The sequence below is a fragment of the Oncorhynchus mykiss genome, chromosome 8 (assembly GCF_057628025.1).
Source record: "Oncorhynchus mykiss isolate SJ-2025 chromosome 8, ASM5762802v1, whole genome shotgun sequence".
NCBI classification, from domain to species: Eukaryota; Metazoa; Chordata; class Actinopteri; order Salmoniformes; family Salmonidae; genus Oncorhynchus; species Oncorhynchus mykiss.
The window spans coordinates 27,010,200-27,278,680 of NC_143029.1; the positions used below are offsets into that span (position 1 = coordinate 27,010,200).

Genomic DNA, 268,481 nt, shown 5'->3' on the forward strand with positions numbered 1-268,481 from the left:
GCGCCCAGCCCGCCACAGGAGTCGCTGGTGCGCGATGAGACAAGGAGATCCCTACCGACCAATCCCTTCCTAACCCAGACGACGCTAGGCCAATTGTGCGTCGCCCAACGGACCTCCCGGTCGCGGCCGGTTACGACAGAGCCTGGGCGCGAACCCAGGGACTCTGATGGCACAGCTGGCGCTGCAGTACAGCGCCCTTAACCACTGCGCCACCCGGGAGGCCGAGCATTGGACATTAGACCGGTGGAAATCTGTCCTTTGGTCTGATGGGTGCAAATTTTGGATTTTTGGTTCCAACCGCCGTGTCTTTGTGAGATGCAGAGTAGGTGAGCGGATGATCGCCGCATGTGTGGTTCCCACCGTGAAGCATAGAGGCGACACCGTCTGTGATTCCAGCATGGCTACCACAGCATTCTGCTGCAATACATCATCCCATTTGGTTTGCGCTTAGTGGGACTACAGTATCATTTGTTTTTCAATGACCCTACACACCTCAAGGCTGTGTAAGGGCTATTTTACTTCTTATTTTATTTTTTACTTTAGTTTATTTAGTAAATATTTTCTTAACTCTATTTCTTGAACTGCATTGTTGGTTAAGGGCTTGTAAAGTAAGCATTTCACGGTAAGGTGTATTCGGCGCATGTGACAAGTACAATTTTATTTTATCCCTGAAGTAAAGCATTGTGGTGGCAGAATCATGCTATGGGGATGCTTTTCAGCGGCAGGGACTGGGAGACTGTTAAGGATAGAGGGAACAATGAATGGAGCCAAATACAGGCAAATCCGTGATGACAACTTGCTTGAGAGTGCAAACGTCCTTAGACTGGGGCAAAGATTTACGTTCCAACAGGACAATGACCACAAGCATACAGCCAAAGCAGAACAAGAATATGAAAGTCATTGAGTGGCCCAGCCAAAGTCCATGCTTGAATCCCATTGCAAATCTGTGGAAAGGGGGGCCTCCAGAGCGACGCAGCGGTCTAAGGGACTGCATCGCAATGCTAAAGGCGTTACTACAGACTCGGGTTCATTTCCGGGCTGTGCCACAACCAGCCGTGGCCGGGAGTCCCTTGGGATGGTGCACAATTGGCCCGGGAATGAATCAAGGCTCAGAGATGATGCTGCCACCACCATGCTTCACCGTAGGGATGGTGCCAGGTTTCCTCCAGATGTGACGCTTGGCATTCAGCCCAAAGAGTTCAATCTTGATTTCATCAGACCAGAGAATCTTGTTTCTCATGGTCTGAGAGTCTTAAGGCGCCTTTTGGAAAACTCCAAGCAGGCATGTGCCTATTACTGAGGAGTGGCTTCCATCAGGCCACTCTACCATGTTTGTCCTTCTGGAATTTTCTCCTATCTCCACAGAGGAACTCTGGAGCTCTGTCAGAGTGACCATTGGGTTCTTGGTCACCTCCCTGACCAAGGCCCTTCTCTGCCGATTGCTCAGTTTGGCAGGGCGGCCAGCTCTAGGAAGAGTCTTGGTGGTTCCAAACTTCTTCCATTTAAGAATGATGGAGGCCACTGCGTCTCTTGGGGACCTTCAATGCTGCAGATATTTTTTGGTACCCTTCCCCAGATCTGTGCCTCAACACAGTTCTGTCTCGGAGCACTACGGACAATTCCTTCAACCTCATGGCTTAGTTTTTGCTCTGACATACAGTGTCAACTGTGGGACCTTATATAGACAGGTGTGTGCCTTTCCAAGTCATGTCCAATCAATTGAATTTACCACAGGTGGACTCCAATCAAGTTGTAGAAATATCTCGAGGATGATCAATGGAAACAGGATGCACCTGAGGTCAATTTTGAGTCTCATAGCAAAGGGTCTGAATACTTACGTAAATAAGGTATTTTATTTTCAATAAATGTGTAAAAATGTCTAAAAACCTGGTTTCACTTCGTCATTATGGGGTATTGTGTGTAGATAGATTGGGGGGGGGGAAACGATTTAATCAATTTTAGAATAAGGCTGTAATGTAATAAAATGCAAAAAAAAAGTCAAGGGGTCTGAATACTTTCCAAATGCACTGTATATAGTGTATGTATGCCTCTCCCTCTTTCCTGGTCCATGGCATAATGAAGGACAGAGACAGGCAGGCTGAGGGCACACCGTGTTCCCTGCTGGGTATTTGTGAGGAGGAGCAGGTGGGGCATAGAGAGGACACATGACCAACCCAGAGGGGAACAGAACAGTAAAGGCCTACGAGCACAGACAGCTGAACGGTAGCCATGGTTCCATTGACGTCACCACAGGTCGTGAGCACCCTAGTTATCACAAAGTAACCCCGGGGCACAGATTACACCCCATCATTAAAGCGTTTTACATAACCCTGCCAAAGAGTTAGTGCAAGAGTGTGCACACATGTATGCACATGAATCACTCACACACACACACACACACACACAGCATCAATCTATACTCCTCACATACTGTAGGCCATAGCCAAGCACTTGACATGCTAATGTCTTTGTACACTAGAGGTTGGCATTAAAGTTCCTATACATTGTGTGTGTATGTATATATATACAACACATTTGCCACTGCAGGGGTGTGGTCAAGTGGGGATATAGAAGGTGGGATAAATGTTGTTATTCATTTTTAATTGGTTGACGCATCTGTGTTAAACCAGCACGTGAAAATTTGAGACCTCCCCCAACTTTTCTAAAGGACATTGCAGCACAAACCTAGATCCTCCCAAGAGGCATTACTAAACCATTGAGTTGGCTGTGGTTTTGACACCTCATAGATAGGCCCCAGGGGAACTGAGGTGACAATGAAGGTGCTGGTAGTGTCTGAGATCCACCAGTGTAACTCGCGCTCCAGCTCTATCCTCTCTTCCCTCGCTGCCCTTCCTCCCTCTTTCTGTCCCCTCTCCCATACTCTCTCTGTCTTTCTTCCTCCCACCATCCCTACCTCTCTTTCCTCACTCATACTGTAGGACCTCTGCAGGAGGCCTGTGGTGACAACAGCATGTGTCAGTCCTCTACTGTGACAGCCTAGAAATATATATTTAACTGCCAGTTAAACGTGTGTGTGTGTGTGTGTGTGTGTGTGTGTGTGTGTGTGTGTGTGTGTGTAAGTGTGTGTGTGTGTGTGTGTGTGTGTGTGTGTGTGTGTGTGTGTGTGTGTGTGTGTGTGTGTGTGTGTGTGTGTGTGTGTGTGTGTGTGTGTGTGTGTGTGTGTGTGTGTGTGTGTGTTCACATGTGAATGGGAGAGTTGTAGCATGTTTAAAACATCAGTAATGTCAGCACTGCTGAAAAAACAGCATAGACCAGCATTAGTCTCGGATATCTCCGCCCTTGGAGCATCGTAACCCTGAAGCATTCAAAGATTTCGGAAGTAAGCCATCTGGCTCGAGAGACTGCTGGTCACCAGCATATACTGATATGCTGGTGACTAGTGCTGGTTTTTCTGGTGACCAGCCTTCGCTGTGTTTTGAACACTGGTGACCAGCCTTTACTGTGTTTTGGTGAACTGCACATCACTACATGCTGGGTCAGTCAGTTCTGAGAGGCGCCTGTGTGCGACGGGTTGGTGCGCACTATGTTCATCCAAATAAATGACAACTTGATTATTTATTGGGAAATGATCATATTGAACTGTTCAAACTAGTTTAGAAAACTATGTGTTAGTTGTAATGGCCGTACAGGTTTGTTACAATACATTAATATAGGGCCTCACTTTGAGGGCTTAGATTTTCCCTAATTCACTGGCCACATCAGGCCTGCATTATTCTGGCTTGCAAGTGATGTTTAATTTCATTTGGAATCCAGCCAGGGTGAGTATATCTAACAATTTGAACATTTATTCACCCACAATATGCATCCCGAATCAAATCAAACTTTACTTGTCACATGCGGCGAATACAACAAGTAGACCTTACCGTGAAATACTTACTTACAAGCCATTAACCAATAGTGCAGTTCAAGAAGAGTTAAGAAAAGATTTACCAAATAAACTAAAGTAAAAAATAATAAAAAGTAACACAATAACATAACAATAATGAGGCTATATACAGGGGGTACCGGTACCGAGTCAGTGTGTGGGGGTACAGGTTAGGGGGGGGGGGGGGGGGGGGCATAGTCCGGTGGCCATTTGATTCATTGTTCAGCAGTCTTATAGCTTGGTGGTAGAAGCTGTTAAGGAGCTTTTTGGTCCTAGATTTGGCACTCCGGTACAGCTTGCCGTGTGGTAGCAGAGAAAACAGTCTATGAGTTGGGTGACTGGAGTCTCAGACAACTTTATGGGCTTTCCTCTGACACCGCCTCCTGGATTGCAGGAAGCTAGGCCCCAGTGATGTACTGGGCCGTACGCACTATCCTCTGTCTCCTGAGGGGGTAAAGGTTTTGTCGTGCCCTCTTCACGACTGTCTTGGTGTGTTTGGACCGTGATAGATTGTTGGTGATGTGGACACCAAGGAACTTGAAACTCTCGACCCGTTCCACTACAGCCCAGTTGATGTTAATGGTGGCCTGTTCGACCCGCCTTTTCCTGTAGTCCATGATCAGCTCCTTAGTCTTGCTCACATTGAGGGAGAGGTTGTTGTCCTGGCACCACACTGCCAGTTCTCTGACCTCCTCCCTCCCTGTGTCATCGTTGCCGGTGATCAGGCCTACCACTGTTGTGTCGTCAGCAAACTTAATGATGTTGTTGGAGTCGTGTTTGGCCACGTCGTCATGGGTGAACAGGGAGTACAGGAGGGAACTAAGTACACACCCCTGAGGGGTCCCAGTGTTGAGGATCAGCGTGGCAGATGTGTTGTTGCCTACCCTTACCACCTGGGGGCAGCCTGTAAGGAAGTCCAGGATCCAGTTGCAGAGGGAGGTGTTTAGTCCCAGGGTCCTTAGTGTAACGGATGTGAAACGGCTAGCTAGTTAGCAGTGGTGCGCGCTAAATAGCGTTTCAATTGGTGACGTCACTTGCTCTGAGACCTTGAAGTAGTGGTTCCTTGAAGTAGTGGCCGCGGCTTTTGTGGAGCGATGGGTAACGATGCTTTGTGGATGACTGTTGTTCAGGTGTGCAGAGGGTCCCTGGTTCGTGAGGGGACGGTCTAAAGTTATACTGTTACATTAGCTTAGTGATGAGCTTCGTGGGCACTATGGTGTTGAACTCTGAGCTGTAGTTAATTAACAGCATGCTCACATAGGTGTTCCTTTTGTCCAGCTGGGAAAGGGCAGTGTGGAGAGCGATTGAGATTGCGTCATCTGTGGATCTGTTGGGGCGGTATGCGAATTAGAGTGGGTCTAGGGTTTCCAGGATGATGGTGTTGATGTGAGCCATGACCAGCTTTTCAAAGCACTACATGGTTACCGACGTAAGTGCTACGGGGCGGTAATCATTTAGGTAGATTACCTTTGCTTCCTTGGGCACAGGAACTATGGTGGTCTGCTTGAAACATGTAGGTATTACAGAATAAGTTAGCAAGAGGTTGAAAATGTCAGTGAAGAAACTTGCCAGTTGGTCTGCGCATGCTTTGAGTACACGTCCTGGTAATTAATCTGGTCCCGCGGCTTTGTGAATGTTGACCTGTCTGAAGGTCTTGCTCACATCGGCTACTGAGAGCGTTATCACACAGTCATCCAGAACATTTGGTGATCTCGTGCATGCTTCAGGCTTAGAAAGATGAATATACAAGACTACCTAAACCATCTAAACTGGGACAAACATTTCAGTAACGGGTGCAATAAACAGATTGGATTAGTTTAGAAAAATGTATGTTGTTTATCTTTGTGAAGCATAAAATTTGATTTAATCTATCAATTAATCAATCAATGTCCATGCAAAACATACAGCTGAAGTCAGAAGTTTACATACACCTTAGCCAAGTACATTTAAACTCAGTTTTAACTCAAATTCCTGACATTTAATCCAAGTAACAATTCCCTGTCTTAGATCAGTTAGGATCACCACTTTATTTTAAGCATGTGAAATGTCAGAATAATAGTAGAGAAAATGATTGATTTCAGCTTGTATTTCTTTCATCACATTCCCAGTGGGTCAGAAGTGTACATGCACTCAATTAGTATTTGGTAGCATTGCCTTTACATTGTTTAACTTGGGTCAAATGTTTTGTGTAGCCTTCCACAAGCTTCCCACAATAAGTTGGGTGACTTTTGGCCCATTCCTCCTGACAGAGCTGGGGTAACGGAGTCAGGTTTGTAGGCCTCCTTGCTCACACACACTTTTTCAGTTCTGCCCACACATTTTCTATGGGATTGAGGTCAGGGCTTTGTGATGGCCACTCCAACACCTTGACTTTGTTGTCCTTAAGCATTTGCCACAACTTTGGAAGTATGCTTGGGGTCATTGTCCATTTGGAAGACCCATTTGCAACCAAGCTTTAACTTCCTGACTAATGTCTTGAGATGTTGCTTCAATATATCCACATAATTTTCCTACCTCATGATGCCATCTATTTTGTGAAGTGCACCAGTCCCTCCTGTAGCAAAGCACCCCCACAACATGATGCTGCCACCCCCATGCTTCACGGTTGGGATGGTGTTCTTCGGCTTGCAAGCCACCCCCTTTTTCCTCCTAACATCACAATGGTCCTTATGGCCAAATAGTTATATTTTTGTTTCATCAGACCAGAGGACATTTCCCCAAAAAGTACGATCTTTGTCCCCATGTGCAGTTGCAAAGCATAGTCTGGCTTTTTTATGGCGGATTTGGAGCAGTGTTCCTTGCTGAGTGGCCTTTCAGGTTATGTCGATAAAGGACTCGTTTTACTGTGGATATAGATACTTTTGTACCTGTTTCCTCCAGCATCTTCACAAGGTCCTTTGCTGTTGTTCTGGGATTAATTTGCATTTTTCACTCCAAAGTACATTCATTTCTAGGAGACAGAATGCATCTCCTTCCTGAGTGGTATGACGGCTGCATGGTCCCACAGTGTTTCCACTTTTGTACTATTGTTTGTACAGATTAACGTGGTACCTTCAGGTGTTCTGGAAATTTCTCCCAAGGATGAACCAGACTTGTGGAGGTCTACAATTGTTTTTCTGAGGTCTTGGCTGATTTCTTTTGATTTCCCATGGTGTCATGCAAAGAGGCACTGAGCTTGAAGGAAGGCCTTGAAATACATCCACAGGTACACCTCCAATTGACTCAAATGATGTAAATTTCAGAAGCTTCTAAAGCATGACATCATTTTCTGGAAATTTCCAAGCTGTTATGGCACCATAACTTAGTGTGTGTAAACCTCTGACCCACTGGAATTGTGATACAGTGGATTATAAGTAAAATACTCTGTCTGTTAACATTTGTTGGAAAAAATTACTTGTGTCATGCACAAAGTAGATGTCCTAACCGACTTGCCAAAACTATAGTTTGTTAACAAGAAAATTGTGGAGTGATTGAAAAACTAGTTTTAATGACTCCAACCTAAGTGTATGTAAACTTCCGACTTCAACTGTACCTTCATAGAAAGTTACCCAAGTAATAGTGAAAGTCAGCCAGTAAAATACTACTACTTGAGTAAAAGTCTAAAAGTATTTGGTTTGAAATATACTTAATTATCAAAAATAAAAGTAAAAGTGAAAGTCATTTAAAATTCCTTATATTAACCAAAGCAGACTGCACCATTTTCTTGTTTTTTTTTAATCAGATTTGAATCTGTTATTTTTTCCTGCAGTCTGAACAGCCAAAAAGCATATGGAATTAGATATTTCACGCCCCATTTAAACCACATTTGAAGGTGGTTTGAAGTTAGATACAATACACTACACTACAATATTAATAATATGAGTTATGGGGGATTGTTTTCAGACAAGTTGAGTCCGGTTGGCCTCCTGACCTGGAGGATTCTGAGGAGAGCTGCACAACCTGGTCTCAGTGCATTTCGTATTATTATTAATGTAAATGTGAGACACTCCATTTAGTATGATATGTTAAGTTTTGTGTAATATGTATTAATTTGTGGATGTCCATCATCCATTTCAGATGATATATTATGAATTACAAGCTAATAATACAGTGCCTTGCGAAAGTATTCGGCCCCCTTGAACTTTGCGACCTTTTGCCACATTTCAGGCTTCAAACATAAAGATATAAAACTGTATTTTTTTGTGAAGAATCAACAACAAGTGGGACACAATCATGAAGTGGAACGACATTTATTGGATATTTCAAACTTTTTTAACAAATCAAAAACTGAAAAATTGGGCGTGCAAAATTATTCAGCCCCCTTAAGTTAATACTTTGTAGCGCCACCTTTTGCTGCGATTACAGCTGTAAGTCGCTTGGGGTATGTATCTATCAGTTTTGCACATCGAGAGACTGAATTTTTTTCCCATTCCTCCTTGCAAAACAGCTCCAGCTCAGTGAGGTTGGATGGAGAGCATTTGTGAACAGCAGTTTTCAGTTCTTTCCACAGATTCTCGATTGGATTCAGGTCTGGACTTTGACTTGGCTATTCTAACACCTGGATATGTTTATTTTTGAACCATTCCATTGTAGATTTTGCTTTATGTTTTGGATCATTGTCTTGTTGGAAGACAAATCTCCGTCCCAGTCTCAGGTCTTTTGCAGACTCCATCATTCTTCCAGAATGGTCCTGTATTTGGCTCCATCCATCTTCCCATCAATTTTAACCATCTTCCCTGTCCCTGCTGAAGAAAAGCAGGCCCAAATCATGATGCTGCCACCACCATGTTTGACAGTGGGTATGGTGTGTTCAGGGTGATGAGCTGTGTTGCTTTTACGCCAAACATAACATTTTGCATTGTTGCCAAAAAGTTCAATTTTGGTTTCATCTGACCAGAGCACCTTCTTCCACATGTTTGGTGTGTCTCCCAGGTGGCTTGTGGCAAACTTTAAACAACACTTTTTATGGATATCTTTAAGAAATGGCTTTCTTCTTGCCACTCTTCCATAAAGGCCAGATTTGTGCAATATACGACTGATTGTGGTCCTATGGACAGAGTCTCCCACCTCAGCTGTAGATCTCTGCAGTTCATCCAGAGTGATCATGGGCCTCTTGGCTGCATCTCTGATCAGTCTTCTCCTTGTATGAGCTGAAGTTTAGAGGGATGGCCAGGTCTTGGTAGATTTGCAGTGGTCTGATACTCCTTCCATTTCAATATTATCGCTTGCACAGTGCTCCTTGGGATGTTTAAAGCTTGGGAAATCTTTTTGTATCCAAATCCGGCTTTAAACTTCTTCACAACAGTATCTCGGACCTGCCTGGTGTGTTCCTTGTTCTTCATGATGCTCTCTGCGCTTTTGACGGACCTCTGAGACTATCACAGTGCAGGTGCATTTATACGGAGACTTGATTACACACAGGTGGATTGTATTTATCATCATTAGTCATTTAGGTCAACATTGGATCATTCAGAGATCCTCACTGAACTTCTGGAGAGAGTTTGCTGCACTGAAAGTAAAGGGGCTGAATAATTTTGCACGCCCAATTTTTCAGTTTTTGATTTGTTAAAAAAGTTTGAAATATCCAATAAATGTCGTTCCACTTCATGATTGTGTCCCACTTGTTGTTGATTCTTCACAAAAAAATACAGTTGTATATCTTTAAATCAAATCAAATCAAATCAAATTGTATTTGTCCCATACACATGGTTAGCAGATGTTAATGCGAGTGTAGCGAAATGCTTGTGCTTCTAGTTCCGACAATGCAGTAATAACCAACAAGTAATCTAACTAACAATTCCAAAACTACTGTCTTGTACACAGTGTAAGGGGATAAAGAATATGTACATAAGGATATATGAATGAGTGATGGTACAGAGCAGCATAGGCAAGATACAGTAGATGGTATCGAGTACAGTATATACATATGAGATGAGTATGCAAACAAAGTGGCATAGTTAAAGTGGCTAGTGATGCATGTATTACATAAGGATACAGTCGATGATATAGAGTACAGAATATACGTATGCATATGAGATGAATAATGTAGGGTAAGTAACATTATATAAGGTAGCATTGTTTAAAGTGGCTAGTGATATATTTACATCATTTCCCATCAATTCCCATTATTAAAGTGGCTGGAGTTGAGTCAGTGTCAGTGTGTTGGCAGCAGCCACTCAATGTTAGTGGTGGCTGTTTAACAGTCTGATGGCCTTGAGATAGAAGCTGTTTATCAGTCTCTCGGTCCCAGCTTTGATGCACCTGTACTGACCTCGCCTTCTGGATGATAGCGGGGTGAACAGGCAGTGGCTCGGGTGGTTGATGTCCTTGATGATATTTATGGCCTTCCTGTGACATCGGGTGGTGTAGGTGTCCTGGAGGGCAGGTAGTTTGCCCCCGGTGATGCGTTGTGCAGACCTCACTACCCTCTGGAGAGCCTTACGGTTGAGGGCGGAGCAGTTGCCGTACCAGGCGGTGATACAGCCCGCCAGGATGCTCTCGATTGTGCATCTGTAGAAGTTTGTGAGTGCTTTTGGTGACAAGCCAAATTTCTTCAGCCTCCTGAGGTTGAAGAGGCGCTGCTGCGCCTTCTTCACAATGCTGTCTGTGTGAGTGGACCAATTCAGTTTGTCTGTGATGTGTATGCCGAGGAACTTAAAACTTGCTACCCTCTCCACTACTGTTCCATCGATGTGGATAGGGGGGTGTTCCCTCTGCTGTTTCCTGAAGTCCACAATCATCTCCTTAGTTTTGTTGACGTTGAGTGTGAGGTTATTTTCCCGACACCACACTCCGAGGGCCCTCACCTCCTCCCTGTAGGCCGTCTCGTCGTTGTTGGTAATCAAGCCTACCACTGTTGTGTCGTCCGCAAACTTGATGATTGAGTTGGAGGCGTGCGTGGCCACGCAGTCGTGGGTGAACAGGGAGTACAGGAGAGGGCTCAGAACGCACCCTTGTGGGGCCCCAGTGTTGAGGATCAGTGGGGATGAGATGTTGTTGCCTACCCTCACCACCTGGGGGCGGCCCGTCAGGAAGTCCAGTACCCAGTTGCACAGGGCGGGGTCGAGACCCAGGGTCTCGAGCTTGATGACGAGCTTGGAGGGTACTATGGTGTTGAATGCCGAGCTGTAGTCAATGAACAGCATTCTCACATAGGTATTCCTCTTGTCCAGATGGGTTAGGGCAGTGTGCAGTGTGGTTGAGATTGCATCGTCTGTGGACCTATTTGGGCGGTAAGCAAATTGGAGTGGGTCTAGGGTGTCAGGTAGGGTGGAGGGGATATGGTCCTTGACTAGTCTCTCAAAGCACTTCATGATGACGGAAGTGAGTGCTACGGGGCGGTAGTCGTTTAGCTCAGTTACCTTAGCTTTCTTGGGAACAATGGTGGCCCTCTTGAAGCATGTGGGAACAGCAGACTGGTATAGGGATTGATTGAATATGTCCGTAAACACACCGGCCAGCTGGTCTGCGCATGCTCTGAGGGCGCGGCTGGGGATGCCGTCTGGGCCTGCAGCCTTGCGAGGGTTAACACGTTTAAATGTCTTACTCACCTCGGCTGCAGTGAAGGAGAGACCGCATGTTTTCGTTGCAGGCCGTGTCAGTGGCACTGTATTGTCCTCAAAGCGGGCAAAAAAGTTATTTAGTCTGCCTGGGAGCAGGACATCCTGGTCCGTGACTGGGCTGGATTTCTTCTTGTAGTCCGTGATTGACTGTAGACCCTGCCACATGCCTCTTGTGTCTGAGCCGTTGAATTGAGATTCTACTTTGTCTCTGTACTGACGCTTAGCTTGTTTGATAGCCTTGCGGAGGGAATAGCTGCACTGTTTGTATTCGGTCATGTTACCAGACACCTTGCCCTGATTAAAAGCAGTGGTTCGCGCTTTCAGTTTCACGCGAATGCTGCCATCAATCCACGGTTTCTGGTTAGGGAATGTTTTAATCGTTGCTATGGGAACGACATCTTCAACGCACGTTCTAATGAACTCGCACACCGAATCAGCGTATTCGTCAATGTTGTTGTCTGACGCAATACGAAACATGTCCCAGTCCACGTGATGGAAGCAGTCTTGGAGTGTGGAGTCAGCTTGGTCGGACCAGCGTTGGACAGACCTCAGCATGGGAGCCTCTTGTTTTAGTTTCTGTCTGTAGGCAGGGATCAACAAAATGGAGTCGTGGTCAGCTTTTCCGAAAGGGGGGCAGGGCAGGGCCTTATATGCGTCGCGGAAGTTAGAGTAACAATGATCCAAGGTCTTTCCACCCCTGGTTGCGCAATCGATATGCTGATAAAATTTAGGGAGTCTTGTTTTCAGATTAGCCTTGTTAAAATCCCCAGCTACAATGAATGCAGCCTCCAGATAAATGGTTTCCAGTTTGCAAAGAGTCAAATAAAGTTAATTCAGAGCCATCGATGTGTCTGCTTGGGGGGTGATATATACGGCTGTGATTATAATCGAAGAGAATTCTCTTGGTAGATAATGCGGTCTACATTTGATTGTGAGGAATTCTAAATCAGGTGAACAGAAGGATTTGAGTTCCTGTATGTTTCTTTCATCACACCATGTCACGTTAGCCATAAGGCATACGCCCCCGCCCCTCTTCTTACCAGAAAGATGTTTGTTTCTGTCTGCGCGATGCGTGGAGAAACCCGTTGGCTGCACCGCCTCGGATAGCGTCTCTCCAGTGAGCCACGTTTCCGTGAAGCAAAGAACGTTACAGTCTCTGATGTCCCTCTGGAATGCTACTCTTGCTCGGATTTCATCAACCTTGTTGTCAAGAGACTGGACATTGGCAAGAAGAATGCTAGGGAGTGGTGCACGGTGTGCCCTCTCCGGAGTCTGACCAGAAGACCGCCTCGTTTCCCTCTTTTTCGGAGTAGTTTTTTGGGGTCGCTGCATGGGATCCGCTCCGTTGTCCTGTTTATAAGGCAGAACACAGGATCCGCGTCGCGAAAAACATATTCTTGGTCGTACTGATGGTGAGTTGACGCTGATCTTATATTCAGTAGTTCTTCTCGACTGTATGTAATGAAACCTAAGATGACCTGGGGTACTAATGTAAGAAATAACACGTAAAAAAACAAAAAACTGCATAGTTTCCTAGGAACGCGAAGCGAGGCGGCCATCTCTGTCGGCGCCGGAAGTATGTTTTTTATGTTTGAAGCCTGAAATGTGGCAAAAGGTCGCAAAGTTCAAGGGGGCCGAATACTTTCGCAAGGCACTGTATATTAAGATTTTGCAAAAAGTATTATGACCCCTTGACTTTTTCCACATTTTGTTACGTCACAGCCTTATTATAAAATCTATTAAATAAAGCAATTTTGTAAGGGCGTTCGTCTGTAGGAGGAGGAGAAGCGGACCAAAGCGCAGCGTGGTGGTTGTTCATATTTTAATAAATCACTACACATGAACAAACTAACGAAAACAAGAAATGTGAGAACGCAAAACAGTCCTATCCTGTGACGACAAACACAGTGACAGGAACAATCACCCACAAACACACAGTGAAACCCAGGCTACCTAAGTATGATTCTCAATCAGAGACAACTAATGACACCTGCCTCTGATTGAGAACCATACTAGGCCGAAAACATAGAAATGCCCCAAAACATAGAAAAACAAACATAGACTGCCCACCCAACTCACGCCCTGACCATACTAAATAAATACAAAACAACAGAAATAGAGGTCAGAACGTGACAAATTTACTCAGAAATCTACACACAATACCCCATAATGACAAATTGAAAACAGGTTTGTCTAAATTTTTGCACATTTATTAAAAACAAAAAACCGAAATACCTTATTTACTATGTTACATCTAGTCTATGAGACCAGGCTGAGCTGCAGGGTGTAAATCTGACCCTGTCAGTCTGCATTCATTTACCCTGTCAAGCTGAAGGGACACTGGCCCCGTCCAAGCTTTACCACGTAGGGAGATGACACCCCTACAACCAGCAGGAGGCCTAACAACGGATACACTTTTTCTCCCTCACACTTTCTCTCTCTCCTCTCTTCTATCATTCTCTTTTCCTTCATATCTGAATCGCTCCATCTATTTCTGTCATACTCAATTGCACACTCAATCGCACACTCAAATCTATAAATCCAATCTTCCTTTTCCTTCAGTCTATGCTTACATGTTACCACTGCTGCAGTGCCTCGGTTTATGTAACATGCATGGTGGAGATAAACTAGAAATAATGATATAAGGTATGATTCCTAGAAATAGTAAATAGCTTTACAAGAAGGCTCAATTGTAAAATAACTGTACCATACGACAACGCAGTACTTAATTTAAGCCGTATCCTGCACTCGATCCGGCACCTCTCAGTTTTGGACTGTTTTGTTCTGGGACCTATTTTCCAGGATCCGGTACCTCTCAGTTTTTGGACTGTTTTGTTCTGGGACCTATTTTCCAGGATCTAGTGGCATAAAACAACATTTTCACTGTTTACAATGTAAATTCGTAATTCGAAATTGTTAGATATTACTTGTTAGATATTACTGCACTGTCGGAGCTAGAAACACAAGCATTTCGCTGCACCCGCAATAACATCTGCTAAACACATGTATGTGACCAATAACATTTGATTTGATTTGAGTTTCCGCCTCTATAATTCTCCTGCCCCCTAAAAAAACGTAGCCTAATGTGAAAACATAGATTTTCAGTCGCTCCTGATATTCTAAGAATTGATTTGGGTTGGGCCAGCCCGGGTTTATCATTTGCGCAACATTGTAGCCTAAAGAACAACTTGTGGCAGTTGCTGTGGTGCTAGAGAGAAGTGTGACTGTATCTCTCACAGAACCAGAATGAGATTCACTTCTATGATCTATTTCCCTCTCTCTGCTCTGCTAGACATGAGCCTGCAAGTACAATCTCGCCAGGGTTGTACTTCTTCATTTATTTCCTTATAGAAGCATAGCCATGGGAAGCGTGCTGGTGGTGCTGCAGCACTCCCCTTCATGAAAAACGATTGCAGTCAGAGGGCAGTATAACTGCAGTATAACTGTAGTGTGCTGCAAATACTGCGTCCAAAATAACACTGTATTTTTGTGCAGTAATTTTGCAGTGTAACTGCAGGTAGAGAGAGTGCAGTATAACTGCAGTTCAAAATATGATAGTTGACTGCAGTCACTGCACTTTAACTGCAGTTTCAAAACTGCAATATTTTGTTGTAATGGCCCTGATAAATAAAACATTTCAGCAGGCGAGAAAGTACCCCCCCGCCCTGCTAATTTCCTTAAATTTGTGGCTAGAGTCAATTACTTGCTGTGGCGCACACTACTGATCAACATGAGTTACCAAAATTATTTTGAAGTGTGCCGGGCCTTGTAGTCCCAAGATAGAAGGGGGGGCATGCCTTGACGAGACCTCCCCTTCTAATTTTCTTAATTTTGTGGCTACTTTCTGTGGCACACATCAGAGTCAAATACTTTCTATAGAACAAACTTCACGTCAGGATAGGCAACCGAAATTAATAATTACTATATGTGTGTTATTTAACATAGGGAAGGGAGTAAAATGTAGGCAAACAATAAACATTCAAAACAACTACTAGTCGAATAAGACATGGGAGTAGAGGTCGACCGATTATGATTTTTCAATGCCGATACCGATACCAATTATTGGAGGACCAAAAAAGGCAGATGCCGATTAATCGGCCAATTTTTTAAAATGTTTTTGTAATAATGACAATTACAACAATACTGAATGAACACTTATTTTAACTTAATATACTGTGATACATCAATAAAATCAATTTAGCCTCAAATAAATAATGAAACATATTCAATTTGGTTTAAATAATGCAAAAACAAAGTGATGGAGAAGAAAGTAATAGTGCAATATGTGCCATGTAAGAAAGCTAACGTTTAAGTTCCTTGCTCAGAACATGAGAATATATGAAAGCTGGTGGTTCCTTTTAACATGAATATTCAATATTCCCAGGTAAGAAGTTTTAGGTTGTAGTTATTATAGGAAGTATAGGACGATTTCTCTCTATACCATTTGTATTTCACATATCTTTGACTATTGGATGTTGTTCTTATTGGCACTTTAGTATTGCCACTGTAACAGTATAGCTTCCGTCCCTCTCCTCGCCCCTACCTGGGCTCGAACAAGGAACACATCGACAACAGCCACCCTCGAAGCATCGTTACCCATCGCTCCACAAAAGCCGCGGCCCTTGCAGAGCAAGGAGAACAACTACTTCAAGGTCTCAGAGCGAGTGACGTTTGAAACGCTATTAGCGCGCACACCCCTAACTAGCTAGCCATTTCACGTCGGTTACACCAGCCTAATCTTCGGGAGTTGATAGGCTTGAAGTCATAAACAGCTCAATGCTTGAAGTATTGTGAAGAGCTGCAGGCAAACGCACGAAAGTGCTGTTTGAATGAATGCTTACGAGCCTGCTGCTGCCTACCACCGCTCAGTCAGACTGCTCTATCAAATCATAGACTTAATTATAACATAATAACACACAGAAATACGAGCCTTAGGTCATTAATATGGTTGAATCCGGAAACTATCATCTCGAAAAGAAAACATTTATTCTTTCAGTGAAATACGTAATACGTATTTTATCTAACGGGTGGCATCCATAAGTCTAAATAATCCTGTTACATTGCACAACCTTCAATGTTATGTCATAATTATGTAAAATTCTGGCAAATTAGTTCGCAATGAGCCAGGCTGCCCAAACTGTTGCATATACCCTGACTCTGCGTGCCATGAACGCAAGAGAAGTGACACAAATTCACCTGGTTAAAATTGCCTGCTAACCTGGATTTCTTTTAGCTAAATATGCAGGTTTAAAAATACATACTTCTGTGTATTGATTTTAAAAAAGGCATTGATGTTTATGGTTAGGTACAGTCGTGCAACAATTGTGTTTTTTTCACAAATGCGCTTTTGTTAAATCATCCCCCGTTTAACGAAGTTGGCTGCCTTTGTTAGGAAGAAATAGTCTTCACACAGTTCGCAATGAGCCAGGCGGCCCAAACTGCTGCATATACCCTGACTCTGTTGCAAGAGAAGTGACACATTTTCCTGAGTTAAAAGAAATTAATGTTAGCAGGCAATATTAACTAAATATACAGGTTTAAAAATATATACTTGTGTATTGATTTTAAGAAAGGCATTGATGTTTATGGTTAGGTGCCACCGCATCGATGATATGCAACACAGGACACGCTAGATAAAATAGTAATATCATCAACCATGTGTAGTTAACTAGTGATTATGATTGATTAATTGATTGATTGTTTTTTATATGATAAGTTTAATGCTAGCTAGCAACTTACCTTGGCTTCTTACTGTATTCGCGTAACAGGCAGGCTCCTCGTGGAGTGCAATGTAAAGCAGGTGGTTAGAGCATTGGACTAGTTAACCGTAAAATGGCAAGATTGAATCCCTGAGCTGACAAGGTAAAAATCTGTCGTTCTGCCCCTGAACAAGGCAGTTAACCCACCGTTCCTAGGCCGTCATTGAAAATAAGAATGTGTTCTTAACTGACTTGCCTAGTTAAATAAAGATTAAATAAAAGGTGTAAAAAAATCAAAATAGCAAAATCGGTGTCCAAAATGACCGATTTCTGATTGTTATGAAAACTTGAAATCGGCCCTAATTAATCGGCCATTCAGATTAATCAGTCGACCTCTACATGGGAGAGACGACGAATATTGGCAAAGAGATTTATTTGTAGACTAATACACTTGAAACAAATAGCCAAACTGAAAACTGCAGACATTACTAGTGCCTTCCCCGCGATCAAACCAACATAAACAATTGAATGAAATGCAGCCTAACGTGTTCAGAAATCACAACTAGCTAGAATCACAACTAGCAAGTCGCAGCAATTAAGAATTCAGTGGGTGCACGTTCAAGCGAAGGGGGGGGTTGCCAGGGGGGGAGCTTTTTGGCACAACACCGGTACCTCAGAGCTCCCCAGGTCACCCCCCTCTCGCTCTCACTTTTTATTCTGGCACCTCCCGATTTACAAATGAAGCACTGAGGACAAGACATTTATGAGCATAGGATGGTGATCATAGCTGCGGAGTGACATAGTGTATGATAGTTATTCATGTCTGGAGTGGCACCGTTTGTACAGTGTGATGCCTATGGAGAGGTATTAATGGTGTGAAGCCGAGGATGGTTACAGTAGAATGAGGTCATGCTGGCTCCAGTTGGGGCGAGACTACAGACACCTCTGTGAATCTGACTGCATCCATGTCTGTCCTACCACTGGAAATAGGCTACCAACAACCACACACACACATGCACGTACACACAAGTGCACACACACATGTACTAATGGATGCACACACACATACACAAACGTACAAAACCAGACTCTTACCTAATGGAAATGTGTTTTTAATAGATGGAGTAGATAAATCGACTAGAATAGAATGGATTAGTTCAAACATGTATTAATGTATCAACACGTCATAACTCACATCATAAGCAGCATACAGCCCCTAGGCATTAAACAAGAAATAACAACCCCATCCCGAGCAAAAACAAGGTCACAAATAATAATTGACAGGCAAACAATTGTGCCCTCTGAACTCCTGGGTGGGAGACAGACAGACGGGAGGGATCCAACTATTCATGGAGGATTGAGTGTTGTATCCTGGTTTATTTAGTGCAGAGAGAGGGGGGATATTACAGGGTGTAGACTAGACAGGTCATTGGAGAGTTATGTGTACATACATAACTGTTGTCTCGCCTCTGTCTGTGTATATATATATTCTACCGTTCAAAAGTTTGGGGTCACTTAGAAATGACCTTTGAAAGAAAATTTCCTTTTTTGTCCATTAAAATAACAATCAAATTGATCAGAAACACAGTGTTGTCACGACCTCCGCCGAAATCAGTCCCTCTCCTTGTTCGGGTATTGTTTGCCGGGTTCATTATTAACCCATTATTTACGAGTTACCGGTATTTCACGCACCTTTAGTATTTGTTTTAAACTGGTGCTGTTCATGGAATAAATGAGCTTGTACACATCTCTGCTCACCTGCGCCTGATTCCATGCACCAGTTACCCACAGCCTGACAAGTGTAGACATTGTTAATGTTGTAAATGACTATTGTAGCTGGAAATGGTCGATTTGTTTATGGAATATCTACATAGGCGTACAGAGGCCCATTATCAGCAACCATCACTCCTGTGTTCCAATGGCACGTTATGTTAGCTAATGTAGTGGTCTGGGTGTAGCTGGTGCAGAGGAGTCAGGCGCAGGACAGCAGAGATGAGTAACACGAGTAATGTTACTCAAATATTCCAATAGCATGTCGTAATACCGAGCCCACAATAAAGGACCGAACATACATAAAACAATCACGCACAAAAACCATGGGGAAAACAGAGGGTTAAATAATGAACACGTAATTGGAGAATTGAAACCATGTGTGTAAAACAAAGGACGCTGCCCGAACAAGGAGAGGGACCGACTTCGGCGGAAGTCGTGACAGCTAATCCAAGTTTATCATTTTAAAAGGCTAATTAATCATTAGAGAACCCTTTTGCAATTATGTTAGCACAGCTGAAAACTGTTGTTCTGATTAAATAAAGAAGCAATAAAACTGGCCTTCTATAGACTAGTTGAGTATCTGGAGCATCAGCATTTGTATGTTCGATTACAGGCTCAAAATGGCCAGAAACAAAGTACTTTCATCTGAATCTCATCAGCCTATTCTTGTTCTGAGAAATGAAGGCTGCGAGAAATTGTCAAGAAACTGAAAATCTTGTACAACGCTGTGTAAAGAAGGCCAGTTTTATTAGCTTCTATAATCAGCACAACAGTTTTTAGCTGTGCTAACATAATTGCAAAAGGGTTTTCTAATGATCAATTAGCCTTTTAAAATAATAAACTTGGATTAGCTAACACAACGTGCCATTGGAACACAGGAGTGATGGTTGCTGATAATGGGTTTCCAGCTACAACAGTCATTTACAACATTAACAATGTCTACATTGTATTTCTGATCAATTTGATGTTGTTTGAATGGACAAAAAATGTGCTTTTCTTTCAAAATCAAAGATATTTCTAAGTGACCCCAAACATTTGAACGGTAGTGTGTGTATTTATATATACACTGCTCAAAAAAATAAAATAAACACATCCTAGATCTGAATGAATGAAATATTCTTATTAAATACTTTTTTCTTTACATAGTTGAATGTGCTGACAACAAAATCACACAAAAATTATCAATGGAAATCAAATTTATCAACCCATGGAGGTCTGGATTTGGAGTCACACTCAAAATTAAAGTGGAAAACCACACTACAGGCTGATCCAACTTTGATGTCATGTCCTTAAAACAAGTCAAAATTAGGCTCAGTAGTGTGTGTGGCCTCCACGTGCCTGTATGACCTCCCTACAACGCCTGGGCATGCTCCTGATGAGGTGGCGGATGGTCTCCTGAGGGATCTCCTCCCAGAGCTTGACTAAAGCATCCGCCAACTCCTGGACAGTCTGTGGTGCAACGTGGCGTTGGTGGATGGAGCGAGACATGATGTCCCAGATGTGCTCAATTGGATTCAGGTCTGGGGAATGGGCGGGCCAGTCCATAGCAGCAATGCCTTCCTCTTGCAGGAACTGCTGACACACTCCAGCCACATGAGGTGGCTAGCATTGTCTTGCATTAGGAGGAACCCACGGCCAACCGCACCAGCATATGGTCTCACAAGGGGTCTGAGGTTCTCATCTCGGTACCTAATGGCAGTCAGGCTACCTCTGGCGAGCACATGGAGGGCTGTGCGGCCCCCCAAAGAAATGCCACCCCACACCATAACTGACCCTCCGCCAAACCGGTCATGCTGAAGGATGTTGCAGGCAGCAGAACGTTCTCCACGGCGTCTCCAGACTGTCACATCTGTCACATGTGCTCAGTGTGAACCTGCTTTCATCTGTGAAGAGCACAGGGCGCCAGTGGCGAATTTGCCAATCTTGGTGTTCTCTGGCAAATGAAAAACGTCCTGCACGGTGTTGGGCTGTAAGCACAACCCCCACCTGTGGACGTCGGGCCCTCATACCACCCTCATGGAGTCTGTTTCTGACCGTTTGAGCAGACACATGCACATTTGTGGCCTGCTGGAGGTCATTTTGCAGTGCTCTGGCAGTGCTCCTCCTGCTACTCCTTGCACAAAGGCGGAGGTAGCGGTCCTGCTGCTGGGTTGTTGCCCTCCTACGGCCTCCTCCACGTCTCCTGATGTACTGGCCTGTCTCCTGGTAGCGCCTCCATGCTCTGGACACTACGCTGACAGACACAGCAAACCTTCTTGCCACAGCTCGCATTGATGTTCCATCCTGGATGAGCTGCACTACCTGAGCCACTTGTGTGGGTTGTAGACTCCGTCTCATGCTACCACTAGAGTGAAAGCACCGCCAGCATTCAAAAGTGACCAAAACATCAGCCAGGAAGCATAGGAACTGAGAAGTGGTCTGTGGTCCCCACCTGCAGAACCACTCCTTCATTGGGGGTGTCTTGCTAATTGCCTATAATTTCCACCTGTTGTCTATTCCATTTGCACAACAGCATGTGAAATGTATTGTCAATCAGTGTTGCTTCCTAAGTGGACAGTTTGATTTCACAGAAGTGTCATTGACTTGGAGTTACATTGTGTTGTTTAAGTGTTCCCTTTATTTTTTTGAGCAGTGTATATTTATTTTTCCCCCTTTATTTAACTAGGCAAGTCAGTTAAGAACAAATTCTTATTTTCAATTACGGCCTAGGAACAGTGGGTTAACTGCCTGTTCAGGGGCAGAACAACATATTTTTACCGTGTCAGCTCGGGGATTCGTTCTTGCAACCTCTCTAACCACTAGGCTACTTGCCACCCCAATATATACAGACAGAGGGGAGACAACAGTTATGTATGTACACATAACTCTCCAATGACCTGTCTAGTCTACACCCTGTAATATCCCCCCTCTCTCTGCACTAAATAAACCAGGATACAACACTCAATCCTCCATGAATAGTTGGATCCCTCCCGTCTGTCTGTCTCCCACCCAGGAGTTCAGAGGGCACAATTGTTTGCCTGTCAATTATTATTTGTGACCTTGTTTTTGCTCAGGATGGGGTTGTTATTTCTTGTTTAATGCCTAGGGGCTGTATGCTGCTTATGATGTGAGTTATGACGTGTTGATACATTAATACATGTTTGAACTAATCCATTCTATTCTAGTCGATTTATCTACTCCGTCTATTAAAAACACATTTCCATTAGGTAAGAGTCTGGTTTTGTACGTTTGTGTACGTGTGTGTGCATCCATTAGTACGTGTGTGTGCACGTGTGTGTATGTGCATGTGTGTGTGTGGTTGTTGGTAGCCTATTTCCAGTGGTAGGACAGACATGGATGCAGTCAGATTCACAGAGGTGTCTGTAGTCTCGCCCCAACTGGAGCCAGCATGACCTCATTCTACTGTAACCATCATCGGCTTCACACCATTAATACCTCTCCATAGGCATCACACTGTAAAAACGGTGCCACTCCAGACATGAATAACTATCATACACTATGTCACTCCACAGCTATGATCACCATCCTATGCTCATAAATGTCTTGTCCTCAGTGCTTCATTTGTAAATTGTGAGGTGTCAGGATAAAAGGTGAGCGCGAGAGGGGGGTGACCTGGGGAGCTCTGAGGTTCCGGGAAATCATCTTGCATGCATATAATCGCATTTGCATGGTGGTCTAGACTAGAGCAGTAGAAAGAGGCGCTTTGCTAAATGTATTTTGTAAACTAGGGTCCGGGAAAAATTGGGCCTTTTATAAAGCATTTCATGCAATTCTATGTCATTTTTACATGTTTCAGGGCTATGTCTGGTCTTGTGTACATACAACCCCAAAATGAACTCTCTCACCCAGGACTCTTTCATCATCCCTCTCTCCTTCCATCCTCCCTCCCTCCCTCTTTTTCCATCCCTTCCTCTCCCCCACCCATTGATCTCTCTTGCTTTCTTATTATATCATGCTCTTGCTCTACCTCGACTCTCCACCCCTCCCTCTCCTCTCCCTGTCTCTCATCACTCTCTTTCTCACTCTCTCATCTTACTGTCTCCTTCTCTCACCCCCTTCCCCTCCAGCCACCTCCCTCTCTTCTCCCTGTCTCTCATCTTACTGTCTCCTTCTCTCACCCCCTTCCCCTCCAGCCACCTCCCTCTCTTCTCCCTGTCTCTCATCTTACTGTCTCCTTCTCTCACCCCCTTCCCCTCCAGCCACCTCCCTCTCTTCTCCCTGTCTCTCATCTTACTGTCTCCTTCTCTCACCCCCTTCCCCTCCAGCCACCTCCCTCTTTCTGTCTCTCCATCATCGCTCTCTCTTCACCTCTTTTTCTCTCCCTATGTATCTTTCACATTGCCACAACACGACCGCAGGGTGTGGCATTTCCATATGTATCCCCCAGTTACCATAATAACATCCCTGATATTCCATTTACACTTCCGTCTGTATTTATTTCAACAGTGAAGCTAAAATGTGTAAATGTGTCTCTGTACTCCAGCATTTTGGATTTGAGATCAAATGTTTAATACAGAATATCACCTTTTAGGGTATTTTTTATACACATCTGTTTTACCATTTAGAAATTAAATCACTTTCGGATTATGTTTTGCACAATAGGGACTGAATGGGGAAAAATGTACTGTCACTTTTATTGTAAATAAGAATAGAAGATGTTTCTGAACATTCATGTGGATGCTACTATGATTATGGATAATCATGAATGAATCGTGAATAAGAGTGAGAAAGTTACAGAAGAACAAAGATTATACTCCCCCAAAAATATTACCTTCCACCATTACCAAAAACAGGGGAGGTGAACATTTTTGGGGGGAGAGGGGTATGATCCTATTGGGCAAAATATAATCTGAAGCAAAACCAAAACAAACTGCAAATGCATCCAATAAGTTTGCAGGGTCACATGCTTGATGTAGTCATCGTGTGAAGGGAACATGGGACCAAATACTCAACTTTCTACTACACCATAAGTGAAGTTGTCCAAATACTGAAAAAAAACATACTCAAATCGGGGGACTAGATACATAAAGTGCTTTCATTTCTAAATGGTAAAAAGATACAGTTGAAGTCGGAAATGTACATACACCTTAGCCAAATACATTTAAACTCAGTTTTCACAATTCCTGACATTTAATCCTAGTAAACATTCCCTGTCTTAGGTCGGTTAGGATCACCACTTTATTTTAAGAATGTGAAATGTCAGAATAATAGTAGAGAGAATGATTTATTTCAGCTTGTATTTCTTTCTTCAAATTCCCAGTGGGTCAGAAGTGTACATACACTCAATTAGTATTTGGTAGCATTGCCTTCACATTGTTTAACTTGGGTCAATTTCTTTTGTGTAGCCTTCCACAGGATTCCCACAATAAGTTGGGTGACTTTTGTCCCATTCCTCCTGACAGAGCTGGTGTAACTGAGTCAGGTTTGCTCGCACACACTTTCAGTTCTGCCCACACATTTTCTATGGGATTGAGGCCAGGGCTTTGTGATGGCCACTCCAATACTTTGACTTTGTTGTCCTTAAGCCATTTTGACACAACTTTGGAAGTATGCTAGGGGTCATTGTCCATTCGGAAGACCAATTTGCGACAAGCTTAACTTCCTGACTAATGTCTTGAGATGTTGCTTCAATATATCCACAAAATTTTCCTACCTCATGATGCCATCTATTTTGTGAAGTGCACCAGTCCCTCCTGCAGCAGAGCACCCCCACAACATGATGCTGCCACCCCCACAACATGATGCTGCCACCCCCGTGCTTCACGGTTGGGATGGTGTTCTTTGGCTTGCAAGCCTCCCCCTTTTTTCCTCCAAGCATAACGACGGTCCTTATGGCCAAATAGTTATATTTTTGTTTCATCAGACCAGAGGACATTTCTCCAAAAAGTACGATTTTGTCCCCATATGCAGTTGCAAACCGTAGTCTGGCTTTTTTATGGCAGTTTTGGAGCAGTGGCTTCTTCCTTGCTGAGCGGCCTTTCAGGTTATGTCGATATAGGACTCGTTTTACTGTGGATATAGATACATTTGTACCTGTTTCCTCCAGCATCTTCACAAGGTCCTTTACTGTTGTTCTGGGATTAATTAGCACTTTTCGCACCAAAGTACGTTCATCTCTAGGAGACAGAACGTGTCTCCTTCCTGAGCGGTATGATGGCTGCGTGGTCCCATGGTGTTTATACTTGCGTACTATTATTGGTACAGATGAACGTGGTACCTTCAGTCGTTTGGAAATTGCTCCCAAGGATGAACCAGACTTGTGGAGATCTACAATTGTTTTTCTGAGGTTTTGGCTGATTTCTTTTGATTTCCCATGATGTCAAGTTTGAAGGTAGGCCTTGAAATACATCCACAGGTACACCTCCAATTGACTCAAATGATGTCAATTAGCCTATCAGAAGCTTCTAACGCCATGACATCATTTTCTGGAATTTTCCAAGCTGTTTAAAGGCACAGTCAACTTAGTGTATGTAAACTTCTGACCCACTGGAATTGTGATACAGTGAATTATAAGTGAAATAATCTGTCTGTAAACAATTGTTGGAAAACTTACTTGTGTCATGCACAAAGTAGATGTCCTAACGACTTGCCAAAACTATAGTTTGTTAAGAAGGCATTTGTGGAGTGGTTGAAAATTAGTTTTAATGACTCCATCCTAAGTGTATGTAAACTTTTGACTTCAACTGTATGTATGAAAATGCACTCAAATAAAAGGTGACATTCTGTACTGTTGCCTCATGATACGTTTGATCTCTCATCTAAATAAGTATCATTCATGACATATCCCACACCATGGAATGTAACGGTTTTCTTGATGAGAAGGAGAGTCGGACCAAAATGCGACGTGTCTATTGCAATCCATGTTTAATGAAGTAACACACTAAACACAAACACTACCAAAACAATAAACTTAACAAAAACCGAAACAGCCTATACTTGTGTAACCTAACACAGAACAATGACACTAAGGACAATCACCCACAACAAACTCAAAGAATATGGCTGCCTAAATATGGTTCCCAATCAGAGACAACGATAAACACCTGCCTCTGATTGAGAACCACTTCAGACAGCCATAGACTTAGCTAGAACACCCCACTAGCTACAATCCCCATACATACACACCACATACAAAAACCCATGCCACACCCTGGCCTGACCAAATAAATCAAGATAAACACAAAATACTTTGACCAGGGTGTGACATGGAATTACAGTCTGTGTGCTTCAGAACCAAGCTCCTGTATCTTATGACCAATGCATGTTGTGTGGGACTGTGCTATCACATCTTTGAGAAACATTCACACAGAATTGTACCAACTCAAAGAGAACACATTACATAACCCATTTCTATTTGCATTGGGCCAACATACCGTGGCTGGAAATGCATTCCTTAACATTTAGAAATCCACATAAGTATAAACAGAATGTCTTAGAACACATACAGTACGTCATGGTGTTCAATGTATGCAGGTATACTGGTGAATTATTGCCTAATGGCATATACCTGCTCTTTCCATGACATAGACTGATCAGGGGAATCCAGGTGAAAGCTGTGATCCCTTATTGATGTCACTTGTTGAATACACTTCAATCAGTGTAGATGGAAGGGAGGAGACAGGTTAAATAAGGATTTTTATGCTTTGAGACAATTGAGAAATTGATTGTGTATGTGTGCCATTCCGAGGGGGAATGGGCAAGACAACATATTTAAGTGCCTTTAAACGGATCATGGTAGTAGGTGCCCGGCACACCGGTTTGGGTGTATTAAGAACTGCAACACTGCTGTTTTTTTGTTTTTTTTCACGCTCAACAGTGTATCAAGAATGGTCCACCACCCAATGGACATCCAGCCAACTTTACACAGCTGTGGAGTCAACATGGGCCAGCATTCCTGTGGAATGCTTTAAACACCTTGTAGAGTCCATGCCCCAACGAATGTTCCTAATGTTTTGTACACTCAGTGTAATTCCTGTTGCTGGAGGCGCCTCTCATTAAGCTTCCGGTAGACCGAGAGACACCACTGAGTCACGAGCAGCGATAGGACCAAACAGACTGTAGCCACGGAAAGGCCCACCGACATCACCACAGACAGGGGCATCTGGTTGATGTCTTTGAGCAGGGCAAAGCTGCTGAGATGACTGCAGGAACACACTGTGTGGGTGGAGTTAGAAACCACTGAGGCACAGCCTCGCCACTTTTTCTTCTTAGGAATATGTGTGACATCTATCACGTTTGAATTGAGTATGCACATAACTACTGACAGATTTAAGAAGTTTTACATTGCAATCTCTGCTTGCTCATTTCTCCTTCGACCAATAAACACAGGCGTGCTAGTGCCAGTAAACCGGGCTTCAGGTGTGTGACGGTAAGAATGACCGGTTGGCGCAGCCTTGTTGTGTTGGGGTTGCTAACGGATACAGTAACCACTCTGGAGCCAAGTTTTTAATTGTTTTTATATCCATTGGCCAAAGTCTTTGTAACTGAGTAGAGTAACAAAGGCATTGCCTGGGCAGGTGTCTCCGTTGCGGTTTCCTAGGTGGTGTCGAGTTGGGTGTTCTGATTGGTCAGGCTGACCAGCCCACTGGGTGGAGTCCGGTCCCCCCTGACAACAAGCTCCACCTCTGTGTGGTTGGTCCTGATCCTGGTTGTGGTGTTTCTCACCTGAGGACTTACTTCTAAAATCACTTCTCCAGTCAACCGCTCCCCTTTTGCTCCAGACTTATTCAGCAACAGCATGTTCTGTCTCAACAGAGACAAAAGACTGCCAAAGCCTGGCAGAGCCTGTCCAGGTGCAGCCTGCTGTGGTCGATACAGCTCACAATTCAGCTCTGTACACCGAGCATGTTTGTTGTCATAATTACTGAACCCAGGGGGGCACTGGCGCTGGTAGGTGCTCTCCAGATTCTGACAGGTTCCCCTCTTTCTGCAGAACAACTTGTCTGTCTTACACTCGTCCAGTTCCACATATCGTTCTGATGCACTCTTCTTTGCTATGAACCCAGGTTGACACTCACAGCAGTAGCCACCATTGGTGTTGAGGCAAGCCAAATAGGCCCTACAGATGGTCAGCTTGCCACACACTCATCGATATCCACACACCGAGTGTGGTCCTTGCCGTAGTAAATTGATCCACTGGGACATTGACACAATTCGCAGCTGAACAGATGTCCTGCAAACTGTCCTGCTGCTAAATCATTCTGTATGGCCAGGAGCAGAAGGAATAGAGTAACTCCCATGCTTCAATCCAGACCCAGACAAGTAGTGAGTCTCTGTCAGCTTCCTACTTTATGAAAAGAGAAGTCATTGAGTTTGTCCCATGCCTCCAACTAGCCAAAGGTTAACCATCTTTGTCCACCGCTTTTTCTCAACAACTTCCGCTTAATTTCCTAATTTGTCATCTTTCATCTGAATGAGGAAGTCTCTTGGTACAGCATCTCCCCCTCACTTCCACCTACTGAGCTGACGTTGATCTTACAGTCACTATCTATACTTAGGAATATGTGTGACATGCATCACGTTTGAATTCAGTGTGCGTATAGCTACTGACAGATTAAATAAGCTTTACATTGCAATCTCTGCTTGCTCATTTCCATGCTCCACATCTGATGTATAGAACCTGTGCATATTTGTGATCTTGTTGTAATTTCAAATACCTTCCATTCTGTAGTTGAAACTCTCTTGGCTTGTTTTGCACTAGAAATGTGTTTCAATGGCTGCAAATAGGCAAGAAAGACACATTTTGAAAAAAGAAAATGATATTGGTGGTTTGGTGCATTTGGTTTCAAGATGGGGATCTACAGTATAATTGTGACCGCTTACAACGACCTTGTGCCATCTTGTGTTGTTGCCATAGGTCTCCCTTCATGTAGTAGGGTGATATCTCTCTAGTCGTGATGTGATTTGTTTCCATTGTCTGCCTGCTGATGTATCTGTGTTGTTGCTAGTGTAACTGTCTTCAGTCTGTGTTGTCTTACTTTTAGTTTTTAAAAACTAATAGTCCGTCGTCTTACTTTTAGTTTTTAATCCCCGCCCCCTGGCCCACAGGAGGCCTTTTGCCTCATGCCAGGTAGTCATTGTAAATAAGAATTTGTTGTTTAATTGACCTGCCTGGTCAAATAAAGGTACACGAGACCTTGTGGGTCTAGCCACGATGCTGAGTCACAATGCTGATCCACGATGCAAACTGAACATACAGTATCACCTAAAGCCATAACGCATAAGTACTAGCTATCCCTTTCGAATAAATTGTTATATTACGGTTAAGTTAACCACAACATCGAACTCATGACTTCAATTAAGGTCAAATAATAGACAAACACTTTATTGTTTTGATAAAACATCACAGTTAAACAAGACCACACATGGAAGTTAAATCATGTTCATTAAAAGTCAAAGATACTTTTAAAAACATGGCAATAAACAACTGACAGAAGAGTATCAAAATAATAGGTTCAAAGTTCAAACAACTCAAAACACTCATGATCAGGTGTGTGCGCAATGCATCTTCCATCCAGTTTTCATAGTATCTTCAGCATCTTTTCTCAACATCTTCATTGGTTTCATCTTTCATGAGGAAGTCCTTCGTAAAAAAATCTCCAATCACTTCTTCCTACTTCTACCTGTCTTTGTAGGTCCCCGTTTCTAGTTAGGAATATGTGTGACATGCATCACGTTTGAATTGAGCGTGCGCATAGCTACTGACAGATTTAAGAAGCTTTCATTCTCAATCTCTGCTTGCTCATTTCCATGCTTCACCTCTGTTGTATAGAACCTCTGTGCATATTTGTGATCTTGTTGTAATTTAAAATACCTTCCATTCAGTAGTTACAAGTGTTTTCACTTGAAATTAGTTTCAACGGCTGCAAACAGGCGAGAAAGACACAGTATGTCTTCCTATTGGTGGCTTGGTGAGTTCTGTGTCAAGATGGGGATCTATGGGGTGGGTTTGCAGAACTGTTGTGGCCAAGCTTACAGCGACCTCTTGTGGGTCGTAATAAAATACCAAACAAAAGGTGCTATTTAAGGTACTTAATTGTTACCCAGAACTAATTTGATATCGAGATCAAATCAGCTGCATTGGACATTTACGAAACATTTTTATATTCTTCTGGACTATGACTTCAATACACACACTGACTCACGTACGCTCAATGGATATGTTAGAACAATCATTACAGTAAACAGCCATGTACCGACAAAACAAGATTTTTGCCTCCTGTTAGAGATGGGATGCTACATTTAAAAGGTTAAGTCATCTCCAAACCTCAAACCTCATTTCACAATTTCTCTGTAGATAGCCTATTAAGGCTGACCATGCCTTTTGGTACTAACACAGGCTCAAATGGTTAGTGGCAGAGAGTGGAACAGTATGGGCTATTTTATTATGTGTGCTATTTTGCATAATCTTACTGGCTGACGTATTATAAATTATGGATTAGTCTATGTTGCTGTATATGTAATGCAAATGGCTGATCTGGTGTCTTCCACTGGGTTATTCAATACCACCATGGGCATGGAGTGAATTTGTTTTTTGCTGAGCCGGTTGAGTGCAGAGACAGTGGTCCAGTTGTGGTCACACCTCAGTGACAGTGCATTGACCGTCAGGGCTGCGTGAGCGCACACTGAGGCCTCCGCTGGAGGACCCACCTCCAGGTGGCAGTCTGTCAGGCTGGACCTCTCTGAGCCGGCGCTGTAGGAGTCTATGTCTGGGCCTCCGTCGAGACCCAACTTCCCGTCCCCCCCTCTCCCTATCCCACCCCCGCCCTACTTCATCACCACCACCATCCTCATCCTCACTGCTACCAGATGCTGACTCGTACACCTGGCTTATTCTTGAAGCTACCTCTTCATTCTCCTCTTCCTCCTCCTCTGGTTGGCTGATGAGGAGCTGGGACAGAGAGTCTTCAAGGGAGATGGAGGCTGAGGTGGCAGGGTGGGCACCCAGGACTGTGGGGGGTCTGACTGGAGGAGCCGGGATGACAACCCCTAAGCCCCCCGCCTGCGACCGTCCAGTCACATCCTCCCCATCAGCAGAGCTTGGCCGTTCCACTGTTGCCGCTGTGACCGGAACAGCTGCCACGGCAACAACTGGCGGGGTGGGGTCAGGGTCCAGTCTGAGTCCGGCCACGCCCTTTTTGGGAATGTCTACCACATCACGCTTCATGCGTCGGCGGCGACCATGCTCGTTGCGGCGATACTGCACCATGTTCTCCAGGTCAGCCACGTACAGGAAGCCAGCAATCAGCATCTCAGCGCTCTTCCTGCCCTTGGCGAAAGCGTCCTCCAGCTCACGGCTGGTCCTCTCGTCATACTGCCACCAGCCGTTCCTCCCCTCGTAGTACCATGCATGGTCTCCGCCAGCGCTCCCTGGCCCGGTTCCTCCTCGTCCTCCTGCGGCTGCTGCCTTCAGCTCCTCTGGGGACAGCAGAGTTGGATGCTCCAGGAAGTCCTCAGGTACTTCCTGTCGGCAAAGAGCGCAGCGCTTGCTGTGCCAGGAGGCTCCTTTGACGCACAGGAAACAGAAAACGTGGCGGCAGGGCAGGCGAACTGGGTGGACACAGGTCTGGAGGCAGATGGCACATTCCGGCACGGAGTTGGCCGAGGGGGTAGGTGAGCTGGGGGAGTCACCAGTGAAGGCGTCCCCTCCGTCTTCTACCTTTGAGGAGGACACAGAGTCCACTGAGTGGTCCACCTCACCACAGCTCGCCATGCTGAGGGGAGACACAGCAAGTTAGGCAAATTCTGAGACAGACGAACAAACCTGCAGTCTAATTTTACTCTATTATCAAAATCTGGATATTCAAGATTGAAGCTTCATAGGATTAGCAATAATCTTCTCACCCTGGAGACTCAAATCACAAAGCTGTCATGAGATATTAAATTAGCAATAGGCCTAAATATCTCAATTTGAATTTCAGACGATCTTATTTCTAAAATTGCTATGATGGAAAATAAATTATCGCCTTACTGTTTCAAGTGCAGTTACTGGGATGTCATCAGGATCAAATCTGTATTCTCTCAAAGTTCCTCTCTATGGAAAAATATTGTTGAAAAGATGATATTGTCTCTGCACTCTTTCCCAGAGAGATTGTAACACTGGTAATTCGCCTCTCACTGTTTGTTTTGCTCAACAAAAACAAAGCCTGCCAAAGTTAGCTAGCTAGCCAACAAGACTAACTATACAGCATTTCACTATAACGTTATTAGCCATCTTGCTAATCTAAAGAGAACATATATGCATTATAGAATTAATAGGAAAACTGTCCATACAAAATATATGTTGTTACTAAACCGACAGTATTACTAAATCATAGTATGATTTTGTCGTCATGAAACTAGTTAGCTATTTCTTGTAACGTTAACGTTAGCTTGCTAGCTTCGGAGGCCCAGTTGTCAAAGGTGACAGAATGGGGGGATTTCATCCATACTCACCTGTCAAAAATACTGTTTGCACTTCGCTCAGTGACGTAGCTATTTAGACAGTTCGCAAAATAGATGCTACCAAAACAAAGCAAAATAGAAGCCTTCCTCCTCTTTCAGAGAAGAAAAGGCGAAGCGAGAGGTTTTACTCTGAACAAAATCTGTCAAGAAAATAAAGCCATGAAGTGAGACATTTTTGTGTAGACGCCAATGAGCGGGTGCCGAATTTGGTCAACAAAAACGTCATTGTTAATTTGCTTCGTGAGGCTTATTTGATTGAATATAAGTTTCGTAATGGTTATGTTGTTATGAAAGCACTGATATAAGTAGACGCATGTGACATTTTGCCAACTTAAAAAAACACGACTTTACATCCGAGTTGTGCCTATTGCCATAGAGATGGATAGAGGACATGGACATAACACGTTTTAGCAAGGACATTGAGATTGCGGGCTTCCACCATTTTAAAGTAGTCAACTGGGTGGGGGTTCTTATGAGTTGGGAGCAAGCAGCCAATGAAGAGGACAATTGACTACTTTAAAATGGGCATGGCTTCACTGCCCATGCTGTCACAGACGCGAAGGTACAGATACAAAAATTAGTCCTGTATCTATCTCTATGGCCTGTTGTTCACACTCATTGGCTAGAATGGTCCCACCTGATGTCACCTCCCACCTGTCTTCCATCTTTGAGGACATATATTTCCATTGTTAGAGCGGTCACTCGAATATCTTGTCACTATAATAGACAATATTTGCCCATAGGTATTATATACAGCATAGAGCTCGCCAGTTTGTAATGCTAAAACCGGAAATGAGTTACCGCTAGTTCGTTCAGAATGGGGAAAAAATAGGGTTTTGGGATAAACGCCGAATATAAGGTCTGAGATAAACACAGGCTTATACGTTTTGTTATATGAGAGAATAGAAATCAGTTAACATTACCTTTATGATTTATGAAGACTTTGTTTTTGAATTTACATAAATGCTTCAACATTCACAAAAAGTGACGTTATCTGATGAAGATGATCTAATAGAACAACATTTATCAAATCTCCTGTATACCACAGACCTTATTTTTAGTCTTTATCCATAATCCCTACAAAAACACCATTAATTTCTGCATAGACTTTGTCCAATGAACCATGGTAGAGTTAGTGCCCACAAAAATACGCCATTACTATTTATCGCGACTGGCGAAGGGAGGTCATATCCACTTTAGAAATCTTTGGAAAAGGCTTGCCACATAAAAACAAAGTTAGTTGGTTCATTTTTTAATTCAGTCATTTGTGAAAACAATATAATTGACATTAACATCTTCTACACAAACAAACCAATGTGGGACCATACAAAAGATTTGAATCATCAAACGGCATCATTAGGTTCAATTTGACTTTATATATAAAGAAATGCTACACTTGTAGAACAAGTAGGCTAGCCACTGTCATGATGATGATAGAAACAAAAAAATAATCTGAAAAGACAGTTTGCTTTCTGAACACTGCTTAATTCAGTCCATAACAATTTAGTGACTGTTTCCTGAAATGGATGGTTGAGGTAACATGTTGAAATAAACCCACAATGTTGGATGCCCATTATTATACAGCATATGATAGAGGAATAAACTGCTGCACACCGTCTTGACTACAGGCAAGACAGAGTTTGAGTTCTGGCCCCATCATTAAGGTCTCTCTCTCAACCCAGTCAATCCAGTCCTCCATCTGTCCATCCAAATGCTATATCGATCCAACCATCCATTAGGCCCGCAGTCAGTGTTCCAATTAATCCCAAAGGTGTTCGATGGGGTTGAGGTCAGGGCTGTACGCAGGCCAGTCAGCAGGAGTTTCAGAGGATTGACGTTGGAGTGGATTTATTTGTTAGAGACGAGACCCAAAGACGCTGGCAGACAGGGGAGCTGGACCAGTCTAAGATCAAATTGAGTAGGTGCTCCCATACACCTACATATTTCTACATTACAGAAGAGATTAGTATTTTTTCCCCAGTGAAATTACAAAAATGTTAGCATGTTGTTTCCTCAAGAAAAAAATACCACTGATATTTAGATAAAATCACAGATCTCCCTCTTCTAGCTGTACAAGTAAGCTTTCTTTCAGTGTAGGAAAAATGGTTAGTTTTTGCCTTTCCAGTTCCCACTGAACGTCATGTTTTGCCCTACATCTGCACCTGGATCCTGAACAGTGACAGCTGCTCTGCTATAACTGTCTGTCAGAGGCAGCACCTGGGACTGTCAGAGGGTCAAAGGGTTGACGGGTGGGGTTACACACCCAGAAACCCCATGCTAACTGTGAATAGAAACAAGGAAAGGCTAAGCTCGCTGTAACACCAAATCAGATTCACCAAATCTGGAAACAATCGCTAGAGAAAGGCAGGGAAGTATAACAACCCAGCTGGAGGTGGGGGAAAGCAAGAGGATAAGGAGGGAGACAATGGGGGATGAGAGAGTGGTGGAGAGATAGACACTGGTTCAAATGGTTGATTTTCATGCCAAGCCACCAAAATATGATTGAGCATGAGGCTGAGCCATACAGTAAAAAATATACTATGCATCAGTCCATTAGTAGAATTACAGTACATTGTGTCTTGTGTGAATGTTATTCTCATCATAACCTGATTATTATCACAATGAAGAAAGAACTTAAGATCCCTACAGCAGACCTCCTACAGGGCGCTATAAGAAAAAAAACAGTTGATTGGAGTGCTAAGAACGCACTCACGTGAAAACACATGCCACACAGTTCAAGTGCCATGGCTTCAGAAACCCCTCTGTAGTAAAATATGAGTGGGATAACATCTTGACATGCGGATAATATATGTAGGGTGAATAGGTAAGGAATTTGGGAGGAGTTTGGGGGCAGGCCAATGCATGGTCTTTGAAGCATTCAGCCTGCAGCTCTGACCACCGTGACCAACTGTTGATGACAGAGAATATAGGCCTGAGGATGAGGCTTTCATAAATGCTAGCTGGCTATTGCCCGCGTGACAAGGAAACCGATAGAAGGCACTGGGTGCCGAAACGTTGGTTTAACCATTCAATTGTTGGGAGCATACTGCACAGTGTGCAACTTTCTTCTTTTAATGTTTTTTTTTTTTTTTACAAAGGAAAACATTATTGGCATCGAACACCAACTGTACTGGCCAGAGTACTAAAGTGCATCGTACACCGAGTATACCAAACATTAGGAACACCGTCCTAATATTCAGGGGCACGGACTACATAAAGGTGTCGAAAGCGTTTCACAGGGATGTTGGCCCATGTTGACTCCAATGCTTCCCACAGGTGTGTCAAGTTAGCTGGATGATGGTAGCCTTGGCGCCAGTCTCTGTATTTTGTGTCACTTCTCTCAAAATAAGTGCATTTCTCTGACAGGGAACTAGGCTAGTATAACAGAAAAAAAACATTCTAGTCAGCTTGATGGAACATGACAGGGACAACAAGGCCTACACCAGAGATAGATCTACAGAACACAACATTTAATTGGACAGCATATAAAAATGTTCTAAAAATCTCTGTGCATTGTGGAAATACAAAATGACAGACAAAACAGATCAAATGAATACAGACAAGAACTAGAGACCACAGAAAAGATTAAAAATATAGGTTCAATATATAATTCAGGCCAATCTGACAATTAATAAAATCAGTTGTTGAATCATGTTCATGTAGAACGGCCTCTCCTCTTCACCCTCGGGCTCGTTTCAGCAGTTTCTAAGGAAAGACAAAAAAATCATCATTGACATTTGGAAAGTAGCATGATAAAGTCAGGAATCATAAGACAATCCTCTGACAAATGAACTGAAGGAATAGGACATCTCAATGTAGGATATCCATTAATCCACATGACTCGACTACAGCTGTATAACATTTAGCCACCTTGAGAGACATTTGCTGACTTGTACCTGTCCGGGGACACTTTTCCCACGTCGGAGAGCATATCCTTGGATTGTTCCGAGGAAATCGTTATTTGCGTTGCCAAGCAGTACCCAGAAAATAATTGCATCCCATTGTTAGACGCCCCGCCCAAATCAAAACCAAACGTGGATTCCATGTTGTGTCTTGCTTAGCTTGCCCACGTGTATTCTTTCCACACATAAAATGTATGCTTGCTTGACTACATCACTTTTGCTAAATGGCATATTATTATGATGATGATATTTTTAGCACGCACACCTGTCTGTTTCACACATGTTTGTCTAGCTAATAAGCCTCGTAATTGGGCAGCATGTTTGGTTTGGATTTGGAGGGGGGCGGTAGCATCTAACAATTGGATTGAATTCTTTCCTTGGTACTGCAAACAACGATTTCCTATAAGAACCGTCCACAGATATTTGTATTTGTCTATGTTGCTAAACAGGCACAGGTAGGCAAATATCTCACACGCCACTTCAAAAGTTTAAATAACTGTATATGACGAAGGGTCTGTAGGGCTAACTCACTACCACAAAATCTTTGACGTCAATACAGCAACCACAGACATTTGCCCCCCTCTCTATAAAGTATATTTTTTAAAGGTAACAATTCAATAGCCTCCTCTACATTGTTATGTACTGATCTGAAAACCCATCACATTAGCGGGAACTTGCTTTCACCTGTCCAGGCTATTTCAGATCAGTGCTGATGAAGGAGAGAAAGACCCTTTAGCCCATTGATATGCACCCTGTGTTCTGCACCCAATGTTGCTGGGAATCCCCATACCTTGGATACTGCTTTGACGTGGTGTGCTTTGATAGTAGCCGATTTCTCCTCAAAAGCTTTCGTCCTCGCCTCTTCTGCGAGGCTATGCAGAAATAGCAGCACGTTCAGCTCAACCTAAAATGGACATTCAAATTCAGGCACTGAAACACATGAAAATTAGAGAACTATCCTACTTGCTAGGATAAGTTACAAAGCTACTATAACGATAGCTGTATTGCATGTTTACCTGTGCTTGAAAGCTGTTCGTGTTAAAACAGTGTTGTAACGTTTAGCCTAGCTAGCATGTTAGCTAGCTACGAGAGCATTTTTAACAAACATACCATTACATCTGCCGCTGTGCCTATACGAATGTTGGCTTTCTTCCTCATTAGAGACTTTAATGTAGCCTTGGGCACCTTTTTCAACATATTGCCAAACTTGTAGTTATTAACATTAGCTAGTTATCCTCAGCACGGTGACCGTTGTTTAGGTTTTTCAATCTCCCGCGTTGCTCACTACCGGCGCATAATGTGACGTCAGGATTTTAAATAATGTTCAATGATTTGCTTTATAATAACACATATTCATATTGGTTCTTTCAATTGAAAATATAAAATTAATATTTATTTAGTTGAGGTGATGGCCATCTAATGCTGCATTCATAGCCAAGTGGGAAGGTGGTAATTACCAGTTATGAAGTCATAAATACCATTTGGATGCATTCAAGTGCTTTGAACTAGCTGAGAAACGCCGATTCGATCATGGCCAACAAGCTGGGTCAACCATAAACTAAAAGTACATCTATCATGCTTGATTCTAATGTTCAAAAAACATATTAATAGAGTGCTTTTTATAAATAATGTTTTGTTGTTTTTACGCACTGACTTTTGATGGGAAAATGCACATGTTGTTTTTATTCACGTGAACATTTCTCGCCAATTGGATGGAAACCTAGCTATAGACACCACAGGAGGTTGGTGGCACCTTCATTGGGGAGGACGGGCTCATGGTAATGGCTGAAGCGAAATAGGTGGAGTGGTATCAAATACATCAAACACATGGTTTGAGCCATCCTCCCCTCAGCAGCCTCCACTGATAAACACCCTAGAGACTCTGGCAAGTGTGCTAGTACAGTGTCACTTTGATTATGCCTGCATATCATGGTTCACCAGCAGCTTTAAACATCTAAATAAGCTTCAGACCAGCCAAAACAAGACATGTACTTAAACTCCCCCTGATACTCATCTGGAGGTCAAGCATTTTAAGCAGCTAGGTTGCCTATCGGTGGAAAAATAGTACTATTAATTCAACTTGATCCACAGAATTATCACGGACTCAGCCCCCAGGTACTTATCCAACCATTTTTTTATTTATTAGAGATGTCCACCAGCATAATACCGGAGCTGTGTAGCAACCATTTGATGAAAAAGTTTAATGACATTCTGAGATTGTCAAGCCAAGCCTTCGATACTGGGTAGGCCTATAAGGTAGGGAGGGATGTCATTTCTGTTTGTCAAGTTTTTTTGGGGCGTTGAAAATGCAAACCATGATATTAAAGCGCCCAAAGTCGGTCTGCTTTGTTTATTGGTTGTGTGGTGCATTGGCACTGAAACCTGTTGGTGAAAAAGTGTTGCAAAATGTACAAAACATTAAGAACACCTGCTCTTTCCATGACATAGACTGACCAGGTGAATCCAGGTTAAAGCTATGAACCCTTATTGATGTCAGTTGTTAAATCCACTTCAAATCAGTGTAGATGAAGGAGGAGGGGGGAGACAGGATAAAGAAGGATTTTTAAGCCTTGAGACATGGATTCTGTATGTCAAATCAAATTTATTTAAATCAAATGTATTTACAGTGCCTTGCGAAAGTATTCGGCCCCCTTGAACTTTGCGACCTTTTGCCACATTTCAGGCTTCAAACATAAAGATATAAAACTGTATTTTTTTGTGAAGAATCAACAACAAGTGGGACACAATCATGAAGTGGAACGACATTTATTGGATATTTCAAACTTTTTTAACAAATCAAAAACTGAAAAATTGGGCGTGCAAAATTATTCAGCCCCTTTACTTTCAGTGCAGCAAACTCTCTCCAGAAGTTCAGTGAGGATCTCTGAATGATCCAATGTTGACCTAAATGACTAATGATGATAAATACAATCCACCTGTGTGTAATCAAGTCTCTGTATAAATGCACCTGCACTGTGATAGTCTCAGAGGTCCGTTAAAAGCGCAGAGAGCATCATGAAGAACAAGGAACACACCAGGCAGGTCCGAGATACTGTTGTGAAGAAGTTTAAAGCCGGATTTGGATACAAAAAGATTTCCCAAGCTTTAAACATCCCAAGGAGCACTGTGCAAGCGATAATATTGAAATGGAAGGAGTATCAGACCACTGCAAATCTACCAAGACCTGTCCGTCCCTCTAAACTTTCAGCTCATACAAGGAGAAGACTGATCAGAGATGCAGCCAAGAGGCCCATGATCACTCTGGATGAACTGCAGAGATCTACAGCTGAGGTGGGAGACTCTGTCCATAGGACAACAATCAGTCGTATATTGCACAAATCTGGCCTTTATGGAAGAGTGGCAAGAAGAAAGCCATTTCTTAAAGATATCCATAAAAAATGTTGTTTAAAGTTTGCCACAAGCCACCTGGGAGACACACCAAACATGTGGAAGAAGGTGCTCTGGTCAGATGAAACCAAAATTGAACTTTTTGGCAACAATGCAAAACGTTATGTTTGGCGTAAAAGCAACACAGCTGAACACACCATCCCCACTGTCAAACATGGTGGTGGCAGCATCATGGTTTGGGCCTGCTTTTCTTCAGCAGGGACAGGGAAGATGGTTAAAATTGATGGGAAGATGGATGGAGCCAAATACAGGAACATTCTGGAAGAAAACCTGATGGAGTCTGCAAAAGACCTGAGACTGGGACAGAGATTTGTCTTCCAACAAGACAATGATCCAAAACATAAAGCAAAATCTACAATGGAATGGTTCAAAAATAAACATATCCAGGTGTTAGAATGGCCAAGTCAAAGTCCAGACCTGAATCCAATCGAGAATCTGTGGAAAGAACTGAAAACTGCTGTTCACAAATGCTCTCCATACAACCTCACTGAGCTCGAGCTGTTTTGCAAGGAGGAATGGGAAAACATTTCAGTCTCTCGATGTGCAAAACTGATAGAGACATACCCCAAGCGACTTACAGCTTTAATCGCAGCAAAAGGTGGCGCTACAAAGTATTAACTTAAGGGGGCTGAATAATTTTGCACGCCCAATTTTTCAGTTTTTGATTTGTTAAAAACATTTGAAATATCCAATTGTGTCCCACTTGTTGTTGATTCTTCACAAAAAAATACAGTTTTATATCTTTATGTTTGAAGCCTGAAATGTGGCAAAAGGTCGCAAAGTTCAAGGGGGCCGAATACTTTCGCAAGGCACTGTATATAGCCCTTTGTACATCAGCTGATATCTCAAAGTGCTGTACAAAAACCCAGCCTAAAACCCCAAACAGCAAGCAATGCAGGTGTTGAGGCACGTTGGCTAGGAAAAACTCCCTAGAAAGGCCAAAACCTAGCAAGAAACCTAGAGAGGAACCAGGCTATGAGGGGTGGCCAGTCCTCTTCTGGCTGGGCCGGGTGGAGATTATAACAGAACATGGCCAAGATGTTCAAATGTTCATAAATGACCAGCATGGTCAAATAATAGGTTTGGGACAGGTAGCACGTCCGGTGAACAGGTCAGGATTCCATAGCCGCAGGCAGAACAGTTGAAACTGGAGCAGCAGCACGGCCAGGTGGACTGGGGACAGCAAGGAGTCATCATGCCAGGTAGTCCTGAGGCATGGTCCTAGGGCTCAGGTCCTCCGAGAGAGAGAGAAAGAGAGAATTAGAGAGAGCATACTTAAATTCACACAGGACACCGGATAAGACAGGATAAGTACTCCAGATATAACAAACTGACCCTAGCCCCCGACACATAAACTACTGCAGCATAAATCCTGGAGGCTGAGACAGGAGGGGTCAGGAGACACTGTGGCCCCATCCGATGATACCCCCGGACAGGGCCAAACAGGAAGGATATAACCCCACCCACTTTGCCAAAGCACAGCCCCCACACCACTAGAGGGATATCTCCAACCACCAACTTACCATCCTGAGACAAGGCCGAGTATAGCCCACAAAGATCTCCCCCACGGCACAACCCTCTACCGTGCCATCCCTAGGAGGGGTGAGTCACTTAAGTGGGTTTTTTAATGTTATTATTTTACCTTTATTTAACTAGGCAAGTCAGTTAAGAACAAATTCTTATTTCAATGATGGCCTAGGAACAGTGGGTTAACTGCCTTGTTCAGGGGCAGAACGACAGATTTGTACCTTCTCAGTTCGGTGATTCAAACTTGCAACCTTTCGGTTACTAGCCCAACGCTCTAACCACTAGGCTACCCTGCTGCTACCCTGCCGCCCCTGCCGGTTGAGTCACAAATGGGATCTTCCTGTCTGGGTTGGCACCCCCCTCCTAGGGATGGCACGGAAGAGCACCAGTAAGCCAGTGACTCAGCCCCTGTAATAGGGTTTGAGGCAGAGAATCCCAGTGGAGAGAGGGGAACCAGCCAGGCAGAGACAGCAAGGGTGATTCGTTGCTCCAGTGCCTTTCCATTCACCTTCACACTCCTGGGCCAGACTACACTCAATCGTAGGACCTACTGAAGAGATGAGTCTTCAATAAAAGCTTAAAGGTTGAGACCGAGTCTGTGTCTCTCACATGGATAGGCAGAACATTCCATAAAAATTGAGCTCTATAGGAGAAAGCCCTGCCTCCAGCTGTTTGCTTAGAAATTCTAGGGACAATTAGGAGGCCTGCGTCTTGTGACCGTAGCGTACGTGTAGGTATGTACGGCAGGACCAAATCAGAGGGATAGGTAGGAGAAAGCCCATGTAATGCTTTGTAGGTTAGCAGTAAAACCTTGAAATCAGCCTTTGCTTTGACAGGAAGCCAGTGTAGGGAGGCTAGCACTGGAGTAACATGATAATATTTTTTGGTTCTAGTCAGGATTCTAGCAGCCATATTTAACACTAACTGAAGTTTATTTAGTGCTTTATCCGGGTAGCCGGAAAGTAGAGCATTGCAGTAGTCTAACCTAGAAGTAACAAAAGCATGGATGAATTTTTCTGCATCATTTTTGGACAGAAAGTTTCTGATTTTTGCAATGTTACGTAGATGGAAAAAAGCTGTCCTTGAAACAGTCTTGATATGTTCGTCAAAAGAGAGATCAGGGTCCAGAGTAACGCCGAGGTCCTTCACAGTTTTATTTGAGATGAATGTACAACCATTAAGATTAATTGTCAGATTCAACAGAAGATCTATTTGTTTATTGGGACCTAGAACAAGCATCTCTGTTTAGTCCGAGTTTAAAAGTAGAAAGTTTGCAGCCACCCACTTCCTTATGTCTGAAACACAGGCTTCTAGCGAGGGCAATTTTGGGACTTCACCATGTTTCATTGAAATGTACAGCTGTGTGTCATCTGCATAGCATTGAACGTTAACAGTATGTTTTCGAATGACATCCACAAGAGGTTAAATATATAGTGAAAACAATAGTGGTCCTAAAACAGAACCTTGAGGAACACCGACATTTACAGTTGATTTGTCAGAGGACAAACCATTCACAGAGACAAACTGATATCTTTCCGACAGATAAGATCTAAACCAGGCCAGATCTTGTCCGTGTAGACCAATTTGGGTTTCCAATCTCTCCAAAATAATGTGGTGATCGATGGTATCAAAAGCAGCATTAAGGTCTAGGAGCACGAGGACAGATGCAGAGCCTCGGTCTGATGGCATTAAAAGGTAATTTACCACCTTCAAAAGTGCAGTCTTAGTGCTATGATGGGTCTAAAACCAGACTGAAGCATTTCATATAAATTGTTTGTCTTCAGGAAGGCAGTGAGTTGCTGCGCAACAGCCTTTTCTAAAAATGTTGAGAGGAATGGAAGATTCGATATAGGCCGATAGTTTTTTATATTTTCTGGGTCAAGGTTTGGCTTTTTCAAGAGAGGCTTAATTCCTGCCACTTGTAGTGAGTTTGGTACACATCCGGTGGATAGAGAGCCGTTTATTATGTTCAACATAGGAGGGCAAAGCACAGGAAGCAGCTCTTTCAGCAGTTTAGTTGGAATAGGGTCCAGTAAGCAGCTTGAAGTTTTAGAGGCCATGATTATTTTCATCAATGTGCCAAGAGATATAGTACCAAAACACTTGAGTGTCTCTCTTGATCCTAGGTCGTTGTGCAGTTGTGCAGACTCAGGACAACTGAGCTTTGAAGGAATACGCAGATTTAAAGAGGAGTCCGTAATTTGCTTTCTAATAATCATTATCTTTTCCTCAAAGAAGTTCATGAATTTATTACTGCTGAAGTGAAAGCCATCCTCACTTGGGGAATGCGGATTTTTAGTTAGCTTTGCGACAGTTTCAAAAATACATTTTGTATTGTTCTTATTTTCCCTCAATTAAGTTGGAAAAATAGGATGATCGAGTAGCAGTAAGGGCTCTTCGATACTGCACGGTACTGTCTTTCCAAGCTAGTCGGAAGACTTCCAGTTTGGTGTGGCGCCATTTCCGTTCCAATTTTCTTTAAGCTTGCTTCAGAGCTCGGGTATTTTCTGGATACCAGGGAGGTAATTTCTTATGAGAACTGTTTTTAGTTTTTAGGGGTGCAACTGCATCTAGGGTATTGCGCAAGGTTAAATTGAGTTCCTCAGTAGGTGGTTAACAGATTTTTGTCCTCTGACGTCCTTGGGTAGGCAGAGGGAGTCTGTAAGGGCATCAAGGAATCTTTGTGTTGTCTGTGAAATTAAAGCATGACTTTTGATGCTCCTTGGTTGGGGTGTGAGCAGATTATTTGTTGGAATTGCAAACGTAATAAAATGGTGGTCCGATAGTCCAGGATTATGAGGAAAAACATTAAGATCCACAACATTTATTCCATGGGACAAAACTAGGTCCAGAGTATGACTGTGACAGTGAGTAGGTCCAGAGACATGTTGGACAAAACCCACTGAGTCGATGATGGTCTGTGGACTTTTCCATGTGAATATTAAAGTCACCAAAAATGTGAATATTATCTGCTATGACTACAAGGTCCGATAGGAATTCAGGGAACTCTTTGAGGAACGCTGTATATAGCCCAGGAGGCCTGTAAACAGTAGCTATAAAAAGTGATTGAGTAGGCTGCATAGATTTCATGACTAGGAGCTCAAAAGACGAAAACGTCATTTTTTTAAACATTCACAACAGATTTCACAAAACATTAAGTGTGTGCCCTCAAGTTAACACATATCTACAACACAAAATCCATGTTAGCGTGTGTTTGTATGCATGTGTCTGTGCCTATGTTTGTGTTGCTTCATTGTCCCACTGTTCCATAAGGTGTATTTTTATCTGTTTTTTTAATCTTAATTTTACTGCTTGCATGAGTTACTTGATGTGGAATAGAGTTCCATGTGGTCATGGCTCTATGTAGTACTGTGCACCTCCCATACTCTGTTCTGGACTTGGTGACTGAAGAGACCTCTGGTGGCATGTCTTGTGGGGTATGCATGGGTGTCTAAGCTGTGTGCTAGTAGTTCAAACAGACAGCTCGGGGCATTCAACATGTCAATACCTCTCACAAATAAAAGTATTTATGAAGTCAATCTCTCCTCCACTTTGAGCCAGGAGAGATTCAAATCAAATTGTATTGGTCACATGGCCGAATACAACAAGCCCTTAACCAGCAATGAATTTCAAGAAATAGAGTTAAGAAAATGTTTAGTAAATAATTATACAGGGGGTACCCATACCGTGTCATTGTGCGGGGTTACAGGTTATTTGAGGTAATTTGTAAAGTGACTATTCAGAGGTAATAAACAGCGAGTAGTAACAGTGCAAAACAAAGAGGGGGACGGGGGGAGGCATTTGATTAATTGTTCAGCAGTCTTATGGTTTGGGGTAGAAGCTTTTAAGGAGCCTTTTGGTCGTAGACTTGGCGATCCAGTACCGCTTGCCAGATTGACATGCATATATTGTTAGCTCTCTGTGTACATCTAAGTCCCTCTTTGTGGCACCTGACCACACAACTGAACAGTAGTCCAGGTGCAACAGAACTAGGGCCTGTAAGACCTGCCTTGTTGATAGTGCTGTTAAGAAAGCAGAGCAGTGCTTTATTATGGACAGACTTCTCCCCATCTTAGCTACTGTTGTATCAATATGTTTTGACCATGTTAGTTTACAATCCAGGGTAACTCCAAGCAGTTTAGTCACCTCAACGTGCTCAATTTCCACATTTCTCATTGCAAGATTTAGTTGAGGTTTAGGGTTTAGTGAATGATTTGTCCCAAATACAATGATTTAAGTTTTTGAAATATTTAGGACAAATGTATTCCTTTCCACCCATTCTGAAACTAACTGTAGCGCTTAAGTGTTGCAGTCATTTCAGTCGTTGTAGTAGCTGACGTGTATTGGGTTGAGTCATCCGCATGCATAGACACTCTGGCTTTACTCAAAGCCTGTGGCATGTCGTTGGTAAAGATTGAAAATATTAAGGGACCTAGACAGCTGCCCTGGGGAATTCCTGATTATGTTGGAGAGGCTTCCATTAAAGAACACCCTCTGTGTTTTGTTACTTTTTACCCCTATTGGTAGTTACAGTCTTGTCCCATAGCTGCAACTCCCATACGGACTCGGGAGAGGCGAAGGTCGAGAGCCATGCATCCTCCGAAACATGACTCTGCCAAGCCACATTGCTTCTTGACACACTTCTCGCTTAACCCAGAAGCCAGCCGCACCACTGTGTCGGGGGAAACACCATACAACTCTCGACCGTATCAGCGTGCATGCACCCGGCCCGCTACAGGAGTCGCTAGAGTGCGATGGGACAAGAACATCCCAGTCGGCCAAACTCTTCCCTAAACTGGACAACGCTGGGCCAATTGTGCACCGCATCATGGGTCTCCCGGTCACGCCCAGCTGCAATTCAGCCCGGGTCTGTAACGATGCCTCAAGCACTGCAATGCAGCCTTAGACTGCTGCGCCACTCGGGAGGCCAGACAGGTAACTCTCAATCCACAATATAGCAGGGGGTGTAAAGTCATAACATATACGTTTTCCAGCAGCAGACTATAATTGATTATGTCAAAAGTCGCACTGAAACAGCCCCCACAGTATTTTTGTTATCAATTTCTCTCAGCCAATCATCAGTCATTTGTGTAAGTGCTGTGCAATTTGATTGTCCTTCCCTATAAGCTTGCTGAAAGTCTGTTTACTGTAAAATAGCATACTATCTGGTCAAACACTATTTGTCCCAAAAGTTTATTAAGGTTTGGTAACAGGCTGATTGGTTGGCTATTTGAGCCAGTAAAGGGGGCTTTACTATTATTAGGTAGGGGAATGACTTTAAAAATAGTATGATATGTTACGTTTGGTATGGTTTCATAAGACAGATAGAAAGTAGGGTGACCGGTCGGGCATATAACGTGAACATCTAGCAACCCAAATGTTGCGAGTTTGAATCTCATCACAGACAACTTTATCATTTTAGCTAATTTTCAAATTTTGAACTACTTACAACTACCTAGCATGTTAGTGAACCAGCCCCCGAACCCTAACTTTAACCATTTTAGCTAACCCATCCCTTAACCTTTAAAAAAAACTCCTAAACCTAACCTAACCTAACCCCTAGCCTAGCTAATGTTAACCGGTTAGCTAAAGTTAGCTACCTAGCCAGAATTCATAACATATCATACGTTTTGCAAGTCGTAACATATAGTACGTTTTGCGAATTCGTAACATATTGTACATTATGAAAATTCGTAACATATAATACTAATTGTATTTCGTGACATATCATACGAAATGGGGGATGCACATCCACAAATTAATACTACGAAACCTTTCATACTATTATATTATATGGAGAGTCTCAGATGTATGTACAGAATAATACACAAGGCTCTGAGACCAGGGGGGGGGGTTTGCCAACCAGTTCAATGTATTCCAAAACACTGGTGGTAACCAAAGATACCAATAACTTAGTTAGAAAACAATGTCCCCCATTGCAACCTGGTCTAAGAGCACTTTGTATTATTCTGTACGTAAAGCTGAGGTACTATTTAGTATGATATGTTACATTTCATATGGTATGTATTAATTTGTGCATGTCCATCACCCATTTCGTATATGTTACAAATGACAATTTATGTTATATGTTTTACAAATAAGCAAAACATACAGTGTGTTACAGATTTTCAAAATGAATGATATGTTACAAATTCTAGCTCGGTGGCCAACGTTAGCTAGACTAGGAGTTTAAGTTTAGGAGTAAGGTTAAAGGGTTAAGTTCAGGGTTAGGTGAAGGGTTAGCTAAAAGGGTTAAGGTTAGGGTTAGCTAACATGCTAAGCAGTTTCTGGTAGCTAAAAAGTAGTATGTAGATGAAAAGTTGCTAAAATGCTAAAGTTGTCCATGATGAAATTCAAACTTACAACCTTTTGAGTTGCTAGACATTGGTGTTATACTCCCACCCATCCAACCACCCTTATTTAATATTTGCCTTGAGTAACCATCTGTCTTATGTAACCATATCAAATATACAGTGGTCAGAAAAAGTTTGTGAACCCTTTGGAATTACCTGGATTTCTGCATAAATTAGTCATCAAATTTGATTTGATATTCATCTAAGTCACAACAACAGACAAACATAGTGTGCTTAAACTAATAACACACAAATTATTGTATTTTTCTTGTCTATATTGAATACATCATTTAAACATTCACAGTGTAGGTTGGAAAAAGTATGTGAGCCCCTAGGCTAAGGACTTCTCCAAAAGCTAATTGAAATCAGGAGTCAGCTAACCTGGAGTCCAATCAATGAAACAAGATTGGAGATGTTGGTTAGAGCTGCCTTGCTGGTTAAAAAAAACACTCACAACATTTGAGTTTGCCATTCACAAGAAGTATTGCCTAATGTGAACCATGCCAAGCTGGAAAGGGTTACACAAGTATCTCTAAAAGCCTTGACGTTCATCAGTCCATGGTAAGACAAATTGTCTATAAATGGAGAAAGTTCAGCAATGTTGCTACTCTCCCTAGGAGTGGCGGTCCTGCAAAGATGACTGCAAGAGTAGAGCGCAGAATGCTCAATGAGGTTAAGAAGAATCCTAGAGTTTCAGCTAAAGACTTACAGAAATCTCTGAAACATGCTAACATCTCTGTTGAGGAGTCTACGATACGTAAAACACTAAACAAGAATGGTGTTCATGGGAGGACACCACGGAAGAAGCCACTGCTGTCCAAAAAAAACATTTCTGCACGTCTGAAGTTTGCAAAAGTGCACCTGGATGTTCCACAGCGCTACTGGCAAAATATTCTGTGGACAGATTAAACTACATTTGAGTTGTTTGGAAGGAACACACAACACTGTGTGGAGAAAAAAAAGGCACAGCACACCAACATCAAAACCTCATATGGTGGAGGGAGCATCATCATTTGGGGCTGCTTAGCTGCCTCAGGGCCTAGACAGCTTGCTCTCATCGACAGAAAAATTAATTTACAAGTTTATCAAGACATTTTGCAGGAGAATGTTAGGCTATCTGTCCGCCAATTGAAACTAAACAGAAGTTGGGTGATGCAACAGGACAACGACCAAAAACAGAAGTAAATCAACAACAGAATGGCTTCAACAGAAGAAAATACCCCTTCTGGAGTGGGCCAGACAGAGTCCTGATCTCAAACCGATTGAGATGCTGTGGCATGACCTCAAGAGAGCAGTTCACACCAGACATCCCAATAATATTGCTGAACTGAAACAGTTTTGTAAAGAGGAATGGTCCAAAATTCCTCCTGACCGTTGTGCAGGTCTGATCTGCAACTACAGAAAACGTTTAGTTGAGGTTATTGCTGCCAAAGGAGGGTCAACCAGTTATTAAATCCAAGGGTTCACATACTTTTCCAACCCCGCACTGTGAATGTTTACACGGTGTGTTCAATAAAGACATGAAAATGTATAATTGTTTGTGTGTTATTAGTTTAAACAGACTGTTTGTCTATTTTTGTGACCTAGATGAAGATCAGATGAAATTTGATGACCAATTTATCCAGAAATCCAGGCCTTTCCAAAGGGTTCACATACTTTTTTTTGCCACTGTACATATCATAATACATGGAGTCTCGGCTTTACATACAGAATAATATGAAATGCTCTGAGACCAGATTACTCTCTGGTATGTTCTATTGAGAACAGTTTGGGACTCGTTGATTCCTTCTCAAATATATTTTACTTAAGTCAGACGAAATTAACTGGAATACACTGGTCTCAAATATAACTACGTTACACAGAACCACGGCGGACCCATTTTAAAATTAGGCTTTTCTCCATATTGAAACGTGTCCAAGTGAAATATGCCTATCTCTGCCCACTCGAGCGTGGTTTACGAAGTGTTCTTAGAAATAAATCATCTTATCTTCACATTCCAACGGATCGAGTTCTCACCACGCCGTCCTGGAGAGTCCTCCTTCCTGCTGTGCTGACTTAGTAGCTCTATGTTTGTCTGCTTTGTATAGCTCCCGTATCTTATGATAGGGCAATACTGCATAAACTGTCTATAAGAACTATAGTGTAGTAGTTAATGAAAAGTTGTGGCAAGTCGAGTCCCAGACAACCCCTGGGCATAAAGGTGTCTTTTGTCATAACAGTTTTCCCATCTGGTGTAAGGAAATAACTCAGCTCAACAGACATCAAATCAAATGTTATTTGTCACATGCACCGATTACAACAGCTGTAGATCTTAGGGGGGATGCTTACTTAACCAACAATGCAGTTAAGAAAAAAACAAGTATTAAGAAAGTATTTACTAAATATACTGAAGTAAACAAAGAACATGTAAAAATACCAAATAATTAAATAGCCACAATAAAATAACAGTAACGAGGCTATATACAGGAGGTACCGGTACAGAGTCATTGTGCGGGGGCAAAGGTTTGGCAAGGTAATTGAGGTAATATGTACATGTAGAAGTCAAATGACTATGCATAGATAATAAAAAGAGTAGCAACAGTGTAAAAATGGGGGTGGGTGGGGTCAATGCAAATAGTCCAGGTAGCCATTTGGTTAGCAGTTCAAGAGTCTTATGGCTTGAAGTTGTTAAGAAGTCTTTTGGACCTAGACTTGGCACTCCGGTACCACTTGCCGTGTAGTAGCAGAGAGAACAGTCCATGAATAGGGTGGCTGGCGTCTTTGGCAATTTTTAGAGCCTTCCTCTGACACTGCCTGGTATTGAGGTCCTGGATGGCAGGAAGCTTGGCCCAGTTATGTACTGTTCCGTACGCACTACCCTCGATAGTGCTTTGCGGTTGGTGGCAGCAGTTGCCATATCAGGCGGTGATGCTCTCGATGGTGCAGCAGCAGAACTTTTTGAGGATCTGAGGACCCTGTCAAATCTTGGAGGGAACTGGAGGGAGTAGGTGTTGTCGTGCCCTCTTCAAGACAGTCTTGGTGTGTTTGGATGATAGTTCGTTGGTGATGTGGACACCAAGAAACTTGAAGCGCTCAACCAGCTCCACTACAGCCTCGATGAGAATGGAGGTGTGCTCGGCCCTTCTTTTCTTGTAGCCCACGATCATCTCCTTTGTCTTGATCACGTTGAGATGGTTATCCTGGCACCACTGCCAGGTCTCTGACCTCCTCCCTATAGGCTGTCTCATCTGCAAACTTAATGCTGTGCTTGGCCATGCAGTCATGGGTGAACAGGGAATATAGGAGGACTGAGCACGCACCCCTGAGGGGCCCCCGTGTTGAGGATCAGCATGGCAGATGTGTTGTTGCCTACCTTTACCACCTGGGGGCAGCTCATCAGGAAGTCCAGGATCCAGAGGGAGGTGTTAAGTCCCAGGGTCCTTAGCTAAGTGATGAGCTTTGAGGGCACTATGGTGTTGAACACTGAGCTGTAGTCAATGAATAGCATTCTCAAGCACCTACACCTGCTAGATGTTGAGCAATTTTATAAATCCTAAACTACTTTGAAACATTGTCAGCTTTACCTATAGTAAATGTGCCTATGTAGCCTACCTAAAAGGAAATAAGCAAACCTTGGAAAAAAAGAGGATATGGGGGGGAAAAGTCTCAGGCTGGAATCGTATTATGTTATGTTTATTATTTCATTTTAAACATAACAATACAATAAATATCCTCAGTGATACTCACCTATAATATGACAGTTTTGGATTCACAGGAAATAACACTTTGGGAACATTCACAGTGAGAACAACACTCAACATCTATTACACAGAAAGAAACAAAGCCACACCTATAAGGATTTGTGAATAGTAGGATGCAGAAAGGGGAATGTCATATTTAAGCAGTATTGTCTGTATTACAGTATTTTCTGTATATCATGCAGTAGGTTTAGTCAGCTCATGGTAACTTACTTGAGACAGAAACAAAACACTCCATTTATCAACATTGGTCTGGAAAACAGTGGTATAAGATCTCAACAGAACACGTTAAGAAAAAAAACTAAAATGGTATATCCCTTTCTTTCCCGGAATTTCAGTACTCACCGGTCCTTCCCTTATGTAGTGGCAGAAAATGACAATCGTGACAGGTTTATACACAAACAAATGATTGATGTTAATGCCACAGACCAGACCAATCAACTTGGGAGTTATTGAACCGTCTTACTTCCCTTGGCTCATGTGTTCTAATGAACAGTTGAGTAGACTAAACTCACTCTGCAGTAACTCACTCTACTTACAGAAACACACCGTAAAACAAAGAGAAGGTACAGTTGGTCAAAGATGTGACAGACTAATACTGCCTTGAGATTCTTCAATCTATTTAGTGCTTGGATGTATCAACCTTGTGGCCGATTACAGGACTTACCTAAAAACAACAGAAAACAAACCAACACATTCACCAAAAAAAAATACAATTCTGTAACAAAATGATACTATTTCAAAAATCATACATTCTTTGTACGAATAAATCATAAGAAAAATTATAAAATGTGACGAGAAACAAACAAAACAGATACAAAAGTAAAATAAAACGACATTTGGTCATTGCAAAACCCCCTTTATGTTCCCTTCTTAGTTGACAGTTGTTTTGGAAAGAGACATGGAATGCTCTGAAATGCAATGTAACATTCTCATTAAGTCTATTTAGGACTGGAGACATGAAAACAAGAACCTTCAGTCATGGTAAGCCTCTTCTTTGTAAACAATTACTCCTATATTTAAAGTGGTTTTGGGGCAGATGTGTTTTGGAAGAGAAATTAGTCACAAAATGCCTACCTAAAACATCTAACCTTTCACCTTTCCTCTTTTCACATGTTTTTTCCCCTGACATGTTATGGACTTGTCAACAAGAATATTCCGATTTTCTGCGTTTGTAGAGAATTGATGGTTGTGTTTACTCACCTGTAACCAGATACCTTGTTCCTTTTTGATGTGCATTGCACCCACTAGCCACATCCCTAATACAACAATCTCACATCTCATTGCCTATGTTTTGATATTGTGTTTGAAATTAACTCATGACTGATTCCATTAGCTAGGACAATTGCCTCTTCGATCCTCCAGGAACATGTCGCTCTTCTCCAAGTGGGTAGAAGTTTTGAGTTCTGTAGGCAGGCTGCATGCTGGGATAGCTGTGGGTGGCATGGGAGGTATAAGGCAGCCAATAGAGTAATAGGGAAATTCACCAGCCACAGCTTCTCACACCTCTGCCACCCTCAGGACAAACCACATCAAATCAGATGTCATAAACCATGTCAAATTATCAGCTTCCCATTCTGGTAGAGTAAGGGGTGGGCGTTGAAGCCAGATCCTGGTCTCCCCCCTGGAGGGTTTTGGAGGGGACTGGATGAGGTGGAGGGAGGCTACTCGAAGGCCCAGACCTCCACACTGTGGATGATGAAGTCCTTCTGAGTAGAGAGGGGCTGGTTGTGGAAAGTGGCACAGCTGGAGGTGGTGCCATGATACAGGTCAGCATCCAGCCACAGCCCTATCTGACCTCTAGATGGAGGGAAGGAGAAAGAGACAGGAAAAAGTCAGACAAACTCATAACTACAAGTTGACTTCAACAGAAAGAGAGAGCAGGTCACACAAAGATAGTCTCACATTGCTCAACCACATACAGTACCTTCAGAACATATTCACACCCCTTGACTTTTTCCAGCTGTTGTTACAGCCAGAATATTAATAAAAATATTAAATTGAGATTGTGTGTGTGTGTACTGCAGTGACACAATACCCCATACTTTCAAAGTTATGTTATGTTTTTGAAATTTGACAAATTAATTAAATGAAAAGCTGAAATGTCTTGAGTCAACCCCATTATTATGGCAAGCCTAAATAAGTTCAGGAGTAAAAATGTGCTTAACAAGTCATGGACTCCCTCTGTGTTTAACATGGTTTTTGAAGGACTACCTCATCTCTGTAGCCATATGCAGTTAATTGTAAGGTCCCTCAGTAGAACATGAATTTCACAGATTCAACCACAAGGTCTAGGGAGGTTTTTCAACGCCTCGCAATGAAGGGCACCCATTGTTAGATAAGGGAAAAACTAAATAAATAAAGCAGACATTGAATATCCGTTTGAGCATGGTGAAGTTATTAATTACAATTTGGATAGTGTATCAATACACCAAGTCACTTCAAGGATACAAACGTCCTTCCTAACTCAGTTTCTGTAGAGGAAGGAAACCACTCAGCGATTTCGCCATGAGGACAATGGTGACTTTAAAACAGTAACAGGGTTTAATGGCTGTGATAAGAGAAAACTGAGGATGGATCAACAACATTGTACTTACTCCACAAAGCTAACCTACATGACAGAGTGAAAAGAAGGAAGCATGTACAGAATAAAAAATATTCCAAAAGGTGCATCCTGTTTGCAATAAGGCCCTAAAGTAAAACTGAAAAAAAAAAAAGTGGCAAAGAAATTCACTTTATGTCCTGAATGCAAGGTCTTGTGATATGTTTGGGGCAAATCCAACACCGAGTACCACAATTCATATTTTCAGGAATGGTGGTGGCTACATCATGTTATGGGTATGTGTGTCATCGGCAAGGACCGGGGAGTTTTTTAGTATAAAAAGAAACAGAATAGCGCTACGCACAGGAAAAACCTAGAGGAAAACGTGGTTCAATCTGCTTTCCAACAGACACGGAGACAAATTCACCTTTCCGCAGGACAATAAACTAAAACACAAGGCCAAATAAAGACCGGAGTTGCTTACCAATGTTCCTGAGTGGCCCAGTTAGTTTTGACTTAAACTCTATGGAAAGACTTCAATTGCTGACTAAGAATGATCAACAACCAACTTGACACATCTTGAAGATTTTTTATGAAAGAATGTGCAAATATTGTACAATCCAGGTGTGCAAAGCTCCTAGAGACTTACCCAAAAAGACTCTCAGCTGTAATCACTGCCAAGCGTGACTCTAACGTATTGACTCAGGGGTATAAATACTTATGTAGATTTTATATTTCACTTTCAATACATTTGCTAACATGTCTAAAAACATGATTTCACTTTGTCACTATGGAGTATTATGTGTAGATGGGTGAGAAGAAAATTATGTTAGAATCATTTTGAATACAGGCTGTAACACAAAATGTGTAATAAGTCAAAAGGTATGAATACTTTCTGAAGGGACTGTATATTCAAATACACTCACCCTCCTCCTCCCATCTGAAGAGAATCTGTGTTGCCTTTCACAAAGTAGGAGTTCTCCCCAGTCCAGCGGTAAACCTGAGAAAAGGAAAAGCAACCCACATCAAGTCAGGCAGCAAGGCAATGACAGAGGTCATATGAATTCTAAAACATACACTAACGTTCAAAAGTTTGGGGGTCACTTAAAAATGTCCTCGTTTTTGAAAGCACATTTTTTTGTCCATTAAAATAACATCAAATTGATCAGAAGTACAGTGCAGACATTGTTAATGTTGTAAATGACTATTGTAGCTGGAAACGACTGATTTCTAATGGAACATCTACATAGGCGTACAGAGGCCCATTATCAGCAACCATCTCTTGCATTTCAAAGGCACCTTGTGTTGGATAATCCAAGTTTATCATTTTAAAAGGCTAATTGATCATTAAAAAACCCTTTTGCAATTATGTTAGCACAGCTGAAAACGGTTGTTCTCATTAAAGAAGCAATAAAACTGGCCTTCTTCAGACTAGTTGAGTATCTGGAGCATCAGCATTTGTGGGTTCGATTATAGGCTCAAAATGTCCAGAAACAAATAACTTTCTTCTGAAACTAGTCAGTCTATTCTTGTTCTGAGAAATGATGGCTATTGTATGCGAGAAATTGCCAAGAAACTGAAGATCTCATACAACGCTGTGTACTACTCCCTTCACAGAACAGCACAAACGGTCTCTAACCAGAATAAAAAGAGTGGGAGGCCCCGGTGCACAACTGAGCAATAGGACAAGTACATTAGAGTGTCTAGTTTGAGAAACAGACACCTCACAAGTCCTCAACGGGCAGCTTCATTAACTAGTACCCGCAAAACACCAGTCTCAACATCAACAGTGAAGAGGCGACTCTGGGACGCTGGCCTTCTAGGCAGAGTTGCAAAGAAAAAGCCATATCTCAGACTGGCCAATAAAAATACAAAATTAAAATGGGCAAAAGAACACAGACACTGGACAGAGGAAGATTGGAAAAAAGTGTTATGGACAGACAAATCTAAGTTTGAGGTGTTCGGATCACATTCGCGAGACAGAAAAACTGAGAAGATGCTGGAGGAGTGCTTGACGCCATCTGTCAAGCATGGTGTAGGCAATGTGATGGTCTGGGCCTGCTTTGGCGGTGGTAAAGTGGGAGACTTGTACAGGGATCTTGAAGGAGGAAGGCTATCGCTCCATTTTGCAACGCCATGCCATACACTACACGGCCCTTAATTGGAGCCAATTTCCTCCTACAACACGGAAATGACAAAGCACAGCGCCAAATTATGCAATAACTATTTATGGAAGAAGCAGTCAGCTGGTATCCTGTCTATAATGGAGTGGCCAGCACAGTCACCGGATCTCAACCCTATTGAGCTGTTGTGGGAGCAGCTTGACCATATGGTACGTAAGAAGTGCCCATCAAGCCAGTCCAACTTGTGGGACGTGCTTCAGGAAGCATGGGGTGAAATCTTCGAAGAAAGCAAAGTTTGCAGGACACAATTACTTAAATTAAAAATCATTATTTATAACCTTGTCACTCTCCTGATTATATTTCCAATTCATTTTGCAACAATTTCATGTAGGTTTTCATGGAAAACAAGGACATTTCTAAGTGACCCCAAACTTTTGAACGGTAGTGTAGGTATGCAGATACAACAGAGTATAAATGAGATTATGTCTGACCTTGATTTCAGGGCAGAAACTGAAGAGGAAGGTCTCTCCCGTGCCATAGCAGTGCTCACTTACTCTGAAGGGATGGGTGGAGTATCCCCCAAACAACTGGGGGGGGAGAGATAAAGAGCGCGAATAAAACTCAAGAGCCCAATACAAATTGAGCACCATGTTCAGTGTGTGAGTACCTGGTTGTCCATGTCTTTGATGACCAGTAGCACAGGGCTGTCCACCTCTAATAGGCTCCTGTACAGGGTCTTTAGGCTGGTCCCGTGTTCCACCGTACTGTAAGCCAGTCGCCATGGATACCCCTGCACCCGCGCTGGCAGCCGACAAGCAAGCTGTGGGGAGACAGAGACACGTGATTGCGTGAATATGTGTATTTCAGAGTTTGTGGGCAGGTTGTGTAGGTGAAGTCACACTGGGTATGTTTTCTTGATTGAAAGTGTTTTGTGTGTCATGGCATTTGTGTGTTTACCTTCTCTATGTGTGTGTCCTGTAGCAGAGCACTGGGGTCACTGAGCATGGGCAGTAGATCCCCAAAAGGCTCCTCCCCATCATAGCTGCCAAAACTCTGCCTGCGCTTCGCTTCGTTGATGGTGATGATCTACGAACACAACCATGTATGGTCAGACACCTCAACAGTACAGTCAAAACATACTAAACTCAATGCATGGTCAAAACATTGAACACAGCTTGGGCCAAACACAAAAAAACGCATAGTCCACAAAGTCACAAAACACTTAAACACAATGCGAACATACACCACCACACAGACCAAGGTCATGCCATGTGAACACACCTCCCAGCTGCGAGAAGACTTGGGGTCACTGAAGAAGTTATCGATCATGTTGAGCTCGTCCTTCTCCACGACCACGAAGCCCTGCTCCCTGGCCTCCTTACCATACACATCAGGAGACCACTGGACAAAGAATGCATAGAGGTGGTCCACCCTGAAACACACCACATTTAAGTTTTAGAACATTCAACATTTATAGCATTGTGAATACACCCCAGTTCTCAGAGGTTCCGACTGTGACCGTTGTCATTGTTGACCTCTCACCTCTCCTGGGGCACAGCAAACCAGTACTCTGGCTGTTTTCCTCGCGTGTGGGCGGGGCTGGATGTCCGGCCAATGATGAAGGACTTTCTCATGGGCTTGCCCACCTTGAAGCAAAGGAACATGGGCGGGGTCTTACTCTTCTCCTCTGTGGAGAGCAGCATGTCTGCAGAGAGAGAGAGGGAAGTGTAATATTTAAATAATGCTATACAAGAAACCACACAAACCGCTTGTGAACACTCACTTTGGATGGGCGCCTGCATCCTCTCCAGCAGCCAAGACTTCACCTCTGCCTTGTTGCTCCTCTTTCGCTTCTCTTCCTCACTCAGCCACTCCTCTGCAGGGCTGGGTTCCTGAGAACTACATTTCCCTGAAGCCGCAGCGGTCTCACTCAAGCTCAGCTTCCTATTTTGGTCCATTGCCGATTCTGATTGGTCGCTAACACCGTTCACCAGTTGCCCTGAAGAGATCCCGTCTTTGGCTTGGCGTGTGGCTAGGCTAGCAGGCTTCAACAGTTCACCGTTATTCTCAGTCTCTGAAAGGACAGGCAGTGATTGGGTCGTTTCCTCGATGGAGCGGTTCTGGACCAGTCCTTCATCGTCTTCCTCTCCTCTCTGCGAGGTCAGTGGGACTGGGTCAGAGAGGGACTGGGACTCCACCCGTTTAGGGGAACTAGATCCTGGGAGCTCTCCCCGCTGGTCCTGGCTGGTAGCACTGGCAGGTGGCCTGGATCCACTCATTGGTTCCTCAGCGCTCCCGTTCAAGGGAAGCTCCAGCTCTGTGAAACCCTCGTCTGATGGAGACTGGTCTGCTGGCTCACACTCTGCCCTCTCTATGACTGGGATATAAGAAACCATGAGGTATTACAAAAATTACCACATGGATCTAAATAATGCTAAATAAATTATTCCGCATAAGCCATTTGGTTTAGATTTCTCTTAAACTACACATACAATGATTCACTATGATGTATATTGATTTTCTATGATTCATCCTGATCCAATACAAGTCATCTCTCAGTCATACCCGTGTCTGACAGGGCAGAGTCGATGTCGTCCAGGACAATGGGTCGTTTGGGATCCAGCGCCTCGTAGCGGCTGAAGGGGTTGAGGTCGCGCTCTGAGGGCAGCTCCTCCCACTCTCCGGGCCTATACAGAGGACACAGATCCTGGGGTAGGTCTCTGTGCGGGCCAGGAGTCAGGGGGCACCACACGCACATCACAACGGAGGATGGGAAAATTTTAACAAATCATATATGAACAAAATGAAAATGCAACTCAAAAACAGAACACAAATAAAATAATTTAAAAAAGGCTAAATAATAATACTAATTAAACAACAATGAACCAGTACAAAATGAAACAGATAAACTAAAAAAAAATGGAGTGTTATGTCTGCCCCTACAATTTGGTACAGGAAACCCAACAGCATGAGCTCGGCCAATCAGTTAACATTTTCACCTCCGAAGGAGAAGAACGAACGAACGAACAAGGGAGAGTGCAGAAAGAGGTAGAAAGACAGAATGCGACACTTGACAAATAAGCAAGGAAAGCAAGGATAAGATCAGGAAAGGGGGAAAAAGGGTTTAAATAGGGAGTGAAAGATGAATTGACAGTGCGAAAGAGTCTCAGGATGCCTGGGTGGGTCCTTACGACGGCAGCGCGTCCTTCAGCTTCATGCGGGAGATGTCGTTGTAGAGGGCCACAGACACCACCTCCTCCATTGGGCAGATCAGGCCGTACTCCTCACAGCCGTGCTCAATCACCAGGGGGTCCGACTTGTGAGGGTCAAACATGATGTTGTTGGGCGTCACGATCATCACCCCTCCCACCACACCCTGGGAGACAATAGAAGACACAAGTTTTAAATCTCTGTTGCTGTGGTGGTTGTTTTAATTTCAAAATGGCCTCTGGCGTGGCCACTCACCATTCCGTCAGTGAAGTACTTGCAGCTCATCTTGATGAACTTGACAATGGCGGGGTTCTCATCCTCGGACAGGGAAGACCGCTCACGTCGTAGCGGTCTTACTGATCTGCCACTGAAGTCTCCATCCTGTAACATTGCCAGGCAGCAGGGACGAGCACAGTACTAGGATCAAATTGATTACTTTAGTCTGGGTTGTTCTTATCAAGGATAACTGACTTACCTGTGACACCTTCTCTGTTAGATCTTTGATGGAGGTGGGGTCAGAGGAACCCACAGACTGAGAGTCGGCTTCCGATTGGCCCACGTCAGGAACAAATAGCTTCTGCAAGGGTGACAGACAGGCTTGTTTGCCAATCAGAAAGCTAAGATTGACAGCAGGAAGTGGTGTGTTAAGTGCTGAAAGCTCACCTGTCCTGGATAGACACTGCGGGAAAAGAGGCGGTTGAGCTGCACCAATTTGTTGGGGGTGATATTGAACTTCAGAGCAATGCTGTTTAGAGATTCTTGGGGTCCCACCTGCAACAAAGTTACATCCTTGGTAAATGTTTATTCCCAAAAGTATCAATCTAGCCAAGCCAAAATGCAGCACGAAAGACTAAAGTAGAAAGCAGAAACCTTGACTCCCTGAATAGGATGCAACCTTTTTGCTTTATTATTGAATTTCAAAAAAATGTAGGCTTATCGTCCACATTGACAACCTAAGTTAGGAGTCTGAGTCAGAACCCTATGTGGGAGTTGTAGTGTCAGAGGGTGGAGGTAGTGAGGCATTACGGAGGCAGCCTGTACTCACAGTATACTCCACTGTCCCGGGGGGCCTCCTCTTCTCTTTCTTGGCCTGGCTGCTCATGTTGTTGCTGTCATCTGAAAGACAGAGAAATAGGTCAGTGACACAGTATAGAGATGAATAAAAATAATCGCTCCGTTCATTCAGAAACAAAATGCATGTATACACCAACAAACTAGTGCACACTGCTTTAAATAGAATTATATTAAAAAGCATAACCCTAGCTCGCGAACACACACACACACGGCTAGCTAGTATCCTAGTGAACTCTGTACGCTACAGTCATAGTCAGCACTTCTTATTGCCAGAACCAGTTCATTAGAACACCCTCCCACTACTTCCGCTTTCCTCTACTCCAGCTCCTCTATAGAAACTGGAGGAATGACTCAGCATTGTACAGCAGGCTGTGAGGAGTCCAGCTGTGGGTCACTGTACATCCACACAGAATTGACCTCTGGTAAGATCGGTCACTTACTCATTACGGTCTTTGTACCAGTGTCATAATATAGATTTTTAAAAGTTGCTAAGTTAATGCAGTGTAGTCCTACATAGACTCCTTAGTCAGTGCATAACTAGGATGACTACCTTTTCGGATTTAATAACTTGTTTGTATGGTCATTATGCAACATCCTCGGAATTAAAAAGGCTGCAGACTAGCAATGTATCACTATAGAGTGTATGGAGTAAGAAAGTAGCTTGCTTAATGTGTCAACTAAATGGCTCTGTCTCGCCAGAGTGAGCCATGAGCAAGCCAGAGAGGAGACTCATTGCTAGGCAACTCACAGACACAGGCTGCAGCAGTGGAGCAGAGGGAGAGACAGAGGAGCAGCACTCAGCAGCTTAGCTAGCAGTAGGAAACAAAAAAGCTTCTCAGAATTTCACTACTGGTTTTCATATCAACTTTCTTTGTTGTCCAGAAGCCAAAAAGGGACAATCCTAGTCATTAACCACCAGTCCTAGTTGTTGCATATTTAGATTTTCCTCTCAGATTATAACGAAGATCAGGGTTTTCTGTATGGAAAAGTTACATTATTATTATAATTAGGGGCCGCCCATGTCCAAACAGTGAATAGAACATAATTGTAGGGGTAAACATAAGACTCAAACCAGATATAAAGTATGTAGAAAATATAATGGACCTTTAAATAAGATGATTTTTGAGAACCAACAATCAACATAAAAGCTTGACAGTCAGGTACATCTAAAATGTAAAAAATTATGCATTTTGGAGTATTTTTTACCATGGCATGGGGATCCCATTGATTGTGCTATAATGTTTGAGTCACTCAGATTGCATGAGCCATGGCAAAATGTGTAGAATTAAAGGAAATTAGCTTTAAAAACAGCTACATTTTGTCACTGCGGCCGACACGAGGGCCTCTAAAATGTCTAATCAGCGACAGCACCAGTAGCCACGCCCCCAAACCATGACTGGATGTCCTTTTGGGTGGTGGATCCAGAAAAAACTACGGAAACATTAATCTGTCACACAAAACGACTCACATCATGTGTCTTTGAGAACAGTGTATTCCCGCAAATACTATTTTGCAAATGTTGTTTACTTCAAACCAAATTTTATTTGTCACTTCGTAAACAACAGGTGTGGACGAACAGTGAAATGCTTGCTTACGGGTCCTTCCCAACAATGCTGAGAGAAAGAAAATATAGAAATAATAGAAAAGTAAAACACATAAAAGTATTAAGACACACACATTGATTAACAATAACATGGCTACATACAACAGGTATCAGTACCGAGTCCATGTGCAGGGGTACGAGGTAGTTGAGGTAGATCGATATGTACTTATAAAGTAGGAATAAAGTGACAGATTTTAGTAAACAGTATGTGAACAGCATATGTGATGAGTCAAAAAATGTAGTGGAAAAAGGATCAACGCAAATTGTTTAATAGTTAACCAAATAGCTACCCAGACTAACTATTTAACAGTCTTATGGCTTGGGGGAAGAAGCTGTTCAGGGTCTTGTTGGTTTCAGATTTGGTGCATCGGTACTGCTTGCCGTGCGGTAGCAGAGAGAACAGTCTATGACTTGGGTGGCTGCAGTCTGACAATTTTTTGTGATGTACCATCCGCACTACCTTCTGTAGGGCATTGTGGTCGGATCCCAAGCGGTTGCCCATACCAAGCGTTGATGCAGCTAGTCAACATGCTCTCAATGATGCAGATGTAGAACTTTTTGAGGATCTGAGGGCCCATGCTGAATCGTTTAAGTCTCCTGAGGAAGAGGCATCGTGCCCTCTTCACAATGGTGTTAGTGTGTTTGGACCACGATAGATCCTTAGTGATGTGGACACAGAGGAACTTGAAGATCTTGCACCTTCCCATTTTGCCCTCAGAACAGCCTCAATTCGTTGGGGCATGGACTCTACAAGGTGTTAAAAGCATTCCACAGGGATGCTGGCCCATGTTGACTCCAATGCATCCCACAATTGTGTCAAGTTGACTGGATGTCCTTTGGGTGGTGGACTATTCTTGATACACACGGGAAACTGTTCAATGTGGAAAAACCCAGCAGCGTTGCAGTTCTTGACACAAACTGGTGCGCCTGGCACCTACTACTAAACAGCAAAAAAAAGAAACGTCCCCTTTTCAGGGCCCTGTCTTTCAAAGCTCATTCAAAAAAATCCAAATAACTTCACAGATCTTCATTTTAAAAGGGTTTAAACACCGTTTCCCATGCTTGTCCAATGAACCATAAACAATTCATGAACATGCATCTGTGGAACGGTCGTTAAGACACCAACAGCTTACAGACGGTAAGCAATTAAGGTCACAGTTATGAAAACTTAGGACACGAAAGAGGCCTTTCTACGGACTCTGAAAAACACCAAAAGAAAGATGCCCAGGGTCCCTGCTCATCTCTGTAAACGTGCCTTAGGCAGGCTGCAAGGAGGCATGAGGACTGCAGATGTGGCCAGGGCAATAAATTGCAATGTCCGTACTCTGAGACCCCTAAGAAAGCGCTACAGGGAGACATTGTCCTCGCAGTGGTAGACCACGTGCAACACCACCTGCACAGGATCGGTACATCCGAACATTACACCTGCGGGACAGGTACAGGATGGCAACAACCACTGCCCGAGTTACACCAGGAACGCACAATCCCTCCATCAGTGCTCAGACTGTCCGCAATAGGCTGAGAGAGGCTGGACTGAGGGCTTGCAGGCCTGTTGTAAAGGCAGGTCCTTACCAGACATCACCGGCAACAATGTCACCTATGGACACAAACCCAGTGGCGCTGGACCAGACAGGACTGGCAAAAAGTGCTCTTCACTGACAAGTCGCGGTTTTGTCTCACCAGGGGTGATGGTCGGAATCGCGTTTATCGTCGAAGGAATGAGCGTTACACCAGGGCCTGAACTCTGGAGCGGGATCGATTTAGAGGTGGAGGGTCCGTCATGGTCTGGGGCGGTCTGTCATTGCATCATCTGACTGAGCTGTTTGTCATTGCAGGCAATCTCAACGCTGTGCGTTACAGGAAAGACATCCTCCTCCCTCATGTGGTACCCTTCCTGCAGGCTCACCCTGACATGACCCTCCAGCATGACAATGACACCAGCCATTCTGCTCGTTCTGTGCGTGATTTCCTGCCAGACAGGAATGTCAGTGTTCTGCCATGGCCAGCGAAGAGCCCGGATCTCAATCCCATTGAGCACGTCTGGGACCTGTTGGATCGGAGGGTGAAGGCTAGGGCCATTCCCCCCAGAAATGTCCGGGAACTTGCAGGTGCCTTGGTGGAAGAGTGGGGTAACAACTCACAGCAAGAATGGCAAATCTGGTGCAGTCCATGAGGAGGAGATGCACTGCAGTACTTAATGCAGCTGGTGGCCACACCAGATACTGACTTACTTTTGATTTTGACCCCCCCTATGTTCAGGGACACATTATTCAATTTCTGTTAGTCACATGTCTGTGGAACTTGCTAAGTTTGTGTCTCAGTTGTTTAATCTTATGTTCATACAAATATTTACATGTTAAGTTTGCTGAAAATAAACAGTTGACAGTGAGAGGACGTTTCTTTTTTTGCTGAGTTTATATCCCGTTCAAAAAGCACTTAAATCTTTTGTCTTGCCAATTCACCCTCTGAATGGCACACATACACAATCGATGTCTCAATTGTCTTAAGGCTTAAAAATCATTATTTAACCTGTCTCCTCCCCTTCATTGACACTGATTGAAGTGGATTTAACAAGTGACTTCAATAAGGGAACATAGCTTTTACCTGGATTCACCTGGTCAGTCTGTCATGGAAAGAGCTGGTGTCCTTAAAAGGAAAAAGCCACCATTCCTTTAAATGTGAGAATTATTTTGTGAACAAATGTTTAATTTTCCTTTTATAATAAGGTTGGTAGCAACATGGAAAATCGTTGTTGAAATCTGTTGCAGGTCAAGTCGACTACAAAAATCCACAACGCAATGATCTCGTTATGGGCTGGCTTGCTAGCAAACGTAGTTAAACACAACAACCAAAGACAATACCATCATGTAAAGTAGGTAGTTAGCTGTCCACAATCTCATCATGTTCAACCTGCAGATCGATGTGCCTCACAGAGTGGAGTCTGAATCCAATGAATGAAGGAACATATAATTATCCACCCAGCAGACTGTGGTCCAATCGTGTGAACAGTCATGCACGGTCAAGTTAATCGTTACACGGACTTTGAGAAGGGATTGCGTATGTCAAGAAACACGTCTATTTTCCTTGAAAGTAGAGAATGTCACGATTCCAAAGCTATACGATATTACAGATAGCAAGTTAATTATCTCACATCTCAGAAAATATTTGCAATGTTGTACTTATTGTTGATGAAATTTGTGTTAATGTTGGGTTTTTGAGCTAGCGTCCAATAAACTCCCATTCACGTCTTGTCCCAGAATCGCCCAGAATGCACCACACGGCCCATTGGCGTAGCATGGGCAACGTTTCCCATGGACTGCGTGGTGCATTCTGGGCGATTCTGGGACAAGACGTGAATGAGAGTTTATTGGACTCGCGGCACTGTTCCAACATCTAGTGGAAAGCTTTCCCAGAAGAGTGGAGGCTGTTATAGCAGCAAAGGGGAAACCAACTCCATATTAATGCCCATGATTCTGGAATGAGATGTTCGACAAGATGTCCACACTTTTGGTCATGTAGTGCACTTCTGACCTTTTTTTAATGTGCCCATAGAAAGGCTGTGTGTGTGAGGCGTGTTTTACCTAAACCTTCAGGTGGGTTTGGTATTATCCTCTCCTGAGGATCAGAAAAAGCAGGGAGGGATGGGCAGGAGATGACGGGCGTCTTTAAGGACGAATCCGACGGGTTCTGCTCAGCCATAGCCTTCTCTGATTGGCTCTGTTTGAGCTGTCTCCGTCTCTTCAACCTGAGGATATGGAGAGAGGGGTGGTCAATCTGTTTACTTCCAATCATGCTTATGAACATTGGATTTCACGACTAATGAATGTTTCCTGTTAGGTTGTGAAAAACTCAAAAACAGAAATCCAAAACGTCACTGTCTTTTGCTTGCCCACTTTCTCTTCTCCTCTGTCCTTTTTCCTGATTCATTATTGATAGGTCAGGCGGTGATGTCATGGCATCTCCCACCCCCGCCTGCCTGGGTTCATTAACAGGGGCAGCTGCAGCTAACTAAGCCGACATGGCAGCATGTAGCTCTAGTCAGATTGAAATGGATTGTAAACAAGATCCTGGCTGTCTGGGCCCAGTACAGAAAAAGCTGGAGAAAGAGTGGGGCAGGGAAATCAAAATTCAAGGAAAACAGATGCTGTACAGGCAAAGGACATGTGAAAATGGAGAAGCAGACGACTAAAGAGAGCGCTTGACAGCGACAGAGTAATGGAGGAGCACTGGATCAATAGGTTTGGATACAAGACAGACAGATATAGTTCTGGCCTTCAAATAGCATCTCTTCCATTACAAACACAGCAGCAGAGCATACACACATATGGTAAACATTTCTGGATTCCACCAACAAATTCCACACAGCACACTACTGTTTCACACAGGGACATTAACAAGAGAGGAATGTAGAGATTTCCTTTGGCGCTTTACCTTTTTATCCCCCTCTTGCTTTCTCTCTAGCCTGGTAGCAGAGGAATAGCTAGTCTGTCTGCGTACTCACTCAAGCGCAGCAAAACATAAACAACTCGTCCAAAAACAGCAGCAACCTCCTTATCCCAGGAGTAGAGAGCCAGGATCTCAAGCATACATCATCACTGCTGGATGTCTCATGCTTCAGCTACTTACAGGGATAGAAATCCAGTCGGCTACTCTACTGTGCGTGAGCATTGACGCATGACTCCATTGCATCAGTGCCAGTATCAGGTGTACCCAGTGCAGTGAGATGTAGCCAGATGGCTACAGAGCACTACTCAGTGAACACAATGTCAGTCAGAGTAAAAGTGGACAGTCACTCAATGCACCGTAACAAACAACGGCATAGTGGGACGTCAGTTAGTGGTGCTACAAAACATCCCGTCCTCCCTCAAATCGCTATGCACACAGGGAATCAAAACTGTTGCCACATGCTGGTAACACTAAAACCCACTTCACAGGCTCTCGAAAAACGCAACACTATAAACACTTTGGCATAGACCTAAAAGAGGCTATACACAGAAGAACCGTTCACTTACCTGGCAAAGTAGCCCGGCTTCCTGTCTCTCTTCTCCATCAGTGCGGTATTCTAAAGCTGCATGCACCCCAACGCACACACACGCGCCGAGCCTGTGGGCACAACGTCCTAATGATCCCGCTCTTCTCCCTTTCCACAATCTTCCCACTTCCTTATCATGGGGGAGATAAAAATAATTATTGAAGGGAATTAGCTAAAATATCTGCATCATCTGCTGTATGCAGCAACGCAGAAGTGTACCAAACAGCAAGCCAAAAGACGCCAATCGAGCTGACTGAAGGTTAATGCCACAGCGTAGTCAGAGTGCTGAAAGCATATCGAATGAGCATTAGTCATGCTGTTCAACTGATACAATCTACTGGTCAGAGGATGTTTTTGGCACCTGCACAGGGTGCAGATGTAGTTGCAGTCTACAGAGAAATACTTGCGCTCCGTGTGCCAACAGCGTAGGTGTGAATAAAGCAAAAAATGTATACATATTTACAACTGAGATATGATAATGTCCATTGGGGTGTGGGCAGGGTAGATGTCTGTTGGGGGACGACGACGGCTACTGGTGGCTATTCAGCGGTCTGGAGGTACAAGCATTAGGCCAGTCTGAGTTTTAGCCATAATGCTCCTATATTGCCTGCGGCTGAGTGATGGAAGCGGGGAGACCAGGCTGTGGCTCGTGTGGCTGAGCTACCTGATGATAATCTTAGCCTCCCTGCGACACCTGGTGTTGTAGGTGTCCTGGAGGGCAGGCAGTGTGCACCCAATGGTGGGCTGAGCATACCACCCTCTGTCGTGCCATGCGGTCAGCGGCGGTGGAGTTACAAAGCTGCGATGCAGCCAGACAGTATGCTTGATGATGCTCCCATAGAACACTGAGGGTCCTCGGGGACAGACCTGTAGGCAATCAGGCCTACTACTGTCGTGTCTGCAGTGAACTTGATGATGGAGCTGTGAGAGTTCACTCAGTAGTGGGTATACAGTGAGTGCAGGTGGGGACTGAGGACACACCCTTGTGGGGCCCCATGCTGAAGATCAGTGTGGAGGTGGTAATGTTGCCTACCTTCACCAGGTAGTCTCCCTGTCAGAAATTACATGACCCAGTAGCATAGGGAGGTAAGTCCCAGGGCTGTGAGCTTAGAGGGCACTATGGTATTGAAGGTCGAGCGGTAGTCGAACAGCATCCCTCACATATGCATTCCTCTTGTCCAGGTGGGTGAGGGCAGTGTGCAGTGCAATGGCGATTGCGTAGTCTGTGGATCTTGTTGGGCAGTAGGTAAATTGGAGGGTCAAGTGTGTCGGGGAGGGAGGAGGTGACCAACTCTGACTAGCCTGTTGAATAACTTCATTACATGAGAGCTACTGGTCGATAGTTATTCAGTTCAGTTACTTTCCCTTTCTTGGGCACAGGAATGATGGTGGACATCTTGAAGCAAGTGTGAATAACGGCCTGAGTTAGAGATTGAACATTTCAGAAAACACAACAGCTAGTTGGTCTGCACATGTTCTGAGGCTAGGGATGTCGTCTGGGCCGGCAGCCTTGTGAGGGTTTACACGATTGAATGACTTACATACGCCCTCCATGGAGACCTTAAGCACGTAGCCTCGTGGTCCTCGGGGGCGCTCCTCTGCAGCTCAGAGTCGTTTTGCACAAAGCGTGAGAAAAATAAGTTTCGCTCGTCCGGTAGGGAGGCAAGCGTTGGTGTCCACAACCTGACTGGGTTTCTTTTTGTAATTCGTGATGTTTAGAAGCCACTGCCACATACACCTAGTATCCAAACCACAAAATTTCTCCTCCATGTTGTACCTATACTTGTGTCTCCTCATCTTGATTTATCTGCATAGGTCATATTTGTACTGTTTAACCAAACAATTGTCCCCAGTCACCTTGCCGTATTTATAAGCAGCGTCTCTCTCCTTCAGTTTCTCATCAATCCACAGTTTAAGTTTTGAAAGACACCATCGGTATCACATTATCTATGCATTTTTCCATGAATCATGTGACTGACTCAATAGCAGCACATCCCTTGGCTTTCTAAAGAAAATATCCCTAGTCATTCTGCTCACAATTTGATTTAGCTACCAACCTTCAGTCTTTTCCAGTTGCATGTTACAGCCATCGTGGTTACAATGACATTGTCTCATGCCGTTATCATGTTTGCCATGTTATCTGCTAATTTTCAAAGCATATTGCATAGCTTATCAGTCTAAAATCCCAGTGTGTGTGAGTTTAATATTTGCCTTTTGATTAGTGGGTGGGTATGAATAGGTGCATAGTTCCCTGAACCACTGCAACAGCTCACAATGAATAGCTTGGCAAACGGCTGTAGTAACCAATATTTTATTATACACATTGGTAGTAACTCTGAGCAACTGTATTAGATCTCAAGGTGATACTGACTACTCTCTTCAAGACAGGGCATCTCCGTTAGCTAGCTAGCTAGGTACTTTTTACAATACATAACGTTACATTTTGTATGACTGTAGCTAACAAGTGCAGCAGAAATTAAACAGCTAACACTGAGCCTTTGATATTGCTAACAAGTGCAGCAGAAATTAAACAGCCAACATTGAGCCTTTGATATTGGCAAACAAAATATATATAGTGTCAAATAACGTTAGTTTTTTTTCATGTTGCTGTTTAGCTATAACAATTAACGTTAGCTCAAATTTTCCTTTCCGTTAACAGTTTCCGTTCGCTAACTAATATACTGTTGACGTAGTAGCTAGCTAACTTCGAATTAGAACTAGCTCGGTTAATTTAGCTAGTTAAGATTGCTAGCTCATACATGCTAACGCTAGTTTTAACAGCGAACTAAGGTTAGCTAGTTAAGTTAACGTTACCCACCGTGTTTCTAGCTACATCCTTTGCTTTGGCTGCTTCGCTTGTTTCTGGTGCAGCAATACCGAGATTTCCCGATAATTATGTAACCTTATGCAACCGGAGTCTACTGACTGGATGGATGCTGCGTGAAATTGTGGAGAGGGGACACTTTTAGCTACGCAGAAGGGACAAGGTCCACACACAACTGACAGCTGAGCTGATGCTGGCTCAGCACGTTAACGGTGGCCTAGCTTCGTCAAAGATTACGTTGTCTGTGGCTGCGTAGGCACATTTATTAGCCAGTTCGTTTACGATCAGTGCTATCCGGGATCCTTGGGCCGTCCCTACCCTAACGTACATTTATTTACCATACCCATTTCAGCTACATTTCAATTTAAATGGCGGTATGGACGTCCGAAGCCTCCCAGATAGCATTCAGTCGCGTGGTTATCCCTTGACAACCACATTATAAATGAACGTGAGATACGATTTCCAAATAGTGGACATGCACGCATAAAACGTTTACATATATCATCCAATGGTAGCTACGAGCAAACATGGATACATGTTCATACTTCGAACACAGATACAACCTGTCCAGTTTACCTTACCGCATGCCATGGCATTTCCCACCTTTTCCTGTTTACGAATGCACAGCGCCCTCTGGTGCTAGAACAATCACCTGAGGAACAAACGTAAATTAATCACATCACATTAAACGTAACAATCTTCAGAACTGACTTTGTCAAAGAAACAAAATAACAATGGCTTTACAACGATTTTGAACAAACATGACGTGAGACATGCCAAAATGTAGCCCAAACGGTCGCCAGTTGGCCCTATTATCCCCTTTACGTCATTTGTAATAATAGTGCCATGCCATCTGGCGGCTGGTTAGGCTGGCCAAATTGGGGGTTTTCATAGAAAGCATCTGATTTATTTTAATGAAAACACACCACTATTGGATTTTTTTTCAACATGGTTTAGTTAGAGCTTAGAATCATGTGATCCAACCGTACAATGTTGTGTTTTATCCAAATTCACACACAATGTCCACGGTTGACGCCATCACACTGCCTTATCCCATCTGGACAAGAGAAATACCTAGAGGAATATCATTGACTACAGCTCAGCCTTCAACACCATAGTACCCTCCAAGCTCATCATTAAGCTAAGGAACCTGGGTCTGAACCCCGCCCTGTGAAACTGGGTCCTTTGACTTCCTGAAGGGCCGCCCCCAGGTGCTGAAGGTAGGCAACAACACGTCCACTAGGCTAATCCTCAACACATGGGCTCCACAAGAGTGTGTGCTCAGCCTCCTCCTATACTCCCTGTTCACCCATGACTGCGTGGCCACACACACACGCAAAATTGTAATTATTCGCCTACCTCCTCATGCCTTTTGCACACATTGTATATAGACTCCCCCTTTGTTTTCTACTGTGTTATTGACTTGTTAATTGTTTAGTCCATGTGTAACTCTGTGTTGTCTGCTCATACTGCTATGCTTTATCTTGGCCAGGTCGCAGTTGCAAATGAGAACTTGTTCTCAACTAGCCTACCTGGTTAAATAAAGGTGAAAAAAAAAAAAAAAGTGGAGTGGTGCCAGGAAAATAACCTCTCTCTCAACGTCAACAAAACGCAGGAGTTGATAGTGGACTTCAGGAGACAGCAGAGGGAGCACGCCCCCATCCACATCGACGGGGCAGCAGTGGAGAAGGTGAAAAGCTTCAAGTTCCTCTGTGTACTCATCACTGACAATCTGAAATGGTCCACCCACACAGACAGTGTGGTGAAAAAGGCGCAACAGAGCCTCTTCAACCTCAGGAGGCTGAAGAAATTCAGCATTGCACCAAAAACCATCACTAACATCTACAGATGCACCATTGAGAGTATCCTGTTGGGCTGTATCACTGCATGGTACGGCAACAGTACCGAACGCATCCGCAGGACTCTCCAGAGTGTGGTGTGGTCTGCTCAACACATCACCGGGGGCACACTGCCTGCATCCAGGACATCTACACAACCTGGTATCACAGGAAGGCCAAGAAAATCATCAAGGACCTCAGCCACCCGAGCCACGGCCTGTTCACCCCGCTACAATCCAGAACACAAGGTCAGTACAGGTGGATCAAAGCTGGGACTGAGAGACTGAAAAACAGCTTCTATCTCAACTCCATCAGAATGTTAAATAGTCAACACTAGCCGGTACACTGCCCTGAAATTTAGTCACTGTCACTACCCGGCTACTCTACCATGCACCTTAGAGGCTGCTGCCCTATGTACATAGTAATGGAACACTGGGCACTTTAATAATGGAATACTAGTCACTTTAATAATGTTTACATACAGTTATACCCATTTCATATGTATATACTGTATATTCTAGTCAAGGCCTATCCTGTTTAACTATTGATGTACATATGCTATTCTACCCTACGTATTCTTCAGATATATAGGCAATATGGATAGAATATGTAGCATATCCCAAGACACACACTGGAAGCCGACATTGCTCATCCTCATATTTCTTATTTCAGAATTCCATTAATAGCACTTTTTTAGATTTGTGTATATTATTGTGTATTGCTAGATATAACTGCACTGTTGGAAGTAGGAACACAAGCATTTTCCTACATCCGCAATAACATCTGCGAAATATATGTATGCGACCAATAACATTTGATTTGAAAGACACTATTTGTGGAATAACCTAAAAGCTGTATGGCTAAGAGGCCATGTTGAATTTAAAAACATTTTTTTAGAAGAAAGTTTATTGGATAATTATTTTATTTCACAACCCAGCTCCCTTAGTAGAGGTTCTTGTAGACAGATTGCATGATCAATATACAGTTTTTTGCTATGCATTATACATTTCTTGAAAATTGCAGGTTGTGAAAATATGAAATCAGTTGATTAGCTTGGCAATAAATTGACTTGAGATAGTAACCAAGTTCTACAACTACTTTGGTGTTGTTACTGACTTATAAACAAGAACATACTGTCACAATATTCAGAGCAGATAGCCTAACATAAAAAAATATTGCTTTATTGATTATTATAATAGGCATTTTAGCCTAGGAATTTTGATAAACCTGGGAAAATGTATCAAAAGCCACAACAGAAAGAGATAGCAGTGAGATGATTCGATTAACCTGTCTCGGGCGCCCGGTTACGCGTGTTGTACACCGGGTGAAAGTTGATTGCATTCGTTTCATAACAGGGCTGTCCCGCTCAAAGCCCACGGCTAAATCGGCTCAAAATATGCTGCCTTGTTGACAACATTGCCGAGTGGCGCAGATTACTGATCGATTTGAGAATGGTGCTCCTCACCGTTTTTGCCCGTTCACGTCACGGGCCATAGACCGGTGCCCTGCTGCTCAGCATAATCGAATCCGCCCAGTGAAGCTCTTCAAGGGTAAATAATATCATGTGTTTGTAATACTCACGAGAGAAAGCTAGATGGTAGCATTGGCCAACTACAGTTCCCAGAAAACGCTTATCGCTATAAGCATGCACATTGGCTTTTTGATAATCGCAAAGGGGATGATGTCACTGGGACAATCTCTATTGAATTCTCCTCGCGTCCTCTCTCCTCTCTTATCTCCTCGCCTCCTTATTAAACCCGATTGGAGGATAAGGTCAGAAGGGCGGGACCTCTTTTTTAAAAATCCAATGGCTTTTGAGTAGGAGGCGAGGAGAATGCCTATGCAATTGAGATTATCCCAAAAATACTGAGTCTACGGGTAGCTCAATATTAAACAGTACATTGTTTGCTGGGAGTACTTGTGGATATCATCAGAAAAATGTGCACCCACACGAGGTAAGAATGCTTTTGGTGCAGACTTTTGAACGAGTTTCTTGAATACGCTCATCATCCGTGCAGAACCTTCGATAGGCCCCTTAGAAATTCTATTGTGCTGTTTGTCTTGCAGAAAGATGCAGTGACACCGGCTAGAGTGATCAGAGACAACTGCATTTAGGACGCATTTCCTTCTGTTGATGTGTAACGTGGTTACATCCTGCGTATTTGTTGTTGCTGTGTTAACTTTTTCTATACTCTTATTTCCACAACTTGTATACCTAGTGTTGAAGTTCGACGCTCAGGAGAGCCTCTGTGATCAATTGTTTATTATCAACAGTTTCGATGTCGTTCGAGTTGGCAAAGCCTGTCAGTAATTTGCAGGTGCTGTTTGCATCTCATGTAAGATAAACACCCACGTAGGCTAGCCTACTCAATTGGTTTAGTAGCTGTAACGGGCTAATTTGATGCTCCATTAGCCGTTACAGGTTAGGTACTGTTTGGCGTAGCAGAGGAGACTGGTACATACCGGTAGTTAGTCCGGCTAGCTATTGGTTAACTATCTGCATTGACCCTTTTTAGTGTTAACTCTGACACGCTGACCAGACCGGACACGTCGCGTGCGCCGCTAAATAAGTGTAGAAATCCATGTTATTCAATTATTGCGCCAACGAGCGTCTGCGATGCCAAGGGCTAAAATATAAGTAATTCCTATTTCTGACGCAGATCGAGCTGAAAGTCCTGCCTCTCCCATCTCCTCATTGGTTTATAGAAGCAGGTACCCATTGAAAGACGAACTTTTTTGCTGGTAGTCGTGGTAATACTATGAAAGCTTAGATTGATCACCATATAAGTTCAACATGAAAAAGCTTGGAAGGAGGAGTGATGACTAGAAACGATTCGGTTGGCCGTTTTATGTGTGGATTAATTTGTCAGAGTAGAGTTCAGGGAAAACAGCCTTGTGCAGTTCAGGTAAAATAACAAGTCAATGTTTATATCACAGGACAAATTAGCTAGCAACAGCAAGCTAGCTAAATAGGACAAATTAGCTAGCAAGTGCAAGCTAACTAGCTAAATTGCCATACATGTTTAATGCTTTTTGACCTGTCCCCAAATTAATGTCATTGGTTCAGAGTTTGTTTTGATATTTTACCCTGCGTGTCGTGGTCGCATTTGGTGTAGGGAGACAAAATACATTTATGCACGATGGCGCAAGCGTGCAGCCGGTTTGGGTTCCGTGTGACTCTTCACATGCGCTGCTTAGTATCTATCCTGTTGTCTAGTCACGTGCTTTCGGAAAGTATTCAGACCCCTTGACCTTTTCCACATTTTGTTACTTTACAGCCTTGTTCTAAAATTTATTTCAAATAATAATAATCCTCAGCAATCTACACACAATACTCCATAATGACAAAGCAGAAAAAAAACAAATTCCTTACTTACCCAGCCATGAGATCAAAGGGATTGTCCGTAGAGCTCTGAGACAGGATTGTGTCGAGGCACAGATCTGGGGAAGGGTACCAAAACATGTCTGCAGCATTGAAGGTCCCCAAGAACAGTGGCCTCCATTATTCTTAAATTGAAGAAGTTCGGAACCACCAAGACTCTACCTAGAGCTGGCCGCCTGGCCAAACTGAGCAATCGGGGGAGAAGGGCCTTGGTCAGGGAGAACCCAATGGTCACTCTGACAGAGCTCCAGAGTTCCTCTGTGGAGATGGTTGTCCTTCTGGAAGTTTCTCCCATTCTGCAGCACGCCACCAATCAGGCCTTTATGGTAGAGTGGTGAGACGGGAGCCACTCCTCAGTAAAAGGCCAAGTCAAAGTCCAGACCTGAATCCAATCGAGAATCTGTGGAAATAACTGAAAACTGCTGTTCACAAATGCTCTCCATCCAACCTCACTGAGCTCGAGCTGTTTTGCAAGGAGGAATGGGAAAAAATTTCAGTCTCTCGATGTGCAAAACTCAGTAAAAGGCCAAGCGACTTACAGCTGTAATCGCAGCAAAAGGTGGCGCTACAAAGTATTAACTTAAGGGGGCTGAATAATTTTGCACGCCCAATTTTTCAGTTTTTGATTTGTTAAAAAAGTTTGAAATATTCAATAAATGTCGTTCCACTTCATGATTGTGTCCCACTTGTTGTTGATTCTTCACAAAAAAATACAGTTTTATATCTTTGTTTGAAGCCTGAAATGTGGCAAAAGGTCGCAAAGTTCAAGGGGGCCGAATACTTTCGCAAGGCACTGTATTTGATAGAGCAGTCTGACTGAGCGGTGGTTAGCAGCAGCAGGCTCGTAAGCATTCATTCAAACAGCACTTTAGTGTGTTTTGCCAGCAGCTCTTCCCTGTGCTTCAAGCATTGAGCTGTTTAGGACTTCAAGCCTATCAACTCCCGAGATTAGGCTGGTGTAACCGATGTGAAATGGCTAGCTAGTTAGCGGGGTGCGCGCTAATAGCGTTTCAAACGTCACTCGCTCTAAGACTTGGAGTAGTTATTCCCCTTGCTCTGCATGGGTAACGCTGCTTTGAGGGTGGCTGTTGTCATTGTGTTCCTGGTTCGAGCCCAGGTAGGAGCGAGGAGAGCTGGCAAAATGCACAAAAGTGCTGTTTGAATGAATGCTTATAAGCCTGCTAGTGCCTACCATCGCTCAGACTGCTCTATCAAATCATAGACTTAATTCTAACATAATAACACACAAATGCGAGCCTTAGGTCATTAATATGGTTGAATCCGGAAACTATCATCTCTAAAACAAGACATTTTTTCTTTCAGTGAAATACTATTATATTATATAGATATTTTATCTAACGGGTGGCATCCATCAGTCTAAATATTCCTGTTACATTGCACAACCTTCAATGTTATGTCATAATTACGTAAAATTCTGGCAAATTAGTTCGCAATGAGCCAGGCTGCCCAAACTGTTGCATATACCCTGACTCTGCGTGCAATGAACGCAAGAGAAGTGACACAATTTCACCTGGTTAACAGGTGATTTTAAAAAAGGCATTGGTGTTTATGGTTAGGTACACGTTGGAGCAACAGCAGTCCTTTTTCGTGAATGCGCACTGCATCGATTATATGCAACGCAGGACACGCTAGATAAACTAGTAATATCATCAACCATGTGTAGTTAACTAGAGATTATGATTGATGAAGTTTAATGCTAGCTAGCAACTTATCTTGGCTTCTTACTGCATTCGCGTAACAGGCGGGCTCCTCGTGAGGCAGGTGGTTAGAGCATTGGACTAGTTAACCGTAAGGTTGCAAGATTGAATCCCCGAGCTGACAAGGTAAAAATCTGTCGTTCTGCCCCTGAACAAGGCAGTTAACCCACCGTTCCTAGGCCGTCATTGAAAATAAGAATGTGTTCTTAACTTTGTTTGAAGGCCACCAAAAATTCAGAGATTTCCATACCCAACTATAACATCTTCCGTCAAGATAGAACTGCCAAAGGGGGGGGAGTTGCAGTCTACTGCAGAGATAGCCTGCAAAGTAATGTCATACTTTCCAGGTCCATACCCAAACAGTTCGAACTACTAATTTTGAAAATTACTCTCTCCAGAAATAAGTCTCTCACTGTTGCCGCCTGCTACCGACCTCCCTCAGCTCCCAGCTGTGCCCTGGACACCATTTGTGAATTGATCGCCCCCCATCTAGCTTCAGAGTTTGTTCTGTTAGGTGACCTAAACTGGGATATGCTTAACACCCCGGCAGTCCTACAATCTAAGCTAGATGCCCTCAATCTCACACAAATCATCAAGGAACCCACCAGGTACAACCCTAACTCTGTAAACAAGGGCACCCTCATAGACGTCATCCTGACCAACTGGCCCTCCAAATACACCTCCGCTGTCTTCAACCAGGATCTCAGCGATCACTGCCTCATTGCCTGTATCCGCTACGGAGCCGCAGTCAAACGACCACCCCTCATCACTGTCAAACGCTCCCTAAAACACTTCTGTGAGCAGGCCTTCCTAATCGACCTGGCCCAGATATCCTGGAAGGACATTGACCTCATCCCGTCAGTTGAGGATGCCTGGTCATTCTTTAAAAGTAACTTCCTCACCATTTTAGATAAGCATGCTCCGTTCAAAAAATGCAGAACTAAGAACAGATACAGCCCTTGGTTCACCCCAGACCTGACTGCCCTCGACCAGCACAAAAACATCCTGTGGCGGACTGCAATAGCATCGAATAGTCCCCGTGATATGCAACTGTTCAGGGAAGTCCGGAACCAATACACGCAGTCAGTCAGGAAAGCTAAGGCCAGCTTCTTCAGGCAGAAGTTTGCATCCTGTAGCTCCAACTCCAAAAAGTTCTGGGACACTGTGAAGTCAATGGAGAACAAGAGCACCTCCTCCCAGCTGCCCACTGCACTGAGGCTAGGTAACACGGTCACCACCGATAAATCCATGATTATCGAAAACTTCAATGAGCATTTCTCAACGGCTGGCCATGCCTTCCGCCTGGCTACTTCAACCTCGGCCTACAGCCCCGCCCCCCCCGCTGCTCCTCGCCCAAGCCTCTCCAGGTTCTCCTTTACCCAAATCCAGATAGCAGATGTTCTGAAAGAGCTGCAAAACCTGGACCCGTACAAATCAGCTGGGCTTGACAATCTGGACCCTCTATTTCTGAAACTATCCGCCACCATTGTCGCAACCCCTATTACCAGCCTGTTCAACCTCTCTTTCATATCGTCTGAGATCCCCAAGGATTGGAAAGCTGCCGCAGTTATCCCCCTCTTCAAAGGGGGAGACACCCTGGACCCAAACTGTTACAGACCTATATCCATCCTGCCCTGCCTATCTAAGGTCTTCGAAAGCCAAGTCAACAAACAGGTCACTGACCATCTTGAATCCCACTGTACCTTCTCCGCTGTGCAATCTGGTTTCCGAGCCGGTCACGGGTGCACCTCAGCCACACTCAAGGTACTAAACGATATCATAACCGCCATTGATAAAAGACAGTACTGTGCAGCCGTCTTCATCGACCTTGCCAAGGCTTTCGACTCTGTCAATCACCATATTCTTATCGGCAGACTCAGTAGCCTCGGTTTTTCGGATGACTGCCTTGCCTGGTTCACCAATTACTTTGCAGACAGAGTTCAGTGTGTCAAATCGGAGGGCATGCTGTCCGGTCCTCTGGCAGTCTCTATGGGGGTGCCACAGGGTTCAATTCTCGGGCCGACTCTTTTCTCTGTATACATCAATGATGTTGCTCTTGCTGCGGGCGATTCCCTGATCCACCTCTACGCAGACGACACCATTTTATATACTTTCGGCCCGTCATTGGACACTGTGCTATCTAACCTCCAAACAAGCTTCAATGCCATACAACACTCCTTCCGTGGCCTCCGACTGCTCTTAAACGCTAGTAAAACCAAATGCATGCTTTTCAACCGATCGCTGCCTGCACCCGCATCCCCGCCTAGCATCACCACCCTGGATGGTTCCGACCTAGAATATGTGGACATCTATAAGTACCTAGGTGTCTGGCTAGACTGCAAACTCTCCTTCCAGACTCATATCAAACATCTCCAATCGAAAATCAAATCAAGAGTCGGCTTTCTATTCCGCAACAAAGCCTCCTTCACTCACGCCGCCAAGCTTACCCTAGTAAAACTGACTATCCTACCGATCCTCGACTTCGGCGATGTCATCTACAAAATGGCTTCCAACACTCTACTCAGCAAACTGGATGCAGTCTATCACAGTGCCATCCGTTTTGTCACTAAAGCACCTTATACCACCCACCACTGCGACTTGTATGCTCTAGTCGGCTGGCCCTCGCTACATATTCGTCGCCAGACCCACTGGCTCCAGGTCATCTACAAGTCCATGCTAGGTAAAGCTCCGCCTTATCTCAGCTCACTGGTCACGATGGCAACACCCACCCGTAGCACGCGCTCCAGCAGGTGTATCTCACTGATCATCCCTAAAGCCAACACCTCATTTGGCCGCCTTTCGTTCCAGTACTCTGCTGCCTGTGACTGGAACGAATTGCAAAAATCGCTGAAGTTGGAGACTTTTATCTCCCTCACCAACTTCAAACATCAGCTATCTGAGCAGCTAACCGATCGCTGCAGCTGTACATAGTCTATTGGTAAATAGCCCACCCATTTTCACCTACCTCATCCCATACTGTTTTTATTTATTTATTTTTCTGCTCTTTTGCACACCAATATCTCTACCTGTACATGACCATCTGACCATTTATCACTCCAGTGTTAATCTGCAAAATTGTAATTATTCGCCTACCTCATGCCTTTTGCACACATTGTATATAGACCCCCCCTTTGTTTTCTACTGTGTTATTGACTTGTTAATTGTTTACTCCATGTGTAACTCTGTGTTGTCTGCTCATACTGCTATGCTTTATCTTGGCCAGGTCGCAGTTGCAAATGAGAACTTGTTCTCAACTAGCCTACCTGGTTAAATAAAGGTGAAATAAAATAAAAAAAAAAAACTGACTTGCCTAGTTAAATAAAGATTAAATAAAAGGTGTAAAAAAATTAAAATAGCAAAATCGGTGTCCAAAATGACCGATTTCTGATTGTTATGAAAACTTGAAATCGGCCCTAATTAATCGGTCGACCTCTACACTGTATGTACATATCTACCTCAATTACCTCGTACCCCTACACATTGACTCGGTACTGGTACCCCGTGTATATAGCAAAGTTATCATTACTCATTGTATATTTATTCCTCATGCTATTATTTTTTTAAATATTATTTATTTTTCTCTCCATTGTTGGGACGATCCCGTAAGTAAGCATTTCATCATTAGTCTACACCTGTTGTTTACAAAGCATGTGACAACGTTATTATTTTTTGACCTGTATGAGATGGAACACGGGATATCCCGCAGATTTTATACTAAAGCTGGCAAGTGTATTCCTGTTTGGTGGACAATTTATTAGCAGAGCTGGAGAAAATGATAAGGCAATTTACTCATGTCTGGCGCCCTACTGAAAGGTAAGTGATCGTCAGCAGCCTTGGATATCTTGGTGTTTTCTGTATACATGTATTCAGCTTATTTTTAGATGGTGTGGTGCATTAAACTGAATATGTTTTGCAAGCCATTTCAGTCTTGGTTACATAAGGGAATAGGCCCAGAGGCCCACAGCAGTTTATGAAATCATCTTGGTATCATCAGTGCAATATTTTATTAAGTGCAGTGAAGGTCAGTAGGCTATTATGGCTTCACGGTTCAAAAAACGATCATGCATTTTATATTCTGTGGTTTTCAGTGATCTTTCATACCTCTAATGGGCATCAGTGAATGTACTATGTGAGATGTAGATCTGTGGCTTGGCATACACCCCTAAATCACCCATGCATGTCCTGTGTCTCAAGGATTGTGTGTAATGGAGTTCGCTACAGTATGCCTTGGTGTGGATACAGATTTCTTCTGAAATATACAAGCCACCTATACACCTCATGACCAAGTCTATGAATCACATGCTAAAAAGTAGTAGACTAGTAAATTCTAGGCTTATAGAATGAGCAGTCACTCGGTGACTAGACCCTGGTATTAAACCAATGAAGGTGCAGGGCTCTTTTTAGAGTGATGATTATATAACTTTTCTCTATAGAGTCTCAAGGTTCCTCCCCTGAGCACAAAGTCATTGCCACCTGTCTCCATTAATTTCTTCTTCTGACAGACAGCTCATTGGAGATGCTCTCAGAAAGGTCAGGCTCCTTAAAGCCCCTGATTTGACTGTTTTGGGTATTTATAACCAATACCCCTTTCTCCTTATCCTGTGTGCGCCTCTGGGCCAGTCGCCATGGCAACTGGCTCGACCTTGGGAAAGTGGGGAGGGGAAAGGGAGCAATGCGGGGATGCTCTCTCTATCTTCCACAGGCTCCATTCCACTCCATTCAACTGCCTGGCCTTGAGTCGTAGGGCTGGATTAGCCGGACAATAGCAGGAAAATCCATCTGCAGTGACTGCCTCGCTTAGTACTGCTTCTGTTCAGAGACTTTGCTCTGTTTGGTTCCCTTGTCATTTATGCGAAAGGAGGAGGAACAGTACAAGAAAATTGTGTTTTCATGCCCCGGTTTACATAAGAGTGCAGGTCACGTTTTCTGCTCTAACACTGAGGGAGAGCATCTTTGGGAGAATAAGGAAGAATGGGGGCTCTTATTGAAGTTCATCGTGTTGTTGCCACAGGGGATTGCTACCGAGATATTATTTTCAGTTATTTTAAAGAGATTGAACTGAGATTTTGTATACTTATAAGGCAGTAGTTTTTAAAGTAGCGCTCAGGAGCCTGAAAGGGTCCCCAAATTTGTGTACAACAACATCACGTCATTGTTCTCGAGCCCCCATATCGGGTGCCTAAAGACAGTCAAAAAAATCAAAAAATAATTGTGGTGTCCATGTTGGGCTCTCTCCGCAACATCATTGGACAATACTGTGCCGACCTGATCCCGCCTCCCACTTTAACCTTGCAACCTTATTGGTCATAATTCCACCTGTCAATCAACATTGTCCATCAGTTTGGTTGCAACAGGGGTGTTCTAGTAGTTGCATGCATGATCTCATGAGAATAGTATGGCAAGCGAATGTGATAATGTAATTTTATACAATGGAAAAGTTATACTTTTATATGTTGGTATAAAAATGTTCTACTCCTTGAAAGTTGTGTATTGATTATAGCATATGCCTCATGATGAATTATGATCGCTGGCAATCAACAGCTGCAGGGTTGCCCATTGGATAATCCCATATCATGGAATATGTGTGAAAGTTTATAAAAACTAGGGGCACACATGGGATTATTTGTTTTGGATGGTTGACACAATAAAGGTAGAGTTATATTTTCTTAAAAAGTGGGTGAAAGTTTGCAGTATACATTTCTCGATCACATAATAGTTATGCGTGTTGTCACGATTCATGAACGGTATAAATGGATGGACGTGAACCTTATAGTCTATTGTGCAAAACTTTCCTAAAATCGAACAAAATACACCAGCGATACCATTTAGGAGATACAGGTTGTGAGCATAGTGTTTCTGATCTGTTTGACAATCATCTTGCAATGTATTTGTCTGGCTACAATGCCATCTTTCCAGAGAAATGCATTGAAAGAGTAATGAAACTACCGAGGTTTAATAGATTAGAAAACATTTGAACTTATGATGCATGGATTTGATCGCTGTATTTTCACTGTTATCAAAATAACTAAGGCTAAGGGTATGCAGCCAGGAAAGGCATTCACGACATGACAGGGATGAGCGTGCAGATCTGATGCACTAAAGGATGCCGGGTTAGAATGTTTCTCTGCTGGGAGAGGACTGTAGATGGTTTATTGCATTATGCGTCAATGTATGCATAATGTAATTAAACCATCTACAGTCCTCGCCAAGTCCAAAATGAGAGTGTTTAAAAAAAATAACGAGAGAATTTGACATTTAAATTCATAAATGGATATTTCCAACAATGACTGATAAAACATAGCGGGGGCTACAAAGTGGACTTTCTAATGGCTGCATACTCCAGTCTATCATTGTTGATCCTGGAGCCATTGAATGCTGGACTTCACTCCAGTTGAACATGAGAGTAGACACTTAAGTAGTGTGCTTGTTAAAAGCGGAAGACACATTTCAGTTGAATACAGTCAGTTGAACAACTGAGTAGGTATCTATCCCTCTTGTTTCAGAGTATAGCCAGAGCAACAATGCTCTCATTTCTCAAAATGTGGATGTTTGGGACTTCCACTTTCATAATGTATTGAGACTTTATGAAATAACAGTGATACTCTGACACCAGAGTTGAGAAACCCTGATAAATAGTGGAACATTTCTAAGTGATTTAGCAGGTGATGTATGGCACTACTACATCTGACTGTACCATACTATGGTGTTTGGTACTACAGCAGTTTCAGAGGACCAACATTGTGCAGGCCCACCATACAGTATGCGATAGGACCCTGTTGGCAATGGAAACAACAATGGGCCTGTGTGGCTGTTTGAATGTCTCTTTCTCTGCACAGTGTGCTTCACTTCGGACAGACAATGGCTTCATTTAGCGTCACTTATCCACTGAGTCCCTGTCTGTCACCAGGGTGCTCCCACCACACCCTGCCCTCGCCCCGTCTCGCCTCGTCCACTTGGGATTGACGGGTCAGACACTGAATTGACCACACCTGACCCTAAGATGGGAGAACACTTTAGGGATACTTCGTAAACAAATCAAATTTAGAGAATATATTGAAACAATGGTTTTGCCTTGACCAAGACACTTAACCCTACTTTTCTCCAGGGTGCTGTACTACTATGGCTGACCCTGTAAAGCAACACATTTCACTGCACCTATCTTTTTTTGCCTGGATGCAAGCATATAAGGAATTTAGCTCATCTGGTACGCTTGGGTCACTGGCAGCTCATGGTTGGGTTTCCCTTTTATATTCTGTGATTGTTGGATGTGGTAGGGTTTGCAAACCCTATCTTATTCCTGTATTGACGTTTCCAGTTTGTTGTCTTATTAGAGTCCCGCTCTTGAAAGTGGCAGCTCTAGTCTCTAGCTCAGTGCAGATGTTTCCTGTAGTCCATGGTTTCTGCCTGGGATATGTACATCATTGTGATGATGACTTCGTCAATGCACTTTTTAATGAAGCCGGGGATTTATGTGGTAAATTCCTCAATGCAATCAGATGAATCCCGGAACATATTCCAGTCTGTGTTAGCAACACAGTCCTGTAGCTTAGCATCTGCTTCATCCGACCTCTTCTGTATTGAGTGTATAACTGGTACTTCCTGTTTTGAGTTTTTGCTTGTAAGCAGGAATCAGGAGGATAGTCAGATTTACCAAATGGAGGGCGAGCAAGATCTTTGTATGCGGGGGAGGGAAAGATTTGTTTACGTCTCTGTGTGCGGGGTAAATGTGATCTAGATTTTTTTTTTTTTTTTTTTTTTTTTTTTTTTTTTTAAACAGCTTCAGTTGCACAGGTGACATGCTGGTAAAACTAAGGTAAGAGGGATTTCAGTTCCAATGTATTAAAATGACCGGCCACTAGGAGCGTCACCTCTGGATGTGCATTTTCTTGTTTGCTTATGGCCCTATACAGATCATTAGGTGTGATTATTAGTGACAGCATCAGTTTGTGGTGGTAAATAGACAGCTATGGAAAAATATAGATAAACTATTGTTGCGTGTCACATGCATGTAGTTTTTGTGGCCCCAAGATGGAGACGGGCTAGAATTTTTGGTAAAACTTGCCTATTTGGTTAGTGAACGGTCTTGACCACTGTCAATGTCTGTCAATAGGCACCACGCCCATGTTAATGCTGTACATGACATATGAGCCAGTTACTTTTGTATACAGTACAGAACGTGGAGGAAAAGTAGTGTAGTTCTGGAGGAAAAGTAGAGTAGTTCTTGTCTTGTTCTCCCTTTTCCATTTTGTTTCCCTCCGATCACGCTCTGTTCTTCTTTGCAGCTAAAATAGGATTATGCACCAAGCCGGGTGACTGTAATTACCTCTGATCTCTGCCCCGCCTCACCCTCCCTCTCTGCTATTTTCTCCTCCATCTCCCTCATTTTTCTCTTCAATTGCACTGTTTGTTTGCATTCATGTGGAAGTATCATTATTACAAGCTCTGCAGGAGAGCTTAGCTCAACTGAGCTGTTTTATCTGGACTCTCCCAGCAATTTAGGCCTAGATTATATTTGCGTCTTTTCTTTTGCCATTGTTTGAAGCTATCGACGAATATGTCTTGAATTACTGATATCATTTTACCCCTATTAAATGATGCTATGAAAAGATTACCCCCAAAAAATATATTTTAGAAATGCTGGTATTTGATTTTCTGAGCTGCATGATTTTGCGTCTTTTCTGCAAATTGGTAGTGCGGTTATGAATTTCCTAAACTTAAACGTGTACATGCGTGACTTATTTGCCTGGCTACCCAAACCCCTTCCGCTGGCCAAACTCTACGCCACGCCCAGGGACGTTAGTTTCTTCTCTGCAATGAGTCTTGATCTGAGTACCTCCCCGACTATTACTAGAATGGGAATCCATTCTAGACCCTCTGACTGGTCCCAGAAACCAATGGGTTGGGCCAGAGCAGAACAAACTTGGGTAAAGCGGCGTTTTGAAAATGTGTCATTGGCTTTGATACTCTTGATTGGATCATCTCTAACCAATCTCTGACTTTGTTTTGTACAACACCCCTCGTTTGACTCCCCACAAACGACTTCAATGATGGCAGTCTCCGACTGAAGTATGTAGCGAACGATACATGCAGTGGAAGAATTCGGTTTGAGTCGTCATGCAAATGAGATATACAGTTCCTTGCAAAAGTATTCAGCCCCCTTTGCATTTTTCCTATTTTGTTGCATTACAACCTGTCATTTATTTTTATTTGGATTTCTATTTGGATTTTTATTTGGATTTCATGCAACGGACATACACAAAATAGTACAAATTGGTGAAGTGAAATAAATTAAAACAAAAGTAGTGGGTGCATATGTATTCGCCCCTAAATAAGATCTGGTGCAACTAATTACCTTCAGAAGTAACATAATTAGTTAAATAAAGTCTACCTGTGTGCACTCTGTCACATGATCTGCCACATGATCTGTCACATGATCTCAGTACATATACACCTGTTCTGAAAGGCCCCAGAGTCTGCAACACCACCAAGCAAGTGGCACCATGAAGATCAAGGAGCTCTCCAAACAGGTCAGGGACAAAGTTGTGGAGAAGTACAGATTAGGTTATAAAAAAAAAAGATCTGAAACTTTGAACATCCCACTGAGCACTGTTAAATCTAGAGGTTGACCGATTTAATTGGAAGAAGGTACTCTGGTCAGATGAGACTAAAATGTAGCTTTTTGACCATCAAGGAAAACGCTATGTCTGGCACAAACACAACACCTCTCATCACCCCAAGAACACCATCCCCACAGTGAAGCATGGTGGTGGCAGCATCATGCTGTGAGGATGTTTTTCCATCGGCAGGGACTGGGAAACTGGTCGGGATGATGGATGGCGTTAAATATAGGGAAATTCTTGAGGGAAACCTGTTTCAGTCTTCCAGAGATTTGGGAGTGGGATGGAGGTTCACCTCCCAATACGACAATGACCGTAAGCATACTGTTAAAGCATCACTCAAGTGGTTTAAGCCCAGACCTCAATCCAATTGAGAATATGTGGTATGACTTAAAGATTGCTGTACACCAGCGGAACCCATCCACCTTGAAGGAGCTGGAGCAGTTTTGCCTTGAAGAATGGGCAAAAATGCCAGTGGCTAGATGTGCCACGCTTATAGAGACATACCCCAAGAGACCTGCAGCTGTAATTGCTGCTAAAGGTGGCTCTACAAAGTATTGACTTTGGGGAGGGGGGGGGGGGTGAATAGTTATGCACGCTCAAGTTTTCTGGGGTTTTTTTCTTCCTTTTTGTCTTGTTGCTTGTTTGTTTCACAATAAAAAATATTTGGTATCTTCAAAGTGGTAGGCATGTTCTGTAAATCAAATGATTCAAACCCCCCCAAAAAATCTATTTTAATTCCAGGTTGTAAGGCAACAAAATAGGAAAAATGCCAAGGGGGTGAATACTTTCGCAAGCCACTGTAGGCGTAGAAGCATTTTTCCAGATGAGCCTTTACTTTGAGTAAAATGTCTGCTGCTTGGTAGAGTTGTATTGTTTTTGTCTTTTCCTCTTGAGGCCCCTTTACCCATCTCATTCTCTATGGGCCGATGGGTCAGTCACCCTACTCCCAAGTCCTGAATAGAGGGAGATCTTAATTTATGGGAGTTGCCGTGCTCAAACTCCTGGTTATGGGGGACCTTGTATGTGTCCAAAAGAGCTCTTCTCAAGTATTTGCTGCTGTTTGGTGTTAATTAGCACCCTAAGGACCCAACCCACTGTTTTGCGCATTAGCTTGCAATTTCAATAACCTTGTGGAGGACGTGGACACTCCAAGTTCAAATGGGGCTTTTCCTAACTTCCATGGAGGCAGAGATTCTTCCATGGCCCCCTTTCAATCTGAGCCTCACCAGATGTTCAAATTCATCTCTGTGAAATGCTTTCTCGCTTGACACGATCAAATAAATGACTGGTTCTGAATCTGAGTTTTTGGCGTTGATGGAGCAGTTCGGAATTTGAAATTCCTGAAAATGGGAGTAGGCCTGGGTACTTTGGAATGCCTTCCATAAATTTGCTCAGAATTCTGCAACTCCTGATGTGGTAAATAATTGCAGTCTCTCCCTCGAACCTTTGTAAACAGAAACTTATTGAATATCATTAACATATTACGGCAATTCCACAGTAACTGAATTGTGTCCAATCAGATTTTTCACTTAAAAATGTATACCAAACAAAAAACATTGATTTCAAAGTTTATCAAACCATACTGAAATATGCACAAGTACTACTTTAACCATTTACAGTGAACATTTAAAAAAAATAAACATTTACTGGAAGAACTGTACAGATGTAACGTTTGGTAACAGAATTTCAGTAAAATCTCCCTGTTTTTTAATTTGATCACATTATTCCTAAATATCTGCCCCAAATTATGTTTCAAAGATGGCTGCAGAAAGATTGGGGTGACACCTTTACTTTAAAAAAAATCATGTTATTGAACTACATTAAATGAAGTGGATTCATAAGCCTTAACAGTATTGTAGTAATGGCATTCTATCATTTGTAGAATCTCTACGTGCATTATTATGGATATTAATGTCATTCTCTTTATGGTGATGTATCCTAAATAGGTACACAAAGGCATACCTATGCAATATCCTCCTTTGTATATTTGGGTATTCTATAACTAATTGGTAGGTCTACCTTTACTTGTTACTTCTGTGAAATTGTATTACCCTTACGAGGGAGAGAAATGTGAAAATATGTTAAACTTACACAAGGCAAATAATATGTGAAATATGTGTTTATTTGTTGGCAGGGGTCTATACTTTCTACTTCTAATACTTTTTAAATACTTTTTCTGCTGATGTTTTCTAAGACCTCTTTTCCATCTGTTTGACCAGAAATCAAAGCCTTTGATTATTCCTAATATTTAGGATGCCATCATTTATACAAGATATAGACTCTTAGCTAATATTTGACACCAGATTTGACATGCTCCTATGAACTTGGTGCTCAAGGGTCCTTTTACATGGAAATGACAGTTAGTCTTGGAAGACTAGCCCTCGGTGGGCTCAAAGAGATCCTGCTAAACAAACAAACAAACATTTAGAATTTTGGACAGCGAATGTAAGACAATTCAACCAGTTCGAATCCCAAAATACTTCACCAATCTGTGTGGATAGAGCAGGCAAAATAGTTGTTTACATGCGTGATGGACAAACAAGTGTAGCCTATGGTGAAAGATGTGACTGAAATTTTAAGGGTGGGGAGAGAGCGAGAGGGTTGATGAGCAGGCTTGACGTGCTCGCATCTTATGACTTGAATTAGGTCCACAGAATTATACCTAGGATGAGTGGCTTCAATGAAGGAACTTTTGAATGTATTTTGCGCTAACAGGCTTGAGCTAGCAAGGTAACAAGCTTGTGTGTGCAGAGTGGCACCAGAATTAACACATCTTATCTTTTTTTTTGTAGTTTATGCTTCGGAGGTAGCCTAAACACGCACACACATCTGCAAAGATTTTCAGCTTGCAGGCAGACGCTGGAATACATTTCTGAGTGACAGTGAGGGCTTTGTATAGGCACGTTGTTGCGCTTTTTGTGGGACTAGAAAAAAATGCCTTGATCGTAAAATAAAGTTATTAAGCGGTTTCCATGCTTTTAATATAACGGTTCTGTTATTGAACAGTATGGATCACTTTCGTTCCTGGTTCTGTTCCTTGATAAAAATATTTTTGGTTCTGTTTCCTGAATCACTTCCAACCCTTGATAGAATTAGTGTTATTTTTGATACTTCTGTCAAATGTGTCTCACGGATCAAGCCTGTCCATCAGCGCAGCCGACCCCTTATCATAGTGCACACTTACTCATTGCTAGCCTGAGTCTGAGCTGCATCATGTTGGCTCCCCACTCCGTTTAGGTATGTTGAAACTGTTAACTACTGTTTGCAAAACAGTGTCCGTAAAGACTACAACACTTTACAATGGAAGATGGTGATCAGCGACAAGTGCTTTTTGAGTTTGGTTTTTGGTTTTGATTGTATTTTTGTATTTTATTTTTTAAAACATTTTTAACATATTACAAGTTTTTTTAATAGAAATTCCAACCCCAAAATAGTGAACATTCAATTGCCAAAACAGAAAATATTCCATTGTCTCTGTCAGGTCCACATTGGGTAGACATCAATAGAAAAATTGGAAATTACTCTGAAATGATACAATTTATATTACTTACTCATTTTTATTAGATTACTTTATCATCTGATCTCTGCTCAGGCAAAGGCAGCCAATACACAAGTATATATTTTTAAACCTGCATATTTAGCTAAAAGAAATCAAGGTTAAGCAGGCAATATTAAACTAGGGAAATTGTGTCACTTCTCTTGCGTTCATTAAACGCAGAGTCAGGGTATATGCAACAGTTTGGGCAGCCTGGCTCGTTGCAATCTAATTTGCAAGAATTTTACGTTATGACATAACATTGTGCAATGGAACAGGAATATTTAGACTTATGGATGCCACTCGTTAGATAAAATACGGAATGGTTCTGTATTTCACTAAAAGAATAAACGTTTTGTTTTCTAAATGATAGTTTCCGGATTTGACCATATTAATGACCAACGGCTCGTATTTGTGTGTTTGTTCTATCAAATCATAGACTTAATTATAATAGTCGGACTGAGCGGTGGTAGGCGGCAGCAGGCTCGTAAGCATTCATTCAAACTTTACTGCGTTTGCCAGCAGCTCTTAGCAATGCTTGCTTCACAGCACTGTTTATGACTTCAAACCTATCAACTCCTGAGATTAGGCTGGCAATACTAAAGTGTCTATAAGAACATTGAATAGTCAAAAGGTATATGAAATACAAATGGTAGAGAGAAATAGTCGACGTGTCATAATTCCTATAATAACTACAACCCAAAACATATATTAATAATAATTCGGCCGATTTAGTTGGTATCGGCTATTTTTGGTCCTCCAATAACCGGTATCGGCGTTGAAAAATCATAATCGGTCGACCTCTACTTTCAAGTGATATCCTCTGGGTCCACATTGTACATTTTGTTGTATATGTCTGTTACCCAAAATAAATTCAATTCAATACTGTGTACTAATTTAGAACATACTGTTCAGTAAAAACAAATACACTAAGCAACAAATACAGTGCCTTGCGAAAGTATTCGGCCCCCTTGAACTTTGCGACCTTTTGCCACATTTCAGGCTTCAAACATAAAGATATAAAACTGTATTTTTTTGTGAAGAATCAACAACAAGTGGGACACAATCATGAAGTGGAACGACATTTATTGGATATTTCAAACTTTTTTAACAAATCCAAAACTGAAAAATTGGGCGTGCAAAATTATTCAGGCCCTTTACTTTCAGTGCAGCAAACTCTCTCCAGAAGTTCAGTGAGGATCTCTGAATGATCCAATGTTGACCTAAATGACTAATGATGATAAATACAATCCACCTGTGTGTAATCAAGTCTCCGTATAAATGCACCTGCACTGTGATAGTCTCAGAGGTCCGTTAAAAGCGCAGAGAGCATCATGAAGAACAAGGAACACACCAGGCAGGTCCGAGATACTCTTGTGAAGAAGTTTAAAGCCGGATTTGGATACAAAAAGATTTCCCAAGCTTTAAACATCCCAAGGAGCACTGTGCAAGTGATAATATTGAAATGGAAGGAGTATCAGACCACTGCAAATCTACCATGACCTGGCCGTCCCTCTAAACTTTCAACTCATACAAGGAGAAGACTGATCAGAGATGCAGCCAAGAGGCCCATGATCACTCTGGATGAACTGCAGAGATCTACAGCTGAGGTGGGAGAGTCTGTCCATAGGGCAACAATCAGTCGTATATTGCACAAATCTGGCCTTTATGGAAGAGTGGCAAGAAGAAAGCCATTTCTTAAAGATATCCATAAAAAGTGTCGTTTAAAGTTTGCCACAAGCCACCTGGTAGACACACCAAACATGTGGAAGAAGGTGCTCTGGTCAGATGAAACCAAAATTGAACTTTTTGGCAACAATGCAAAACGTTATGTTTGGCGTAAAAGCAACACAGCTCATCACACTGAACACACCATCCCCACTGTCAAACATGGTGGTGGCAGCATCATGGTTTGGGCCTGCTTTTCTTCAGCAGGGACAGGGAAGATGGTTAAAATTGATGGGAAGATGGATGGAGCCAAATACAGGACCATTCTGGAAGAAAACCTGATGGAGTCTGCAAAAGACCTGAGACTGGGACGGAGATTTGTCTTCCAACAAGACAATGATCCAAAACATAAAGCAAAATCTACAATGGAATGGTTCAAAAATAAACATATCCAGGTGTTAGAATGGCCAAGTCAAAGTCCAGACCTGAATCCAATTGAGAATCTGTGGAAAGAACTGAAAACTGCTGTTCACAAATGCTCTCCATCCAACCTCACTGAGCTCGAGCTGTTTTGCAAGGAGGAATGGGAAAAAATGTCAGTCTCTCGATGTGCAAAACTGATAGAGACATACCCCAAGCGACTTACAGCTGTAATCGCAGCAAAAGGTGGCGCTACAAAGTATTAACTTAAGGGGGCTGAATAATTTTGCACGCCCAATTTTTCAGTTTTTGATTTGTTAAAAAAGTTTGAAATATCCAATAAATGTCGTTCCACTTCATGATTGTGTCCCACTTGTTGTTGATTCTTCACAAAAAAATACAGTTTTATATCTTTATGTTTGAAGCCTGAAATGTGGCAAAAGGTCGCAAAGTTCAAGGGGGCCGAATACTTTCGCAAGGCACTGTAAAAGTTAGCTTATTTGTACATTTTGAAGTGATGAAGTGTTGATTCCTCGAAGTGAAGTGTTTAAACTTGTTTGAATTGTTCAACTATTATTCAAAAATACAGTTTTATATCTTTGTTTGAAGCCTGAAATGTGGCAAAGTTCAAGGGGGACGAATAATTTCGCAAGGCACTGTATCAGCATGCTAGGCTCATCCTACTGAGAATGCGTCATCTTATGCTCAATTCTGTTGATTCCCACCTGTGTTAATTTTGGTACAGCGCGTCCCGTCAGCTGATTATCAGCTATTGTCAAACACACGTGAGTCTCGAAAGACGATTCTCTTCCTCAAAACTGTGCAGTAAATTAAACTAGATGAAAAGCCAAAATGACATCCTGGCATTTAAAGCATACAAAATGTTTGACATTTCACATACAGTACCTTAAATAGCTACTATTTAGAACACAAGAACAGGTATTGGGACTCCACCATTGTCCTCATTCAGTTATAGAAGCATATCAGAACAACATATCAGAACAAGAGGTTGTTGTCTGCAAGGTAGGTCACCATTTGCTTGACAGCAGTGCAAAGCAGGTAATGCTCCTCCAAACAGTTACAGATAATCCCCTGCTGACAACGGTCTGCTCGCCTCAACCCATTCCCTGACCTGCTGGAGACTACCATTGTGTTTGGTTTCTAAGGAAACACTCGTCAGAATGGATGACTGCTGCCCTCATCGACAGCACGTGTCAATTGTTGGTTCTTCTTCTCTAAATAACATGACAAAAAACAAATGGAGTAAAGGCTAAATGCCCTCAACTAGTTGTAGGAAAGGCTAGGAAACCTAACGATCTGATAATCTGAGAAGTAGTATGAAATATCGCTGACGCAGCCCAGATTAACTGCTGCATCTAACATTGTCAACTGAAAGTTCTGGCACCATGACAGCATCTCTTTCCATGTGATCCCAGTGTAACCTGAATACAGTCTAAATTCCATAGCATCCTACCCAAGGCCTTCTGCAGACAGCCAATATCTGCACTCTATCCTTTAGCTACAATTGTGTGACCTGGAGACAGACTTCGAACAGGGACATCCTAGTTATGAAATGCATACACCAAGCCCCTTATCACCCCCATGGTCTTGTTACGGCTTCACTGGAGCCAGCTGACCCCCACTCTTTGTCTGTGCTGGGTGTTAGTGGTGCACGCCCTCTCCTCATCGCCAGGGCTCTGCCAGCTGTTCATTTGTGAATTATTTGTTCATTATCATGGTAATCTAGGCCTTGGTTCCGCTTCTGGCTTCTCTCTGGCTTCTCTGGCAGAGCAACTGTCGCTTGGGGACAAAGTGACACTTAAAACAGGCCATCGTTTGACACAGACTGCAGTGGAGAGGGTGTTGCTGCAACCCTCTTAAAAAGGGGAATTTAAATGAAAAATATTTGTTTGTGCTTATAACCCTACAATTGAATGGTGTCAATAGCGCTACATTTCTAGACTGTTGGAGTCACCCTGATCTCTCTAGCAAAGGCCCTCTGCGTTCCATTTGTCACTTAAAATAAACATTTAATTTTACATTATCCTGTTCGGGAAGCCCAGTCAAATATGAGATGAGCTTTACAGACCGTTTACAAACGGAAACTGCGTTGTTTCCAAATCTGCATATTTGAGCACTCCACAGGGATGCCCAATTCAAGTCAAATCTTTCTCTTGATTAAATACAATTCTTTATAAATGGCAGAGTCAGAGATAAAAGCTGGCACACATTTAACCCTTTAGGAAGTAGGCTACAGTCCATAAAGTATTTTGGATTAATTGTGAAACTACTTAACTACATTCCTGCCGCTTAACATTTAAAAAGACTACCAAACTATTTTCCCTATTCAAAGAACTAAAACAGTCTGATATTTGTATGTGTTTTTGCAGGTCCTTGAAGCTCCTCCACTGAAGTGAAACCAGAGCGGGTGGCATAGTTACACCAGAACTAGAACATCCTGTGCCTTTGACTCAAGGACACATCTTAGAATTTCAGTGGCCCAAAAAAACATTACATAGGTCACACATTTCTGCATCGCCAGTATATTTATAGTAGTATAAAGTAGAGTGCAGCTACAAGGATTACTTCTCTTGGGAATATGTGAAGACTTTTGAGTGTGTTATTTGCGTTTAACCAAGCAAGTGCATTACTAACATTAAAAAACAGAAGAGTTGCAAGGGACAAGGCGGCAGGGTAGCCTAGTGGTTAGAGCGTTGGACTAGTAACCGGAAGGTTGCAAGTTCAAACCCCCGAGCTGACAAGGTACAAATCTGTTGTTCTGCCCCTGAACAGGCAGTTAACCCACTGTTCCTAGGCCGTCATTGAAAATAAGAATTTGTTCTTTACTGACTTGCCTGGTTAAATAAAGGTTAAATAAATAAATAAAATAAACATACATGACAGGTTGCGAGGAGACCCAGCAATGAGAGCTTGTCCTTTTGCCCTTTCATTTCACCCTCTTCAAGTTCATAGATAGCTAGTAAGCCACACAAGCATGAACATCGGCACGTCTATGTCTAAGCATGATATGATCAGAGGGGGAGGGGGGGGGGGGGATCCTATACAGGCTTAAAGGTGCACTATGCAGAAATCACTCTGCCATTTCCTGGTTGCAAAAATTCTAATAGTTATCCTGATTTCAGTTTGTGTGATAAAACAAGCAACTAAAATTTAGAAAACTGAAATATATTTTTCCTTACCAAAAATAGTGTACTTTCAGCTGTTTGAAGCTGGTATACAAAACCGAAAGTAAGACATGAAAATTAAACTTAAGAACAGGAAGAATAGGGCACATAGAACATTTCTACTGCTTCTTAGACTTGTTATCAATGACAGATCTATAACTCACATTTTTGAAAAAATGTGAATTTTATCGGGTCGCCCAAAAAGTTGCATATTGCAGATTTAACAGAGTAAACTCAAAGGCTGCTCATCTCCCCCTTCAGGATGAAGGAGAAAATGCTCTGAACTGCACGCCATTCTGTGCCCCGTTTCAAGAGCTGTACACTGGTCGCTGGTGACGCAGCTCAGATTGGTCAGTGCAACTAGTGTTCCACATCCTTTTTTCTTGTACTATTGACCACACTTGCAAAAAGTATTCCTCCTTCAAATCGAACGGCATGTCAAAATATTCCAAAGAACAGTGCCACTGACAGAAAACAAATTACAGGTAAACAACGGAGCAACTCTAGATAATAATTAAGAAAATACCACAAGCACATCCTGAACTGGAGACAAGTTGAGCAAACTATATTGTTTTCAGGGTTATTGTAAGACATGACCGAGTACATACAGTATCTTTACGCTGGTGCTGAATACCCAGGAATAGGGAATGGACAAAAACAAGTGCTGAGCAAATGAATATGCCTTCATTTTCTATTTCACCATAAGAGTAAGCGGTAGACAGAAAAAAGATTTATGAGTGTTCAAACCTGCTGCCATGTTGCTCCCTTTACCCCGAAGACACATGAAATCTAGTGCTTTCCCGACAGAGGAAAGTTATCGAATATAAAAGGGCCTCTTTTTTCCAGCATCAGTCCTCGCACCAACTAGTGGAATAGTGTAAATTTCAGGGCCCTGGATAGCAGCAGGGTTCAATCTGTGTTGCTGCTGAAGCCCTTTTGGTAATTGGATGATGCCTCCTGTCTCGTCATTTTTCTGAAAATGGCTCAGAGAAACCCAATGACTATCAAACCAGACATATGGTGAAGATATCAAATGTTTCAAATGTGGGGGGAAAGCCTTTTTTTAACAAGGAAGGGCTTTTTGGAATCCAGGGCGAACCAATGGCCCCATGACCCTTATACTCTCTGTCCTCTTAACCCAAAGAGGCTGCTTTCTTGTTTGAAGGTTACTCTCTGCACGCGTAGTTCCCTGTGTCAGATGTTGCTCAGTCGCAAACAATGACGAACAAGACAATGCCTTGTCACAGGTAACGAAAGAAATGTGAACAAACGGGTGTGGAAGCAAAGTAGGAAAAAGCATGGTGGCAAAACACGAGACATCTCTTGCTGTTGAGAGAGGGGGTGATCTTACGATGGGAAAATGTAATGATAAAAGGAATCTGACAGGCACCTACGTACTGACTGAGATAATCTAACAAGTCATGGCTTCCAGGAGGAAACCACACATCCTACACATTGAGATTTCACATTCAAAATGTACACTGAACAAAAATATACACTTGAAGTTGGAAGTTTACATACACTTACTTTGGAGTCATTAAAACTCGTTTTTCAACCACTCCAAATTTCTTGTTAGCAAACTGTAGTTTTGGCAAGTCGGTTAGGATATCTACTTTGTGCATGATACAAGTAATCTTTCCAACAATTGTTAACAGACAGATTATTTCATTTATAATCCACTGTATCACAATTCCAGTGGGTCAGAGTTTACATACACTAACTTGACTGTGCCTTTAAACATTTTGGAAAATTCCAGAAAATGATGTCATGGCTTTAGTAGCTTCTGATAGGCTAATTGACATCATTTGAGTCAATTGGAGGTAAACCTGTGGATGTATTTCAAGTCCTACATTCAAACTCTGCCTCTTTGCTTGACATCATGAGAAAATCTAAATAAATCAGCCAAGACCTCAGAAAAACAATTGTAGACCTACACAAGTCTGGTTCATCCTTGGGAGCATTTTCCAAATGCCTTAAGGTACCACATTCATCTGTACAAACAATAGTACGCAAGTATTAACACCATGCAGTCGTCATACCGCTCAGGAAGGAGACGCGTTCTGTCTCCTAAAGATGAATGTACTTTGGTGCGAAAAGTGCAAATCAATCCCAGAACAATAGCAAAGGACCTTGTGAAGATGCTGGAGGAAACAGGTACAAAAGTATCTATATCCACAGTAAAACAAGTCCTATATCGACATAACCTGAAAGGCCGCTCAGGAAGCCACTGCTCCAAAACCGTCATAGAAAAGCCAGACTATGGCTTGTAACTGCAGAGATCATACTTTTTGGAGAAATGTTCTCTGGTCTGATGAAACAAAAATAGAAATGTTTGGCCATAATGACCGTCTTTATGTTTGGAGAAAAAGGGGGAAGCTTACAAGCCGAAGAACACCATCCCAACTGTGAAGCACGGGGATGGCAGCATCATGTTGTGTGGGTGCTTTGCTGCAAGAGGGACTGGTGCACTTCACAAAATAGATGGAGTCATGAGGAAGGAAAATTATGTGGATATATTGAAGCAACATCTCAAGACATCAGGCAGGAAGTTAAAGCTTGGTCGCAAATGGGTCTTCCAAATGAACAATGACCCCAAGCGTACTTTCAAAGTTGTTGCAAAATGGTTTAAGGACAACAAAGTCAAGGTATTGGAGTGGCCATCACAAAGCCCTGACCTCAATCCTATAGAAAGTTTGTGGGCAGAACTGAAAAAGTGTGTGCGAGCAGAGAAGCCTACAAACCTGACTCAGTCATACCAGCTCTGTCAAAATTCACCCAGCTCTGTCAAAATTCACCCAACTTATTGTGGGCGCTGCCGGAGTCTCCCGCCTATTCGGGACCCATTTCGAGGGTCGCCGCTTTAGAGGCCACGGAGGCGTGCGAAGAGGCGCATTAGAACTATGGTGAAGTGGGGTCCACGTCCCGCGCCAGAACCGCCACCGCGGACAGACGCCCACCCAGACCCTCCCCTATAGTTTCAGGTTTTGCGGCCGGAGTCCGCACCTTTGGGGGGGGTACTGTCACGTTCTGACCTTTTTATTTCCTTTGTTTTGTCTTTATTTAGTATGGTCGGGGCGTGAGTTGGGGTGGGCAGTCTATGTCTCTGTGTTTGGCCTGATATGGTTCTCAATCAGAGGCAGCTGTCTATCGTTGTCCCTGATTGAGAACCATATTTAGGTAGCCTGGGTTTCACTGTTGGTTTGTGGGTGTTTGTTTCCTGTGTCAGTGTTTGTGCCACACTGGACTGTTTCGGTTAGTTTATATTCACTTTCTTGTTTTTGTATTTCATAGTGTTCAGTCTTTTCTATTAAAACATGGACACTTACCACGCTGCGTATTGGTCCGATCCTTGCTACACCTCTTCAGCCGAAGAGGAGGAAATCTGCCGTTACAAATGCATTTCTTTTGGGACATGTGCTCTCACCATTCTGTGTGTATGATAGAGGACACACTCGGAGAGTAATGCTACCCGAGTTTCTTTACAATTGGGGTGTCGCCGCAAGGCCATCTACTAGTTTTGTCATGATTCCAGAATTTTGACATATACCAGGCATTTTAGCCAAAGTCACCAAATGGCACTTGGTCCAGACAGAAACTCAGCTACTGCTCTGTTCAATAGTTGGGCATCTTTTGAGTTTCGAGAAGCAAACTACATAATTGTAATGATTTATTTGAATGGTAAATCAAGATGTAGCCTAGGCCTATCCACAATACAGGTGAATGCATATTCAATAGGAGTGCATCCATTGGGTTAATGCTTGTTTTGGCTGATTTCATGGGGCTACAGATAACAAAAATATATATTTCCTGTTCCATTTTAGACTTATTTTATGATACTGATCAACAACTGCATAGAAGTAGCTTCTTTTATAGAAAATATGCGCTCTCTCTTTAACCAGTAATGACATCATTAATGAGGCAGTCAGTTTGATGAGGCAATAGATAATCTTTGGGAGAGTCATGAGACATGAGAAGTTCATTTTGGTGTTCAGCTTCGAAATCAGCATATTTTGCATTATGGTTTGCATATTAAATCACAAACAAAGTACTAGGGTAGTGAAGTGATGTTAGCTTTAGCTGTCAGCTAGCAAGGAAAGTTAAGCTACCAGTGTCGTCTTCCATTAGTGCTGAGCAATTAACCGACATATCGTTTTTTGGGGGTGTTATTAAACTACTAATTGACCGATGTCGGTCCATTTTGTGAGCCAATTGATTTTTGTCGGTCAATTTTGTGAGCCCAATGCACTGTTTCGAAAGAGAGAAATCAAATCATTCATGAGATAAATCCTGTGAAGAACTACATAGGATGCTGGGCTGAAGTGAGTTTTAATTAAGCAAATAGTCAACCTAGTTCAGAGCAAGAACATGTTAATAAAATACAATGACCAAAATCCATTTTGCCTGTTTTTTCCGGCTCCGTCTGAGATGGATCTACTTTTACGCCTGCTATGTTAGATACACACAGACCACATGAGAGAGGAATGTAGACAACTAGGAGAGGGAGACAGTTTGAAAGTATGCCTTATCTACTTTTAAGAACTAGTAAAATGATTGTCAGACAGCTGTGCAGCATGCTTAGCCAGGCTAGCCTAGCTAAGTAGGATGACTAAAGACAATAGCCTACAGTATGGGGAGAACAGAGAACATTGTCTGGCTGTTTGATTTTAAGAAAGGTGTTGATGTTTATGGTTAGGTACACATTGGTGCAACGGCAGTGATTTTTTTTTTGGGGAATGCGCTTGTTAAATCACCCAATTGGCGAAGTAGGCTGTGATTCAATGATAAATTAACAGGCACCGCATCGATTACATGCAACGCAGGACAAGCTAGATAAACTAGTAATATCATCAACCATGTGTAGTTAACTAGTGATTATGTTAAGATTGATTGTTTTTTTATAAGATCCATTTAATGCTAGCTAGCACCTTACTGGGGCTCCTTGCTTCACTCGCATAACAGGTAGTCAGCCTGCCACGCAGTCTCCTCGTGGAGTGCAATGTAATCGGCCATGATCGGTGTCCAAAAATGCCGATTACAGATTTATGAAAACAACTTGAAATCGGCCATTCCGATTAATCGGTCGACCTCTACAAGCCAAAGCTTCATACTATTTTTCAGACATAGAGAACTGACACTGGCCAAACTGGCCATTGGGATAGGACTGGTTTGGGGGATCCGTCTGTGGCTTGCCTTTTATTTTTTTATTTTTTTAATCCTTCTGTTTTAATCATTGTTGGGAAGAAGTCTAGTCCAAAGCGGATGTTGGGTACTATATTTAATATTATATGAATCCAATCAATTAAAATGGGCAATATGGGTGCAATCAATCAACTTAAACAATGAAATTATAGTTAAACAAAATAATGATACAGGAATTCTTGTCTTGTCTGTTTCTAACTGCAGAAACTATTTCAGAACAATCTCAGATGGTGGGTGTCAAGGCATGCTAGAGTGACCTGATAAGCAGCTTGATTAAATAGTACCCGCAAAACACCAGTCTCAACGTCAACAGTGAAGAGGCGACTCCGGGATGCTGGTCTTCTAGGCAGAGTTGCAAAGCCATATCTCAGACTGGTTAATGAAAAGAAAAGATTTAGATGGGTGAAATAACACAGACACTGGACAGAGGAACTCTGCCTAGAAGGCCAGCATCCCGGAGTTGCCTCTTCACTGTTAACGTTGAGACTGGTGTTTTGCGGGTACTATTTAATCAAGCTGCCAGTTGAGGACTTGTGAGGCGTCTGTTTCTCAAACTAGACACTTTAATGTACTTGTCCTCTGGCTCAGTTGTGTACCGGGGCCTCCCAGTCCTCTTTCTATTCTGTTTAGGGCCAGTTTGTGCTGTTCTGTGAAGGGAGTAGTACACAGCATTGTACGAGATCTTCAGTTTCTTGGCAATTTCTTGCATGGAATAGCCTTCATTTCTCAGAACAAGAATAGACTGATGAGTTTCAGAAGAAAGTTCTTTGTTTCTGGCCCTTTTGAGCCTATAATCGAACCCACAAATGCTCATGCTCCATATACTCAACTAGTCGAAAGAAGGCCAGTTTTGTTGCTTCTTTAAATCAACACAACAGTTTTCAGCTGTGCTAACACATAATTGCAAAAGGGTTTGCTAATGATCAATTAGCCTTTTAAAATGATACATTTGGATTAGCTAACACAACATGCCATTGAAACACAGGAGTGATGGTTGCTGATAAATGTAGATATTCCGTAAAAAAATCAGCTGTTTCCAGCTCCAATAGTATTTTACAACATTAACAATGTCTACACTGTATTTCTTTTTACATTTTATGTTATTTTGATGGACAAAAAAAGTGCTTTTCTTTCAAAAACACAAACATTTTTAAGTGACCCCAAACTTTTGAACGGTAGCGTATGTTTTCTTTTTCCCCCCACCCTGTCCCCTGTCCCCTGTCCCCTGTCCCCTGTTCCCTGTCCCCTGTCCCCTGTCCCCTGTCCCCTGTCCCCTGTCCCCTGTTCCCTCACCCGCTTTAACCCTTCAACTACAATCGTACCAGACATGTTGTTAAAACAGAGGCACAACGTGAGGCGTCTGTCCTCTGGTGCAGGACGTGTGTGTGTGTGTGTGACATGCTGGCCAAACCGGATGTGCACACTGATTTTGTTCACCCACACCAGAAGCTATCAGGACACGCAGGTTGAAATATCAAAACAAACTGTGAACCAATTATATTAATTTGGGGACAGGTCAAAAAGCATTAAACATTTATGGCAATTTAACTAACTAGCTTGCTGTTGCTAGCTAATTTGTCCTGGTATATAAACATTGGGTTGTTAATTTACCTGAAATGCACAAGTACCTCAACTCTGACAATTAATCCACAGATAAAACGGTAAACTGTTTCTCATCTTTCCTCCATCCTTAAGGCTTCTTTTTCTTCTTTGGACTTTATATGGCGGTTGGCAACCAACTTTACAGCATTACCACAATCTATCGGAGTGTGGACCTTAGTTCATTTTCCAATCACCCACGTGGGTATATACTGCTTAAAACCAATGAGGAGATGGGAGAGACCGGACTTGCATTGCGTTGAGCGTCACAAATAGAACCAATTTCTATTTTAGCACCTTGCCACGCAGATGCCCGCGAGCAGTGTGGGTGCCATGATTGAATAACATGTATGTGTTCATGTTTTTTGCAATGCTTGCGCACTTGATGCGAGTGGTGTGGTCAGCATGTTAGAGTAGGAATTGGAACACGGAGAGCATTTGCATGATGGTATTAAGTGGTCAAGCCAAGAGGCCATCGAGACAGCATCAACCAGTGGTCACACTATGTCAGTGAGCTTTTACACCCAGAAACTTGTTTAATCATCACATGACATGTATACAGCCATTTTGTTTTAGCCTCCTAAAGTACAATTTTGATAGCCTATATCTGGCTAGTCAAAAAAGGAGTCATGCCATTAGATCAGTTTCCTACTATGGCCAATAGTTGCTTATAAACTGGGTGGTTCGAGGTATATCAGACCGTATACCACTGGTATGACAAAACCATTTATTTTTACTACTCTAATTACTTTGGTAACCAGTTTATAATAGAACCCTCTGGGGTTTGTGATATATGGCCAATATACCACGGCTAAGGGCTGTATCAAGTACTGCCCTTAGCCGTGGTATATTGGCCATATACCACACCTGCTCGGCCTTATTGCTTAAAAATATCTCTCAGGATATGCATAGGCCTAAATTCCCATTAATTCTTAATTGAGATCTGGCTGAGGATCAAGTACATGTTATGATAGTCTCTTTGTCTGCCCTCTCTCATTCTCTCCACGAATCAGCAATGGTTGCTTAAGCTCTTCATAGCATTGAGGCACATCTGGGGGGGATCAACAAGTTAGGCCCTAAACCAGAACTGTTAACCCCCAAATTCCATAAATCCAGTGCAAGAACGTTCCCCAACAGCTGCAGCCCTTTGCCTTGCTCTTTCCTTTCTCCCATTAAAAGTTTGGAATTCCTTAATGCACAACACGACACAACACATCAAGCAAAGCTCCCATGGAAGGACGTCTCTTTTGAAACAATGTGCGAACCAGACAGGGACTAAGTATGTTTTGTGTGGTTGATGTACCTTGCCAGCTTAGAATTGGTTCATTGATTTGATTTTGATTTCATCCTTTATTTAGCCAGGTAAGTCATTGAGAACAAATTCAATAAGAACCTTTATTAATTATTTAGATTAAGCGGTTCAACTGGAAAGTATTTCACGTCCCTATATCAGATTGCAGAATTCAGATTTTGCCAAGGCTGTCCTCTGAGTTGGAGAGGACAATCAGGAAAGCCTAAAACCTTTTGAGGTAGCCACCAATGCAAATAGACCGAGATCCTCTGAAAGTTAAACACACAAGCTCCCTCCCCTCTCTTCTACTCATATTTCCCACTCTCAATCACTCCCTCTTTCTCATTCTCACTTTATCTTTCTTTTGAAGTTCAAAAGACAGCTGCATGGAATAAAATGCTATTTTGACCACAAACAGGAGGAGCAGTTGCTTTTCTCTCCTTTTATTTTGGATCCCAGATTTAAAAAACAGTGCTCCCTGCCTTGGCGAGATAGCGGACCTTTTTTTCACAGCTCCAGTTGTTCAGTGGCATTCAGGGTAGATTACAGGACACAATGCGTGGCAAGGCCCCTCGTGGGGTGTCCGGAGTGATGCCAGGCGGCAATTACAAGGCCTTTCCACCCCTCTTAACGCAACCCTCTCTACGCCAAGCTTTTAATTTGTGATCACGATAGTCCCAAATTAGGGGGGCTGCATTGATGGAATTTGTGGGTACGGCCCATCCCTGAATTCACCACTCCTTTTGGTTTGGAATGGGACAACTGGGCTTTTATGTAGAACCCCCACACATGATGCACACCCCCACATAGTTTAGTGGTTAGGTGCACTTGGTTCAAAGGCAGGGCACATATCAGGCTTTACTCAATGGAACTTTACCCCCATCACGGATCGTTAGTTGCCCCTCACACTGCAGAGCAGAAGCCCAGAGAGAGTCAGGGCTGCTCTCCATGGAACTGGACCTGTGTGTTATTCCAGCTGCAGTCGGCCCTTTTCAGAGGCGGCATCCCAGAACAAGATAACTCCTTGTGTTATCCATTGGTTCAACACATGCCCCTTTGCTTTAGGTACATCGGTTACATAACTATATTGCTACTAGCACAACTAGAATGGTGATGAACAAAGGAAAACAATGTAGGCTGCTTGAGTCAATTACATGCCAGTTCCAATAGAAGACCCTACATTATAGACATTTGTTAATTAGAAAGGTATTCCGAGTTGGACACATTTTGATGAATATAAGTACATTCCTTGGAGAATTTCTGTATCCTGCTGTAAATTATGTAACCTCTGCTCCAGACTAGAATGCTGCTAGCTGTGGCTTAATGCAGAGCTCATCCCTCTGCATTGTGACAAGTGTTGGCCTGATGAGATTGTTGTTTCTTCAAATAAACAAATGTGAAGACCAGCCTCACTGTTGGTTCGATCTTATTTCTACAAATGCCCAATACACCATAAAAACCAAGGGTTTGTGCTATGCCATGTCCATCTCTTTCTTCTCTTAGTAGCCTAATACTTGTTAATTAAATTATACTTATCCCACCAGACATGCCACCAGGGGTCTTTTCACAGTCCCCAAATCCAGAACAAATTCAAGAACGCGTACCGTATTATATAGAGCCCTATTGCATGGATCTTCCTTCCATCTCATATTGCTCAAATAAACAGCAAACCTGGTTTGAAAAACCAGATAAAGTAACACCTCATGGCACAAAGCCTCTCCCCTATTTGACCTAGATAGTTTGTGTGTATGCATTGATATCTAGGCTACTTGTGCCTTTTTAAAAATGTATGTAGTACTGTCCCAGAGCTGTTCTTGTCTATTGATGTTCTGTATTATGTTTAATGTTTTGTGTGGACCCCAGGAAGAGTAGCTGCTGCTTTTGCAACCGCTAATGGGGATCCTAATAAAATGCCAAATAAATATTCAGACCACTTTACTTTTTCCACATTTTGTTACGTTACAGCCTTACTCTAAAATGGATTAAATAAAACAAATTCCTCATCAATCTACACACAATACCCCCTAATAACAAAGCAAAAACATTTTTTTCCCCGTTTTTTTTCTCATTTATAAAGAAAAATTTGCATAAGTATTCAGACCCTCTATTCAGTACTTTGTTGAAGCACCTTTGGCAGCGATTACAGCCTCGAATCTTCTTGGATATGACGCTACAAGCTAGGCACACTGGTATTTGGGGAGTTTCTCCCATTCTTCTCTGCAGATCCTCTCAAGCTCTGTCAGGTTGGATGGGGAACGTCACTGCACAGCTATTTCCAGGTCTCTCCAGAGATGTTTGATCAGGTTCAAGTCCGGGCCCTGGCTGGGCCCCTCAAGGACATTCAGAGACTTATCCCGAAGTCAGTCCTGCATTATCTTGGCTGTGTGCTTAGGGTCGTTGTCTTGTTGGAAGGTGAACTTTCACCACAGTCTGCGGTCCTGAGCAGGTTTTCATCAAGGAGCTCTCTGTACTTTGCTCCGTTCATATTTCCCTCAATCCTGACTAGTCTCCCAGTCCCTACCGCTGAAAAACATCCCCACAGCATGATGCTGCCACCACCGTGCTTCACCGTAGGGATGGTGCCAGGTTTCCTCCAGACATGATGCTTGGAATTCAGGCCAAAGAGTTCAATCCTGGTTTCATCAAAACAGAGAATCCTGTTTCTCCTGGTCTGAGAGTCCTTTAGGTGCCCTTTGGCAAACTCCAAGCGGGCTATTGTGTGACTTTTTACTGAGTGGCTTCCATCTGGCCAGAGATGGTTGTCCTTCTGGAAGGTTCTCCCATCTCCATAGAGGAACTCTAGAGCGCTGTCAGCGTGACCATCGGAGTCTTGGTCACCTCCCTGACCAAGACCCGTCTCCTCTGATTGCTCAGTTTGGCCAGACGGCCAGCTCTAGGAATCGTCTTGGTGGTTCCAAACTTCATCCATTTAAGAATGATGGAGGCCACTGTGTTCTTGGACCTTCAATGCTGCAGAAATGTTTTGGTACCCTTCCCCAGATCTGTACCTCGACACAATTCTGTCTCCGAGCTCTACAGACAATTTCTTTGACCTCATGGCTTGATTTTTGCTCTTACATGCACTGTCAACTGTGGGATCTTTTTATATAGACAGGTGTATGCCTTTCCAAATGATGTCCAATCAATTGAATTTGCTACAGGTGGACTCCAAGTTGTAGAAACATCTGAAGGATGATCAACGGAAACAGGATGCACATGAGCTCAATTTCGAGTAACGTTACAAAGGGTGTGAATACTTATTTAAATAAGGTATTTATAAAAACCTGGTTTTGCTTTGTCATTATTTGTTATTGTGTGTAAATTGAGGGAAACAAAACATTAAAACCAACAAATAAAAACATTGCAGCCCACAGGTAGAAAAGGCCAGTTTTATTGCTTCTTTAATCAGGACAACAGTTTTCTGCTGTGCTAACATAATTGCAAAAGAGTTTTCTAATGATCAATTAGCCTTTTTAAAATGATAAACTTGGATTAGCTAACACAACGTGCCATTGGAACACAGGAGTGATTTAAAAACAAGGACATTTCTAAGTGACTCCAAACATATGAACAGTTTGTGTGTGAGTGATATACAGTGCCTTGCGAAAGTATTCGGCCCCCTTGAACTTTGCGACCTTTTGCCACATTTCAGGCTTCAAACATAAAGATATAAAACTGTATTTTTTTGTGAAGAATCAACAACAAGTGGGACACAATCATGAAGTGGAACGACATTTATTGGATATTTCAAACTTTTTTAACAAATCAAAAACTGAAAAATTGGGCGTGCAAAATTATTCAGCCCCTTTACTTTCAGTGCAGCAAACTCTCTCCAGAAGTTCACTGAGGATCTCTGAATGATCCAATGTTGACCTAAATGACTAATGATGATAAATACAATCCACCTGTGTGTAATCAAGTCTCCGTATAAATGCACCTGCACTGTGATAGTCTCAGAGGTCCGTTAAAAGCGCAGAGAGCATCATGAAGAACAAGGAACACACCAGGCAGGTCCGAGATACTGTTGTGAAGAAGTTTAAAGCCGGATTTGGATACAAAAAGATTTCCCAAGCTTTAAACATCCCAAGGAGCACTGTGCAAGCGATAATATTGAAATGGAAGGAGTATCAGACCACTGCAAATCTACCAAGACCTGGCCATCCCTCTAAACTTCAGCTCATACAAGGAGAAGACTGATCAGAGATGCAGCCAAGAGGCCCATGATCACTCTGGATGAACTGCAGAGATCTACAGCTGAGGTGGGAGACTCTGTCCATAGGACCACAATCAGTCGTATATTGCACAAATCTGGCCTTTATGGAAGAGTGGCAAGAAGAAAGCCATTTCTTAAAGATATCCATAAAAAGTGTTGTTTAAAGTTTGCCACAAGCCACCTGGGAGACACACCAAACATGTGGAAGAAGGTGCTCTGGTCAGATGAAACCAAAATTGAACTTTTTGGCAACAATGCAAAACGTTATGTTTGGCGTAAAAGCAACACAGCTCATCACCCTAAACACACCATGCCCACTGTCAAACATGGTGGTGGCAGCATCATGGTTTGGGCCTGCTTTTCTTCAGCAGGGACAGGGAGGATGGTTAAAATTGATGGGAAGATGGATGGAGCCAAATACAGGACCATTCTGGAAGAAAACCTGATGGAGTCTGCAAAAGACCTGAGACTGGGATGGAGATTTGTCTTCCAACAAGACAATGATCCAAAACATAAAGCAAAATCTACAATGGAATGGTTCAAAAATAAACATATCCGGGTGTTAGAATGGCCAAGTCAAAGTCCAGACCTGAATCCATTCGAGAATCTGTGGAAAGAACTGAAAACTGCTGTTCACAAATGCTCTCCATCCAACCTCACTGAGCTCGAGCTGTTTTGCAAGGAGGAATGGGAAAAAATGTTAGTCTCTCGATGTGCAAAACTGATAGAGACATACCCCAAGCGACTTACAGCTGTAATCGCACAAAAGGTGGCGCTACAAAGTATTAACTTAAGGGGGCTGAATAATTTTGCACGCCCAATTTTTCAGTTTTTGATTTGTTAAAAAAGTTTGAAATATCCAATAAATGTCGTTCCACTTCATGATTGTGTCCCACTTGTTGATTCTTCACAAAAAAATACAGTTTTATATCTTTATGTTTGAAGCCTGAAATGTGGCAAAAGGTCGCAAAGTTCAAGGGGGCCGAATACTTTCGCAAGGCACTGTATAATGTTACTTACCCTAAATTATTCATCTCATATGCATACGTATATACTGTACTCTATATCATCGACTGTATCCTTATGTAATACATGTATCACTAGCCACTTTAACTATGCCACTTTGTTTACATACTCATCTCATATGTATATACTGTACTCGATACCATCTACTGTATCTTGCCTATGCTGCTCTGTACCATCACTCATTCATATATCCTTATGTACATATTCTTTATCCCCTTACACTGTGTACAAGACAGTAGTTTTGGAATTGTTAGTTAGATTACTTGTTGGTTATTACTGCATTGTCGGAACTAGAAGCACAAGCATTTTGCTACACTCGCATTAACATCTGCTAACCATGTGTATGTGACAAATAAAATTTGATTTGATTTGATACTTATCTCACCGCACCCTCATATGCCATGTCTTGAAATATGCAGATATACGGATTGAAAGTAAATTGAGATTGTAAAACTTCTGACGACCAACTTTTGGACTTTGTAGCACTCCCAGAAGTCATGAATTATTGAGTCCTTTTTATTTTTACACTTAAGATATGACTCTGTGCTGTATAATTGTCTCTTGTATAATACATTCTATACATTAGGTTATACTGGATTAAGCGTACATTTTGTTAACTGTAATTTCATTAATTACTGTAATTAATTTCACTAATTATGTTCTAACACTCCCTCCATCTTGTAGTGATATTAGTATTTCTGTTATTCATAAATAACTGGCTAGGTAGCAAACGTCATAACTTTTAGGACCTATACTTGTTCGCTGACAGAAACTATTGGGAACTTCAGCTAACAGGATAGCTTCTTCGTTCCGGGAGACCTGTAAGTTACATATTGGTGTATCTAATGTGTACAGGTCTCCCCCGGAGCGAAGAGGCTACTAACTAGCTAACAGTAGTATTGGCGATATAATGGCACCGTTCGCTAACTTAAGTAATGTTATCTAGCTCGCTACAACGTTAACATAGATTAAAAGGGAATACAATGACTTGTTTGGTTACAAGGCCCTATCAAACTAGCTAACTGTGTATCTTCTGAGGGGAGTATATATCTTATGAAATAGTTAGCTAGCTAGCAATCAATGTTTAAATGTTACCTAGCTAGCTAACTTAGCTAACATTAGCTAGCTAGATACAAACAGAATGATGCATGGAATGATCTGCAGTTTAAGGCAAGCAAGGTCTGTCAGCTAACTGTGACCCCCTTCTGGTCTGTTTTAACTAACGTTAGCTGTCACTGCCCAGCGACAGTTTCAACAAACAAAGCAACTTTTTATCTTCAATAATTCTTACCTTAACATAACTTACAACAATTCATCAACCATACGCTCCATACACATTCTTGCCAACCAGATGAAATGATGAGTTCATTGTTTAATGTCCTAGGCATAACCAAGCAAACACCACCTCATTGCAGGTTTAAACTTATTTTTTTATTTTCTAGTGTTTTTCTCAAATTTTCTTAATCAGTTTGTTCATTACTACACACACCCGGGTAGAACTTTTGAATACTAATTGCTGGGTACTTACCGTCCACCTGACCTCCCCGAATTCCCTGAGACGGCAGAACAATGCACTAGCTTCTTTGGCGAGGTGTCGAGCTTCTTGGGAGTCCTACCGAAGAGTAGGAAGCGGAGACACCGACAGAGAGGCAGATGTGGCAGGGTTTTAGTCCTCCATTACTGAGCATACTACCCGCCAATGTTCAATCATTAATGAACAAACTAGACGAACTCAGAGCGAGGATCTCCTACCAGAGGAACATCAGATCCTGCAACATACTCTGTTTTTCTGAGACTTGGCTTTCAGATGGATTATATACAACCAGCGAGCTTTAGTTGTTTGATTGGAAAGTAAGTGGGCTCTACAACACGGTGCGACACGGGAAACGTACAGGAACTTGCGAGTTTCTGCTCCGCCAACTTGGAATACTTATTCATAAAATGTCTTCCAATTTACCTTCCGAGAGAGTACACAGTGATTATTGCCATGGCTGTGTACATTCCGCCCCAAGCGTACTCCCTTCCCTCCCTGACATACTCAACCCTCTCCAATTTGCCTACCACCCTGACAGATCCACGGGAGACGCAATCACCATGACCTGAAGCAGGTCACCTGTGAGCTTGTGTGGCCTACCACTTTGTGGCTGAGCCGTTGTTGCTCATAGATGTTCCCACTACACAATAACCGCACTTACAATTGACCGGGGCAGCTATAGGAGGGCAGAAATTTGACAAACTGACTTGTTAGAAAGGTGGCATCCTATGACGGTGCCACGTTGAATGTCACTGACCTCTTTAGTAAGGCCATTCTACTGCCAATGTTTGTCTATAGAGATTACATGGTTGTGTGCTTGATTTTATACACCTACCAGCAACGGGTGTGGCTGAAATAGCTGAATTCACTAATTTGGAGGGGTGTCCACATACTTTGTATATATTGTTGAGTTTACGGTTAATTAAAACAACAACCTGTCTACAGAAGGAACCTCTGTAGAGGAAGGGTTCAGCTAGCGCGTGTGTGTGTGTGTGTAATGAACCCATATACACTACCGGTCAAAAGTTTTAGAACGCCTACTCATTCAAGGGTTTTTCTTTATTTTTACATTTTTTTTACATTGTAGAATAATAGTGACTACATCAAAACTATGAAATAACACGTGGAATCATGTAGTAAGTAAAAATGTGTTAAACAAATCTAAATATATTTTATATTTGAGATTTTTCAAAGTAGCCACCCTTTGCCTTGATTACAGCTTTGCACACTCTTTGCATTCTCTCTACCAGCTTCACCTGGAATGCTTTTCCAACAGTCTTGAAGGAGTTCCGACACATGCTGAGCACTCATTGACTGTTTTTCCTGCACTCTGCGGTCCAACACTCTGCTGTCTCATCCAAAACCATCTCAATTTGGTTGAGGTCGGGGGATTGTGGAGGCCAGGTCATCTGATGCAGCACTCCATCACTCTCCTTGGTCAAATAACCCTTACACAGCCTGGAGGTGTGTTGGGTCACTGTTCTGTTGAAAAACAAATGATAGTCGCACTAAGCCCAAACCAGATGGGATGGCATATCGCTGCAGAATACTGTGGTAGCCTTGCTGGTTAAGTGTGGCTTGAATTCTAAATAAATCATTGCCAGTGTCACCAGCAAATCACCCCCACACCACAACACCCCCCTAGCGTGCTTTACAGTGGGAAATATACAAGCAGAGATCCTCCGTTCACCCACACCGCACTCACAAAGACACGGCGGTTGGAACCAAAAATCTCCAATTTGGACTCCAGACCAAAGGACAAATTTCCACCGGTCTAATGTCCATTGCTCGTGTTTCTTAGCCCAAGCAGGTCTCATCTTCGTAGTGGTTTCTTTGCAGCAATTCGACCATAAAGGCCTGATTTCACATCCTCTGAACAGTTGATGTTGATGTGTCTGTTACTTGAACTCTGTGAAGCAATTCTTTGGGCTGCAATTTCTGACTCTAATGAACGTATCTTCTGCAGCAGAGGTTACTCTGGGTCTTCCATTCCTGTGGCGGTCCTCACGAGAGCCAGTTTCATCATAGCGCTTGATGGTTTTTGCAACATCACGTGAAGAAACTTTCAAAGTTCTTGAAATGTTCCATATTGACTGACCTTCATGTCCTAAACTAATGATGGGCTGTCATATCTCTTTGCTAATTTGAGCTGTTCTTGACACATTATTTTACCAAATAGGGCTATATTCTGCCCCCCCCCACCTTGTCACAACACAACTGATTGGCTCAAACATTAATTTGTGGAATTTATTTCCTTAACTTTTCAGGAAGGCACACCTGTTAATTGAAATGCATTCCAGGTGACTACCTCATGAAGCTGGTTGAGAGAATGCCAAGAGTGTGCAAAGCTGTCATCAAGGCAAAGGGTGGCTACTTTGAAGAATCTCAAATACAAAATATATGTTGATTTGTTTGACACATTTTTGGTTATTCCATATGTTATTTCATGGTTTTTATGTCTTCACTATTATTCTACAATGTAGAAAATCCCTTGAATGAGTAGGTGTTCTAAAACTTTTGACCAGTAGTGTACGTAAATACCCATCAACATTATTTAGTAACATTATCTATTGCTATTTGTTTTACTCCCTCACTGACTCTCTCCTCCTCTCTCTCTTGCTCACACTCTCAGACATATATACACACACACACACACACACACACACACACACACACACACAGGCTCACACCTAGGCTTCATTTTCTCACAACCCTTCTCTAAACAAACCCTAAACACTTTAGCAAACCATAAGGGGGTTAAACTGCCTGAGTCCTATAATGGTTCTGGCTGTTGAAAAGGGGTGTGGCCTAAAGCCAGTAACATCTGTGCCTTTACCCTCAGCCCCCACAGCATGCTGGTGGAACAGAGCGAGAGAGGGGAGGGAGAGAGATTATGACGTAGCGAGGCAGGGATGGACCATTTGTTTTCGCAAATTCTCAGGAATACTAGGGAGAGGCTGCATTTGCCGGCCGGCTGGGGGAAGATCAGGAACGTCTGCTTTTGCTGTGTGCTTTTAACCTTCCACAAACCGGGCTCTGGGAATACATCCAACCAGAGCTGGCCTATATTCTTCCTCCCTTTCATTGTGGACAGCCCTTGGGGAATTTTGTCACTTGAGGCTTTTTATTCATGTGCTGAGATCCAATCAGTGTGTTACCTGGATACTGATAGCTCCCAGAAACAGTCTTTCGCTGGGAAGCTGTGATGGAAGCAGCTCTGTAGTAATGTGCGTGTGCAAAACTGGATACTGCAGCAACGCGGACTCTTAAAGGGGATACAGCAACTCTCACTCACTTCAATAGGGGGTAAGAAAATGCTGAATTTGATATCCCACCATTCTCCCCCGTAATGAAGTGAGAGAAATGGGGTTGAGCATTGTCCAGTCAGCGAGCCTGTCTGCTATCTCTGCCGATAGGATGGTGTGATGCCTGCATGTGATTATTACCTCTGCGAGGGGTATAGGCCTTGATGGACTGTTAACCCTTCAGTTGGCTATCTCACTCAGTGTGTTATTCCACTCGCTGGGAGGTGTGACTGCTTGTATAATTAATTGGGAGGTGGTGGTTTGTTGAGAGGGGGGAGGGTGCCTTGGGCAGTTCGTAATGTAGAGATCTGTCCTCTCTGCATGCGGGGGAATGCCCCGTAATGACAAGCTTCGCCTAGAGATGTGCTGAGGCGGCGGGACAAAAATGCTCCAACCTCCCTCAACAGTTTTCTGTATCAGAGTATGCAGCCTTTGAGCAGAGCTGTGTGTGTGTGTGTGTGTGTGTGTGTGTGTGGGAGGGAGGGAGATGAGCTGGCATACATTTTTATCAAGGGGGTGTGGCAGTGCAGATAAGGAGGTCAATGAAATGGAGAGTCACCTTGAAAAGAGAAGTCTCTTCAAGCGGTCTCTCTCCCAGGCATGCTATTTTCCACTCTTCATATGGTCTCTCTCAATTAATGTTGCTTTGCTTTATCAACATGCCCGTAAGAGATGCAGCAAATCCAAGGAACAAATAGTTCAACTTAATGCCTACGTAGATCGTTTCAATCCCTTTCCCTAAAAGTTGAGAATGGTGGTGCAGACTCTTGTGTAACCTAGTCCCAATGTGTGTGCATCCCTTCCTCTGGTTTCCATCCCTCTCCTCACCTCCCCTTCCCTGCCCCATCAGTCTGTAATGTTAAGCAGTGTGTGTGTGTGTGTGTGTGTGTGTGTGAGAGAGCGGGATCCCCAAGCTGGTTGTCATGGCAGTTCCTAGAACTCATCAGTCCATCCATCCAGACAGTACATCTATCCATTTTGGGGGTATTTTTAAAACTCCATCAAAACATTTAAGGTACAATACTAAATATCCATACTTTAATGTGAGATATGACAGAGAATTAGACATTTACTAGTTTTTAAGCCAATATGTAGGCGTGGCCTCTGCATGGGAGTGGGCGCTCGCTCAAATCCAATTTGCTTTGAATCATTAAAGCTGTGTTTGATATTTGGCTGGCGAATTTGGAAGAAAATAACTTTTCTCTCCACAAATGACAACAAACGGAGGATTAAAGAAAAGGCAATATGTGGAATATGAGATCTTAAATAATACACAAGGCTTTAACTAGTCACCCAGCTGGCGTTGTCAAGGCAACTGAGGCATCGTGAGGATTCCACAGTTTGAAACTGTACATTGCAGGATAAGATGGTGTCTCATGGAGAAATAACATGCACAGCTTGAGCTACTCCAGGAAGTGACGTTGCAGGCTATCTCAGTGCTGGCCCCTCTCACTGAGTAACTCTAGTTGAAGGCCGACCGGGTACTGCAGGCTAACTAAAATATCCTTATAACTTCTGTGTGCGATTTTTAAGAAACTGTTCAAGGACATACGTCTGGTGTATTAGAAGCAATAATTGGCACCTTGATTGTCTTTGCACATTTTTTATTCATTTACACAAATGATTTACATTGACAATGAAGATTGCCATTTTTCCCTTCACAATAATGGGGATCCTGTTTTCTGCTAACAATAACTGCAGCACCGCAGTAGGTCTTGAACGTCTATGGCTTCAATGAGAAGGGGCAGTCATTCTCCCCTGGATCTGCCTATGTATTGTACACAGAATTGCTTTGAAATAGTGCTCAATGGTTGCATGAGCGGTGACCAGTTTAGTGGATTGGAAATCCAGAGAACATGTTGCTTGGGATTCAAATGAGCAATTTATGAACTTTTCTAAGGGTCCAGTTCAAAGCTCCAAGGATTCCCTCTGACCCCACCTGTTTTCTTTCTCTTCCCTTTTTGACCTCTCCCTTCATAGGCCCTTTGACCAGGACAAACATACTGCCTGGATGACACCCACCTGACCAAGCATGTTAGGACACTAATGTCACTCCCAACCCTTCCCTACTATTTGCACGAATCTTATAGTTATGGCCTTGCTTAAAGTGGTCCTTTGCCAAAAACTATATTAATAAAACCCTATGAAATATGTCAAGAAGACATTGTGATGACAAGCAACCCCCTTTTTAAGTCTTCTGGGAGTGTGGAAAGGATAGACTATTGTCTCTCTGGATTGGAATTTTAATATCTGTCTGACTTTGCTTGTAATGAATCTCTAGAGGCATGTCAAGTAATGAAGTTTAAATGTTTGCTTAAAGTGAAGGAATTTTGGAGAACATTCATTTTTGGTGTCATGGGTGCACACTAGGGCTGGGAATTGCCGATATGATATGTAATGCGGTTCTCAAGATTCTATATGTATTGCGATTCGATACTGTGATTTTTATTGCGATTTGATGTTCCAAACATATTGCTCGCCACGTCTGCTGCGGAGGTACAAGAGAGAGTCATGAGAACAAGTTTAGATCAGTCATGGAAATAAAAGTGCTGAAAACAAATTGCATAATGTTGTGGGGGTGCATTGCTACAGGAGGGACTGGTGCACTTTGCAAAATAGATGGCATCATGAGGTAGGAAAATAATGTGGCTATATTGAAGCAACATCTCAAGACATCAGTCAGGCAGGAAGTTAAAGCTTGGTCGCAAATTGGTCTTCCAAATGGACAATGACCCCAAGCATACTTCCAAAGTTGTGGCAAAATGGCTTAAGGACAACAAAGTCAAGGTATTGGAGTGACCATCACAAAGCCCTGACCTCAATCTTACATAAAATGTGTGTGCAGAACTGAAAAAGCGTGTGCGAGCAAGGAGGCCTACAACCCTGACTCAGTTACACCAGCTCTGTCAGGAGGAATGGGCCAAAATTCACCCAACTTATTGTGGGAAGCTTGTGGAAGGCTACCTGAAACGTTTGACCCAAGTTAAACAATTTAAAGGCAATGCTACCAAATACTAATTAAGTGTATGTAAACTTCTGACCCACTGGGAATGTGATGAAAGAAATACAAGCTGAAATAAATAATTATATGTACAATTATTCTGGCATTTCACATTTTTAAAATACAGTGGTGATCTTAACTGACCTAAGACAGGGAATTTTTACGAGGATTAAATGTCAGGAATTGTGAAAAATGTAGTTTAAATGTATTTGGCTAAGGTGTATGTAAACTTCCGACTTCAACTGTAGGTATAACTAGCTAGCTACTAAGTAGTTCAATTTCTCTCATGATTATAACATTTTAATAAAAACAGCATATTATTTAACTAAAAGTTGAACTGTGTTAGCCCAGTCGGTAGTTTATCCAGGGTCAGTGATACATAGAGCAACCATGTGTTGTCTATGGGGAACAACTGCAACCTTTTGCAAGTCGCATTGCTAAAATAAGATGAACCTCATAATGTCATCTGTAAAGCTAAGCTCCTGTAGCATTATCTCCTTATTTGACATATTTTTATATATTTTTTTTAATCATTTCGCAGACGCTCTAAACCTTAATTGCTCCTGCAAGTCGCTCAGGATAAGTGCCTTGCTCAAGGGCACATCGACAGATTTATTTTCTTACTTAGTTCGAATTAACGAGCCGACTAACGGCCTTTCGGTAACTGGCCCAACGCTCTTAACCGCTAAGCTACCTGTACTTCAATTACAAGGGTTGGATTTGAACAAAACAATTTTGTACGTCAACACGTGCTGCATATGGTTAGCCTCAAATGCATTGTCTACCGGTGTTATTTTAAATCGAGAACCTATAGCTCAGCATCTAGACTGTGTGAGTTTAGCTATTCTCTGCTTCAGACGACAGATGCCCAGTATTGCCATAATACTGTAGATCTACGGCTGCATTGGCAATGCATGCCATATGATAAGCTGCAAAATGGATTCACATATCTTAATACTGAGAGAGGGTGACAATCAAATAAAACAGATTGGAGATCTTACAACTAGACAAAAATGAAATGTTCACTTTAGAAACACAAATATTAGAGACGACCCCTCCCCATCTTTATTGCAGGATTGTGATCTGATTCATCAACATTGACACTAGTTCATTTTGAATAATAGTTGAACAATTCAAACAAGTTTAAACACGTCACTTCAAGGAATCAACACTTCATCACTTCAAAATGTACAAATAAGCTAACTTTTATGTAAAGATGATAACATATCTTAGTCTAAACAACAATAGATCATTGAGAAATAACATGTAGGCATCATTTCAGGTGAACAAAAAGTCCATTCCAGCAGTGGCCAACCTTGCTTCACTGATCCCTGATCTACTTGGTGAACAAACTTCTATTCCAGCCCAGCAATAGCACACTCATAAGTTTTAATAAGTTGAATTAGGTGTGTTATTGCTGGGCTAAAACAGAACCCTGCACACCCAGCAGGGTTAGCCTGCTCCAATTGTGTGTGATTAACTGTATTTGTTTTGTATACAACATTTTCTTACATAGATAGGCCTATGCATATAACCCATGGCATATAGGATATACCCTTAGTATCTTGAGACATCTATTGGGACTACTCTCTTCACCTGAAAACAGGTTGTCACAGCTTTCCATATGAGGACAGAAAACGTCACAAAGAAGCAGGCTTCTTTATACTAAAATTAGATAGCACTGAAATATTATCTTGCTATTACTGTATCTCTCCGTACTCAAAGTTTTCCCCTCTAGGGACTGTAACTGGAGAATAATTTCATAATGTCCTCCCACAGAATTACCCGCCTTACCCATACAAAAGAAATTGTAGTTTTGAAACTGCAGTAAAAGTGCAGTAACTGCAGTTGTCTGTGGCATTTTGGGTGCAGTAATTGCAGAAGAAATGCAGTGTACTGCAGTTGAACTGCAGTTCTACTGCACTGTAACTGCAGTTACAATGCAAAATTACTGCAGTAAAAAGAAGTTGCTTTTATGCAGTATTTGCAGCATACTGCAATTATACTGCACTCTGACTGCAACCTTTTTTTGTAAGGGTATCCTGTAGCCTACACCCTCACTTTACTGACAGCTGGAGCTGCAATCTCACTCTTTTAGATGGCTGTTATCTACAAATGAATTTAGAGACTGTTTATAATTTACAATGATTACATCAAAAATAACTACCTATTAGCTAGCTAACTAGCTGATGACATTTAATTCACGTACCTAAACCGTGTGTATAGTTAGCTAGCTAGCAGCTCAGTTGAGTTAGCTTAGTAAGTGGCCTACTGTAGCCAGCTAGCTAATAATACATCCCGTTTTTACATTTAAAAAAATGTATTCACTTGAATATGTTCTCCCACTGCCAATTATTTTGTTTTTGTAAGGACAATCTTCCAGATTTTGTGACGCACATAACACCCAGCACTGCTTCTACGGGCAGGTTCTTGAAATGTAACATCCAATACAAATTTTGCTGCAGGGAGCCAGTGGATCATTTTAAACCGTTTTTGCAATACAAAATTCTCCAAAACACGAGACTACCTTGTATGTAACAATGTCACATGGTTATTTCAATTTAATTTAGAAAAAGCCTTTTTAGTGTTTAACATTTTTTAACATATTACTCACACAAGTGTTTGAGTACTAATATCAATTTGAATATTCTAATAACCCGATCATCCCTAATATGAATCATATTTGGGGAGTCACCAGAGCACTTCAGGCCATGTTTACTTTCAAAGCAGTTAGACCTCTGTACCAAATGCTTACCATTTCTTTAACCTCAATTTGAAGGTCGACCTCGGGAAGAATGCAAACTCATCGCAGTGAAGTTTAGACTGGGGGGTGGATGACATGTCTTGTTGAGATTGACAACCCTGCCCGTCTTTCAGCCAGCTCTTTTATCCTCACTCCCTCAATTGCCCCAGTCAGGAGGGAGTGTGGAATTTGACCCGTGTTGAGTTTACCCGAGAACCTGATTTGTCTTTCACTCACGCTGTGTGACCACAGTGTGTAAATGCACTGTCCTTACCATGGCTCTGTAAGGGGAAAGACTAGGGTTGGCTTTATACTCAAATAAACATACTCTGTAACCAGTTTGATACTTCACCACTCACTGTACAGAGGTCTCCATGTGGAACACAAGCTCAGACCATATGACATACATTTGTTTTGGAGCTCAGCTCATACTCCTCTGGAAACCAACAGTCTTTGGATAAATGGAGTTCCTTCCCTTACAAACAAGTTTGCAGTTAGAGTGCAGTATAACTGCAGTATGCTACAAACACTGTCCAACATTTAAAATTTTTTACTGCAGTAATTTGCTGTTTTAAAAAGCCTATTTTTTTTCTTCATATTATTGTTCTTCACCTCCTAGATATGATCACATACTGGACTCTGCAGTTTCAGTCCCTAGGTAACTTTTCAGTGTACTACAGCTGCCTAGTCCAGCCTTGACGATATACAATTGTGGAGTTTAGAACCATTGGCCAGTGAAATAAATGCATGTTCTCATCCTAGGTCATAACACTAAGTGTTGATGACTGAACTGTCGCCCCATTGATGTGTTCTCGGTTAAAGACGACCTTAAGTCATTTAACCAAATCAAATGTGTTTTTCCCAACAGTTAGTGATTCACTTAACACTAGCCAAAGTTAATTCCAAGCAAAACTTCCTTCCTTTCTCGTCTGTCCTTCTCTCTTTGTTAATCCAGTAATCTGAGAAGGATCTCAGACGCCACTCCCATGAACACCTTGGGCTTTCGCCCATGTGACATTCACACTTCAGAGACACTGCTCCCCTGTCACATCAACACACACACAAACACTTTCATAAGAACTCTGTTACTTTTGTGTTCGGGGCTTGCCATACACTCGCAAGAAACTCACGTGTGCAATTATGTTATACTCGACAAACTCGGGTTTAGTCCCCTTTAAAGCAGACCAAATTGCTGTTATGGTAACGTAGTACATAGTGTTATAGCTTATGCATTTACAGTTGTTTGAGTCAGAAGTCTAGGTTATAGTCTAGGTCTATAGTCTAGGTTATATCCATATTAGGTGTACAGTTTGTTGTTTATATTTTTCCAACCAAACTTACCGGACCCATTTGCATTGGGTGCGTAACCTGATTATGGCGTCCACCCACGGTGCTCAGAACGACAGAAAGAAATAGCCTATTCCAAACAGACTGGGACAGTTGTGGGACAATAGATCCCACATTCATACAACCTGTTGGCCTACATCCCAAAAACATTCAAAAGCAATGGTGTTCATGCAACAGATCAGAACGTTTAGCTTAAAATGTTGACAAACTATTATTTCTTAATATTATAAGCGCAGCAATGTACACAAGGCAGTAGGTTACGTGCAAATGTTCCCGCAATTAGCAGGAAAACACCATTGTCAAAAGGGCACCACATATGCAAGCTGTTTCATGAGATGGAGATGAACATATCAATTAGAAATTTAGAAAGAGGGGAGATCTAAAAGTGCAACAACAGGCATGGTTTGCTAATATGACTAGGATTGTGTCTTTGCCTTCTGGACAATGAAAGAAAGTTGATTTGAAAACCAATAGAACATGAGAGAATTAGCTACAGGCTTCAATGGCATATGGACGTATTTGAAAAATAATTGCCTGCATGTTTGGTTGCCTGCATGCCTCACAATAAAGAAGTCCGGTTTCAAATTTTTTGAAAGTATGTTTTCAAAATGTATACTGCATCCAGCTCATTGCAAAGTGGTGTGACATGCTGAAGCCTGCTTTTGAATGGCGAATGGAAAGTGTGCTTCAATTACCATTAGAGAAATAAAAATGTGTAATCGTGGCCATAAACTGTTAAGATGTGATTGCATTTAAAATTGTTGCGCAATGATTGGGCTTATAAAAGCACATTTCACTCCATCAGCAACAAACAAGCTGTTTTGATGAGCTGAAGCAGCAGCTCTTACGCTTCATCGACTCGTATTCCAATCAATGAATGGGCTAAAATGCATTTTCGCATTTGGCTGGCCTCAATATTTTTAATCGTTTTTTCTGTTGTTTTTATCGGCAAAAAGCCAGCTATTAACGGCTAATGGAAACACTGTCCCAGACACTTTTTGGGTGAGTTCACATGGTTTTGAGAAACTTACCCCAACCAGCGATAGACTTCCTCATGCTCATTCTGCATTGCCAGGACATGGATAAAAGCTCCAAAAACACCCAAATATGGCCTTTTAGAAAGGGCAACGCTCTTAGTATAGGCTAGTGATGCAGGTCTTTAGTTGTTGTGGACATGAAATTGTGTCATTTCGAACTGTATCCACAACGTTATGTCCTTGTGCTGGACTCAAGTGATACTTTTCTGTGTGCGCATGTGCTCACCAACGCTGTAGTCACTAGCCAAGCCATTGATTTTTGTGTTCACCTTCAGATTGAAATTCAAACAGAAGTGCATGTTGAGTGAGCCAAAGTCAACGTGATGTCATGACATGTCTTGTGTAAAGAGGCGTAAATTGGATGCCATTTAATCTCTCGATGCCCCATGAGGGATTCCAACCGTTATTGAAAATGCACTCTTACTTCCCCCTTTCCCGACGGTAGCCTAATCGTCGGACCTGACTGGATTAATGAATCAAAGATCAGTTACTGGTCCAGAGAAGGGATGAGAGGAGACTGAGTTTTGAACATACTCTGATAGGGCTGTGCACTCATGATGGAATGGAAGGAACGGTTGGTTATAAGTGATATGGAGACAAAGTCCTCCTCTCCTTGTTTCTACCCATAAAGATTATCTGGCACAGTGTTTGAAGCTTGAGCATGCCAAGAGATAAAGCAGAACATCTCAAAGAAACTGGGCGAGGAAAGGGAGAGAGGAAGGGGATCAAGGGAGAGGGAAGAGGCAAGTGAGAGCGTGATGAAAGAGGAGAGCGAGAAGAGGGTTGGTTATGTGAGAGCGGGAGCCAGAAGGGAGGGAGGCCTCTGGAGTAAAGGTGCCAGCTCTCGTTTGATGTGTGCAGCACAGCAGGCCTCCTTTGTGGGGTTGCCTCCAGACTGCCAGCGATGATACACCTCTGTCCACATTCATCCATCACCTTCTTTAGTCAGGTACATGGTTTAGGAACGTGCCCACCACCCACGTTTAGGGCTCTTCTCTTCTGTTTTTTTTTTCTCTGCGAGACCTAATATAGGTGAAGGCTTCTTGGGCTTAATCTCGGAAACAAGTACTGCATGTAATGTGCCCTTGTCTCAAGCTACAAAGATTTGATGCTACTCTACACAGGAACTCCGCACCAAGCCAGGAGTAGACTTGCCTACCAGAATAAGATTTAGAGTTTTTGGTTAGTTTGTGGAATTGTGTTTTTGTGTGCATGTATTGAAGAGAGCGATATTATTGCAAGTAATAATGTGGTCGAGAGTGTGGGAGAACTAGTAATATGAGGTGAGAGTAGCTGGTAGGTGTTGTTGTGTTGAAGTTGTGTTGAAGTTGTTCAGGGTCATTGAGCCCTCCAAAATATGAGTGGAATGTGATCCTGTCTTGACAAGCCAATGGGAGGGGGTGGGGGGGGACTTGACAGCTTCACATACAACCTTATAGAGGGGCAAGTTCAGGGGCCAGAGTCAGGTTAATGAAATGACTGTAAACATGCAAACCCTTTGAGGTTTACGGTGACATTACTGCTAATCTGGTGCACACACTCTCTCTCCCTCCCTCGTTTCACGCTCCCTTTATTACATTCCCCCACATTCTCCCACAATTTTTCACACTCTCCTGCTTTTGCACTCACACTCTTTAAAACTCACAAGGTCTCCCAGCTAGAGGTCCAAAAAAGCCAATGGAAAGCAGACCCCAGAAGACCCATGCCCATTTGGATGTAAGAGACTCGTTCAGATCTGAGAGTAGAACGAAATGGAGAAATAAACCCTTGACCTGGCGTAGCCAGTGCCATCAATGTCATGCCTTTTTAAATAGCAGGGGGGAAAAATAATTGTCGACATTCATAACAGTTATAGCCTATGACAATGTCGTCTATATCAGGGGTGTCTAATATTGATATTGAACCTACATTTATACAGTTTATTGACTGTGTCCAGCTTGCTAATAATCACTGGAATTAAACTAGACAGTCGGGAGAAAATAAAATTCCAAAACGATGGATAGTTCTCTATGTTTTGCAAATTTGGATGGCGAGGAAATGTAACCAATTTTCGGTGTGGCCTTCCAGAACTGATTGATGAACGAATGCAGCCCCCTGGGGCAAAATGTAGTGTGACACCCCTGGTCTATATGAATGCAGCCTCCTGGGGCAAAATATAGTTTGACACCCCTGGTCTATATGAATGCAGCCCCCTAGGGCAAAATGTAGTTTGACACCCCTGGTCTATATGAATGCAGCCTCCTAGGGCAAAATGTAGTTTGACACCCCTGGTCTATATGAATGCAGCTGCAACTGTATTGAAGCCATTGGACGCAGTTTATTATGGCGCAATACGCTTCATTACGTGCAACAGGTTCAGTACACATCACTGCTTTCTGTATCAGAAAGTAGGCTGGGCCTCTTTTGAAGTCTTGTACATAGATGCATTGCACTCTTTTTGTTAATATAGCCCTTTTGCACAAACCTCCATCGTACTTTACTTCATTGTTAACCTACAGATGTACAAACTACTAGACCTGGTCTCAGGGATGGCTCACTCTAGAGAGCTCTATTGAGTAAGGTAAATCTGCTTTCAGTTTCTTTGCACCCCATGTATGGAATGATTGACAGAGTTCCCTGCAACTTGATGTTATGGTGCCTCTGGGGCTGTTCAAATTGTTGATTTAAGAACCTCTTTGCTAAGGAATGTGATCGTTTTCCCTGTGGAAATAAAGTTTATAAAACTGGATGTGAAAAATAAACTAGTGATATTGGCCAAATGAGCCAGAGTTGCGTGTCCCTAAAAGACTACCTATAACAAATTACAAAAAAACAATTCCTTATGTTTCGATGTGTAGTATATTTAAAACTTTAGGCTATAGCCTATCGAACTCGCCCAGTCAAGTGAAAGGGTCGCAAAATGGTCGCACTCTGGAGCCCTGTCATCGTTGAGCTTGTCCTACTCAAGTTATGTGTCTTAGTCTCCTCACACAGATTATTGTTTTGGCAGACTCAATAGTACTGTGTTTTTTGTGTGATTGTCAGATGTGTTTCTGAACTGCTCAGTACCAATGAGGTGGTACCACAAAACCATTTCTCCAAACCACCCCTTTTGGTCAAACCACAATATCACAAGTCATAAGTTCAGCCAAGAGGACCGGGAGTCCAAGACTCTGGAGCAAATATAGCTTCCACAGGGATGGAGATGGTAGAATGTCTAAATGCACCAAAGACTATACAAAGGGATAATAGGAATCATTTCCAGATGCTTTGCTCTGGCTTTAAGAGTCCAGCTTGCTCACATTTGGATTTGAGTCTGCTTCAAACATGCACCTGTGCACTGCACTTGTACTCAACAATAAATTACAGTTTGTTCTTGCAGCGATCGTTCAGGGCCACACTTTTTGCTGCTGGATTGAAGTGCTTGATCACGGAGGTCCAGCAGGGACTAGAGACAGCTGCTGACAGATCTCTCGCTCGTTCACCGCATGTTTTGGCCATGTTTTGATGCTGCTGTGCTGCGGGCAGGAAAGCATGGTGACCCTTGACTGCTTGCACAGTTCGGGTGGTGCCAGAACAGATTTCTTTTCTCCCACTGGTATTGGGCAGTATCTGTGTCAGGATGTTCCACACAACCCTGTTGGAGTATCGAGAGATGCACAGCTAGATCACAGCTGGTCGTTCTGTGGTGGACTGCCCCAAAAGGAGGGGGTGTGTTTGAACACTTGTCGACATTGGTGAACTTTGTCTTATCCCTCAGCAATATTTTAGCATCCCTCATTGCTTGAATGAGACCGATTTGCATTCACAATCACATGTACATAAGGAATGTTTTGTGTATTTTTGTTGTTGTTCGAATCTCTGCTAAGAATGTGTACAAAAATTCTGAGTGCTCTAATATGTGACATTATGCAAAGGTTCTTACTCTTTTCACTTAAAGATCACAGTGTCAAGTGTAGACAGGTCATGTCTACACTTGATACTTACATGTGACTTCAGCTATCAGAATGCAAAGATCACATTGAAAAGACAGGTGTAGACGCAAAAAAAGTTGCTTTCTGGTCTCGAGTTCAGATCTGGCTGACCATCTTGTCCACTTCAGGAGGTCAGAGAGCGTCCTTTTTACCCACGCCAAACTTGTGGCAAAACCACTCCCACGAGAAACCTAGCAACATTCAAAGCCGTGCTGATTGGTCAGAGTTTGGTTGTTCCCTGTGAGAAGTAAAGGTGCGCTAGAGACGGAAGAACGCTAGAGACTGAATCCCCACCAAAACATAGCATTTTCCCGAATTTGGATATGAAGTTGCATTAAACTATGTAGCTTTTTAGTGAGTGATTGCAGGCAGCCTGATCAAATGGATAGCAGTGGCATTGTTTTCTGGAGGTAAGTAAGCTGTGATTTATATCAAAGTGTTATCTCTATCTTACAACGCCGATTGGGCTGAAGCTGTCTAGTAGTGTGCATCATCTAGCGTTAGCTTAGTGTGGAATCTCCATCGCTAACTATAACATTTTCCGCCAAGATAGAACTGCCAAAGGGGGCGTTGTTGCAATCTACTGCAAAGATAACCTGCAGAGTTCTGTATTACTATCCAAGTCTGTACCCAAACAATTTGAGCTTCTACTTCTAAAAATTCAACTTTCTCTCACTGTTGCCGCTTGCTATAGACCTCTCTCTGTCCCCAGCTGTGCCCTCGATACCATATGTGAATTGATTGCCCCCCATTTATCATCTGAGCTCGTGCTACTAGGTAACATAAACTGGGACATGTTTAACACCCCGGCCATCCTACAATCCAAGCTTGATACCCTCAATCTCACACAAATTATCAATGAACCTACCAGGTACAACTCCAAATCCGTAAACACGGGCACCCTCATAGATGTCATCCTAACTAACTCGCCCTCAATCAAGATCTCAGCGATCACTGCTTCATTGCCTGCATCCGTATTGGGTCTCCGACCAAACGACCACCCCTCATCACTGTAAAACGCTCCCTAAAATACTTCTGCGAGCAGGCCTTTCTAATTGACCTGGCCGGGGTATCCTGGAATGACATTGACCTCATCACGTCAGTAGATGATGCCTGGCTATTCTTTAAAAGTGCCTTCTTCACCATCTTAAATAAGCATGCCCCGTTCAAAAAATGTAGAACTAGGAATAGATATAGTTATTGGTTCACTCCAGACCTGTCGGCCCTTGACCAGCACAAAAACATCCTGTGTGGTTCTGCATTAGCATCGAATAGCCCCCATGATATGCAACTTTTCAGGGAAGTTAGGAACAAATATACACAGGCAGTTAGGAAAGCTAAGGCTAGCTTTTTCAAACAGAAATTTGCATCCTGTAGTACTAACTCAAAAAAGTTCGGAGACACTGTAAAGTCCATGGAGAATAAGAGCACCTCCTCCCAGCTGCCCACTGCTCTGAGGCTAGGAAACACTGTCACCACGATAAATCCACTATAATTGAGAATTTCAATAAGCATTTCTCTACGGCTGGCCATGCTTTCCACCTGGCTGTCCCTACTGCCCGGCACGCTCCACAGCAACCCGCCAAAGCCCCCACCATTTCTCCTTTACCCAAATCCAGATAGCTGATGTTCTGAAAGAGCTGCAAAATCTGGACCCCTACAAATCAGCCAGGCTAGACAATCTGGACCCTCTCTTTTTAAAATTAAAATTATTATTAATTATTGTTGCAACCCCTATTACTAGCCTGTTCAACCTCTCTTTCGTATCGTCTGAGATTCCCAAAGATTGGAAAGCTGCCGCTGTCATTCCCCTCTTCAAAGGGGGTGACACTCTAGACCCAAAACTGCTACAGACCTATATCTATCCTACCCTGTCTTTCTAAGGTCTTCGAAAGCCAAGTTAACAAACAGATTACCGACCATTTCGAATCCCACCGTACCTTCTCCGCAATGCAATCTGGTTTCAGAGCTGGTCATGGGTGCACCTCAGCCACGCTCAAGGTCCTAAAATACATCATAACCGCCATCGATAAGAGACATTACTGTGGTTTACCAACTACTTCTCTTATAGAGTTCAGTGTGTCAAATCGGAGGGCCTGTTGTCCGGACCTCTGGCAGTCTCTATGGGGGTGCCACAGGGTTCAATTCTCAGGCCGACTCTCTTCTCTGTATACATCAATGATGTTGCTCTTGCTGCTGGTGATTCTCTGGTACACCTCTACGCAGATGACACCATTCTATATACTTCTGGCCCCTCTTTGGACACTGTGTTAACTAACCTCCAGACAAGCTTCAATGCCATACAACTCTCCTTCCGTGGCCTCCAACTCCTCTTAAACGCAAGTAAAACTAAATGCATGCTATTCAACCGATCACTGCCTACACCTGCTCGCCCGTCCAGCATCACTACTCTGGACGGCTCTGAATTAGAATACGTGGACAACTACAAATACCTAGGAGTCTGGTTAGACATTGTAAACTCTCCTTCCAGACTCACATTAAGCATCTCCAATCCAAAATTAATTATAGAATTGGCTTCCTATATCGCAACAAACATCCTTCACTCATGCTGCCAAACATACCCTCGTAAATCTGACCATCCTACCGATCCTTGACTTCGGTGATGTCATCTATAAAATAGCCTCCAACACTCTACTCAACAAACTGGATGCAGTCTATCACAGTGCCATCCGTTTTGTCACCAAAGCCTCATACACTACCCACCATTGCAAAGCCCTCGCTTCATACTCGTTGCCAAACCCACTGGCTACAGGTTATCTACAAGTCTCTGCTAGGTAAAGCCCCGCCTTATCTCTGCTCACTGGTCACCATAGCGGCACCCACTCGTAGCATGCGCTCCAGCAGGTATATCTCACTGGTCATCCCCAAAGCCAATTCCTCCTTTGGTCGTCTTTCCTTCCAGTTCTCTGCTGCCAATGACTGGAACAAACTGCAAAAATATCTGAAGCTGGAGACTCATATCTCCCTCACTAGCTTTAAGCACCAGCTGTCATAGCAGCTCATAGATCACTGCACCTGTACATAGCCCATCTGTAAACAGCCCATCTATCTACCTACCTCATCCCCATACAGTATGTATTTATTTATCTTGCTCCTTTGCACCCCAGTATCTCTACTTGTACATTCATCTTCTGCACATCTACCATTCCAGTGTTTAATTGCTATATTGTAATTACTTTGCCACTATGGCCTATTTATTGCCTTAACTCCCTTATCTTACCACATTTGCACTCACTGTATATAGACTTTTTTTGTTTTCTTTTGTTCTACTGTATTATTGACTATGTTTTGTTTTTTGCATGTATAACTCTGTGTTGTTGTATGTGTCGAATTGCTATGCTTTATCTTGGCCAGGTCGCAGTTGCAAATGAGAACTTGTTCTCAACTAGCCTACCTGGTTAAATAAAGGTAAAGTAAATAAAATAAAAAAATACAGAGTCAGTTGTTGCTTGCCTTTTGTTTAGATCATTTCAAACGAGGCCGCGAAACTGTGCATCTCCCTTGGTTCGTGGCATGGCAGGCACGAGCAAACTCCGATTCCCTGTTCACAGGGATTCCCTCTAGCGTTCTTCTTCTCTCACACTCATTTACTTTGTCACAGGGAACCTCCGAACTCTGTTACTCGTGGGCGTGGCTTTGCACCAAGTTTGGCGTGGAAGAAAAAGGCGCGGTCAGGGATGCATTGTGTGCTGATTTCTTCTCTGTCTGGATGCAATTTGGCTACCAAAAGCGCATACAGTGGGTGACGTCATCAGCGCTCCTCCCACAAGTTTCCAGAAATGTGTGTTTTGGGACCGAGGCAACCGAGGTTTCATTATAATGTTGGAAGAAATACATGTGATTAATGTGTTTGCTGGCCTCATAAATGCTAGCCAGCTAGCTAATATTTAGAAAAAAAAATGTTTTCTTTGGCCAAAGTTATGCTAACTTCTTTGCAATCCCTTTAGCGTTGCTTGCTAGCTAGTTAGCTACAGTAGTTAGCTACTGCCATCAGTTGTTGTGTTATCATATTTTGCCTATTCCACCGTTTTGTAGAATGCATACTGGCATTTGAATATAGCACAGGTAAAGGGAATCCGGACACAATGGACACATATTTAAGTGTAGATGCATGACGCGTTCGGGATTCCATGATCAGAACTCTGTGATCAGAATATTAAAGCTGCATGAACTGGGTCGCTGCATGGGATCCGCTCCGTTGTCCTGTTTGTAAGGCAGAACACAGGGTCCGCGTCGCGAAAAACATATTCTTGGTCGTACTGATGGTGAGTTGACGTTGCTCTTATATTCAGTAGTTCTTCTCGACTGTATGTAATGAAACCTAAGATGACCTGGGGTACTAATGTAAGAAATAACACAGTAGTTTCAACATAGTTTCCTAGGAACGCGAAGCGAGGCGGCCATCTCTGTCGGCGCCGGAAGTAAGAGGCAGACTTACACAACAGTGGTAGGCTTGATTACCAACAACGGCGAGACGGCCTACAGGGAGGAGGTGAGGGCCCTCGGCGTGTGGTGTCAGGAAAATAACCTCACACTCAACGTCAACAAAACTAAGGAGATGATTGTGGACTTCAGGAAACAGCAGAGGGAACACCCCCCTATCCACATCGATGGAACAGTAGTGGAGAGGGTAGCAAGTTTTAAGTTCCTCGGCATACACATCACAGACAAACTGAATTGGTCCACTCACACAGACAGCATCGTGAAGAAGGCGCAGCAGCGCCTCTTCAACCTCAGGAGGCTGAAGAAATTCGGCTTGTCACCAAAAGCACTCACAAACTTCTACAGATGCACAATAGAGAGCATCCTGGCGGGCTGTATCACCGCCTGGTACGGCAACTGCACCGCCCTCAACCGTAAGGCTCTCCAGAGGGTAGTGAGGTCCGCACAACGCATCACCAGGGGCAAACTACCTGCCCTCCAGGACACCTACACCACCCGATGTCACAGGAAGGCCATAAAGATCATCAAGGACATCAACCACCCGAGCCACTGCCTGTTCACCCCGCTATCATCCAGAAGGCGAGGTCAGTACAGGTGCATCAAAGCTGGGACCGAGAGACTGAAAAACAGCTTCTATCTCAAGGCCATCAGACTGTTAAACAGCCACCACTAACACTGAGTGGCTGCTGCCAACACACTGACACTGACTCAACTCCAGCCACTTTAATAATGGGAATTGATGGGAAATGATGTAAATATATCACTAGCCACTTTAAACAATGCTACCTTATATAAATGTTACTTACCCTACATTATTCATCTCATATGCATACGTATATACTGTACTCTATATAATCGACGGTATCCTTATGTAATACATGTATCACTAGCCACTTTATACTATGCCACTTTGTTTACATACTCATCTCATTTGTACATACTGTACTCGATACCATCTACTGTATCTTGCCTATGCTGCTCTGTACCATCACTCATTCATATATCCTTATGTACATATTCTTTATCCCCTTACACTGTGTACAAGACAGTAGTTTTGTAATTGTTAGTTAGATTACTTGTTATTACTGCATTGTCGGAACTAGAAGGACAAGCATTTCGCTACACTCGCATTAACATCTGCTAACCATGTGTATGTGACAAATAAAATTTGATTTGATTTTGAACTGTGAAGTCTAGACACGGCCTGAGCGCAGTCTGACAGTTTTTTAAAGAAGAGGCAGCTGGGAATTTCTCTCCGGCGTCAGATTAGCTGAGATTTGAGGTTCAGCTGTGCCACTGTGGTGTGGCCAGAAGTCTGTCAAGCATCTTTGCCAGGACAGCCCTGGCCACCTCGGAGGAAATGTGGGCGATTCCCTCTGAGACCCTACATTTACTCTATTGTGTATAACTTTACCACTCAGGACTCCACCTTCTACAACTTGAAATGTTTTCCTTGCCCCATGCTTTGTCCTGGCAAACTCATTATCTTGGCTACACTGACACATTCACCGAGGTGAGGTGAAACCCTACCGTGTTTTTCCAACAATTGTCCGCAGCCCTCGGGCTAAGCAGCTGGGCTGAGGTACCATACCGCCGCCCTCACCTCTGTCATTATATACCCTCACTCTGCACAGGTGTGCACTCCCTGCTTCTGCTTGGGTAATGCTACACTTGTGGATCACCCTGCTGTGTTACACCACTTGAACTTTCTGGCTGACTGGATGAACTGTGGGGTGGTGTGATCCTTTAATTGTTAATGGCAAATCTCATCTGTGCGTGTACAGGAAAATGTATCTGAAATATAGGCTCAACCCACCCCAGTAAAGCTACACAGGGTGCATGTCCCCACAGAGCAACGCTTGAAATGCTCACATTTTTGTGAAAATGTGAAAACAGACGTTCGTACAGGGCTATGTGAGGCATGGCTTGAGCCCATATAGCCAGGTGTTGTTTACCCAGCATCTTCTGCTGGCATAAGACTGCGTCTCTGAAATGTGCACATTTCAGCAGCTCTGAGTGAGGCGGTGACCTCTGCCCCATGTCTTGGCCCGCCCTGTGATAAAATCTCTGATCCTAAACTGGTGTATGGCAAGAGACAGTAGCACAGTGGTAGTGAAACTTGTTACAAGCTCAAAGGGCTATCATAGATTGTAGCTGAGACAGCTGACCCGTATCGCTTTCTGGAGGACTTGGGGAGGCATACTATGGAAGTATAAAGAAAATTATATTTTTTGCCTATATTGGCGATTCCAGCGTTATGGATGTGACATTTGCATGCAAAATCACAAATTGAATTCCTCACATATTGGACTAACAAAACATAAATTAAAATGTTGACGTATGTGTCTGTAGTACCCCTTGGGGGGAGTGTATACCCCAAAAATCTGGCTCCTAAATATAAGCATGTTGGATAAAAAAAATAAAAAGCTTTATGGGAGACTTAACTTATTAGCAAACTCTTGAGTTTGTAAGTCTTATGTTAAAACATTCATAGCCATTTTGAAGGAAAAGATTGTCATATCCATTATTACTTTATTACGATCGTTACTGATGTCACGCTCTTTGTTATGGATGTGACAGTCTGAAATAAAATAAAATAACATCGATTAGTTGTCATCTGGAATGTTTTAAAAATGTCAGCAGAAGGCTGAGTACTTTAGGGTAACATTATTACAGGTAGCCAGAATAGTATACTACATAGCATAAGGCCAGGAAGGCAACGTACCCTAATGGGTGAAAACATATTTTATCTTCACATGCATCGAAATTGACCTCGGACAGTTGAATGTAGACACACATTTTAGATTAAAAAAAAAAATGTATTATGCCTTTTCTGAAATACTCCAATAAAACATGCAAATGAGGCAATATACTGTACAAATGCTTACACAGCCAATACACTTTTAGGGACAATGGATGAAGTCAGCATATTTTGGGTGTGTTTTTAATTTAGAATAACACAATCAAGGAATATTCACAGATTGTGGATAAACGCCTTTCTATCAAAAAATCTATCACTAAGTTACTGCCATGTGTGAGAAATGCATTTAGTCATATACTGTGTTCTCTAAGAAAATCTTACCTAGAACAGACTTTTCATGATATCAACAATTTTCTTCTTTGAAAGTCTGAAGAGTATTTCTCAGAAGCACACAGTGTGCGGTGCATGCACATGCATCTGAAGCCAACAATACGATGCATTCGTATCCATCTAATCCACAACCGTTATGGCTGTGACTATTTCATAATGCTGAAAAAGGAGACCGACAATGAAAAGATGCCAATTATAAACCATATGAAACCTTGATGGAAGTTGGCTTTACAGAGTAAGTTTCAAGATAATCTGATGAAATGATTATGTTTTACAAACACTTTTCATTTTCCTAAAAGACTGTAGAACTCTCCAATAAAACTCAGGACAGTTCAATGTAGTATTATGATGTCAACTTCATAACAAACACTGGGGGGAAAAAAACAGTGGGGAAAAATAAATAAATAAATAGAAGCTCTGTGAGTCCTTTCCAAAAGCCATGAAATATGATTGACTGAAAAGCCTTATTTGAGACTTGGCATCCTACTCCGTAATGACCAAAATTCATCAAATAAATGTCTTACTAAAACTGGTGGACTAAAGCATACACTCAAACAAATAATTACGAATGTGGTGTCATTTGGAAATGAACAACTATTTTTGCATTCTCAAGTTGACTTTCCCACAGAATTGACCATATGCAATTTTATATTTCTTACACAACATTGTCTCTGTTTTTTTCCCCCATAAAAATTACTAATAGACATATATTACGTGCATAATATTACCATATCTCTAGAATTTTCATTAGCATTGAACAGCTGTTGTGGTTTGATTAAGTTATATAGCACCTGTGCTCAGAAGGCCTGAGGTTGAAATGCATTTATGAACCATATGTCTGTGGTGTTTCTCATGCTCTTCACTGACTGTTTTAGACCTCTACACATGCATAGCAAGGTAACAACTTCTAGACTGCACTGACCACTGTGATTATTATTATTATTTGACCCTGCTGGTCATCTGTGAACATTTGAACATCTTGGCCATGTACTGTTATAATCTCCACCCGGCACAGCCAGAAGAGGACTGGCCAACCCTCAGAGCCTGGTTCCTCTCTAGGTTTCTTCCTAGGTTCCTGCCTTTCTAGGGAGTTTTTGCCTAGCCACCGTGCTTCTACACCTGCATTGCTTGCTGTTTGTTTGGGGTTTTAGGTTGGGTTTCTGTACAGCACTGTGTGACATCAGTTGATGTAAGAAGGGCTTTATAAATAGATTTGATTGATCACAATCATTACGTCCTGGAAGGAAAGCTGATGCTCCCGAGGGAGAGGGTCTAGATTTCAACGACCATCTGCTTTTTACCCTGTGTTGTAAATCAATACAAGTGGCTATGCGTTTACAACCAGTGAAATGCGATAGTGTGCCACCCCTTTGATTTTTATTAACAGACTCCTCTTTAAATATTTGCTTTTTAAGTGTGAGGTTTCTATCAAGCCAATGAAAGCCTTTTTAATTATGGCAATTTTTCTGTGATTTGGCTCAGAAAATCTCTGGCCCTTGCTAACTAGGAGCTTTTTCCTTAACAGGAAAGCATTATTTGGCCTAGAGCAGGAAAAAACCCTAGCCCTACTTATAATCAATGCATGCTGTGTAAGCCAGGGATGTTGTATTGTTTAGATATTGTGTTGTTTAACCGACCCCATCTTCTCCATTTTTGTACCGTCACAGGGCTCTCTAAAGGAGTTGAAACACTGAGGTAGCGGAGGCAGGTGTTGCAGAAAGAGCCTCACCCCCTTCTCCCTCCAAACCTGAACCCTCTGCCGCAGCAGCGGTAGCCATGGCACCCCGGAAGCGTGGTGGTGGCGGTGGCGCCGGAATCTCCTTCATCTTCTGCTGCTTCCAGAGTGGCAGCGACCACCCAGAGATCACCTACCAGCTACGCGAGGACTTCGCCCTGCAGACCATGGAGCCTTCACTGCCCATGCCAGGCTATGATGAGCTGGACGGCATGTTCTCCGAGTTGGTGGTACGTAGCGACCGGAGTTTCCTTTTTGGTATTATTGTCAGGATTGTCATGATTTATCTTCTGAACATGGGCCACAGTTGAAAATGAGCTATGTTGCTAGCTTGGGTTTAATACTCCGGGTCGCTATTCACAATTTCCCCACTGGGGGGAAACACGGGGGAGTTCTCATAAACCACAAGCAAAGAAAAGCCTACATTTACATGTTGCTTATGAGTGCGTTTCACACTACTTTTTGATTATAATTGGATTGTAAAGGTTTCAATATCCTGCTTAATATAATGTTTTTGTAATCGTCGCCAATCAACTGCATTAAACATGAATCACTTCAACTACAACCAGTAAAATGCTCTTTGGCTAGCTTTGCTAGAAGCCCATGTCGGTGATTGTTAGCATTCTAGCTAACAACTGCTGCATCTGAAATAGGTATTTTGCAACGATCACAACAAAATATAATCTTAGCGACTGTTCAAGCAATAACCAAAACATTGTAACCATATGGGAACCCCCAAAATGTTTTTGTTTAGAAGTAATAGCCTAGATTTACGTAGTTATGTTGAATGGGCAAAGATGGCCAATGGCAGTTAACTTCCCCCAAGGTGGGTGTGGTTTAGAAGACTACTTCTTCATGATGTGAATAGCGATTCGGAGCTTAGCCTACTTTCGTTGTTCAATCATTTTCCTCTCGTCTCAGTTTAGCTGCCTTTTCTCATCCTTTCAGTCTGTTCTAACTTATTTAATCTGCCATCCACTGCCTATGTGGTCCTCTGACATGGTTGCCACACTTATGCAGGCCGCCACCAGATCGTTTTGCACATCAATAGACCCCTATTGAGAGGCCCTGTGTCTCGGCCTCCTCCTTCTGCTAATTGCTTGTTTTTGTCTGGCCTGCCCTCCCTCTCTCCAGCCTGGATTGAATAAGTGGAGTGTGACGACAAAGGGGGCTTCCAGTCGCTATGTTTTCACTGAGGGGATAGACACAAGCCATCCACTTGCCCGATAAACCCTAATTTGTCTGGGTCGGAGGTAATTTAGTGAAAAAGCTTTAAAAGATCAGGGCTGGCAGGGAGATTGGCGGCCACCTATAAAATACCATTACCTTATTTAACAGATTTATATTCTGCTCAACTGTAGACATGAAGGGGATTGTTTGCTCTTGTATAAAGAGGGCAACCAAGTTGGTTGTCCCTGTAGTCTTGAATATCTTCTATCTCGGGTGTCCTTTCCCTTGTGACCAGTGACAAGCTCGTGACCACTACCCTGGCATTGGTCAGGGGGCTAGAAGGTATGAAGGAAACTGTTTGAGACTATTCCAGCAGCATTTAGTCTCCCGTCTCGGGATCAGCCAGGCCCAATCCTGCTTAGCTTTAGAGGCAAGGGTGGTATTTACATGGTTTAGTATGTCGACTCTAAAAAAATAAAAAAAGAATGATTGTCCCCTTCATAAAATCTAATTATAGTATTAATGTATAACAATGCAGCAGTCATTATCCTTGTAGAACCTGAATTGATTCCTTGAGTCAAATAGATAGATTGTAGATGGTGAGGCACTCTATTCTCTTGTCATAATTTAATTCAGTCTGCATGCCACGGCCACAGTAACAATTCTGTCCTTTGTCATTTGGGTTGTTCCACAAAGAGTCTCTTGAGTAGTGTAACTTTGAATAAAAAATATATATAATCTTATAATTTTAACATTCTGTCATAAAGAGCACATCAATTTAATTTAAAAAACATGTTTTCCCATTTCAAGATAATAAATAAAAATGACTGTAGTCAAATCAAATCAAATTTTATTTGTCACATACACATGGTTAGCAGATGTTAATGCGAGTGTAGCAAAATGCTTTTGGGTGTAGCGAAATGCTTGTAGTAAGTGCCAAATTAAGTAACAGGTTTGACCGTAATAGTGACAGGAGGAATGGAAGCTTGTTGTGTGCAACAGGGAGAGGCAATTAAATGCAATTCTTAACAAAACATTTTTTTTAAAACATTTCTTTCCATGGGTAACAGGGTTGACTTGTTAAGCCCAACCCGCTCAGTTTTCTACCACAAAACACCAGAAAATGGTCAAAAAGAATAGAACCATCTCACCTGCTTTTATACTGATTTAACTATTTAAATGTTTGTTTCTTTAAAAAATATATATTTAAAGAGGAATAGTTTCACCATAATAAAACGAGAGTTCAGTTCATGTAACACGGTTGACGTTAAAATGAGGGACAGTTTTTACTTTTATTTATTTTTTATTTATGAATCACTAATCACATGAAATGAATAACCTCCAGAAATGACTTTGTTAAAGCAACAATATTACTAGTGCTTTACAATGATGGTGAAAACTTGGAGGTTAGAGGAGGTTAAGTAGGTCAACAAGCCCGTTTAGAAATGTTGTACGTGGTCTATCTTAAAGGGCTTTTAAAATTCAATATTTGTGCACTACTTTCTACTTAAAATATCAAAGCGATGCAAAAGGCCTCATTTCGCAGAATGACCCGCTTGAGTCGCTAAGTTGAACCACAGGGCATATGAATTGAGTAGCCATCGGCCTTATAACTAGCGTAGAGCCTGTGCTAATATGGTTGGGAAAACTAAAATGAACATGTATTTTACTGCACTTTTACTGCGTCTTTTTAATATTTTGTGACAGTAGGCGGATGCTGAATAAATGCGGGGATTCTCCCAGAGGCTAAAGTGTTCCCTGGTGGAGGCTCTGAGACGCTTTTCTGAATGACAGGTCTGGCGACTTCACTGAGCAGCTCACAGAGCATGGAGACATTGCCAGTCCCATTTTAGATTGGGTCAGAACATCTTTAGACCTCAAATGGCAAGCTGCGTGCTGTTGTCTCTAGCCATGAATGTCGCATGGACGCATCTTGTAATGTATCGTTGTAATCTGTATATTCTTTTACAATGTCCAAAATGTTGCATCCCATGCTATTGCTACCTTAAGTGTCATCCTGTGTATTGGTGCGCGCAACAAGTGCTGTTTTGTGAAGAGAAAATACATTTAACATAGTAGTACTGATCATTAGGCTTTGCCTTTATAGACCCAAATAGACTCTTCCCCTGGAATGAAAGAGAGTAACCTAATTGTACTTCTGAAATACAGCTTTACCTCAAAAGGAATACCATATTAGGGAAATACTGGAAGATCCATAAACTGTATGCTTAATGTTAAACTCAGATTAATTTGGGATTTAAAAGGCCAACCAACTAGACCCGTGTCTTTTCTTGGTCTTATAAATGGAATCAAACAAACGGTCATATTAAAATATATTTAGACCTTGATTCAAGGAAACCTACCTCAGCAATGTTTATGCAGTTCCTTTGTTTATGCAACGAGCTACTGCCAGGCAGCAAAATCTTATTCTGAAACTGGAAGCATCGTACGAAGAGCCTTCTTTGTCCGTACTCAACACAAAACCACACAGATTTTATTTGACTACAGGAGAAATGGGTTTGTTTATATGCTACCACAGAATTCAAAACGCATCCGGTCAGAATTCAATTGGACATGTAGCAATGCACAGACATAAGCAGTGACAGAAGTAAAAGTGTGAGTCTTTGTTGCTATATTTTTCTTCAAATGTCTATTGCTGTACGTCTAGGAGTGAAATGGATCATTTTTCAGGCATTGTTTTTGGCTTGTCTGTATCTTGTTATCTCTAGCACTATATGGTAGTTGATTCAGAACAGTCCCCTTCCTGATGGCCCTAGGAGGATAGGCTACTGGAGCTAGGTAGGAGAGGCCTATCTGGTGAGGTCATCTAAAGAGGCCTTCAGCCCCACACTACTCATCAACTTGTAGCTTGGCTATTCCCTGCCTTATGACAGTTAACTTAAGCTCTATTGGCTCTGGTTTCCCTCAACATGCTATCTTTCATAGCATTCGTTTATACACAACATGGGAACTCTCTGGCCCTGTACACATAGTCTGCATAAAGCCCACTAAGGCCATTGCCAGACATCTGTCATGGCAGGCACCTTTTGAATGCCCCCCCCCCCCCCCCCCCCCCCCCCAGCAGCAGTATTCCCAAGGAAGTAAACCCTATAATTTCTCCCTACGATAATAAATAAGATGTTTAATGACCATGACACATCGCAATGAAGATCAGATGACTCTGATGAATGTGTTGTGTTGCTAGTGTTAACACACCTAAACTATAGATCTTAATATGTAAGGCTATAATCCTCTATCATTTTAATCTTATCAATGGATTTGTTTGAAATTAAATGCAATTTAACGCTTTCCTTATTACTGTGGTAAGGACATTTGTGCCTGTCGTAAGTCATCATAAGTCTAAGTGTAGAAGCAAATCCTTGTCCAGGGTTAGCGACTATTATACAATATGACAATATATATGAGGCTCAGCGGACCAAGTCCTGTCTTTGATCAGCTGCATGTTGACGGGAGTGCTGTCAGGTGAGCTTGAAATAGAGGTTGGTTAATGGAGCCTTGGGTTCCTGTCTGACATTTTTGTTTTTGTTTACACAGCTAAAGCTCTGAAATGGAGATGGCCTTTGGGAAGCATTACACTAGCTTGTTATCGTTATGCTAGTACTTCAGATGAACCGGCCTGGCTGGTCGGCTTTGCATATGAATGTCATGCAAAGCCGACCAGAGCCGAAAATGACATACTTCTAGTTTAAAACAAGTATAACCTGTTACTGTGACTGCCTCCACAGGGTAACACAGGCAAATAATACTAAATTTGTAATGTAATTGTTTTTCAACCACTCCACACATTTCTTGTTAACAAAATATAGTTTTGGCAAGTCGGTTAGGACATCTACTTTGTGCATGACACAAGTAATTTTTCCAACAATTATTTACAGACAGATTATTTCACTTATAATTCACTGTATCACAATTCCAGTGGATCAGAAGTTTACTTACACTAAGCTGATTGTGCCTTTAAACAGCTTGGAAAATTCCAGAAAATGATGTCATGGCTTTAGAAGCTTCTGATAAGCTAATTGACATAATTTGGGTCAATTGGAGGTGTATCTGTGGATGTATTTCAAGGCCTACCTTCAAACTCAGGGCCTCTTTGCTTGACATCATGGGAAAATCAAAAGAAATCAGCCAAGACCTCAGAATGATTTGTTTTGACCTCCACTGGTTCATCCTTGGGAGGAATTTCCAAACGGCTGAAGGGACCATGTTCATCTGTACAAACAATAATGCGCAAGTATAAACACCATGGGACCACGCAGCCGTCATACCGCTCAGGAAGGAGACGCGTTCTGTCTCCTGAAGATTAATGTACTTTGGTGCGAAAAGTGCAAATCAATCCCAGAACAACAGCAAAGGACCGTGTGAAGATGCTGGAGGAAACAGGTACAAAATTATCTATATCCACAGTAAAACAAGTCCTATATCGACATAACCTGAAAGGCCACTCAGCAAGGAAGCAGCCACTGCTACAAACCCGCCATATAAAAGCCAGACTACGGTTTGCAACTTCACATGGGGACAAAAATCGTACTTTTTGGAGAAATGTCCTCTGGTCCGATGAAACAAAAATAGAACTGTTTGGCCGTAAGGACCATCGTTATGTTTGGAGGAAAAAGGAGGAGGCTTGCAAGCCGAAGAACACCATCCCAACTGTGAAGCCAGGGGTGGCAGCATCATGTTGTGGGGGTGCTTTGCTGCAGGAGGGACTGGTGCACTTCACAAAATAGATGGCATCATGAAGGATGAAATGTATGTGGATATATTGAAACAACATTTCAAGACATCAGTCAGGAAGTTAAAACTTGGTCGCAAATGGGTCTTCCAAATGAGCAATGACCCCAAGCATACTTCTAAAGTTGTGGTAAAATGGCTTAAGGACAACAAAGTCAAGGTACTGGAGTGGCCATCACAAAGCCCTGACCTCAATCCTATGGAAGATTTGTGGGCAGAACTGAAAAAGCATGTGCGAGCAAGGAGGCCTTACAATCCTGACTCAGTTACACCAGCTCTGTCAGGAGGAATGGGCCAAAATTCACCCAACTTATTGTGGGAAGCATGTGGAAGGCTACCCGAAATGTTTGACGCAAGGTAAACAATTTAAAGGCATTGCTACCAAATACTAATTGAGTGTATGTAAACTTCTGACCCACTGGGAATGTGATGAAAGAAATACAAGCTGAAATCAATAATTCTCTCTATTATTCTGACATTTGACATTCTTAAAATAAAGTGGTGATCCTAAATGACCTAAGACAGGGAATTTTTACTAAGATTAAATGTCAGGAATTGTGAAAAAGTAAGTTTAAATGTTTTTGTCTAAGGTGTATGTAAACTTCCGACTTCAACTGTATATGCAACGTTCACTGAAATGCTGCTAACAGTACCACGATTCTGCGCACAACAAACTGAGCATTAATTTGAAACTATCAATGAACATTGATTCTCTCATTTTAATAGGGTCTGCTCTGTTCTACATTTTGGGAGTTGAGACAAAAAAGGTATATTTTTTTAAAGGTTAATTTGTCATCTATTACAGTAAAATGTCTCCAAGCGTTTCTGTTGGACCAAATCTCGTGTAAATAGCGAGTTTAAACGTCTTCCTCTCTGACAACAAGCAGTTATCTTTCATCATTGTTGTTGTTGTGAGTGACAGGGGGAGGGGCTTGGTGTCTGTGTGTGAGTGGGAAGGTGTACATAAAAATAAAATAAACATATTGATTCTTGCGATACAGGCATTTGGAACATCGCACTGAAACATACATTGGATTGAATTCTATATATCGCCCAGCCATACATAACATGACGCTATTAATCTTGCACCCAAAACATCTGGCTTGCGTCTGATTTGGCTTGCTTATTACACAACAGCGCAGGTACTAATTTAACAATTCCACGGGTCCACCACTGCCCGTAGCTGAAAAATACTTCAGAGGAAGAGCTCCTCCACCCTGTAACCCTTCCCAGTGGCTCCCTGCCCAGATAGGAACCCTAGAACACATGTGAGACAGTGTTCAGTTCCAGAGAGAGCGTCTGTTTGCTGCAAATGTGGTTGCATGCAGAAATTATAGTTGAATAGTTGAGCTGACTCTCTCACACCCCACCACACCCCTCCGCCCCACGAAGACCATATGGGTACACATATTTTCTACACAGACTTGCATGCATGCTCTGACATAGTTAGTACTCACACACAGTGCACATAGATATATACACACACAGACACCATTGAATTAACATGACATTTTAATAATTTAACAAACTCTGGCTAAGACTGACTTACACTAAGTATATCCTGGCTTTGTTGATCACTTTGTTCACTGTCAGAGGTAGGAAGTCTTTTTAGGTTAAAATACATTTAGAGAACAATGCATTCTCTAGTCTTATGTTTGTCGGGGGTTGCTATCAGAGGTTTGTGGCAAAGATTTAGTTCTGCAGTACCTGATGAAAGACTCATTTTGATTAATACGATGCAGTAGGTTTTCTTTCAGGACAGTCATAACAATGTAGCTCACTGGCCTGTGATCATTTGCCTGCAAGTTCAATCTTGATTGTTGTTACTGAAAATCATGGTATTTTTCCTCACATGACCAGGACCCGTATCCACAAAACATCAAAGATGCTTGAAGATCTAGACAAACAGAAAGCCACAGGACTGGATAACGTCCCAGCTAGATTCCTGAGTGATGCTACTGATTGTATCGGACCTTATGTAACACACATCATCAACCTTTCCATTCAACATGAAAGGTATCACGGGTCGAAGAGTTCCTTTATTCAAGAAAGGAAGCAAAGTTGAACAAGGGAACTACAGACCAGTGTCAATCTTGGGTGTGTTGTCAAAGGTTTTAGAAAAATCACTCCATGAACAGATCATAAAGTACAATGATGACCATGACATTTTATATGACCTTCAGTCAGGTTTTTATCTTATTCTACCAATACATGTTTACTATACTTGACAGAAAAGCATTTGATACTGTAAACCATGATATTTTGTTGTACAAACTGAAAGCAATTGATTTTTGCACTAACTCCTTATTATGGGTGAAGTTATACCTATCTGATAGGGTCCAAAGGGTGGATGTAGCCGGGACACTGTCTTATGCTAAAGAGATAAACTGTGGTGTCCTCCAGGGGAGCATTTTGGGGCCTTTGCTTTTTTTTTTGCTCTACATAAATAACATGGATTCTGCCTGTTCATGCCCTCTGTTCCTGTATGCAGATGATTCTGCCCACTTGGTTTCACATAAGAATAAGGAGATCGTTGAAAACACCCTAAGCTGCGAAATGACTAAAGTCAGTAAGTGGTTATCCGACAACAAACTGTCTCTGCATTAAGGCAAGACGGAATGTATCATGTTTGGTTCCAAAAACAAAGTGAGAAACCTTTCCAACTTCTCAGGTGTAATGGTGTAGCGGTGATGCTCTTACATACTTGGGATGTGAACACATGACCGATGAACCCAGGGCTCTAAAGGTCATTGGGAATGTTTATTCCAGAACAAAGATCCCGGCAAGGGTAGCCAAGTTCGTGGATACAGAGACTCTGAGAACCATGGCAACATCTCTGATTCATTGCCACTATGACTATGCTTGTATCTCATGGTTCAGTGGCATAAAAAAACTCTGAAGTACAAACTTCAAACGGCCCAAATCAAACTAATGAGAATTATACTCAAGCTCTTCCCGAGGATGCACATTTGTCCTAATCATTGCAGGGAACTGAACTGGCTTCCAGTTGATCTCCGGGTGGTGCAGATCAAACTGTTGATGGTTGTTAAAGTTGTACATGACCTTTCCCCCAGTTACCTGTCTGGTTATTTTAATTTCATTAGAGACTCTCGTAGCCATCACACCAGAGCCAGTGTTGCCAATAACAGACTGCTGCGCTATTGGAGCATGGCAGGAAAAAGCATTTTCCTTAACCCTGGTGCAGAGGAATGGAATGGTGTACCAAACCATATAAAATATATCCCTACACTAGGGAGTTTTAAGAGAAACCTTAAGAAATGGTTTATGGGCAAAATGCTTTAAAACTGCACAGGCTTAAAAGAAGTTTAATTGTTTTCCATGAACGTTACATGGTAATCTATGCTATTCCTTTTACAGTTTCCTCCCTATTGATGAGATGTATTTTGTATTCATGTGGGCCATAATAGAAATAGGTTTTACATTTTTTTTTGGTGTCATACTCAATGATTTTAATGACATTGTATTGTATCCACATGCGTGGTTGTATTGTTTTGAAATGGTCAAATAAATCAAATAAAAACATCTCAGAAATGGTTCAAACCTGTTTTAACACTAAAATAACTAACAGCTTTCACCTTGAGGGTTCTGGGTCCTTCATGACCATGGTTCTAATCCTATGAAGGTGCCCATCCCTTCGGCGACCGATTGGTGGTTGTTTAGACCCGGGGAGGGCTGGCTCTCGGGTCCAGTCCCCAGCTTGGTTCATCTTGCGTCTCCATGATTCCCCTCTGTTGTCGAGCCAGTTTAATTTCTTCTGACCGATTTGGCATTCGTTATCCACCTGGGAGGGACCTGTCGGCCGGCCTTAGGCCGGTGTTCAGATGGACGGTTACTCCCACTTTATGTGGATTAGCTTCTATCGGGGGAGCCCCTTTCGGAGACGGTTTACCCCGTTTCTTCGATACGCTCCAGCCGAGCCCCAACTCGGAGTAGGTTTTAGGATGATGTTCAGACAATGCCCAGACAAACTCTAAGTCAGGAGTAAAATCAACTCATTAAAAGTTTCTCAGCTGGTAATCGTTGTAGTTTGAGGCAAAGGAAAGATCGTGTTGACGCTCATTGACATTGTTGCAAGTTACGGGGAATAGCCAATTGCAATGAGGCATCTCTTCAGGCAACCACAGTGAATGTGACTGTACATCAAATGTTGCAATGGTAAAAGGATTTATATCATTTTCACCTGACAGTCACTTTGCCTACTATTAATTGTTGCCTATTATGTTGGCATGCATAACTTTTGAACCTTTTTTTGACCAATTCTGATCAAGTCATTTGCCGATTTTCTAAAGTTGCATACAATGTTTGAAAGGTCTATAATTTACATTGAACTAAAATCAAAGTTAACATACAGTGTCAAGAAAAAGTATGTGAACCCTTTGGAATTACCTGGATTTCTGCATAAATTAGTCATCAAATTTGATCTGATATTCATCTAAGTCACATCAATAGACAGGCATAGTGTGCTTAAACTAATAACACACAGATTATTGTATTTTTCTACTCTATATTGAATACATCATTTAAACATTCACTGTGTAGGTTGGAAAAAGTATGTGAACCCCTAGGCTAATGACTTCTCCAAAAGCTAATTGGAGTCCGCTAACCTGGAGTTCAATCAATGAAACGAGATTGGAGATGTTGGTTAGAGCTGCCTTGCCCTATAAAAAAACACTCAACAATTGAGTTTGCCATTCACAAGAAGCGTTGCCTGATGTGAACCATGCCTCGAACAAAAGAGATCTCAGAAGACCTAAGAATTGTTGACTTGCATAAAGCTGGAAAGGGTTACAAAAGTATCTCTACGACCAGTCTATGATACGCAAAACACCAAACAAGAATGGTGTTCATGGAAGGACACCATGGAAGAAGCCACTGCTGTCCAAAAAAACATTGCTGCACCTCTGAAGTTTGCAAAAGTGCCCCTGGATGTTCCACAGCACTACTGGCAAAATATTATGTGGACAGATGAAACTACAGTGGAGTTGTTTGGAAGGAAAACACAACACTATGTGTGGAGAAAAAGAGGCACAGCACACCAACATCAAAACCTCATCCCAACTGTAAAGTATGGTGGAGGGAGCATCATGGTTTTGGGCTGCCTCAGGGCCTAGACAGCTTGCTCTCATCGACGGAAAAGGGAATTTTCAAGTTTATCAAGACATTTTGCAGGAGAATGTTAGCCTATCTGTCCGCCAATTGAAGCGCAACAGAGGTTGGGTGATGCAACAGGACAACAACCCAAAACACAGAAGTAAACAACAGAATGGCTTCAACAGAAGAAAATACGCCTTCTGGACTGACCTCAACCCGATTGAGATGCTGTGGCATGAACTTGAGAGCAGTTCACATCCCAAGAATATTGCTGAACTGAAGCAGTTTTGTAAAGAGGAATGGTCCAAAATTCCCCCTGACCGTTGTGCAGGTTTGATCCGCAACTACAGAAAACATTTGGTTGAGGTTATTGCTGCCAAAGGAGAGTCAACCAATTATTAAATCCAAGGTTTCACATACTTTTCCCACCCTGCACCATGAACCTTTACACTGTGTTCAATAAAGACATGAATGTATAGTTGTTTGTGTGTTAATTTAAGCAGACTGTGTTTGTCTATTGTTCTGACCTAGATGAAGATCAGATCAAATTTGATGACCAATTTATGCAGAAATCCAGGTATTTCCAAAGGGTTCACATGCTTTTTCTTGCCACTGTAAGCCATAGATACACAATATATACAAAGTATGTGGACATCCCTTCAAATGAGTGGATGCAGCTGTTTCAGTCATACCCGTTGCTGCCAGGTGTATAAAATTGAGCATACAGCCATCCAATCTCCAGAGACAAACATTGCCAGTAGAAAGGCCAATACTGAAGTGCTCAGTGACTTTTAACGTGTCACTGTCATAGGATGCCACCTTTCCAACGTCAGTTTGTCATATTTCTGCTGCCTATTAGTGCTTCCCCTGTCAACTGTAAGTGCTGTTATTCTGTTGTGGAAACGTCTATGAGCAACAACGGCTCAGCCGTGAAGTAGTAGGCCACAAAAGTTCACAGAATAGGACCACTGAGTACTGAAGTGCATAGCGCGTAAAAATCATCTGTCCACGGGATTAACACTCACTACCTAGTTCTAAACTGCCAATGAAAGCAACGTCAGCACAATAACTGTTCGTAGGGAGCTTCACGAAATGGGTTTCCATGGCCAAGCAGCCGCACACCAGCCTAAGATTACCGTGCACAATGCCAAGCATTGGTTGGAATGGTGTAAAGCTTGCCGCCATTGGACTCTGAAGCAGTGGAAATGCGTTCTCTGGAGTGATGAATCACGCTTCACCTTCTGGCAGTCCGATGAACAAACCTGTGCTTGGCGGATTCCAGGAGAACGCTACCTGCCCCAATACATAGTGCCAACTGTAAAGTTTGGCGGAGGATGAATAATGGTCTGGGGCTGTTTTTCATGGTTCGAGCTAGGCCAGCATATCAATGACATTCTAGACAACTCTGTGCTGTTTGGGGAATGCCGTATAGAAATGGTTTGTTGAGATTGGTGTGGAAGAACTTGACTGGCCTGCAAAGAGCCCTGACCTCAATCTCATCAAACACCTTTGGGATGAATTGGAACGCTGACTGCGTGCCAGGCCTAATTGCCCAACATCAGTGCCTGACCTCACTAATGCCCTTGTGGCTGAATGGATCAATTCCCCGCACCAATGTTCCAACATCTAGTGGAAAGCCTTTCCATAAGAGTGGAGGCTGTTATAGCAGCAAAGGGGGGACCAACTCCATATTAATGCCCATAACTTAGGAATGAGATGTACTTTTGGTAATGTAGTGTACCTTCAATTGCCCAACTTATCGGCATAACCAATTTGTACATATTTTTGAACAACGGCATGTCGTGCTCCAAATGGATAACTTGAAATAACATGATGTAGGTCATTAAATAATCAAAAGAAAACGTGTTTATTTATTAGCCTAGTGGTTATAAGGATTTAGGCATATCATGTGAAATGGGCCTCGTGAAAGCATTGTCAAAGCACGAGATACTGTTGCATGTAGGTTTAGATTATTTATCGATTGATCAAATTGAAATATCTAAACATTATTTTAACTACTCCAAAGCAATTGCATGTGGTGCAGGAACCACTGACTCGCTTTAACGAAAAAAGTTAAACTTAACCCCATGCATTGCACTGTGGTTCTTCTCGGACAAAAAAAAAAAAAAAATCATAAGTCACACTTCATTATTTCTGCCTCACACCAATTCATGTTGTTACTCCTATGACCAGACAATGTGAAATATTCCTCTATTAAGAAAGACAAGACGCTAATAATAACGCACGTCTGTCGATAGACTTTGTAGTGCGAGTGGATAGGGAGAAATGTGTTTTATGGCTCATAAAAGTGTTGAATAAAAAAGTAAACGTGAACTCACAGCTGCTCTTTGCTGTATTCGCTGGCAGTCTCTCGCTAGTCATGGTTTTATAGGTTTTGAAATCTCACAGTATGAACTTTGCTGTGGTCTCATGGAAGCTACACGTGGATCTGTGATATCTGATTGGCCAGCGGTAGGCCTATAGGTGCACTTGATTTGCTCTCAGGGATCACTGGGTAGGCGTAGTTTGTTCCCTTAAGACACTTGAAATGGTTTAATTAATCTCTCTTGGGTAGGGGGCAGTATTTTGACATCCAGATGAAAAGTGTGCCCAAAGTAAACTGCTTGTTACTCAGGCACAGAAGCTAGGATATGCATATTGGTAGATTTAGATAGAAAACACACTAACGTTTCTAAAACTGTTAAAATTGTGTCTGTGAGTATAACAGAACTGATATGGCAGTCGAAACCCAGAGGACAACCCCCCAAAAAATGTCAGCTTACCACTATTTTCAATGGCTAGTACTATAATTATAAGCCCAAGTCCTCCCAAATTGCAGTCCTAGGGCTTCCACTACATTCTGGAAAAATGACCCAGAAATTGTCGTTTTTTTCTAGGTGGCTCCCATTTTGGCTGTAGTGTTTCCAAGCGCGTGGAGGAAAGCGCGTTCTTTCTTATTTATCTCCGGGAATGAACATACTATTCTCTGTCTTAAATTTATTACATTTATTTGCGTTTTAGGATACCTAAGGTTTGATTATAAATGTTGTTTGACGTGTTTGGAAAAGTTTATTAGTAACGTTTGGGATTCATTTTGTATGCATTTTGATGGAGGTAAACTGAGTTGATTATTGACTGAGTTTTTATGGATATAAAGAAAGACATTATCGAACTAAAGAACCATTTGTGATGTAACTGGGACCTTTTGGGGTGCCAACAGAAGATGATCATCAAAGGTAAGACAATTTTTATAGCGCAATTTCTGACTTTTGCGTCACACCTGCCTGGTTGAAATATGATTTTCATGCCTTTTATGCAGGGTGCTGACCTCAGGTAATCACATAGTTTGCTTTCGCTGTAAAGTCTGGATTAACAAGAAGTTAAGCTTTATTTTGATGTATAACACATATATTTTCAAGAATGTTAAATATTTGAATTATTTTTATTTTATTTCGCGCTCTGCAATTTCACTGGATGTTGGCCAGGTGGGATGCTACCGTCCCACGTACCCGTAAGATAACATGCGATCACTTCGACTACCCGGCACACAAGCCAGCAATCAAGTGCACCTACTGTAAACCGCAACTCCCCCCTAACTTGGATTAGTGGCTTGTAGGCTATGTGTGGAAGCCAGGAGGTGCTAAATGTGTTTATGTTAATTAATGGTTAATGACTGTGAGACCGGCAGTGATTTGCTTGACAATCCAGCCTTTCTCTTATAGTCTAGCAGTCTGACGTTGGCAATGCTGGCTCTGGTATGATGGAAGGTCAACTGGAAACCAGTGCAGTTCCCTGAAATGATTAGGATCAGTGTCCATTCTGGGGCTTAGCTTGAGTATAATTCTCATCAGTTTTTTCTGGGTCATTCAGTTGTTCTTTCAGAATTGTTGTCATGGCGCTGAACAATGGCACTGGATCAGAGGTGTTCCCAGGGTCCTCCTAGTCTTCTTATACAGGGTGATGGCCACCCTTGCCAGGAACTTTGTCAGTCTGTCATGGAAAGAGCAGGTGTCCTTAATATTTTGTACACTCAGTGTAAATGTGCCAATTTAGCATTTGTTATCTGTAATGGGTATAATACATTAGGCATTGTTGCTTACTGTTTGCATATAGATAAATGCACAACAACAACAAAAATCCAGTGCCACCTTGTTCAAAGAATAGCTTTTTATTTTGATTTGAGTACTCGAAAAATAATCATGCGAGTACTCGACCAGTCAAAAGCAAAATGCCCATCCCTACTCCTGTGGCACCTGTACGATCGGCAGCATCACTCAAGAACCAAGGTGTCTTTTTGTTTGTCATGATCTTGAAGCATCTTTGCAACATCTGAAATTGAAACCTGGGAAAAGGCAAACTGTCCTTCGAAGATGCCCTTGGCTGAATAATAGGTTTGAATATGAGGGTTTCCAAATTCTACAGAGCATTATCTGAGTTGGTCAACAAGGTTGCTGTCAATGGTGGTGAAAAACTCACTAAAATGATCAGCCACCTGTTACTGTTGTCTACAAGTTGTATTCCACATTAATGTACAACTGTGAATTATATATTGTCTATACATTAATTCATCAATAAGGGTTTGTGTGTAGATTATAATATTTACTGTATTTGTAGGCTACTCACACAGACTCATTTTCTCTCTCCATCTCTCCCCCTTTCTCCACACACACTCTCTCTCTGCAGGATGAACTTGACCTCACAGAGAAACACAGGGAGGCCATGTTCAACCTGCCTGCAGAGAAGAAATGGCAGATCTACTGTAGCAAGAAAAAGGTAAGGTTTTCTGACCGCATCATTGTGTGCGTGTCATGTAATTCAAGGGTGTCCGCGTGCATATGCATGTTTGTGTCGGTCTCCCTGTTGTAGTAATCTTGGTATAAGTGCATTTCTGTGCCCCATTAGAGGGCGTAAGGCAAGCCCAAGCATCTTGCCCTTTTACCTTAGTCAGTCCATCACTGGTTAATTTCAACAGAAGCCTGCGCCAACTTCTCCAAAACATTTTAGAGGACCACTTCACTTAATGAAGATGTTCTCAGCAAAGCATCTAATCTCTTTAACCAAAGAGCTGCAGTGAATAAATCTCTCATAGGAGTGGAACGGCCCACAATATTAATGTGCCCCCCTCCCCCTGTACCGGTCATAATAAATCTTGCTGAAGTTTCTCAATCGCCTGATGCAGTGCACGGGTTTCAATCAGCTAAAATGCAGGATAGCCGCTTTCTGTGGAGAAAAGTCTGTAAGAGGATGTTTAGTATTTTCCTGTACTCTTTGACCCCTATGAGAGGTCATTTGGGTGGAGCCTGTTGCCATTTAGAGATGCTGCCTATCTGGCAAAGAACAGTCAGCTGTAGGCCATCCCCGCACTTTAGTTGTGGCGAAGTGCAGGATACCCTTAGCCAGTTGGAGGCTGTGTAGGTTTCACAAATCTGTTGCTTTATCCCATTGTTAACTCCAGGTGATGAGGCAGGAGAGTCGAATTCGCTGACCAGGATAATACACAAAATTAACCATCCTGCAGGGATATGACTGCACAGCTGCTTTTCCAAAGACTTCAGATTAAGAATTGTCTGTGCTGGTATTCTCAGCTGTAGAATTGTCCGTGCTGGTATTCTCAGCTGTAGAATTGTCCGTGCTGGTATTCTCAGCTGTAGAATTGTCCGTGCTGGTATTCTCAGCTGTAGAATTGTCTGTGCAGGGCCTCCCGGGTGGCGCAGTCGTCTAGGGCACTGCATCGCAGTGCTAGCTGTGCCACCAGAGACTCTGGGTTCAAGCCCAGGCTCTGTCGCAGCTGGCCGCGACCGGGAGGTCCATGGGGCGACGCACAATTGGCCTAGCGTCGTCCGGGTTAGGGAGGGCTTGGCCGGTAGGGATATCCTTGTCTCATCGCGCACTAGCGACTCCTGTGGCGGGCCGGGTGAGTGCACGCACGGTAACCAGGTCGCCAGGTGCACGGTGTTTCCTCCGACACATCGGTGCGGCTGGCTTCCGGGTTGGATGCGCGCTGTATTAAGAAGCAGTGCAGCTTGGTTGGATTGTGTATCGGAGGACGCATGGCTTATGACCTTCGTCTCTCCCGAGCCCGTACGGGAGTTGTAAGCGATGAGACAAGATAGTAACTACTAACAATTGGATACCACGAAATTGGGGAGAAAACGGGGTAAAGAAAGAAAAAAAAGAATTGTCTGTGCTGGTATTCTCAGCTGTAGAATTGTCCGTGCTGGTATTCTCAACTGTAGAATTGTCCGTGCTGGTATTCTCAGCTGTAGAATTGTCCGTGCTGGTATTCTCAGCTGTAGAATTGTCCGTGCTGGTATTCTCAGCTGTAGAATTGTCCGTGCTGGTATTCTCAGCTGTAGAATTGTCAGTGCTGGTATTCTCATCTGTAGAATTGTCCGTGCTGGTATTCTCAGCTGTAGAATTGTCCGTGCTGGTATTCTCAGCTGTAGAATTGTCCGTGCTGGTATTCTCAGCTGTAGAATTGTCCGTGCTGGTATTCTCAGCTGTAGAATTGTCCGTGCTGGAATTCTCGCAAGTCCAGCTAATTTGGAAGATTTATGATCGTAGGTAACTGCATGAGTTTTTGGGATATGGTTTGGTCTGAGCTGTATTTGGTTTATGGTCTTTAAGGGAGCCCGGAGTTTGACATAAGATGATAGATCGCTCAATGTCTGGAATTGAGTATGATAGTGGTGAGAGACAGCTTAGTTTTGTTGGAGTAATAACTTAGAAAATACGGTTTGTATTCTCACAGTGAGTCGGGAGTTGATAAGGACACGCCACATTTCACATCCTGTCACAACTGGTGACCTCATCAGCTTTTTGACATGTATTCTCTCTGACCCCATCCACACTCTGCTTACTGCTGGACTTTTTGGACTCCTGTCTTGGGACATAACTCTTGGGTCTCACCAAATGACCTTTCCATGACCTGTCTGTACAACTCATCTTCAAGCATTGGCTGATGGTCCTTTTTATATGGACAATAAAACCCCTACACTGCCTCTTACATATCCAATGTTTGTCACTTGCTTACTGGGTTTTAGGCTTGTTCAAACAACAGGTTGCCATGGTTTAATTCCAGGACCTTTCGAAGCCGCATGATCCTGGGAAAGTTATTTCGAAGAAAGAACTGCCTCCCTCTTTAGCCCGAAGATGGATGAGTCCACTGTTTAGAGTAGCAGTATGCATATTATGTTTGTCACATGCTGCTTTAAGATATTAATATTATCTTGACAAGGAAGCTGGGGCAGCAGGTAGCCTAGTGGTTAGAGCGTTGGGCCAGTAACTGAAAGGTTGCTAGTTCGAATCCCTGAGCTGACAGGGTAAAAGTCATTCGTTCTGCCCCTGAACAAGGCAGTTTAACCCACTGTTCCTAGGCCTTCATTGTAAATAAGAAATTGTTCTTAACAAGAACACCCCCCCCCCCCCCCCTATTCTCTGCAGCCTCACCAAACACAAGCTTTAACTCTCTTCGAAGCTCTGGAAAGACGAGGTGGCCATTTTATCTGATGCTTCCCATCAGCCTTCAACAATTAGGATTTTAATTTGGTCCAGATGGCAGGCAGGCACCAAGTTCTCCACTGTAATGTCGGAGTGAATAGTCAGGGGGCCGGAACATGGTTATAATAATTTGTACACTTCAAATTTACCACAACTAAATGCAAAATTACGTTGTATTTGAAAATAAAATAATTTCATACCCTGATTACATTGAGACACGATCTCATTTGTGAGAACTTGGAAACCGATTTTTGAAATTAAGCTCTCTCACTCTAGTTAGTTAGTTCGTTAGTTAGTTAGTTTGGGGACACTTATAAATGTCCTTGTTTTTGAAAGAAAAGCAAGGTTTGGTCAGCATGTCACACACACAAGCCTTAACATGTCCCACACCAGAGGACAGACGCCTCAAGTTGTGCTTCTGTTTTAACAACATGTCTGGTACGATTGTAGTTGAAGGGTTAAAGCGGGTGAGGGAACAGGGAACAGGGGACAGGGGACAGGGGACAGGGAACAGGGGACAGGGTGGGGGGAAAAAAAACACATACGCTACCGTTCAAAAGTTTGGGGTCACTTAGAAATGTCCTTGTTTTTGAAAGAAAAGCACTTTTTTTTGTCCATTAAAATAACATTGAATTGATCAGAAATACAGTGTAGACATTGTTAATGTTGTAAATGACGATTGTATCTTTTTTTTTTAATGGAATATCTACATTTATCAGCAACCATCACGTTGTGTTAGCTAATCCAAGTTTATAATTTTAAAATGCTAATTGATCATTAGCAAACCCTTTCGCAATTATGTTAGCACAGGTGAAAACGGTTGTTCTGATTAAAGAAGAAATAAAACTGGCCTTCTTTAGACTAGTTTAGTATCTGGAGTATCAGCATTTGTGGGTTCGATTACAAGCTAAAAATGCAATTACAGGCTAAAAATGGCCAGAAACAAAGAACTTTCTTCTGAAACTCGTCAGTCTATTCTTGTTCTGAGAAATGAAGGCTATTCCATGCGAGAAATTGGCAAGAAACTAAGGATCTCATACAGCGCTGTGTACTACTCCCTTCACAGAACAGCGCAAACTGGCCCTAACCAGAATATAAAGAGGAGTGGAAAGCCCTGGTGCACAACTGAGCAAGAGGACAAGTACATTAGAATGTCTAGTTTGAGAAACAGTCCTCAACTGGCAGCTTGATTAAATAGTACCCGCAAAACACCAGTCTCAACTGTCACGTTCTGACCTTTTATTTACGTTGTTTTGTCATTATTTAGTATGGTCAGGGCGTGAGTTGGGGTGGGCAGTCTATGTTTGTTTTTCTATGATTTTGGGATTTCTATGTTTCGGCCTAGTATGGTTCTCAATCAGAGACAGGTGTCATTAGTTGTCTCTGATTGAGAATCATACTTAGGTAGCCTGGGTTTCACTGTTTGTTTGTTTCCGTGTCTTTCACCACACGGTACTGTTTTGGGTTTCGTTCGTTCCACGTTTATTGTGTTTGTATTCAGTCGTGTTCATGTTGAGTATTTCTTATTAAAAGAACCATGGACACTTACCACGCTGCATATTGGTCCTCCGATCCTTCTCGCCTCTCCTCTTCAGACGAAGAGGAGGAAATCCATTACATCAACGTCAACAGTGAAGAGGCGACTCCGGGATGCTGGCCTTCTAGGCAGAGTTGCAAATTAAAAGCTATATGTCAGACTGGCCAATTAAAAGAAAATATTAAAATAGGCAAAAGAACACAGACACTGGACAGAGGAAGATTGGAAAGAAGTGGTATGGACAAACTAATCTAAGTTTGAGGGGTTCGGATCGCAAAGAACAACATTCGTGAGATGCAAAAAAAATGAAAAGATGCTGGAGGAGTGCTTGACGCCATCTGTCAAGCATGGTGGAGGCAATGTGATGGTCTGGTGGTGCTTTGGTGGTGGTAAAGTGGGAGATTTCTACAGGGTAAAAGAGCCTTCCTTCTTCAAGATCCATCACTTCATTTTGCAAGGCCATGCCATACCCTGTGGACGGCGCTTAATTGGAGCCAATTTCCTCCTACAACAAGACAATGACCTAAAGCACAGCTCCAAACTATGCAAGAACTATTTAGGGAAGAAGCAGTCAGCTGGTATTCTGTCTATAATGGAATGTTAAGCACAGTCACTGGATCTTAACCCTATTGAGCTGTTGTGGGAGCAACTTGACCATATGGTACATAAGAAGTGCCCTTCAAGACAATCCAACTTGTGGGAGGTGCTTCTGGAAGTATGGGGTGAAATCTCTTCAGATTACCTCAACAAATTGACAACTAGAATACCAACGGTCTGCAAAGCTGTAATTGCTGCAAATAGAGGATTCTTTGATGAAAGCTAAGTTTGCAGGACACACTTATTTCAATTAAGAATAATTATTTATAACCTTGCCAACGTCTTGACAATATTTCCTATTCATTTTGCAACTAATTTCACGTATGTTTTCATGGAAAACAAGGACATTTCTAAGTGACGCCAAACTTTTGAATGTGTGCGCGTATGTATGTATGTATGTATGTATGTATGTATGTATGTATATAAGTGGGAGAACTTGCAAAATTGGTGACTGACTAAATACTTTTTTGCCCCACTGTATGTATGTATATATATGTATATACAGTGCCTTGCGAAAGTATTCGGCCCCCTTGAACTTTGCGGCCTTTTGCCACATTTCAGGCTTCAAACATAAAGATATAAAACTGCATTTTTTTTGTGAAGAATCAACAACAAGTGGGACACAATCATGAAGTGGAACGACATTTATTGGATATTTCAAAGTTTTTTAACAAATCAAAAACTGAAAAATTGGGCGTGCAAAATTATTCAGCCCCCTTAAGTTAATACTTTGTAGCGCCACCTTTTGCTGCGATTACAGCTGTAAGTCGCTTGGGGTATGTCTATCAGTTTTGCACATCGAGAGACTGACATTTTTTCCCATTCCTCCTTGCAAAACAGCTCGAGCTCAGTGAGGTTGGATGGAGAGCATTTGAACAGCAGTTTTCAGTTCTTTCCACAGATTCTCGAATGGATTCAGGTCTGGACTTTGACTTGGCCATTCTAACACCTGGATATGTTTATTTTTGAACCATTCCATTGTAGATTTTGCTTTATGTTTTGGATCATTGTCTTGTTGGAAGACAAATCTCCGTCCCAGTCTCAGGTCTTTTGCAGACTCCATCAGGTTTTCTTCCAGAATGGTCCTGTATTTGGCTCCATCCATCTTCCCATCAATTTTAACCATCTTCCCTGTCCCTGCTGAAGAAAAGCAGGCCCAAACCATGATGCTGCCACCACCATGTTTGACAGTGGGCATGGTGTGTTCAGGGTGATGAGCTGTGTTGCTTTTACGCCAAACATAACGTTTTGCATTGTTGCCAAAAAGTTGAATTTTGGTTTCATCTGACCAGAGCACCTTCTTCCACATGTTTGGTGTGTCTCCCAGGTGGCTTGTGGCAAACTTTAAACAACACTTTTTATGGATATCTTTAAGAAATGGCTTTCTTCTTGCCACTCTTCCATAAAGGCCAGATTTGTGCAATATACGACTGATTGTTGTCCTATGGACAGAGTCTCCCACCTCAGCTGTAGATCTCTGCAGTTCATCCAGAGTGATCATGGGCCTCTTGGCTGCATCTCTGATCAGTCTTCTCCTTGTATGAGCTGAAAGTTTAGAGGGACGGCCAGGTCTTGGTAGATTTGCAGTGGTCTGATACTCCTTCCATTTCAATATTATCGCTTGCACAGTGCTCCTTGGGATGTTTAAAGCTTGGGAAATCTTTTTGTATCCAAATCCGGCTTTAAACTTCTTCACAACAGTATCTCGGACCTGCCTGGTGTGTTCCTTGTTCTTCATGATGCTCTCTGCGCTTTTAACGGACCTCTGAGACTATCACAGTGCAGGTGCATTTATACAGAGACTTGATTACACACAGGTGGATTGTATTTATCATCATTAGTCATTTAGGTCAACATTGGATCATTCAGAGGTCCTCACTGAACTTCTGGAGAGAGTTTGCTGCACTGAAAGTAAAGGGGCTGAATAATTTTGCACGCCCAATTTTTCAGTTTTTGATTTGTTAAAAAAGTTTGAAATATCCAATAAATGTCGTTCCACTTTATGATTGTGTCCCACTTGTTGTTGATTCTTCACAAAAAAATACAGTTTTATATCTTTATGTTTGAAGCCTGAAATGTGGCAAAAAGTCGCAAAGTTCAAGGGGGCCGAATACTTTCGCAGGGCACTGTATATACAGCCACCATATACATATATATACATACATACAGTGGGGCAAAAAAGTATTTAGGCAGTCACCAATTGTGCAAGTTCTCCCACTTAAAATGATGAGAGAGGCCTGTAATTTTCATCATAGGTACACTTCAACTATGACAGACAAAATGAGGGAAAAAAATGAAGTCGGAAGTTTACATACACTTAGGTTGGAGTCATTTAAACTCATTTTTCAACCATTCCACACATTTATTGTTAACAAACTATAGTTTTCGCACGTCGGTTAGGACATCCTACTTTGTGCATGACACAAGTAATTTTTCCAACAATTGTTTTCAGACAGATTATTACACTTATAATTCACTGTATCACAATTCAAGTGGGTCAGACGTTTATATACACTAAGTTGACTGTGCCTTTAAACAGCTTGGGAAATTCCAGAAAATGATGTCATGGCTTCAGAAGCTTCTGATAGGCTAATTGACATCATTTGAGTCAATTGGTGGTGTACCTGTGGATGTATTTCAAGGCCTACCTTCAAACTCAGTGCCTCTTTGCTTGACATCATGGGAAATCAAAAGAAATCAGCCAAGACCTCAGAAAAAAATAGTAGACCTCCACAAGTCTGGTTCATCCTTGGGAGCAAGCAATCAATCCCAGAACAACAGCGCAGGACCTTGTGAAGATGGTGGAGGAAACAGGTACAAAAGTATCTATAGCCACAGTAAAGTCCTATATCGACATAACCTGAAAGGCCACTCAGCAAGGAAGAAGCCACTGCTCCAAAACCGCCATTAAAAAAGCCAGTCTACGGTTTGCAACTGCACATGGGGACAAAAATAGAACTGTTTGGCCATAATGACCATCGTTATGTTTGGAGGAAAAAGGGGGATGCTTGCAAGCCGAAGAACACCATCCCAACCGTGAAGCACGGGGGTGGCAGCATCATGTTGTGGGGGTGCTTTGCTGCAGCAGGGACTGGTGCACTTCACAAAATAGATGACATCATGAGGAGGGGAATTATGTGGATATATTGAAGCAACATCTCAAGACATCAGTCAGGAAGTTAAAACTTGGTCTCAAATGGGTCTTCCAAATGGACAATGACCCCAAGCATATTTCCAAAGTTGTGGCAAAATGGCTTAAGGACAACAAAGCCAAAATATTGGAGTGGCCATCATAAAGCCCCGACCTCAATCCTATAGAAAATGTTTGGGCAGAACTGAAAATGTGTGTGTGTGAGCAAGGAGGCCTACAAACCTGACTCCGTTACACCATCTCTGTCAGGGGGAATGGGCAAAAGTTCACCCAACTTATTGTGGGAAGCTTGTGGAAGTCTACTCGAAACGTTTGACCCAAGTTAAACAATTTAAAGGCAATGCTACCAAATACTAATTGAGTGCATGTAAACTTCTGACCCATTGGGAATGTGATGAAAGAAATAAAAGCTGAAATAAATAGTTCTCTCTACTATTATTCTGACATTTCACATTCTTAAAATAAAGTGGTGATCCTAACTGACCTTAGACAGGGAATTTTTACTAGTACTAGGATTAAATGTCAGGAATTGTGAGAAACTGAGTTTAAATGTATTTGTCTAAGGTGTATGTAAACTTCCGACTTCAACTGTGTGTGTATGTATGTGTGTGTGTGTGTATTGATATATAGATAGCTCGATAGATAGTTTGGACACCTAAGTCGTTCCAGTTTTTTTTTTAACTATTTTTACTAGAATAATAGTGAAGACATCAAGACTATGAAATAGCACATACAGTGGGGCAAAAAAGTATTTAGTCAGCCACCAATTGTGCAAGTTCTTCCGCTTAAAAAGATGAGAGGCCTGTCATTTTCATCATAGGTACACTTCAACTATGACAGACAAAATTAGAAAAAAAAATCCAGAGAATCACATTGTAGTATTTTTAATGAATTTATTTGCAAATTATGGTGGAAAATACGTATTTGGTCAATAACAAAAGTTTATCTCAATACTTTGTTATATACCCTTTGTTGGCAATGACAGAGGTCAAACATTTTCTTTAAGTCTTCGCAAGGTTTTCACACACTGTTGCTGGTATTTTGGCCCATTCCTCCATGCAGATCTCCTCTAGAGCAGTGATGTTTTGGGGCTGTTGCTGGGCAACACGGACTTTCAACTCCCTCCAAATATTTTCTATGGGGTTGAGATCTGGAGACTGTCTAGGCCATTCCAGGACCTTGAAATGCTTCTTACGAAGCCACTCCTTCGTTGCCCGGGTGGTGTGTTTGGGATCATTGTCATGCTGAAAGACCCAGCCACGTTTCATCTTCAATGCCCTTGCTGATGGAAGGAGGTTTTCACTCAAAATCTCACGATACATGGCCCCATTCATTCTTTCCTTTACACAGATCAGTCGTCCTGGTCCCTTTGCAAAAAAACAGCCACAAAGCATGATGTTTCCACCCCCATGCTTCACAGTAGGTATGGTGTTCTTTGGTTGCAACTCAGCATTCTTTGTCCTCCAAACACGACGAGTTGAGTTTTTACCAAAAAGTTATATTTTGGTTTCATCTGACCATATGACATTCTCCCAATCTTCTTCTGGATCATCCAAATGCTCTCTAGCAAACTTCAGACGGGCCTGTACATGTACTGACTTAAGCAGGGGGACACATCTGGCACTGCAGGATTTGAGTCCCTGGCGGCGTAGTGTGTTACTGATGGTAGGCTTTGTTACTTTGTCCCAGCTCTCTGCAGGTCATTCACTAGGTGTGGTTCTGGGATTTTTGCTCACCGTTCTTGTAATCATTTTGACCCCACGGGGTGAGATCTTGCATGGAGCCCCAGATCGAGGGAGATTATCAGTGGTCTTGTATGTCTTCCATTTCCTAATAATTGCTCCCACAGTTGATTTCTGCTATTTTGTTTCTGGTGTCCTTTGACAGCTCTTTGGTCTTGGCCATAGTGGAGTTTGGAGTGTGACTGTTTGAGGTTGTGGATAGGTGTCTTTTATACTGATAAGTTCAAACAGGTGCCATTAATACAGGTAACGAGTGGAGGACAGAGGAGCCTCTTAAAGAAGTTGTTACAGGTCTGTGAGAGCCAGAAATCTTGCTTGTTTGTAGGTGACCAAATACTTATTTTCCACCATAATTTGCAAATAAATTCATTGAAAAGTGCAGTTGAAAAAAACATCAAGCACTATGATGAAACTGGCTCTCATGAGGACCACCACAGGAAAGTAAGAACAAGAGTTACCTCTGTTGCAGAGGATAAATGCATTAGAGTTAACTGCACCTCAGACTACAGCCCAAATAAATGCTTCACATAGTTCAAGTAACAGACACATCTCAACATCAACTGTTCAGAGGAGACTGTGTGAATCAGGCCTTCATGGTTGAATTGCTGCAAAGAAACCAATACTAAAGGACACCAATAATAAGAAGAGACTTGCTTTCCCTCACACCTCCTTACATAGTCGGGCAGATAAAACACGATTGTCTACTTCTGACGGCGAAACTACTTACACTACTGCATATGTCGTGCCCCAATTAGTGTCCTAATTAAGAATCATCTTGGGGCCTGGACTAGCCTAAATGGGTCTCCCTACGTCTGAAAACAAGCCAAAAATGTCTCCATACCCTCATTATTATAAATGTGAGAAATGCTTGGAGTTGCACTTTATCCAACCTGCTTTCCCTTCACTATGTTGCTTTTATTCTTCTCTCTTTCTCTCCCTATTTCACTTGATTCTTTCTGTATGTTTGCTTAGCTGTGGTCCGAGGCAGAGTGGATCAGCAGGACTTTGCTGGGATTTTTTACCAGTGTTGCAGTGAGGATCAAAGCAGGGTAGTGTGTTTGGGCACAATTAATCAGCAGAGTTGGAGGAGGATAAACCCCTAGAGCCAGTGTGGAGGAAGGGGAAGCGGGGAGAGGGGATGGATGGATGGCCTTTGGGAGGTAGTTGGCCGCAGAGAGAGGGGAGTCTTGGCAGCGGGACGTCAGTAATGCAGACTCAGCAGTGAGCCTGGCCCGGGCCCAGCTAGCAAGGGCTTGGCATGGCTCCCCAAAGGCCTAAAGCTCACAGACAAAGCGGGTGGGGGGTTGTAAGGGTTGTGCTCAGTCGTCCAAAGCAAACAGGAAAGCCTCCCTTGGCAGGTGCAGCTTTTGTTTTCGAGGGAGAGGGAGATGGGGTTGGTGGTGGGGGCGGCCAAGCCCGCAGAGTGATGGAGGCACTCCTTTCTCAGTCCCCACTTCACAGCCAGCCAGTTCATTATGGAGCCTTTGTGTTCCAGAGGACTTCGATACGGTAACAGTTATCCAGTAAACACGATCCCCCGCAAGTTCCGCAGAACAAGCAACGGATGGTAGGCTAGCAGCGGCGCTGTCTCTCTGAATGAATTTGTTTACTTTGGTTCAGCCACCTGAATTGATGAGGTCATGCTGGAGAGCATCAATCGCTTTCTACAATTTCATTTAATATGGTTTCCTCTATTTGTCTCTGTTAATCAGGAGGTGCCCTGCTTAGCTGCTCTGTTAGCAGGGGATCTGCACTTGAAACACACAAAATGAAGGATGCTTGTTTTTTTCTGTTCAAATATATTTTAATATATATATATTTTTGTTGTTGGTCAAATCCACTTTGCCATAGTGCAATCTGCTTTAAAAGTTATTATAGTTACCTCCCTGGGTGCACTAACTACAGTAGGCACAATACCACTCAATTCTGTTCCAGATTCTGGATTATGTCCTAGGTGAAAGTACACATGTACACACAGAGGCATACCACTGATTATGTTTGGGTGAAGGAAGTTTTGTTTTTCTATATGGAATCCTGTGTATTTGCTGTTATTTTAGTTTGTCAACTTTCCTTTCAGCCCTAGACTATGGCGACATAATCTATATGATCTAGAAAAAAAAGAAACGCACGCCTATTTAGGCGAGGTGCTGGCTAGCGGAGTAGAAAACGTGAAAATAAAGGAGAGCCGCACACTGTAAGAGCTCAGATGCAAAAATGTAATATCCAACGTTTCGACAGCCAAGCTGTCTTCATCGGGGTATAATCAGGGTATGATGAAGACAGCTTGGCTGTCGAAACGTTGGATATTACATTTTTGCATCTGAGCTCCTACAGTGTGCGGCTCTCCTTTATTTTCAAGACATAATCTATATGAACACAGCTGCCACTTCTTTAACACTAGAACTGCTGGGCCCCGAGGGACCCCCCTTCAAACTAATGAGTAGTCATTTTGACTGCAAAACACTAGCAGTGTAATTAATACATTTCATATATGCTATCACATAAATGATCAGTTGGTTGTGTTTATGACAGTTTTAGGTAACATTAGAATACATTTTTATAACACAATAGCATTTTCATTAGTTTTACTGTAGGCTATTATGTAAAAAAAAAAAAAAGTTCAAGTTTTCAATCAGTTTTATTTGTGGAATAAATTTGTTACAACTATGAAACAAAACACAGATGTGTTGGAGCACAGTAACAGCTTCTTGACAACAACAAAAATGATTAAAAAAAACAACCAACAAGACGCAAGGTCAGCAAGATGCGCCGTCAAATAATGAAAACATCAGAAGCCTAAACATTATTATAAGCGCCAATTGTGCTTGATAAAGTGAAAATCAGCACAAAAGTAATAATGGCATTACAAAAACAATAATAGCATTATAATTTGACAGCTGTCGATATTCTGATAATCTGCCCGTAGCATTGTCACCGGCTTGTTCTATCCAACCAATGTCATCCTTTCCTGTTTCCTGTCTCACCGTTTCATTTGGTGGTGGCACGGGCACCTGCTCAGTGCGCACGGTTCTGGCCTCAGAGGTGAAGGTTCAGAATTAGAAGAAGAATCATCAGAAATGTCATGATTCATTTCTTCCCCACCATCTGATTGGTTTTCATTCAGATTTTGTAGCAGCGCTAATGCGGCATGTGCATCCATTCTTCTTGGTCTTCTTGCCATTGTAAATGGTCACTATCTCACTGTGTACTCCAAGTAGGGCAGAGTAGACTGATAAGACTGCTTGGATTCGATGGACTGATGTAGGGTACATTCCATTTTGAGATTACAATTAGAATAGAGTACAATAAATAAAATAAATAAAATGGGCCACCTTGTTCTTCATTCACAGTTGGTGATTACTCAATTATGCATCATTCGCTTCCCCAGAAAACCACCAGCTGCCATGGTTTGGGGGGACCCTCATTTCAGGTCTCAGATTAGGTAAAGTCACTGTGCAAAGCTAGGCTAGCTATGACTAGCTGAACTACGCTATATGAGACAAACACTCTGGCATATACACTACATGACCAAGAGTATGTGGGACACCTGCTCGTTGAACATCTCATTCCAAAATCATGGGCATTAATATGGAGTTGGTCCCCCCTTTGCTGCTATAAGTGCCTCCACTATTCTGGGAAGGCTTTCCACTTGATGTTGGAATATTGCTGCGTGGACTTGCTTCCATTCAACCATGAGCATTGGTGAGGTCAGGCACTGATGTTATGCAATTAGGCCTGGCTCGCAGTCAGCGTTCCAATTCATTCCATAGGTGTTTGATGGGGTTGAGGTCAGGGCTTTGCAGGCCAGTCAAGTTCTTCCACACTGATCTCGACAAACCATTTCTGTATGGACCTCGCTTTGTGCTCGGGGGCATTGACATGCTAAACAGGAAGGGCCTTCCCCAAACTGTTGCCATAAAGTTGGAAGCACAGAATCATCTACAATATCATTGTATGCTGTAGCGTTAATATTTCCCTTCACTGGAACTAAGAGGCCTAGCCTGAACCATGAAAAGCAGTTCCAGACCATTATTCCTCCTCCACCAAACTTTAAAGTTGGCACTTTAAGGTTTGGAAGCTCCCGACGAACATTTATTGCGCTGGCGTTGCTTCCGGAGGCAGTTTGGAACTCAGTAGTTAGTGTTGCAAACGAGGACAGACTATTGTTAGTTGCTACGCACTTCAGCACTCGGTGGTCCCATTTGGTAAGCTTGGGTGTCCACTTCCTTTTGTATATATAGTGTATGTAAATGTTTGTAAGCCCATACTGGTCAACATGACCTTGAAGAGAGGTTGAGGGCTGCTAGCCACCCATCTTAAGGTCAGTGCTGGAGGTGCCGGATAGAGACAGCAGTTTTTAACCAGATTTCCAATAAAATTCCAATAAAATCATTTTAAAAAAGCAGACAGCTCACTCAAAGTTAACAATGAACTGCACAAGATCAAATCTGTCTCGACTAATGCAATATGTATCACATTAAGTATGGAGAAAACAACAATGTTGGCCAATGTTGGATTTTTGAGGTTGGTTAGTTTTTTAAATTGTTTTTATTTAATTGTTTTATTTTATATATAATCACAGTTTTTGATTTCTGAATCTCTGAGCAATTGTATTTGTATAAAATAATTTTCCAAATGTTTTGAGCTCAGTATTAGTATAATTTATTGTATACAGTCATTTTGGCTCATCTCTATCAAGGGTGCCAATCATTTTGGAGGTGACTGTAGGTTGTACGCCATTTGGTCTGCCTACTTGTAGTCCCAAAACTGAAATAGAGCAGAGACTCAAAGTAGGACAATGCAGATAAGTGGGCCTAGTTTATCTTCAACTCATCTCTGCGAACTGTGGCCCAGAACACAGAGGGAGAAAACCAAACCTTTATGTCCATAGATTGTTCCTGGCTACATACGAAAGCACAAGCTTGATGAAAACCTTGGGAGAATTGTGAATGAATGCTCAAGTTGTGCATTGGGGATATTGCTCGAATTTGGAAGGCTACATCTGCCTTGCAGGGTTGTTGTCCATTAATTACAGTGGGCTCCAAAAGTATTGGGACAGTGACTGTTGTCATTTTGGCTCTGTACTCCAGCACTTTGGATTTCAAATGATACTATTAATTTGAAGGTATTTTCAGGTGAACTTAAAGCACTTTTTGTACATAGTTTAGAAATTACATCACTTTTTTGTACATAGTCCCCCCATTTTAAAGGACCAAAAGTATTGGGACAAATTCACTTGTGTAATAAAGTAGTCAAAAGTTATGTATTTGGTTCCATATTCCTAGTATGCAATGATTACATCGAGCTTGTTACTAGCACGCAATGATTACATCATGCATCATCAAACTTGTTGAATGCATTGGCTGTCTGTAGAGTCCCAAGCATGATGTAATCATCGCATGCTAGGAATATGGGAATAAATACCAAACTTTTGACTACTCTAATACACATATAAGTGAATTTGTCCCAATACTTTTGGTTCCCTAAAATTGGGGGCTATGTACAAAAAGTGATGTAATTTCTAAACGGTTCACACAATATGAATAAATATACCATACAATTAAAGGACAAATCCACCGAGAAGTCACTAATTCCTTTAATTTACAATCTTTTTTGTGAAGAAATATTTAATTTTGATGTTATAATAAGGTTGGTAGCAACATGGAAAATCGTAGTTGAAATTTGATGCACCTCAAGTCGACTGCAAAAGCCACAATGGGCTGGCTAGCTAGCTAGCTAGCAAACGTGGCTACAAACAATAGTAACAAAGCTAGTTAGCTGTAAAATCGTCTAAACAAACTACACTATAAATTTAATAGTCAACAATCTCTCCATGTTCAACATGCATATCGATATGCCTCACAGAGTGGAGTCTAACATTCGCAAAGGCAGATATGCTTTTGAGGAGATGGGAAACGTTGCCAACGTTAATGGGCTGCGTGGTGCATTCTGGTCGATTCTTGGACAAGACGTGAATGGGAGTCTTCTGAAATGGGAATTAATTAACTTGCTATCTGTAGCATCGTATAGCTTTGGAATCGTGACATTACGTACTATCAAGGAAAATAGGCAAAAAAAGAAACTTTCCTTTTTCTGGGCCCTGTCTTTTAAAGATAATTTGTAAAAATCCAAATAAGTTCACCAGATCTTCATTGTAAAGGGTTTAAACACTGTTTTCCATGCTTGTTCAATGAACCATAAACAATTAATGAACAGACGGTAGACAATTAAGGTCACAGTTATGAAAACTTATGACACTAAAGAAGCCTTTCTACTAACTCTGAAAAACACCAAAAGAAAAATGCCCAGGGTCCCTGCTCATCTGTGTGAACGTGCCTTAGGCATGCTGCAAGGAGGCAAGAGGACTGCAGATGTGGCCAGGGCAATAAATTGCAATGTCCGTACTATGAGACCCCTAAGAAAGCGCTACAGGGATACAGGACGGACAGCTGATCATCCTCACAGTGGCAGACCACTTGTAACAACACCTGCACAGGATCGGTACATCCAAACATCACACCTGCGGGACATGTACAGCATGGCAACAACAATTGCCTGAGTTACACCAGGAACGCACAATCCCTCCATCAGTGCTCAGACTGTCTGCAATAGGCTGAGAGAGGCTGGACTGAGGGCTTGTAGGCCTGTTGTAAGGCAGGTCCTCACCAGACATCACTGGCAACAACGTCGCCTATGAGCACAAACCCACCGTCGCTGGACCAGACAGGAATGGCAAAAAGTGCTCTTCACTGACGAGTCGCGGTTTTGTCTCACCAGGGGTGATGGTCGGATTCTAATTTATTGTAGAAGGAATGAGCGTTACACCGAGTTCTGTACTCTGGAGCGGGATCAATTTGGAGGTGGAGGGTCCGTCATGGTCTGAGGCGGTGTGTCACAGCATCATTGGACTGAGCCTGTTGTCATTGCAGGCAATCTCTACGCTGTGCGTTACAGGGAAGACATCCTCCTCATGTGGTATCCTTCCTGCATACTCATCCTGACATGACCCTCCAGCATGCCACCAGCCATACTGCTCATTCTGTGCTTGATTTCCTGCAAGACATGAATGTCAGTGTTCTGCCATGGCCAGCGAAGAGCCCGGGTCTCAATCCCATTGAGCAGGTCTGGGACCTGTTGGATCGGAGGTTGAGGGCTAGGGCCATTCCCCCAGAAATGTCTGGGAACTTGCAGGTGCCTTGGGGGAAGAGTGGGGTAACGTCTCACAGCAAGAATGGGCAAGTCTGGTGCAGTCCATGAGGAGGAGATGCACTGCAGTACTTAATGCAGCTGGTGGCCACACCAGATACTGACTGTTGCTTTTGATTTTGACCCCCCCCCCCCTTTGTTCAGGGACACATTCCATTTCTGTTAGTCACATTTCTGTGGAACTTGTTCAGTTTATGTCTCAGTTGTTGAATCTTGATAGGTTCGTACAAATATTTACGCATGTTATGTTTGCTGAACAAAAACGCAGTTGAAAGTGGGAGGACATTTTATTTTTTTTGCTGAGTTTACATTGACTTTGAGAAGGGATTGCGTAACTATTAGCCTAGCGTCAACCTGAACGCGATTGGTCGATAGTCTGCTTAGTGGGGCGATTTACGTTCCTTTGTTCATTGGATCTCTTTTCTATGATATCTCAGACAAATGCACCATACAATGCACCCTGGACTAAAGAGGCAAACAAATAGGAATAATGTGCTAGACCTTTCATTAAATTACACATTTCTTGAGGTAGGAATATCACAAAAATATCATCAGTGGCTCATTTGAGAGAAGACATCCTCCAGAGTTATGACATTGGCCAGTATTGAAATCTGACATATATGATAGACGTTTTTGTGATCTAAAAGCTGTATTCCTATGAACTACCAGTGTAGTAAGAGCGATTTAGCACGGTGCTACGTAATACAGGACGGATTTATCACTGTCCGAACGCCAATAACTCGGATACACATGAAAACTTGAAATGACCCAGAGAATCGATAGAACATCACTCAGAGATGCATAAAAACATAGCATTCAAAATGGGTGAACCTTTCATTTAAGGTTGACAATCTGCACTTTCATCTCAGTCATTGTATCATTTCAAATCCAAAGTGCTGGAGTACAGAGCCTAAACAACAACAAAATTGTCACTGGCCCAATACTTTTGAAGCTCACTGTAATTAATGGACTTCAGTCCTGCAAGGCAGATGTAGCCTGCCAAATTCGAGCAATGTCCCCAATGCACAACTTGAACATTCTTTCACTAATCTCCCAAGGTTTTAATCAAGCTTGTGCTTTTGTATGTTGCCAGGCAGAATCTATGGCCATAAGGGTTGGTTTTCTTCCTCTGTGTTCTGGGCCACAGTTCTCAGAGACGAGTTGATGATAAACTAGGCCCCCTTATCTGCACTGTCCTACTTTGAGTCCCTGCTCTGTTTCAGTTTGGACTATTCATATATCCACTATACTAGATCCACTCTGTTTCTTGTGTCAAGTTGTGTGAGTGTGTTTGTGCTCATATTTTTTATGTTTATGTTGTGTGTTTTTGTGTCAGTGCACACATGCCTGTTTTAGGTCCATGTGAATTGTGTGTAAATTAGGTAATTTACTCTCAGGGCCCTGAATGTGGTTGACAAATCTGTTGTTGAAATGCTAAATGTGTTTCTGCTTTCAAGAGGAAGTCCCTGTCGTGATGGCTGCAATGGCATGTGAAATGTGTTATTCCCATGGTTCTCATTCACAATATATAATTCCCACATTGTGTTATGAGCATTTTATTCCAACTCTACAATTCCCACTAATTTCATGCTTTACGTTACTTTCATCATTCTACCTACCCTGTTATTGTTGAGGATGTTCTCAGCTTAAGTAGGCCACATGATTTATTGGGGTCATGATGATTTAAAACAAAATGCTTCCATTACTGTGTTTTATTCTCAACTCCTCTGTGCTCCCGGTCTCTTGCATGGACTTAACAATGGTGGAAACTCAGTCCAGCCGATGTTGACACCAATCATTTGAGATTGTACAAGTGCACCCTTCTGTAAAAGGGTGGAGAATTTGGACGCAAGCCCTAGTGGAAGACTCTAACCGACCAAACACATACTCTCTTCTCCTCTTTTTAGGAACAAGAGGAGAACAAAGGTGCAACCAGCTGGCCAGAGTATTACATTGACCAGCTCAATTCCATGGCTGCCGTAAGTAATGACTCCTTGTCATTCTTTACTCTAGGTCTCTTGTCTATGATTTTGTATAAATCTCTATCATTGACACTTCCAAAGTGAGTGTAGAGTCTACTGTGGTACTGAATTTCACTTTCACACTCCTTAAACAGATCTGGAAGAGACTTGACTGTCAATATAAACATTGAACTTTATCATTTACATGCTTGATATCAGTGATCCTAAAACCTGATATGCAGTATGCAGGTTTATGCCCCAGCTTAGTGGCATCTCACCTGATTCTACTGAGCTGGGACTAAAGCGTTGAATACAATGCGACGATGAATGGCTAAAAGCTGCGGGTGGCCGTCCTATTTGCTGTCGCTGCGGTGTGTTATAGGGACCACTCGGTTGCACTCGGCCGTCCATGGATCTGGTGTGTGTTTCCCATAAAATGTGCGTTACTGCGGCTCTCCAAGAGCAGGATGGAGGATCACTGTGTCTATATCAACTTTTGCACTGATTTGAGATTATCCTTGATTGAAACCTGATCAAGTAATAAAAAGCATGTACAGTAACTTAAATGATTCTTAAATGCTCAATAAAATAGATTGTACTGTACTCTAACCTCAAAACAATGTAACAAACAAATGCAAACAGTTATAATTACATCGGTAATCTGTAGCTCCTCAGATCAATCCTAAATCATAAAACAGTTACACTAAATCATAAAACAGTTATAATTACATCGGTAATCTGTAGCTCCTCAGATCAATCCTAAATCAGATTCATTCTGCATTCATGTTAGATTCAAATGTAACCGCAATTGTCAGCGTTTTAACTCCTGGCACGTGCTATGTTGATATGTTTTTGGTAATACTATTGCAGTTTTGGCAGGTGCAAGAGGTTCTGGGTAAGTTCCAAAGAAAGTCAGGCAATATCTAGCACAGACATGCCTCAGGCCTAGACACATCCAGCCGACTCAACTATCTAGAACTGTTCCTTTTGTATTCAAACAGCCGAGCAAAAACCTGGCACAGATTCGAGACCTTTCTCCTTTATCTGAATGGCACGTTCTCCACTACACTTCATCTATAATAAAAGCCACTGAACACAGAAATTGCTGGCACATGCTGGGATGCTTGTTATCGGATCCAAACATGGAGTCCCTTTCAGGTGCTTGTTCCCCAGCTGTTCCATACGCTTGATAAGCAGCGTAGGTTTTTAGCTGCACATGTGCAAAAAGCGTATGTTTGGTCAAGCAAAATATTACTTTCCAGTCAGAAATGGTATCTTTTAAAGCCACAGTCTGTAAGATTTCCAGTAATTAAATACAGAAATTATACACATTGATTTTGAATACGACTTACAGTACAAATACCTTCCTCAGTTTAGTACAACTTTCCTACCTTTTTATGTAACCAAATAACGAAAGACCTGTTACTTCATGTTTTACTTCATGTTTTTGTTGTATTTATGTATGAATCGAATCATGCTTAAACAGTAATGTTGCTCTCACAGGATGTCATACGTCGAGCACTACAGATAATCTGTATCATGCCAATATCACGGGATGCATTTGCTCTATTGTCTCTGTTCCTATTGGTACTATTCACAGTTAGTGTGGCTTGAAAATAGAGCACCTGGCTCAAGGAGTAGTCTAACCAATTCACGGCATTTTGACATGTTGTAACAGCTTTGGTGACGCTATATTTACGTTGCACAGAGGAAGACACTCCTTGCCCTGGAGAAGGAAGATGAGGAGGAGAGGAACAAAACGATAGAGAGCCTGAAGACTGCTTTGCGGACGCAACCCATGAGGTGCCCTGGCTCTCAAACTTCCATACACTTCACTGTACGGCGCATACACTCGCTAAAGAAACTAATTTAAATAGACTTGTATACACACACCCTATTCAAAAATGACCTGTAGCTACCACACATAGAATAAACACAGGAGGGAACAGGATTGTTTTCTGAAATTAATTTCATTATACAAACGCTCACAGACACACACACACACCCCCTTCTCTCTATTTCCATGCACTCTTCCTTCATTTTTTTGTACTCTCTTTGAATTACTGAAATAACAGGGCCCTACAGGGAGTAATTGCCATTGGAGTTACAGACTTATAGAAGTGTATATGCAGATCAGAATGAACAACAACGGCCCAGTAATTCATCACTGTACTGTAGATGGCTAGGCTGGAACACCACTCTTGGATATTGTCACACATGTCATAAATGATATGGTCCCTCTGCTGCGCTAGCTACGGTACCAATGCTATGTGGAGCAGTTATGTAACTGCTCTTAATAAAAGTAGGCTTTATTATTCTAACGCTTCAGGCAGTCCTTCCCAGAACATCTAATCTTTCATTCAAATCACCTATTATGTCGTTAATCATACTTACTGCTGTGGGGCAGTAACCTGGGTAGCGTTCATTGCAACGTAAAATGTATTGAAATGAAGATGAGTGTTTCTTATTGGCCAAGTCCAGGTAGACCCCTCCCTGTTTGTCTGTTTCTTCCGTTTGGTGCCAAATGAACACGACCCAGATTGATCTGCTGATTGAACATATGGTGTCCCTCTGGCTGCATTGTGTGAAGCATGTTTTTTTGTCTCTTTCACATTAGTGTGTGTTGCACCGTTTAATGACCCTGTGCAACCTGAAGATCAGGTGTCAGAATTTCACGCCCAGGGGTTATGGTGGCACTTGGTCACTTACTGGCCTTTTATTTCTTCAGGTCTTTGTTTTTTAACAACTTTGATAACACACTCAGAGGTTGACCATTTCCTCAAGATGTTAGACCTAATTACTATTTTGGGTATTTCCAGTGCTTAGGATTGTAGTCTTTATACCCTATTTCAAGTGGAAGAAATGACAATTACTAAATGAGATCCCATAGACTAGCCCCTTTCCTCCAACTGGCAACTGGCACTTGCACTTTTAACTTAGTTTTTTTTTATTGATATCCCGTTTCCACTTGACCTTCCTCAGGTTTGTGACTAGGTTCATTGACCTAGATGGCCTGACCTGTATCCTCAACTTCCTGAAGACCATGGACTATGAGACGACCGAGTCGCAGATCCACACCTCGCTCATCGGCTGCATCAAGGCCCTGATGAACAACTCCCAGGGGCGCGCCCACGTGCTCTCGCACTCGGAAAGCATCAACATCATCGCCCAGAGTTTGGCCACCGAGAACGTCAAGACCAAGGTGGCGGTGCTGGAGATCATGGGCGCTGTGTGCCTTGTGCCTGGCGGGCATCGGAAGATCCTGGAGGCCATGCTGCACTACCAGCGCTTCGCCTGTGAGAGGACGCGCTTCCAGGTGGGCAAGGGGAGGGTTATTAATTAATATTTTAGTCACCGTTAGCAACCGATCCCCTTAGTTGTATTGGATAAACATTCAGTACCATTTAATATTGTAACATTTAGACTTTTGGCTGGGTTATATACACTGAGTGTACAAAACATCCAGGTGAAAGCTTTTGATACCTTATTGATGTAATTTGTTAAATACACTTTAATCAGTGTAGATGAGGGGGAGGTGACAGGTTAAAGAAGGATCTTTAAGCCTGGGGACAATTGAGACATGGATTGTGTATGTGTGCCACTCAGACGGTGAATGGGCAAGACGAAAGATTTAAGTGCCTTTGAACGGGGTATGGTAGTAGGTGCCAGGCGCACCAGTTTGTGTCAAGAACTGCAACGCTGCTGGGTTTTTCACACTCAACAGTTTCCCTTGTATATCAAGAATGGTCCTCCATCCAAACGACAACCAACCAACTTGACACTACTGTGGGATACATTGGAGTCAACATGGGTCAGCATCCCTGTAGAACACTTTAGACACCTTGTAGAGTCCATGCCCTGGTGAATTGAGGCTGTTCTGAGGGCAAAAGGGGGTGCAACTCTATATTAGGAAGGTGTTCCTAATGTTTTGAACACTCAGTGTATAGTTGACACCCAATTATAGTTATTCATTTCAGCGGTTGAATAATGAATAATGTAATATTTCCTTTAAACATCTGCCCTTTATTCAAATAACACGATTGGCTGGCCATTTGCAACAGTAAACGCTTTACATTGGCTAAAGTGGTTTGGCTCCAATGGTTTGTGCAACTTTGTGTCTGCAATATAAATTGTCTCTACAATATGATTGCTCTCTGAACGACGAGCCATATCTGTGGTCATCTCCTTTCCTTCACCACCCAGACCCTGCTGAACGATCTGGACCGGAGTACGGGTCGGTACCGGGATGAGGTCAACCTGAAGACAGCCATCATGTCCTTTATCAATGCTGTCCTCAGCCAAGGTGCCGGAGAGGTAAAATTAGCCGTCAACCTCTGCATCGCTTGTCTCCTAACTCCACACTTGCACCATACTTCAATTTGATTTTCTCTTCAATCAAACTTGTGCTGCACCTCAATCTGACTTAACTTTATTGACACCTACTTTTGGTCCTCCATCTTGTTATGTTCCCAGGCCAGTTTAGAGTTCCGCATCCACCTCCGTTACGAGTTCCTGATGCTCGGAATTCAGCCAGTCATTGATAAACTTCGCTCCCATGACAACTCCACATTAGACCGGTGAGTTGGAGCCCAGTTCCCGTTAACCTGAATTGTGACACAAGCCCCTTTTTTCTCTTGATCTCTGACTAAGCATGCCCCTATTCATTTTACTTCATCTCCCCCAGGCATTTGGATTACTTTGAAATGCTGCGCAATGAGGACGAGCTAACTATGTCGCGACGTTTTGAGTCGGTAAGTAAAAACTTCTTGTTTCCTTCCTGAATCCCATCGTCGGTTGTGCATGATAAGGACAGTGACTTGTCAACGTGTTCTCTGTTCCCAGGTGCACATAGACACTAAAAGTGCTTCCCAGGTATTTGACCTCATCCGGAAGAAGATGAACCACACTGACGCATACCCTCACTTTATCTCCGTCCTGCACCACTGTCTCCTCATGCCTCGTAAGTGCTCCCTGCCGCATTCCTGACCTGCTGCTAATGTTGACCCCGGTCAGTAAGAATTTAGCGCTGTGACTTTGGTAGTTGCCCAGAATATTGTGTTTCCCTATTCCTGTCAGTGGAGGCTGCTGAGGGGAGGATGCCTCATAATAATGGCTTGGAATGGAGCGTATGAAATGGTATCAAACACATGGAAACCATATGTTTGATGTATTTTCTACCATTCCACGTGTTCTGCTCCGGCCATTACCACGAGCCCGTCCTCCCCAATTAAGGTGCCAGCCAACCTCATGATTCCAGTAGAGCTGACCTGCTGTCTTCTTCCTGCTAGCTGTGCGTGTGCGGGTGCACGCCGTGTGGGGGTGCAGGTGTGTGGGTGCAGGCGTGTGGGTGTGCAATTTGAATGAATTTTTATCTGTATGACGATTTGTCAGCAAACCAAGATGGCATCTTGCCCTCTAGCCACACTATGTATAAATCAATTGTGGAAACCTCTTTCTGTCCTTAGTTAAATATCTACTTGTGCAGAGAGGCCTCTTCTACTCGACGACATCTCTGTAACGGCTGTATCTGTGTCCCCCCCCAGATAAAAGGAGTGGGAACACGGTGCAGTATTGGCTGCTGCTGGACCGCATCGTCCAGCAGATGGTCCTGCAGAACGACAAAGGCCACGACCCCGACGTCACGCCACTTGAGAACTTCAATGTTAAGAACGTGGTGCGGATGTGAGTGCTCTCTGTGTAACCCCTTAAGATGACGAGGGAGAGAGGGAGCACGCCCTGCTTGAGCGCAACTGACTGGGATGACCTGGGATGATATAGGCCTAGGAAAGACATGAAAATTCATAATTGAACTGTCAAATGAAATCATTTCCTAACTGACCCTCCAATCAATACTTCAATACTGTAGGGAACCTCAGTCCCTTGGAGGCTTCTTATAAAATGTATTTAAATCTGTTAGTCTGCACTGCTTCAGTATGAAAACTGTATTTTAATTCCCATAATAGCAATGAGCTCAGCTCCATTTCCACAGGATTGATTGTTTGCATGTTGTCTTTCACATAAGTCAATGCATCAGTCATAGAATGCTCACATTGAGGACCCTCCAGTAACTTTGTTTGTGTGTCTCTCCTTACAGGCTGGTCAATGAAAATGAGGTCAAGCAGTGGAAAGAGCAGGCGGAGAAAATGCGAAAAGGTCAGTTTCATGTTTTGAGTTGCTTCTTTGTGAAACACTGCCCTTTTGGCTCTATTGCACGTTTTAAAAAAGACCACAAAGAATTCGACAGCATGTCATTTACACTTCACATGGAAGGGATTGACTACTACCTCCTCTACCTCACCAGTAGCACATTGATCCAGTCACTGCCTACTATTGTCCCATATGTTACCCTGCCCCTGTTAGATCTATCAGAAATAACAGCAGACAACCATCTTCTGAGCCACCCTGTGGTCCCATGGGTTGATCGCAACAAAGATTGTGATTTAACATTTCAACACGGTCAACTCAGGAAATGATTAGAAAATGATCATAGAAAGGAATTGGTGATATCCAAATGTCCTAATTGAATTGAGTTGAACCGAACCTGTTCACACTCACAACATAACCTCCAACCCCATCGGGCAGAGCACCACGAGCTCCAGCAGAAGTTTGAGAAGAAGGAGCGCGAGTGTGACGCCAAGACCCAGGAGAAGGAGGACATGATGCAGACCCTCAACAAGATGAAGGAGAAGCTAGAGAAGGAGAGCACCGAGCACAAGGCAGTCAAGCAGCAAGTGGCTGACCTCTCTCTCCAGCTCCACGACCTCAGCTCTGTACGTCACCCTTCAACTCCTTCAGACTTATACAAAGAAATGTCACCAAATATGCCTTAATGTAGATTCATTGTTTCATCAAGATTCATTTACTGTTATTAGATTTACAGTACATTATAGAAGGCACCTAAAGTAAATTACTGCGTGGGTCTCTGATGCAACCAATGTTACGACATCAAATTGAAAGAGAACGATAAGCTAAGGATTGAAATACGATTCATTAAGATAAGTGATGGTGCATTGTCTTTATCTGTGTATTTTCCCCCAACATTTCCAGAGACCGATCGCCAGTGTCCCAGGCGGTCCCCCCTTCATCCCTGGCCCCCCTGGTGGGCCTCTCCCACCCCCCCCTCCCCCAGGAGGCATAATGCTCCCTCCCCCACCACCCCCAGGGGGTATGATGCCCCCTCCACCACCCCCACCTCCAGGTGGTCCCCCGCCTCCTTTTGGACGGCCACCCATGGGAGGGATACCTCCTCCCCCTGGGGCACCCCTGGGGTCCACTCTCAAGAAGAAGAACATCCCCCAGCCGTCCAACCCACTCAAATCTTTCAACTGGGCCAAGCTGGCTGAGGTGAGATTGCATGGGTTTGAAAAGGGTCATGTTCATAAGAGATCAAACAGAAGTCAACGGACTGAAACAGGGAGAGACTACCTAGACTTGTCCAATAAGGAACACTCGTTTCTGTTCCTTTGCAAAACGTTTTAAAACAGTTTCTGTTGCGTGCCCTAAAGAACATGACCCCAGTAATTCCCTACAGAGTCAATTTGACCTCCTCTTTGTCATCATTGATAGCAACAGGGAAATGTTAGTCTGTAAAACCTGCAGACAATATTTTGATCCCTGAAAGTTTCGGTTTAGTTAGGGAGAATGTTTCTTTTTTTCCCAGTTATTCAAGTGCACTTAGAATAGGGAACCAGATGAAAACGTTCCCGTATGTTCTGGGAATATTTTTGTTAGTGTTTAAGCTGATTCTATATTAGCTCCTATAAGTGATTATTCTTCTGTTGCAATCTTTGAATAACATACTCTTGTGTTAGGCCTTGGTGATTGAACTATGGCTGCTGGAGATTGCTTACAGAACATATTGAGGATACTGAAAGCCAGGGTTGGGGTCAATTCCATCTCAAATCAGTCATTTCAGGAGTTGAACTGAAATGTTCCTCTTTGCTTGGAATTTCAGTTTATTTCGTTGAATTGAAATGGAATTGATCCCGACCCTTCTGAAAGCACCACCTCAAAAAATGTCAATAAAATTCTCCCACTCTCCATCCCAGAATAAGTTGGAGGGCACTGTATGGACAGAAGTGGACGACGGGAAGGTTTTCAAAATCCTCGACCTGGAGGACATTGAGAAGACCTTCTCGGCCTACCAGAGGCAACAGGTACTGTACTACGGCCAAGTGTTCACGCTGGTCCTGCTGATGAAGAGAACAGTTTTATAGAGCCACCAACATGTATCCATCCTCACCCTTTTTCTACTTATTCCCTTCTCGTTAGAGATAAATCACCAATACAAAACATGACTTCACTCATGCTGATTATTTGCCATCTCACAAATGTAGAGTAATACCATATTGTTTGGCTAGTGTGCAGTCTACTGGCATTTGGCACTACTAAATAACATAAAAGCCTTGCATGTATGAATAACAGAAATACAAAAGAGCACTGACTACTTAGCGTACACTGTCATAACCTTTTTATGATGCTAGAGTATCAATGTAAAATATCTTCAAGATCATCAGACACGTAAAGATTGAGTTTGGCCCTTAGTGCCTGGAGCTTAGTATTACCTAATACCACAACACTCTGATGTTTGTGGGATGAACAGATCACCATATTGTCGTCAGGGGAAACATAGGGACTTTTGTGTTAACAAACATTTGCAGACATTGTCCTGACGAAATTGGACCCAGGGCTACTAAAATCATCAGCTAGTTAGCACATAAGCCACAAACACAGGGAATAGCTCTTATCTCACTACTCAATGACCCTCTGTATGGAATGCAAATCTGCTTGAGTTCACCTTGATCATACCAATGCAAGAGATTTAGTCACAATGTAGCCTAGGTTTTCATTCTGCGCTATTTAAATCAGGGGTGTCAAGCAATGAGGCCCAACATCTGATTTAATATGGCCTCCATGTGTGTCCCCTTCGCTAGTTTCTTTGCATGTTTGAAAAAAAAAGATTTGAATGTAGTTAAAAAAATAATAATCTAATAACATCAGTGAATTCATAGTTAAGGATCTGTTGTAGATGAGGCCGCTCTCACATTTGCCTTAACATTTTGACGTCCCTGGTCTAAATGAACATTATGACAAACGTATCACGCTCAACTGACTCCAATGTTGCCACATTTGTTTTGCCTGTGACTCACGCTAACACCCGCACCTCATGATCAGCTCACACGCATGCACGCAAACACACATGCATTTGGCAATTCCCCAGCCCCCATCCGACACCCATCTCTTATGGCCCATCAGCCTTTGCTTGCCTAGGCCAGTCACACTCCCACTTCACTCATCACTGATCACCCGTATGAGCTTGTTTCTATTTGTTTGTTTGGTTTGGCCTGAATTCACCTAACTGCGCTATCATTATAATGAGTGCCCACATCTTCCTTGCTTCTTGCCTGCGTTCTAGGACTTCTTTATGGTCAATAACAGCAAACAGGTGAGTTCATTCATTTCCACACCCAAAATGGTGTGGCACTTTTTTCATCCTCCTCCTCTTCTATCATTTAGAACATTTTGCTTTCCTTATCTTATCCTCTTGACATCTTCATCCTCTTGAAAATATATATATATCTTCAGTAGACACATGAAGAAATAATTATAGCTTATGGTTTCCATAAATCAACAATATCCTTTTGTACATTGCAGTAATTTAGGCTTAGAAACTGTTTGTTTTTTTTCTGTGAAGGAAATACCCTCTTATTTTAAAGTATGTCAAAAAAAAATCCCAACCCCTTTTCATGAGAATGTCCATTCACTCATAATGCAACTTGTCTTTTTTAAATGTAGTGTATGTCTGTGTCTGTTACTGTGTTCGCACACGTAGGTGCCTGTGTCTGTATTCCTCTATGTATTTGCTTATTTTCCTTGTCTGTCTTCGTAAGTTTGTCTCGTATCTGTGCGTTTTGTCTTTCTTTACTTTTTATGTATGTGTGTAATGTATTCCTCCTGTTGCTCCTAGTTAAGATACCTACCATTCTGAAATGCATCTCCTCTGAACGACTCTCCACAGAAAGAGAGTGAGGATTCGGACTCCTTGAGCTCCAAGAAGGTCAAGGAGCTCTCGGTCATCGATGGCCGCCGAGCCCAGAACTGTAATATCCTCCTGTTGCGGTGAGTGTGTGAATACTGGCAGTCAGAAACTGGGCCATGCTATTGAGGTAATTTCCTGTTCTGATGAGAGTAACATATTAGCACTGAAATGTCATATGCTGTTGATAGGAAATACTTTTTGTCTAATTATGATTTGATCCTGATGTCAGTGAGTAGGCTTTCTTCTTTGCGTCATTCTTCTCTTTCAATGCAGGCTCCAGTGAATCATGGGACTTTATCTCATAATCAAAACATTCTCTCTTTCTTTACACAAGGCTAATCTTGAGAATCCGGAACTAAACTATTGCGTAATTGTGTCAGATGGTCGATTAGGTATGAGGGAATATGTATGAGAGAAGATACTAATGAGACTAGCGAAGTCTCCACCCCCCTGAAACGGAAACTCTCAGCCAAAGCCCCCTTTTGATAAATGTTCGCTTTACAGAGAAAGTTTCAAGTTTTACAAAAACTTTTCCTTAAAAACATGCTACAATATTGCAGCATATTGATGATTACATCATCACTAATGTGTGGTTAGTTGGCAGATTGTTTTGCCCCAATGCAATGTGTAGAAGGAGTCATGCTTGTGCTACTGCAAAATCCTAAATTGCAACAGATAAAATTAGCCTACAAAATATATGGTGTGTGTGTGTGTGTGTGTGTGTGTGTGTGTGTGTGTGTGTGTGTGTGTGTGTGTTTAGCATTTCAGTTCAGAGACGTAGGCTACATCATGTCAGTCAAATTGGTTGAGGGTTCAGAAGAAGGTGTGTAAAAGAGAGAAGCGGGAGGGTGAGCAGAAGCTACATAAAAATAAAAATGTGTGCGGCAGATAGACATTCAAGGTGATATGTATGTCATTGTTTTTAAAATATATTGACAGTAGACGTTACTTGGAGACAAATTCCTGGCTCTCAAAACTTGACTGAAACAGCATGAAACAGCTCTCCGTTAGCAGAGCTGCTGTGATTTCTCAATAATTGAATGTGGTCTGGTATCATTAGTAAGCCACACATTCACACAGAGGGGAGCTTTTAATTTAATCAAGACCAATCTGACTCAAAACGACCACGAAACAAGCCAAAATGGAACCCACTACTTCTAATGCTTCCTTTTTGGGTGTTCAAATCGGGTTGTCCCACATCAAGGCGATTTTATTAAGAGTTTGGTGGAGGAGGACCATTCAGTTGTGATGCAAGAGTAATGGTTTAGCTCAGGAGGAGAGATGGTTGTGTTTTTAGTTTTCCTGGTCATGAACTCCGGTCAATAATTACTCTCTATGTGGAAGATCAGACCACTTCTAACAATTTATTGAAAAGGTGTGATTTTATAATAGAAGTAGAGTTGATCGTAGGATCACAACTTATTTTTTTCCAAACGCGAGAAGGTTGAGGTTTCTCAGTCAGAGGATGTGGTGTGATATGAAGAAGTTGCTCCATAGCTAGCTTTTATTTTACAATGTGTTTATTAGGTTTCCTAAGTAAAAGCTGTGCACAAACACACACCAAATTAGCTCCCGTTACAGTCTGGCCCATCTCGCAATTCAGAATCCTAGCTAAAATCAACCGCCCCTCCTATACTAATTTAATTTAATGGTTTTTAATGGGCTTCAAAAAGCCTTTAACAGAGACCTCCCATGCGGATGCACTCCTAAGGGATTGAATGGAGTACTAAGCTCCCTTTTAAGTGGGTGCCCTCAAAAGACGGTACACAGATTTTGAGGAGCAAACATGATCTGTGAATAAGCTGTGGTCAATGCCATTTAAAGACACCAGAGACAAAGATGCTCCCATCAATGGGCAGTCTAGTAAGCAAATGCTTACCATGACTCCATTTTGTTGCTCCCAGCCTACGGACAGAAACTCAAACAAGAAGCTCCCGCGCTCAGGTCTGTTCAACGCTGGTCCGACCAATCTGATTCCACGCTTCAAGACTGCTTCGATCACGTGGATTGGGATATGTTCCGCATTGCGTCCAACAACAACATTGACGAATATGCTGATTCGGTGAGCGAGTTCATTAGAAAGTGCATTGACGATGTCGTACCCATAGCAACAATTAAAACATTCCCAAACCAGAAACCGTGGATTGATGGCAGCATTCGCGTGAAACTGAAAGCGCGAACCACTGCTTTTAATCAGGGCAAGGTGACTGGAAACAAACAGTGTTGCTATTCCCTCTGTAAGGCAATCAAACAAGCCAAGCGTCAGTGTAGAGACAAAGTAGAGTCGCAATTCAACGGCTCAGACACAAGAGGTATGTGGCAGGGTTCTACAGTCAATCACGGATTACAAAAAGAAAACCAGCCCCGTCGCGGACCAGGATGTCTTGCTCTCAGACAGACACAATAACTTTTTTGCCCGCTTTGAGGACAATACAGTGCCACTGACACGGCCCACAACCAAAACCTGGACCAGCTGGCTGGTGTGTTTACGGACATATTCAATCAATCCTTATCCTTATTCCCACATGCTTCAAGAGGGCCACCATTGTCCCTGTTCCCAAGAAAGCTAAGGTAACTGAGCTAAACGACTACCGCCCCGTAGCACTCACTTCCGTCATCATGAAGTGCTTTGAGAGACTAGTCAAGGACCATATCACCTCCACCCTACCTGACACCCTAGACCCACTCCAATTTGCTTACCGCCCAAATAGGTCCACAGACGACGCAATCGCAACCGCACTGCACACTGCCCTAACCCATCTGGACAAGAGGAATACCTACGTGAGAATGCTGTTCATCGACTACAGCTCAGCATTTAACACCATAGTACCCTCCAAACTAGTCACCAAGCTCGAGACTCTAGGTCTCGACCCCGCCCTGTGCAACTGGGTACTGGACTTCCTGTCGGGCCACCCCCAGGTGGTGAGGGTAGGTAACATCTCCACCCCGCTGATCCTCAACACTGTGGCCCCACAAGGGTGCGTTCTGAGCCCTCTCCTGTACTCCCTGTTCACCCACGACTGCGTGGCCATGCACGCCTCCAACTCAATCATCAAGTTTGCGGTTGACACTACAGTGGTAGTCTTGATTAACAACAACGACGAGACGGCCTACAGGGAGGAGGTGAGGGCCCTCGGAGTGTGGTGTCAGGAAAATAACTTCAAAACTCAACGTCAACAAAACAAAGGATATGATTGTGGACTTCAGGAAACAGCAGAGGGAGCACCCCCCTATCCATATCGACGGGACAGTAGTGGAGAGGGTACTAAGTTTTAAGTTCCTCGGCGTACACATCACGGACAAACTGAATTGGTCCACCCACACTGACAGTGTCGTGAAGAAGGCGCAGCAGCGCCACTTCAACCTCAGGAGGCTGAAAAAATTTGGCTTGTCACCAAAAGCACTCACAAACTTCTACAGATGCACAATCGAAAGAATCCTGTCGGGCTGTCTCACCGCCTGGTACGGCAACTGCTCCGCCCACAACCGTAAGGCTCTCCAGAGGGTAGTGAGGTCTGCACAACGCATCACCGGGGGCAAACTACCTGCCCTCCAGGACACCTACACCACCCAATGTCACAGGAAGGTCATAAAGATCATCAAGGACAACAACCACCCGAGCCACTGCCTGTTCACCCCGCTATCATCCAGAAGGCGAGGTCAGTACAGGTGCATCAAAGCAGGGACTGAGAGACTGAAAAACAGCTTCTATCTCAAGGCCATCAGACTGTTAAACAGCCACCACTAACATTGAGTGGCTGCTGCCAACACACTGACTCAACTCCAGACACTTTAATTATGGAAATTGATCTAAAAATATTTCACTAGCCACTTTAAACAATGCTATTTAATATAATGTTTACATACCCTACATTACTCATCTCATATGTATATACTGTACTCTATATCATCTACTGCATCTTTATGTAATACATGTACCACTAGCCACTTTAACTATGCCACTTTGTTTACATACCCTACATTACTCATCTCATATGTATATACTGTACTCTATACCATCTACTCCATCTTGCCTATGCCGTTCTGTACCATCACTCATTCATATCTTTATATACATATTCTTTATCCCTTTACACTTGTGTGTATAAGGTAGTAGTTTTGGAATTTTTAGGTTAGATTACTCATTGGTTATTACTGCATTGTCGGAACTAGAAGCACAAGTATTTCGCTACACTCGCATTAACATCTGCTAACCATGTGTATGTGTCACGAATCCCGCCGAAGATGGTGCCTCTTCCTGTTCGGGCGGTGCTCGGCGGTCGTCGTCGCCGGCCTGCTAGCTGCCACCGATCCCCTTTTCTGTTTCATTTAGTGTTGTCTGATTAGTTGCACCTGTTTCTTGTTTAGGTTTTGGGCTATTTAAACCTGGTAGGCCTGCCGGCTTTTGTGCGGGCTTGTTTTCTGTTATTTGGTTTGTGATTTCTGTGGATGTTAGTTTTTCCTGAACCGTTTCGTCCTGTTGTTTTGGACTGGGTCTTTTAGCGCCCGTGTGTGTGGCGTTGACCGACAATGTTGCTTTGGGAATAAATTATCCACGTATCTACGACCCTGCTCTCTGCGCTTGACTCCTCCACCCACTACTTCTTGTACTGACATACATTTGATTTGATTTAGGACAAGTAGAATTATATTTGAGAAAATACAATGTCTTTTTTTTTTTGCAGTTTCAAAGTGCGGCTAGTTATTACAGTGAGCAGCCGACAGAGCCTGTCCGGCACCTGTTCCCCCACTGGATCGTTCTCGGAGTTGGCGCATAAAATCAGACTCATAATTTTTTACTTTCAACAGGACAATTCCACGAGGGAGAGGCCGTTAAGATCGTCTGTTTCTTTTTCGGCAAATCTCTCTCCAGACAGACGTACAGTTCCTCCCTATGATATTGTATATAAATACATTGCACATTTGGCTAATTCGTAATAAGCCTTGGCTTTAGAATACTTTTGAAAGACATGTTTGAAACACAAACCGGTTAGGAAGTGCCAGGAACTGGAAACTGGCAATAAGGCAAAGAAGTTATGTTGGCAGTGTTTCTCATTGTGGTCTGAGGAAATTATTTACCCACAGTTTACTTTACTTTTCCTGTGGTTTGAAGTTCAGTGTTGCAGGCCAAATTTGAATTATACATTTAGTATTATCTATTTGTTTAGGTTGAGGCTTCGTGGCACTTTTTGTTGAAGTGCTCTTGACATCAAAGTAGAAAGCTGAGGCATATTCCAGTTGAATCTTAGAAATGCCTAAAACTAATTATGTCAGTGACATATAAACACATATATTTAGGTCAAGAATGAGCGGAAAATAACTTTCACAATGGCAGAGTTATTTGAATTTACAAATCACATGACGCCTCAAAAACAGTTAAAGTATTAATGGTGGTTCTAGTGTTAAGAGTTCCTGTGGCTGACATCTCCTGTGATTGTCATCTAGGCTGAAGCTGTCCAATGAGGAGATGAAGAGGGCTATCTTGACCATGGACGAACAGGAGGACCTCCCCAAGGACATGCTGGAGCAGGTGAGTCTACGGAAAATCACATAGGCTTGAAACAGTAAACTTGCACACCTAAATGTGCTTCCAGGTGCATGGAGCAAAGCGTATACTTGTTAAAAAGAAAAACTCCAGCACACCAGAAATCGGTATGATCCAGTGTCACATGGGCTGACATTTTCTGTTTCTCAGTGAGCAAAATCAAATAGACGAGATTTCAAATAGACAGGATGCATCTTTGGATTACATCCACATAAATGATCACCTCCATTTCATAAACATCATAAAAAGAGAGGTTTAAGATTACATTGCAATATTGTAAGTGATATGGTAGATTTATGTCAGTGCAATGTTTAGCTATGCTACATATGTTGCTAGTGAATGGCCAGTCATTTTCATGGCTCCTCCTCAGATGCTGAAGTTTATTCCAGAGAAGAGTGATGTGGACCTCCTGGAGGAGCACAAGCATGAGTTGGACCGCATGGCCAAGGCTGATCGCTTCCTTTATGAGATGAGCAGGTAGGATGATCTGAGAGAGAGAAGTAGACCAAGAGCCTGATTCGATCAAATGTCTTTTTTGTTGTTGTTTATTTTTACACAATTCTTCCAACTTGCATCGGTGATGAACCTGAACCCACTGTGCTACAAGTCCATGTTAAGTAAGACTCAACATTATCTTGGTGAGCTCACAAGTCTTCAGGTCATAGGCAAGCTAACTTACTCATTACGAGAGCTTGGTTCCCATGTTCTCACATTCCCACAGAAATGGATGATTCCCACCATTACTTAATAACAAAACAAGTCCCATGTTGAGAAGGGGGGTGTTTTATTCTCACCATCTCAGAGTGGAGCCAACGACACCATAGTATTTCGACCTGTTCCTGCCAGTGTATCTCGCTGTTTAGTCTATGCACTGTAAGTCACTGTTGACCAAAGAGTCTGCTAAATGAATTTAGACACAGGGAACATCCCTGCTTAGACCACCCACCCTAAAGCCTGACTTGAGTTCGCTGCCTGGCTGTCGTTCTTAAGAATATTTGGCAATTACTGCAACAGTGACAGAGCAGTAGTAGAGCCCTGTTAGCTAGAGATGGGGGGGGGGGGTTGATAGTTACATATCCCAATATTATTTTGGATGATATTAGGACCATACTTGACTCCAAGTATCAATATTTTTTTGCTACTGTAGGTAGCGTTAGCAAGCGCTAGTCGGTTGTATAGTACCTGAGCCAAAACTTTTTCATCTTATTGCTTGTTCTCCCTCTTATTTTTAAAGTGAGCCAACATGCTTTCAGGACTATTACACTACATAACCAAAAGCATGTGGACACCTGCTCGTTGAACATCTCATTCCAAAATCATGGACATTAACATGGAGTTGGTCCCCCCTTTGCTGCTATGAGCTTCCAGTCTTTCGGGAAGGCTTTCCACTAGATGTTGGAACATGTCTGTGGCTACTTGCTTCCATTCAGCCACTAGCATTAGTGAGGTCGGGCACTGATGTTGGGCGATTTAGGCCTGGCTCGCAGTTGGCATTCTAATTAAGGTTGAGGTCATTGCTCTGTGCAGGCCAGTCAAGTTCTTCCACACCGATCTCGACAAACCATTTCTGTATGTACCGCGCTTTGTGCATGTGGGCATTGTCATGCTGAAACAGGAAACGGCCTGCCACAAGCTGTTGCCACAAAGTTGGAAGCACAGAATCGTCTAGTATGTCATTGTATGCTGTAGCGTTAATATTTCCCTTCACTGGAACTAAGGGGCCTAGCCCAAACCATGAAAAACAGCCCCAGACCATTATTCCTCATCCACCAAACTTTAGAGTTGGCACTATGCATTCAGGCAGGTAGCATTCTCCTGGCATCCATCAATTCCAGATTAGCCTGTAGGACTGCCAGATAGTGAAGCGTGATTCTTCATTCCAGAGAACGCGTTTCCACTGCTCCAGAGTCCAATGGCAGTGAGCTTTACACCACACCAGCTGATGCTTGGCATTGCACATGGTGATCTTAGGCTTGTGTACAGCTGCTTGGCCATGGAAACCCATTTCATGAAGCTCCAGATTTAACCGTTCTTGTGCTGATGTTACTTCCAGAGGCAGTTTGGAACTCTGTAGTGAGTGTTGCAGCCGAGGACAGAACATTTTTACACGCTTCCGCATTCTGTCATCCCGTTCTGTGAGCTTGTGTGGCCTACCAATTTGTGGCTGAGTCGTTGTTGTTCCTAGATGTTTACACTTCACAATAACAGCACTTACAGTTGACCGGGGCAGGTCTAGCAGGGCAGGAATTTGACAAACGACTTGTTGGAAAGGTGGCATCCTATGACGGTGCCACGTTGAAAGTCACTGAGCTCTTCAGTAAGGCCATTCTATTGTCAATGTTTGTCTATGGAGATTGCATGGCTGCGTGCTCGATTTTATACACCATCAGCAATGGGTGTGGCTGAAATAGCCGAATCCACTCATTTGAAGGGGTGTCCATATACTTTTGTATATACTGTATAGTGTATTTCCCTGACTGTTCAAAACTTGTTTTCTCATGCTCTCTCTTCTCTCTCTGCAGCATACATATAGTGAGCAATATGTTTGGAACATCAAATCGCAATTAAACCACAGTATTTAATGGAAATACAAAGAGAATTGTGAGAATCTTAATCGCAATACATATCGTATCAGCACCTAACTATCGTGATAATATTGTGAAGTCCCTGGCAATTCCCAGACTTACTGTTAACTGTGTTGGATATAACTACAAGAACGACACTCTTTCTTCATCAATATGTTCTCAACTCAAACAGGAAACTCATCATAGATGCACAACAGCCTCATGTCCCAGTCGGGGGAATCATAAAACAAACAAGGAGCACATGCCCATGGAAACAACACTCCCTCTTTATTAGACACCATAAAAATGAATTGTGTAATAGCGTTTTTCCCCATCCTGTGGTTGGAGATGTGGGGTGCTTCTTTCCAGGAACTGGCTTTGTCCTTCAAACAGAGTACAACTAATGTTTTGGTTTCTGAGAGCCCTGTAGCCAAGGTGACCCCCCCCCCTGGCACTGAAGTGTGGATAGCGACGCCCTAGTGATGAGTTCAGCCAAATGGGTCGCTCCATGTTTGCTCTGCCTTCCTTCAACAATCCATCTTATTGTCTCACGTCTAGCCAGCCAACGCCGAGATGGTTGTCCGACCATATCAATAGGGATAAGGGCTTCTTCATTTTTTTTTCTGACTGAGCTAACAAGATCTTCTCATGTTTCCAATGTGACCTGGGCAGTTTTGTATCCTATAAATGACTTTTTCCCAACCTCCTTTCAGGACATATCAATTTCTTTTGCTTACTTTTTTTTGCACTTTTTAATAATCTATCTCTCTTTCTCTTTTGCTCAAAGGATAAACCACTACCAACAGAAGCTACAGTCGCTGTACTTCAAAAAGAAGTTTGCAGAGACGATTGCAGGGATCAAACCCAAAGTAGAAGGTGTGTGTGATTGTGTGGGGCTTCTTGGCAAACCCTTACATAATAAAACTAAACTCAAAAACTCCCAATGAGGTCCACTGTGACACATGTGAAGTACCCTACAGTTCAGTTGTCTTTTTTGTTTCTTCACTCCTCAGCTCTGATCAAGGCCTCCAAAGAGGTGCTGCACAGCCGCAATCTGAAGCAGCTGCTGGAGGTGGTGCTGGCCTTTGGGAACTACATGAACAAAGGCCAGAGGGGCAATGCCTATGGCTTCAAAGTGTCCTCGCTCAACAAGATCGCAGACACAAAGTCGAGCATAGACAAGTAAGAGGAAGAACTGTAATTAAAATTACGAGTGTGATGAGTTCGCTGTAGTGATACCCTCTATGAAGCAACCTGTTTGCATGTGTTGTATGGAGTGGTGTCATTATATGGGTGTGTGCATATGTGCCCCATGCTGTGGTACTAGTGCTGCAAGTATCTATTGTCTATGCGCATGCAGGAACATCACCCTCCTCCACTACCTGATCACCATCCTGGAGAAGAAGTACCCCAAAGTCCTAATGTTCCAGGAGGACCTGCAGAGTGTGCCGGAAGCCGCTAAAGTCAAGTAGGTCGAGCCACAAAGACACCCTCCACATGTACAGCTCTCCAGTGTTTAGATCTATAGGCCCTTGTTGTATACTCTCATTAAATGTCTTCAGGAAATGGTTTTCAGTGGTCTATCAGTCCCATTGAGTTAACATTCACCCTGTAGGTCATACAAGCCATTGTAGACACTGCTACAGCACAAACTTCTCAATGCTGCCAACTGGGATTTAGGGGAACAGTTCAGAATGTTTACTTAGCATTTTCCTTAAAGGTGGAGATGATTAGTGAAGATAAGCTAATATAATACTGTATATACACTGAGTGTACAAAGCATTAGGAACATCTGCTCTTTCCATGACATAGACTGACCAGGTGAATCCAGGTGAAAGCTATGATCCCTTATTGATGTCCCTTGTTAATTCCACAATCAGTGTAGATGAAGAGGAGGAGACAGGTTAGAGGGATTTTTAAGCCTTGAGACATGGATTGTGAATGTGTGTCATTCAGAGGGTGAATGGGCAAGACAAAAGATTTAAGTGCCTTTGAACAGAGTATGGTAGTAGGTGCCAGGCACACCGGTTTGAGTGTGTCATGTTTTGTACTCTGTGTAAAGACCGTTTAGCAGAAGCTTTAATCCAAAACGACTTAAAGTCATGCCTGCATACATTTTATGTATGGGTGGTCCTGGGAATCGAACCCACCACCCTGGCATTACCAGCGCTATTGTTCTGCCAACTGAGCTACAAAGCTACTCTGACCATAAAAATGGTGTGGTGAACTTCCAGCGCCTTTGTGTCTGCATAAGTAGCATCAGATCCATTAATTTATTTCTAAATACATGGCTCTGAGTAGCATCACTCAAGTGGGTGCTACAAAGTGTTAGTGGAAAGAAGTGGCTAGCCAGCTAACCATCTACAAAGGCAGAGCCAGGAGGACGTGGGGGACGGTGAGGTGCATTGCACCGGCTGCCGACCTGACTGTCTCTGACTGACTGACCGGCAACCACAGACATCACCGCGACCTCTGCTCTCAAACCCAACTGAGCTGCTTCAACTCCCATTACCATCCTTCAACTCCCGTCCTGACTGACTTACTGACTTTAAAATTGTTTTTGTCTAAGTTACTTGTTTGTTTTGTGTACTGTAATTCAGCTTTTAGCTGTCAAGTACGGCCTAATAAACTACTATTAATAACAAGGTTAGCGAATGACAACAATACCAGAATGTACGTCAACACTAATATTAATGGCAACAAAACATTAACACTAATGACAGCAAACAGAAACACAATTTGACTTGCTTGCAAATGCCTGCCATAGCATGTGTACTAATGCTAAGGCAGACTCTGTGCTATAATGGCCACCATCTCCAAAACGCCTCACCACAGTTCGATTTGATCATGTACAGTGCCTTCAGAAAGTATTCACACCCCTTGACATTTTCCACATGTTGTTGTGCTACAGCCTGAATTTAAAATTGCCTACACACAATACCCCATAATGTCAGTGGAATTTTAGATGGTTTTTTTGTAAAGATTTTTGTACAAATAAATGAAAAGCTGAAATATATTCAACCCCTTTTGTTATGGCTAGACTAAATAAGTTAATGAGTAAAAATGTGCATAACAATTCACTTAATAACTTAGATGGACTCCCTCTCTGTGCAATTATAGTGTTTAACACACAAAAAAATGACTACCTCATCTCTGTACCCCACATATACAATTATCTCTAAGGTCCCTCAGTCAAGCAGTGAATTTCAAATACAGATTCAACCACAAAGACCAGGGAGGTTTTCCAATGCTTCACAAAGAAGGGCACCTATTGGTAGATTTAAAAAAAGAAGAAAATAAGCAGACATTTAATATCCCTTTGATCATGGTGAAGTTAGTGGTTACATATTGGATGGTGTATCAATACACCCAGTCATTACAAAGATACAGGCGTCCTTGCTAATTCAGTTGCCGGAGAGGAAGGAAACCGCCAAGGGATTTCACCATGAGGCCAATAGAGACTTTAAAACAGTTAGAGTTTAATGGCTGTGATAGAAAAAAAAATGAGGATGGATCGACAACAAATATTCCAAAACATGCATCCTGTTTGCAAAAAGGCGCTAAAGTAAAACTTGTAATGTGGCAAAGAAATTAACTTTGCGTCCTGAATAGAAAGAGTTTTGTTTGGGGCAAATCCAACACATCACTGAGTACCACTCTTCATATTTTCAAGCATAGTGGTGCATCATGTTATGCTTATCATTTGCAAGGACTAGATCTGTTTTTTGTTGTTGTTGATAAACATCAACGGAATAGAGCTAAGCACAGGCAAAATCCTAGAGGAGAACCTGGTTCAGTCTGCTTTCCAACAGACACTGGGAGACAAATGAACCTTTCAGCAGGACAATAACCTAAAACACAAGGCCAAATATACACTGGAGTTGCTTACCAATGTGACATTGAATGTTCCTTAGTGGCCTAGTTAGATTTTTTTTAGCCAATTTAAGTAAATACTATCTGAAAATGATTGTCTAGCAATGATCAACAACCAACTTGACAGAGCTTGAAGGATAAAATAAATAATAATATGCAAATATTGTACAATTAAGGTGTGCAAAGCACTTAGACGCTTACCCAGAAAGACTCACAGCTGTGATCGCTGCCAAAGGGGATTCTAACATAATGACTCAGGGTGTTGAATATATTAGTGTTTTATTTTTCATATATATATATATATTCCAACATTTGTAAAAAAATATCTATATTTTTTTTCTACTTTGACATTAGAGTATTGTGTAAAAAAATGAAAAATGTCATCAATTTTAATCCCACCTTGTAACACAACAAGATGATGAAAAGCTCTAGGGGTTAGAATACTTTCTGAAGGCAATGTAGCTGTTGTGTGTGTGTGTGTGTGTGTGTGTGTATAAGCTTTACCTCCAGCACAGCTTTCATTGTAGTAAGTTAATGAGGTGAGGGGCGATTGTAGTGGATAAGTTTGAATGTATCATCAGCGTGTGTCAGTGAATGGGCTTTTTTTTTACTACTGGGCCTATGAGTCAGCCTTGCGTCATCTAAGCATGTGCTACGTCTTTTAGCCCAGAGGAACGGATGTGTGTGTGTTTGTGTGATTGGATCAGTTGCACTCCACAATGCTTCAATTGTAGATATCTGAATTAATGGCTCTTTTGAACAAACACACACACACTCACTGATGTCATTCCACGTGACTGTGTGTAGTTGAAACATACAAAAAGTGTTTTTTTTTCCTCATTCACTCATAGAACTCGTGTGCAGTGTTCTGCAAGACCACACCACACACAATTCGTCCAGGTCCCGAGGCAGCAAAGTATCCCCAAACCATCACACTACCACCACTATGCTTGACCATTGGTATGAGGTTCTTACTGTGGAATGCAGTGTTTGGTTTTTTCCAGGCATAATGGGACCCATGTCATCCAAAAAGTTATACTTTTCAATCATCTGGCCATAGAACTTGAGTCTTGATGATCATCCAGGTGCTTTTTGGCAAACTTGAGTCAACGTTTTGGACCGGATGGGTCCTATTATGTCTGGCCAAAACCAAACGCTGCATTCCACAGAAAGAACCTCATACCAATGGTCAAGCATGGCAGTGGTAGTGTGATGGTTTGAGAATGATTTGCTGCTCCAGAAACTGGATGACTTGCCTTAATAGAAGGACCCATTAATTCTGCTTTGTATCAGAGAATTCTACTGGAGCATGTCAGGCCATCTGTCTGTGAACTGAAGCTGAAGCGCAGCAAGACAAATGATCCGAAACACACAATCAAGACTACATTAAAATGGCTAAAAAGCAACACATTTGAAGTTTTGGAATGGCCTAGTCAACGTCCAGACGTGATCCCAATTGAGATGTCGTGGCAGGATTTGAAACGAGCAGTTCCTGTTTGAAACCCTACAAATGTCACTGAGTTAAAGCATTCTACATGCAAGAGTGGACCAAAAATTCCTCGACAGTGATGTGAGAGACTGATCAACTACTACAGGAGGCATTTGGTTGCAGTCATTGCATCTAAAGGTGGCAGCACAACCAGTTATTGACTGTAAGGGGGCAATTACTTTTTCCACACGGGAATTGGGTGTTGCGTAACTTTGTTAATTAAATAAATAATGCATACATTTTTGTTATTTGTATACTCCGGTGCCCTTTATCTAATTGTAGGTTTTGGTGGAAGATCTGATCAAATTCAGTTTCAAAAATATGACTAAATAGAGAATTAGAAAGGGGTCAAATGCTTTTTCACTACACTGATTGTCTATATTGAAACAGTTCTAACTAGGCTAACACCATGGATGTGAGAAACTCTTGAGTTGGTAGTGTGATTTTGTGAGAACAACTTTGAAAGTTAAAGAAATTGAATTTTGCAACTGAAGAGCTCTCTAGAGGATTTAACCTCTTTCTTTCTCTCTCTCTCTCACTGTAGCATGACTGAGCTGGAAAAGGAAATCAATCATTTGCGCAGTGGCTTGAAAAACGTTGAGAGTGTGAGTACAGTAATTGGCCTGGTCTTCATCCTAATTCCCTCGCTGTCATCGCTTTTTCTACCAATCCACACATTTTCCTCATTCATGACCCTTTTTCCTTTTTTCTCCTATTTTCTTTCTCTTGGTCTCTATGATTGTTTTCTCAATTCATAGTACGTCACTCCCAATGGTATGTGGATCAGGTCAATTCTATTTCCATTCCAGTCAATTCAGAAAGTACACCAAATTCCAATTCCATATTTTCATCAGTGAAAAGCATTGATGAGAATTAATTGTAATTTCAGTGTACTTTCTGAATTGGCTGGAATTGAAATTGAAGTAATAATAGCTGTAGTCAGTAGCAACCCTGATGTGGATTATCCTGCCACCAAGGGAACCACTGAATATTCTCCCAGGTATCATAGTCCACATCATTGTCAGACCTAAAGCAAGAGATTGTTTTGCTTGAGAGCAAATTGAACAGAGCAATTGGGAAAGTAGACTGGAATTCTAGGGATATCACTTCTAATTATTAAAAGGTACAAAAGCAAACAATGGGTGACCAAGTTAGCTGCAAATTTCCTCCCCTCTGCTCTGTCACTCACTTTTTCCTCTCTCTGTCTCTCTCTCTCTCTGTCCTTTTCTTTCGCTCTGTCAGGAGTTAGAGTTCCAGAAGAAGCGGCCCCAGGAGGTGGGCGATAAGTTTGTGTCAGTGGTGAGCCAGTTCATCACTGTGGCCAGCTTCAGCTTCTCAGATGTGGAGGATTCTCTCACCGAGGCCAAAGAGCTGGTGAGTGTGTGTGTTTTTATAGGGCCATGTGGGAGTCTAAAAAGCTGTGCTTCCATGTCCATGCCTACCTGAGTATCTGACTGTGACAGTCTTAGTCTCTGATTGTGTTAGGGGAGTTTGTATGCGTGTCGTGTGTGCAGCAGATTAGTGCTGCCTCAGTTTCCTCACAAGGTACAGTAGCTGTTGAAACAGGCTTCCGTGACCCCCTGGCCACCCCCTGCGAGGTGTGAGAGTAACATCAGCACACAGCATGCTGGGAGCTTCCTGTGCTGCCGCCCCTGGCTTCATTATTGGTCCCTAGGGGGCCTCAGGAGACTGGGAGAGGAAACACGCCTGGAAATGCTGGCTCTGGCTCCAATTAAACTGTTGCATTTTTATATAACATGCAGAATTGTGCAATTTTTGCTATAGAGGGTTAATGTTTGCTCTCAGATGTTAAATATGTTTAGGTGGCGCTGTGAAGATCCTCAGGCCACAGAATATCTCTAGTTGTAGTGAGCCATATACACTGGACCCAAACAGACACAAAATTCCCCTCTCCCCCAACCCCGTCACATCACCACCTGTGGCGTTGCATGCCTCATATGGCAGTGATGAACTCGCATCAAAGGCATAGTAGGAAGAGCAAAGTTAACGGTGCCCCCCACTTCACCCCATACACTACGACAAACACACACGCACCCAGTTCTCATTTCTGCCCTAGGCCCAGGTTCACCAGCTGTAATCAGTAGCACATGAAATGTACGTTAATGAGGGCTTCAAAGCCTTGCTGCTGCTGCTCCGCTACCAAGGGAGCAGGACATCCCTGTTTTACAGCAGAACAGGACCCTAACCGCCGCTGTCGTTGTTGTGTTTGTTGTTTTCAAACCCTAGCATTAGAAGGCTTCCTTCCTTCCTTTTAAAGACGTGTTAATAATATGACACCAAACACATAGAATCAAGGGTAGTGGGTCAAAGTAAAGGAGCTGACATTACTACAGACTCATTTACTGTCGTTATACGTCTGGAGAATCTGCAATGTCCTCAATTTTTTAACCCACAAAAAGGAACTCACGGTTACATGGTTAGGACTTCAATGCAGTTGTTTGGGATGGGTGGTGGTTCTGTGTGGCTACAGTTGTTGTTCTGAATAAATTACATATCTGTCTAGTAGTTGTTGTTCTGTGTGCTTCTGTGCTTGTGTTGGTTGGCTGCAAAGCCTTAGCACTGCCCTGTATTTTGGCCCTGCTGCTGCACCATAAAGCTGATAAACGGTTTGCCGTAATGGCACTGTTGATGATTCTGGAGTAACATCCTCTGGTAACACAGGTCACACTATAATTTAAACACATCTTGGGAAATGCTCTGATATAGATACAGTATATACTACTATGGTCAATATACTCACCTTTCTTCTACAATGCTCTCAGTGGTAATGTAAACCAATGTTTGGCCAAGAACAAATGCCTGTGTGGATCAGAACTATTTACACACTACCAGAAATAGCAGTACTTAAAAATCACAACATATAGCCAGAAATGGATGTATGCACACATTTTTCTCGGGTCAGAGGTGGTTGCAGTAAGAAACTGTTCTAGGATCAGTGAATGTTTTAGTTAATCTCTTCTCAATCCCAAAGTTCCTGAGGGCGGTGAAGCATTTTGGTGAAGATGCTGGGAAGATGCAGCCGGATGAGTTCTTTGGCATCTTCGACCAGTTTCTGGGGTCGTTTGCCGAGGCGCGTCAGGAAAATGAGAATATGCGCCGGCGCAAGGATGAGGAGGAGCGCAGGGCAAAAATGGAAACTCAGGTGTGTACATACCTGCTAATCCTGAATTTCATTAAGATTTCCCCTGACAATTCTCCCTTGTTTCAATATCTGTGTGCTGTTTTTATATCGCATTTAGTGCTGAAGATCGCAACCTCATTTCATTATGGATTTAAGTTACAGCTGTAAGGGTGAACATCACATTATTACAACCAATAATTACATTTTTATTACATCAGATATGTCACCAGGGCAATTTTCAGATTTTACATTTTCGTACCTCAAAAGAGGTCTTGAGTCGAACCAATTTCATATTCCATGCCTTTTGCTGATTAGATTGCATAACATGTATTAGGAGAGATCTGTAGGGATACATTTCAGATTAATGGGAAAGATTGGTCCCATCCAAAATCAGCTTTCCCTCTGAGTCCTTCAACCTGTTCATCTGTCAAAAATCCTGATGTCATTTCATTCAAGTACAGAAATCAGATAAAATGCTCAATTAGATTAAGAAATGTGCGTCATGCACAGAATACTTGGACATCAGTCTTTTTCATCAGGATATTGGGCTAGATATGGTGCCACTGCTGGTACAAGCCTGGCACACAAGCTTGTGAACACACTCAACAATGGCTAAACCAGCTACAATCTAACACTTCCCATGGCTCAAGATCGTATTGGAATGTTTAATGCCAGTTTGACTGAGACGTGGAACGTAGTCAATATGCAGAACACAGGGTTGACAGGAGGAAATTGGGTGCTTTTTGAGAAATATCACATCAGCTGTTGTCGTTACACCTTTATAGCAATAGCCCTTTTTCTTCCCCCACGTCTTTCCTGTCATGATCTCTCCATATTTCCATCTACCCTACGTGTCTCTCTCAGCTGAAGGAGCAGAGAGAGAAGGAGCGGAAGGCACGGAAAGCGAAGGCCAGCGGCGAGGACGACGGCGGAGAGTTTGACGACCTGGTGTCGGCACTGCGCTCCGGCGAGGTCTTCGACAAGGACCTGTCCAAGATGAAACGCAACCGCAAGCGCATCAACAGCCAGCCAGATACTGGCAGGGAGCGGCCAGTCACCAAGCTCAACTTCTGAGAGGTCCGGCCCCCTGCCCAGCCCTCTATCCTTTGATCCACCCACTGTCCATCTCACAAGCCTATCAACTCAGACAACCCAGCCATCCACAGGCTGCTTCACCCCTCCTTTTGGCCTGTACTGTCATCCGGTGGCAAACGTTGGGAGTGCAGATTCTTGACCCAACAGCCTCAGAGAAACGTAAAACCATATTTCCACTCATCACAGTATAACGTTCTGAAACATTTTGAGACATGTCAGGCTGTTAACCTCTTGAGGTCTGTAGGAGGCACCACTTCCATTGAAAACTTTGCTACTATCTGACAATAGGAACAATTGATGAATGTGACCCAGGATAGTGAATGTTTCAAGGTGGTCTACTGTTCTTCCCTCAAGATGGAACAGAATGATAAAATGGATATAGACGTTTGTCTGGAAATGAATAACCAAATAAACAGAGTTTGAGGGGGAAGAAGTTTACTAAAACCAGGAAGAGGCCTCTGACAACGCGTGTTATTTGTATTTCAGAATGGGAGAATGGACTGACAACACTATCGTGTGGAGGTCACCTGGGGCGTCATTTATAACCGTTGCGTAAATTTCACACAATTCCTGCGTGCACCATTTCTGAGAAGTCTGTACACGTACAAAAAATATTGAGATTTATAAATTTAGCTTACGCCTTACATACACGTTTCCTGTTATAAATCAGACCTATCGTAACATGGGGACAATAACGGCCTTTATTTACTGTATAATTTGGAACTATTGGCATTAGGCCACGGCATTTAAAATACGAATTGTTGTTCGATATTTACTTTATCAATAGATTATTGGGTTTCTATTTCCTGCCTTGGTATAGACTCAGGCAATAGGCAATGATGTCGCGCTCCTATCGCACAATTTATTTTTATTTTGCATAAACTACCGGTCTATTTACTATGTAATTTATGCTGTATCTGGAAAAGCACCGTGTCTGTTTCTGGCAGAGAAAACAATGGCAAATTGTCATGGACCCGTCAGCAGAACGTCTTGCATTGACTTTTCCTCAACCTAAATATACTAATAATAATGTATGCCATTTAGCAGACGCTTTTGTCCAATTCTACTTTAATGCGTGCTAATGCGTGCATACATTTCAAGTATGAGTGGTCCTGGGGATCGAACCCACTGATCTGGCGTAGAAAACGCCATGCTCTACCAACTGAGCTACAGAGGAGCATGGATTGCCAGTTAGAATTGTAAAACATTGTAGAGAAGGCTGGCAAAAAAATATGCAATTACAGTAGGCCTATTTCAATGTAAAAGATCTGTATGTCGGTATTATAAACCGCGCTCCCTATAATATTGCAAAACATATAGCCTATCTGTTTACTAGGCTTCTAGGTCCAATGAAATGGCAGATGCGCATGGTAATTTGTTCTATGTCCTTCGGGAATATGAACACATCACGGCCAGAAAAGAAGAGGAATATATTCTACAATGGTTATGAAAATAAATAGGAAAAAGATTCCTATGTCTAATTATTTTGGATTCTAAAATTAAAAGTGATTTTCGCTCTTCTCACTACTGGCAAATGACTGCATTCTTGATAATATGTTTTCCATTTTTTTATGAATATGCTTGTCATCATATCGCCATTTGCAGAAAATACATGGTTGCAATACAATATTTCAACCACTAGCAGATGTACGTACGCATGGTCTAAAGTTAGTGACGAGGAGAGCACATTCTCAGTTCAAGTTAGATTTTTATGCGTGATAACTGGCACGCACACATTTTGGGGTATATTTTGTACATACGCACGGTTTATAAATGAGGCCCCACGACTTCTGTGGAAAGTCACTATTTGCTCAGACCTCATCTGATATATATACACCTTTATAGCCCATGTAACCTGTGGAAACATATTCTATGTCTGGATGGAATTGATTCCAATGACATTATAGCTTCACTAAACAACCCCCAAATTCATGCTGGAGCATGCTCATTCATGCTTGAACAGACACTATTCATGCTGTGTTTAATGGCAGAATCATTGGGCAGACAAATGTACAGGAAACACAATTTTTCAAGGCTGGGTGTTGGAACGACATTTGGGACTTGGGAGAGAAATCTAAAACCAGTGGAAGATGTATGTTGATCAACTATAGTTGACATTAAGAGGACATTTTACAGAGTGGACAAACTTTGTTTCACTTTTTTTTTCCTGCTGGAATGGGGAATTTTGTATGTGGTGATTTTCTAGATCATTAACGCCCAACGTATCCAAGGATCTGAGTGAATAATTACAGGACAGGAAAATACTTTGTTGTTATCTAACAGCCTTGTCTGCCATTTCACAAAACTGTGGACGCTTATGTCAGACTCTATGCATACAGTACATACAATGTTGGTTGTTTGCCCCCTCATGTTGTATGTAATTAATTTAAAACCATATCCAGTCAATGCAATACTACTCAACCATTATTTCCCTTTCACAGGAGTGCCCTCCTCCAGAGTTTAACTGTGTGGCAAATTCTTTCACAATTTGAGATACCTCCATTGGGCTTCTATAATTTAAATATGGCCTTCCATTTTATGATGGAGCTGAAGTTAATAAATGGGGAAAAAGATGCAGGTTGTGGTATTTTTATTTCAAATCAAGGTAAAAATAACATTGTCCAATGGCTGCATTCCCAATCACAGCTAAATGTGTCTATGAATGGATACATGTTTTTTTTTAAATTACAAACATCAGCCTCCTTCATAGTCACTTGACTACTTTAGCAGAAAATGTTTGTATAGCGCCATCTTGAGGCCAATATGTGATATTACCCAATATGTTCCACCTTGGCTTTGTAGCACGACACTAACATTGATATGCACATCACCTTAAAGGGAGGCTGAACTGACTGATTTCACCACAGTTTTCCTCCTTATAGGAAATGTGACTCCGGAGATGAGATTCTGTCATGGGGTTGTGGTTTATAATAATATATGCCATTTTAGCAGACACTTTAAAGTGTGCATACCGCAGGTTGGTGCACCTTAATTGGGGAGGACAGGCTCGTGGAAATAGCTGGAGTGGAATGGTATCAAACACATGTTGTAGGCACAATGCATTGGTAATGAAGGGGGGTGTGTTTTTTCATCCAATACAACTGTTGGATTTTCAAATACAAACAGCGGGAGGTCTCAACCCCCAGGGGGAAAAATGTTTGAGAGAATCAAAGTTCAAACAATTTTTGCGTGTATATTGCACCAACAAACTGACTCCTGTCCAGACCAGTGTGTCACAGCTCTCCCATCGCTTTGTACCAGGCGATGACTGGGCATGACTGAAATCAAAACCCAATCCTCAAATATCCAAGAAATCTGAGACATTGTTTCCTTAAAGACTGACTTTATGACCAAAGTTATCCTACTTAACACTTTTTAGTTAATTTTGTGTTTATGACCACTACAGGACAGGAGCAAACTTTGTTATATTGGACACCTGCTCATGGAAGTTGACCTTAACCATTCAGATGTTTGAGGGAATTCCAACAGCCTTGTCTGCCATGTCTCTTATGTCAGACTCTGTGCATACAGTACACACAATACTTATGACCATTACCGATGCTACATAGGCCTTCAATGAGTGATGGGTTTTTTGTGTGTTTTTTTTTATTTTTACAATTGATTTGCAATCTGATATGGTCCTTTGCTTGGATGGAGATGCACTCAAAAGTGGTTGTGGGCACTGGTAGCTGCTCCTATTTCAGCAGGAAACCAAGTTTTAGCTTGTCGTCACTTTCCTGCACAAAGCTGGCCACGCCAGTGTAGTGTGCTCTGCCAGCCACCTCAACCACCACAGCCTTGAAGTCTCCACATGTGGTGTCCTGTGCAAAATGGACAGAGAAGTAATTGGGTGCCTTCCAGGTAGACAATTATAGAACTTTGTTTATGTTTTAAATAGAATCTGCATAAAACTGAGTTTACCTACGATTATTGTACTAGTTTTGGGTAAGCTTTTGTGTGTCAAATATCTTTGCTGAATAATTGGTGCAATGATTGCAATGTCAACTGCAGAAAGCAGCAACAAGTCAGTGGCCTTCGATCAAAGTGCTGTGTTTTGCAAAGATGCAGTTATCAGTATTCCCCCCCCCCCCCCCCCCCCCCCATGTACATTATGCTCTTATTTGCTCCTCTGCACCTGCAGCACTATCTGGTCTGCATAGTGCATACAGACCTTCTGCTATCCTGAAATTAATATAACAAGACAAATCATACATTTGAGATATCATTGTGTTAATGAAACAAAGCTTAATTGAAAACTTCCAAAAAGGCTAAGAGGCATGAACATATATTGGAGACAGCCCTAGTACCTGAACAGCTTTGCCAGTGAACAGAGATCCTGTGGCCCCACTCTGGAAGGTCCTAGTCTGGTTGAGTTGGATGAGGCCTTTATGATACTGGAGAGCCACACGGGCAGTGACCCCTGAACCTGTAGGGCTTCTGTCCACCTAGCCCATGTGACGTGTCAGAGAACCAAAAAGGAAACAAAATCAGACCACATTAATGTAAGAAGTCTTGCTATAGTTGCAATTAACTTGAACTCTTCTAATTTTAATATCAAATGACTTATTTACAAATCACTGTCAACTTCTGTCTCCAATGTTTATCTATGCTTGCCTTTTACTTTTCTTTTCAACCTTACTTAAAATCATATGGTGATATGACAGGTAGCATGAACAGTGGCTTCTGTTGAAGGCTACTGTACCGTGGCAGGATTTAAAGTTTGTTGTACCTGGGCATCTGCAAACACACACATGTTAGCAGTGGGCTCTTGGGAATAGGCATCTTTTCCATCTGTGAGGATGGTGCCATAGAGAAAGGCCAGGTCCTCACTGGTTGGGTGATGCAGTTTTACCTAGGGGAACCAGACATTCACAGGGTTTTTTCATCTCCTAGGTTGAAGGATTCAGGACATTGAGGTGAACATTGAGTGGCTGTTTAAACTGCAAATTTACAGTTGGGCTAGAACAAATCTTTACCTGAGATTTGACAGAGTTGGTCACTGCAGTAGCTGCATCCACCAGATCCCTGGTCTTGGACTTGTTGATATCCAGGCCAAATCGCTCTGCACTTACAAATGCGTAGAATGCTCCTCCGTAGCTTATATCAACAGTGACTTCATCATGCCCAGGCACAGCAACAATTACATCTGACAAAAAAGAGATTTAGCCTTGATAGCCAGAGGCAGCCAGCAGTGTAAAGTAATTTGAGATGGTGATACCTTGTATTCTACAGGACACAGATCCAACTCTATATGCAACTCTATATGCAATGTTACTATGTATTGAAATGCTTGTCAGCAAAGAATGCAACTTACCTGTTGCAAATGCAAACGCTGGAACACTGTGGAACCTCACACCTCCGGTTTTACCATTGGAGTACTCCACAAATGCCTTAACCAGGCCACATGGACAGTGTATATTCACCTGCGTCTCTGGCGACCTTGGCTCTTGAACAAGTTTGTAGTCTACAGCAAACCTCCCAAGAGCGATGACTGCGTGGCCACACATGGTACTGTAACCTTCGTTGTGCATGAAAAGAACCCCCAAGTCGGCTTCAGGTATCTCACTCTCCACGACCAGGGCTCCGTACATGTCATAGTGTCCTCTTGGTTCGAACATCAACACTCTCCGTAGGTAGTCCAGATGCTCTCTCACGTAGCGCCGTTTGGATAGCACACCCTCGCCCTTTACCTCTGGGTAACCACTAAGGATAATGCGCAAAGGCTCTCCACCTGTGTGCATGTCAACCACAGAGAGTACCGATCCTTCGTGGGGTGGAAGCTCCATCTGATTTCAACAAAAACATTCAACCAGGTTTGCATGCAATTTTCTGTGGTGTAATAATTGATCACTAGGTAATGGGAATGCAACAATATCATCCATTGGGTTTATCTACCTCAGGTTAGGGCCCTGTGTTTTGCCAATCATATAACACAGTAATATTTTATCCTGTATTTGAAGCCTAATCCAGAAATTAGAACTACATAAATTCAAACAATGGTCTAAGGATTGTGCTGGACCATCTGACATGAAAATGGGACAGTTTGATGAAAAAGCTTTAAATAAAAGTTAAATTATAGCAGGGTTGGGGTTAATTCCACAAATTGATATCCCTCTCCCCGTAAACTCCATTTCATTCAAATTCCATGTCAGTCTTTGAATTCAGAGATGGGGGTGGGGAGTGGCAAACTTGACATCACAACAAATTGGGGGCAGTGGTACAAAAAATATATACACTGAGTATATAAAACATTAAGAACTCTTTCCATGACATGGACTGACCAGGCAAATCCATGTGAAAGCTATGATCCCTTATTGATGTCACTTGTTAAATCCACTTTAATCAGTTTAAATGAAGGGGAGGAGACAGGTTAAAGAAGGATTTTAAAGCCGTGAGTGTGCAAGACAAAAGATTGAAGTGCCTTTGAGCGGGATATGGTAGTACAGTAGGTGCCAGGTGCACCGGTTTGTGTCAAGAACTGCAACGCTGCTGGGTTTGTCACGCTCAGTTTACCGTGTGTATCCAGAATGGTCCACCACCCAAAGGACATCCAGCCAACTTCACACAACTGTGGGAAGCAATGGAGTCAACATTGACCAGCATCCCTGTGGAACGCTTTCGACATCTTATAGAGTCCATGCCTCAACAAATTGAAGCTGTTCTGAGGGCAAAAGGGGGGGGGCGTAACTCAATATTAGGATGTTTGGTATGCTCAGTGTATATACCACCACCCAGTGATAGTGGGAGGACAAAGGAGGCAGGTACTCTGGCACAGGTAGACCCCATCTGTGCACGTGCCTGCCCCCTCCTGAACTTCAGTCTCCCCCCACCCATGAGACTGATTTGACCCTCCCTCCTCTTATTACTGCAATTCCATGGTAACGGAATTACACACTCAGATTTTTCACTTTAAAATGTATACCAAACAAAAACCATTGATTTAAAAGTTTAAACAATAGAGTTCTGTGCACAAGGACTACTTCCAATTTTCCACAGAATATTTTACAAAAACACTTTCAAAGGAAGAACTGTGCAGATACGAAGTTTGGTAACAGAACAAAACTAAAGGAGACTTTGCCGTTAGATGTCTCAAATTGAGGGAGCGTGCAATTTGCATGCTGACTGCAAGAATGTCCACCAGAGCTGTTGCTAGAAAATGTAATGTTCATTGCGCTACCATAAGCCACCTACGTCATTTTGGAGAATTTGGCAGTACGTCCAACCGCAGACCACGTGTATGGCGTTGTTAGCAAACAGTTTGATGATGTCAACGTTGTAAAAAGAGTGCCCCATCGTGGCGGTGGGGTTATGGTATGGGCAGGCATAAACTACGTACAATTAACACAATTGCATTTTATCTATGGCAATTTGAATGTACTGAGATACCATGACCAGATCCTGAGGCACAATGTCGTGCCATTCATCCACCGCCATCACCTCATGTTTCAGCATGATTAATACATTGCCCCATGTCGCAAGGATCTGTACACCAGTCCTGGAAGCTGAAAATGTCCCAGTTCTTCCATGGCCTGCATACTCAGACGTGCCACCCATTGAGCATGTTTGGGATTGTCTGGATCGCCGTGTACGACTGCGCATTCCAGTTCCCCGCAATATCCATCAACTTCACACAGACATTGAAGAGGAGTGGGGCAACATTGAGCATGTTTGGGATTGTCTGAATCGCCGTGTACGACTGCGCATTCCAGTTCCCCGCAATATCCATCAACTTCACACAGCCATTGAAGAGGAGTGGGGCAACATTCCACAGGCCACAATTAACAGCCTGATCAACTAACTATATGCTAAAGATATGTGTGGCCCTGCATGAAGCAAATTGTGGTCACGCCACAGACTGACTGGTTTTCTGATCCACGCCCTTACCTTTTTTTAAGGTATCTGTGACCAACAGATACAAATCTGTATTCTCAGTCATGTTAAATCCATAGATTAGGGCCTAACAAATGTATTTATGTTGACTCATTTTCTTATGTGAACTGTAACTCAGTAAAATCTTTGAAATTGTTGCATGTTGCCTTTATATTTTTGTTCAGTTCAGAATGAAGTGTATTGAATTGAGTAAAAAATATATAATAACACCTACAGATAGACCGTATGAAACACCATTCAAACCCGTTTTTCAAGGTAGCCTATGAAGTTAAAAGTAGTTCGAACTATGCTATTAGAGTGCTGTAGGGCATGCGTAGAGTTGTTTACCTACTTTCTTAGATCCAATCCTGCTATTTACGTTCATGGAACGCTGCTTAAATTTCCGTTCCTTTCTTTCCGGTATTCAAATGCAAACTTCAAAATAAAAGTCAAAAATAATTATTTTTTTAATCAATGGCTTCTAATATTATTGCAAGCAAATATGATTAATGAAAACAAGAATTTGGGATTTCAATTATTTTATACCAGTAAGAACTCATTCAATATTGAGACTGGTATTTATTGGCCTGTAGCAGTGTTGCCACGTGATATTTCCAGCAGGCAGCGCTGTTAACACTTTCCAAAGACCTTGATTCTATTTGAGTCAGTTTTACATTGCAAACTCTACTACGCCCAAACTTAAAAGGAAATGATTGGGTACTGGTGTGGATAGACGAAATCAACATGCATTTGCATGGCTGGTTTGGGGCCGGTGATAGGTTTTGTTTACACGAAACAGTATCCCTTTCTGAAGGTCATGGACGCATTCGAGCGGATCAATTTTGTCAAGTCCTTTACCATCGTTGGTCACCGTCTTTCAAAGTGTGTTGCATTCTGGGGCACTTTTTTAAAAACGTACGCCTACATGTTGACTGCATGAACGTTACACAAATCATGTGATCAAAGGTCATGACTGCAGCGGTGAATCCCAAAGTGTTGTGAAGAAACTCCAAGGATGATTTAACAGAGAGTGGCGATGGGCTTTAATAAACACATTAACTTCTGGACACACTCCCGACTTGATCGATGCAATTCATGTTCCACTTTTAAATAATAAAACGAGAATGAAATTGTTTTACAAGATATTAACCTCCGTAACTGTTAAACATTTAATTTGGGAAGTATATCTGTTAAATGTGTCAAGTCAATAAATCAGACATATAAGCATGTGACACATAATTAGGCACTCCTCTCCATTATTTTGGATTAAATTGTGCAAACTCCAAACATATGCAGTGTTTGTTGTGATAACACTTCTCTCTGAAACCTGCAGCCCTGCTGTCTAGATCATTTTTACTCCCTCAGCTTTGGGACACCTGAGCAGATGGCAAAGGCACATGTGAAGGCTCAAATGGAAGGCTGAGGGGAAGGGGTGATTTGTGATTCAGCCCAAGTTCCGTAGTTGCTTTTCAACAACTTCATCCTGCATCCATCACCTGCATTGTGGGAGGCTCTATTGTCAACTAAACCAGTTTTTTGTTTGTTTGACCAATGCGAACATGACCAAAGACAAGACTGAAATGCAGTGGCGTAAAAAGTACCCAATTGTCATACTTGAGTAAAAGTAAAGATATCTTAAGTATAAAAAGTACATGTAATTGCTAAAATATACTTAAGTATCAAAAGTAAAAGTACACAGCATTTCAAATTCCTTATATTAAACAAACCAGGCTGCAACATTTTCTTGTGTTTTTTTTAATGAAAGATAGCCAGGGGCACACTCCAACACTCAGATATCATTTACAAAGCATTCAAAATGTAAGGAGTACTTCTGGGTGTCAGGGAAAACATTTAGCGTAAAAAGTACATTGTTTTCTTTAGTAAAAGTAGTGAGGTTAAAGCTGTCAAAAATATAAATAGTAATGTACAGATACCCCCAAAAACGATTTAATTAGTATTAATGTATTTTTACTAGAGTACTTTACACCAATGCTGAAATTGAAACAATTTGCTGCGATTCATGTGTCACGATTCATACATCCAATAACAAGCACCAAGTCCTGTTGACAGAGCGATTTTTGAGGATTTTACATGTTGTGGTGTTCGTCTGCAAAGTTGTTTCCGCGTTCGCAAAAAGCTAAATTAACATCACACGAACTGAATTAAATGTAAACGGTTAAATGTAAAAGGCATTGAAAATAGAACGCTTGCGGTACGCTCAGTTGTCATTTCACAATGGTAAGCTTGTTTTTGTGAGAAATATTTTAAAAAAACATCAAATTTTGAAAAACGGATATTAAAAGCTGAAAATACTACATGTTATGTCTAAAAATCTATATCTATCTTTACTCTATAATGTTTTTTTGATGCAGCACTCCATCACTCTCCTTCTTGGTAAAATAGACCTTACACTTTCTGGAGGTGTGTTGAGTCATTTTCCTGTTGAAAAACAAATGATAGTCCCACTAAGCCCAAAACAGATTGATTGCGTATCACTGCAGAATGCTGTGGTAGCCATGCTGGTTAAGTGTGCCTTGAATTCTAAATAAATCACAGACAGTGTCACCAGTAAATCACCCCCACACCTAAACACCTCCTCCTCCATGCTTTATAGTGGGAAATATACAATCAGAGATCCTCCATTCACCCACACCGCACTTACAAAAACACAGTGATTGGAACCAAAAATCTCCAATTTGGACTCCATACCAATGGACAAATTTCCACCGGTCTAATATCCATTGCTCGTATTTCTTGGCCCAAGCAAGTATCTTCTTATTATTGGTGTCCTTCAGTAGTGGTTTCTTTGCAGCAATTTTACCATGAAAGCCTGATTCAGTCTCCTCGGGACAGTTGATGTTGAGATGTGTCTTTACTTGAACTCTGTGAAGCATTTATTTGGGCTGCAATTTCTGAGGCCGAATGAATTTCCGATAGGCTTGGCCAACGAGCCTTGGCGGAGTTGGTGTCTACAAAAAACGGCATTACCATTGCTCTCTATAAGCACTGTGACAACCAATCCGTGTGACAACCAACCTTGGTCTCCCCCTTCTCCACGTGCTTTACATACGACAATTTGTTTTGAGCAGACTTCGCCAGCCGCTTTGAACAGGGTACACGGCTCACACCGCAACCCTCAACCGGGAGGCTGCATGGTTTCAAAATGTGCAATCACTTTTCACCTGTGAGGAAGCCTTGGCATAGAGCTCTGTAAATATTGTACATCTTTCTTGCAATTGTGACGTGTTTTTATATATATTTTTCATTTTTAAAATACTTTTGCAGGTTTTTCATTACCAGTTGAGGGTTAAGCAAAAATATCTGTTGGTGACCTCTGGAATTGCAGGACTGACAATGGGGGGGCATAAGGCAGAAGAGGCAGAAGACACATTTCCATTCTCATCAATACACAGTGAAGTATCTATTTTATGCTATTGCCAGGTTGTGTTGTCCTGGCGGAGGGAGGCGGCCTGGGCGGACACTGAGGAGATGGTCAGCTGATCAGTTAGGTGGTCAGTCATTTGATCATGTTCTGTGCTGCTAAACTCCTCCTGGTCTCTGGTCTCTGACTCTGGAGCTTTATTTTCTCTGTAGAATATCCTCCTGAAGCTCTTCAGCTGTGGCAGCTCACAACACGTCTCCACCACCACCAACAGACACACCAAGCCAAGCAACAGGTACACTAACACAGAGGGAGAGTGACGAGAAACAGGGGAGAATAGGATTAATCACACATGAAACTGATATAGTAATTCATTGGTGGTTCTGTTATGGTTATAGTAACTTACAAGTGATGGCTAGACTATAGCATGTGGTCGAGGTTATGATTGTGTTATTATTAGGGCTGTCAAGAGTTGATACGTTAACTCAAGTTAACTTTTTGTAATTTTATTGCCCAATAATTTTTTATCGTGCTTAATCGTCTTTTCTGAAACCCTTCAAAATACACAGACAACATCCCAAATACCCAATCGATACAGCTAAAAACAACAATGCATTCTAAAAGCAAGTTCACTTTGAGGTTAAAGAAAGTCTGCTTTTTTCAATTTATCTAATTTTGCTAACCATTACCTTAGACCAAATCAAGTCATCAATAATTTTTTTTAAATTATGAAAAATCTTAATTTTTGCTTAATTCAAGCAAATTCAGAATTTGTGATTAATCATGATTAATCACAGCAAATCCTGGAAATAACTTGATAAAAATGTTTTATCGTTTGACCGAGCTAGTTATTATGGTTAGTTTATGGTTATTATAACTCATACCCTGATGAAGAGAGCTTGCTGTCAAAATGTTGTTAAATCAATTATTGCATCGGAGCTACTACATTGGAGCCAGTGGTGTAAAGTACTAAAGTAAAAATACTTTAACATACTACTTATGTCGTTTTTTGGGGTATCTGTAATTTACTTTACTATTTATATTTTTGACAACTTTTACTTTTACTCTACTGCATTCCTAATGGAAAGAATGTACATTTTACTCCACACATTTTCTCTGACACCCAAAAGTACTCTTTACATTTCGAATGCTTAGCAGGACAGGAAAATGGTCCAATTCACACACTTATCAAGAGAACATCCCTCGTCATCCCTACTAAACACAAATGCTTGGTTTGTAAATTATGTCTGAGTGTTGGAAGTGTGCCCCTGGCTATCTGTAAATGAATATAATTAATGTGAAATGATTTATACTTTTACTTTTGATACTTAAGTATATTTTAGCAATTATATTGACTTTTAATACTTAATACTTTAAAACCAAATAATTTTACTCAAGTAGTAATTTACTGGGTGACTTTCACTTTTACTTGAGTCATTTTCTATTAGGGTATCTTTACTTTTACTAATGTATGACAATTTGGTACTTTTCCCACCACTGAGTGGTGTTTCCATTCTGAAAAATAACTTATAGGACATGGCTAAAGACTGTAGTGTGCACTGTTTTTATACACTGTACACACTTAAAGTGACATCAAACTGGATTGAACAGATTATATTTCTTATCTATGGAATCTATTGTTGCATGGCAGTAGGGCAGGCGATCTATCTTGCTTTTTCATTAGTATCTTTGACAAGGTAAATAGCAGTGAGGGCTGAGGTTCACGGCTTTGCTATGGTTAGGTGTTGGTTGTGTTACAGTAACTTACGTGTAATAGCCAGCTTATATAGCGTGCGGTGAGAGTTGGGAACGGTATTGTGAGTCTCTCCAGGTACATAGTCTCCTAGGCCAATTGTAGTAAGCGAGATGAAGCAGAAGTAGAGGGACTCCAGGTAGCTCCATAGAGGCTCCAGCCTGCAGAACACTACCGCTGGTAGGAGGAAGAGGAGCAGTGCTGCAACAACGGATAGACATGCCGCATGGACAGCGGCAAACTTTGGTTTGGACACTCCCCATCGCAGGTGAAGGTACGCCACAGGCCGGCGTGTCACCAGGACCATAATTCTTTGTACCAGGGCGGAGAGGAAGAGGAGAGTGACGGGGATTCCGAGGAGAGAGTAGAACACACAGAATGCCTTTCCTCCATCTGACAGTGGTACAGTGTGACCATAGCCTGCAACAACATGCACACACACCTTTTTATATGCAATACCTATCCTGGAGGCTGACAGCTCTGCTCAGGTACAGGCCACTTCAGATTTATCCACTTGCACTGAAAATATACATTTTATTGAATTTTGACATTAGTTCCCCCTCAAAGAAATAAGGTGCATGATGCTACAGACATATCAGTCCACTAATACAGGACTAGTAAAGGCCCAGTGTACTACTTTTGTGGAGAAAAAATATATATATATTATTCAGATTTTTCAGGAGGTGCTGCAGCACCCTCAACATCCCTACTTATGCATGGAAGGGGTACATTGAGAGGGGTACATTGACCTGACACTTCAAACAACCCATAAACTGCGGCTTATTCAATTAATCTTAATGTTTTCACAATTATCTAGTAGTGATCCTGCTTTGTGATACCCATCTTGAGAAGATGAAACCAACTTGAAATAACTACATTTTAGCAAAGGTTAAAATCACACTGACCAACCCACCTAAACCTACCCGTGGTGGTTAGAACTGTGCTGGTAAAGAACAGAGAGGAGATGAAGTCCCAGTTGTTTTCGCTAGCGTTACCGAGCACCGATACGCCGTAGTTATTGGCATGCAGTGCGCGGGTCAGAAGCTCCTCGAGCCTTTCGTCAGACACGCACGCGTTGTCCCAGAGAAACTTTTGCCGGGCGGTCTCCAGCTGTTCGCGCAGCCGTTGCTCATATGGAAGCTCAACCGCGGAGAAGACCCATGCGCCAAGAATCAGGTAGAGCGCATAGCCTGACAACAGCAATGCGAAACTCAGCTCTGACCGGTGTCGTTCCACCAGACTCGCGCACTGGCGGTACATTCTGAAACTGGACCTGACTTACAACTGTTTCTTTCAAATTCTGTGACTGTCAATTTATTATGTCTAATTTTCACATTACTGATAGTTGTTATCGATGAGAGTTAATATCTTAAAGTATTCTGTCCAGATGGTGTGATCTTCTTTTCCTCATTCCATGATACAACCCTTGTCAAGGTGACGCGCGACCTGTCCTGAGGACGGGACGCGTGACGTCGTTGGTTCTTACTGGGCCAGGTAACCTTTAAAGGTGAGGTGTGTGGTTGCAGGGCAGCCAGTCTTGCCGGTTTGGGCTGGTTGTTTTCACTCTGCTGCTCTAGTGCATGACAGGGACAAAGGCAATAAGGGCCCGCCTGTCGCTTAAACCAATATTTAATTACTGAATATGTTAAGGCAAGGGTCAGCTTTAGGTTTTGGCTAGTCGGTTTAAACGTCAGCTGTGTACCTATAGTCTCTCCTCCATGACAGCATTTTTAACACACACACCCAAAACCTTATTTCGTAATGAAATACATTGTTTTAACCAACAATATTGTATATACAATATATATAACAATTGTATGTTTTTTGTATGCCCATTCCTGCCTACACCTTTCTTCCCCCACTAGATGGAGGCAGAATACGTATATTTTTGAACTGTGATTGAGACAGGTGCATTGGAAGATATTGTCTGAATTCTTATTTAAACAATTCGTTTGTTACTTTACATTCACATCAGGCAATTCAATTGAAGCCATCTGTAGGTGGTCCACCAAAAAACATGTTAACAGTGAAACATATGCATCACATTCACATGGCAGCACTTTGATTGTTATGATCTGTACTAGTGCTCAAGGAAAACCATTCCATAAAAATGTTTTAAAGCATTATCTCTTTATAAAGTATCTTAAAGAGGCAATCTGGGATTTGAAAAACAACAAAACTGCAATTTATTTATTTAACCTTTATTTCAACAGGGAATCATATTGAGATCCATGTCTCTTTTTTAAATGAGCCCTACAGAATAATATAAAAATACACATTTTAAATATGAAGTGCAATCAATAGTAATACAATCAATCAAAACAGTAAGTATAACCTTGCATGAGCCTTGGCTTGTGCGAGAGAGAAAGGCTCCTGCCATATGAGCCGATCTCCTGTTTCTGTAGCGAGAGGCAGCTTGATGTACAAGTACACCCCTTGGACAGGAGGCTAGTCTATTCAGGGCCCAACCTGGTCTCAGAGCATTTCTTAATATTCTGTACATAAATCTGAGACACTCCATGTAAAATGTTATGTTTGGTATGGTGTGGTTACATAAGACAGATGGTTACTTAAGGCAAAAACAAATGTAGGGTGGTTGTCAGGGTGGATGGGTAGGTGTATAATGCGAACGTCTCGCAACCCAAATGTTGCATATTCAAATCTCATCACGGATAACTTTAGCTAATTAGCAACTACCTACTTCTTTTTAGCTAACCCTTCCCCTCTCCCTAACCTTAACCCTTTAACCCTAACCCTTAGCTTAGATAACGTTAGCCACCCAACTAACGTTAGCCACAACAAATTGGAATTCGTAACATGTACGTTTTTCAAATTCGTAACATATTGTATGAATTTCAATTCGTAACATAGCATACGAAATGGATGATGGACATGCACAAATGAATGCATACCATACGAAACATAACATATAGGGTGGGGAGAACAAGTATTTGGTACACTGCCGATTTTGCAGGTTTTCCCACTTACAAAGCATGTAGAGGTCTGTAATTTTTATCATAGGTACACTTCAACTGTGAGAGACGGAATCTAAAACAAAAATCCAGAAAATCAAGTTTCATATAGTTTACAGTAACAATGAAAGTTCAAGTTATTGCTATTGTAGCCACCATGTCTGGTGCATAGCCCTTTCTTGCATTCAAATGACCTAGTGGCCTAAAGGGTGGAATGTAATTCATATTTTACATAATTAATAAACATTATTTCAAAAAACCTGTTGAAAGTCCGGTGTTTCTATGTCAACAGTTTTGTTATATTGCTTTTGTGATGTAAACTCAAAATGTAATACATTTCAACTGTTACATTACATATCTGACATGGTACATTTGTTTTATTTTTTTAAAGCCCATAACCATGTGTGTGAGGTGTATACTTTTGTTTCAAAGTAGGTTTGTTTAAGACTACATAGAAACACTGACCCTGATTCAGCCCACTGCAGTAAAAGGTTACGGCTTGGATTACAGTATCAGGCAAAGGCACAACTATATGAAAGGCAGTGTCAGATATGCACTAAGGACCAAAAAAGAAAGTGTCTAAAACCTAACACATTAAATGTTCTGGAAGGCATGTTCCTCAGTTCTTATAAAAAGCCACAGATGTCTATGATATGCTTTCTTCTTTACTCCTAACCGTAATGTGCAGAGCGCTAAGGACATTGGAGATAAGGCAAGAGCAATGTGAGGAAGTAGGCAAATGACACTCATAAGAGTATAAATAGTCGAGGTGAGGAGTCATTACGCAAAACATCAGCTAAGTTGCTTAGCGATGACCAGGGAGGGTAGGTCTTGCTAGCTGTTGGATAGGCAACCAGCCAAGGTGCTGTTTTGCATGCTGTTCGGAAGAAACATACAAAATACAAGGGGATATCTAGGAGATGCTGTATGACAACGTGGTATCCAGTGAAAACACATCATAAGGCATTGAACACCATACAATGGACATGACGTCCTGACCTTGATACTGAAGGCCATTTGAGAACACTGGTTAAGGAGTTGAGGTAATGTCGGACCTGATTAACTAAGCATTTGCATCAGCAAAGCCTTGCACATTTTCAAAATCAGGATTTTTTTAGTTAGTCTCTCTAGTGTCCAGTGTGAACAGACATGCAGTATAGGGGTGGTTTACTGGACACAGATTAAGCCTAGTTCTGGACTGAAAGTGAAAGGTAGCCTAGTGGGTAAGAGCGTTGGGTCAGTAACAGAAAGGTTGCTGGTTCAACTCTCTGAGCTGACTAGGTGAAACATCTGTTGATGTGTCCTTGAGCAAGGCACTTAACCCTAATTGCTCCTGCAAGTTACTGTGGATATGAGCCTCTGCTAAAATGTAAAAAGGATTCTGAATGTAGAATCTCCATTGAAAGTGCTCTTTAGTCCAAGACATAAAGCTTGAAATACACAATAAGTGCATGCATTGACACACTCACACTCTCTCTCCTCACACACACTTGGTGAACGTTTCATAAAAATCCTGTAATTTGAGACGTAGCCTAGCCATAGTTGGTTACACTAACATTACAGCGGGTAATTACTCATTATTACACTGTAAGGTTACTTCGGGTTAGCCATTAGGGTTAGGTTTGATGCTAGGGTAAGACTTGAACCGGAATGTGGACATGAAGCTAGGGTTAGACTTGCGGTTGAGGCTAAAGTTAGGGTTGAACTGGATGTTAACATGAAGCTAGTGTTAGGGTTGTGGTTGACGCTAGGATAAGGGTGGAACTGGGTTGTGGTTTAGGCTAGGATTGGGGTTGAACCAGGATATGGACATGAAGCTAGGGTTAGGGTTGTGGCTAGGGTTTAATAATGAGTAATTACAATACTTATTACAATGTAATTAAATGAGTAGTTACACAGTAATGAGGACACTAGTGTAAAGGGTTAACACTTATTTCACCTGTTACTCCTGGAGGAGTTGGGGTAGATAAAGCCTACCATCTACTGCTCTTCAAGTTTATTTGCCAGCGGAAGGAGCTGTTTTGGGTCATTGCCTGCATTTGGAGAAGAAAAAAATACATTTAGCCTAACAGCCAACATTAGGTACAATACTAGAAATATACACGTACATAGGTCTAAACATAACAAAATGTTGCTATAATCCTACCTTGAAAGAAACGATGTGGTTCCAGAATCACCTCTCTGACATTGGGTCCAGCATATCTCTTGATGATTTCTTCCTCAAAGAAATATCGAGCCATGATACCTGAAAAAGGAGGCAACAGTGAATTATAGTGGAACACATAACAGGCCTGGTCCCTGGCGAGAAATTGCCCCCCACACATGGAGTTAGAGCAGATGCTTGGGACTCGGCTTGCTTGACCATCTTCCTTTCTTTTGCTCAAGGGCCACGGTTGATTCGTCTGGGAAGATGACATCATTGAATGTCTCGCCAGCTTTGATCCATGCCTGGGCCTGTGTAACCGATGTGAAATGGCTAGCTAGTTAGCGGTGGTGCGCGCTAATAGCGTTTCAATCGGTGACATCACTTGCTTTGAGACCTTGAAGTAGTGGTTCCCCTTGCTCTGCAAGGGCCGCGGCTTTTGTGGAGTGATGGGTAACGATGCTTCGTGGGTGTCAGTTGTTGATGTGTGCAGAGGGTCCCTGGTTCGAGCCTGGGTATGGTCGAGGGGACGGACTAAAGTTATACTGTTACACCTGCAGGATGCAAAGTTCTTGGTTTGTCAGACAAATCATCAGGTCGAAACTACAGAACGGTACAAAACAAGCGAATACACATGGTTAATGTTAAATTTTTTTATATATATATATATATTTAAAAACGTGTCTTACCGAGCCTTTCCATCAATCCACACAAGTTTCTTCTACTCTCTTCTGACTGTGATTAGAGTGATGTTGATGTTGTGCCGTGATGCCAGCAGATTACAGATGGCCTTTGCCGATCGCTCATCTTCATCATCATCTTCTTAAGCATTATTTTTAGCATTATTAGGCCAACTTTACAGTATTGTCGCCTACTGTAGCCTACCTGTTCATAGGCCACTGTAATCGATGGGGGCTCAGGGTGGTACCATTTTGCTCATCTGATGAAGGTGCACATGGATCAGATTCAAACTTTGAAGACCGAGATCGAGTCACTGAAGGCAGACCAGTAGAAAGAGAAACATTATCTGGGGGCAGAGATACAGGCGACAGCTGATGCATTAGTCCAGAGCCAGGCGGCATTGGCGGAGAGTCAGGTGGAGAATGGTGCGTTGATGGCGAGGAACGAGATGGAGTCACAATCCATGCCAGGCACACCTGTGAGCTCTGGAACTCCACCTCCGACAGGCAGAGTCAACATACCTCACGGGTTCATCAGGTCATCGGTTCACCTTGACATTTACATTCCTCTTCTGACAACAGAACTTTGCCAACTGCTCACCAGGCAAAGCAAGGGCCATCCAGACTTTTATGCTGTTCTGCTATAGCCTAAAAAACAAATGCAGGTGGCTTATATCTTCAAAATGTTGAAATGCTTTAATATCCAAATGTAAAAGCATATACTGTACAGTACTTATTTCTTCATCAGCGTCTTTATGCTTTCGCTAATAAAATAATAATAAAAATACTCTTTCAAAATGCCAATGTTTATTTAGTTATTGATCCATAAGGAATTACTATGGGAATAAATATCACTGAATTGCATAAATATTGGAACAAAGTTGTCTAATGAAGGTAAACAAATGGTTGCTTACTGGAAAATACTCTTTCAAACACACATGGTCACGTTGTACAGAGCCATTATGGCTATTAGCAGGGCTATATTTTGGGCTTTATATGCGTGCGGTTCACAATTGGTCCAGCGTTTCTCTCCCTCTAAAAACAGAAATAAATGTTTTGGCCTTTACAAATATTATTTTGGCCTTTATTCAGAAAACCATCGCTCACTTTCTTTTTTTTGAAAATTAAATAACCTCTAAAATATTGTTATATATTATCAAGTCCATGGCACAGTCACATAGCCGGCACCTACATAAAGCTGAGTGACTCACTCATTCATGGCTTTGGATCAAAATAAATAAGTACCAACATTCTTTCTGATAGTCTTTAATAAAGAAATGTTTTGGTTATCCTGACCTGGACACAGTGTACAGTATTATAATAGCCCATTATAGGCTATTAGCAGGACAATATACCTTTACCAACACCTATCTGTATTTTGATACTTTGTGGAAGGAGGCTCTGGAGTGGATGGGTGCTCCCGCAGTGCAAAATGCGTTGCTACAGATGCAGGTTCGATACCCATGTCGGCCGCCACCGGGAGACCCGTGAGGCAGCTTTTGGTTTTAATTTAGAATCCTTCAATCCTCTATATGTAATTATTGGCAGAGAATCACATACATTTTTTAAATATACTGTAGACATACTGTAGGCGACATGAGTCTCACTAGTGTTGAGTAATGTGCTGTTAAAAGTGGTGTTGGTCTTAATTATTTAAAGAGCATATTGAAGTAAGAAGCAATAGGATTTGAAGCAATAGCCTACAACTATTTTAGCACCATTTTGCGCTGCTCTGAGACAAGCATGGGGACTGGTCTCGATAAATCAATGAGATTTTTATTTTCACTGAATCTCCGTTTGGGTATTGGTTAGACTACAATTATGGTGTAGAAATGTTATGCTCTTAGTGTAACCTTTATTTAACTAGGCAAGTCAGTTAAGAACAAATTCTTATTTACAAGAACTGGAATAGAAACACCATAATGTTAATCAAAATAATTAAGCAAGATTTCTTAAAATCAGTCCCATAAACTGTTCTTACAAAAAAGGTTTTCAATTCTCTAGTACAGCAACTATTGAAGGCTATCAAATGCTTCTCAAAGATGTCCTCTGGTGGTCAAACTAGCACTAACTAGTATTAAGGGTACCAGTGGTTGACACTTAAATAACGTACCATAGAATTCTCAGGCATCATGCAAGCTGTGCCGCAGTACACTGCAACTTTTCAAGGACGAACCACTGTACTGTAGCCTAGGCTACATGGTTAGACAAAAGGCTTCCAAAAGGGTTATTTGTGGAGGGATAGGTTTCCAGAGATGGGACCAAGTCACAAGTAAGTCTCAAGTCTTAGCACTCAAGTCCCAAGTCAAGTCCCAAGTCAGGACAGGCAAGTCTAAGTCAAGTCTCAAGTCAAGACCAACAAGTCTCAAGTCAAGTCTCAAGTACTAAACTTTGAGTTTTGAGTCCTAAACAAGCCATAATGTGCTCTTCACCAAATGTACATTTGAAGTCATAAGTTTACATACACTTAGGTTGGAGTCATTAAAACTTGTTTTTCAACCACTCCACAAATGTGTTGTTAACAAACTATAGTTTTGTCAAGTCGGTTAGGACATCTACTTTGTGCATGACACAATACATTTTTCCAACAATTGTTTACAGACAGATTATTTCACTTATAATTCGCTGTATCACAATTCCAGTGGGTCAGAAGTTTACATACAGTAAGTTGACTGTGCAATCAAACAGCTTGGAAAATTCCAGAAAATGATGTTATGGTTATAGAAGCTTCTGATACATCCATCTGTAACTGTGGATGTATTTCAAGGCCTACCTTCAACCTCAGTGCCTCTGTGGTTAACATCAAGGGAAAATCAAAAGAAATCAGCCAAGATCTCAGAAAATAAATGATAAACCTCCACAAGTCTGGTTCATCCTTGGGAGCAATTTCCAAACGCCTGAAGGTACCACGTTCATCTGTACAAACAATAGTACGCAAGTATAAACACCATGGGACCACGCAGTAGTCATACCGCTCAGGAAGGAGACGTGTTCTGTCTCCTAGAGAGGACCGTACTTTGGTGCGAAAAGTGAAAATCAATCACAGAACAACAGCAATGGACCTTGTGAAGATGCTGGAGGAAACAGGTACAAAAGTATCTATATCCACAGTAAAAACGGATCCTATATCGACATAACCTGAAAGGCCGCTCATCAAGGAAGAAGCCACTGCTCCAAAACTGCTATAAATAAGTCAGACTACGGTTTGCAACTGCACATGGGGACAAAGATCATACTTTTTGGAGAAATGTCCTCAGGTCTGATGAAACAAAAATAGAACTGTTTGGCCATAATGACCATCGTTATGTTTGGAGGAAAAGGGGGAGGCTTGCAAGCTGAAGAACACCATCCCAACCATGAAGTACGGGGGTGGCAGCATCAGGAGGGACTGGTGCACTTAACTGCAGGAGGGACTGGTGCACTTCACAAAATATATGGCATCATGAGGTAGGAAAATTATGTGGATATATTGAAGCAACATCTCAAGACATCAGTCAGGAAGTTAAAGCTTGATCGCAAATGGATCTTCCAAATGGACAATGACCCCAAGCATACTTTCAAAGTTGTGGCAAAATGGCTTAAGGACAACAAAGTCAAGGTATTGGAGTGGCCATCACAAAGCCCTGACCTCAAACCTATAGAAAATGTGTGGGCAGAACTGAAAAAATGTGTGCGAGCAAGGAGGCCTACAAACCTGTCTCAGTTACACCAGCTCTGTCAGGAGGAATGGGACAAAATTCACCCAACTTATTGTGGGAAGCTTGTGGAAGGCTACCTGAAACGTTTAACCCAAGTTAAACAATTTAAAGACAATGCTACCAAATACTAATTGAGTGTATCTAAACTTCTGACCCACTGAGAATGTGATGAAAGAAATAAAAGCTGAAATAAATCATTCTCTCTACTATTATTCTGACATTTCACATTCTTAAAATAAAGTGGTGATCCTAACTGACCTAAAACAGGGAATATTTACTAGGATTAAATGTCAGGAATTGTGAAAAAACTGAGTTTAAATGTATTTGGCTAAGGTGTAGGCTTATACACAATCGCCCAACCTTACACACACACACACACACACACACACACACACACACAGTGTGTGTGGTTACAGTAGGCTAACATATGTCAATGGCTTTAGGAACAGCAGTAACATCAGGCAGGATTTAGGCTACCAACTGCCTAGCCAGTTGTAGCTCAATCTTGGGTGCAATGATCACGTTCCCGCACTGACTGACTGTGTGGAGGCTCATTGATTTAACATTACGTTAGCCATCATGCTACACTAGCAAAGTTATGAATGATATAGCTGTCGGCTATATTAGCCACAACTTACCGTTTTTTGTGCAGCTTCAAATGTCAAACAAAGTTGGAAGTTGTTGCGCCTCCGTCTGTCATTTTCTTCCCTCGTGTTTTGCAAGTTGCAATAAGTTTTTTGTTGATACAGCATAGTCTTTATATCCAAAAATAATATTTTTGGGTATCATCTTTCCAAGGACTCCATCTTAATTTACCCGCCAACGTTCCTCTGCACTGCCACTCGCAATTTTTTTCTCAGCTGGCACATTTTATTGGCTGCTGTCCGATTCAAACTGTAATCTGTAAAATGAAGAGTTGACGCACTGCACACTTTTTTAAATAGCATAATTTAAAATATTTGGGCTTGGGGAGTGTATCAAGTCAGTTCGAGTCAAAAGGCTCAAGTCCAAGTTAAGTCACGAGTCATTGGTGTTAAAGTCAAAGTCGAGTTGCATGTCATCATATTTGTGACTCGAGTCCACACCTCTGTAGGTTTCTACCAATATCCATTTTCATCTGAAGAACCCTTCTTCGATGATTCTTTGGGTGGCAAGAAAGATTCTTTGGAAGGCAAATGTTATACATCTGAATAAGCTTTTTCATTGTCATTTTTTTCTTTATTTTAAATAGTGCCTGAGCATTAATGTTAACCTCAGTGTTTAAACTTTAACATCAAGAGTTTGAGTAATCTGATACATTTAGGTGTGAGCATGTTTAAAACCGTACCTATATGGGAAAATACAGTGCATTCGGAAAGTATTCAGACACCTTGACGTTTTCCACATTTTTTTTTGAGATAAAGGAAAACAGCCCCGCCCACAACCATAAGGCTCTCCAGAGGGTAGTGAGGTCTGCACAACGCATCACCGGGGGAAAGCTACCTGCCCTCCAGGACACCTACACCACCCGATGTCACAGGAAGGCCAAAAATATCATCAAGGACAACAACCACCCGAGCCACTGCACTGCTGCCTATCATCCAGAAGGTGAGGTCAGTACAGGTGCATCAAAGCTGGGACCGAGAGACTAAAAAACAGCTTATATCTCAAGGCCATCAGACTGTTCAACAGCCATCACTAACATTGAGTGGCTGCTGCCAACACACTGACTCAACTCTAGCCACTTTAATAATGGAAACATTGATGTAATCAATTTATCACTAGCCACTTTATATAATGCTTACATACCCCACATTACTCATCTCATATGTATATACTGTACGCTATACCATCTACTGCATCTTGCCATTTTAATGTAATGTATCACTAGCCACTTTAAACAAGGCCACTTTTTATAATATTTTCATACCCTACATTACTCATCTCATATGTATATACTGTACTCTATACCATCTACTGCATCTTGCCTATGCCGTTCGGGCATCAATCATTCATATATTTTTATGTACATATTCGTATTCATTCCTTTACACTTGTAAGGTAAGGTAGTAGATAAGGTAGTTGTTGTGAAATTGTTAGGTTATATTACTTGTTAGATATTACTGCATTGTCGGAACTAGAAGCACAAGCATTTCGCTATACTCCCATTAACATCTGCTAACCATGTGTATGTTACAAATACATTTGATTTGATTTTGATATGGTTCAATCAAGCCACACGTCAACAAACTTTCTCTCATCAGCGCATTTTCGAGGCAAATTGGATAAAATCATTGCATTTGCCATGCAAAATAGCAGAATTGCTGTAGCAGAATCAAGCTCTTTTGCCTGCAAATATCACAGAAAATCCCGCAAAATCCTGGAGGGATTGTAAAACATTTAAAAACAATCCCATCATTATCGTATTTCCCAGCGTGCTCTATTGCTGGTTGATTTTCAGAATTGTTTGTTTCCATATCTGTGTTTTTGCATGTACATTGATTGTTTGATTATGCTGCACGAAGATAAATAACATACATTTATCATTTTAATACTTATCCTGTCTGTTAGTAGTTGGATTTATTGCACACGTTACTGAGATAGTTGTTCCAGTTTAGATTATTTAGGTCAGGCGTGTCAAACTCATTCCACGGAGGGTTTAGTGTCTGTTGGTTTTGATTTTTACTTTCAATTGAGACCTAGACATCCAGGTGAGGAGGGATTCTATGAAGAACCCTAAATAGACCTCTCTGAAAAGGGTTTTATCTAGCACCAAAAAGGGTTCCCCTAGGGGGAAAAACCGAACAACTCTATGTGGTTCTATTTAGCGTCTTTCTTTTCTAAGAGTGTAGCCAGCCTATTTGTTGGTGAATGTAATCTCATGCAAGAAAATGGACAGTGTTGCTTGAATTGCAAAAAGAGGGAGAATACGTTTAAGAACCCATTGAGCTATAGTTTACTTCCAGATAGGTTGAAAATATCGGCAAAATGTTCTAACAGTTTGGATTTCAAACTCATGCCGTTGCTTGAGATTATTGCATTGACCATCTGAGATTCAATGCCATCGGGTTTGCGGTGAAACATCGAGAGCGCAGGCGCACCAGGACAAACTCGTAGCCTGCGGAGCTGCTTTAGCTCTGTGATAAAGAATCTACAGCAAACCAGCCTCGGTGCATTGTTACCATGAGCTTCTTCACCCCACAGACTCTTACTTATCTAGACTATTTCACTTTTGCGACCAGCTTTCATAAAGCTTGAAGCCCCGAACGACACCTCCTGACCACAGAATGCACGGGGGAAAAAGAGGTTTGGTGGCACCTCAGAACACTTTTTTGGAGAACATTGTCCGGCGCTCAAGTGGTAAGAGTTCACTCTGTTAGTAGCATTAAATGGTTCAAGTGCATGTAGAAACAAGTGTAGATTAGCCTACAATTACCAAATCTGTTGAATTTCGCTAATGATTCAATTTTCTGAATGAATGATGCTGTGCATTAATTTCAGGGCCATTAGGCATAATTATTATTATTTGTCGGCGAATAAGCAGATGCAATAGCCTGTGGTTGCAAACCTGATACTGTATTATTTTTGTAGATAAGCAAGGTCTGTGAATAGCAGAGCCACGGTGGTTTATTTAAAAACTCCAAGACACCCTCTGTTGGCAGTTTATAGATAGGCCTATACAGAAGACGATCATGTGCCACTTAATAATAACTTACTGCGCTTTATGCGATGCATACAATTTATTGATGTAGCCTATAGGCTATAAGTGCCAAGTTTATGCGTAGGCAAAATGTTATTTGTTTATCACATTATACATTTTTTAAAACAAGGCTGTGCATAGAGTAAGGTTTTCTCAGGGACCTTCGCATTGCGCGTTGAATGTTTTGGGATAGCCCGATTGACATTAAAATGTGTGCTCCCCGATATGATTATTGCCAGAATCTGGTTGTGTCCTAAAAAGCCTTACTTAAACGAATTGTCCATGTAATTTCCACGACTGTAAATGGGGCAAATATTCGGAGAAGACATCATTTCTGCTTTTATTTATAACGAAGCCCCAAAGTTTGTTGCTTTGATAATTAATGGTAGTGATTTAAAGGCTAATATGAGTTAATGAGGCATACTTTAATAAGCTACATTGATTATTATGAATGTAACATCAACAGCTTTTGGGATAGGCAGCAATATAACTTCACAGTAACCTAGGCTAAAGCTATGTTTACTAGATTGACTATATGCAACTTTAATTTGAAAAACATATGCACATTGCATGCTACAATATGCAAGGTGAGTTATTTCAATGCGTTTTAGTCATGATATAGCCGGTTGGTTTGTGATGTGGAATTATTATTACTACCAGCCTATCCTAATGTTTTAGCGCCAGGCTACCCCTGAGAAGTGAATGAGTCAATTGAAGAGGTGCTACACTACATGACCAAAGCATGTGGACACCTGCTCATCGAACATCCCATTACAAAGTCATTGCTGCAGGGACTTGCTTCCATTCAGCCACAAGATAATTAATGAGGTTGGGCTATTCATCCCAAAAGGTGTTCGATGGGGTTGTGGTCAGGGCTCTGTGCAGGCCAGTCAAGTTCTTCCACACTGATCTCGACAAACCATTTCTGTATGGACCTCACTTTGTGCACAGGGGCATTGTCATGCTGAAACAGAAACGAGCCTTCCCTAAACTGTTGCCACAAAGTTGTAAGCACAGAATCGTCTAGATTGTCATTGTATGCTGTAGCATTACGACGTCCCTTTATAGGAACTAAAGGGCCTAGCCCGAACCATGAAAAACAGCCCCGGACCATTATTCCGCCTCCACCAAACTTTAGTTGGTACTATGCATTGGGGCAGGTAGCATTCTCCTGGTAGCCGCCAAACCCAGATTCATCCATTGGACTGCCAGATGGTGAAGCATGATTCATCACTCTGGAGAACGCGTTTCCACTGCTCCAGTGTCCAATGGCGGCGAGCTTTACACTACTCCAGCCGACACTTGGCATTGCGCATGGGGATCATAGGCTTGTGTGCAGCTGCTCTGCCATGGAAACCCATTTCATTAAGCTCCCGACGAACAGTTCTTGTGCTGACGTTGCTTCCAGAGGCAGTTTGGAAATCGGTAGTGAGTGTTGCAACCAAGGACAGACAATTTTTATGCGTTATGCGCTTTAGCACTAAGTGGTCCCGTTCTGTGAGCTTGTGTTCCCAACCACTTCTGGGCTGAGCTGTTGTTGCTCCTAGACGTTTCCACTTCACAATAACAGCACTTACCATTGACCGAGGCAGCTCTTGCAGGGCAGAAATTTGACAAACTGACTTTTTGGAAAGGTGGAATCCTGTGACAGTGCCACGTTGAAAGTCACTGAAATCTTCACTAAGGCCATTCTACTGCCAATGTTTGTCTATGGAGATTGCATGGCTGTGTGCTCGATTTTATACACCTGTCAGCAATGTGTGGCTGAACAGCCGAATCCACTCATTTGAAGGGGTGTCCACATACTTTTGTATATATAGTGTATTTGTAACTAGGCTACACTCAGAGAAAAAGGCAATTGAGGGGTTCTTTGTCAGGTGTGAGGGTTATATGTTGAACCATTTTTACCAAAAGGTGATTTGCATATCAGGAAGGGTTCTTTTTTAGCCTGCTGCTGTGATGGTTGTGAAGAACCTTTTATGCCATGAAATGCTACACTGTTAAAAAGTTCCAGTAATTCTACGCTACCCTACAGGCTAGTGGCTGCAGTGAAAGTACAGTAAAGAACAACAAGTTACTGTATTCTTACAGCTGAATTAAGGTGTAATTGCTGTAAAAAGGCAGTATGCTGCTGAATGCTGATTACTTGGGACTATACTATACTTATAGACTATACTTCGATACTTATACCAGTGGTGTGTTGAGTTCACTTCAACATTTGCTAAGTTTCCAAACAGTTTGTACTGAACGCCAAGACGTTCCCCAAAACGTTCTTGAAAATACTGAGGTACGTTTGCTCTCATTTGGTGGGTGTGGCGAGGTGTGGCTTAAAACAAGAGGTTTATAGGGCCAGTCATTCAGTACAGCACCATTGCATTCTATTAAACGTTCCAAAACGTAAAAATGTGCGGAATGCAGCCCTAGTTTAGTATTACGATACTTGATACCATCACAATACTCAATACTCAATACTAAATGATACCAAAACAATACCACTGCAAATAAATAGGGCATATTAGCCAAAGTCACAGAATGGCACTTGATCCAGACAGAGAAACTAAGCTACTGCTCTGTTCAATATTTGGGCACTTTTGAGTGAAATATGATTTCATTTGAAATATTTTGCGTCAAAAACGTAATGTGGTGGCCATGTACAGTATGCATTTATGAATAAATTATACAATCATACAGTCAATTTGACTTTGTTTTTACCAATCTAACTACATAACAACAATGGCAATCATGTATTTGCATGGTAAATCTCTGTAGCCTAGGCCTATTCACAGGACAGGTGAATGCATTTTTCAATAAGAGTGTGTTCATGCATTGAGTTATTGAGCTTGTTTTGGTTGATTTCGTGGGGCTACAGTTCAAAAACGATTTGTTTCCCTTCCATTTGGGACTTATTTTATTGTACTGATCAACAACATTTGCATAGAAGTAGCTTATTTTATAAAAGTGTGCGCTGTCTCTTTAAGAGGGGGTGGCCCATCTGAGCTCAAGTCACACACACAGTCAGTTTGCTGAGGCAATAGATAATCTTTAAAAGACGTGAGAGAACGATTAAGTGAATGAAAACGGTTTTGGTGGCAATCAGCTTTGAAATCACCGTTTTTTTCTGTTATGGTTTGCATATAATCTCAAACAAAGTACTAGGGTAGTGAATTGATGTTAGTTTCAGATGTAAGCTAGCAAAGAAAGTTAGCCTACAAAGCTGAAAGCTTCTTCTTGCATTGTAAAGTGTCCTAGTCTGTGGGAACATTGTTTTGGGAACAGTAATTCAGTTTCAACATTTTCTACATGCCGTGTCGCATAATTCAATTGTGCTAACTTCTTTGCAGCGAGAGTGGGAAGCTAGTATGCAGCCCAGACTTCCGGTGCAGGCTAATACGTGGTGGGCCTATGGCAAAAACAGTGAAGTTGATTGATCTATATCGAGGGAGGAGCTGTTTTTTTTTTGTATATGACAAATACATATTCTTATGATTACTGTAAAATGTATTGGCATTATTATTGGCATAAATTATTTTCCCCTCGTGATGAAGGCAGCCAATGGGCCGGCTTCTATCTAAGACGTAAACACAGCCTCACATGAAATCGTGATCTGCTGTCAGTGTGTTAAGAGGAACTAACGCTAGCTCCTAAAGACTAAAAGAAGATAAATATCTGTTTTCAAGTGCACTTGAAATATGCAGCATGCAATAGGAATGGTTTTGATTATATGAAGAGGTAACTCTGTTAACCATTTATCCAATTTATTGAAAGTTAGCTAATGTTACCATTGACTAGCTTAGCCAATACTGTAAACGTCAATGTGCCTGCTCAGGTAGCTAGTGCTTCATTAGCTATCTCTCTGTCAGTGAATTCAATTTTGAATCATGTTTTGTCATGATTGTTTCATTTCAAGTAACTATCTGCAGGCTTAAATAAACATTAAATCATACAAGTTGCATAGAAATCTAAATAAAAACATGTAGATAGATGTATATGCGACAGCTTCATATGCATATTAGCTAGCAATACATAACCCATACACATATAGCATACCTTGAAATTAAAATCTTCTCTAAAAAATGGTTGTACAATGCGCTATGCAATAAAATAACCAGTTTGATTTCTAAACCAGATGAGTTCTCAAATAGCTGCTGCCCAATACAATGGTGGGCCTGCATAAAGTTGGATGCATTTGAATATAAGGTATGGAGAATGATAGGGGCTGTAGGATTATAGAAAAAGCAGCAGGGAAATGAATGTATGATTTTCAAATACTAAATGTCCTTTTAATGTGAGTATATTTAGGTGGTTCAAATTATTATTATTATTATTATTAAATTATTATTATTATTATTAGGTGGTTCAAATTATTATTATCTAATACCTATGACAGAGTGAGACATGTTTTCCATAATGTATGTTTCATGCATATACATTGGAACAAAGAACACCATCACAAATAGTGTTTCACCATTTATTGAGTACGGAGACAAATAGTAAAGGAGTCTCAGGCAGTATTTGAAGTATCTAAATATAGTGTAACCAATCAATGTATATCAGGTGCCATGGAAGGCACAATCTTACAATGTTGCAGTCCAGAAATGAGAGCTTTACCATCTGCCAAACGCCTGGGCCTCTGATGGAGACTGTACAACCGTCATCAACGCATGATTCCTCCTCCTCTCTAGGAGCATTTGTGTGCCCAGGCCCCATAGGAGACAAGTACTTTAGCAGAATGCAATCTAAAGCTTGTATGGTCCAGAGACTAACTCTACCATCTATGGCAAAAGCCTGGGCTCCTGACGGGAACAATAGAATTCTCACCAGTGCATTTTATGATAGTAAAATAATCTGTCACCTGTCAAACTGATTCTAGATTGAATTTAGTCTTTGAGATGCTCAAACTAAAATGCACTAGACAAAACCCACAAAGACAACACTCAAATGCATATGTGGTCTCAATGTCTAATTAGTGACAGCAGGGCTAGTTCAAACTGCAGGACTTGGTGAATAGCTCATAGGAGACAAACGTGAGAGGCAAGAATGAATACAATAAATCATCGCAGTAAAGGAATGTAGTTTGTGAGCTAGAAAATGAACATCCTGACAGTCTGAGGCAGGGTGCTCTGCATTCATCCTACTCCAACTATAGATAGGAATAATGTGGAATTTCTTATTTGTCAGTATGAATTCATCTAGTGGGTCCTGCCTTGTCTTTACACTGTGTATTAGCTTTACACTATCTGTCCTATAGATGTGTGTAGTCTTAAATTATTACTTGGAATAAACTAACAACTAAAAAACTTCTCATCCCGGAATGACATGCTAGCTTGCGCTCGATAAAATTCTCTGCTCCTGCTACATAGCAACAAATCTACTTGTTGTAACTAGTTGGCTAACTAGAAAGCTAGCTACATTACTAAGGTTGCTGCGTTCTAAGGTGGGAGTCATGTTACAGCTCGCTTTGATTGTATCATGTTTCTATAACTAAATATTTAGATTACAAAACCCCCAAATTACTTTACCTGATAGAAGTTTGTCGGATGGCGATCTCTCTCAAGCTGTCACCAGCTGTCTACTAACTTAAGTACTCGGCGGCATTTGCCTGTACAGCTAGCGAACATAGAAGTAAGTATTTAGAAAATGTTTTGAAGAATTTACAACAAATGGAAATGTGTTCAGAATAAATAAATACACACAATATGGAAAAACCATCTCCTCCCTCGAGAGATAGTGATCATCTCGAAAACTAAAGCAGATGGCTTGTTATTACCCACTGGCTATAAGTGGAGCAAACACGCCACAAATTTCTTGTTAACAAACTATAGTTTTGGCAAGTCGGGTAGGACATCTACTTTGTGCATGACACACTTATAGTTCACTGTATCACAATTCTAGTGGGTCAGAAGTTTACATACACGAAGTTGACTGTGCCTTTAAACAGCTTGAAAAATTCCAGAAAATGATGTCATGGCTTTACAAGCTCCTGATAGGCTAATTGCCATAATTTGAGTCAATTGGAGGTGTACCTGTGGATGTATTTCAAGGCCTACTTTCAAACTCAGTGCTTCTTTGCTTGACATCATGGGAAAATCAAAAGAAATCAGCCAATACCTCAGAAAAAAATGTGTAGACCTCCACAAGTCTGGTTGTTCCTTGGGAGTAATTTCCAAATGCCTGAAGGTACCACATTCATCTGTATAAACAATAGTATGCAAGTATAAACACCATGGGACTATGCAGCCGTCATACGGCTCAGGAAGGAGACGCGTTCTGTCTCCTAGGGATGACCATACTATTGTGCGAAAAGTGCAAATCAATCCCAGAACAACAGCAATGGACCTTGTGAAGATGCCGGAGGAAACGGGTACAAAAGTATCTATATCCACAGTAAAGCAAGTCCTATATCAACATAACCTGAAACGCCGCTCAGCAAGGAAGAAGCCACTGTTCCAAAACTGCCATAAAAAAGACAGACTCCGGTTTGCAACTGCACATGGGGACAAAGATTGTACTTTTTGGAGAAATGTCCTCAGGTCTGATGAAACAAAAATAGAAAAATGTTTGGCCATAATGACCATCGTTATGTTTGGAGGAAAAGGGGGAGGCTTGCAAGTCGAAGAACACCATCCCAACCGTGAAGTACGCGGGTGGCAGCATATCATGTTGTGAGGGTGATTTGCTGCAGGAGGGACTGGTGCACTTCACAAAATAGATCATCATGAGGTAGGAAAATTATGTGGATATATTGAAGCAACATCTCAAGACATCAGTCAGGTGAAGTGAAAACTTGGTCGCAAATGGGTCTTACAAATGGACAATGACCCAAAGCATACTTCCAAGTTGTGACAAAATGGCTTAAGGACAACAAAGTCAAGGGATTGGAGTGGCCATCACAAAGCCCTGAGCTCAATCCCATAGAAAATGTGTGGGCAGAACTGAAAAAGCGAGTGTGAGCAAAGAGGCCTACAAACCTGACTCAGTTACACCAGCTCTGTCTGGAGGAATGGGCCAAAATTCACCCAAAATATTGTGGGAAGCTTGTGGAAGACTACCCAAAATGTTTGATGCAAGTTAAACAATTTTAAAGGCAATGCTACCAAATACTAATTGAGTGTATGTAAACTTCTGACCTACTGGGAATGTGATGAAAGAAATATAATTCTCTCTACTATTATTCTGACATTTCACATTCTTAAAATAAAGTGGTGATCCTAACTGACCTAAGACAGGGAATTTTTACAAGGATTAAATGTCAGGAATTGTGAAAAACTGTCAATGTATTTGGCCAAGGTGTATGTAAACTTCCGACTTCAACTGTACATTTCTGCACTTTGCTTACAGTTGCAGTAGGAATAAAGTAAATGTTCGACAACTTTAATGTATTATTGCTCTAAAATGACAGTATGCTGCTGTATTCTGATGACAGTATGCTTTAAAAGTATGATATTTACCGCATTTTAGCTGCAACTCAGTAAGTTAATGTAACTTTGTAGGATAACTAATACAGTAAAATAATGTATAAGTATGCACTGTGAGCACACTTGGGACTCAACTGGGATTTGAACTCACCTTTTCGTTTCGAGCAACCTGAAATGTTCCTGCTATGCCTCAAAAACTGTGGGCATGACAAAGATTGGCCACAGATTTTGTCAATAATTGTCTGATTATCAAATCAAATCAAATTTTATTTGTCACATACACATGGTTAGCAGATGTTAATGCGAGTGTAGCGAAATGCTTGTGCTTCTAGTTCCGACAATGCAGTAATAACCAACAAGTAATCTAACTAACAATTCCAAAACTACTGTCTTGTACACAGTGTAAGGGGATAAAGAATATGTACATAAGGATATATGAATGAGTGATGGTACAGAGCAGCATAGGCAAGATACAGTAGATGGTATCGAGTACAGTATATACATATGAGATGAGTATGTAAACAAAGTGGCATAGTTAAAGTGGCTAGTGATACATGTATTACATAAGGATACAGTCGATGATATAGAGTACAGTATATACGTATGCATATGAGATGAATAATGTAGGGTAAGTAACATTATATAAGGTAGCATTGTTTAAAGTGGCTAGTGATATATTTACATCATTTCCCATCAATTCCCATTATTAAAGTGGCTGGAGTTGAGTCAGTGTCAGTGTGTTGGCAGCAGCCACTCAATGTTAGTGGTGGCTGTTTAACAGTCTGATGGCCTTGAGATAGAAGCTGTTTTTCAGTCTCTCGGTCCCAGCTTTGATGCACCTGTACTGACCTCGCCTTCTGGATGATAGCGGGGTGAACAGGCAGTGGCTCAGGTGGTTGATGTCCTTGATGATCTTTATGGCCTTCCTGTGACATCGGGTGGTGTAGGTGTCCTGGAGGGCAGGTAGTTTGCCCCCGGTGATGCGTTGTGCAGACCTCACCACCCTCTGGAGAGCCTTACGGTTGAGGGCGGAGCAGTTGCCGTACCAGGCGGTGATACAGCCCGCCAGGATGCTCTCGATTGTGCATCTGTAGAAGTTTGTGAGTGCTTTTGGTGACAAGCCGAATTTCTTCAGCCTCCTGAGGTTGAAGAGGCGCTGCTGCGCCTTCTTCACAATGCTGTCTGTGTGAGTGGACCAATTCAGTTTGTTTGTGATGTGTATGCCGAGGAACTTAAAACTTGCTACCCTCTCCACTACTGTTCCATCGATGTGGATAGGGGGGTGTTCCCTCTGATGATTATTTGACGACACCAATGTAAAAAAAAAATAGCAGTGCTAAGGGACACTTGACGTGAAGTGTGCATAAATGCTTTGGGGATATGAAGTGCATTTATGTTGTTAAATTACAATAACTGACTGGCTACTGAGTTGCGTTTAAAATACACAAAATATATATAATTTACAAGAATGTATTTGAATCAGAATACAGTAGCATGCTCTCATTTTACAACAACACCTTAATTAAACTGTAAAAAATATAGTTTAGCTGTAAAAAAATACAATATATGTTTTTACTGTGTTTTCACTGCAGCTCAGTAGATGGTAACTTACTGTCAAATTACAGGAAAAGTGCATTATCCTATAATCATAACTGTAATTGCAAGTGAGGCATGCTGAGATAATTTACCAGACGGTCGAAAAAGTGCTCAAATGCATTGTGATTGACACAGTAAAGTGCCCAAATACATCAAAAGAATGACACCGTATGATTATATTTTTTTTTACACCACATTTAACAGAAATTGCCAAAAGTGTAGAGGGTTGTACCTAGCACCCAAAATGGTTTGACATGGACAAATGAAGAACCCTCTGAACAACCTTTCTCATTGGTTCTACCTGGAACCAGAGGGTTCTTTATGAGGGTACTAGGAAGCACCCTAAAGGGTTTGCCTACAGGGACGAGGGTTCCTCATGACAGGGTTCTAAATGGAACTCAATGGTTCCATGGTTCCTCTATAGGGACAAATCAAAGGGTTCTACGTTGCACTCAAAAGGATTCCCACAGTGGGACAAATGTCAGATTCCTCTTATCTCTAATCTTTTAACAATCTCTATCATACCCACAGACCTGATAGTGTAGAAGGAAATTCAGGCCGCTGGCAACCAAGAGGAGTTCCAAGTAATCAGAACACCGCATACAGTACCTCACAGTAATAACACTGCCCAAAAAATACTGCCCAAAAAATACAGTAACTTGTATATTTACCATTTAATGCAACCAGTAGCCAGGATTATTTTTTATTTTTTTTACAGTTAAATGAAAAAAGTTTTTGTTCCTAATGGAACCGTCTGCGGATGGTTACGCTATACAAAGAACCAATATTAAAGGTTATCCACAGTGCAAAGAGGGTTCCCCTACTGGGAAAAATGAATAGCCCTTTTTCTCTGAGAGTGTAGCCTACTCAAACAGTAACTGTTCAAAAAATAATTGTTTAACACACACAAATTGAATTTGCCTCTAAAATCCGTTTTGTTACAATAAAAAAATATATATAAACACTAAACAACAGCTTTACGGGCTATTTATGTCAGTCTTACTATTTACACATTTAAATGACAGCTAGCCTATCTGTATCCACCAGGGAAGAGCTTGACATATCCTCCTTCAATAGTAAAGCTAGGCATACATTAGACAACAACAATAATCTTGACATCTTGGCAGGACTCACATTATGCGAAATGTCTGCATAATATTGTCATCCTGAAATCTGTGACCGGTGTGCTCACGTTACATTGCAACCTGGCTCTCCTTTCCTGCTGGGCGTGGCACCAGTGGCTTTAAGAAGTGTCATCATTACCCCTCACTATACAACATACTACCGGAAATGTATGTTGTGTCCGAAAAATTATCGGGACCTAAGATGCCCATAATTACACGTCTCTCACCTGCTCATATTACGCAACCTACGACTACAAAATTTTCCTGCGATTTCAGAAATTTACCGTGGATCCCAAATCATTGCAAAATCTCAGTTTAAAATTAACACGTTAGTGGGTGTTCATTTGTCTCCCTCCCTTGCTCTCTCTTGCTCTCAACTACAGTCTTGGCTCCAATTACTGTTGCCCCTCAAGTGGCTTTTTAAATGAGTTATTGTTTAAAGTTGGTATAATATTTAAAATGACACATCATTGATCAGCCATCATAACTTTTAAAATGTTGTTGAATGTAAAAAAAAAAGAAAAAAAAAGTTAATTAAATCACAACTATGATGGGCCAATCCCAGTAGGCTTAAGCATATCCCCAATAACAATGATTAAAAATGAATACATATTTTAATTCACCCATTACTGTCTCACATAAAATGGATAAGGAACCTCATACAATAATTGTAATCTGAATGAGGGGTTGATTGTAAGACAGGACTGAATCACAACACACCCCTTTAAAGCTTAACGTGAGCATGCAGTGTTTTCATGCGTCTGAAAAAGATACAGGTGAAGCATTGTGCTTTTTTTGATGGACTCACTGCAGTTACTTTCAACCAGAGCAATGCCACTTTGGTTGTACTGTACTGTACATATTTATGGTTGTAAAATGGAGCATCTTGGTGCCCTTTCAACCCTCTCCCCAGTACATTTGGTTAAAAAAATTGACAAGCTAGTTTCGTGAACCCAGTCGATGGCCTCTCCATTCTATGTTGGTGTTCACGATTCAGGACTCCAGAGTGGGATTGTGAATTGGCCTGTCTGTCCTTCAGTGCTCATCCTCATCACCTTTCAATGCACCGGTGGACACTTTTCCACTAGGACAGGTGACACATCCCCCTCTCTAAATGGCCCTCTGTTTGCCTGTTGTGGCAGAGTACGCCTCTGACCCCTACACTATAGTTGTGGCACAAACCACGATTCCCCACCAATCATGCACTCTCCTCAGTAAACAAACACTCTTTGCCGATGGGACATTCATTGTACGATGCAGTTTGGTTAGGAAACTATGGAGGGAGGTCATCATGGTGATGGTCCTTCTGCTCTTTTCCCCCTGTCACTGCAGTTTCCTGGATCATTGTGGTGACTTTTCCTCTTTTGCTCCAGTTATATTAAAATCAGGGAGTGGAGACCATCATTCTCATCCTTTAAAGGTTTCACCATGGGTTTGTGACATTGAATTTTGTACAAGTAAGAGGCTGAGTATGAATGACTTTAACTGAACCCTGTGGGTGGCACCTGTAGTATGCCTGATGACAATCGGTGACTACAGTGCCTTCAGAAAATATTCATACACCTTGACTTATTCCACATTTTGCTGTGTTACAGCCTGAATAAAAAATAGATTAAATATATTTATTTTTTCACTCATCCAATCACAATACCCCATAATGACAAAGTGAAAACATGTTTTAAGAAATGTGTTAACATATATAGAAAATTAAATACAGAAATATCTAGTTTACATAACTATTCCCACCCCTGAGAAAAATACTTTGTAGAAGCACCTTTGGCAGCGATTACAGCTGTGAGTCTTTCTGGGTAAGTCTCTAAGAGCTTTTCACACCTGGATCGTGCAACATTTTTCAAAATTCTTCAAGCTCTGTCAAATTGGTTGTTGATCATTGCTAGACAACCATTTTCAGATCTAGCCATAGATTTTCAAGTTGATTTAAGTCAAAACTGTAACTGAGACACTCAGGAACATTCAATGTTTTCTTGGTATGCAACTCCAGTGAAGATTTGGCCTTGTGTTTTAGGCTATTGTCCGGCTGAAAGGTGAATTAATCTCCCAGTGTCTGGTGGAAAGCAAACTGAACCAGGTTTTCCTCTAGGATTTTGCCTGTGGCTAGTTCCATGCTGTTTCTTTTTTACCCTGAAAAACTCCCCAGTCCTTAATGATTGCAAGCATACCCATAACATGATGCAGCCACTACTATGCTTGAAAATATGGAGAGTGGTGCTCATTAATGTGTTGTATTAGATTTGACCCAAATGTAACACTTTGTATTCAGGACAAAAAGTTAATTGTTTTGCCACATTTAAAAAAAAAAAGTATTACTTTAGTGCCATGTTGCAAACAGAATGCATGTTTTGAAATATTTGTATTCTGTACAGGCTTCCTTCTTTTCACTCTGTCAATTAGGTAAGTATTGTGGAGTAACTGCAATTTTGTTGATCCATCCTCAGAATAAAACTATCACAGCCATTAAACTCTGTAATTGTTTTAAAGTCACCATTGGCCTCATGGCGAAATCTTTGAGGAGTTTCCTTCCTCTCTGGCAACTGAGTTAGGAAGGGCGCCTGTATCCTTGTAGTGACTGGGTGTATTGATACACCATCCAAAGTGTAATGAATAACTTTTAATGTTGAGATGCGTCTGTTACTTGAACTCTGTGGCGCATTTATTTGGGCTGCAATTTCTGAGGCTGGTAAATCTAATAAACTTATTCTCTGCTGTAGAGGTAACTCTGGTTGTTCCTTTCCTGTGGCGGTCCTCATGAGAGCCAGTTTCATCATAGCGCTTGATGGTTTTTGCGACTGCACTTGAAGAAACTTTCTTGAACTTTTCCGTATTGACTGGCCTTCATGTCTTAAAGTAATGATGGACCGTCGTTTCTATTTGCTTATTTGAGCTGTTCTTGGCCTTGGCCATGTCTTCCTTATACCCCGCCCCCCCCCCCACTTTGTCACAACACAACTGATTGACTCAAATGCATTAATAAGAAGGAAATAAATTCCACAAATGAACTTTTAAGGCGGCACACCTGTTATTTGAAATGCCTTCCAGGTGACTACCTCATGAAGCTGGTTGAGAGAATGCCAAGAGTGTGCAAAGCTGTCATCAATGCAAAAGGTGGCTATTTGAAGAGTCTCAAATGTAAAATATATTTGAGTTGTTTAACACTTTTTTTGGTTACTACATGATTCCATATGTGTTATTTAATCGTTTTGATATCTTCACTATATTCTACAATGTAGAAAAGAAAAACCCTTAAATGAGTAGGTGTTCTAAAACCTTTGACCGGTAGTGTAACGGTTTTCTGTATGTGAAGGAGAGTCGGACCAAAATGCAGCGTGTAGATTGCGATCCATGTTTTAATAACCAAACGTAAAACACTAATCAATACAAACACTACAAAATAAAGAACGTAATGAACGTAACGAAAACCTAAACAGCCCTATCTGGTGAAAACACATAGACAGGAACAATCACCCACAAACACACAGTGAAACCCAGGCTACCTAAATATGGTTCCCAATCAGAGACAATGACGAACACCTGCCTCTGATTGAGAACCATATCAGGCCGAACATAGAACTGGACAAACTAGACATGTAACATAGAATGCCCACTCAGATCACACCCTGACCAACCAAAACATAGAAACATACAAAGCAAACTATGGTCAGGGTGTGACAGGTAGTGTATATTAGTCAAGTCTTTGTTCAGCCATGACTTCAAGAAACATAGGATATTACAGTTATTCAGTTCCCGTTGATGGTATGGTCTCGAACGGAGCTCGTCCAGTTTGTTTTCTAGTGATTGTACGTTCGCCAAAAGAACGGAGGGTAGATGCGGTTTATTTTCTCGATGATGTAGTCTAAACAATGGACCCGCTCGTTTGCCTCTCTTGCGCAATCTATTCCTCTTTCGAGGCACGGGGATTAGGGCCTGGTCCGCAATGAGGAGTACATCCACAGCTGCCAACTTGTTGAAGTAGAAATCTTCATCCAAATTGAAGTTAGTGATCGCTATTCTGATGTCCAGAAACTGTTTTTGGTCATCGGAAATGACGACGGAAATATTATGTAAAAGAAAAGTTCAGATCAGTGTAAAAAATAACATAAAATAACAGAATTGGTCCGGAGCCCGTAAAATGGCAGCTCTCCACTTCATCTTCACATTTGAATGTTGTTTATCCTAACCTAGTTTTGTAGGATTGGGTATAACCATGCTGTTTTAGCATGCATATACATGTGCTATAACAGCTTATTACATTTCTGCCTCAGCAAAAAAACATTTGCCAACTTCCGCTTTCATTGACAGTGCTCTACAACTTAAAATCAGATTGAATCCTCTCCTAATTTTGTGCAACCAACCATCCAGGTTGTCCACGCAACTGTATATTGACGGTATATTGCACAGTGATCTAAAGCTTGTAATTTCATGCTTCACTTTAGGGCACTCATCATGCAAATATACTTCAGCCATGCACCTCCACTACAGGTGTAAGCCAATTTTCTCAGATGAGACTAAATCTCTTAAGGGGGTAAAAAAAAAAAATATATATATATATATATATATATATATATATATATATATATATATATGGAAATAAACTGTTTCTACCCCTCTATCTTTTTCACTGCATATATTAAATAACTTTAGTGCTGAATGAGTGCTGTTCACCCCCCTCAAATCCCAACCCCTTAGACCTGGGGCCATTGACTGATGGGGTTTTGTATCTGGTGTAAGTGTCCCGTGTGGGGTCGAGTGTAGTCCTCTTATTTTGCACAACTGTCCATCTCTCCCCATCCAGAAGAGAGCAGCTCCTTTTTCATAGGGCTTACATAAGACTACTCGCTATAGCTAGGAGCCATACTCAGCATGCAGCATGGACTGGTGCATTACAATAAGTAGAAGGGGTGTGCTGAAAAATAGGGGGCAAGGGCTCTCTATTCAATCTGTGTCGCTGAAGCGTAACATATTGCGTGATAGAAAGCTGAAGGTAATTTCTGTTTGAACCAACATATGCAGCGTTTACCGTGAATGCAGTTTCCTCCAACACGGGTATATTGTGCTTTAGCGCTGAACTTCTGCGATACGGATTGATAGAGCCCTAAATCAGTGAATTCAATCGGACAAAAAAAGAGACAGAGATGGGGATAGACTAGAAGAAAGGTGGAAAAGGACATATGAGGGAAAGACGGAGAGGAATAGGAGGAATCAGGAAACTGGAAGATGGTACTGAGGAAACTGGGAGATATTGGTATTTATTAGACCGATCAAAAAAAAACATTGGAGATAGAATAGAGATAGAGAGAACAGTGTGTGGTAGAAGACAAAAAAGGTAAATCAGGTACTAAATTGTTTATGTTCTGGGAGGATGTCTCTTCATTTTAAGGTTGTTTTGTTTCACAAAGAGCTGACTCTTCCATTTGTTGTTTACCTAAACCATGCAGGCACGACAACCAAACTGTCTGCCGTGGTGGCACTTTGCCTCCTGCCTCATGAATATTACAGTTGCCTTTGAATATGTATCAGTAAATCAGCTCAGATATTTCTAGTGTATACCCACTACATAGCCACATTAGGTAATTAAAATGTGCCCTGGAAGCATACTGGCATATACAGTACCAATCAAAAGTTTGGACACACCTACTCATTCAAGGGTTTTTCTTTATTTTGTACTAAGTAATCATTAATGATTGACATTTTCTCAATTTAGGCCTATCATTATGCCACTGCATGACAATGCACATTTTATTATAGCCTACAATTGTTATTGTCTTTGAAGCCAAAAACATTTTGGGGGAAATGCTCTAAAGAGCAAGTTGTTATTTTCATAACAATACATGAAACCAAAATTGAACCAGCCTACTGGGGGGAATGAATGAAAATATCACAACCTACATTTGAATAGCAATGAAGCAGGCTTGAGAAGCGGTGGGTGCACGATCAATATCTACCTTCGTAACATGGATGAAGCCTGAGCTGGAATGTGAAGCGAAACTGCTTGCTAATTTCAGAAAAGCCTGAGTACATCTAGCATCGAGTCGTAGTTTAGGCCTGTGGCAGTGACTACCGGGCAAAACCATTTGAGCAAGTCTGAAATGGTTATGCAACCATTTGAGACTTGCTGCCACTCCAACCTGTCCCCGAAATACATTCAATTGTCGGGAAACTATTACTACCACCACCACATCAGTTAAATTGGCACAGCACTCTCACTAACGGGTGCAACAAATGTAGCCTCTTACAAAGCACACCTCAAAATATGTTAATGAGCCAGAAACAACAATACCATGCACCCACTAGTGGTAAAATGTTTTTTGGCACTCCAAAAATACTGTACACCATTCAAAATACAGCAATTCTTTCCCTCCCACATTTTTCCACAATGCACCATAATTGACAGTATGCTGCAATATACTCCACAGAACTTTACTGTTGATAAGTGTGCCAATGCATCGTAGAAAACAGTTTTCCATTACCATGTAATATTCGGTATAATTAACTTTTGTAAATCAACTGGCAACTTCAGAAAGTTTCCAGTTAAACAATTCCATAATGCTGTGCTGTGACAGTAATGTACTGTTAAACCAAAGTTTCTTTGGTATTTACGCTATAATTTACCATTTACCCCTACAATCACCCAGAGTGCATTGCCATATGTGGCATTTTACTGTAAATAATATGGTACTTTACTATTAGTTTTTATTGTATAATACTGTAAAAACAGCCAGATTTTTATTTTAACAGTGTAGTTATCAGGTATGTTAGCGTATTTGACTAACATAAACGTATATTAGTTTAAATGAATCGGCAAAGCTAATGTAATAACCACCTACATTGACAATCCAACCTCTATTGTGGCGATATCCCTGCCAATAAACTGCGCTGCCTTCAAAGTGAATGATTTTGTGACAGTTGCTTCAAAACTAATTTCAAAAGTTGGAGTAGTTTTCTTGGAATGATTCCTGGAACTAATAAATAAACACATTCTTGCAAAACAATATGATGTATTGTGTATTTCTGACACTGATATTGTTCCCATTGCATATTAACACTTTTGGGTGACTGCTCATTTAGTACCTTTACAAATATGAACAATTATATTTTTTTTATGTATTTATTAATAGCTAAATGTATCCCATGTATTTATTCAAACACCATTAACTCATGTTGATTATAGAACCCTTATTGTAAAGTGTAACCTTATCTTTTTTTTCTAAACAAACCACCTTTTTGAAAAGGTTGCGGTGGTACATTTTGTGATATCAATGGTGACAGGTCAAAAGCAGAAGCTTTCTCACTAGTTAGGTATTCAACATTCTCGCAAAGGTAGAAGCCAAATGTCGCTTGCACTGCAAAAATACTTGTTTAGATAAGTGTATTCAACAAAACAGTGTTGACAGTAGGAGACAAACACGGAACAGAATGTTCATTAAAAAAACATCTTGGAGTTGAATGAATTGTATCTTTAACTTATCCCATCAACCCAGTTAACAGTTTAGATTAAATAGTGCCCTTATTCTGAGAACTGGATAACAGCCCAGCAGCTGCAGCCCTGCCTCCCACACGCACCGGGAAAACACGGTGCTGCATCTTTCATCCAAAGCAATATGCCTCCTATTCATCACCCTCGTGATAAGCTGTCGCCAGCACCACCACATCATAAGCCCACATACATGCTGAAGGAGTGTCTTTGTCCCGTAATAACGACAGAAGGACCCTGAAAACATTGCCGTGGTTAAGCCTTGCATGTGACGTCAATATGCATTTTTTTAGCACCTCAGGTTTGGGGCAAATCTAATTCAACACATTACTGAGTACCACTCTCCATATTTTCAAGCATAGTGGTGGCTGTATCATGTTATGGGTATGCTTGTAATCGTTTAGAACTGGGAGTTTTTCAGAATAAAAAATATATGGAATGGAACTAGCCACAGCCACATTCCTAGAGGAAAATCTGGTTCCTTCTGATTTCCACCAGACACTGGGAGATGAATTCACCTCTCAGCAGGACAATTATCTAAAACACAAGGCCAAATCTACACTGGAGTTGTTTAACATGAAGACAGTGAATGTTTCGGAGTGGCCAAGATAGTTTTGACTTAAATCTGCTTGAAATTCTATGGTAAGGCCTGAAAATTGTTGCTTAGCAATGATCAAAAACCAACTTGACAGAGCTTGAAGAATTTTGAAAAGAATAATGGTCAAATATTGTACAATCCAGGAGTGGAAAGCTCTTAGAGACTTGCCCAAAAAGACTCACAGCTGTAATCACTGCCAAATTAGATATTTCTGCATTTAATTTTCAATACATTTGCTTACATTTCTTAAAACGTGTTTTCACTTTTTCATTATGGGGTATTGTGTGTAGGTGGGTGATAAAAAAAAAATTTAATCAATTTTGATATCAAGCTGTAACACAACAAGTCCAGGGATATGAATACTTTCTGAAGGCACTATACATTTCAAGATTGACATAACGCAGGTATTTTTATTGGGTTTTGATGCAAAGTCATACGGGTCCTTATTTGTTTAAATGTCAACTGCAGTAGATGCTGACACTGAAATCTTCACTTTGTGCTCTTTGATGCGTAATGTACAGTGATTGAATTCCTCTGACTTTTGCATGAGAACTTGAGATTTGAATACTGACATGTTAACTATAACACACAAGCTACCCTACTGTACACATTATGGAACAACATCAGAGTGCAATGCTAAACTGCCAAACTATGACAGCGATTAGCCTGGCTGTAGTGGAGTCGAAGTTACTTCTCTGGCTGTATCAGATGTTGCTCTTCTTTTGTGAGAGGAGGGGAGTTTATCACCAGTGACAGTGGGCACATAATTAGCTACATCTGAAGGCTCCGATCTCGGGCCAAGATCTGGGTCACCTCAGCCCTTGGGGCCGGTCCATTCCTCTGACCCTTGACCCCCGAGGCCACTAAAGCTTTAGCCACAGTCTATCAGCTTCTATAATGAGCCCTGGACTCTTACAGATTTACAGAGTGGGAGCAAGGCAAGGAGACAAGAGAGAGTGGGAGAATGAGGTTTATTCAGCTGGAGATGGATGCTGCTGCCCCATTTAATAGCTGTGTCAAGTCCTCCTCTCTCCATCCCACCTCCTCTTTCTTTCTGTCTTTGTTACTCTCTCACTTACTTGTTTCTTCGCTCGCTTGCTCGCTCCTTCACTCTCTCTCTCTCTCTTTCTCAATACACAAAAAAGGGGATTTGTGTCATAATAGGTATGTAATGTTTGGAATAAATGCCCTGATTCCATCAGAGTGCTATGCCATTGTGTCCTGTTTAGCTGTCTATTTTTGGTCTTTCCTGAAGAAACAGTTTTTTGCTGAATCAGTTCTAAACTGGGGAGAGACACAAGAGTTACTAAAAAGTTGCTAAGTTGTGTAGAAAAAAGAGTCCCTAAAACTTTAATTACCATAGAAGCGCCAACCGGTGTCAAACGTTGTAATTTTAAAACTTTTTTTATCCTAAAAGTGTAGGACTTTGTCAAGCAACTAGTTACCCCTCATTTGTAGATATTTTTACCACAAAGAAGAAAACAACTTAGTCCCAATTCCATCTGAAAGATGAGATTCTCATCGTTCAAGCTACCATTAGCTCACAGTCAACCTATGAGTAACTTGCCAATCAGTTCTGAAAGTACGAGCATTTTTTTTATGTTCCAACTACTAGCCAATCAAAGCAACATTGACATTATCCCACCCCCAAAAAGCCAAACATAACACAATATCTGTCAATTAATTTCCAGCCAGATTGCTCCTCTCTGTCTGTTTTGGTGCACCTGTTTATCTATCACGCTATATGTAGCCAGTTAATGATAACCATCGTGTGGGTAGACAAAGATTTCCCCCAAAAACCTTCTCAATTAAATGTTAACTGCAAAGTAAGTTTACCTGGCAGAATTCTATAATTATTTTTTGTATCAATTGAGTGGTGATTGTTTTGAGTGCAGTAGGTGTAACAGCAATTAAGGGGGAATTACATGCATTTTTTATTACTATGATCATGTCTTCTAATGTGATTTAAGCATTGACATGGACTCAGTACATCTATTTTAGTTGTTTCTCTATGAATAATTGTAATATTGAGAGTAAAAAAAAAGAAGAAATAATCCCAAACCAGGATACATTTTTACAGAGAAAAGAGAAATCGGGAAAAGAAAAACTTGATTTTATGGGGCCCCCTTAGAGTTGTTTATTAACCATTATTTTACCAGGTGTATTGACAGAAAACACATCTCTTGTACACCATGGACCCGAGAAAGAGTTACAGGGTAAAGGAGAAGAATGTACCCCTGGTATAGAGACATTGACTGGAGGCTAATATGTATTGAGTTACATTTATATATTGAGTTACATGGGCAAAAAATATGGGTACAACTGTACAACTGCAATTTGACCCGGAAAGTGACCACCCACTAGGCATAGACCTCAGTTAGGAAAATATTCAGACCCCTTGACTTTTTCTACATTTTGTTATGTTACAGCCTTATTCTAAAAATGATTACATTTATATCTTTTTTTCTCATCAATTTACACACAATACCCCATAATGACCAAGCGAAAATAGGTTTTTAGAAATACCCTTTTACATAAGTATTCAGACCCTTTGCTATGAGACACAAAATTGAGCACAGGTGCATCCTGTTTCCATTGATCATCCTTGATGTTTTGACAACTTGATTGGAGTCTACCTGTGGTAAATTCAATTGATTGGACATTATTTGGAAAGGCACACACCTGTCTATTTAAGGTCACACAGTTGATAGTGCATGTCAGAGCAAAAAGCAAGCCATGAGGTCGAAGGAATTGTCTCTAGAGCTCCGAGACAGGATTGTGTCAAGGCACAGGTCTGGGGAGGGTACCAAAACATTTTTGCAGCATTGAAGATCCCCAAGAACATAGTGGCCTCCATCATTCTTAAATGGAAGACGTTTGGAACCACGAAGACTCTTCCTAGAGCTGGTCGCCTGGCCAAACTGAGCAATCGGGGGAGAAGGGCCTTTCTTAGGGAGGTGACCAAGAAACCGATGGTCACTCTGACAGAGCTCCAGAGTTCCTCTGTGGTGATGTGTGAACTTTCCAGAAGGACAACCATCCCTCCAGCACTCCACCAATCAGGCCTTTATGGTAAAGTGGCCAGACGGAAGCCACTCTTTAGTAAAAGGCACATGACAGCCGGCTTGGAGTTTTCCAGAAGGCAACAAAGACTCTCAGACCATGAGAAGCAAGATTCTCTGGTCAGATGAAACTAAGATTGAACTTGTTGTCCTGAATGCCAAGCGTCACGTCTGGAGGAAGCCTGGCACCATTCCTACGGTGAAGCATGGTGGTGGCAGCATCATGCTGTGGGGATGTTTTTCAGCGGCAGGGACTGGAAGACTAGTCAGGATTGAGGAAAAGATTAACAGAGCAAAGTACCGAGAGATCCTTGATGAAAACCTGCTCCAGAGAGCTCAGACTGGTGTGAAGGTTCATCTTCCAACAGGACAACGACCATAAGACTACAGCCAAGACAATGCTGGAGTGGCTTTGGGACAAGTCTCTGAATGTCTTTGAGTGAGCCAGCCAGAGCCCGGACTTAAACCCGATCGAACATCTCTGGAGAGACCTGAAAATATCTGTGCAGCAATGCTCCCCATCCAATTTGACAGAGCTCGAGAAGATCTGCTGAAAAGAATGGGAGAAACTCTCCAAATACAGGCGTGCCAAGCTTGTAGCGTCATACCCAAGAAGACTTGAGGCTGTAATCGCTGCCAAATATGCTTCAACTAAGTACTGAGTAAAGGATCTGAATACTTATGTAACTATAATATTTCTGTTTTTATTTGTAATAAATTTGCCAACATTTCTAAAAAACTGTTTTTGCTTTGTCATTATGGAGTAGTGTGTGGATTGATGAGGGGAAAAAAACAATTTAATACATTTTAGAAAGGCTGTAACGCATCAAAATGTGGAAAAAATTATGGGGTATGAATACTTTCCAAATGCACTGTATATGTGACTTACTCTATCATAATCAGTCACTTTGACCCTGAAACACAGTTTTATACTGTGCTGGAAAGAGGAGAATGCTAGCTTTCTAATGAGACCAACATCATCTCTCTACTCCAAATATCAAGTGAGTTACGTGCCATTACCTGCTGATTTGGCACCAAATGTTTTGCAGAAAAATGCAGTCAAAGTTTGCAGTTACTTTTAAGACATTTATTCAAATAATTAATAAGAACTATTTGCTTAATACCAAACACAATACATGAAATCCATTGACATGAGTGCCCATGTTCTTCGTTTTCTCACTCAGTCAAGCTCACTTACACACACACACCACACACACACACACACACACACACAGGCTACATTTAAATTACATCTTGCTCTAACTATACAGACAGTGTCTGTCTGCATCGTTGTCGCGCACCCACATGCATGTACAGTGGGGCAAAAAAGTATTTAGTCAGCCACCAATTGTGCAAGTTCTCCCACTTAAAAATATGAGAGAGGCCTGTAATTTTCATCATAGGTACACTTCAACTATGACAGACAAAATGAGGGAAAAAAATCCAGAAAATCACATTGTAGTATTTTTTTATGAATTTATTTGCAAATTATGGTGGAAAATAAGTATTTGGTCAATAACAAAAGTTTATCTCAATACATTGTTATATACCCTTTTGTTGGTAATGACAGAGGTCAAACGTTTTCTGTAAGTCTTCACAAGGTTTTCCCACACTGTTGCTGGTATTTTGGCCCATTCCTCCATGCAGATCTCCTCTAGAGCAGTGATGTTTTGGGGCTGTTGCTGGGCAACACGGACTTTCAACTCCCTCCAAAGATTTACTATGGGGTTGAGATCAGGAGACTGGCTAGGCCATTCCAGGACCTTGAAATGCTTCTTACGAAGCCACTCCTTCGTTGCCCGGGCGGTGTGTTTGGGATCATTGTCATGCTGAAAGACCCAGCCACGTTTCATCTTCAATGCCCTTGCTGATGGTAGGCTTTGTTACTTTTGTCCCAGCTCTCTGCAGGTCATTCACTAGGTCCCCCCGTGTGGTTCTGGGATTTTTCACTCACCGTTCTTGTGATAATTTTGACCCCACGGGGTGAGATCTTGCGTGGAGCCCCAGATCGAGGGAGATTATCAGTGATCTTGTATGTCTTCCATTTCCTAATAATTGCTCCCACAGTTGATTTCTTCAAACCAAGCTGCTTACCTATTGCAGATTCAGTCTTCCCAGCCTGGTGCAGGTCTACAATTTTGTTTCTGGTGTCCTTTGACAGCTCTTTGGTCTTTGTGACTGTTTGAGGTTGTGGACAGGTGTCTTTTATACTGATAACAAGTTCAAACAGGTGCCATTAATACAGGTAACGAGTGGAGGACAGAGGAGCCCCTTAAAAAGAATAAGTTACAGGTCTGTGAGAGCCAGACATCTTGCTTGTTTGTAGGTGACCAAATACTTATTTTCCACCATAATTTGCAAATAAATTCATAAAAAATCATACAATGTGATTTTCTGGATTTTTTTTCTCATTTTGTCTGTCATGTACCTATGATGAAAATGTCAGGCCTCTCATCTTTTTAAGTGGGAGAACTTGCATAATTGGTGGCTGACTAAATACTTTTTTGCCCCACTGTAGTTGTTGACGTAGTGGACAATTCGCTGAATGTCCTCGTAGGACAGCACCCGTTTGCTGGCGAGAAGACCCCGATACCTCTTCTTCCTTGGAGCCACACCATGTTCCTTGTTGAACTTTATCACTGCAGTCAACTTTTTGTGGAAATTCTGAAACCAGAAGAGAACAGATTTAAAACATGCCTTTAATATGTGCTGAAAGGCACTATGTATTCTCAGCTCTTGTATTTCTATTCATGATACAGCCTACTACCTCATGAACTTTATAATAATGTTGCTGCCCCAGTAATAACAGAAACATCAAGTTGTTTTACTCAAGAAAACTAACGCTTGTAAGAACTTGAATGTTTCTCTGCAGATTTGCTGGCTATCAAGGAACTCTGATGTTCTCTGTTTGGTTTCTTTTTGTTTTCTCCTTTTTGACCGTTTCCGTGCAGAGGTTAATCAAAACTGCGATGTTGCCAATGAGCACTAGATGTTTTTCATCTATAAAATTATTATTATTAAACACACACGCACACTATTTAACCAGTATTGTAGATGTGTCATGTTTGATATAAAGGTATGGGAAAATTTCATACACCGAACAAGAATATAAATGCAAAATGCAACAATTTCAAAGATCTTACTGAGTTACAGTTCATATAAGGAAATCAGTCAATTGAAATAAATACATTAAGCCCTAATCTATGGATTTATGACTGGGCATATTTCAGAGATCCGATAACAAATGTTAGGCTGGGTATCAGTCAAGTAAGACCTGATGAGAATGATGATATGTGCCCTAGCCTACCACACAAAGGCACTATGGATTTATGTTCCCTGGTTGAGACAGACATGCTCAGGAAAGTGATACCTGCCTTCTCGATCCTATCCCCACCAAAATAGTTTTTAATTGCATATCTGAAGAAGTGTAAACCACTGCACTAAAAACCGCTATGGTGAAACTCCTGAAGAAAAGTAATCTAGATTCTTCAGCTCTTACATATTTTTGGCCAATCTCCAACCTTAAGCAAAATTCTGGAGAAATTGGTTTTAAAACAGCTGAATTATTTTGTATATTTGAAAAATTCCAATCTGGTTTTTGGGCCCACAACAGCACAGAGACATCCTTAGTTACAGTGGTAAATAATCTTAGAACCAACACGGATGCCAAACAGCTCTCTGTCCTTGTACTCTTGGATTTAAGTGCTACATTAATCTGGAGAGGTTGGTTGGTCCCTCCGGTCCAGTTCTAAATAGGTTTAGGACTTATTTAACCCGGTAAAGAGTTTTTTTGTCACCCTTGGTAAACATAACTCAGAGAAAATACATATCACATGTGGCGTTCCACAAGGTTAGATTTTGGGTCCGGTACTTTCCGGTTTATATACTGTTTGTTACCCCTTGGCAGTGTTGTCAGAAAGCACAGCATTGATTTTAGCTGCTACGTAGACGATACACAACTTTATATTTCTTTGTATCCAGAGGATTTCAGCTCCACAGATAAATTATTAGACTGTATTAGTGATTTAAATACTTGGATGGCTCACAACTTCCTCCAGCTAAATCAAGGCAAGACCGAGGTACTTATTGTTGGAGCCAAATCACAGAGAGAGAATCTGGCCGCACATTTTCATTCACAGGTAATAAAGATAAAAAAACCTAAGTGTTATTTTAGATTCTGAACTCAATTTCGAATTCCACATTAGCAATGGGACCAAAATAGCTTTTTACCACCAGAGGTACATTGCCAAGGTGCGGCCGTTTCTCTCTCAAGCTGATACAGAGACTCATCCATGCTTTCATTAAAAGCAGGCTTGACTACAGTAATGCTCTCCTGTCTGATCTACCGAAGAAAGCCATTGGTCATCTGCAAAACATACAGAATGCTGTGGGAGGGGTACTGACCAAGACCAGACGGAGAGCTCACATTTCCCCTGGTTTTAATGTCTCTGCACTGGCTGCCTGTGAGTTTTAGAATTCATTGTAAGATTCTTTAATTGGTTTTTAAATCAATACACGATTGTGCACCCCAATACATGTCAGACATGGTTTTAAGCTATGTCCCTCAGGTCCTATGGCACTGGCCTTTTAACTATCCCAAATCCTAGGACCAAGAGGCATGGAGAGGCAGCTTTTAGTTAATATGCCCCCAGCCGAAATGGTGGACATTTTTAAGAGATCTTAAAACACACATTTTTACCTTTGCTTTTCCTTAGGGTGCTTTTTAGTCATTCAGTTTGTATTGTTATTGTTTTTTACCCTCTTATGTTTGTTGTGAAGTAAATATTTAAGTTTTTATTTTCATTGTTTTTATTAGTTTTTTTCCTGTGAAGCACAATTTGTTGCATTCCAGGTCTTAAATGTGCTGTATAAATAAAGCTTGATTTGATTTGATCTGGGCATGAGTGTACTTGGCAGCCAGGTCCACCCACTTGGGAGCCAGGCCCATCTAATCAGAATGAGTTTTTCCCCACAAAAGGGCTTTATTACAGAAAGAAATACTCCTCAGCACCCCCCACACCGCCTCAGATGATCCCGCAGGTGAAGAAGCCGGATGAGGAGGTCCTGGGCTGTTATGGTTACACATGGTCTGAAGTCGTGAGGCCGGTTGGACATACTGCCAAATGATCTAAAACAACATTGGAGGCAGTTAATGGTACAGAAATTAACATTAAATGATCTGGCAACAGCTATGGTGGACATTTCTTCAGTCAGAATGCCAATTGCACGCTCCCTCAAAACATCTGTGGCATTGTGTTGTGTGACAAATGTGCACCTTTTAAAGTGGCCATTACACAAGGTGCACTGTGTAATGGTAATGCTGATTAATCAGCTTATTGGTATGCCACACCTGTCAAGGGGAAGGGTTATCTTGGCAAAGGAGAAATGCTCACTAACAGGGATGTAAACAAATCTGTGCACAACATTTTGGAGAAATACACTTTTTGTGCGTATGGTACACTTGGGATCTTTTATTCCAGCTCATGAAACATGGGACCAACACTTTAGATGTTGCGTTTATATTTTTGTTCAGTGTTGATGGTCATTTCATGCATTTATGTAACCTGTCTTTAGGACAAATGGGACAAATATAAGCACCCATCATGCACGCATGCATACACACACAGAAACACAGACAGACAGACAGGTCCCATAAGTTACTGCAAATGTTTTATGCGCTACACATTCCTCATGTCTCTCTCTTGCTCGCTCTCATGTGTTCACACACGCACACACTCACTCAATTACACCCTCACCCACTCAATTACATACACACACACACACACTTGGCTTTAATATAATAGCAAGCTAGCTAGTCAGTTTACTTGTGCCTTATCTCACACACACACACACTGACAGATAGGCAGACACAGAAACACGCATACATTACACTTTACTCACTCACAGCCAACAAAACCTGACTAATAGTTAAATGGCAAGCACTTACCATTGGTGAGTTAATTCATCTGGTCACTTTTCTTGACCATCTCCTCATGGGTAAAAAGCAAATAGTAGGGCTTTCTTTGTTGGTCTTGCAAGTGCACCTGATCTCGTGAGCATTTTCAATTTCTTTCCCAGCATCACTGATATATTCCCCGTTGACCGACTGAAGCACCTTAATTGACGGATCCACCATTAACGGGGGTCTTCCTCGGGTGCCTCCTCAAGGGGCTCGGCCTCGACTACAGTGAGCTCGTTTGAGTCGCTGTCTGCGGAGTCGCTGATGGTGACGCTCTCCGGGTTAGTGTCAAAAAGTAGGTTCCAATAAGTTGACGCCGCTGATCGTCTGATCCAGTTCCCAGCACAACATTATTATATAAAAATGTCGATTTCCGATTTCTCTCTCTCGGGAATCCATCGATGCAGTAGAACGCTAAGCTAGCTAGCTAAGGTGTAGGCAGTAGTGACAGTGTGACTATGTGTGATGGGTTTTGAAGTGCGAGAGAGTGTAACCTGAGGTACACTTTGTTTTCACGTGGTTGATACGTTACAGTAGCTTTTTATTGGGCAAACAGGAAAATGAACCGATTGAATAGCCTATTGTAGCTCGATTCAAAATATATAGCTAGCTAGCTAGTTTGTAATTCATTCATGATTTCGGAATAGGGGAGGGTTGTAATAGTGCAGTTAAGATGCAGCCGTGAAAGCCTGATATATTGCAAGCCACCGAACCAATGTGAAATTGCTTCGTTGCTATGTCTCATCCTGCGTTTATACGATTAAAAACTATATTTATACTCTGAATTTGGCAATAATACATACAGATTATGAAAGCAAAGACATTGTTTTGTTAAAACTAGATGAAACCCCCAACAGCGACAAATGTAAATGTTAACAAAAACACCATTTATATCCAAATTAAGCCATTGCGACTTCCGACGGATTATGATAGAGTGCATCACATATCCTCCGGGGGTTTAGTGGGGCCTCTACCTCATACCTCTACCCCCCTCACCTGTTCAGGGGGTGCCAGAGGACTGTTGGTTATTGAATGCAATGACACACACACAACTTACTTTTTGTAGATTTTGTTAGATCCTTCAAATGTCTCATGATTTTGTCAAACAACTTGTTTTTTTATACCTGTGTCCTTTTTTTTGTATTCTTTGCATCAATATGAATGTATTTGTTTTAACAGTTGTGTTGACTGATGGAAGCATTTTCTTGTAGGAGTAATATTTAGTGGTAAACACAGTGGGGGGAGGGGAATTTGAACCTCTATCAGAGTGGTGCAATTCAAGCTCAATAGAGGCTGCACATCTTCATGTTATTTGTGTCCTAATTCTTCTGTTCATGTTCAAATTCAATACTACCATAGATTTAGTTGACATTTTTATGATTATTCCACTAAAATTGTGTCATTTTATTACAATATTGAAAATACCGCTCGTTAGCTATGACTGACATGCAAGGAATATAGCACGGAACAAGATGGAAGTCATTTTGGCTACCTGTGGCGCTTTTCACAATTTGTGCCCCATATCGGGCACTTTCTGGGTCAAATTAACTCAATAATATAAATACATATTTGGCCTCCAGTCAACATCTATATACCAGGTTGGAATTCCCATATTTCAGATGCAATTGGAACTGAATTGATTGCCCATGGAATTCTGAAGTTAGAGCTGAAAGTCTGATAGGGCCCCAGCGCCCATAACGGATGTCATTTTAGGTCGTACTGGTATGTCAGATCAGAGATACTGGATATAATGAGGAGAGGCCTATGTGTCCGCCCTAACCATGGGATTCGTTGTCCACAGAGCCAGATTTTATAGTAGTCCATCTTTATTGGCTGATTGTACCCAACTCGTAGGAGTCCCCACCCAGTTGACTAATTTAAAATGGTGGAAGCCCTCCATGCTTAAACGGGTTATATCCATGTTGAGTCCTCTATCTATTTCATGACAACCGGCACAACTCTGATATAAAGTTGTTTTATTCAAAGTTGCCAAAATGCCATGTGCGTCCACTTATATCAGTGCATTCGTAACAACCTAGTCTCTCGTTGCCATACCTCCAAGATCACGTTGTTGTCACACCTCCCTTGAAGGTCTGGAGGATTTTGTATTGCAACAACGGTTTGAAATGTCCACTGGCTCCCAGTGCCAAGATTTTGATTGGATGTTACATTTCAAGAACCCTCACCCCACACGCCCGTTGAAGGGGCGCTGTGTGTTATATGCATGGGGTAGTTGTTGCCTATGCTAGTTTCAAGTGCTAGTTTTCAAATTATCACGTGTGGCCGACAGTCTGCAATTTATATTTATTTAGATTGGATTACTCTGGTAATGACAAATGTCACAACACGTTCTAAACTTTTAAAAACATAAATATATTTTTATTTGTATTATTTTTTATTATTCATAATACAAAAATCAACTTACATTGCTACATCAAACATGTCTAGCAAACCAAACACAGGTATTAACAATACTCAAACATACAAAAAATATCAACAAAATAATACAAAAAAGAAACAATTTAAGTGCAATTATATTCACTCTGAAAATATCTTATTATAATGATTCATGAAGATGTTATTATTTTTGTTATTCACTAGGGTTAATGTTTTAATAAGATCATTAAATTCAATCAGAAAAATTTGTAATTTTGGTATAGAATTTTGTCATTTTTATTTGTATTTGTGTGTAAAGTATTTGGCAACAAGAATACAAAAAATAACAATCATTTCAGTGGTTTTGTTATCATTGCAATAGTAACATATTATATATTTTATGTTAAAATTATAGGCAGTGTTCATAATGGTAAATAAGTACTTTGCAAGGTTTTCCCAAAATTCTGCCACAAATTTACATTCAAAGAACAAGTGAGACAGATTCTCACCTTCTTTTTCACAGAAAATGCAGATATCATCAATAGCCACAAATGTGGAAATCATAGAATTACATGGATATATCTTATGCAAAATGTTGAAGTGCACTTCCTTAACTTTGTTTGGTATACAGTATTTGTAAGGTCTTAACCATGCCTTTTTCCAGACCATGTCAGGAGTTAGCATGTTCCAGAAAAACTTTCCTCTCGGTGTAAGTTGGTTTTGTGAATGAAGAATTTGTCTTATATATTTATTACAACAAGTTTTCTCAAGTAAGCCCACGCCTTCCACTCTGAGTTCTGGATAAACTTTGTGATCATTCCCAAAATTAAGATGACTTTTCATAAGTGTAGTTAGACCACTGGGAACGGCGTTGATCACAGAAATAAACTCTCTGAAAGGTATTGGAAACTTTTTCAATGTTATAAATTGTTCATATGTGAGAATATTACCCTTGTTGTAGAAAATATCAAGAACAAAGTCAATATTACTCTTATGCCAGCTGGGGTAGAACAATGACTTATTACTTACAGTTATGTCAGAATTATTCCACAAAAGAGCTTTATGAGGGGAAGAATTGTGCAGGAAACATATTTTCCAGGCCAGTAAAGCTTGTTGGTGAAACCTAGCCAATGTAGCAGGTAATCTTTCAGGAATATAATTACATTTCAGTAAAAATTGAAGACCTCCCAATTTATTAAACACATTATTTGGAATGAAATACCATATTGGATCAGTATCGAGCAAACATTTTTTCAACTAGTTTATCTTGAAAGTGTTATTTATGTCAACAAAGTCCAACACTTCTAGACCGCCTTCAGCTCTTTGGTTAGAAAGGACATATTTTTTTAGTTTGTGAGACTTATTTTTCCAGATGAAGTCAAGAAAGGTCTTATTGATCTCTTTACAAGTAGCTAGATTTACACATAACGATAATGAGGGGTACACAAAACGAGACAGTCCCTCTGCCTTGGACAGAAGTACTCTCCCAAGTATAGAAACATCTCTTTGTAGCCAATTATTAAATATATTTTTAGTTCTCTTAATTTTAGGAGAGAAATTCAAATATTGTCTGACTAAGTGGTTTTTTGACAGATGTATTCCTAAATATTTAACACAGTCCTTTACAGGAATATTTTCTATTTCTTTATCATCAGAGTCAAATAAACATAAGATTTCACATTCAGAAACATTCAGTTTAAATCCTGATGCAATAGAAAATGCAGTTATAGTATTAAGGGCATGTGCGACCTGGTCTTTGTCTCTTAAGAAAAGAGTAGTATCATCAGCCAGTTGGGAAATTTTGATTTCTTTGTTAAAAATGGTTAAGCCATACAAATTTGCATCATTCAGAATATCTAGAGATAGAAGTTCTACACCCAAAATGAATAAAAATGGCGAAATTGGGCATCCCTGTCATACACTTCTGTTGATACTAAATATTTTGGAAGTATTAAGGTTTAGTAGCACAGAACTATTTATATCTTTGTAAAACATACGAATTACTTTAATAAAATGTTCACCAAATCCCAAAAGTTTAAGAGACCCAAAGAGAAATTCATGTTCAATTGTGTCAAAGGCTTTACAGAAGTCCAGAAATAGGACAACCGCATCTGAGTCAATTGCATTTGAATAATCTATAAGGTCCAAGACTAAACAAATGTTAGAGCTTAAGTGACGGCCCTTCTTAAATCCTGTTTGAGTCTAATTTATAATGGTATCTATTCCTTTCTTTAATCTTTTGGCATAAAGCAGAGCAATCAATTTGTAATCAGTATTTAATAAAGTAATTGGTCTCCAATTGTCAATGAGAGAAGGGTCTTTATCAGGTTTCGGAATCAGTGAAATAAGGCCCTGTTTCATAGTGGAGACCATTTCCCCTTTTTTAATGCAATCTTGAAACATATTGAAAATCGGGTCTTCTAGTAACTCCCAAAACTGTCTATAGAATTCAACTGACAGGCCATCAGGGCCAGGTGATTTCATCTGTCAGGCCATCAGGGCCAGGTGATTTCATCTGACAGGCCATCAGGGCCAGGTGATTTCCCTTTTTTCATCGAATTCAGAGCCTCTCTAATTTCTCCAATTGACACAGGAGAATTGCCAACTGAGTGGAAATCATCCTCAATTACAGGGACACAATTCTGAATGTGGCAAATGTAACTTTCACAACCATCTTCCTGACATTGAGAGTTGTAAAAGGTTTTCATAAAAGGAATTGACAAATGATGATATTGTAATGGGATCTTTGCATAAAACATTGTTCATTTTGAGTGCAGTTATAGATTTTCTTTTGTAGTTTCTCTTTTCAAGTGCAAAAAAAGTAACTAGTGTTTTTTTCCCCCTCTTCAATCCATTTGGCTCTTGACCTTACAAAGGCGCCCTTTTCCAAATCCGTGTAAGTCTGTTCTAATTCTAGTTGTAAAGACCTAAACACAGACTCCTCTTCTTCAGATAGATTATCTTTCTTTAGAAAACTGTCAAGCTTGCTCATCATCTCCTTTTCTCTATTGTTTTTTAATTGCATCAGCTCTTTGGCGCGTTTAATGGCTACCATTCTGACTTTATATTTGAAAAATTCCCATCGACTTCCATGACCCAAGTCTTTCCTTGCAAAAATATCTTTAGCTAATGATTTGATGTTTTCAATGAGATCAGTATCTTTAAGAAGTGTATTGTTTAATTTCCAATATCCTCGAGTACCTTTTGATTTTTTAGTAGCTTGTAAATTCAGGGAAATCAAGTGATGATCAGAAAAGGGAGCCAACTGATGATTTACATCTATAACAAATTGGAACAAAAAAGGGAAATTAGGAATACATCTATTCTAGATTTATGTGACATAGTTTTGTTGGTCCAGGTATAACCCTTAGCATCCGGATTGAAATAACGCCAGGCATCCTCAACACAGAGATCCTTGCATAATGTAATGATAATGTTACTATTTTGAAGGTTTTGACTCGTTCTAGGAGGAAAACAATCAGCAGATGCATCAGGTGTTTCGTTAAAATCCCCTGAAATAATTAGAAAAGCCTCAGAGTATTTGTTGTTTAAATCCTGTACTTTCCTGGTAAATTGGGTAAAAAAGGAGCATGTGAGTTATGTCCGTATACATTACAGATGATGAAAATAGCATTGTCAAGTTTAACAGTTACTATGAACCATCTGCCCTCTTGTGAAGTTGTGGATTCTAGAATGTCACCTTTAAATGTGTGAATAAGTGTCAAAACACCAGCAGAATGATTTGATCCATGACTGAAATAGGCCATATCTCCCCATTGTGCTTTCCAAAATGTCAAATCACTTTCACCCGAATGAGTTTCCTGAAGAAGGACAAAATCTGCATTACTGTGTTTACAGTATAAAAATAAAGCTTTCCTTTTTGTAGGATTTCTCAAACCCCTAGCATTCAGACTAACGATATTGAGTGAATTGAAAACGAACTCCTGCATTAAAAAATAAAGAACACAAATTAGATAACAAGTATTAATGTGAACAAGAAAACAAACAGTGAACCTTGAGAGGATTACTCGACGGAAAACTACGCTCAGATGAGGTAGCGGTGGTTAACAGAATAACAAATCTATTTACTTCCTTTTCTTTGGCAAGTGATCATCAGTTGTAGTTCCAACGGTACATGTATAATTGGCAGTACATTAACTGTACTCATGGTAGTACTCACAGTTCCAATTTGCTTAATGTCAACAGAGTTACCCAGTAATCATTCTTCCTTCGATAAACGCGTGTGGGCCCTTGAACCCCGGCTTCGTTCCTTCTTGTCGCGCCTTCTGTATAAGCGGCCACAGTTTCTCTCTGGCAGCCTGATCCTGCGGTTTCAGAGCTTCTTTGATGCCGAGAACTCGTCCAGAAACTTGTTCCCCTTGGCCATTTTCCATATGATGTCCCTGTAATGGCGCATAGTTAAGCGCAAGATGATATTGCGAGGGGGTCCATCAGATCTTCGTTTCCCAAGTCGATGTACCACATCAATCACGTCTCTTAGCCTGTCTTTGATGCATGGTGCCACTTTTCCCAGGATATTAATGACTACATCTATAATATCGTCTCCCTCTACCTCTTTTACATCTTGGATTTTCAGATTCCACCCGCGAGAGTACCTTTGAAGTTCAGCTACATTCTCACACAGCTCATTATTTTTGGATTGCATTTTCTTCAGCTCATTCTCTAGGAACGTTATCTTTTCCTTGTTCTCGCACACAAATTTTGTGTAGTTTGATTTACAGTTTCTGACAGATTATCGATCTTCTTTGATGTTTCTTCTGTAGCCCGCTCTATGATGGACACTTTGGAGAGCATGGCGTCTTGTTTAGTAGACAGGATCATTTTTACTTGGGGTCTGAGGTAAAGAGGTTGCAAGGATCTCATCCTGGTCAGTTTTGTTCTTTCTCTTGCTTGAGATCGCGGCTTCTTGTGTATCCATGCTGCTCTGGTCCTCGTTGTGGCTAGCTAGCATGTCAGACGTCTTCTGTGAGACTTGGATATTTCGTCTACTTTTGTCTTTCTGTCGTGTTCTTCCCATTCAACTTGACAAAAACTAACTCTAAACTTATCCCATAAAAAGTCCATAAAAAAAGTTAGTAGTTAAAAATAGATAGCTTCTTTCAATATTAATAGCAATATTTGACTGTTAACCACCTAACCCTCAATATTGCTTTGAAGAGCGCGAAAACACTCCCTCTCACAGCGACGCCATCTTGGAGTCTCCCAACACGTTCTAAACTGCTCTTGTGACAAACACACCGTTTACCTTGTCTCCATTCATCCACATGGCTGCTATCTGCACTTTGTTACCACCGAAAATATTGTGAAGATTGCCCATTACTTTGTTTTTGCAAGGACAAAAAACACAGAGGCAGTGGGAGAACCTCTTCAAGTAAGTAAATACATGTTTTTAATGTTAAAGTATGTATTATTAGCTAGCTAGCTGGTGACAGTAGACCACTTTGAAGGCTAACTTAACTGATCGCTGTTAGCTAGCTAACTTTACACACTGTTTAACTAAGTTAATTAAATGTCATCAGGTAGCTAACTTCCTATGAGCTAGCTATCTTGATGTAATCATTGTAAATTAAAAACACAGTCGAAATGCATTTGTAGATAACAGCCATGGAAGAGGGTGAAATTGCAGCTCCACCTGGCAGTAAAGGGAGAGTGTAGGCTACTGAATATAGCAGGTCATTTTGTGGGAGGACATTATGAAAAGATTCTCCAGTTCCAGTCCCTACAGGGGAAAACTTTGCGGACAGAGAGATAATAGCAACATAATATTCAGTGTTGTCTAATTTGATTATAATATTTTCTGTCCTCAGATATGGAAAGCTGTGAAAGCCTGTTAGCAGATGAAGAGAAAGGTCCCAATAAATGAGACTAAGAGTATATCCTATATGTTATATGTGTAGGTCTACCTATGTTAGCAAATGTTGTATGCATCACACACGATGGACATCACACACTATTACAATTGGAGCAGGCCAACCCTTCTGGAGGTATGCTGGGTGTGCAGGGTTCTGTTTCAGCCCAGTAATAATGCACCTGATTTTAACGTATAACATCCGATGAGTTTAAAATCAAGTCTGCTATTGCTGGGCAGGAATAGAATACAGTAGATCAGGGATCAGTGGAGCAAGGTTGGTCACCGCTGTTATGAAGATTTGTTCACCTGAAATGATGCTTTAGTAATAATGGCCTACATGATACTAGTACTAAATTATCTATTGTTGTTTAGACCAATCTTTACATACCACAGTGGAGGCTGCTGAGGAGAGGATGGCTCATAATAATGGATGGAATGGAGCCAATGGAGTGGAATCAACCACATTGAAACCACGTCTTTGATGTGCATTATACAATTCCATTGACTCCATTCCAGCCATTGTTATGAGCCGTCCTCCCCTCAGCAGCCTCCACTGACATACGAGTTAGCTTATTTGTACATTTTAAAGTGATAAAATGTGGATTCAAGTTTTTAAACTTGTTTTAATTGTTAAACTATTATTCAAAATGAACTTGTGTCAATGTTAATTAATCACTTAACACAATCCTGCAATAAAGAGGGGAAGGAGTTCTGTCTTTAATGTTTCTGTTTCTCAAATAAACACTTCATTTTTTTCTAGTTGTAAGATCTCAAATCTAGGTGCCGAAAGCGTTTCCCATGTTGACTCCAATTCTTCCCACAGTTGTATCAAGTTGGCTGGATGTCCTTTGGGTGGTGAACCATTCTTGATACACACAGGAAACTGTTGAGCGTGAAAAACCCAGCATCGTTGCAGTTCTTGACACACTCAACCAGTGCGCCTGGCACCCACTTCCATACCCCGTTCAAAGGCACTTAAATCTTTTTCACCCTCTGAATGGCATGCAGGCATCCATGTCTCGATTGTTTCGAGGCTTAAAAATCCTTCTTTAACCTGTCTCCTCCCCTTCATCTACACTGATTGAAGTGGATTTAACAAGTGACATCAATAAGGGATCATAGCTTTCACATGGATTCACCTGGTCAATCTATGTCATTGAAAGAGCAGGTGTTCTTAATGGTTTGGGTATTTTGTGTATGTTCTCAATAAAAAATTATACCAGTAGACAATGTATATAAATAACAGATTTTGTACATCCCTTTGAAGTGATGACATATAACATGGTTTAGTGCAAATCCAACCCTTGATATTTAGGTACAGTATGAAAATAAGGGTGACAATTAACATGCAGGAGATGAGCGTTACAGTTAACATTTTATGAAGTTGATTTAAATGTATTTGTTTAATTTTAGCAATGTTGGTTGCAAAATGATTTTTTAGTTATTCCCACGGACAGACAGTACATGGGTGCTCTATAAATCACTAGCGACTGCGCTAACACAGTTGACTTTTTAGGTCAATAATAATATGCTGTTTTTATATAAAAAATGGTTGGCTTTATAATTGTGAGAAAAATGTAACTACTGTAGCTATTAGCTAGTTAGTTATGCCTAGGTAACGTACAAGGTTAGCTGGCTTTTCTATACACAAACCTCATTGTGACGAGATACTTTTTGTCCTTCGTGCTAGCCTTTACAGTCAAATATCACTTCAGAAATATCAACATAAAAATATTGATATGGCCAGCATTGTAGACCATTTCTCCCTTCTTGCTGCAGCTATAGCTCATCTCGAAATATTAGAAATGCTTTGAAAACCAACATGCTGCAAACACGGAAAGGTTTTGTCACCAGTGCTTGTTTTGTTGAAATTTTTGGTGCTCACGCACTAATCTGGTGAGCACTTTTGGAGATCTGCCCAAGCAAGCGTTTTACGGAAGCATGGTTCACGACGAGGCTAGTAAGAACCTAACTATTCCGAAACTTCTATTAGATCAAGCCTCACGTAGCAAATTAGCAATTATATTCTTTGTTGACCAAATTTGACACTCATTGACTTCCGTAAAAAAATGATTCCCTTTGTGGGCTTATTTTCGTGGACAGATTTTAGCCGGAGTAAACCCTCTCACTTTGCCTCTTCCTCTCAGGTCAGTTTAGCTATATCGCCAATTTCTCAGCCTCTGAGTATCACAGAAACACAACACTTCAATGAATAACAGAACAATGTTTATGACAAGTTGCTGTGGATGAAATTGATCAAAATAACTTTTAAAAACATATATTTTTAAACATCAAATGTAACTACAAATGTGTGAACATTGAAAAAAAATATTATTGATTATTTTTATTCTAAATATTTATTAATAAAAAAACATTGGAGATGGGGGATTTAAACCATTTCCTTGTGTTACAAGAGATTCATAAAATGAAAAGTGCTACTGCTTGACAGACAGTGTCTCTGCATTCATTACCAATTTGGAGCTTTCAAATATATAAATATGTTGGCGCTTTTAGGGTTCATAAGACAGTAAGTCTGGGTGGATTAGGGAGACGACAGAGGTAGGTACACATCTCTTTGTAGCAACTCCTAGCTAATTGTAAGAGCAACGGGATGTCAGAGTAAACAGAGAACATGAATAGTGTGGCACCATAATACGATGCCCTATGTAGCAAATACTGTACAGTATGTTACAGCTCCCTATATGCATTGTAGACACTACTAATAGGCCTATTGGTATTATTTCTGTGATCTAAGTAGGATGGTTTTTCGGGCAGATGGCAGTTTGCAATCTAGGGCAAGGAACCTCTCATCTCTCACACAGTTGTATACCATTTAAAGGACCAGAACCAATAATGGGAAACTATTGCTCACTGTAGTCTAAATCCACATGAACTATTTCAAAAGTTGCCTTGCAAGATAAAGAGATGAGATCAAATGATCAAACCTGTATATGAGACAAATCTGCACAGGCATTATAACATTTCTCCTGCACCATAGAAAACAAATTATGTTTAGCCTTGTGATTTAATTAGACAATGTTCAGGGTGTAAACAAAAACAAGGTTATTTATGGCGTCCTACTAATAACTCAAAACTACTCAAAACAACCCCAAAATACCAGAACAACCCATTTACCATTTCCATATTTAGCAATAAAAGTAACCATGGGATTTTTCTAAGGCTCAGGCTCCACATGTTAACACTTTATTTTAAGGGCAGGTGTGGTTTCATGTCAATATCCAATAACAATGACCACAGTTGGAGCATTTTGAGAGGTCAGTTTTAAAGTAGTTATCACCTCTAAAAACCACAATGTGGGCTTACTTGTTATTTATCTACAATTGTTTACATTTTGGGATTTGGGACTGAACTCACTTTCTAGAATTCTTTAGATTTTCTGCTTTTTCCCATGGCTGTCTTTCAGAAACAAGTTTCCTGTTGGGGAATGCCCAGATAGTGGAATGGCCAGTAGTATACAGTAATGACGGGTTTTGTAAGCTGTCGGGGTACCACAGGGCAGAAGTCATGCAAAGGAGCAGCACATGCAGGTAAGAACTGGGCCTCTGTCCCTGTCCTGTCATTCATTTATTTCCACTGTTCACAGAAGCGTAACACATCCACTGACGGTTTACACATGCATGTAATGTGAGTTGACAGTGGGAAAAGGACTAAAGCAGGTCCAGACACAGTCCAGTTTTAGTACACACACAAGGTATATGTAGAATATCCAACTGCTCTGTGATCACATTAAAAAAAAACAGTTGAATAAGAAATTAATTATAACCCATCTGCTGCAAGGTTTTATACTTTGATTGATTTGATTCATAAAGCATTCATATAGGCTTCGTAAGCACTGCATAAATCACAAATCATCTATAACCTTATTTCATGCTCTATAAAAGATTAATAAATGTAAACAGATAAATGTATGGGTATGTCACATTATGATATATCATAATGTGACATACCCATACATTTATACAGCACGATATACAGTTATAGATGATTTGTGAAGCATCTATGTAGTGCTTATATTCCTGACCCCTTCCACACATGCTTTTTCTTTTTACAAATCTGTAAACAAATACACTGAGTGTAAAAAACATTAGGAACACCTTCCAAATATTGAGTTTCACCCCCTTCCCCCATTTCCCCCTCAGAACAGCCTCAATTTGTTGGGGCCATGGACTGTACAAGGTGTCGAAAGCGTTCCACAGGGATGCTGGCCTATGTTGACTCCAATGCTACACACAGTTGTGTCAAGATGGCTGGATGTCCTTTGGGTGGTGGACCATTCTTGATACACACGGGAAACTGATGACCGTGAAAAACCCAGCAGTGTTGCAGTTCTTGACACACTCAAACCAGTGCGCCTGGCACCTACTACCATACCCCGTTCAAAGACACTTACATTTTTTTTATCTTGCCCATTCATCCTCTGAATGGCACACACACGTCTCAATTGTCTCAAGGCTTAAAAATCCTTTAACCTGTCTCCTCCCCTTCAGCTACACTGATTGAAGTGGATTTAACCAGTGACATCAATAAGGGACCATAGCTTTCACCTGAAATCGCCTGGTCAGTCTGTCATGGACAGAGCAGATGTTTTTAATGTTTTGTACGCTCAGTGTATGCAAAAAATGTACTGACAATGCTGAATAATTTCCTCTGTGGATAATACTTGATAATGCGTGTGCAAATTGTGCAGGTATAAGCTGCTGTTGTTTTAACACTTTGTGTTTCCCTCTCAAGTAACTCATGAAACAGTAATGATAATTGCATCTCGGTCTGTACTTGGTGGAATGTTCAGTATATTTGTATAGTATAATCTAAGGTTTCTCTGCTCCAGTCCTGGGGGCCCTGTATACAGGATTTAATATTAACGAATCAATCCGATTAAGAAGGCTCAATTGCATGGCCGAAACAGCTGGCTTGTCCTTGTATATAAGGATTGGCAATTTAACAGTCTAACATCAGGACGCTTGTGCTGAGGTGGGAGGGAGGCGTTATTCATACTGTATAAATAGTAACTTTAATGGATTATAAACTGTTGGAGAGGAAATGGTGAGATATCTTTGACGTGATACATTCTCGATTTAAAGTATTTTAATTAGGGTGTCCTGCACACTTGTAATGCCCAAAGGAGTGGGATTTGATGTCTTGCAGGAGATGGAGCGTTAAATTGTCCCCATGAAATTTACAACACCCCTCCCTCCTCATTTTCGCCATGTCTTTATGTCAATGCATGCTCACAGAACCAAATAGATACTTTGACACACAGCAAGAGTGCTTACGTTTCTTTACTGAAGCTGGGCACACTGAACTTGCAGACACTGACAGTACTGAGGCTTCTGAAAATAACCCCCACTTGCTGCACACTGCCCTTCCTAAGAAATAGACAGACAAAGATACAAAAGCTGTTGCTATGGGGATATCTTCCATAAAAATACTATTTTTCACCTGATAATGATCAGTGGTACCAGAAGGATAGGAGATAAAAGTTGGAGAGGATGGGAGGGATTGACGGAAGTGGCTTTAATTTGTAGACTTAGGCCTAGATCAGATCAGTGTTAACCGGCGGTAATTGACAATCGCATAGCATATGATTGTTTTTTTTCTTTAGGCGATGTCGGAGGTTTGACACGTTGGAGCTGTCAAATTGGTGAGCGGCTCTTGTGGTCATTGTCACGAAACCCCACCCATCCTTATATCCCACCCGTGTTGTACAGTGCCTTCAGAAAGTATTCATATCCCTTGACTTTTTCCACATTTTGTTGTGTTACAGCCTGAATTTGAAGTAGATTAAATTGTGATTGTGTGCCACTGATCTACACAGAATACCCCACATTTTTTAAATTAATACAAAATTGAAAGCTGAAATGTCTTTAGTCAAAAAGTATTCTTCACTGTTGTGTTGGCAAGCCTAAATATGCTCAGTAAAAATGTGCTTAACAAGCCACATAATTAGTTGCATGGACTCACTCTGTGTGCAATAATAGTGGTTAACATGATTTTTTTAATGATTACCCGTCTCTGTACACATATACAATTACCTGTAAGATCCCTCAGTCTAGTAGTGAATTTCAAGTACAGATTCAACCACAAAGACCAGGGAGGTTTTCCAATGCCTCGCAAAGAAGGGCACCCATCGGTAGATGGGTCAAAAAAAAGCAGACACTGAATATCCCTTTGAGCATGGTGAAGTTATTATTTACGCTTTGGATGGTGTATCAATACAACCAGTCACTACAAAGATACAGCCGTCCTTCCTAACACAGTTGTCGGAGAGGAAGGAAATTGCTCAGGGATTTCACCATGAAGCCAACGGGTGACTTTTAAACAGTTACAGTGTTTAATGGCTGATAAAAATACACTGAGGATGGATCAACAACATTTTAGTTACTACACAATACTAACCCAATTGACAGAGTGAAAAGATGTAAGTCTGTACAGAATACAAATATTTCAAAACATGCATCCTGTTTGTAGTAAGGCACTAAAGTAATACTATTTAAAAAATGTGTCAAAGAAATTCACTTTTTGTCCTGAATACAAAGCATTATGTTTGAAGGTAAATCCAGCACAACACATCACTGAGTACCACTCTCCATATTTTCAAGCATGGTGGTGGCTGCATCATGTTATGGGTATGCATGTCATCGGCAAGGACTAGATCGTTTTTTGGAGGGGATAAAATTAAATGGAATAGAACTGAGCACAAATCCTAGAGGAAAACCTGGTTTAGTCTGCTTTCCAACAGACACCTTTCAGCAGGAAAATAACATATATCTGAAGGCCAAATATACACTGGAGTTGCTTACCAAGACGACATTGAATGTTCCTGAGTGGCCTGCTGAAACTAAGTGGTAAGACTTGAACATGTCTGTCTAGCAATGATCAAAAACCAACTTGACAGAGCTTGAAGAGTTTAAAAAAGAATAATGGGCAAATATTGTATAAGGTGTGCAAAACTCTGAGACTTGCCCAAAAAGACAAAGGGGATTCTAACATGTATTGACTCAGGTGGTTGAATACTTATCTAATCAAGATGTATATTAGTGTTTTATTTTTCATTAAAAACATTTTTTTTAGCATTTGTCTTCCACTTTAACAAAGTATTTTGTGTATATCGTTAAAAAAAGAGACAATTTAAATACATTTTAATCCCAATTTGTAACAACAAAATGTGGAAAAAGTAAAAAGGTGTGAATTCTTTCTGAAGGCACTAAGTTCAGAACGAGAAAGTGTAGGCTATATAGAAAAAAATACACTAACATTCTAAATCATCAAACAAAATAATAAGGATTTATATCAGCCTAATCGAAGTGTTGCCTTGTGGTTTGAAGTTAAGACCATCTTCAACATTAGACATCTTCAGCTCCTCAATTTAAACACACTTTAATCAATTTTTTTTCTGGGTCAGGTAGACGGCCTCTTGTTGGGGTAAACCTTCACCCTCTTGGCCCAAGCAAAAGGAAAACATATTTGGCTTCACCACGGTCAAAAAAATATGCTGTCTGGATGTTTTGGGAACTTTTGAAGGATGTTCTGTGCACCCTTAAACTAACATTGTGTGATGATGTGTATAACTGGACACATCCACCGCAGGCAGGGAGCAGCAAAGGGTCATCCACAGAGCAGGTTAGGGTTTGATCAGGGGTACAATGGCAATAGTTTACATGGAGAAAATATTCTGATTTAGGCTTACCACAGGATGTTTAGAATTTGAATTTAATGTTGCAATCAAAATCTGAAATATTTAATAATGATATAGAGTGATACAACTGCCAACATTTAGGAAATGCTGCTCAAACACTCAAAGCACAGCTTTTAAAAGGGTCATCACTCTGATGTTGCATCAATGTTCCATGTTCATCCACAGTTCACCTAGGGTTGGGAGGTTATCGAGTTGTCAGCCCTCTCTTGTTTACTCAGGCCTCTCTTTTGTTCAACACAAACACTGTATCAATAGGATTTGACAGTCAATGTCATCACGTTCCCATGAGCAAAATTACAGTTCAGTGAGTGATAAAATGGTGTCTGTTGTGTGAATGTTTATGCCACATAGGTTTGCACGACTAACCCTCTCTCTTTTGTTTTCCCCATCTGCCTTTCAAACTAACCCTACCTACCATGCCTTTTTGACCCTCTCCTTCTTTGGCTCCCGCAGTTTCATGTATGGGGACCTGACAGACAAGAACACAATAGATGAAGTCAGGCAGACCTTTGATAACTATGAATCACATTGCTTTGAAGTGCTGCTCTATAAGAAGAACAGTGAGTATAAAGATGTCACTAACTATCCTTGTCAATTTAGCTTAGGGGTTTACCCCTGTAAGGACGGGGTTAAAGTGCCTACTGTTTTTAGAAACGTTTTATTACTGAAGTTCCCTCCGGGGAAAATCACGTTATTCTACAGTATTCTATTCTCACTGACATTATATGATTTTACACTTAAAGGTGCTTTATGCAACAATTCCACCTGCAATATTCCTAAGTATCAATGGTATGTATATACTGTATGTAGAAGTAAAGGGATACAAAATTGGTAGCAATCTATTCTATGACATAGAAATAATCAGATATTAATTTGGTAAAATTGTAATTGCACTATTTGTTTTACCTTTATTTATTTAACTATATATATACTATATATACTCAGCAAAAAAAGAAACGTCCTCTCACTGTCAGCTGCGTTTATTTTCAGCAATCTTAACATGTGTAAATATTTTTATGAACATAACACGATTCAACAATTGAGACATAAACTGAACAAGTTCCACAGACATGTGGCAAACAGAAATGGAATAATGTGTCCTGGAACAAAGGGGGGTCAAAATCCAAAGTAACAGTCAGTATCTCGTGTGGCCACCAGCTGCATTAAGTGCTGCAGTGCATCTCCTCCTCATGGACTGCACCAGATTTGCCAGTTCTTGCTGTGAGATGTTACCCCACTCTTCCACCAAGGCACATGCAAGTTCCCAGACATTTCTGGGGGGAATGTCCCTAGCCCTCACCTTCCGATCCAACAGGTCCCAGACATGCTCAATGGGATTGAGATTCGAGCTCTTTGCCTGCCATGGCAGAACACTGACATTCCTGTCTTGCAGGAAATCACGCACAGAACGAGCAGCATGGATGGTGTCATTGTTATGCTGGAGGGTCATGTCAGGATGAGCCTGCAAGAAGGGTACCACATGAGGGAGCAGGATGTCTTCCATGTAATGCACAGCGTTGAGATTGCCTGCAATGACTACAAGCTCAGTCAGATGATGTTGTGACACACCGCCCCAGACCATTACAGACCCTCCACCTCCAAATCGATCCCGCTCCACAGTACAGGCCTTGGTGTAACGCTCATTCCGTTGACGATGAACGCGAATCCGACCATCACCCCTGGTAAGACAAACCGCGACTCGTCAGTGAAGAGCACTTTTTGCCAGTCCTGTCTGGTCCAGCGACGGTGGGTTTGTGCCCATAGGCGACTTTGTTGCTGGTGATATCTGGGGAGGACCTGCCTTAGACAGGCCTACAAGCCTTCAGTCCAGCCTCTCTCAGCCTATTGCGCGCAGTCTGAGCACTGATGGAGGGATTGCGCGTTCCTGGTGTAACTCGGGCAGTTGTTGTTGCCATCCTGTACCTGTCCCGCAGGTGTGATGTACGGATGTACCAATCCTGTGCAGGTGTTGTTACACATGGTCTGCCACTGCGAGGACGATCAGCTGTCCGTCCTGTCTCCCTGTAGCGCTGTCTTAGGCGTT

At 41.8% G+C, this 268,481-nt stretch overlaps 6 protein-coding genes and 1 pseudogene across 18 annotated transcripts; 1 reads left to right on the forward strand and 6 right to left on the reverse strand.

The window, feature by feature from the left end:
* Positions 1-26,859: 26,859 nt before the first annotated feature.
* On the reverse strand, positions 26,860-28,562 carry LOC149981481 (adhesion G protein-coupled receptor E3-like; annotated as a pseudogene).
* A 634-nt stretch (positions 28,563-29,196) lies between these two features.
* Positions 29,197-32,726, reverse strand: rnf146 (ring finger protein 146). Its single transcript, XM_021612161.3, has 3 exons — positions 32,334-32,726; positions 31,870-31,932; positions 29,197-31,612 (listed from the first exon to the last, which is right to left on the reverse strand). Exon 3 carries the CDS (start codon positions 31,609-31,611, stop codon positions 30,475-30,477), a length of 1,137 nt encoding a protein of 378 aa, XP_021467836.2. The 5' UTR covers position 31,612; positions 31,870-31,932; positions 32,334-32,726; the 3' UTR covers positions 29,197-30,474.
* A 3,065-nt stretch (positions 32,727-35,791) lies between these two features.
* Positions 35,792-37,680, reverse strand: cenpw (centromere protein W). Its single transcript, XM_021612162.3, has 3 exons — positions 37,355-37,680; positions 37,035-37,148; positions 35,792-36,047 (listed from the first exon to the last, which is right to left on the reverse strand). Exons 1-3 carry the CDS (start codon positions 37,439-37,441, stop codon positions 36,021-36,023), a joined length of 228 nt encoding a protein of 75 aa, XP_021467837.2. The 5' UTR covers positions 37,442-37,680; the 3' UTR covers positions 35,792-36,020.
* A 13,508-nt stretch (positions 37,681-51,188) lies between these two features.
* On the reverse strand, positions 51,189-70,471 carry LOC110529710 (nuclear receptor coactivator 7). 8 transcript variants are annotated; one of them, XM_090243061.1, is made up of 17 exons: positions 70,259-70,471; positions 66,834-66,983; positions 65,403-65,566; positions 60,190-60,260; positions 59,808-59,915; positions 59,620-59,721; positions 59,400-59,525; positions 59,126-59,310; positions 58,500-58,621; positions 57,718-58,311; positions 57,477-57,639; positions 57,216-57,366; positions 56,892-57,020; positions 56,602-56,754; positions 56,426-56,521; positions 54,738-54,811; positions 51,189-53,069 (listed from the first exon to the last, which is right to left on the reverse strand). In XM_090243061.1, the coding sequence occupies exons 2-17, from the start codon at positions 66,869-66,871 to the stop codon at positions 52,934-52,936; spliced, it is 2,412 nt and encodes an 803-aa protein (XP_090099187.1). In that variant the 5' UTR covers positions 66,872-66,983; positions 70,259-70,471; the 3' UTR covers positions 51,189-52,933. The 8 variants fall into 8 exon arrangements, with proteins under 8 accessions (XP_090099187.1, XP_090099188.1, XP_021467841.3 ...); XM_090243062.1 differs by having other exon boundaries at positions 66,834-66,979; positions 70,259-70,469; XM_021612166.3 differs by having other exon boundaries at positions 58,500-58,654; positions 66,834-66,979; positions 70,259-70,376.
* Positions 70,472-73,321: 2,850 nt separating this feature from the next.
* daam1b (dishevelled associated activator of morphogenesis 1b) lies at positions 73,322-199,626 on the forward strand. 4 transcript variants are annotated; one of them, XM_021612170.3, is made up of 26 exons: positions 73,322-73,470; positions 134,514-134,811; positions 150,296-150,385; positions 169,253-169,324; positions 171,015-171,109; positions 172,289-172,622; positions 173,510-173,620; positions 173,780-173,883; positions 173,991-174,057; positions 174,149-174,266; positions 174,850-174,988; positions 175,401-175,459; positions 175,889-176,076; positions 176,354-176,650; positions 177,355-177,462; positions 178,722-178,751; positions 179,325-179,425; positions 184,791-184,875; positions 185,261-185,367; positions 188,242-188,330; positions 188,468-188,636; positions 188,815-188,922; positions 193,361-193,421; positions 194,059-194,190; positions 195,809-195,979; positions 196,823-199,626. In XM_021612170.3, the coding sequence occupies exons 2-26, from the start codon at positions 134,623-134,625 to the stop codon at positions 197,030-197,032; spliced, it is 3,234 nt and encodes a 1,077-aa protein (XP_021467845.2). In that variant the 5' UTR covers positions 73,322-73,470; positions 134,514-134,622; the 3' UTR covers positions 197,033-199,626. The 4 variants fall into 4 exon arrangements, with proteins under 4 accessions (XP_021467845.2, XP_036841086.2, XP_021467844.2 ...); XM_021612169.3 differs by lacking the exon at positions 73,322-73,470 and adding an exon at positions 112,725-113,211; XM_036985191.2 differs by lacking the exon at positions 178,722-178,751.
* On the reverse strand, positions 199,627-205,527 carry l3hypdh (trans-L-3-hydroxyproline dehydratase). 3 transcript variants are annotated; one of them, XM_036985193.2, is made up of 6 exons: positions 205,275-205,527; positions 202,368-202,839; positions 202,030-202,199; positions 201,783-201,905; positions 201,361-201,498; positions 199,627-200,874 (listed from the first exon to the last, which is right to left on the reverse strand). In XM_036985193.2, exons 1-6 carry the CDS (start codon positions 205,305-205,307, stop codon positions 200,749-200,751), a joined length of 1,062 nt encoding a protein of 353 aa, XP_036841088.1. In that variant the 5' UTR covers positions 205,308-205,527; the 3' UTR covers positions 199,627-200,748. The 3 variants fall into 3 exon arrangements, with proteins under 3 accessions (XP_036841088.1, XP_036841089.1, XP_090099190.1); XM_036985194.2 differs by having other exon boundaries at positions 205,271-205,344; XM_090243064.1 differs by lacking the exon at positions 205,275-205,527 and adding an exon at positions 203,567-203,788.
* A 1,134-nt stretch (positions 205,528-206,661) lies between these two features.
* On the reverse strand, positions 206,662-211,654 carry LOC110529714 (potassium channel subfamily K member 1). Its single transcript, XM_021612175.3, has 3 exons — positions 210,981-211,654; positions 210,073-210,477; positions 206,662-208,604 (listed from the first exon to the last, which is right to left on the reverse strand). Exons 1-3 carry the CDS (start codon positions 211,315-211,317, stop codon positions 208,354-208,356), a joined length of 993 nt encoding a protein of 330 aa, XP_021467850.2. The 5' UTR covers positions 211,318-211,654; the 3' UTR covers positions 206,662-208,353.
* Positions 211,655-268,481: the final 56,827 nt, after the last annotated feature.

Bases quoted from the DNA above. Each gene is read 5' to 3' on its own strand.
- rnf146 (XM_021612161.3), bottom strand. From the start codon at position 31,611: ATGGCGAGCTGTGGTGAGGTGGACCACTCAGTGGACTCTGTGTCCTCC.
- cenpw (XM_021612162.3), bottom strand. From the start codon at position 37,441: ATGTTGAAAAAGGTGCCCAAGGCTACATTAAAGTCTCTAATGAGGAAG. The intron at 37,149-37,354 runs GTATGTTTGTTA...TGTCCATTTTAG, and splicing joins GCACAGCGGCAGATGTAATG to GTTGAGCTGAACGTGCTGCT. The intron at 36,048-37,034 runs GTATGGGGATTC...GTCTTTCCTTAG, and splicing joins ACGTCAAAGCAGTATCCAAG to AAACTGCTGAAACGAGCCCG.
- LOC110529710 (XM_021612166.3), bottom strand. From the start codon at position 66,871: ATGGAGAAGAGAGACAGGAAGCCGGGCTACTTTGCCAG. The intron at 59,916-60,189 runs GTGAGTACAGGC...ACTTTGTTGCAG, and splicing joins CCGGGACAGTGGAGTATACT to GTGGGACCCCAAGAATCTCT. The intron at 53,070-54,737 runs GTGAGTGTATTT...CCCTCCATCTAG, and splicing joins CTTCAGATGGGAGGAGGAGG to AGGTCAGATAGGGCTGTGGC.
- daam1b (XM_021612170.3), top strand. From the start codon at position 134,623: ATGGCACCCCGGAAGCGTGGTGGTGGCGGTGGCGCCGGAATCTCCTTC. The intron at 169,325-171,014 runs GTAAGTAATGAC...TACGTTGCACAG, and splicing joins AGCTCAATTCCATGGCTGCC to AGGAAGACACTCCTTGCCCT. The intron at 193,422-194,058 runs GTGAGTACAGTA...TCGCTCTGTCAG, and splicing joins GCTTGAAAAACGTTGAGAGT to GAGTTAGAGTTCCAGAAGAA.
- l3hypdh (XM_090243064.1), bottom strand. From the start codon at position 203,692: ATGGACTCTATAAGATGTCGAAAGCGTTCCACAGGGATGCTGGTCAAT. The intron at 202,840-203,566 runs GTAAACTGAGCG...TGTTGAAATCAG, and splicing joins GACCATTCTGGATACACACG to ATGGAGCTTCCACCCCACGA. The intron at 201,499-201,782 runs GTACAACAAACT...CACATGGGCTAG, and splicing joins GTGTGTTTGCAGATGCCCAG to GTGGACAGAAGCCCTACAGG.
- LOC110529714 (XM_021612175.3), bottom strand. From the start codon at position 211,317: ATGTACCGCCAGTGCGCGAGTCTGGTGGAACGACACCGGTCAGAGCTG. The intron at 210,478-210,980 runs GTAGGTTTAGGT...ATGTTGTTGCAG, and splicing joins CACAGTTCTAACCACCACGG to GCTATGGTCACACTGTACCA. The intron at 208,605-210,072 runs GTAAGTTACTGT...CCTCTGTGTTAG, and splicing joins ATATAAGCTGGCTATTACAC to TGTACCTGTTGCTTGGCTTG.